Raw genomic sequence first — 234,859 nt, forward strand, 5'->3', positions numbered from 1 at the left:
CGCTGATCTAATGTTATATGATGAATTTAGCTTTGGATATACTTTCAGTTTCACAATGTAAATTTGTTGATTGTTATTGTTATTATTATTAGTATTATTAGTTGATTTCCAAATATTCAGAATTTTGTGTTACTTCGATTTAGTGACAGCCTATTTATAGCAAACCATTGCTCGACTGTATCGAATTATTTGTTGACAGTATCAAGCAGTTGATCCAGATTTTCTTCACAACCAAACAAAGTTGAATCATCAGCAAACAATATGCATTATAAATTCACAAATACCTTACATAAATCATTTATATATAAAAATAAAGGACCAAGTACCAAGCCTTGTGGAACACCACATGTAACTCTTTATAATTATGGGCTTGTGTTATTTACACTGACATACTGGTACCGATCTTCTAAATAACTGGTTAACCAGTTCTGTGGCATCCATTTTTTCCCCTGTAACTGTACTGTTCATGCAAAAGTTGTTGTTTATTTAGGAATTCAGTCAACCTTTCATGCAACCTATGAAGCATGAATTAGATGTTATGTTCGTGAAATAAAAATGATATGCTTTAATAAGGTCTTGTAGGTGCATAAAGCTGAAAACAGGTCATTTCAGCCTTTTGTTAGGTGGTTGCTAGGCAATTTGATCTTGTCATAATATTTTATATAGAAAGGAACCTTCAGGAGCATTAAATATGCCTATGTGTCAAGTTTGGTTGCTCAAGTTAATGGGATAGGAGGTTACTGATCCATCCATCCGCAGTTATCCAGTTCGAGGCCTAGCTGTTATGGGGAGAGAGGCAAGGTACATCCAGGACAGATTGTGAGTCTACAACAACAGTGGTCTTCCCTTTTAACTATATATTATGCAAAAAGATGTCAAATCTGAACATTTGGCAAATATAAACTAGATTTTATGTTTTAAAATAAGTGTGAACCAAAAAAGTAACTGATGGTTCGGATTTCTTAAAAGGTGTTTTAGAACGCACTTCAAGGCCGCTTCCATAAGGAAAGAAACAAAAATGCGAAACCTGAAAATGTGACTTACAAACTGCTTGCATTTGAATATTTGAAACCGGGACAATGGCAGCAACAGGGGCAGCTGCTGCAAGTTTATCATTCATGACAGTTTGGCTGAGCTGCGGTTAGCTCGCTCAATAATGACACATAACACAGAACAGAAAACTAAACAGTGGCTTAAATTGTGTGTGCGCTGTGGAGGTTCCTCTTCACTGAAATCTCAAACCCAAAGTGTTTGAAATGAGCCAAAGCACAAAACATGCAGCATCTTGAGCTACTATTTGTGATACATGTTTCATGGCAACAGTAATCCAGAAGCAATCTGATGTGAGCAGCAATTCAGGATTCAGCCTGTTGGTTTACTTTGCTATGAATGTCGGTTATTGTTCTCATAGTTATTTGAAATGTAAAAAAAACTACATGTCTTAGAGAAGAATGAGAATAAATACTTCATTGTAAACCTTTTCCTACTTTCCAGACAGTCCTTGCTTTAGATTAATTTGAGTGTGGTTTCAAAATCAGTGTGCAGGGATTTAAACACAGTTGGAATGGGGCTATAAAAATGTTATCTGTCACTGTCAGTATCTGCTTTTATTGATTGATTTGAAGCCCGTTATTGTCAACAATTTGCTGATATGCTGATAATAGATGCAGATGAGACATTGATTAGGATGGATGGCACCCTACTCAGGTCTTTGAGGTGTTTGAAATTGGATTTTAATGGCTTCCTAATACACTGAAATATGTCTACTATTGCTCAAAATCAACATAATGCCATGGAAAGCCATCATTAGTTATGTTTCATTTGGGGTTTTATAGTAGTATCCTTACACCCAGAAATAAATGTTGATCTCCTTGTGAGAAAAAGTCTATGGGGTCATATTAGACCAAAGCGGCTTTTTTATTTAAATTAAAGTTTTGGATCTAAACGGAGACTTGGCATGTTTACAGGATGCAGCAGCTGTAGTACAGATTTCAGGATCATGTGAACTGCTGCAGGGACCTGGTGGCAGCAGAAGGAGAAAACAAACAGAAGCTGAGCAGCATTAGTGTAAGTTGAGGGGGAGGCCTTGGTTTAGCAGAGATTGTTTTGTTTCTAGATGGGCTGGATTGCAAATGTCAGTCACACAATGGGTAGAATATCCCTGTAACAGCTTTAAATGCAAGTTTTGGACTCCTTCACCATAGTGCTGTATATTCGACTTGTCAAATACTAATAACTGCGCCACACTCATGAAGCCTTTGTTTACATTTGTTAATGTTGCTTCCTCCTTTATGCAGTTGTGTCAGCAAATACCGTTTCAGTCTGGTCTTCTTGTTGCTTGAAAAGATTTCCTCCATAGCCCACTATGGTGAAACTTCAGCCACGGCCACATTAACCTCTTACAGGGCCCAAGGGTAGAAATTATGTTGTCGGGCCCCCAACGCAGAATGCTGTTTGGGTAGCTTTATCATGTGATCAGAGACACTGGGATGGACCTGTGCTACTGTGGAACATCACCTGCAACATTTTCAGTAGAATTTGACTAATTAAATACAGCTTTATAAAAGAATGAGCACCATCTCATAAAGGATAATGCACTGCAGTGGAAAAAATTCACAACTATGACTGATAATCTGCTTCTTTGTAATGATGTCGACTAGTGTGTGTATGTGAGGTGGGGATTGGGTGTATTTTAAAGCTTTTTCATAAACAACTAGTATTTTTTATTTAATATCACTGTAGATTTTATAATAAAACTACTAATAAAGCTTTGCTTACAAATTGAACTTAGATTTTCTTGTGTTTATTTGTTTCCATGTTAGCATCGGCTTTAAGGCTTTAGCCATTTTAAAAGCTTAGCTACGAGTTATCATGCCACTGTTCAGAAACAGTCCTTGAAATCGTTTTGAAATCCAGCAGAATTTCTTTGTGATACTGGAGTCCTTTTGCTATATTCTGCGGTGGTCTCAAGTTGCTGGGCTTCCACTAAGGTTTTATTTAGGTATTTTCCACCCCACCCCCTCCATCTGATTTGCAGAAAACCATTAAAAACTGCTAGCATTTCTTTTTCTTTTTTGTGGGGTTCAAAGGATGCCTTTAAATGTCTTGTTTTCTTCAGCAACCAGAGAGATGCACTTAATCTTCACAAATGAGGAACAGCAGTCAGTTGGATTGTTTTTTTGTAATTCTTCAAAATTATTATCAATATAGTTGATCAATTAATGTCTTGTCTAACATTTTCTGTCTTTTCTTTTCTTTTATTACATCTGGTCTGTGTTTTAACTCTGTAATGTGGGTAAAAGAAGGGGCTCAAAATGGGATAAAACACCATTATCATTATTTATTGCTGGCTCGGTTGCAGTAGTCACACTTGCTTTCTTGTGTGTCACATTTCCCTGTTTGTGTAGTCTGCAGAATGCAATGTGGGAATTTAGCAGAACTCACTCAAGTATATTTCGAGCACTTGGGGAGAAATAGTATGCAATTAACAGGATATTCAAAAAAATATGTGGTCATTGTATATAAGGAAAGACGATTTTAAATGCTTTATCTCATAAATGATGACCTATTATTTTATTAATCCCGCACCAGGTGTAGTTTGTTTGTATCTGGATGGATGTCTGGTCATGAAATGTTGGCTAGATTTAGTTGCAGAATTTGGAGAAGTGAAAATAAGTGTTGGTTATGTGCTGTGAATGTGTTGGAGTTTTTCCCAAGTGGGGCACACCTCCGTGGAACCTGTAGACCCAAACAAGCAGAAAGTGATACAGTGAACATACACCTGGTTTACTTTTTATTCTATTCTATTCTATTTTATTATATTCTTGTATCTCCAACAATTCAGGAGCAGTGGGGATTTCCTCAACAGAGATACTTTAGTTCAAATATTTACCGGCTATAATGCAGCGTGTTGAACTTTGCCCTCCAGGTTCGGGCGCATTCACGTCTTTATTTTCGACTGGAAACGGGTATTATGGGAAAGGTTTACGACCGCCTGCGCGCTTTGTTTTTGTTACGAATCACCGTGAGTCTTTGGCTGCGCGTTGTCCTCTCGTCAAACATTTCTAAATCAAAGCGGATGGCTGCAAATACACCTGGTGCGCATGCCCGTCTTAAGTAAATGTTCCGTGCGTCCGTGCGCTCAGGCGCGCCCTAGGAAAGAATTTGCAGCCGGGCACGCGGTTGATATGACTGTTGTGACTTGTTGTGAATAGTGAAATCTCAATGACAAAAGAGCGTCAGCAAGGCCACAGCAGAAGGTTAGAGAAATAAAAACTGTAATAAAAATGTGCAATAGTCCTTTAAAGGAGCATAACCTCATATCTAATCGGATCTGGAGAGCCATCCAAGAGCCACAAACTCACCCCATGTTGATATTTCATTTTAAATGAATAAAACGACTTTAAAAAGAGGGAAGATCTCCACAAACGGTCATGTGCTGAGAGTGGAGGTAAGATTATGTCAAGATACAATTATGACGAAGTTGTGGAAGAATAATATGAAGCCCCCTTAGAAGACATAATTCATTCACACTTACTTTACACGAGCTTGAGTCACACTGCATTTTATGCTTATTAAATTACATAGACACCTTCATTTTACACGAAGTATTGAGAATAATAACCACAGAATCAAGGTAAACTTACAGTTGAGCATGGGAAACAGAGAATTTGATACAAAATGTCAGAAGGTGAGTATTACCTTAAGGAAATTGCTGTGTGGACCGTGTAACTAAAAAGTATAAAAAGTATTAGTATTAGTTAAAAATTATTTTCAGTTTACATTGGAGTTTGCTGTCTTATTGAGATATGTATATATAAATCATTTCTTTTCACTATCCAGTTGTTTATTAAAGTGTTGCCTCTAATCCAATATCCTCTAAGACCCAGCGCTATCAGTTAAAGCACACACTGGTGGCTGCTCCAGCAGCGCACTAATATCAGTCTAATGGTGAGTAATATAGATATGGGGATTTCTGCAGGTGTCAGAAAACAAGATAGGGTATTGACTGAAATCATTTTGTGTGCACGGGCTTGTCGCCAGTTGCATTTTTTCCTCCCCCCGGAGGTGCAAATAAAAGATTCTAGCCCACAAAATATCCATGTAGATGTAATTAGATAAAATGTTCCCTCCAGGTGTGTTTGAAGATGTTTTTACTTATTTATTTTGTGAAATCTGCTCAGTGTATTCAGCATTTTTCGCCCCCTTCCAGAAAGTTTAACTGCCGTGTTTGTCAGTCCTTAATGTTCCTGAATGCGCACTCCAGGTTTCCACACACGCTGGTGGAACTCTTAATAAGCAGCTCAGGTTTCAGGTGATCTGAAATCATCCTTTTAGTGGGACATAATCTCCGTCCTTTAGTACGCAGACAGAAATAGCTCTGTGTTGCAGCAGAATAGCCAGGTTTGAATGAGCCCCCAATCTAATCTTCTGTATAGGGAGTGAAGGGAGCAAAAGTCGAGTAAAATTAACCATAAATCTATTACTGGAAAATCCAGTGAGCGCTGAGATGTGTTCATTAACACGATGACCAAATAATAATGAGAGCAGTTCATAGAAATGTAGCTGCTGAGGTCCCAAAGTTGGGTCAGGTGGATTTATCTACCCACCCTCCTCTGAAATAAAAATGATATTAAAGGAGCTTCAAAAAACAAAAACAAACAAACAAAAAACAAACAAACAAACACATAAAATCAAATATTATAGTTAAAGCTCGGACTGATTCCACTTTGTCGAAATAACCGCAAAGGATTCTTCATCTTTCTAAGGTAATTCCCCTTCCCTTAAACTAAGTGGACCACTACGCTGGGGATATTTAGCCAACCTATTTATTTTTCTCATGTTTTGAGGGGGGAAACCCGGAGCCCGAGTGCTTGTCTCCTTAAACAAAGACCTCTCTAAGACATGTACTTGAAATAAACCTCTCTTTTCCTGGAGTTTATTCAAACAAACATGTTACCATAAACACATGAGGACTTTGAATCACCTTTTGTATACAGTTTAGGCTAATGAACGTACTTCTGCAAAGTCTTACATTATTGTACAAAACACGTTGCACTCAAGTTAAACATGCAGGGTCTCTCTCTCACTCTCTCTCTCTTTTTTTCTATTGGAGCAAACAAAATGAAAAGCATTTCAAACGGGAGGCGTCGTGGAGTCACCCTGCATATGCGGTAAATAGAAAGCACACAGAAGCAGTATAAAGTATGTACAGTAAAGGCCGGATTTTCTTCTGTTTTCTCATTGATTCGTTACATGCTCGATTTTTTTGTTGTTATTATTATTATTTTGATGCAAATCCTCGCTTTGGTCGAGTCAGTCTTCAAGAGTAAGCAAGCACAAAAAAGAAAAAAAAATCCCACCGTCTGTTTCACATGTTAGACCTGTATATATTTACATTTAGATATGTACAGTGCAGCCATGTAACACGTCTTCATCATTAAAAAAAAAAAATCCAAAAAACCTGGACATTTAAACTGCTGTGCAAGTTCACTGGTAAACACATGTAACCCGCATTATCCACGTTTTCTTTTTCATTTTCTTTTTCGAAAAAAAAATAAAAAATGATTGCAACTAATCCAGTTTAGTCGTCTTTGATACCCCCCCTCCCCTGATCCGCAGGTAGCCCATAAGCTATGACACCGTGTCCGCTTATCACATATTTATATATATATATATATTTGTATTTTTAAGGCCCCCCTTTTGGCCCGTCAGCTGTTGTATTGACAGGCGTTCAGGCTGGAGCCCGGGCTCTGCAGGCCGCTGTATCCAAATGTTGGATGCTGTTTGGATTTAAGTCTGAGAGAGGCCAGGCTGGAGTTGCAAGTGTCCCGGTAAACGCTGTACGGTGAGCCGGGAGGCCCGTAAGGACAAGCCGATGATGACATAGCTGAGTTGATGCCGGATGTCCCGATCCCATTCAGGTTGCTGATGTTGTTAAGACCTGGCGTGGGCATGCCGGGCACCGCGGAGTGGCCCATCCCGGAGGCCATGGTCATGGAGGAGATGGAGTTGGGGGCCGAGAACATGGACTGCGAGGTGAGGGGACTCATGGAGTTGAAGAAGGTGAAGTTCTTGGTGGACAGCGGTGCCGGAGTGAGGCCCTTGTTGGTCCAGTTGTTGTAGGTATAAGCCGGGTACATGTCGTCGTAAGGCTGCATGAGACCGCTGAACTGGGGCAGGTAGCTGTTCTTGCAAAGGTCCATCTGCTGGTTCCGCTCCCGCTTCCTCCACTTAGCCCGGCGGTTTTTGAACCACACCTGGAAGGGACACACAGAACCGTGAGCATTAACCACAGCAGAACGCTGTAAAATGTAAAGTTAATTTTCTTGTCATAAAATAAACCTGCAACGTTGCTACAGATGATACAGGAATGACTCGAGTCCACATCCGAAGCAGCATTTCAAGCTCGTGTGATATTCAGTTCATGAAGCATAAGTGTAATTTTTTTTTCTTAAAACGACACTAATGATCATTTATTGATGTCTGAATCATTTATTTCCACATATATTGTGGCAACAAGCTTCAGACCCCGCTTTGGTGCCCTTGAATTGTTGCCTTTAAGGTGAGTTAGTGTCTAGGGTGCCTTAAAACGTTTCATTAAAAGGAAACAAACAACAACAAATTAAAAAAAACAAACAAACAAAAAAAACCATTACAGAATAAAGGCATTTTTAACTAAATTATCTTTGAATTTTATAGCGGTTAATTGTTGATGAGTTAAAATCTTTTATAGGCCCACTGCATATTCAGCAGTTTCAGCTGCGGTCCCATTTTCAATGTTCTCAGATGTCAAATATCAACAACTGCTTTTTAATTTATGATTAGTTACGAAACACGCACTTCTTTTGTTTTTGTTTTTTAAAAATACCAAAACAGTTACTTACTTTTGCTTATTAAGATGAATCCGGACATTAAAAAGAAAGGATCCTTTTTTGAGTGAAATGCATATTCAGAGTTTCCATACCCGAGTCGACAAACTAGCCTTGGAGTCAGGGGGAGCAGTTTCTGCTGACGAGCTACAACCCGGTAAAATAAATACAAAATCAGCGAGACTGAATGAGTGGACATCCTTTAAGTTCATGTGGACGACGACTGCGGGATGTATTAATCCTAATCAGTGGACTGATGTTAGAAATTCGTTTTGGTTATATTCATATAGACTATACAATATATTCGACACTCTCTTTACAAATGTAATTTTTCCTTCCTGTAGACTATTTTGCCCTTTACAAATAAACTAGCAAATACATTAAATCGTTTATGAAAACTGTTTCCAGGTGTTTTGATATTATACATATTAGTATAAGACTACCACACACTTGTACATCACAACGAGAATGTGTGTTTACACCAGATCTAAGATGGAGGTGCATTAATGTAGATTTTTTTGGCCTCATTTCTTACAATGAAATAAGAAGTATTTCTAAAGATAAATCAGTGTAAATAAAAGGCGTGTGTGTCTGTGTAAGTCAGACGTAAAACCAGGTTCACAGAGCAACTCGAACGGCTCCGCGGATGACTCGAAATGAAACAGAAAAGCGCTTCTGGATATCCTCACACCTTATCAAAACCTAACAAAATACTAGTCGCTACTCTCCAATTCATTGTTAATTCATAGTAGAAACAATTTACAACTGGTATCACCAGACGGCCTCGCGGAAGCTATTTATAGTGGTGCGGGAACACTGTGCGGCCGACAAATTGTCCACAAAGACTTGAGCGATGTGACAGAGAGCTGTGGAGGAAACACTCAAGACTGCAGAGCCCAGCCTCGAGTTTCCTGCACCCAACTATAAAATGCATGCTTTGGATTTTAATGACATTTGCACGACGAAAACCACGTTAAGAATATGAGTATAATGACTGACGTGTCAAAGTGTGCTTGTAAATATTATGAAATTATATTTAAAATCATAATTGCATCTTATTTAATGTAAATTGATCTTTAAAATATTTCCAATTATTTCAAATTTCACTGAATCTCAAACATTCAGCGTACCATCACCCCCTTTTTTTAATCCTAATATTATTATTTTTTTATTCCTAATGAAAAAGGGGAACGAAAGAAAAAAAAAAGTCGCTGTTTAAATCTGAACCTGCTCGTGACAGCAGTGAGTTTCTTGGCTCAAAATGCATAAAAAGCAACTTATTTTCATTTTACACCTCAAACTGAAGATATTATAAGAACTGTGCTGATTCAAATATTATATTATTATTGTTATGATTCATTTTTACTCAAAACAGTTTAAAAATGTAGCTAGAATAAATATAATACATGTAAGTCATATTCTTTAAAAAGCCATCTATATATATATATATATATATATATATATATATATATATATATATATATATATATATATATATATATATATATATATATATATATATATATGAGGAGAGACGTGAACGCTCTCCGTGGAGAAAAAAAAAACAAGGGTCCAGATTTTCGATGATGTCATCAAAATGCGAATCATCCATTGGCTACATTAGCAGATACACCCTTTGAAAGGACCTGCAATTTCCAACAGATTCAACTACTTTTTTTTCTCCTTACTTTCTTTTTTAAAGCTTATCTTTCTTCTGAGTTTTCAGCACGAGACGTGTTAACATGACTGCGTGCCATTAAGGCCTGTAACGTTCTCTGTGCCAGTATTGGGAATTGTGCACGTGCTGTAATAACGGTAGATTTACTTTTGGATGCACCGTAGCTGACAGCTGACAGTCAGGGATGACTGCAACTTAATATGTTAACAATATTCTGCTGAAAACCTCCGAGGTCTTTGGAGACGGATTTTCGTAAGCGTGTATTTGAAATGTATCACAGATTTAGTTTATTACTTCTGATCCGTTTAAAGTCACCAAAGTCTGTATGTGACATGGACAAAATAGGAATAGTGACTAACGCATGAATTCAGAACCTTCAGGGAAATGTACTGACTTTAATATACATCTGATTTCTCGCTGTACTGACAAACAGCATAAATGAGTCTGTGACATCCTTATTTGAAAATTTCTACAAAGTTCTGTTTTTCTTTTTGTTTTTCTTTTTTTAATACTTGAAATTGGGTAAAAAGTCTTGTGGAACCAAGTTCAAAAGTTACATATTTTGACAATTTAAAAAATATATAATTTTAAGTTATTAAAAAATATCTTCTTCATTTTCTTATAATTTTTTGTTGGTTTTGGAAGTTTAATAATTGCTGTTTTTGATGAGCGTCTACTTGGCCAGCTTGTCTTTATTCAAACTTTTCGTATGGTTTACGCACGGCCGCTATCTTACCCGGACTCTCGCCTCGGTCAGGTTGGTCCATACCGCGATCTCCTCCCTGGTGCTCATGTCAGGGTAGCGATTCCTCTGGAACGTGGCTTCCAGCTCTTGCAGCTGCTGGCTGGTGAAGTGAGTCCGCTGCCGCCGCTGTTTTTTCTTCTTGGGGTCGTCCGCGTTTCCGTCATCGCTCCTGTGTTCAGCGTTTCTTTCCTTTTCTGTAGGTGACAAACCGGTGTGAAACAGCAGTACTCCTATAACATATTTTGAATGGCATGCAAATAAGGGACGTTTAAACAATGAAGAGGATTGAGTACAACGACGTGGATTTTTTTTTTAAGTAAAGCAATTGAAAAAGACCCACCGCGATGAAACCAACCATTTTGGCTAATTTATTTACGAAGTCATTCATAAAAAATAAACCTCAAAAGAACACTAACAAATTAGTCACACATTCACAAACGTGTGTCAGAGTTAGCCATCGGATCGCTCCGGTTTTCGCTTAGAGATCAATATCTTTACGATGAGGTCTGCCCACTCTTATCTCCCAACTGTCTTGTATTTTGTGTCCTAACAATTGCCTCGTTAAACTTAAGAGGCCACACGCGCAAAGGTCAGTCACACACACACACACACACTCGCACACACAGAAAGGGAGCTAGGATTTTGAGAGTTTCCTAAAAACAAAAAAAAGCTTAAAATCACGACTCAAGATTGTTATTTAAAACGATTTACTGTCGTGTATTTTCTATTTGCTTCTCGTGCGCCCTGAAATACGCGAAGAAAGGCCAGAAAGGCCTCTGTTTTTTTCCCCTAAAATTTTGGAAAAGCTGAATAATAAAAAGTGTCTCCGGGAACTGTCAACACAGACCGCTTGGTTTTTAGTTTAGATTTGTGGATAGCGCCAATATTTATAGTTTGCTCTAATGCATTCACTGACAGCAGGCCAGGCTGCTCTGCACATTTTTCCCTGACACATCTCGGGTTCCTGCCAAATGTTTGGTTCTGGGAGCACAGTAAACAAAAAATGGGGAGTAACTGCACAAAAAGCGCTCACAAACACAAACACACTCAAATACTAAGATTTGATGGAAACACATTTTAGAGTTTGTCGTTTTCGTGCACGCTGCCCGGTGACACACGGAAATAAATCAAGCAAACACAAGGGATATAAAAGTTAAATATTCTTTCTCTTTGTTCTGTAGCTTTTAAGTGCTGGAGATGCCTCTCTGACAGTTCGCCGTAAAAATGCTTACGGACACGTAAAATAAACTGTTACAGCACTCAGTGGGAAAAAGAATGGAGAGGCTAAAAGCACTCTGACTGTGTACCTGCCAACTCTGTGTCTGAAGACTCGCTGCTTGAGTTCTCTACAGTTTCTCGACTGCTGTTTGAAGTTCTCTGTAAATGAAACGCGGGGGCCACGTCGCGGGGCGGCGGTGCTCTCACTGCCTCTGCAATTCTGTCCAAATTCATCCCACCTTGAAGAGAAGGGTGCGTAAAAAGAGGAAACGGGGTGAATCCTGTGGATCGCGAGGCTTTCTTTCAGAGCTACGCTACAAAACATCCACCCGCTCTCAGACACACACCACGACATGGGATATTTAACCATGCAGGTTCGTTTGTTCTTCCACGCAAAACGTGCTTCGAGAGAATAGAAGAAAGAAAGGACAAAAAAATCACACGGCCCCGTTCCCCTCCTCTGAAGCAGTGACAGCCCTGTGCGCTCTCCTTCTATCCGCAGCAAGGAAAAGCTTCCACCCGCTGTGACTGAGAACAAGCTCCGGCTCTCCAACCCTCACATCAGACCCACCCATTAGCTGCGTTAAACCTCCCCAAAACAAGTCCCACCCACTAAACGTGACCGCTGCAAGAAAATACCCACCCAGACAAGACAAAGTCTGACGTCGCGCTTAACAAAGTGAAAAGGTGCATTTAATTAATTTTAGATTTATTAGACGTATATGTCGCATTTAGATCAGGAAATTTCTTCCAGTGTGAGTGGAGAGAAACTATAAGAGGTGACTCATCTGCTAAACACTCCTAACAAAAAACCTGCCACGGTGGCTGTCTGCTCATTTGTTAGTCTTAAGGCTAGTTATTGTTATTACTTTGTATTTTATTTCATTTTATTATTTTTTGCAGTGTACGCTTTGTCAATTATCGAGAGCGCACAAAGCGAAGCTTTGCTTTCAGGAGTAAAAAAGGGGCCTTTTATTCGCGCAGGGATGTTTGAAATGTGTCCAAAGCAATGCAGCTGGGCGCGCTTATACACACACGCTCGGCCACACAATGTATATCTCGGATATGTACCGAGCTGAATAAACATTTGCGATCCAACACGGTCCTGCCCAGTTACTGTGTCTCCAGTATGAAAAGTGCTCGATGATATCAGGCTCGTTGTGTGCGTGAATACGAGCGCTGTAACCTGACAAGAGTCGCTCTGTCAGCTCGCTCATTCACAAAGAGACAATCGGGAGTAATACACGGAACATTACATCTCTCATTATTTAACAGGATGTGTTTGTCCGTGCTGTTTTTTGTGCACCACATCGTTTGAACCACATCAGTCAAAGAATAAGTAATCTATCAGCAGCAGCAGATCGGTCTGCCCTGCACTTTGCCTAAACAGCCACCACCTCACCACTTCAGACATTACTGATATAATATATTTAAACTCCAACAACATGCACTCAGAATCCAACCGCTATAGATCCCAGCCTTTCAGTGACAACCGCAATATGACAAATGGACCGCTGCGAATGATGACACATTTGACTTTTGTGCGTTTTGTTGGCTATGACGCGCAAACAGCAGCAAGCAGTGGCTTGATAAAGGAGCCCCAACATCACCAGAACATAACGTCTTTGTATCCATTAGCAGTGCTAATTCAAACCAACCTCATCCCGCTAAAGATGGAAAACAAGTAAGATTAAATTAGATGCTACAGGGATTATAATCTGACATTCAGGTATGCGCAGTACTCGTGGTGCTTTAGAGCTAAGTGAACTGTAATGTGTCCGTGTGCAAAACTGAAGAGCTGAGTTGCTGATCGTAGTCTGTGTCGCACTGGCTATTTTCTTGTCTTTCTTGAATGCACAGATGCAGGTTAGATAATATTTAAAGTTTTACCCAAGCGCGGGGCTCTTTTATAGGATGGCAGAAATAGATTCCATGTAACTTTTGCATGAGAAAAGCTCTGCAGGCATTCTGCCACAGACTCGCCAAGAAGTCTCTGTTTTAACCCAAACCATGAGCTTTTCATCCACCAAACCAAGTATTTCGTTGCCTAACCAAATTGCGCATGAAAGCTGAAAATAATGTAAAAGAAAAGAAGGCCAGCGTAAAAAGCGTTTGTTTCAGACCACTATGAGTAACCCTTTACATTAAAGCAAAATGTAAAGGCCTTTACTCGTGTAACTGGAATCTGTGGGCAAAAGTCTCCATTTAGCATTAGGGTTTGAGTCATTAGACGCACAGAGTGTATAAATCACATTTCTTATTTGAAAGTTTGAGTTTGTATTTGAGATAAATATATTTTCTATTTAAATGTGATGTGCCTGTAGGTGTTTTGTTATAATATGACAAACACTTACGGGCAATAATAATTTATTGAGTTAAATCACCTCTGAGTGACCAGAAATCACAGGTTTACTGAATGTAAAGAGTTCCAGATTTCTCTTTCTAAGCTGATTAAAGATCAGTATAATTTGGCCACATCTTCGATATGAGACCAGCTGACCTGCTGGCTTGCTCGGCCAGTCTGCTACCTCCTTCAGGTAGAGTCGCACATCAGGCCTCAGAGTCTCAGGCTGACAGACAGTCAGACTGTCACAGGCGCCAGGGTCGAAGACTTTCGGCCATTGTATGAGCGTATGACTTTTGACACGAGATCCTCGTTTTGTTCAAAACGCCCCCGAAGGGTTTTTTTTTTTTTTTTGGCAAAGAATTGTGTTAGCTCTCAGAAATCACCTGCCGTGTTCATCAATATTTGCTCAGCCTTTCTGCACAGAGAGAGTGGCACGTGTTTTCATAGACATCTACACTGAATGCACTCAAGAAATTTGAATACAGCGAAACTCATCAACGAACTTTTTAAATTTTTAGTGCACAGTGTGTAACTGTTGTATTACTATGGCATAAGTATTTGACTAGCTAATATGAATGCGTCACCTTAACCTACTGAGGATCGCAGTCAACAAGTTTACCGCCGCAGCTTACCGAAGTGCTTTTGGGCACGACACCAGCATCGCCTACCTGCTTACTCATATTCCAAGATGGTTAAATGGTTTGGACACAATATTTGAAAACAACAAAAGTTCATCTGCATCTAAACTCTGGAGTAAGAAAGCAGAAAAGGCGTTGATGAGGTGAACTCGAGGACCTCGTGACCAGCAGGTGGTCTTTACTATTCAGGTTGCGAAGGTTGAGTGAAAGAGACTACCTGTTGGTAGCTGGTAGGGTTTAGTGGGAGATAGTCTATCAATGAAGTGCTTAAAGCTCTAGCTTGTTTCAAGATTGCAGCGGACTCCTGAAAAACTAAAATCAGCCTAGAAAAAAGTCTTATGTGCCATAAAGTATTAGCAAAAGCAAAAGCAGCGGTAAAAAATAACAATAAACCCAGTGACTCTTGAGGTCAATATTATGGGATTTACAGCACAAAGAGATTCGCCATGGCGGAGCTCTTATGAATTCTACTTTGTTCTGTCCACATGTTCCTGGCTGATAGATGGGGGTAATCTAAATACCCAGCCTCCTCAGCCTCCATCTATGCCCGCGTCCCGCTCCTCCAGCACTCTGGAGGGCACTTGCGTGTGATGGATGAGTTAAAAAGCCTTTCCATCCGGCAGGACAGGTTAAAGGCCAGTGGCTAAGCAAACACTCATATTTTTCCCCCCAAGAAGTGAAAATAAACTCGGCGAACGCCGTGAATCACACACAAAAATACAGTCTTGGTTTATTTTTCTCTCCAGGGAAAGCGAGCACAGTAAAGCTAACCACAGGACCGAAAAAACAAAGCATATAGAAAATTAAAGCTGGCGAGCTGATTCAAGAGCAGTACAGCAGCGGAGATGTAACTGGACACGGTGCGTAACTGGAGAAGGACAGAGCTGATTATTGCCTTGGTGATGGTTTCCCTGCTTGGTCCAAGGCCTGTTTGACCTGAGGTCTGACAACCAATAAACAGCCTGTGCAGGGAATGCAGGTGTAAATAAAACAACGTCTAATAGCCAGCACAGGGAAACACCCATAGGACAAATCCACTAAACTGCAAGAATATGTAAAATTTCCTTTTAAACCCCTTCATTCGTTGTTAAACCAGAGCCAGTCCGCCACACGTTCGGTCGTTTCTTTTAGTTTTACATACACGCGGTGTTGATATTTGAAAAGAGAGTGGTTCTTAATATGTGAAAACATAAAAATATACATATACTGCCTTTTAGGGTGAAACTTGATTGCTACTGCATATTATTATTTCCTCGGGGAACGTTTTGTGAAAGGTTGCACACGATGTTTCATTTAAATTTCCCCCAAACCTCGAAATTATTCCAACTTTTTTACGTATCTTTTTAACGAATGGGGGATTCTTGGTTTTTTGTTGTGATTAAATCCAGAAAAGACTGATTGGTTTATTTTTATGTGAGCTACGACTGCTGGATCTGAAGAAAAAAATTAAATGAAATATTTTCCACTGAACAGATTGGCATGTTTATGTGTCGTTTGTAGCATCTGGCTTGATGTTGCTTCGTTTTTCCTTTTGTTTTTAGTGTTTAAAAGATAAATGGTTGGGATTTATCACCAGAAAGATGAAAAAAGTTCATTGTTTGTATATGTACTTATTTATCTATTGCCGATGCCAATTTCACAGAGCTCCATAATCATTTTGCAGCTAATGAATCACAATATCCACTCTCTTCCGGTTATGCAATTGGGGGTCGCGGTCGGGCTGGAGCCTATACCAGCTGTCATAGAGCGAGAGGCGGGGTACACCCTGGACACGTCTCCAGTTTATCGCAAGGGTAACACAGAGATACAGACAACCACTCACTCTAGACTTGTACTTCACAATCAGCAGTCATCCTAACATCCTTGCGTTTGGACTGTGGGAGGAATCCGAGACCCACAGAGACACGGAGCGAACATGCAAACTCGACACAAAATCGCCTCAGCCGGATTCTAACCCAGTCCTAACCACCACCACACCACCGTGGATCTGAATATATATATGGATATTTTGAAAAGTCAAACATAATCAACATGTTAAACTGAGCACAGAAAAATGTCATACCAGATTCCCCACAAGAAATCACATTCTTCGACAGATTCAGTTCCATTCCAGTTGCCTGAAAAACACAAAAAACCCCAATTAAATCAAACTTTCTCCTCCAAATAAAAAAAAAAAAAAAAATCAAAGAGGCTAAACACACCTATTCTCATTAAACCACATCATATTATAGTTACCATTACAATGTTGTTGTTTTTTTTAATATTGAATAAATGAAAGTTTGTTTAAAAAACAAGTCAGAGCAGGCTGTGTCACAATCCTACAACAGCAAGTTTAATTCTTTCTGGACCCTTGGCTAATACATTTGTATTAAAATTGATTGTGAGAAGAAACATGCAAGACAATTAAGGACAATAGCAAAATTAATAAACTGATTAATACAACTTAAAAAAAATAACGCGAATTTTGTGGTAATATTTATTCGTTTTTAAAGAAAGGATTTTCATGTTTTCGGCTCGCAGAATGAGAAACACCCTCTCCCTTGCCCATCACAGACCCTCAATTCCCCCCCCCCTCTCTCTCTCTCTCTCTCTCACACACACACACACACACACACACACACACACACACACACACACACACACACACACACACACACACACACACACACACACACACACAGAGCGAAAGATTGACCCTCTTATCTAGAGGAATCCCTTTGCTGCTTTTATGTCCTCAGTAAATCTTTACTCAGTACCCTTCGTACTTTCGTCCTTCGCGCTTCAGTGCGCGCACACGCTTGTACTCTATATTAGTTACTCTAAGTATCTAATGTAGTGTTTTTCTGGGCTACAGTGGGAATAATGTTGTAAGGTGCAGCTGGCTGACTCTAATGCTCAGACAAACTATTGTCACACTCGCTGCTGCAGTTCTATGCCAGAAATCGTTGCTGTGCGCAAAGCTCTATTCGCTCAGTCTCTACTCCAGGTTTTTGAAAACCAAATGGCCAACAGCATGCTCTTCCTAAAGGAGTCGGCGCTTTTAAATATTTTATTTTCTTCTTCACGCTGGACACATCTTCCCCTCTGATTCACATTCCCAATATCTTGAAGTGTTAAAAGGCACAGAGCGACCTGCCCGCCGACACCTTCTGACCAATTCCCACAGCTAAAATCCACTGACCTGACACGACACCGTGCGTGCCTTACTCACCAGTTGGTTCCCAGCAGAAGACAGAAAAACGGAATAAACCCTCACGGTTTCCCCATGCAGGTGTTCAGTAAATCCACTTTAGCGTCAGCTGCGCGTAAATGCTGCGTCCGCGGTAATCAGCACTTTGGTCGTCTCTGTGACGATACCTTGGTTTTCTTCACTGCTCTGCTGCACGCCTAGCGTTGACGTCATCACACCGCAACCCCCCGCTGCCGCCGCCACCACCACCAACACCTCCCCCGCTGTCACCCCCCAATCACTGGTCTCCTTTTCATCCCATCGCATCTTCATTTGAACTTTTCTTAAAAAAAAGAAAAAAAAAAGACATCACTGAATTCCTCACCTGTGCTGCCATCATCACCTGACGTCACCTTCTTCTTCCTCCCCATCTTAATTCACGATTTTCTTCTCCGCAAAATATGTTCTCAAACGCTTTTTTCTGACTTTTACTTTAACATAGGAAAGCAACAAGTGATGTAATAATAATAAACCTATTTGGTGTGTGTGTGTGTGTGTGTGTGTGTGTGTGTGTGTGTGTGTGTGTGTGTGTGTGTGTGTGTGTGTGTGTGTGTGTGTGTGGCGTTGACGAAGGACAGTTTCGGCGTAAAAAAAAAGGTGAGAAGAGTTTTCTTGATTTTCATCAGAGGGTGTTTGTCCTCACACCGATGACCATCAGCTTGAGGAAAGAAAAAAATCTATTTTGAAGAATTCACATAAAAGAAGACGCACATCCTGTTATATGTAGACATATATATATGTGTGTGTGTGTATACATATAAAGATAAAGATAAATGTTTATTTGTTTATTTATTTATCACAGTTTAAATAAATTTAAAAAACCAAAAACTGTAAATCACACACAACCACACATCTTAAAGTTTTGTGTAACACATAGGTTAATTTTAATTAATTAATTTATTTTAATGTAATGACTTAAGTTGTTTTTCAAGCACGAAAAGATCCCAATATTTTGCTGACACAGGCGACAGCATTTTATTTCTATAAGTTGGCATCAGGCTTTTGCGTGGTTGCGCACTGGCCGTATTTTCCTCTTCGATAATGAACCGGGTCGGCAAACAATAAGCCGTCTGACCATTGTGAACCTCTCTGTTAGCAGATGATTATTTAACGACTAATTGTTCATTTTTGCACGCAGGGTCCAGTTTTGTTTTGTCCTTCAAAGTAAAACATTCGATCTGCATCCCATTAAAATGGTCTGAGGTTTTAAATGGAGGAAATATGACCGAGTTGTGAACAAGCGTTTGCGCCCTAAAAAGGGGAAATAATTAGGCTAATGTTTTCTGTAAAAGGAAGACGAAGCCATTCAGGCCTTTGTGTGTCCGTGAGCGGTTGCAGAGAGAGCGAGAAATAGAGTAAAAACGCCATGCCAACAAAACAACTCTTGCAAAAGCAAATAAACGGAAGATTTAGGTCGGGTAAACTCTGCAGCGTTGCTGTATCAACGGACAAAAAGCATGAAGAGAGACGCAAAGTAACAGCGAAGGCCACAAGAAACACAGACAGAGATTAGAGTTGTTCCACCGTAGCCGTGGAAGTACTGCATCACCGATTAGGCCACGAATGAAAATAAAACAAAGAAAATATAATAAAAAAACCTAAAAGAAATTTATTTTAAAAGAAAAATGAGTGACTGAAAAGTTATTACAAGTCCTAATTGTCTTTGCTAGATAGATGATCCTTGGGACAAAACACACTTTCAGGCCGGATTTCAAGCGTCCGCAGCCAAGATTGTGCAGCCCACGCACACAGCCGGCCCCACCACTGAACCACCGCAGAGTTCGTGTGGCAGGGAGTATTTCCAGCTTCACATACTCAATTTACAAGCTCCTTCTTTTGGCCTGAGACATGGGAGAAAGTGCGAAATTTGTCCCACCCTTACACTTTCCTTTTTAACTCGGCCAAGAGCTGCGCACAAAGCAAAGCCCAGCTCTGAGAGAGGGATCCCGGAGGGATTAAAGGCGAGCTGCAGGCCTCCCTTTAGGACTCGGAGAGACCTGCTTCCCAAGGTGCCTCTTGGAGACAGGGAAGGCTGTATCTGGTCATGTTAATATTTATCCTGTGCATGCAGGAGATACTAAGGAATCCACAGACCCGAAACTGCAGAAAAGCCAGACAATTTGTACCATAATCATTTACTGCCAGGAGGTGCTTGTGCTTAGAATCAGGAGCCACTTTTTGCTGGATATTACTGTCACAACCAAGTTTATTATGGTAAAAGACAATAATAACTTACAATTAATTTGTAAATTAAAAGTTTGCAGTTAAACCAACTTTATGCCTCAGACATGTGCCTCTGCTTGGCTGGAGCAACAAAGTAAATGTGTTATGGCTCCTTTAGACTCCAATACTGACTCCAGCTACTTCGTATGAAATTGTATCCAAAAAATAGTAATAATACTCTATAAGCATGTGTAATTGTCAACCTGTGAGACCTGGGATGCTAAATAATGAGTCTTTTACTCTCTGTCTCGCGCACACACACACACACACACACACACACACACACACACACACACACACACACACACACACACACACATGCTCACACTCTAATTAGGCAGTAGGCTGGCAGGAGAATGCTGTGATTACTCCACGAGTTACTCGAAGAGTTAAGTAGTACCCTGAAGGTGAGGCAGTGGCCTCTTCTCTCCTGTGCAAATAGGTGGAGGGATTGTTAGGGCTGTTAAGAGTGTATGTGCGAAGGGGGAGGAGGTGTGTATCTGTGGCCAGGAGCTGTCTGATGGTCACCTCTGCAGCATAAATAGTTATTCCTAAATAACACAAGGGCTAATCCAAGTTTGAGAGGTGGAAAAAAACAAGCCCAGAGTGCACAAAATGCCAGATTGCTTTTTGGAGAAGTCGGAAGGGTGAATTTGTGTGTTTGGGATACATTTAACACACACACACACACACACACACACACACACACACACACACACACACACACACACACACACACACACACACACACACACACACACACACACACACACACACACCAAGCATTGCACATTTTATATTTATTGTCTTTTTTTGCTCTCGCCAAGCCCACAAAAAAACGGAAAGAAAAGAAAAGGCTCTCATTTTTGTGTTTTTCTCTTCACTGTGGCCTTTTCAGCAGTGACGCTCAACAATGGCCACATCCCTGATGATCATAGTAAAGCAGTGCTGGTTGCATTAAGGCCCATTTCCGCTGAGCGAGGCTTATAGAAGTGCTTTTGCACCACGTGCAATCCAGACTCTGTAGAATCAATCAGGAAGGTCTTGCAAGCTTGACGCCAGGCTGCTCGACGGGATGGAAAACCTTTTGTAACATCACAGCCGACCTTCTAACTCAGAGCAGAGCTGGAGAATCTGCCGGCATGTCAACAAGCTAAACACCCAACCAGCCAGCCTGCCCAGATGCTCAGACGGACACACGACAGCCTGTTATACACACTCTCAGCAAGCAATGCCGAGGTATTTACTGCATAAAGTTTCCACTACTGTGGATATATCCTCTTCAAAACATTTAAGTGGACAAGGATGAAGTCATCCTCTCATCACTAGGGTTATTATAAGGAATGGATGCTTCCCAGTTGCCTCCCCCCCCCCCCCCCCCCCCCTTTGAAGAAGTCCCCCTTGAAGTGTGTTGAAAACACAGATGTCACAGTTTCCAATCGGCAGTGAAATTAGTGATGTTTTGATTACACTGGGCTTGGAGATTACTAACATAAACAGGTCTGGTGCATAGATCATCTTTTCAAGAGGAGGCATCATTCCCTTTTTCCACTCTGTCCAAACTCGGCAGCTCTCTCGGGCTTAGTGCTGATGAGAATCGGACGTCCAGCTTCCAGTTTTTCATCTGAGCATAAACTTAATGCTGACTAAGTGATATTTCCTTTTGTTGTAATGTTTCACTGGCTAAACTAAAACCGGCTGACCTGGAGAGCCTTACTCAGCACCAGAGTGACAGAGTTTCACTTCTTTATTAGATAAAGCAATAAGATTTACTCATCTTATTTCATTCATGCTTTTTATATCTGACAGACTGACTTTAATAACAAATTAGTACTGTAAAACAAAAATCTGAAAACGATCAGCTGAATACGTATGATTGTTTTTTAGCTACAATAATAAAAGGACATTTAATTTCTATTGCACCAAATCACAACAGCAGTTGCCTTAAGGTACTTTATATTGTAAGGTAGAAATCCTATAATGATACAGAGAAAGCCCCAACAATCAGACGACCTTCTTGAGCAAGCACTTGATGACAGTGACAAGGAAAAACTCCCTTTTAACAGGAAGAAACCTTCGATAGAATTCAATTCAATAAAACTTTATTGATCTTGAAGGTTAACCCCGAAGGAACCGGGCTCAGGGAGGAGCAGCCATCTGCCGAGGGGAGGAAGACAGGACAAAATCAAAGCTGAATTGAGTTATTGTGCATGTTGATTGGATGACATAGCTGCAACAGGTTAGCTGCGTGAACCCCATTTTCCAGTATTTGGAGTAATATCTGTAGCAGCCGACCACACTGACCTAATTTCCTTCAACTGACCTGACACCATAATTTCAGCTATGAAACTGAGTAATTCTGTGTGTTCTATGCATAAATTGTTAAATTATAAAATATATAAAAGACAGAAAGAGCTTCCAGGTCTGAAAAGCAAAGTCAAGCGGAGCCACGGAGAATTCAGGGTATACTGATTATGTACATTATTACTGACAAGTCACCACAATATAAGCGTGTATTATCCCTCTGTAAACATTCGATGTAAGGCTTCACTAACCAATGGAAGCCATTATAGTCCATCCTTCATTTCCAGTTTATAGGTCTAAGTTGGCATTCGATTCCAGCTGCTCAAATACAAAACAAAACAAAAAACTTCACGCAGTAGCTGCACATCTCTCGGTGCTCTCTTATTACATTTTATTCATCAAGCCAGCTGAAAGTTGAGAAACGTGCAGTAGCAGCATTGACACAAGAGATCACCAGCATCCAGCAGGAGTTCATGTCCAGAGGCAAAGAGTCTTAAACAATAAGCCATCGCCATGTTCTGGACGATAAGATGTTAAGCCTCAGATATTTGTTCCACAATGAGGCTTCCATATCTGTTTATCCCTCCAATCCACGTGCACCATAAATGATAAAAACTAATCCAGAGGAGCAGGCCTGTTTTTTATTCAGGAACACCTTGAGCTACAATGGACCAGTGGTGCTATAATATCTGTTATCCCAAATGGGATTAACATACTGATTTCACTCACTGAGGGAGTTTCTCTATGTCTGCCTGTTGCTGTGTATGCTATTTAATTTGATAATGATTTAAAACAGGTAGAGAATTGCTTTTTAATATCAGCTACATGAAAAAAATCCTATTTTTCCCCCGTTTTCAGTTTTGATAGATTGTTTTATTTACTATCTCTTTCTCCAACATCTGGATTCTGGCCTCTGGAGCAGCACACAGCACTGAAAAAGCTTAGCTGTGGACGAGATCTGAGATTTATGGTGGTGGCTTATAGCACTCTGCTGTGTATGGGATAGCGTTGTCCTGCTTCGTCCCACTAAGTTCGCTGTACTCTCACCCGCTTTCACTCCAGGCTCTGGCTCGTCGAGGAAAACTGTCCGCCCACTTTTCCCCCTCTCAGTCTGCTTCTGTCACCAGCGAGGGACAATAAAAACCTCGAGGTCATGTGGCTGCTCTGGTTACAGGGTTTTGACTGTCGGATTTGCAGGAAAGTGGCTGAACTTTGGTGCTTCACATTCAGATGATTTAACTGATTTTTGATGGGTTTTCTCACCATGGCAGTTTATTTGCTTGACAGAATAAACCTCAAGTATTTAATTTACTTATCCACTTGTGTGTAGCAGAAATAAGTTGAACACAGTGCCAACTTATCATCGCCTCTAAAATTGATATGATGAACTACTTTACAAAATAAACTATTAGAGAAAACCACGATTGCTCATTTAGAGCCCTGCATTTGGGCAGTCTGATATTCATTCTCTCACTACCAACTTATGTAGGAAGCATAGCCATCACCATCTTGGTTTTTAAAACCGGCTGTGACGAGTGACAGGCTGATCTGACTGAAAGCACTGCACACTTGGATGGTAGTGACTTGTAAAGCATACTCTACTTTATCCTCCTTTTTGACTCAAATGGAAACCACAATTTAGAAATGAATACCATCATGTGTTCAACTAAATCGAGGGAGGGTGCAATCTTTTTATTTTTATAAATATCTGTATAATCTGGCTTCTTTTTGCAACCACAGGAGTTGCTGCCTGCTGACAAATTGGAAAGAATGCAGATTTAAGCCAATTGTGTATTGGTTTCACTTTTCAAACCCAGAATCCTCATCCATGTTTTCATTTCAGTCAGCGTTGAAACTAAAAACTCCACATTCATCTGTTATGTGCCTCATTTGAGTATACAGCGGGGCTTTTAGAGCTCTTATTCTGAAAAATGCTGCTTCTGTGAGGCTTTGCTTGGGTGAAGTTGCCAAGAAGTTGTTGAACAGTGAGTACAATGAGAAGTGCCAAAATCACAGTTTGTGGAATGGCCACTTGAGGCTGGCTCCCGTGCTAAAACATTTGCAGCACGACACATTAAACATTTTTTTAACCTGGTAGAAAAACAGATTTTTGTTTTAATAGCTACTTCATCCCTTTGAAACCACAGTAGTATGGAAGCAACAGTGTTTTTATGACCTCTCCATTTGAAATGTGTTAATCCAATTCAAGTTTGCATTATTAGGGCTGTGGCCGCTTTGATTGACAGTTGGATACCAGGACAGGTGAGTATAGCTGGTAGATGTCTGCTGAGCTTCAAGCCCTTTTACATCACTTTTTATGTAATTATTTCAGGAACAATGTGGCTGACCATGCGGTACTCTAAGGAGCCTGTATATTAAGACTTTTTAGCAGACATCCTTCTGTTTGCCATGAATTCACACAGTCAATGCCAACTTTCTATGGCACTTAGCATTAGCTGATAACTCCATAACAGCAGTCCACTCTGTTGTCCATATATGGTCACCTCAGGTGCAACCCCCCCCCCCCCCCTCCCCCAAACAAATCAAAAACATAAATAACTAATAAATAAAGAAAATAAAATTAGGAAAACCCCTTAAAAGGAGTTTGCAAACCAGTGCGTGACTTTGGCCATCTTTTATATACAGTTTATGTGATAGCGCCTTTAACCGCTCAGTTTTTGCACAGAAAATGACAACAAATACAAGATTACAAACAGTATAGTATTTCATACCTTTGTGTACTGTCAGCTGCTCGATGTTCCAGTTATCAGTAATGCCAGGATCAGATAACAGAAGTTTTAAAACACTAAACTATTTGGAAATCGGGCCAGGTCACACATGTAAGGAGAAACTTGACAGATATTCTACTCTCACTCAAAGTGACTTTGGCAATAATAGAATAACATCCACACTGCAGGAAATTATAATCGTCATCTTGTCAGAGGACAACACGCACGACCTCACGTGATGTCATGGGGGCGTAGATGTAAACAAAGATGGAGGCTGTGGTTGTAGCAGCATTACTTTGCAGTGAGGTGGAAAAACACAAGGTTAAACTGACAACAAAGTGGTTGGATAGACACTGTCAGCACAAGTTGTCTATTCAAGGTAAGACTTTGACTGCCAACAGTATGGTCGCTTATATTCCCTTTGATATTATGGGTCTCAGATTTGTCTTTGTCGCAGCTGATACTATCAGCATGCAAGCAAGCAGTTTGGGAGGTTACCAGATAATCTGGGATGACCACTGGCACTCTCAAAATAGAAATTAGCCTACTTTAATGTAGCCTTATTGTGGTATAAAGGCTTCCCAGTGGGGTGGTGCACACTGTGGTCATACCCATATCAGAGGTTAGTTATTTGTGCAACTGTGTTTTTCAAAAAAGTTTTAGTTTACTGGTTGAAATGGACTGGCATACATGTCATTTTTCTACTTTTAGTGACCACGAGTCCAGGAGGGCAAGGTTCTAACCTCAGTGTGTGGTGAAAGTGTCAACTTCTGCACCACTGTACCACATATATGCCAGAATGTTAAAACATAAACAAGGAAACATTCAAACTTCGTTAAATTAAATTTTACATAATTTTGTACTTATTCCTCATATTGAACATTAAAGGAAAAATTGTGTTAGTACCTTTTACTGCTTAAAAATATACACAGCCTCCTTGGAGTCCAGTGACTCATGAGAGTGCAAAGGCCAGTGTCGGAAATCTAATTAGGGGTGGATTGTTGCTAAATGTTAAATCCAAAACTCTCATAATCTGAGCCTGGCATTGTGCAACAAGGCCAATGCATTAAAAAAAAAATCATAGCTTTTATATAGAAGCATATTTCTTAAACTTGAGTTCTATTTTAATGAAGTATTTTTATATAGAAACCTCACAAACAGTTTTTAAACCACTAACACACTGAAAGAATTTGTTTTAAAGAGAATGAACTCTGGTACTCTGCTACTTAAAAAAAAATACAGCTTTAGCCAGGTGTTGGGCTGATCTCTATCTCTACAGTGCATGTCAGTCAGTGCTTCTCCACTTCCTCATTTTTTCTTTGGTTTCCCACCATTTAAGGCACATTACCGTGACTTCACTCTTTGCTGGTCCACTCAACTTCACCGCATCATGCACAATATTAGGAAAAATTCTTTTGGCCATCTCAAAAAAATTCAGTTTAAAGTGTAATTGACGGGTAATTTCTAAATAAGTTGTTTTTGGCTTTAGTCAAAGAGCCCGAAGCTTACTCAGGTTGATGATGGATTTTTCTGGAACACTGAAACAGCTAATGTTCAGTCTTGCTTTGTATTTGAGTCATACGGCAGAAAAATGTTCATAGCATGATTCGCTGTTTCATGTTGTGCATCTCTGCAAATACTCCTCCAGCTTACTGTACCTGGCCACGTGTAATAACGATACATGGAGAATGAGAACTGTTAAAAGAGACAGTTCCAGCCTCTGCACCATGCCTATATAAACCTACTGACAGCAGGCTGGAAAAACAACTTGGCTAAGAAAGAGAATAGAAAGTAGAGGAGAGTTAATGAGGAAAAAGAGAGAGAGAGTGTGACCCACCCAGGTTTTGACCTATAGCTCTCTTTGTATTCCACTGACACAAAGATTTATTATGCAAACATCACCGGTCCCAAAAATACATATTGAAACAATTTTTGGGCAAACATGAAACAAAGTGAGCCTCCTGTGCTGTCACGGGAGTTTGCAGCTCAGTGTGGGCCGATGAGGCGGCAAAGAGAGCAGCAAGTGCATTAGTAGTCTTGCTTCACGAGCGCTGAAAAGGTATGCAGGCCGGGGCGACGTTGTGGGCCGTCACACAAGAGCGAAGGAGAGAAACAAAAAAAGAAACAAAAAGGAGGGAGACATGATTGAGAGGCTGCCATGGACTCCCTGCCTGTTGGTGTACCTGCTTGCTCGGAGGAACCAGGCTGAGCAAAGCCGGAGAGTGTAAACAGTTATAAACACACTTCTGTGTGCATGTGCACAGACTGACACACACACATGCAAACTGAGATACTCGCACAGCTGCACGTTAACTCTTTCCCCCATAAAGATGGCATCTGATGACCTCGCCTGTGTGATGAGTTTTGCCTCTTCAATATATATCAATAAAGATGGTAGTTTCTGGGTTTTTTCCACAGGTAGCTGCACAGGCAGGGACCATGTTCACTATGCAAACCTAGTAATTTTGTTGTATAAGCAGGCCTGAAACAGCTCAGTTCGGAAAAGTGCTTCAAGGCTTACTCCTAGTTGAGCTCCAAGGGGTAAAGGTTTAAGTGCATGGACCCACAGATATATGGATAACTGCAGCTTTGAGCTCATTTACTGACTAGGCTGTATGCTAATTTATACATCTGAATCCAAATGTTCCTGTACTCGCTCTGCCAGTAGGGCGAGGAACATTTTTCAAAGACAAGTTTGTCCAGCTACGGCAGAATAGAAAAGACAAACTGGCCAAAGCATCATATAAGTAAACACAGTTCTCACGGGATGTTCGGCATCATGTCATGACTCACTGCAAATCTTTGCATAGTTCTTTGGACAGAGAACTATGTAAACTATCATATGCTACTAGAATAGCTTTGGCCATTGTGGACCACATATGGACCTCACCCTATGAGAGAGATGTCTCTTTACAACTACATGTCAAAACATTGCAGGGGGTTAATTAAGGTAGCCCAGGTGTCCTTATGTCCCATGATGCTCCCAGATCAGATTGGGTGTCTTATAATCTTGTGTTATTTCAGTTTCATGGTGAAGATAGGTATTTGATTCAGTTTTATTCATGATGTGCCAGATCACAACAAGTCACCTCAAAGCACTTTATATTATCAAGTAAAGACCGTCAAATAATATAGAAAAAACTCCAGCAATCAGATGACTAAACACTTGGCGACAGTGGGAAGGAAGAAACCTCTGGCAGAACTAGGCTCAGAGTTCTGCCAGACCGCGTGATGCTAATTCTGAAATTTTTTTCACTGAGATGGTGTGAGGAGAGATCTCAGTGATTAATAGTTGGGATCAAATGAAGTGAATGTGTAAAAAAAACCTGATCACAAACCACTTTAGAGCTTTTCTGCTAATTCAGTTTCTTTGCACCTTTGTCACGCTGAGTAATTCACAGGACATTATCATTCTCAGGTGGCTGCAGTGACTTCCTGTGTTCTTGTTATGTCAAGTAACCAAGATTTTTCATCTTTAAAGAATTTCTTTAATGTGAAAATATTGATGATATGTTTAGGAATATTTCCCTTCTGATTAATGGACAAAATCTTTGAAGTTTAACTTTAAAGAATAGCCTTCCATTTGTTAGATATCCCGCTTTTTATGGGTTTGGTCTGTTTTGTACTTGAAATATGATAATAGCATTACCTGCTACGGCACTGTCACATTAAAGGTGCCGACATTTACTTGGTTAAGCGGTAAATAGTGCAAATGACTCCTCCTGCACCAGTAAAAATGAGTCTGCCAGTCATCCATATGGTGCACTGACTTACACCTCAGCCTTTAGAGAGCTGATAACAAACCCTGAATTGACCACAGCATCGCCTTGCGGATTTAATTTCTTTCTGAGATGCCAATACATAAATATCACATCCTGCACATTAGCCAGAGGTGCTGACATGTTCTTGGCGAGGTTTGAACTTCTCTGCAGCGAGTAAACGTTGCAAACTGAACAAGAGGTTGAATCCGCCTCCTTCATATTTGCTCTGGAGCCTCAGTAATGTTTGTCCATCAACAAAAGGTCAACCACATATTTAATTTCTCTGAAAGTACCGCACTCCCCATTCATCTCTATATAGTAGGTGGTGGACCTGAGAAAGTCATGGACTGAATGCATTCAAGCAGATATTTACATGAACACACGCAGACGCTACTCCACCTCAGGCCTCCCATGGAAAAAAAAAGAAGAAAAAAAACGAAAAGTGATGTATGTGTTTTTCAGAAAGGACACATGGGTGAAACTCAACATGCCTCCATTCTTGTCTCGTTTTCTCAGGGTGAAAGGTATTCAGGAGGGAGAGGACAACGTCTCCCCGCTGGACAATTTACTGCCCTTCTCTGGGAATTCTACATGATCCAGGTATGGGAATGGAGAGTGGGAATAGCTGGAGCAGTGAATTCACTCTGGCAGTTTTATCTTGATTGCCAGATAAAACAGTATCTGGTGTTTTAAAGTCCTACACGAGAGTCTTTAGCAAGAAGCACTTTAGCTCCTTCTCACGTTCTGGTTTCTGATAAAAATCACGAAAACACTGTCATTAAAAAGGCCAAGAAAGGTGCAGGGAGGCTGGAGATTCCTTAGAAGACTTCTATTTAAAGCAGCAACATATTTGCGGAGAAATAAAAACCTTTCTTAGTTCATCAATCAAAGACTCAAATGCTGAGCCTTTACTCTGTGAAAGCACTGTACGTCTGGTTGTTCTCTTTGTAAAGTGTTTTGATTATGAGGGATAAAACCAATCCTTTATAAATATTAAGGCGTATGAAACAGCACCACAATCACTTCTTTGGTGATTAAAATTTGCTGTACTTCTTGATTTTTAGGTGCAAATGTTGTGTAAAGCATTCATCCTTTAATGGGTTTCTCTGTATTTTGCCCTCGTTCTTTCCCATGCTCACCGCCGAGCCAGATGCACAAACACAGGTATAGATCAACACAGGTATATACATGCGCTAATACCAGCACATACACACAGTAGCCTGACCCAGCAGCCCAGGTTAAATAGGGAGGAGGAGTAGGAGGATGAACTGCTGGGACTCTGGTTATCTTCAGTCGGTAAAATGCATTTTCCCAGAGCAGCACACGCAACAGCAGATTCACATGGCTGCCTGTGTGACGCAGAGTTCATCTCTTCTTTCGCTCTGTTAGTTTTATCTGATCATGAAGATTCCAATAAAAAATAACCTATGACCCCTGTGCTGCACCGTGCATACTATATATTTAAATAAACCAAGCATGTGCAGACACCAAGCTGAGCAGATGAGCAGATTTTAATATGTTGAAATGCAAAAATGTCTCTAACAAAATAACAAAATGGGCCATTTTTCACTTTCTCAGAGAGACACACTTTTATGTTGACTTCTTCCAATTTAATGTCTCCATTATATATATATAAACATATTTTTGTTTCTTTTAAAAGAGTTACCACTAAACTAGACTTATCATGTCTCTGTTGTATGCTTGTGTCCACTTACAGCTTATATCTATGCCATTCTGTGACAATATAATTTGAAATATGACCCTTGACCTTTGACTTTTTGCATCATCATCATTTTATCCTTGCGCTAGACTTTTTTCTATGAAAGCTTGTCAGTTAGATTATGAATCCTTATGCAACAGGCAAAAATGTGTTTTGTGAGATCGTTGTGTTCTTTGACATTAAACCCATCGTCATCTTTAAATCAAAGTGAACATTCTTGTTAAATTTGAAGAAATTTCCCCAACATAGTCTTTTCTAAATGCTTATGGTAGCACTTTCGATAAAGGATGGTCCGTCCGTCCATTAATCTATCCGTCAATCGATCAATCAATGCATAATCTGTGATTTATTGAAACGTGGAAAGGCAAAAGGCCAGTTTCTTGAAGGAAATCCAAAGCTCTGCTTTGGATGTTGGCTGCAATCCGATGGTGCTTGTCTGTGTTTATAATTTTACCCTTTTTCAACAAGATCCACCACTGGTTGAAATGTAGCCACAAACCATGACAGAGCCTTACGGATGATTTACAGATGGCTGTAGGCACTCACTGATGTAACTCTCCAGACTCCTCTGTACAGTTTGGTGACAATTTGAACATAAAATTAAGTAGCTTAAGTAAATGAAGTCCCACTTAAAAAAAAGTTAAAATATTTTTATGACATATCCTTGGCGATTTTAATTTGGTTTTGGTACTAACTGAGCAGGAAATAAGAGTGTTTAGATGTTTAGATGTCATAACATAACAGAGGGAGAAATGGATAAGAGTATAAAACTTAGCAAACCAATTCAGTTATGGGATATGAAAATGGCTAACATTAGCCACCATAAATGCCAGCTGATATCAGACTGGCTACATTTGTGGCAGTAAAAGATTGTGTTGTGTGTGTGTGTGTGTGTGTGTGTGTGTGTGTGTGTGTGTGTGTTTTAATCCTTTTTAAAATTTAAAAGGATTTACTTTTTAAAATGAAATCTATTCTAATCATTTTAAAGCAACTTGTCCATTCTTATCTAGCTAAAAAAGTGTTAAATAATTAGGTGAGAAAACCTTTTCTCGCTGATCATTTATCTTTTAGCAGGGTCTTTGTACAAAATTTCTAAATACATTATTCATTCAGTTCATTATTCAATAGTTCAGTTCAGAACTATTAGCCTCTTCCTCCCTCTCTGTCCTTGTGGTCGTGGTTTTCCCCTTGTCTAACATCTGCTGTGCAAAAAGAGCAAACCCGTTTCCAATGTTTAGTTGGAGGGAAACACACTCCAGTGATAAAACAGGTGTGGGTGGCTTTTGTTAGACTCTTGTCTTACGCTGCTCGACTTTATTCCCAAATGTTTTGAATTGTTTGGAAAGGCTGAAGTTGACGGGGATTTGCTGCCTGAGTGTGTGTGTGTCTGCATGTGTGTATGTGTGTTCATCTCTGTGCACTTAAAATAGCAGTGTATAATACACTTATCAAACAAAATGTCACTGTCCTAATGGCCTGGTTACTTGGTTTGATCAATATTTGTCAATTAGTGTGACGCATGTTCAGTTTCCATGTCGAAACTGACAAACATACAGGGTTTCGTGGCATTTTTAAACATGTTGCAATGCAAACGATGAAGATTGGTGATATGTTATTTTTGGTTTGAATTTATCGGAAAAGATTTTTACACAATTCAGCATTGCAATTAAAACCTTATTGTTGGGTAGGAAAGACATTGAATCGACAATGTGCCATGCCAAATTCATATTATAGCATCTAAAAGTGCTTTATATATCTATATATTATATCTGTTACAAATTCTCTGATTTCAATATGGATTTTAAGCTATTTTTTGACATTTGACTTTTATTACCAGCTTTGACTAAACAAGACCATTCAGAGCGACTCATGCTGCCCAGAAAAATGGTTAATGCCTCAGCTGTTGTTCTGTCTTGTTAAAAATGTCTTCATTTTTTTGTTTTGTTGTAGCTTGTAAGATTAAACATCTTTGCCCCAATCTGCACAGTGAACATGATACTGGAACTGTTGATCCTCTTAGGAGTCATGTTAAGTATGTAAATCCAAGCCCTGAGGTATTTTGTATTTTAGAAAAACATTTACACATAAGTTAACTTGTTAACACAAGTCTGCAAAATGAAACGTGAAGCAGTCATGGCAGTTCTTTACATAGATTCTGAGTGATTTTAGGTAGAGAGTCAGCTGACACCGCTACTTTCAGAGGAATCTGTGATATAATAATACGATTTCATTTTCTAGTTTTACAATAAAAGTGAATATTTTGAATTATGATGTACTGTGCACAGACACAGCAGTGCTAAGCGTCGTCTCTTTTCCGAACCATGTTGTACCAAATTAATGCATTATGAAAATGCAGGCCTACATTTAGAGCCATAGCCTAGTGGTGTTATGCTGATAGATGTGGGCATCATAGTGTATTATAATATATTGCATCCATCAGAATATGTGCAGCCACTACAATTTCAGTGTCCTTCTTTTCAAATCATAGCTGTATGCCTGCAGTTTTTTGAGCAATGGGGATATATAGTCAAATATTTTTTCTGGTAGGTTCTTATTAGTAAAAATGTTGTAATGTTCTTTACACACTGAAGCTGTTAAATGATGAAAAACATAAAAACCTTTGCACTGCATTTATACCCACTAACACAATTTTCTGCATGTCTGCAGATTAACACGTAGGATGGCTGGAACATATTTTGTTCAAAAGTTTTGCAATTGTAAATGCAATCAGTTGGAGAGCTGCGGAGCTCAATATGGCTGCTTTTGTTACGTCACTTGCGAGGCATCTCACGTGTAGCACCTTAACAGTTTCAGTTGAGAGCTCTGTTTTCCTTCAGAGCTATGGATTGCATCAAGGTACGAAGTTAAAGGCTAGGCAGATGAGGTTTCAGACATGAATCGTAGACCCAGGCAGGGGCATTGGGAAGATAAAACCACTGGATGGAGCTCCTGACAGTGGGAGGAGGGTGTGATGGGAGAGGCTGAGAAGGGTGAGAGCTTTACTCAGGTAGGTCTGCCCAAACATGACTGCTTGTTTACCTGTCAGTTTGTTGCTTTTGTCTGGGCCTCCCACGAGAGACAAAAAAAAGGAGCTTTAGCTCTTTGCAAGCAGGACCACCAGTGTTGCCAGTGTGTGCGCATTTTCCCCAATTGTGTAGTACAATTTCCTATAAGATAGTGCTCATGCTGAAATTATTGTCTATAAGTGTGTCCATCCATCTATACTTTCTCACGTGTTTCTGACCGTGTAATTGTACACATAAGGTTTTTTTGAATGGCCTGTTACATGAATGCATGTGAATTGCACATGCAAGGACAGCCCACAGCTCCTGTTGTGTTTGTTGCTGGGCGGATTTGTGTACAAATGTAAATACGTGTGACTAATGAGTTTTTCAGGAGGAGCAGACAAAATACGCAGTAGAGGGCTGAGGAATTGGGTTTAGGGTTAGCATTGTGTGTTTGTGTGTCTGTGCTTCTTTGTTTCCATCTATATGCAATGTAAGTGTTGCAATTTGTCATTTAAGACATGCATTTATTATGAGGTCCTGCCTGTGAGTTATTGTCACTGATGGTATATAGCAACATGAACACATAGTGGAAATAATGATCTAAATTGCATTTTTCTGGGAACTATTTGACATGAAAAAGGATAAATCAATCAATCAAAATTAACATCAGGTCCATTTTTTTTTTCTTTTTTAAAGCTTTTAAGAGACTTAGCTCATGCAACACATAGCATGTCCTTGGGTGGAAAAACACTGAAGAAGACATCCAGCCTTCACATCAAAAACTCATCTTTTAAAGTAGTTCATCAATAAGTGAAAAATTGTTTTGGCAATAAAACAACAAACAAATCCTTGTTCTGTTCATCTGCTATGATCAAATGTTAAGTTCTCCTTGCACACAGTATAGTATCGACAGAAAAAAATCGATACTATATTAAATGCAGCAATATGTTTAACAAAAAAGTGATTAAAATGAATCTAATTATTTTAAATTATTAAAAAAATATTAGTTTATTTTATTATTTTATCTATCATGTACAAGTAATTGACACACATTACAAGAACAAACTATTTCATTTCAGCTTTTAATGTAAAAATGTTGATCTTTTCTTTTTTGGAATAAAATTAATTGTAACTAAATGAAATACCTTTTTAAATTGAACTGGATATAAATCTGTGCTTTTCAAATTTGGTTTGTGAGTTGTGACAGCTTTGTACATATGGAAAAGAAAATTTCAGAACATAATAAATCAGAAATGCTTAAATTTTACTCATATTTTTACTCAAAGGACTTATATGTAATAGTATGATTTACTCATTAAAGCAGGCATTTTTGCCTATAACATAATAGGAAAATTACAAGTAAGCAGGTATCATAATCCAACAGAGCCAGATGCAAGTCTAAAAAAACTATAAAACCACATAAACATTTATTACTGGAGATAAGATTATATGTATCTATACATATAATAATAATTATTATTGTGTTCTTGCCATATGACTTTTTTCACAGCACAAAAAGCACAAAAAGGGTGAAACCACATGTTTTTTTAATGGTGACAATATCTGTGAGCTTATATGCATAACCTTTAAAATGTTTTCATATGACTGGTATCCAGTCATATCCAGAAATCAAAATTGGACACTATGACACATGCAAGCCTTATAAAACCTTAAACATTTATTAATGGTGTGAATATTAAATTATTATAAAAAAATATATATTTCTACTTCAACAAGCTCAATGTAATGTTTGTTTAAACAAAAAAACCCTGTTCTTGACATTTAATGTTTTCCACGGCATAAAAACATTTTTTTAATGTCGGCAATACCAGTGAGCTTAGCCCTTAAAACGGCTTCATTTAAAAGGAAGTCAGTTATTTACACTTGTTCTTTTCCTGCTATGACGAATCAAAATTTCTGCAGTAAAAAAAAGTGGTATTATTCCACAGAGACTTTTTGTTTTGTCGTTACGTATGCTGTAGGCTCAGCAGCATTCAAACGACATCATCGCTAAAAGTTCCCTGAGCAGGGTTCAATGGGATGCTGAGTACTGCTTTTAAATGGGGAAATAATGTTGAAGACATTACTCATCGGAAACCCCCTAATCGGTTACATTTTGTTCTCAACAGTTTTGTCAAAGGTTATTATTTGAGCTATACATTAAAAAACCCCCAAAGCTTTAAAGAACTTTTGCAGCTCCTTATGTGACTTAGATTGTGGATCCAGCGTCATTTTCTTAAAAGAACAAAATTTGGTTGAAACTTTTTAAGATTTTTTAAGTAGAATTATGAATATGAAAATCAGCTATTCCAATATAAAAATGACTAATGTACTAAAAGTATTTGCTGGAAAAATAAATTTAAGCATACGTATATGGCTCATTAAAAAGCTATGGGGCTAAAAATAATAGAGACTTTCTGGTGATTAATAAATAATCTGTGGTCTTAAAAACAATTTATATAACAAAAATCATGATATCCGTGTTTGCTTATGGTCGAACTCTTCTGGGTTTACCGTGTATAGAGTCTTTCCTGGTTCATTTCAGCAGAATCCAGTGGTTTCAACGAACCTCTTTCCCAAGATCCATGGAAACCACAAAGTTGCTAAATGTTTTTTATATGAATAAGAGGCAACGACAAAATTTTCACAATGCATCTTCTGAAGTGACGTAAAGGCTCTTTTCAAAAGGGGGAAATAACCCTTAAACTGAAACGGCGCTTTCAATTCTAAGAGGTAGAACATTAAACAAGTTTTCTTGCAAAATTGAGCAGCAGTTCAAAGGGATTGCAACAGTGTTGGATCCATTTTCATGTGTTCGGTGCTTGTGCTTAACTGTGTGTATCTTAAGGCTTTAGCTGCTGTCTGTGTGTGTGTGTGTGTCTGTGTGTTGTGAATATGCGTTTGACAGAGTGTCTACCTGTGTGGCAGTAGGTAAGCCCAGTAATCTCTGTTTGTCTCAGTCTGAGAAGTATAATGCTGTGACTCATTCCTAGAGCGGGTGTGCTAAAACCCAAAGCACTCGATCTATCATAGAAATCAACAGTCGCCACTGTAATTTACTAAACTAATCCTCAAATGCCAAATTAATATGTTAAGTATAGGTGTGATTAAATGATGTGAAAGATGAATGTAGACTGCTAATGTTCAGCCAGTGTTCCCATCTGTGGTGAGTGAGGATGAGTTAAATGTTATAATCCCAGAGATCTTTGCTTTTTCTTTCATTCAGGCCCGTGTCTGTGATGCTGTGTGTCCTCTTTTTTGAAATGGAATGTATATTGTTGAATGGTTGGAATTCTTTCCTCTTCGGCATTGATAGTTGTTGTTGGCAGCAGCTCTAAAAGCTGTTGTCTACACTGAGCTTAAATCTGAATTTTGGAGGCACTTATCTGACATTGCTTTCTGTCTTTTGGTTCAGTGTTTTTGATATCTGCACTTTACAAGCTCTTATTCAGTCTCTTATGTGCATGTGAGAAATGCCACGTACACAAGCAAGCAGGCATATATCGCAAGAAACAGTGCCATGGATTTTCACTATATGTAACAAATACATGTCCAGAGGTTATTAGTTTATTTCAATTGTGAACATATAGACTCAGATCTTCTTGTTTAGGTGTGTTAAACATGAACATGTGGCAACATCTGCAAATAGCAGTTGTTAAATATCATACTGATTTAATCCACAGCTGTGGCTCAAGAACAGCCGTTCAGATACAGATAGTCAACTAATCTATCACTCTGATCCAGACTAGATTATATCTGAAATCATCAAATAGACTGACAATATTTAATTCTATTTATTTATTTTTCATTTTCATTTCCTTGAAAATAACTTTATTGACTTTGGGGGTCCTGATGCATTAACTCTTGGGCCAGAATGAAAAGGTTCTGCAATGGCCCTCTTTTAATGTTAATTTAAAAAACCCAAAAAACTACAGTTTGTTTTTAGCAAAGCAGCACAGTCATAGTTTTGCGACTGAAAGATATGGGCACAGATATTTTTCTGACTGACCTTATTACATATACTCGCTGGTCACTTCATAAGGTGTACATGTCAAACAGCTCATTAACTCTAATATCTAATCAGCCAATCACATAGCAGCAACTCATTGTATTTAGGCTTGTAGACATGTTGGAGATGACCGGCTGAAGTTCAAATCAAGTTTCCGAACGGGGAAGGACAGTGATTAAAGTGACTTTGTTGTTGTTGTTGGTGTCAGATAGGCTGGTCTGAGTATTTGAGAAAGTGCTGAAAAAAACTGAGAAAAATAGAAAATATGCAGTGAGCAGCAGTTCTGTGGGAGAAAATGCCAGAGATCTTTATCCTCTGGAGTATGTGCATCAGACTGTTTTGATGTTAACTCAAATAACCACTTGTAGCAAATAAGGTGTGCAGAAGAGCATCTCTTAACACACAGCACATTAAACCTTGAAACGATCTACAGCTGCAGAAGACCACAGTGGTTGCCACTCCTGTCAGGTCAGAATAGGAAACTGAGGCTACAGTTCAAACAGGCTTACCACTGGATAGTAGAAGGTTTAAAAATGTTTCCCGCTTTGATGAGTTTTGATTTTACAGTCAGACAGAAAGGAACACACCGTTGAGGTGTTTTGGCTCTACAAAAAGCATTTGATACTTTTAATCACAACTAGAGATGGCACGATACCACTTTTTTATGTCCGATACCGATACCGATATCATAAATTTGGATATCTGCCGATACCGATATGAATCCGATATAGTGTTTTTTAATCAACAAAACTGTTTTTTTTTAATATCTTGCTGCATTTTGTATAAGTTCATACTCAAGTTTAAAACAACAACTACACTAAAGCTATTCTGTTATACCTATATGCAAAAAAATATATATTTCATAGTTCAGCAATACTGATCAATCTAATAAACTTAAACCTACACCATCCTCCCTATTCTGGTATTTTAAAGAGCACTTAGCGTAAATATTAAGCAACCTAACTAATAGGGTTCCAACTCCCAGCAACAACAAAAATAAATAAATAAAAAATAGGGAACCACCCCTCACACTCCACCTCATGATGCTTAATCAACGTAATCAACCTTAATTTGATGCAGTGTGGAAAAAAAATGCACAGAAATCAATTATTTTTCAAGAAATATTAAATAGATTCAACATCTTTCTTCAACAAAATTGCAGACTGCACAGATGGTACCTTCCCAAAGGAAAAAGTACTATAGCTTACTAGGGTATATATTGTAACGTTCACAAGAACCAGACGGTTGGGGTCTCAGTTTGTCCGTTTATTCGGCACATAAGCCAGCGGGTTGTTAACTCAGGGGGAAGCGCTCTCGAACTACACCTCTCTTCAGCCTGGCACACACACAGAACAACCAGGTCCCCCTACCCCTTCCTGTACACCACCCTCACTACTTCCTGCAGCCCAACCAAACATGAATCTTAAAGGAACAACAACAGTGTGCAGAGAAAACCAACATGTCACTGTCCAGTAACACTTAACCATCGTTACACTGCCCCCCCAGCAATAAGTTCCTCGTCCCCGAGGGAACGACACAGTCTCTGAGGCGGGGCGGTAGCCTACGTTCCCTCCTTGACCTCCTGAGCCCCTGAGGAGGACGCGGAGCTTCGGGGCTTTGGGGTGAAGAGTCCGAGGGGGGGGAACGCAGCCCCGGTCGGGGGCCCCTCTGAGCAGGGTCATGGACGCTCTGTACACGTCCCTCTGGAAAGGAGGGGAGGGACTGTCCTCTGTAGGGGGCCATCCGGTCTCTGTGCAGCGCTACTATCCTCCCCCTAGGAGGCAACTGCACCCTGTAAACAACCTCCCCCACTCGCTCTAGGACGCTGCAAGGCCCCACCCAGCTGCTATCCAGTTTAGGACACCGTCCCTTCTTCCTCTTTGGGCTGTAGACCCACACCAGCTCCCCAGCACGGAAGTGCCTCCCTTTAGTGGTGATGTCGTAATTCCTCTTTTGGCGCAGGCCTGCCTTCGCCAGCTGCTCTCGGGCGTAGGAATGTGCAGAATCCAGCCGGTCCTGCAGCTTCCTTGCGTAGTCCCGGCCCGGTGGTGCCTCTGGCGCGTCCGGGGGTTTCCCAAAAGCCAACTCTGCAGGAGTTCTCAGCTCTCTCCCTAACATGAGCAGGGCAGGCGTACATTGGGTGGAGTCCTGCACTGCCGACCTGTAGGCCATGAGGGTAAGGGGAAGATGGTAATCCCAGTCCCGTTGGTGTTCTGAGGTAAGGATGGCTAGCTGCTGGGCCAGCATCCTGTTAAACCTTTCCACCAGCCCATCGCTTTGGGGGTGAAGTGGGGTGGTGCGGGTTTTCTTAGTCCCAAGGCGTTCACACATGGCAGCAAATACCTTGGACTCAAAGTTACGCCCCTGGTCACTGTGGAGGGTCTCTGCTGTTCCAAAGCGGCTGAACATCCCCTCCACTAATACATCAGCGACCATCTCAGCCTCCTGATCTGGGATGGCGTATGCTTCCGGCCACTTGGTAAAATAGTCCATGGCCACAAGAACATAGCGGTTTCCTCTGTCTGTGCGAGGAAATGGGCCCATGACGTCCACAGCTACTCGCTCCATTGGGGCTCCTGCTGGTTGCTGCTGAAGCTGAGCCCGGGACTGGTCTTGTGGCCCTTTGTGTGAGGAACATGCATCACAGCTGCGGCAAAAGTCCTCCACATCCCTCCGCTGTTGACCCCAGTAATAGCCCTGGCGGAGGCGGCGAAGAGTCTTGGAGACCCCAAAGTGGCCAGAGCCAGTGCTCCCATGGCAGGCTCCCAGCACAGCTGACCTCAGCGACCTTGGCACCACAACCTGCCACCTCTCCTCCCCCGTGGCAGGATCCTTCCAGGCACGCTCCAACACCCCCTCCTTCAGCCTGAGAGCTGCAAACTTGGCCCACAGCCCCCTGGTACAGATGGAAAACCCAGTGACCTCATCCCAAAGGGGTTGCTCCCCCTTCTCCAGCCACTGCAGGACCGGCAGCAGGTCTGTGTCTTGTTCCTGCCATGCCCTCCACTCCGCTGCATCCACCACCAGAAGAACCCTGCAGGCGAGCTGTGCTGCTCCGTCTATTGTCGTGAGTTCCCGCTTTATTTCCTCTCGCTTCTCACAGTAATGGCAGCCAGCTGCAGCACATGGGCGGCGAGAGAGGGCGTCTGCGTTAGAATGGTGCGTCCCTGCTCTGTGCTCCACGGTGAAATTGAAGGCTTGGAGCTCCTCCAGCCAGCGAGCCACCTGTCCCTCTGGCTCCCTGAAAGACATCAGCCACTGAAGGGCAGCATGATCAGTTCTGACAACAAATGCTGTGCCGCACAGGTAGTATTTAAAGTGTCTCACCCCCGCCACCACAGCCAACAGCTCTCGTCGTGTGACACAGTAGCGCCGCTCGCTCCTGTTCAGGACCCGGCTGAAGTACGCCACCACCTTCTCCCCTTCCGGTCCAACCTGCGACAACACCGCTCCCAGCCCCACATTACTTGCGTCAGTGTCCAGGACAAAAGGCAGGGCGGGGTCAGGGGGGGCAACGACTGGGGACTCTGTCAGCGATCTGCGGAGGGTGTCGAACGCCTGCTGACAGTCCTGGGTCCAGATGAAGTCACGGTCCTTCTGCAGCAGGTGGAAGAGTGGTGCGGCTATGGAGGAAAAGCCCTTCACAAACCTCCTGTAATAAGACGCCAGTCCTAGGAAGCTTTTGAGCTGTTTCTGGTCTGCTGGTGTGGGCCACTCGGTAATGGTGTGAATTTTTTCCTCCAAAGTGCTGATGCCCTCACGACCCAGCTTGTGGCCCAGAAACTCCACCTCCCTCCTCATGAAGTGGCACTTGTCGGGATGCAGCTTCAGGCCTGCAGCCGCCACCCTCTCCAACACTTGTCTCAGGGCATCCAGGGCAGCATCAAAGGAGCTCCCGTGCACTAGAAGATCATCCAGGTAAACCAGACACCGTTGCCGTGGGACGCCAGCCAGCACACTGTCCATGAGCCTCTCGAAGGTCGCAGGAGCGTTGCAAAGGCCAAAACTCAGGACTTTGAACTGCCATAGTCCCCTGTTAGTGCAGAAGGCTGTCTTCGGTCTGGATTCCGGGGACAGTGGCACCTGCCAGTAGCCACTCCGCAGGTCCAGGGTGGAAAACCAGGAGGACCCGGCTACTAAGTCGAGGGACTCATCAATCCTGGGAAGGGGGTAAGAGTCTTTCTTCGTCACTTTGTTGAGTGGTCTGTAGTCCACACAGAAACGCATCCTAGGACTTTTTTTCTTAGGCACCATCACCACCGCGGAGGCCCACGGGCTATCAGATGGTTCTATGATGCCCGCCTTCATCATTTCACACAGCTCCCTGTCTGCAGCCTCCTGATGAGCCAGGGGCAGGCGGCGGGGGCGCACTTTAATAGGCTGGGCATCCCCGGTCTCAATGACGTGCTCTACCAAGTGTGTCAAGCCAACATCACTTTCTTTCAGGGCAAAAATGTCACTAAACTCTTTTAGTACCTGCCATAGACTCTCTTGCTGCTGTGGAGTCAGCCCCTCACAGTTCTTTGACCAGATACTCCTCACTGCTGAGAGCCTCTCCTCCTCCTCCTCCTCCGCTCGCTGTTCTGCTGGCGGGTCTGCAGGGGTCTCTGCGGTGGAGGTGGACGCCGCGGCAGATGCTGTGCAGACCGGGGGAGGAATAAGCAGCACCTTCTTCCCATCAGGGAGTACGAGGAGGCCTTTGCCTAAGTCCAGTACCCCACCAATGGCTCGTAAAAAATCCAGCCCAAGGATGCAGGCGTCCTGCACGTCAGCCACCCAGGCAGCATAAGACACACCGAGGTCCCCCACCTTGAACTGGAACACTCCCTTCCCTCTCATTGGGGCCAGATCACCGGTCACAGTCTTAAGTTGCACGTTAGTCGGTTGTACAGCAGCTCCGGTTGGGACAATATCGGGTCGGACCAGCGTTGCATTGGATCCCGTGTCCAGCAGGGCCGTACAGGACACCCCCGCAATCATCACTGGAACATGGCAAAAGCCGCCAACCTGGGTCCAGCCCACAGTGATGGCCGCACCAGGTGGAGGTGGCGGTGGTGTGGGGATGTCGTTCTCCCAGGCCCGTGTACTCCCGCCTACACGGGCCCGTGGGCGTTTCCCTGAACCGCTGCAAGCTTGGGGCACTGCCTGATGAGGTGTCCGACTTGTCCACATCCCCAGCAGCTCTGAGGTCGGCGGTGTGGGCCAGCCTGAGGGGAAGGCGACTGCAGCGAAGCTGTCTGCACCAAACTGCACAGGCCCGCTGGCGTCTCCATCTGTTCCACAGGTGCTGACACAGCCCTCACCACGTGTGCGTCGTCAGCGCCCCCAGAGGATCCTGCAAGCATCTCCCTCTCCAACGCTATAACCAACCAGTATATTGCTCGGCCGGCCACACTGAGTGTGGCCGGCCGAGCAAGCTGAGTTTGCATGCGGAGCTCTTTAGGGCTCAGGGCCTGCAGGAACTGGTCCCGAGCTAACTCCGCCTGCACTGATGGTGGCATGCTGTCATACGCCCTCCGGCAAAGGCACTCGACTTCATGGGCCAAAATGCGGAGGGGCTCACCTGGCAATCTGCGTCTGTTGTGGAACTCCGACCTCAGCAGCACTGGTTGGTTATACTGCCCGAAGCGCCTCTGAAGTGCTCCGACCAGAGCATTATAATCTCCCCTCTGCTCCTCGGTCAGCAGCAGCAGGCATGCAGCTGCATCCTCACACAGGCACAAAGCCAATTGGAGAGCTTTATGTTCCTCAGACCAGCCAGCTGCAACAGCTAACAGCTCGAACTGTGCGATAAACACTTCCCATGGCGTCTTGCCGCTGAACTTAGGCGTTTTTATATTCGCTGCAGCTTGCTGGGCACCGCCATGTTTGTTTACATCACGTGACGGCGCGCCAAGCGAGGTCGACTCCTTCCCGCCGGAATCGCGGCCGCTGTGCGAACAGTTCCCGAGCCTAGTCAAACCTGGAGAAAATCCAGCCTCGGCAGACAGCCGCAGCGCCGTTTCCCTCACTCCATGGGCGGGCGAGCGCGGACGAACCTCCCTCTCCTCCGTCTCCTTCTTAATCCTGCCCGGCAACATCCTCGTCTCGTAACGGCAAGCGTCGCCGGCAACAGGGTCTCGGGCGTTCTGGGGTTCTTTTTTCTTTCTTCACTTCTGACACCAATGTAACGTTCACAAGAACCAGACGGTTGGGGTCTCAGTTTGTCCGTTTATTCGGCACATAAGCCAGCGGGTTGTTAACTCAGGGGGAAGCGCTCTCGAACTACACCTCTCTTCAGCCTGGCACACACACAGAACAACCAGGTCCCCCTACCCCTTCCTGTACACCACCCTCACTACTTCCTGCAGCCCAACCAAACATGAATCTTAAAGGAACAACAACAGTGTGCAGAGAAAACCAACATGTCACTGTCCAGTAACACTTAACCATCGTTACAATATATTAGACTTAATAGTCACTATATACAGTAATTGACTTCTATTCATTTTACATCAAATTAAAACTTTGGGTGTAAGATTCGGATAATTATTTATTAAAAGCTAGACATTTTAAATGAGAATAAGAAAGAAAAGTATGTCTTTGTGCCCCCTTTTCCCTGTTAATGCCCTATCGGCCCCCCTGGCTAAACTTTGCTAGATCCGCCCCTGCACAGTTACCAGCGTCAGCTACGTAGAAAAAGATCCTTGAGTAGAAAGTAATAATAAATAAATTCTAACAACAGCTGATCAAGCTTAAACGTGCTGCTGTTGTTCAGCCGCTGGTTTCCTCTTTCTGGTGCAAAGTGGGCCAAAAACAAACCAGAGAGACGGACTCGCGACAGAAAAGCTGATCAGCTGATCATTAAGCAGTTTCATGATTGAAGTCGCAGCAAGAAGAGGCAGTCGCTCCATATATCGTTTGGTAAGCTTAACGCAGGAATGCTTTACAAACATTCAGAGATGGACTTACACACTTGCTTTACTTCTCTCGGGGATAACTTTGTCGGAGATGAAATGCCGGGTTGCTAGCAAAGCTCCACATGCTATCCAGACCACCGACAGGTCCCGCATGCCACAGCCGCTCTATCACGTGATGCATACTGCTCCGACGTGCTAACGTTCTGAGGTGAGTTACTGCGTGTTGCAAGTTTTGTGAGGTGCTTTCGTGATATTTAATGGATCGGATTACATTTTTTATTTTTCTCCGATATCCGATCCAGTAATTTAGGTCAGTATCGGACCGATACCGATACGTAATATCGGATCGGTCCATCTCTAATCACAACCTTTAAGCAAATTAAGCAGGAATTCTGTATGATTGGCCATTTAGATGACATTTATCAATATGCATATATAAATAACACAGATTCTGGTTCATTAAGGGTAGTGTATGGGGTGCCACAGGGTTATGTATTTGGACCATTGTTGTTTGCATTATTTGTTTTCCAGGTTTCTGAAGTGTATTTTATTTGTTCATGACCCAACTGTTTTGTTGCTGGGAAAATTGAAACACCTTGGAAATCAGTAGGTCTACTGATTGTTTAAAAATGGCTTGAGTCTAATAAATTGTCCCTTTGCCTTGGAAAAGGGAAAATAAATGAATGAAAATGAAAATGAACAAAGCCGAAAGTTCTTTAACCTGAATTTGTGGGAGTTAGTGTTGATAACAAATCTAACAGAAATTGCATATAAGTTATGCCAAAGCTAAAATGCCTAAATCTATTCCAGTACTGTACAAAGTGAAAATTCTTATGTCAAAAATTACTTCACGTATTGTTCCATATATGACTTACTGTTTACTGTGGACTTACTGAGGTGTGTGGAAACACAAGACAAACATCAAGTTTTGCCAAAAATCCATAAGAATGATAACAAAAAACCCTATCAAGAGTCAACAAATCCATTATTTATTCAGTTAAATATACTGAAACTCAAAGATTTTGTAGATCATAATTCAAATTATGTACAAAGCATATAATAGACAGTTACCACTTAATATCAACAAGCTGTTCAAAATCATAATGAAAGCAAATCAATAGGAAATTGTATTTTTGAATACCCCAAGGTTGGCATCAATTAGAAGTGTCATTCTGTTACTGGGGTTACTGGGGTATCTATATCCAGATTTAAAGATATAGTTCATTTAATTTCTTTAACGTTACGTGATGATTGTTGTATTGGGCTCGGTGTTATATAAGCTGTAGCTTCGCCCTACACCCTTTTGGTGTGTTATTTACTTTATTTTTCATCATTGAATGCAAGTCAACTGAATAAAGATAATAAATCGATCTCAATCTCAAAATGCTAAAGATGCTAAAAATGACAGTGTCAACACAGCGTTTAATCTGTTATTAGACTCAATTGGCTTCTCTCAAAATGTAAAAGAACCCACCCACCACTTTAATCACACTCTAGATCTTGTTTTAACATATGGAATAGAAACTGAACATTTGGCAGTGTTTCCTGAAAACCCTCTCCTGTCTGATCATTTCCTGATAACACTTACATTTACAATAATTGATTACACAGCGGTGGAGAGTAGACTTAATCACAGTAGATGTCTTTCTGAAAGTGCTGTAACGAAGTTTAAGAATATAATCCACCCACTATTGTCATCTTAGATGCCTTGTATCAACACAGAGCAGCTACCTGAACGCTACTCCAACAGAGGTTGATTCTCTTGTTAATAATTTCACCTCCTCACTACGTACGACTCTGGATACTGTTGCTCCTGTGAAAACTAAGGTCTCTAATCAGAAGTACCTGACTCCGTGGTATAATTCTCAAACACGTAGCCTAAAGCAGATAACTCGTAAGCTGGAGAGGAAATGGTGTGTCACAAATTTAGAAGATCATCATTTTGCCTGGAGAAATAGTGTGATGCTTTATAAGAAAGCCCTCCGCAAAGCCATCTTACTATTCATCACTGATTGAAGAAAATAAGAACAACCCCAGGTTTCTCTTCAGCACTGTAGCCAGGCTGACAAAAAGTCAGAGCACTGTTGAGCCAACCATCCCTTTAACGTTAACCAGTAATACTTCATGAACTTCTTCACAAATAAATTTTAACCATAAGAGAAAAAAAAATACCCATAATCATCTCACAGATGTAATATTATCTACAGCTACTCTTAGTACCATTTATATTTATGTAGTCTTTTTCTCCAATTGATCTTTCTGAGTTAACTTCAATAATTACTTCCTCCACACCATCAACGTGTCTTTTAGACCCCATTCCTACAAAACTGCTCAAAGAAGTTCTAACACTAATTAATGCTTCAATCTTGAATATGATCAGCTTATCTCTAATAATCGGCTATGTACCACAGGCCTTCAAGCTGGCTGTATTTAAACCTTTACTCAAAAAGCATCTCTAGACCCAGCAGTCTTAGCTAATTATAGGCCAATCTCCAACCTTCCTTTCATATCAAACATCCTTGAAAGAGTAGTTGTCAAACAGCTAACAGATCATCTGCAGAGGAATGGTTTATTTGAAGAGTTTCAGTCAGGTTTCAGAGCTCATCACAGCACAGAAACAGCTTTAGTGAAGGTTACAAATGATCTTCTTATGGCCTCTGACAGTGGACTCATCTCTGTGCTTGTCCTGCTAGACCTCAGTGCAGCGTTCGATGTTGTCAACCATAATATCCTATTAGCGCAATTAGAGCACGCAGTAGGTATTACAGGTACTGTGCTGCAGTGGTTTGAATCAGGTCAACTCCTTGAGCCTGGTTCTGCTGGTTCTTCTTCCTGTTAAAAGGGAGTTTTTCCTTCCCACTGTTGCCAAAGTGATTGGTCACAGGGGGTTATATGATTGTTGTTGTTTTTTTCTCCGAATATATTATTGTAGGGTCTACCTTACAATATAAAGCGCCTTGAGGCGACTGTTGTTGTGATTTGGCGCTATATGAATAAAATTGAATTGAATTGAATTGAAATTGAAATCGATATCAATAATAGATCTTAAACTGAGCATTTCTTTAACATTTTCTGTCATGAGTTACTCAAATGGCTTCCACAAGCCTCAGATTTCAATCCAGTAGAGCAGCTTGGGACAAAAATATCATATTGGTACAACATGGACATAATGCTTAAGATACTGGGAACAAATTTACCTTCACATCGCTCCCCTTCCCTTCTGTAGTCATTGCTTTCATCCTTCTCCCACTCTTCCTTAGTCACGCTCTGCCATATATCTCTATCTCCCACTCCCTATATCTCTCTTCCTATCTACATCCATAGCCCTCTATTCTACCCCTTCCCCCTCTCCATCCATCTATCCTTTCCTCCTGTTTTGTCAAACCAGCTGCTTCTCTTTCTCTCTCCTGGGTTGCTGAGTTGAGTGCTGAGGAGGAAGAAGCTAAATCCAGCTGCACATATTTCACAGGGACAGAGAAAGATGTGGATCTGAAAGAGAGGGAACATGGTGAGACAACACATTAGACATTTGGGGATGGATGAGGTTCATACGCAAGAAACGGGATAAACACAAATTAATTGTGAAGAGCAACAAAGAGAGGCACGATGTGGAAACCCAGAGACAAATTTGGAGTTTGGAGGGGGTCTGGGGAGGCTTTTGAGCTTTGATCTGGGCTATGCATTGTGTGTAGGTGTGTGTCTGTGTGTGAGAGAAACTTATTGCCAGAGGCCAGGGCTGCAGGATTAGGGAGCAGCTCTTGTCTTCTGGCACAAAAAGCAAAAAACAAAAAGTACCCTCCTTCAGTTTTTGTCCACTTCACACTTATTTAGACACTGCTTAAAGAATCTTATTTATTACAACATCATTTAAATTCAATATTTTGGTATAATTAAAACAATTCAGCTCTTTCATACTCAAGCTATTTTCATGTATAAGTCAGTTTACTCAGTCTGATTGATACTACTCAGGTTGAAAGAAACTTTTGTGCAACATCTCTTATGTCTGTGAGGAAGTTTTGTCATGTCTGAAAAATAAGCCTGTTTAAGTCTGGAATTATCAGGATGCCACTGATTCTTTATATGTAGGTGAAGGAAGCAGTGTTTGATTAAACGTCAGAGTTTCTCAGGCTTTCCTATGATCTAACCTATTAAAACATAATATAAGGCAAGGCAAGGCAAGTTTATTTGTATAGCACAATTCAACAACAAGGTGGTTCAAAGTGCTTTACAGAGACATTAGAAACAAAAACAAATAAAAAGCATGATTTAAAATTGATTAAAACAAGCAAACAAACAAACAAACTAAATATAAAATATAAATATAATTCTTTAATATAACTGTTTATTGTTTGTATGTATTTGGGATAATAGCATTATATCTTTAAAATTAGTCCAATCTGAGAGATGTAAATACACCGGATGGTCTAGTGCTGCTGTGAAGGCAAAATGTAGTTTTCCTGCAGGTGTGTTTTTCATGAACGACATTTCATGCTCAGTCAGTGGATCTAACCTTTGCTCTGTTTTAATCAGGTAAAGTAGTGCTCCAGTAATCCATTGTTTGCAGCCGTGCTGCTGTGAGATACATGAGAGTGTGTCTGTGTACTCCTGCTAGTCAGACTGAGGTCTTGTAGAGATTGGAGTGGCCTTCAGGTCAAAGGTCAGATAAACACAGCTGGCACTCTCCTCCTGGCTGGCTTAGGAAAGCTGTTTTCTCCTCTTTTTATTTTCTCCACCTCCTCTCTCTTCCCTTATCTCTCCCTCCCTCGTCTGTGTCAGTCTTATTTTGTGTCACGTCTGCCTCCCTCGTGATCTTTCTTTTTCTCTCAGTCTTTTAGTTCAGCAACTTTCTTGCCGTCTTCGTATTTCCTTCTCTAATCCCTTTGCAATTTTCTCACCCACCTCTCTCTTCGCAGCCCTTTAACTCTTTCATTTACCTTTTTGTTACTATTCTTTCCTGCTAGTTCTTCTTCCTTTTCTGTCACTGTGATACTTTTTTTTTTTTTTTACAGTTTGCTCTGATTTTCCTCTCTATCCCTCCTATTTCCCTTGTTGCTTGTTGCTACTCCTCTTCACATCTGTTGTCTCTTTTCTCTCTCTGGCTCTTCATCATCTTGGTTCAGACTGGAATGTTCCCCTGATCGCCAGATCCCTCTCATCATCTCTACACTTTTATTAATAAATCATTTTTTTCTTATTTCCGTCTCCTTTGTGGAGCTATCTACACATTGTGGCCAAAACTATTTGGATACCTGATTTTTACACGTGTACATTGACCGGTTTGAATGCAATTACATGAGCATTATTAAACCTGGCCTTTGATGTTGGACTCAAAGTCAGAGCTATCAGTATATCATATGGACATATCCTTTCTTTAGGATCTTAGGAGTCTTTCAGAGTTATTGTAAATATTATCTTGTGGTTTGCAAGTTAAGCTGTTCATTATGCTTGTTTATTATACAATTTCTTTTGTTAACCCCTGTTTATTGTTTTACTTTTACTGTATCTGTATAGTTTTGTGGCTGCAGTATTTGTGGTAACTTATTCATTGTGCCGCACATTGTGCTTCCACCTGTAACGTCGTGCTGTATAAATAAAGTTTTACTTTCTTGTTTGCTTTTGATCTTTATACCTAAGCACATGTGTTGTCCAAGTGTACAAAATTCATTGTTTTTGATAAATGTTTATGAAGAATTATTAAAAGCTGAGTATTTTAAGCATCTCAAACAGCCTGGAGTGATCTTTTTACTTGCTGGCATGGACTGATTTTCATAGATCATCCAGCAGACCTGTATGTGACAATGAAAATATATGATTTAGTTGGATTTGACATTACACAGTCTTTAATCTGCCAGCTCTTTAGTACAAAGTCTTTGTAATGTAATGTGACTTTGCCCTTGCAAGATTGGCACAGGTTACTATCTGGTGATTTCAGAGAGTGGCCGTGAGAGTCATGTTTCCTGCCTCCTCAACCACCTGCTGCTTGCCTAAACCAACCAAAGTTAAGAACTGATTTAAGGTTGCTGTCCAAAACTGATCCTCCTGATAGTGTCTGGATTTAATGAGTGAAAATGACTTTCTTGTCCATGCAGTGGCTGCTGAGATATTTCAGCAGACCAGCATTGCCATCCTTCTGAACATAGCATGGGTAAAAGAAATAAGAAGTATCTACTTCTTTTTCCTGTGTTTCCCGTGTACTGTTTGATAAATACAAAGGGTTTACTGATGTTTAAACACCTGATTATGCGGGCTGTTGTTGGAAAATTTGTATTGGATTAATTTACACTAAATTGTGTCCTATAATAGGTCATTTCCCACGAGTCTTTGTTCTCAAGATCTTAAGGCTGGTTCTGTTATGAACTGAAGAACAAGTGGACACCTTTGACAGGCCGTCAGCATGTTCTTATAGAGACTTCCCCCTTCAGTCAAGAAGATTAGAGTCTGTACACAAGATTTATGCGTCTAAGTGCTTTGGTGTGTATGTGCACGCATATGTGCGTTAGGAAATATTTGCTCTAAATTGTGTGCACATCTGTAAGTTTGTTTCAAGATTCTGTGAGCTACACGCCGGAGAGTCTTTCATCCAGTTATCATTTCTAGTGTCTGCTTCCCTCATACAATTTAGTTGATGAAGATGTCTCCCCAAGAATGTCAAACAGCAGCTTCCTCATTGTCTTTAGTTGCTGAGATTCCATCCATCAATGCCATCTCGTAGGGGAACCGTATCCCAAAAAGCAAAATGTGGGCAAAGAATATCTTTGTGTGAGGCTCACATGTGTGTCATATTATCTCCATACAAATTAGGAAAAAAAAGAAAAAAAGAAAGCTTCAGGAAGAAAGCCACCAACTTTCCCCTAAATAGAAACAGTTTCATGTGCTTTGTTATTGCTGATGTTCAGCAAATTCTGCTAAAATGCCTGCCTTGTGCCTTTGAACAACAACATTATTTTTGCTTTCTTCACAACTGCTGGATTATAGCCAGACTTTAGAAAAGTGTTTGTTCTTTTAAAAGCTTTTAAAAGCTATCTGTCCATTCATCCATATACTACTGCTGCTCGGCAGACTCAGAGCCACCCAGACCTCGATGTGAGGCTTTGACATAGTAGTTGTCCCCTAACTACTGCCTACAGCACACTGAGGGGACACCAAGGTAACTGAGCCTTTTCATGGTGTCCTGGATCTATGTAATTTCTTTTTGGTTGGTCTTGACCAAAACACATCATGACCAGATCTGATTTCCTCCTACCTGGAAAACAAGAGCCAATCATAATGTAGGACAATCTCAAAATGTGAGATCATTCCCACAAAAGTCCCACAAAAACTCCTGCCCACCTTACCACCACCCGATGGGTTGAACATGTTTCTCTCTTTTTGCAGTGCACTGGCACCATGGCATGTGGTACAACAGCTCTGTGGGCTGCTCTTGCTTGTGCTGTTGCTGGTCCGACAGTTGGTTACGGGGAAGAGCGACGTTATAACGTTAATGTATGTTACAATGACGTTATAATATGCAAACAGCTGAAATGAAACGAGTGTTAAAAACAAAGAAAGAATTTTTTCATGCTTCTTCTGTTCCTACTGAACTCAGTTGCTCCTTTCCCTGTTCTGCCCACTTGTCAACCAGTCAGCTATTTGACTGGTTGACATGTAGGTGAGCTGCTAACTATTGGGTTTTTGGAGGACTGCACGGGGGCATGTTTGCATAAGTTGAAAACCACTCTTTGCCTCCACGAACGGGTTTGTATAGGCAAATACCTACACAAACATGCACAACCACAGTACCATAAAGCAAGCATTAGTTGTCAGACAGCAAATTGTACATTATCAAATCTATGAGAATACTTAGCTGGACACTTGAATTGTTTTAGCTGAGACGTGAATTCCTGTATCAACTTCGAGAATCATAGCAGGAATATTATAAGTGTACAGTTCTTACTTCTGTGTGTAAAGTACTTTTGAATGGAGCTTGACTGCCCGGCTGGTCAGCAGACAGCAGCACACAGTTGTGGGTTTATTGATGTGAAATAGACAATTGATAAAATATCAGCACAGAACAATAGAAGACAAAAGACTTAAGTGAAAGCTGTGTGCTTAAGTGAATAAATATTCAAGCGGGATTACATAAAGGTTAACAAAAGGTTACACCTTTCTGCTGGAAGATGTCAACTGAGAAAATATCCTGTTTGTTAGAGTTGTGGTCTAATTGAGTGAAGCACATACGGATGTGGTAATTGTGTTTAAGGACATTTCTACAGTAGGTGTGCACTTTTTCTTTCTTTGGGCGGTTTCAGCATTTGATGTTATGAGTTGCTGCCCTTTTGTCAACTTTTCAAATACTGTTTTTAAGCACACAGGATGCGTCACCGTGATGCAGTTTTTTGTTTTGTCTCAGGAGGCGTGCCTGACCTTTGGAACTTCCAGTGGTTTCAGGGCATTTTCTTAAAGATCTCTAGCATGTAGCAGTCTTTTCTCTGCTCGGTGCTGGTCTGATTGCTTTTCTGTATGCAGATGTCAAGGCTATTCAGAAACACTGTCTGATTAATTCATGCACTCCCCGCCCTTTCCTAGCGCTACAACTAAATTTACACCTCTTCTGATTGTCTCCAACCAGCTCTACCTGCTTAAAATGAAAAGTGGCCTGCTTCAAGGTAGGCTGGGGCATCTGCATTGCATGCAAAGGAACTGGTTGGCTCCTGACAAGAAGCCACAGCTGCCAAATGAGAGACAGCTTCATCATTGTCTTCATGTTTCAGGTGGATGGCAGTGCTGACAGACAGGTGGAATAAATTGGCAAGGAGATCAAGGAGAGACAAGCTTACATTTCACCCCCCCTTTTGCTCTTGTTCTTATAGATTGAAGGTGTATTTTTATTCAGATTCAGCAGGCAGATGATAGAGACCGTTGGCCTGGTGGTGCATATGTTTTGTTACAGTGAGTGAATGCAAAGCATTTGCTTGTACCAATTTCCAGAGTATATAGCACAACACACTTTGCATAACTGTAGAGCCTAATAGCTATGTACATGTGGGGCACGATAAGATAAAAGAAATGAACTTGTACAGTTAAATTCAGAGTTATGAATGAATGCACATCAGACTACTAATATTCAGTTTTCTTTCCTTTTCACAATGATCTGTTGTTGTCTTTGTGTGAGGCTGGCGTATAGGAAAACAAAAAAGCGGCAGCTTCTCACCTATAAGTCATACATAGTGTTTCCTACATTTTTAAATGCTGTTACTTTATTTTTCCCTGAAGTAAACAAACCTTGTTCAGTGTGATTCCAACATAGTAACTCATCAGCAATGACCTGATGACTGTGGGAACCATGGGCAATATTTCAGAGTTTCTGATGAAGTCAGCAGATATCTGGGCCAAAACTTCCTGTTATGCTTGCAGGTCATTTTACATGAAAGTGGATACATTTCAAACGCTAGTATTGTGTCACAACAATGATACAATATTAGCGATTCTGAGGATATATTTTAGCAAATGTGTCATCAATGATAATCATTTCCTCAGAAGACTCTGTGAGTGGTATAAATAGCTGTTGAGTCCTTAATAGTCACTGTTACAGGCTGTAGCAGCAGAAAAAACAACAACAAAAAGACCCTGAAGGCAAATGGTGTTCGTGCACGCTAAGTCTTTTGAAAAGCCGCATCTGTATCACATTCAGTTTTCACACATTCGGCACCTCCTATATAATGAATAATATGTTCAGTTTGTGCTGAAGATGTTAGATTATGGTTGTAAAATGGCTCAGCATACATGCATAGAGGTACGGGGTCATAGATGTATGAGGTCTAAGCAGGCTTTTGCACACCCCTGTCCTAGAGACCTTTGGTTTGTAGTGTGTTTGTAAGGTGGGAGAACTCACTGGTGTGTCTTTCCAGATCATTTTGTTTGGCTGTGCTTCCCAAATCTAAGCTTGACTGCTATTTCTAGATTGCTTTGTGTAACTGATGTCTTGTAACTGCATGTCTGTAATGAATGATGAATCATGCTGCAGCCCTACAACTTGACTTGTGTGGGGTAAGATGTCACAGGTTGCCATTTGTGTGAGGAGAACTGGTGATTGGCCAAGTTTGTGTTAGTGTGGCCAAAAATACTCGTGCTTCTTCAGTGTCTTGTGTATAGTTGTACAATGGCAGGAAAGTTTTTTTTCTGTAGAAAATCTTTCCCCAAATGGATTGCAGTAGAAGTCTGGCAGTCTAATCCTGAATCAATGTGCAAACCAGTGAAAAAGAAAGTAAAAAGAAAACCAAAGAGAGCCCTTAAAAACAAACAAAATGCCTACTTTGCATCTCAAATAGTTGATTCTGTTCATCTGTACGTATCGTTTTCAGTGGGAATAACTTTGCCTCCTTTTGATTTAGTTCCTGATACAATGCATCACCTTGACATGCCCACTAAAGGCTGCTGTTTGGTTACATATATACACTCTTATAAGCAGTGATGATTTTCAACAGGCCAGTTTGAATCAGAAGTCACTGTTTGTTCTCAGTGCAAATGTGATGTCCGATGCACTATAGATGCAGAGCGCACTGTCAGAGAGAAACCTTAAAAACAGCAGCCAGAGATGCACAAGCTTGAAGGAGAGGTCAGCCAAATTTAAATTGGGTATGGCTGTTCACTTTGCATGGATGGAATTGCAAATCTTTGTGACTGCACCTTAAAGAGATGAGACTTGTCTCTTTCACATCAAGCAGCTCCATTCACATCAGTATAAGCTTACGGTTTAACACATATTTAAAGCAAAACTTTGTAATGGAGCACCTAAAGTACTTTTTTTGCCATCAGAGCCATTAACAGGGACCGTTCTATCTTATTTAAAGGATGGTGTCTGTTTGCTGGACTTATGGTTTACTTTTCAAACTTTGTGTCAAAGTCGAGCAGTCCTCCTGCGCTTTGGAACCACTTGGCAACTTCACATGTTGTTTCAACACCCATTTCCATAAGCCATACCCTAAACTAGATGTTTAGTGGTGTTTTAAGTAAAACCTGAAAGGAGCAGAGGCCAGAGTGGAACCAGATAGATCATTAATATATACAAGAAAGCTGTTTATTTGCATCATACAAAAAAAGAGTTAATTGTGGAAGTGTGCGTGTGAAATCTTTCTGCCCTTTGTGCATGGGCATGGTTGTAACATTAATATCTATTTGTACACACTTGGCAGGATTTTTCAGCACTACATGCAAGTCAGGATCAAACTTGACAACAAGAACAATTCAGATAGTAGTTCTGTTTTTTTTCTCTGCAATCTGTTAAATTCTTTGGCTTGTAAATATTTTATTCACACACACACACACACACACACACACACACACACACACACACACACACACACACACACACACACACACACACACATATCTATATATGAATTGTTTAAAACTCAGTTTGCAAGTGTGTTTAAATCCTTGCATCAAGCAGGCGAATACTAAACTTTCACTATAAATGTCACTGAAGAATAGCTGCATTATTTTTGTATAAGTTATAATAACTTATAAATTGGCAGTATTGGTAAATCTACCACTTTGCTGGAAAATGCTTTAAATAGAAAAGCAACTTGTAATGGGACTTTAAAGGAGCCAAAGGGCAACTGTAAAAAGTTTTCACTCTGCAGTGTGATCATTTGTCTGCTCCAGAGAGCTTTAACAACTCTTATAACAAATGTCAAAGTCTCCATTTAACAAGTGTTTTTCTCCTCTTGGCATTCGCTCCCACCTGTCTGGTGTCAAACTTGTCCTTTAATTTCCAGAAAACATATATGTCTATATGCATTTTTCACCCTTAAAAAAGTTCCTATCTTTTTTAATTGACTTGTCTAACAGATGGGCTGTCATATCGGTTTCTCTTAACAGCCACATCCACGATTCACCCACTAGAGGATAATGGCCAAGTGGAAAGGTGCCTTTAGGTGCCTCCGAGCCCTTTTTCTCCTGCTACCTTGGCCTGATTAAAACAATTGAAGGGGAACACACAGGATACTTGACCCAAACGGTCTATCGCAGTAAATTGCTTTTGTTAGGTGAGGCTAGTGCTATGCCTGGCCTGCCTGAAGTCTGGCAGTCTAATCCTGAATCAATGTGCAAACCAGTGAAAAAGAAAGTAAAAAGAAAACCAAAGAGAGCCCTTAAAAACAAACAAAATGCCTACTTTGCATCTCAAATAGTTGATTCTGTTCATCTGTACGTATCGTTTTCAGTGGGAATAACTTTGCCTCCTTTTGATTTAGTTCCTGATACAATGCATCACCTTGACATGCCCACTAAAGGCTGCTGTTTGGTTACATATATACACTCTTATAAGCAGTGATGATTTTCAACAGGCCAGTTTGAATCAGAAGTCACTGTTTGTTCTCAGTGCAAATGTGATGTCCGATGCACTATAGATGCAGAGCGCACTGTCAGAGAGAAACCTTAAAAACAGCAGCCAGAGATGCACAAGCTTGAAGGAGAGGTCAGCCAAATTTAAATTGGGTATGGCTGTTCACTTTGCATGGATGGAATTGCAAATCTTTGTGACTGCACCTTAAAGAGATGAGACTTGTCTCTTTCACATCAAGCAGCTCCATTCACATCAGTATAAGCTTACGGTTTAACACATATTTAAAGCAAAACTTTGTAATGGAGCACCTAAAGTACTTTTTTTGCCATCAGAGCCATTAACAGGGACCGTTCTATCTTATTTAAAGGATGGTGTCTGTTTGCTGGACTTATGGTTTACTTTTCAAACTTTGTGTCAAAGTCGAGCAGTCCTCCTGCGCTTTGGAACCACTTGGCAACTTCACATGTTGTTTCAACACCCATTTCCATAAGCCATACCCTAAACTAGATGTTTAGTGGTGTTTTAAGTAAAACCTGAAAGGAGCAGAGGCCAGAGTGGAACCAGATAGATCATTAATATATACAAGAAAGCTGTTTATTTGCATCATACAAAAAAAGAGTTAATTGTGGAAGTGTGCGTGTGAAATCTTTCTGCCCTTTGTGCATGGGCATGGTTGTAACATTAATATCTATTTGTACACACTTGGCAGGATTTTTGTTGAACCATTTGGTGTAAACAATCAAAAGTAGAAAAGAAAAGACCTTTATTTCCTGTATGTGTTTTAACCTAATGAGCCATCATGTAGTGTGTGACAGATTTGGGTTTGTAATCAATATATAACAAAGGGGGATATCTTAATCATCAACCGTCTTAAGCGACCTCAGCACTGAACCGTGTGAAGAACAAATCATTTGCTTTTTTCACAGCTATAAAAGAAACAAACAAAAAAAGCGAAAGAGATTTTACGGCCCACGTGATTACCTCTGTCAAAAAACGTGACCGCAGTGGCAGTTTACGGCTTTCAGGAGGGCCAGAAGCCAGGTATTCCCCACCATACATATAATTAAAACTGATTATATATCTGTATCACTAGCTTTGCCTTTCTCAGCGAGTCCTTGTTTTCTTTTAGATATTCTGCGCAAGCTGTTGAAAACCATGAGTGTGGGACTTGATCCTCCTTAGGTTGCTTTTCTTTTCCTAAGAGAAAATTGCATGTGATTAAAGAGAAATGTCAACATTTTCCGACAACTTGTAACCCTGCACTGCATAGCTTCTCTAATAAAAACAGAAATTATGAAGAATACTCTTCAGCCGAAGTGACGAAATAATCTGAAAGCAGACAAACAAAATGTTTTTTCCGTTGTGCATTCTCCTTCATGATGAAGAACATTGAACTGTAGAGATTAATTCTACTGTTGAGAACTAAGAGTTACCAAAAAGTAGTGCCATTCTGCATAAAGAGTGCATGAAAATGAAAAGTTTTATTGTGTGTATTTTTATTTTCATGTTTATCGTTTGTGGGGGTTTTGTCCATATGCAGACATTCTACGAGACAAACTTTCTTTGCTTCCCTATTTATTAACAAATTTTGGAGTGTTGTGACTGAATGATTGTGGTAAAAATCCAGGGGGATTCAGGTGTGACAGTGATACTGTTGTTTTGACAGCATGTTAAGGTGAAGTCCCACCTGAACTATTCAAACATGGCAACTGAAGTCATTGCACACAAACCCCATGTGAGCCTTTGATAAGCCGTGATTGGAGAGATGGAAAACAGAGAACAATAAAAACTAAAATCGTAGACGAATGCATGAAAAATGCCAAGAAAGAAAAAGACAAAGATGGTAAGCGTGACTGGAAAAGTCATGAAACAGAAAAGAAAGAGCTGGAAAGACAGAGCGAGGAAGAGACACTGAGAGAGTAAGGACTTACTGTGGACTTACTGTAAGTCCTCAGTGTGTCACTCTGATATCTAAGCCTAATGCCGACACCTAAGTGGCCCTCATTTAGTCTGTTAGGAGCCACCCCGGTCAGCACATGTAAGTGAGGTGGAAGCAGACGCAGAAGAGGACAGGATGTGCAGGTTAAGGTAGGGATTGACTGGATATGGTGCAGCGCAGATGTAATCCTGTCTCTCCGCTGCTTGAGTTTCGATCTCTGTTGACGAGGCCATGTGTTGAGATTTGCTCCCGGGCCTGGAGATACTGCATCTTTGAATTTGTATCACAAAACTGTGCAGCCAATTTGCTACAGGACAGTGACAGAATATGCGGAAGAGAGAGTTTACATCTGTATACCTGCGCAATCCTTCTAACCCCCTCTGGGGAGATAACCGGTCATTTTGGATTCTGCACTGTTCAGCTTGAGGTCCTGGCTGTGTGCTTAAGGCAGCAGCAGAGAACACAGTGCTTCACTGTCTTAGTAGTCTTCACACAGGTTTCACAGACAAAGTGCAGACAAAAGTCTGAGCTTACACCTGTAAATGTGCCTCACTCAGACTACCTGCTGTAATCCTGTGAGCCGCCACAATCCGCCAGTACAAAGAGAATTGATGATAGGGTATTATTGCAGTATAGTAAATACGGCCCACCCTTAGAAGTGCCTGAGATTATATATTAACACTGTTTTCCTAGATGCAACTGTACCAACACTGAGCTGCTCTTTAGTTTGTAATTAGATGATGGATTTCTAGATCAATCGTTGGATGAAACTACGTTGTGATTATGGTTGTTTGTGTAGATTTCAGCTGCTTAACGAATAATAAATGTTTAGCCTAAATTGTTTTGTTCACTCTATCATGCAGCGTCATTAAGATGATGATGTTCTACAAAATCTGCATACTTAAAAGGTTAAGTAATGATGCCAGTATTTCACTGTAATACCTGCCGATCATGTCTCAAAGCTTTTCAAAATATATGTTATGGCAGAACTGTTATTAAAGTCACAGATGTCAAGTGTCTTATATAGTCTTACCGTAAACTGTAAGATTCCTGCCATCAGAGATGGTGTGGTGAATTAAAAGATTATTTAAGAAATTGCAAACTTTTCTACAACAAACCATGTCTTGGAATAGAGTAAAATAGATTATTAGAAGTGTGGCTATGTTGACTGACAGGTAGATGTACATTGTTGCTACTGCTGCTATCTGCCTGCTCAGCATCACCTCGGCTAATTAGAGTCACTAACCTCGCGTTTTGCATTGTGGAGCATTTTTTAAAAATCCAGCTATTTGACAAATATCAAGGCTTGTGTGATTGCTATGTGATTATTTGTAGTAACAACCTGCATAAGGGGTCTGTGATCAAGTTGTGGAGGTTGAAATTCTAGAATTTTTGTTTTATGTTACTTAACGCTAACTAGTATGCACTCACTAGGCACTTTGTTAGGTACACATGTTCAACTGCTTGGTAACACAAATATCTAATCAACCAATCACATGGCATTAAGACATGTGCCTACATGCTCCCCAGTATATCTCTGACCTGTTGAAACCTCATGCTTCATCCCGAGCACTTAGGTCTTCAAGTCAGAGGCTACTGGTGGTCCCACGTACTAGGTTTAAAACACGTGGGGATCGAGCTTTTCAGGCACTGGCACCTAGGCTGTGGAACTCTCTGCCGTTGTCTTTACGCTGTCTAGACTCTACTGACTCCTTTAAAAAGCAGCTGAAGACATTTTTATACAAACAGGCTTTTAATTAATTTTAACTTGTATGTCTGATCTTATTGTAAAGCACTTTGTGATTTTTATCTGTGAAATGTGCTATATAAATAAATTTTACTTACTTACTTACTTACATGTCTAAATGCACTGAGTTTCTTTTACTGCTCGTGTCAGCCTGCTGAAGTTCAATCGAGCATCGGAACGTGATATGGCTGTTGGTGCCAAGTGTGCTGGTCTGAGTATTTCAGAAACTTCTGATCTGCGGGGACTTATCATAATCATGTCAATGGTTTACAGTCAGAAAAGGAGAAAGTAGCCAAGTCAGTAAAAATGATCTTTTGATGTCAGAGGTGAGAGGAGAATGGCCAGACTGCTTTGCACTGATAGGAATTAAACAGTAACTCAAAAAAATCACTTTTACAACCAAATGCAGGAGAAGCAGATGGGCTAAGAACAGGAATCTGTGGAAAATCTGTGATCTGATGAGTCTTGATTTCTGCTGCGGTGTTTAGAATATGTCATAAGCAACATGAAAGCCTTGATCCATCCTGAATTGTATCAACGGTTCAGGCATTTATGTATTTCAGATGCACCCGTACAGTCTGTTGTTCTACCTTGCTAACTAAGCAACCTAGCATTAACTGATAGCTTACCCTTCCGCAGTCTGCTTGGTCCAAATGGTCATTTCTCGCTCGAAAAAACTGATGGAAATGACCAAAAAGCATTCTTCTTTAGTTAGTCGAAGTCTTTAAAGCTTCACAAACTAAAGAGTGACGTTGTGATGGTGACTCTTTCTATGTAACAGGATGATGGTTATTCGTCTCACCTTAAGAGTAAATGTTTTTATACATTTAATTGAATCACTTCTGGTGATGATCTAAAGAACTTTTTCTTTTCTTTCTTCTTTTTTCCACCCTGTTCTTAATTTATAAACTCAACATGGTCACTTACTTTACGGACGATAGAAACTAAGTTGTTTGACTGGCTTTTATAATCAGATTGATGTTTCTTAACCTGATTGAACTAACGAGTCTCAGTTAAAATAAGCAGATTTTCAATGAAGTAAAGGCAGCATCAGATAAATCCTCTTGATTCTTGTTTGTCTCATTTGGACTCCAACAACAACAGCCTGGCTCAGGGCAGTAATAACTTCCCAAACTATTTAGCAGAAGTTCAGTGGCTTTGAATAGCAGGTAAATCCGAGTCACAAAAAAACGATGGAGGCTTCAATCAGCGACATTACAGCCTCGAGTTAAATGTTTTGCCTGTTTGTCACAAAGTCACTTCGGTGAGGATGGGCTTTGAAATGCACAGATGCGCAGAGATCCTGCAATGAAACGTCACAATAACTCAGCTAAAGAGGCATGTGATTACAAAGAAAGCTGGCATACACATGTGCGCAAACATACAGACGCTCTTCCCGTTTACCGTTCTCCCTCTTGTTCTGGCACAGTCGGTGTGTCAAAGTGACAGAGGAGCATTTGAATAGCTGTAGCAACAACATTGAAGGCAGGGCGACCGCGTGATGCAAGACTGACACTCTTAACCTGCCTCTATCAACACGCACGAACTGCTTCAATGGCAGAGTGGCAATTCTCTCACGGCTCTAGTCAAAACAAGGTGTTCACACACTTTGCATTGGCCAGAAAGCTTCTCTCTTCTACACACAATGCTTATTTGTTGTATTCACACACATAAAGAGCACAAAAAACAACATGCTGTTCTCATAAACTCAAAAGAGCCCCTGAATCCAGGTGAAAGCCCTCATTTCCTATTGATTTCACCAGTTAAATCCACTTCAAGCATGAAGAAAAAATGAAGTTTACAAAAGGATTTTCAATTCCTAAGAAGATTTGGATTACTATGGACAGGCTGCAACCTAATATTGAAAAGATAGTCTTTATAGTTTGTAAATTCATGGTAGAGTACAACAGTCTTTTTACTAATCTGTTAAGGCCTAGAGATAATTAAATTTAGCTTTCTGAGTCAATCTTGGGAAACTGATATAAAAGATTTTTGGCAGGATGATCCCAAGAAAGCACTTTAGGATCTTCTTACGTGCACAAATTAATGGATGAAGTGTCATGCTGTAAAATCAGAGTTATGCCTCCACTGTCTTTTGTCAAGTAGTAGCTTTCCAGGACCAAAATTTGACAGGAAGTGTACAATGTGCGAAAATACAGTCACAGAATGTGACCGCATTCAGATTATACAGATATCCACATTAACTACTTACATTCAGAATTGAAACAGAAATTCTGAAATTCCTCAAAAAGTTGCTGCAGAGTTTATTTTATTTTAGTTTTTTTAGTAACAAGAAGGTTCAGATAGATACACAAGGGAAATTGTTGAAATAGTCTGAGGTTTAATCTTTTCATCGCTCTTTCTAATCGTGCCTCTGGTCATCATTAAAACTCTTGCTTGTGGTTTGCCTCAATCAGCTATGGTGTTTTTTTACCCTGGAGGAGTTATGACTAAATTATTTTTAACCTGTGACGAAAAATAAGCCCTTGAAAAACAATCTGCCTTACAGACAGCCCACATAATTTCCACTCTGAAAGATTGAGAGAGATTTTACACCAACGGTGTTTACATTAGGCATCAAACACGTGTAAATGTAGCATGTTGGTTTATGAATCTGTATCCCTTCATAGAGCTGCACGTGGTGAATTACATGGTTGAAGGATGGTTGAGTATAGAATAAGGGTTGAGAATAAAGGTTGAGAAAGCTTCGTCCAAAGACACCATTAAAATTAGCACGTGTGCGGGAGATGCTGAAGAACTTTGGAGGATTTCTTGCCACGCTTGATTAACCCGAAGTCCAGATTTAAATCTTTACCTCAGAAGAACAGCCTAATCACAAGCAGTTGCTCCCTGCAGCATGCAGTGATACTCTAACAATTAAAAGTAAAAAAATGAAGATGATTAAATTAATAAAGTGCATGCATATGTTGTACATATTAACATTATCATATTTTACAGTGAGCAGAACAAGATCAGTGGACTTTTACACTTTATTGTGGCTATCTTTGATATTCCTTATAGAGGTCAGTCCCCCTTTAGTGCTTGACTATCATTACCTCACAGATAGTGCTTCCTGTAGAGTGACAAGAACGATTTTGGTCTACATGATCTTGAGGTTAAGTAGAGGAGGTGAAGGACAGTGTAATTATCACCGTGCAGATTTTCCCTCGAGTCCTTTGCACTGTCTCTCTCGCTGTCTGCTTTCCTTTCCTTAGCATGACAGAATTCCCCGAAGCGTGACCTGTCAGTTACTGCTGTTAAAAGAATTGGCTCACAAACAAAAACAAAGGAGCATGCACACGTGAGTAGCTGCAGTAACAAGTAAAGATTCAGGAAGTCTAGTTTAGAGCACACCCTGGGAGACTATTACTCTTAATGTCTGGCTTTGAATTGAACAGTCAAAACAAACATAATCATGCACATACAGTGTGCGGGCATTAGTGCACAAATAAATAGATTTACATTATGTGAAGAAGTTTTTGATTCTGCTTTTTTTTTTTTTTTTTTTTTTAGTATGCACGCAGTCAGCTGGACAATTGCAAGAGCATGCATGTGCATGCGTAAACTGTGGCTCATGATTAACACTCCCAAATGACTCATCATGACATTAAATGAAAATGAGAGAGCGATCAAATTATCTTTTATCCGCCGGCTGCTGCCTGACAGAATCGCAACTGTGTTTGAAAGTTACAATTTTTTTTAAAAAGCCTCTAAGGCTGGGCTGAAGTTCAACGGTTTCAGGATGTCTGCCATGCTCCACCCGTGTACTATGTAAATCAGACAAATGAGCAAGATTGCATGATGTAATAAGGGAGAAGACTACAATGTTTGGGTGTGTCAGAGCATGGAAAGTTTAAACCAATGAGGTACCTCGAAGACAAAGAAAGGCATGAAGTCACCTTTGGAGAGCCTGTTTTTGATAGGCATGAGAATTTTGAAAAAACTATTCAGTGCACGTATTATCGAAATCACTCATTCTCAGTACTTTTCACTTCAAGTTTCACAAACATGCCAAATGTTTTTGATTGGTTGCCTTCATCTAAGGAGTCATAGTTTGTGTGCAGATAAAGTTCATTATTTTTTGCATTATCGTCTTGATGCATTTTTGCATTTAGTTCAGCATGTTAGATTAGAGGCAGTTATTGTCATTTGTGATGGCTATCCTTTTCATAACGCTACTGAAGGTTTGCGATATTACTGTCACTTCTTGGATGTTGTGTTTTGGAGTGCAGAGCTGTGTTCAAAGCGCTTTCCTGCTTTCCATTATAACATTAAGGGAGATATATACAGAATAGCTTATATTTGATCATCATTTTATAAGTCATGATTTCCAGAAAGCCTCATCTTGTGTTACTTCTAATATTAAAAGATGAAACCTTAGTCTTTGTGGCTTTTGATCAACACATTCTTCTTGCTCCTGTAGGTTTGTCTACAGGTTTAACCTGATTCTGCCTGTGACATGGACAATTGCCTTGCAAGTATTCGAAGAAGCAGAATTTGCCAGTCAGAGTTTCTAGTAATAACTCCTTTCAAATATCATCCTCCATTTTACGCACGCCATCTTTTGAAGGTGTGAGATGTGTAGCTCTAAACATTTTGACAGTTTATGGAAAGTGTTCATGCTTTCTGCAACTATAAAAAAGCACAGTGAAACTAAGGGCTTGTCATATTTCATCCTCACTGGAGGAACATACCTACCTCTCAGAGTTTTTTCCCAATCTTTTGTCACATTTGAAAAAGAAGCGTACAGCCAGGCAAGTAGTTTTGTGAGGGACAAAGTGGCATTTTTGTCTTATGCTTCCACTGGATGCCAAGTCATGGAATCAGCATTACTGATTGTAATTTCAATTTCACGGTTATCAAGGCAGCGGCTATTGAGATTTCGTCAAAGAGCTTAGACGTGAATCTCCGAGGAAACATCAGGGGATAAACATAAACAGATTGCAGTCATAGTTAAATATAACACATTCAGATATGGGTGTGGAGTTGGTACAGGCATAGCTACCACGAAATTCCACCCACGCTGTTTTATACAAATGGTTTGTGTAAGTTCTGTGAGCTTTGTTAGATTCAGACGTGCATGGCTGAAGTCAGTCTGTCAAAACTCTTTTGTGAGTCATGCATCTGTCAGTACACTGTAGCACGTTAACAACCAGCGCCAACTTTGTAAAGGTCAGTTCACAACATCCCATGTGGTTCTTACTGTATTTTCAAGGTATTTGTTGTGACTTGCTGGTTTCAAGTAGTCTGAACTCTTGAGTGTTATAATACAATTTTCAGTGAGTGACAGGTTATGTGGTTTTTGTTAGAAATACCTCACCTTACAGTGACATCTAGAGTAACACTGATCCAGTAGTGCTCTATAGATACCAATTATAGGTTGGTGTAAAGGATACTAAAAGATTCCTGCATACATGGAGTGGAGTGTTGGATTTTCCTGAATTCCTAAATTGCTGATGTAGATTTAGATGACCTCCATTAGAATAACTAGGCAAAAAAAAGGTATTATCAACATTGAAATTTTGCAGAAAGCTGAATTGATTGTCAGGTGAATGCCATGTTATTACTGAACCACGCTGAGCTTGTCAAACAGAATTCTAATCAATTCACGTGAGGGTGTCTGTCGGTTGTATTTCAAGTAAAGCTGCCTCGGGCCAAAGAGATATCAAAGACACTGGGCTGTGACAGCTCACACCAAGAAGAATCAACACCTGTGGATTTTCAGATATTAAAACATTTAGAGTCTTTGTAAAGGTGGATCATGTAAAGGCATGACTGCCTGAGGATATGAACGTTTGTTTTTGATCAGTGGAATCTATCTGCATTTTTCGTCTTTTGTCTCTGCAGCTGTTGTTTGTTCTCTTGTGACCTGAATCAGGATGAGAGCTGATTTAGCTGAGCTAATGACACATATCACACTAAAGAATCATCACTTCAGTTCCAACGCATCACTTCACTTTCCAGCATTTTGAACTGCTGCTTAGATCTGAAGCTTCCACTACGCCTGCTAATCAGCACTACATGCAAGTCAGGATCAAACTTGACAACAAGAACAATTCAGATAGTAGTTCTGTTTTTTTTCTCTGCAATCTGTTAAATTCTTTGGCTTGTAAATATTTTATTCACACACACACACACACACACACACACACACACACACACACACACACACACACACACACACACACACACACACACACACACACACACACACACACACACACACACATATATCTATATATGAATTGTTTAAAACTCAGTTTGCAAGTGTGTTTAAATCCTTGCATCAAGCAGGCGAATACTAAACTTTCACTATAAATGTCACTGAAGAATAGCTGCATTATTTTTGTATAAGTTATAATAACTTATAAATTGGCAGTATTGGTAAATCTACCACTTTGCTGGAAAATGCTTTAAATAGAAAAGCAACTTGTAATGGGACTTTAAAGGAGCCAAAGGGCAACTGTAAAAAGTTTTCACTCTGCAGTGTGATCATTTGTCTGCTCCAGAGAGCTTTAACAACTCTTATAACAAATGTCAAAGTCTCCATTTAACAAGTGTTTTTCTCCTCTTGGCATTCGCTCCCACCTGTCTGGTGTCAAACTTGTCCTTTAATTTCCAGAAAACATATATGTCTATATGCATTTTTCACCCTTAAAAAAGTTCCTATCTTTTTTAATTGACTTGTCTAACAGATGGGCTGTCATATCGGTTTCTCTTAACAGCCACATCCACGATTCACCCACTAGAGGATAATGGCCAAGTGGAAAGGTGCCTTTAGGTGCCTCCGAGCCCTTTTTCTCCTGCTACCTTGGCCTGATTAAAACAATTGAAGGGGAACACACAGGATACTTGACCCAAACGGTCTATCGCAGTAAATTGCTTTTGTTAGGTGAGGCTAGTGCTATGCCTGGCCTGCCTATCTGCCCGTGTCTAGAGGGGATTTGAGATGCATATACATGAGCGGTGCAGGTTGGGAGGGGAGTCAGGTGGAGTCCTGGAGTCCAATTTAGGTCTGCTGGGAGAGGTGAGGAGCACAAAGGAGAATGGAGAAAAGGGCATGAGGCGAACCTAATAGAGCTTCCTGCTAACAAGCCCCATCTCTGGGCTTTAAGTCTGATGTCACCACATCTTCTCCTCCTCTTCTAGGAACGCTCACTGTTTGCCTCTGCATAATGTCCCACACTCATTTTGTTATGCTGTAATGCTACTTTCTCGCCTTTCCTCCTCTCACACCAATTTGGAAGGGCAGCAGTGAGTTAAAGACCATTTCTCTTTCTGCCTCATTTGTAGTGGCATAGAATAGCGCATGTTCTAGTGTTTGTTTGCATGTTTGTGTATCTGTGCATGTGTGTGCGTGTTGTCTGTCAGACAGGTGCTTTGTTAAGCTGCTGCCAATCATTGTCTGGGTTGTCTTCACCTCCCACAGGAGCGAGGTTTTTTCTTCCACACACCGTTTGTTTGCAAGTGTAACCAAAAGGCTGCAGGCAGGTTCAGGAGAGGGGATTACATCTCTAGTGGTTTTTTCCCATCTTTTTGATATTTCTCATGCGTCCCACGCTCCAGAAAGTCACAGGAGTTCATTAAGGTGGAGTCCTTTTTAGCAGTGCTTGGGGTCTGATAGGAAACAGGTCAAAATGTTTCTCTTAGGCAGCATCCTTTTTTTTTAACAAAGTCAAAAATCTTTTTACTTCTTTTTGTTATCTAAGTTCAGGTTATGGAAGTCATACTTCTTGTATGTGAAAACTAATTTCATCCAAGATGAAAGTGGAAAAACTGACTGAGGCATTTCTATATCGATTAAAAATGTGAAACTCAAAAAGCGAAATCAACATGGTCACAGCCTCTTTAGCAAATCCCCTCCTTCCTAAAAACTGATTTCTCTCTAAACTCACTGTATTAAGGCTTAAAAGGAAGCTACTTTGATTCACTGGTATCCAAACACATTAAGCAGGAGCCCGGCGCTTTCTGCTGGGACAAAACTCTTGTACCTCAAGCTAGACCCTTCCACCGTGTTGGTAGAGTTGGTGGCTTTATGATCATTTTAATTGCATTTTCTGACAAATAACACAGCGTACTGTAAGGTACAGACCATCTAAGAAGTTGATGCTCCACTTTTGATGTTCTTTATTCTGTTACGTGATCAATACGCTAAAGTTGAGGTTTCAAAATGCGAGAGTTGAGGCTCAGGTGTGAAATGTATAGTTTTCAGAGTTTTTATCGGTTTTCAGTGTGATTTTGTTATCGTTTTTATCATTTACTCGGTTTTCCTGGGTCTTTTCACGTGTGTTATGAATAAATTTTCTTTTTTTCGGTACCGGTAATAGTTTTATTTTGTTGTATTTATCCGCGACACCTTAAAGGCCGGTCCATGAAAATATTGTCGGGCATAAACCGGTCCGTGGCGCAAAAAAGGTTGGGGACCGCTGGTGTATATGATCGATTATTGTGGTCAGTATAGTACAACCTAGTACCATTCATTAGTGTACCTTGTGGGCCAAAGTCTGACACATATAGTTTACCACATACTGGACACTCAAAGAAATGCTCTGCAGTGTTGGTTCTGGTACTTGATGCCGCACGCTTTTTCACTTGGCTGCTTTGTCTCTTATTTTCTGTAAACGTCTCTTACCTTATATCATCATATCACATTTCCAGGCGAGTTATTTCAGGGTGTTTATAGCGAAGCTTTTTGTCTTCCTCTTGGCTGTTTATGCTTGGCATCTGGGCTTGCAAATTGTTAAGCTGCAATTGATCTATTGATCTGTATTTCAGGCATGTTTGCTGTTTAACCCAGGGGTGGGCAATCTCAGTCCACGTGTCCCTGCAGGTTTTAGATCTCACCTTGGGTCAACACACCTGAATCACATGATTAGTTCGTTACCAGGCCTCTGGAGAACTTCAGGACATGTTGAGGAGCTAATTTAGCCATTTAAATCAGCTGTGTTGGTTCGAGGACACATCTAAAACCTGCAGGGACACCGGCCCTCGTGGACTGAGATTGCCCATCCCTGGTTTAACCCCTTTCCAGGTTGAAACATCAGTTCAGTATTCTTAGTGCTTATTGTTAGTTCAATTGTAGGATTTCTTTTATTTCGTTACTTAGTGACAAAAATGCTAACATAGAGGTTTTTAAAATGCAGACAGCAGAAGTCATGGTGACTATGACCATTTTTTATATATAGTGAATCATTGAAGCCAATAAGTTCTGCTCTTTTGATTTAAATTACAGCATAGCTGCTTAATAGAAGGTTTCACAAACTCGTCAGCCCAAGACTGCGAGGCAATACGTTTTCAGTCAGGAAAGGTGTCTGTACACAGCCTGCACCGTATGAAAAGATAATGCCAACCCTGCTGCTGTTTGGCAAATGATGCAGAATAGATGGATCCAGAGATTTGGATTTATTTCTTAGGATAAGTGAGCCATTTGATCTACTGCTCTTGGCAATAGAGAAAAGTCAGCATGTTCACGCTCTTAAGACTTTGAATATATGTGCAAAATTTAAAGCAAATTTATCTAGTTGCTCTGAGATATTCTAGTCTTAACCAAACTGTTAGACTGGCCGATATGTCCATTCTTTCATTTGCTAGCTTAGTTGAAATTGCCCAGCATATGTACCGGTCTTTCTCGCACACGCACACACCAAAAATTGCGGTCGATTCAAATGCAAAACCCTTTTTGACCCCACAAAACCTCTTGAATGTGAACAGCTGCTTAAATTGAGTTGTGTTACCACTTGATCATTCAGGAGGTGCTCTGTCAGTGTGCTGGGTTAAACTGGGAGCTTGTCTGCTTGTCAATCAAAGCAGTACAGGATGAAACATCTCTGTCAAAATCAAATTCACCCCCCGTCAGCTGCACCGCACTGCACTCATTTTGACATCTTTGTTAAACAAGGCCTCTGACAAGTCCTTTCTCTGCAGGCTTAGATAGGCTACCTGGGGAAATCACAGCTGTCTGGGTGTGTGATTGTGTGTATGTACATGTCATACATATCCATGATGCCACCTCTCCTCTACCTAACATGAAAGAAAGGCTGCGCGCAGGTCTGTGTTAGAGCATCGATGTGCTTGGGTTTAGTGACTCCTGGGGGTAATTGACAGGCTCAGGCTCCCTTGCTAATGCTGGTCTCACGGGGGGCAGTTAGGCTGCCTATGCTCAAAGCTGCAGACCTCCACTCATGGAGAATGCATAAAGGGATCTCTAGTGGATCTGTGGATTAGCTGCACTGTAAAGAACGGGGTGGCAAACAAGGCCACAGCAGGTGAAGTTATTCATCATGCTTCACTTGTGTCTATTTGTATGACTTTACAAATTGCACCAAGTATTATAAACAGAAAGACCAATTATGCCTGCATGATATCAAATTCAAAAACCTATAATTGCAGTGCAGTGAATTTGGGCTTGAATGCAGAATTTTAATAATTGCACAGGGTATTTCCTTTTATGTTCTGAAACCATAGTGATGTGTTTATCTTGATTTATTAAAGGTTTTACTGATTGGTTGGTTTAGTACAGTTTCATTATTTTATTCAGTATAAATCAAAATATGAGCAGTTATAGTATGGTAATAGTATGGTAATATACAGTATAGTATTATGTATGTATTTGTACACATTTGACCCTCTGTGTATTAGAAAAAAATGTAAGTACATTCAAACTTGTGCACCCAATACTTATTTAAGTCATTAAAATGTATGCTGTATAATAAATCCACCCTGGAAAAAGAACAGTTTAAAGAAATCATTAAAAGTTCAAACGTACCATGACATTCACACCCGTGATGAATACATGTAAACATTTGGCCACAACTGTACAAACCCAACTCAAACATACAGAAAAGAGCACACCTCTGTCCTTTTTTCCACAGCTTCTCCTTCCATATCTGAGTATTTCTAAGGTAATGTTTGCCACCCACAGGCAGCCTGACATGACCCAACTTGAGGTAGTGCTGACCTGGTAGGTCTCTGCCAGTGGCGGAATTAACAAATACTATCTCTCATCCAGAACATCAAACAGGGCATGGCCTCAAGGAGGAACTAGGGGAAAGGCTAACAGGTATTACTAACGTTGTGTTTGTAGATCTTATCATTTAATATTTAATGAGCTCTTGTATCTACAATGACCCAGTTCTCTACCAAATCAGGCGTACATAATTAATTTACATAGCCATGAATCAAGTATTAGTATTACGAGCAGAAGTAGCAACTGACAAAACACCTCAAACACAAAGGGTTTTTTCATCACTCTGGAAAAGAAGACCAACCATCCAGGCAAGTGCATCAAGCAAAGAAACAGCAGGCACTGTAGTATGTAATACCCAAGTTCTATATTTAATAGTAGTTACTAATAAATATTGAGGGTAAAATCCGTTTGGACATTTTTTTTTTGCATATTTGTCACACTTACATGTTTCAGAAAATCAGAGCAATGTTAATTTATCTGTGGCAAAGATAACCTGAGTAATTAGAAAATGCAGTTTTTAAAGCTATGCAAACCTCCCTGGCCTTATGTGAAAAAGTAATTGCCCCTCTTCTTGCTAAATTATGAAGTAACTGGGAGTAACCAAAATTTTTTCAAGTTCACTAGCCACACCTAGGTCTGATTACTGTCAGACCTGTTGAATCAAGAAGTCACCTGTCTGACAACACGAACTAGGCTAAAAGATTTCAATAAACAACACATCATGGCGTGGTGTAAATGTCTGTTTTTAATGAGAAACAAAGTCACTGACATCTGTCAGTCTGGAAATGGTTACAAAGCCATTTCTAAGACTCCAGCAAACCACAGTGAGCGCAATTATACAGAGGTGAGGCCTGCAGTTTGCACTTGCCTCAGTTAATGTCAGTGTGCATGATTAGAATAGACTGGGCAAAAATCAATGGGAGAATTCCACAGCAAAAACCACACAAACCCCCCACAGAGGCTTGTTTCATATTTGTCAGGAAAAAAAAAAAAAACATCTTTATGATTTCAAAGACTTTTGGGAAAACAATCTTTGGATTGATGAAACAGAAGTTGAACTTTTTGGAAGGTTTGAGTCCCAAAACATCTGGCATAAAATTAACACAGCATCTCTCAAAAAGAGCACCATACCAGCCGTCACACATGGTGGTGATAGTGTGATGGCCTGGAGCTGCTTTGCTGCTGGATGACTTGCTGTAATTAATGGAACCATGAATTCTGCTCTCTAACAGAAAGTCCTGAAGGAAAATGTCCAAACATCAGTTTGTGTCCTGAAGCTCAAGCTCACTTGGGACAATCTTCATTTAAAAATGGCATTTTTTTATGATAACTTGGGTTATCATTAAAATTTGCTTGGTGATCTAAAAGATTGAAGTGTATACAAACAATAAGAAATCAGGACAGAGGATTTTTTTTCTGGAAGAGAAGACTTATAAGATGAAAATTGCTGTTTAACACTCCAAATATCCTTTCCTATGATGCATCGACTGCTTTTTACCTCCATCCATTTCCATGATGATTTATATTAGGCATGCTAGATTCTTGAGCTGTGTGTTTAATGCCGGATCACAAGACCTGATAAAGACTTGCACACCTTGCTGTCTTCATAGTCAGACCTCACAGAGATAAAATATGAAACCAAACATAACACGCGAGACACTTGACACAATTAGCTGTTCATCAGAACAGCAACCGTGCCAGCAACACCTCTCCTAACACATCTGCTGACAGAGCAGGAGAGCATTACATCAAAAAGCGGCATGCCCATGCTTCGTTGGTTTCTGAAACTGCAGCGTGACACAACTATTTTATGACTATATGAAATACATCTTGTTGTCAGTGATGTTAACCAAGCATGGCTGATCACAGAGGATGTGTTTATTTTCTCTGTTTGAGCTTGGCGGTTATGTCTAAAGTCAGCAAAAGTCAGAGCAGAACGTGGTCATGTTAGATGGTTGTAATAAACTGATTACGATCTGACAGCATGTAGATAAACAATAGCTGATATATCACTCAGTGTGCCAGAGAGACTGTGTAGAAACTGGTGTGTTAGAGGAGAACTTTTGATGTCGCTGTGTAGACTTCTTATTGTCCCGCATTGGGAAATGATTGGTATAAATATCTAAGCAACAGTAAGTAGTTCTGCTCCACTCTGTTCAGTTAGAGTCCACTTTTCTTTGCCCTCTTCAGCCCATTTATATGCCATTTCAGGTGGCTTCATAGCTATAGTCTAATTGTACAATAAACTCAAATTCCAGACACTGACAGTTTCTTGTATCTCTCTTATTTGTTGAACAAAGTACGACTGCACCTGTGTAACGCAGACAGGATGTGGGTGGCATAGGGTTAAGTGCTCCTGAGCAGGTAGCCCTGTACAGTCACAGGTCTGCTTTTTTGGGCTTGGCTTGGCACTGTACAGATGGCATTCTTCTGGGGTAAACAAGACATAATCTCTCCCTGCTGCGTGTAATTAATCTCTGCCTTTTGAATATCCCATGTGGCAGAGAAATGTACAAATGTGTGTGGTGGAAGGCCACACAGTGCTAAACCCCAAGGCGTGGTTGCCTGGTATGGTTGCCTCCTCAGTGGATGGCTGTTTGATTGGTATGTTGGCAAGCTGACAACTTGATTGATGGGCTTTTCTTTTTTTCCTCTCCTTTCTTTTTGCTAAGCCATTCGACTGTTTGTCGTACTCCTGCTATGTTTCTCTTCACTTAAGATGATTGGTTGGTTGGTTGATGCTCATCTGGCTGCTTGTGGTTCTTGCCCTGTGGGAATGAATATGATGTTAGCTGGTTTTCTTTAAACCTTAGAAATCAACCTGATGAGTAAAATGTTAATGTAATTATAGCCAATAATTTAAAAAAAGGTGAAAATTACATTTATAGATCTGTCTTTATTCTTTGAATATTAAAACGAACATGGAAAAATGAAGAAAAGACTTAAGTTTAACGTTCTCCATAACAAAATCTAAAGTTAAAGTTAAAAAACATACCCCTTTGTTTCATTTTTAATATATAAATCTTATTCTTTCTTAGTAGATGGTGTAACTTTATTGTGCATTCACAATACAATGTTTTTTCTTAGTCTAGAACTAGAAAAACTGAAAACACCCCCAGTTGGTTAAATTTCTTACTGTAGGTAGAGTGGTGGCCCCATGATCGGAAGGTCAGGGGTTCGAATCCACTGAACGGCTACCCTGAGGTACCCCTGAGCAAGGTACCATCCCTAAACATTGCTCCCCGGGCGGCCAGTGGCCGCCCACTGCTTCACTGAGTGAATGGGTTAAATGCAGAGAGGAATTTCCCCACGGGGATCAATAAAGTATAAATTATTATTATTATTATTTTATGAATATACAAAGGCAGCCACTGGTTCAAAGATGTTAATATGCCACCCACTACTACTCGGTGTTGCAGCCTTGACAGACAGCTGTGCTGTATCCCTGAATGGAACGATAAACATCAAACAATGTTGAAAATTAATTAATTATTTAAAAAATGCATAAGTAAAAAAGAACAAAAAACAGTGGCTGTCTGTTGGCTTCATTAGAATAAACTTGACTATCGGAAACTGAATCTAATCACATTCGGCACTGGGATGTGGACTCTAGCTAAGGGTTAGCCACTCTATAAATGACTGACATTGTGTATCATTATATACAATTATATATTATATAATGATATTATGTTATTATATACAATGTAAAGTTTCAAATTGAAAACATGATTTGATTAAGAGTTTCATACAACTTCCTACACACTGAAAAAAATATGTTATAAAAATATTAAATAGATTGATTGATTAAATTAGGATTTAAAATTATTAGAGTGGCTGACTTGTCTGATTTTTATTTTTCTCATTTAACTACTGTTAAATTTACCATTTGCAAATTAGTTATCATGAACATCCCTAATTTTTCTATGATGGCATCAAGAAAGTTTCCATTAGAAAACGGAAACAAACATTTTTTTTTACCTTATAAATAACAACTTGATTTATTTTTTATTGTGGAGTTGTGCCATTTCAAAATATTAAGAATACTGACCAAAAAATTCATTTTTAATCTCCATGAGTGTTTAATGTTCGGTATGATTTAAAGTATTTTTGGCAACACATTGCGAGTATGTCCAGACTTGCCCATAAGTGGTTCGAGAGACTCCTCTTCAGAAAGTTGGTGAGAAGGACGTTTAAGGACGTGATGTTTAAAAAATTAATCCCTGGGTCTTTAATGAGGTATGTGGCTCTGCCGCATGTGGGTTTCAGCTGTAACAGTCATCACTGGGTATCGGCCACAAACATTTTTATTTGATTCTATTTTTTCCTGGAGAACTTTAAGTGTTTGTGGGTACAGATTTTTTTTCTGTGAAATGCAGAGATGAATAACAAAGAGAGAAAGAAAGCAAAATGGGACTGAGATGACAAAACCTACAATATTTTCTTTTCTTTGTGTGATTTATATACACGGATGTGTATTGAAAAAGTGTATGAGTTTCTTGACACGTATGAATATAACTGATATATCTTTCACAATGCGACCCTGTCATTTAATGTGATTTAGTTGGAGAAATGCAGAATCACACAAAGAGTGTAATTAAATTTGCTACAACAGGAACATAGAAAAGATACAGTACACACTAACTTTTGTGTATCTACTTCTGTACATGAATACATAGAGTCATAATAAACAAACTTGCATAATATACCATTAAAGATTGGTATATTATTGATATATTACCATTTAAATTTTACAGTGAGACACAATTATAGATGACCCAATTTCAGTATTTAGTCCTGAGAAAAAAAACTAGCTTCATGATAGGCAGATTGAGTTTTTTGATAAGATGAAAGTGCTATAGAGTACTCTCAATACAAGAATGGGTTGAGGACATGGCAAGAGTCGCAGCATTTAATGTCTTACAAAATGCAGTGAATATCTACTAATATGTTTTTGTTTTTTTGTTTTTTGACTCTCATCTCGGTCTATAAACTGTGCCAATGTTTTCTAATAATGGATTTGAATGAATATATGATTCATAATGTGTTTTGGGAAGTGAAGGCTCTGTGTTTGTTGTTGTTTTACAATTTTTTATATAGATTTCAATCAGTGAGAGAATGTGTTTAAATGCGCATAAATGTTATCAGCAAAAGAACCATAACCTTAATCATTGTTTTGATTTATATTTTTGTCGCTTTGCTTCTGGAGGATTTCTTATCTGCTAATCTGCTATCTTTTTTGCTTACTCCTTCAGCACAGGTGCGTAAAACACTTTACGAGAAAGAAAAGAGAGTTACTATAAGTTATGACTAGGACTCATCTTGGTAAGCCTGACTTTCATGGATCATCAGCAGCCTCTTTAGTTGATCCAACATCAGTCATGAAGTTCATGGGTGGGTTGTTGTCAATCGCCACTGTGTAGCTTTTGCTCTTCCCATTTCTTGCAATAGAGGAGCTAATGTACTTCCTGTAGTCCTGCAAAAAAAAAAAAAGTTTTACAGTTTTTTGTTGTTTCAGTGTTTCAACTGGCAACATTTTAACACAGAGTTGTACACATGCTTTGAAGGTAGAAAAAAAAGTATAAAGTAGGTAATCGATCATCCGCCAAGTTATTCAGACCATCATAACATTGTTTATTATTACATTTGAACAATTGTTGTAAGATGAATAATCAGATAAAGCAAGCATCCACAGCCCAGGTCTGCAATTACACAATTACACTGTCTGTAAAATGAGTCTTTGTTCTCATACGTAATTGTCAGACATTGCACTGTTGCTATTGAGCAAAGCATTTATCCATTAATCTTACTATTTTCAATCAAGTGTTTGTTCAGTCAGAATGCAGGATGAAGGTGTGTGTATTCTCGGTGTTATTTCCTGTCCTATTGTGTGTTGTCATACAGTGGCATGGTGGGAACATCGCAAGTGTGCTCTCATCTTTTCATAGGAGTGTTTGTCTGTGTTTCTGTGTGTCTAGCGGCCTCTGGTTTCTCACACAAACTAGTAGCTGCTTGCCTCGCGGCTACATCTGAGGTTGGGAGTGTGTACGCGGTGAAATGTGTACATGTCTGCTGTGTGTGGGGTATGAAGTCTCAAAGCGTCAATCAAAATTAAATCCAAAGATTAAAGGAAGGGAATGCCCTTCCCTGCCTTTTAATCATAGTGTTTGTGGTGAAGGAGTCAGGAAACGCAGAGGCTAATGTAGCATACAGTAACTTGTGTTCCGCTTACCTGGACAGGCAGACAATACAATTCCCTTACTGGGAGTCTCATGCCTAATTAATCATTTTTATTATGGGTTAAAGGCAAAGAGGGTAGTTGCCATTGTAACCCAGGTATTTGGTATATTGTTTAAAGCAGAAGGGAGAGGCTTGAGGCAGACAGGTTAATCCTCTCCAGGCAACCGATTATAGACTTCCCTGTCCCATCCTTCCTCCCTTGTATCATCTCATTGACTCACCCTTACACTCCCTTCACTCCTTGTTACCTGATTTTTATCCCGAGCACCATACCCACCCCTTCTCTCTTCTCTTTCCTCACACTGCTGTCCAATTTCAACATATGGGATACGTAGCTCATGCCTCATGTCACCACTTTTACTTTAGCATACGTGTAGCTAAAGTAGAGGGAACACATTTTATTAATATTAACATTGGGAAAAGTTTAAACCAGAGTGTACAGTATAAACGCCTTTATCCATTCTTTTTCCCATGGTATGAAAAACACTTTGAAAAATACTGTTTGGTTTAAACCGCTAGCATCTCCAAATTATGCATACTTGTTCGTGAAGTATAGTCCTTGCTGATGAACATGTGAGTTACTCCACAGCCAAACCTTTAACATTTGCTACAATGGGATGCTTTTTCACACCCTCGCAAATAAAAACTGTGTACATCATTTGATCTGACTAATAGACCAACCAACGACTTTACATGGTTTTCTCTTCAGTCACAATGTGCCGCACAATATTTTCTGACTAAGCCAATCAACATTTTTACCAGCTTTTAGAAAAATGTTCACAAGGTGGGGCCTGCTTTGTTCTTACAGTGTGTTGATGTTCTCTGTGTGCCCCTGTCTGTTCTAAAGACATGCATGTGAGCTCTGAATGTGGTTGTCTGTGTCTCTGTGTTAGCCATGTAATGGACTTGTGACCTGTCCAGGATATACCCCTCCTCTCATCTTATGACAACCATACGACCCTGAAAAGGGAAAGTGAGATGGTCTTCTCTGGACCAAAGCTCATCTACAAAGGACTGAGGCAAAGTGGAAAACTAAAAATTCTATGAAACATATGCTCCCATCGAGATTTCATGTTTTCAGGGATTGATATGTCATAGCTATTACAACAGCATGGCTTCATATCAGAAGAGTCGGGTACTGAACAGTATGGGCTGAAACACTTCACGTCCCTGCTGGTTAATTCCACATATGAACACTTAGGAGGATGGGAAGTGATAGAGTTACTATAAATAGTTGTAGTAAAGTTGTTGTAAAATAAAATTCATGTCAGTGACATGCATGCAGGAATCTGGCAGTAGCACATGATAATTTATTGCAAAAACCTTCACATTTGTCACAAATATTTATGTATTTAGTCGACAGATGAAGATCCTGAAGTTCAGTGATGATTACATTTATCCCAAGATACATTTCCTGTAACAAATACATGATTATAAATTAGTATATGAAAGTAATTTGTACAAGAGAATAATTTACAGTGTTGTTAGTGTACTTCTTGTTTTATATTGTTTGGGTAATTGAGCTGGATTAGCTTTATTTCTAATGCATCGTAAAACAATTAGGCAAGAAAGGCGACGTACTGGAGCAGACGAGCTTTTCTGCTGAAGCTTTGATCTGCAGAATATCTAATCCTTTAATGGATGAATGCTGAGTCATCCCGACAGTCGTCACACCGAGAACCATCTGTCACACACACAGAAGCAGCTTATGAAATCTGGACTGTACCACAATGAGCATTACTTCCTCATAATTCATACAACATATAATGACTTGAACTATTTTTTAATGTGGTTAATACACCAAGATTATTTTTCAGTTTACTTTTCTATGTCTTTATAGCTTTACTGGCTCTCTCTTGTTTGTCTTTCATGTGGCTGTCATTTCCTTCACTTCCTTTTTCTTTTTTTGGTTTACAGTTTCTAGTCACACTGCCAAAACCAGAGATTTTGATTCTGGATCAAACATCAATGTTTATCACCCAACTGTGTTTACTTTAGCACTGACAAAAACATCTTTATTTTGCCAGTTCTCAATTAAGACACAGAACCCACACAAAATAAGCTTTCACTTTGTGCAGCTGCCTTGAAAAAACTAACACCCCCTTAGACACGTCAACAGATGTCTCACTGTCCATTTTATCATTTCTATATCTCATGTAGATAGCTGCTTAGGATGTAACTGTTTTTTATACAAAACCTATACATGCACTATATACATGCAAGCTGATCCAGAATGATCTGATTCCACTTCAATCAGATCAATTCCTGAATTCAAGATGAAGTATGGAAAACAGGATTTGACATCTGGAATATTAGAATATAAGATTTGTTCTGGTGTGTGCTGTAAAACTGTCCTTTTGCAATCCAACCTCTAAGACGAGAGCGGAGGCGGTTGAATGTTTTCGGTGCCATTTATCTGTCTGCCTGTCGTCAGGATTACGCGAAGACTAGCAATTTTATGAAATATTAAATAATGTTGATAAAATAATTCCAAGATGAAACTCACATAATTGGACCCAAATTAAACTTAAATATGTTATGACAGATTTCCAAAGAATAGCTGTCATTCTGGACTGACTAGCTTTAAAGGTCCCAATTAGGCCTTTGCTCCCTCAGTGCACCTGAGGGAAGCCATCACCCACAAGATCTCTCCCCCACCCCATACGAGATCAATCCCTGCGCAGGGATTAGAGATGGTTTGGATGAAACAGAGGACCCACAAAGCTTCTTGATCTTTCATGTTACTATGTGAGAGAGTAGGTGTTAGTTAGTGAGAGACGAATGGAGGCAAAGGCTCCAGCATGCTACTGCAATGGTATTGCGTTAGTAACATGTTGGAAATACTTTATTACTAAAGAGCTTTGCATTGCTCCGCAGACACATGCCCTTCTATTTTATGCTGTCTACTGCGACTGGGTTAGGTTTAGGAAGAAAAATATATAGAACAAGCAGAAACGTTGAATACTCATGTGGGACCTTTTATCTCTTTGGAGCCTGCTGCTGAGAATACAGAAGGCAGCCTGGTGTTAATAAATTAGTGGTCGGTGTTGGGGATGAGCTAATATCCAGTAGGCTGCATAATAATCAGTTACAAAAAATGCCCATGAATAGACCCATTGTTTGTTAGATTTCTGCTCATCACCCAGTCCATACTCAGCCTGCACATACAGCAGGGCTACGCACTCAATCGAATTCCCATAATCCTACTCATTGCGTAGGTGGAGAGTTGCGCAAATGAACACCAGCGGAGATCTAACGAGGTGTGTCTGCACATTTGTGAACTGTCAGCATTCACTGGGAGCTGGGTGGACGGTTTCTGTCTGTTTTAGTCTGTTGATGGGTTGTTCCGCTTTTGTACCTGTTTGCCTGCTAACCCGCTTAGGTTTTCATCTGTGCTGGACTTTACCATAAGGAGATCACTACGCAAAACTTTGAATATGCTAAAATGGCAGACACGTTGCTCTACTTACCAACCGGCTGTCATTACACATCCATTATAAAGTGCCACAAGGTGCCAGCATCTCCAAGATTAGCCTTTCAATGGGATCATCCGCAACCACAGAACAACAAATAACCACAGATTGTATGGGGAAAAATGTGACAAATAACAAACCTCTAAGATCTGAAAAAAACCTTTCTTCTGTTAGCTAATTTATTTTTTGATTATTTGTACAAATCCCTGTTAATTGTATACTATTGATTTATAATACTGTGGTAATTCTGTGCTGCAGCTGTGGCTTACCCTGTAGCCTGAAATGTGTCTATGGATAACAGCAACGCAGAGCGTAACAACTGTGATGAATCCTTTTGGTAGCACTGTGCTATGTAAACATAATATTTTGATTATCACAAATATCATAGTGCTGTATAACAAATTGTAATTGTATCTAGTTTGCTCAATATTGACAAAGGAACAATAATTTATTGACATTTTTCTCCCCCACATTTGCCACAAATAATTTGGTTTTCTGTTTTTTCTTTTCTTTCATTTGTTTTAAATCTTAATATTATGTTAATATAAATTCTTAATTTGGAAAATGCTCACTTTTCAAAACTATGAAGACTCTTATTCATAGAGCTGTGATAAACGTCTGCTTCCTCACTTCATCATGCTAAACTACATTCAGTTCATATCTGAAAAAGGCTGTTCTGTTGCTTTATATTCATTAGTTTGCTTCTTTTTTTCTTTTTTAAAAATCTGATCACAAGTGCTACTTTTCCAGCCCTCTCACTAAACATTGGACGTCGGATAGATTTAGAACTCGTGTCTATATTGGGCCTGTCAGTCCATCTGTACGGCGTCCAATCTAGGTCCACAATTTGGACGTCCAACTATGACCCAACCTGGACATAAATATGATGTTCAATATTTAAACTTTGGATGTCATGTGGACGTCTATGATGCAGGGAGTTTACATGATTAACAATTTTTTTATTTTATTTACAAATGACAACATTGTTGTAATCAATATGATAGATATAAATATGGATCATTTATAAACAAACATGATTTATTATGTGTTAGCCTGTTGATTTATTCAGTACATGTGGGGTTTTTTGTTTTGTTGGCTATTTTAAATTTTCCTGTTTTTCTTTAACTGGTTTATTTTAATTATTAGACTTATGTGCGTGTAATCAGATTAAAACTGACATTTATTAAGATTTTATGAAATATTAAAAACATTGAAATCCATGTTAAATGTCAAATAATAATGGTTAAAGTATGTAGAAAAAAAGGGAATTCGTGTTAAAAGGAGTACAATGTGTTTAATAAGTTTAACATAACATTTGCAATATATTTTTGTTTTAGTGAGGTTGGTCTCCTGTTTTATTGTGAAGAGCTGTGTAAGAGGAAGTGAGTGTGTTTGTGATTGGTAGCAGGAAAGTGTGAGAAGTTTGTGCAAGTGACTATGTAAGAACTGGACTATCTGCTCGACAGTCTTTGTTGATGTGCACATTTTGCAAACTGCCTGTGCGAAGCTCAGGACATTTCTGCTCCAAATCCCCTGTGCAGCTGCTCACTTTTGTTTGAAGTCGAGAGCTCACGCCACCTTTGAGATTCCTTCAAACTAAACTGTTTCTGCACAGAAAACATCATCTCCACCCTCTGGAAACCGGGGACTTCAGAGCCTATACATGTGGAAGCAGTATAAAAAGTTTAACCTTGAAAAGATGTCCACAACAACCACATTTGGACTATAAATAGCCCGTACACGGAGGTCCTATGGACATCAACACTAGAAGTATAATAGACATCGAAAATAAGACGTCGCCTGACGTTGCAAAACAACCCCTTCAGTGGACCAAAACTGTACGTCCAAAAATGACTTATAAAGACGTCACTCCAACGACACTTTGCGCAGTGGGCTTGGTTGCACTCAAATCTTCCACTGCTTTAAAGCCTCTTTGTATTTAGCAAACAGTTAGAGCTAATACAGGACACAAAGACATGCATGCATGCATGCACACAATGACGCTTGTTAGGCCCTGGCAGAGAGAAGAAAAAAAACTAGTAAAGGAGGGAGAGGGAAAAAAATATCCCTGAGGTAGCTTGTAAATTGCACTGGAATGCTGATTTAACCAATGAAATCTCAGGAATTGGAGCCAGAGTAGGAGGAGCGGGCATTCAGCAATGATGATGTTAATACAGCCAATTAGAGTTGTGCGACCACGCTCAGTTTTCCCCCCTCCACAATGTCAATGGCAACATTTATCCCCCAATAAAACAGACATGATCTCAGGTGCTTGGGCCCTGCCAGGGCTTTCCGTTCCTACAAATTTCAGTTGATTGTACAGTGCTACGCCTGTAAGCACTTGGAGGGCTGATTACTGAGCTTGTGTTACATGTTTAAAGGGAGAATCCACTCATTTTTATGAGCGGGGTGGGGTGTTTCTCTCTGCAGGTTAAAATATTAGTTCTTAAACAGATTGCCAACAACACACAGAGAGAAAGTTGACACAGTAGATGTATTTCAAGCAGGATTAACCCCCTCGGGTAGGAAACAGCGGGAAGGACACAACAACCTGAAACAGTTAACAAAGGGATAAGATCAAGAATCTAAATCACATCAAACATCAGTTTTTCCAGATCTCACTCTTTATGCAGTTAATTGGCAATATACTTTATTAGATTTTATTAAGTTGGGTTGAAAGTTAAGTAAACGTGATAAGTTTACTTAAATGTTAAAGGAACATATGAACTTTTGTATGTAGCATATGAGCTTCCTGGCAACTATAAAAACCATGCACAACACTACCTACTCAAGCATAACATCATCAGATAAACTGTACATGGATATTCTCTGTGTGCAGACAAATGAAATGTGAAAACCCCCCAGAAATAAAAGAAAACAGACACGGAGAGAGGAGAGCAGAAAACTTCAGATGTATGTTTCATATTTGTGCAAAAATTTGTGATTTACTGCAATTACAGTAGCAATGCAGTTAATCTGCGCAGGATTGTTTCATATTTTAGAAGGTATGGCTGAAATATTATTTTAAAATGTTTTGTACTCTCAACATCTAAGTTACCCAGCTGCCTTTGTAGATTGAAATGCATGTTTTTCAGAGGCTTGGACGTCTTTTTCTAAATGAACTAAGTTAAGGGAAAGTTGTAATTATGAATAATGCGTAACGAGCTACTTAGATATGTTTATCCAGAGTGTTTTGTTCTTTGCGCTGTAGCAGGTTTAGTTTAACCAAGAATAAAGAATTCAGCCTCAGCGTAAGGACAAAGAAATAAAATACTGGACTCTTTTCTCCATTATGCTGCATTCATGCAGTCAACAAACGTTTAATTGGTAGCAGTTTATCTAATTCATGAAAACATCACACAATATTTAGTCATTTTAAATCTAACTTAAAGGTATTTTTTTCCATTTAATGTTGGCTAGTAGCTCATGTTACCACACCACAGCTTCTGCCCTACATTCATGCTGTTACCTTAAAATTACAGTCAAATATTTGGTTGCGGCAGCCTCACTGTCTAAATGGAGCTCTCTGACGCTGCTTGTGTGTTCTGCACCAGCAAGAAGGTGTGGATGAAGTTGCCGCTAATCTTGTTTTTGCATCTAAACACCATAACGTTTTAATCTGCACGACAATGTTGGCTTAAGCCTGAGGAAGCCTGCTGAATTAACACAGTAGTACGGGCTGTGTGGTGTGTTGATGTTTTGGAGGAGGTCAGTGTGTATGCTTTTCTCTGCAGTACTTTTTTGTAGCTGAGTTTTCAAAAAGTTGTGCGTGATGGTTCAGATCCTTCATGTGTGTTTGTGCGCTCTTGTAAATTGTGTTACTGGTTCAGGAGCAATTAATTTCCTGGAGTGCAGCTGGAGTGCAGAAAATGTTGTGTAGCTACCTCACAAAAGAAGCAAGATTACACTAAAAGTGGAGCATGCTTCAGCTCTCCTAGCTGCATAATTGCACGTGTGCACGGCCTCCTTTTAGAGTTTTTTTGGATATCGAGTAATGGTTTTGCACATAATACAAGCTTGCTTGTGTTATATACAAAAACAATTAATTACATATGTTACTTTTTATTTAGTAATTAAACAAGTCATGCCTGGGAAAGTAAACCAGTTTACCTGTATCCTACTCCTAACTAAGGCAGCCAAAACTCTGACTGAAAGGATTTCAGCCTAAAAAAATCAGCTATGACACGGTGAAGTATCCTGTGTCAAAATAAGATTTAGTCTTATTAGGACAAAGCAGTTTCTAGGTTTGTCGTTGAGTACGCTGCCAAAAGGCACATTTTGGCAAATTTGTCAGATTTCATGCTTCCTGTTAGTTACATCCAGCTGTGTTCTCCAGACCTCTACCTCTGTTTTCTCGCTATCACACTGTTTTCATTTGATTGTGTTCCACAAAGACAGGGTGTTCAGCATTATCCAGCAGTGATCTTCACCTCTTCCTTGTCATTAGCAGTGCCACTTAGCAGCTCAGTTATCTTCCTGAGACAATGCTTCATCACTGGATTAGGCTTTAATTGGCTGCATTAGCTGGGTGCCTTCCCCCCGGCTCTGCAGCAGCTGTGATCTCAAATGCCCCGCCGCCTGAGCCAGACACACTGAAGGCTTTGCCTCGCCACTAAGAGTCAGGTAGGAATGGCAATATGTTTTGGAAACTGGTGCACTTTTGGATAAACAATACAATTCAACACTTGCTTGTAATTATGCTGCCATGGTTACTTTTCTAACTAATGCTAATCCTTTACTTTAGACCATAAAACAACAAAAAGGCAAGATGAGTAAACTCAGTGGCTCGTTAGCAACCATGGGGTCAGAGAAAAAAACCTAATCAACGTGTACATTTTTGCTGGGTCCTGTATTTATTTATTTTTTTTTGATTAATTGGTTTGGGGCAGTTTACATATTTAAAAACACATTTCAAGATGTTATAGTCATTTTTAATGTCTTCCTGGCTCAGCAAATTCAATACAAAAATAAAACAAAAACAACAGAAAAACACACAAAAACCTGCATAATGGCCTTAAAAGGGTTCGGACCAGTACTGACATAAGTGAAACATGAGGTTTTCGGTCCTGGTATTCCAAAGCTGTGAAGGATTCAATTTTTATATGCTCACATAAAAAAGGTAATCAAGTTAAAATGCGCAAACACGCTTCGGATGACGTTTCCGCTCTACATGCAAAGTTTTTTGCACGTCTATTGTCTTTTCCTATCTCCACAACCACATCTGCTAATCTTTAAGGTTTTTTTTAATGAATCTTATTAGGACTATTTGGTTGAACTGAATTCATTTGTAATTATTGCTTTAATTGAAAACTAATTAAACAATATTAAAGGATCCAGGTTGAGGCTTTAGTGCTATAAAAGATCAGCTCGGCTCAGTCGAGGCCTTATGTAAGGCCCTGCAGTGCTGACCCCACATCTGCTGCACAAGCCTCCTATAGAAGGCAGGCAGAGCTTTGTGTGTGTGTGTGTGTGTGTGTGTGTGTGTGTGTGTGTGTGTGTGTGTGTGTGTGTGTGTGTGTGTGTGTGTGTGTGTGTGTGTGTGTGTGAGGGGCTTATGGCTCTGCTGGCCCAGCGAACAGCCTGGCAGGGTTTATAAGACAGTAAGGACTCTATTATAAAGCACTCTGTCTGCCTGTTTGGAGGTAAGACTGTGCTCTAACATATAGTGGGAGACTTCAGTATAAATTTAAAGTCCTTATTACATCATTGAAATTCTTCTTTTTATTTGTTTGTTGTTTTTGTTTCACCCCTTTGCTCTGTAAAGCGTGCTGTTTGGTTTTTAAAAGGTTTTCTTTGTTCTGTTTTTTAGCATTATCTCCTTTAAATTCATGTTTCCTAGTAATTTTCACTGCTGAAGCAAAGGGATTTACAGCCATTTCTTGCTGTCTGCATTTTTATGAAAGCCTGAACAATAAAAGATTGTACTTGCAGCACAAGTAGAGTTGCACTTCGGGTCAGTTCAGAGCAGCTTTCACATTTTTTTAATTCACTTTTTATATAAGTATATGAAAATAGATTTAAAATAATAAAAAATTAAAGAAAAGACTACATAAATGTCACTGCATGATGCAGTGATGTTACACTAAAATATACATTGGTGTTATAAACACTAAAAATGATGTTACATTTTGGCATTTGATGCATTTCTAATAAAAACGGCCTAAATTGCAAATCATTCATGTATTTAATTTGATTTAGCTCAATAAATAAATAAATAAATGCACGTTTAAAAGTGTTTTTGAAAGTTCTCGAGATCAGACAGGCTACAAAAAAAAGAGACAACATGATTTGTTCTGAAATTATAGATACCTCAGCAGATATATTGGGTCTAATTAAAAGAGCGGGCATCCACGTACATATTTCAGACTTTAAAGCGCAGTGACCTAAGAATAATTTCAAGCATTAAGACCATGAGTTGAGATACTTGAATTCCCTTCAGGAAGACAAATATTCGATGACACGCGCGCGCGCGCGCACGCATACACCAAGGGATGATTCATGTCTATAATGCGTCCTCAGCTGGAGACTAAGGTTTAAAGCCTGGAAATCGATCCGTGTCCATCAGATCAGGTGACATTTGCTGCCTCCTCTGGCTTCTGTTAGATGATCACTTCTGATATTTGCACTCTTTTTATCTTCCTTGCTCTTCTGGCCTCATGTTTTCGGATCATAATCTCTCTCCTCTTCTTTTTGTGAGAACCAAAACAACGAAACGGTTTCATCTTGTGACGCTTTATATCCTCCGCGGTGCACTCTGGGACTTCTTTTCTGCCTTTTTTGGGGTCAGAAACACTGAAGTGCGGGATTATGTTCTCCCAGTATTATTTTCGTTAAGTGGGGTATTTTTCTGCTCCTGGTAAATAAGGAGCTTCATTTGTAATATTTTAGAATACGATTAGAGATGCAAGCAATGTTTATTTTGCTTATCTTCCCGTCCTTTTGTGTTTCCGGGGGAGGTGGACATTTAAAGTGACAAGGTTTAAGTAGCCTATACTTTTCTAAGAGTGTGTATGAAGTAAGAAGCATTAGTTCCTTATTTTCAGGAAGAAATATAAATACACGAATGCCCACATATTTTATAAAATAAAATAAATAAACCACGCAGGCACTTTTTAAGGCCAGATAAATTTTACGCTGTGTATATTTTTTTTGATGTTTAGTTTTTTAAAATTCCTTTAGATATTTTTCCTTAGATTAGAAATATGGTATAAGGAACCGTTATTAAAAACGATTTGTTTACTTACTTACAGTTACAGTTGGATTTGGTAAGGGACTTTTGAGAAATATTTCAACCGTAACTGACAAAATGAAACAGTAAATGTCCCTTTTTATATTTCTATGATGAATCACGTTTAGTTGAGCCTGAATCTGCCAACGTGTGTCACAGTTTGTTTGTTTTATTCATTAATAAAAGAAAAACTCTTATTTTGGCTTTAATCCCCTTAAATTCCTCCACTTTGTCTAAACGTCATCCTAATTGTATTTTTAACCCCGATGTCTTCTCTGGTTCAATAAAAAGCGTCTCTTGTCGACGTTTCCTTTTGATTAAAGGTTTTTGCTCGTGTTTTAATGAATATTAACAAGCGGAGTGAAATGTCAACGAGGTTCAATTAACGTCGGATTTCTCTGCCTGTCTGCCTGTTTGAATTATCCGTGGAAAACCGATTTTTATTCCGAGCAAATTAGCTCATAAGATTTTTAGTCGTTTGGTGTTGCTCGTGGCTTTTTATTTCAAAGAGGGAAAATTCACTTGTCGCGATATTAAAATGAATGAAGACGCACACGGATCGTCGCTAATCGCCGTTTCTTGCACAAAATAATTTTCAGCTTTTAGTGGTGGCTCCCAATAAAGGCTGTCATGGAAAAGTTAACAGCATCTGTGGGTAGACTGCATGCATGGGTTAACCAGTGGTCTGTTTATTAGTGCCATGTCAAATTAAACGTGTTTGGCGTTTTAGTTCAAAAGCTGAGCAGGAAGTTAAAATAAGTGTAATTAGACTGCTGACATGAACGCTTTTCTTTTTTCGTTCTTTTTCTCTCTCTTTTTAAACAATGCAGTAAAATGATCAGTTATTAGTGCTGAGGTTTCTGCTGCAGGTTTAAATCTCCATCAGCTCAGCTCACTTCTTTTTGTTTCTGAACAAACCTCATGATGTCTTTCTCACACAGAGCCAAGTCTCTTTCTTCTTCTGCTTCTTTTTTGTCTTAAAGGGCGGTAAATTCTTCTCCCCTCCTTCTTTCCTCCTTCATTTTTAACCAAAGGTCTGTTTTTGATTGAAGCCTAAAGGTCAGCTTTGGAGTTTTACTTTTAAAGCATCTCTGACTCCAGCTTTGTGGCCAAAAGCTAACAATAAAGCCCTCAACTCCCCTTGAAATAACTGAGATTTTTTTTTTTATCAAGCCTCTGAACACCCTTTTTCCTTCAGTGGGCTTAAGTGCTTTCATGTCTGTAATAACTTTGTATACAGTGTATGTATACACGCTAAGCTACAACAAGGTGATAATAAACCAGCTGCTAACTGCTCATGGTGTGGCTAAAGCCTTGCAGAATTATGACTGGTGTGCCAAAGATTTGGAGATTTCATTAAAAAAAAATGAGTACATGTCAATAGGTTTTGATTTAATATCACTGTGGTCACTTTCGCCAACTAGTTACAAAACCAGACAATTTTAATCAAATTCCTCAACTGGTTGGAGTAAAGTTGTGCTGCAGCTTCACCATAATGGGGCTATGTGGGATTTCACTGTCATCAAGAGGTAAAAGGTTCTGATTGATGCAGAAAATGTTTTTTCTCTCAGTTTGCAGCAAGGTAACCTTAGCTCAGTTGCTTTTCACTTTATAATGTGTATTTTACTACTTTTTTTTTCTCCATCATTTGAATGTACTCCAAATACAATGCACTTACTGAAGTGTAAAGTACTGAAACTACATATATAAAATACATGCAGAGAATTTCTTGTATAATCTTTTTCCCCAAATTAATATGAATATTAAAACAGAACTGATTCTCCTAAAAACACAAACGTAACAAACCAATAAAGCTCATTTAGTGTTCTTCCATCGTGTATCCATCAGCAGCTCTGCAGCCCTTCCCTGAGCCCAGAGCCAGTGCTCGAGCCACCCTGACTGCTTGTATTTGATATGGTTGCTGGGAGTTCTCTCTCCACTCCTCAATGGCCTGTGCAAATGCTTTTCATCAGACCTGAAGTGATCTTCATACTGACAATTGCTGATAACATGAAGTTCACACACAAGGACACAACTGCGTGACCGCCATCTGCTTCCTTGTTACTAAGATTCAGCATTTTTCCATTTGATCAGTAAGGAAAAACCTGATTTTTATCATTCATGTTGTCCAAGGATTTTCCTGGAGTTAAAAGCAGGCCCTCACGCTTTTCCTCTAAATGTACACTCAAGTAGGAAGGCTTTCTGACAGTTTTTTATTTTAGAGTAGATAGACAGCTACCTTTAGGCACGTATGTTTATCAGACTTTTCATGATTATTTTATTTGAGGTCTGCATGTGAGCTTGAAGTTCCTATGCTGTATATGCGATGTGATAGGCCAAACATAAAAATGTGACATTTAGAGCTGTTGAGGATCTTCTTTTGAGGTTAAAGGTGCAGCCGTAGGCCTTTAGTGTTGACTCTATAAAATACACAAAGTAGAAGTAAAGATACTTGTAATTATATTACCCAAAATTACAGGTTGGATTTTTAACCTTGGTTTTAAAAAAAAGAAAGAAAAAAAGCCTTGGGTCAGTATGGACGTTTACTTTGTCTCTCCTCCTGCTGCCTGCTGTTAGTCATGCACAGGCCTCCCGTCCTGCCTCCAGCTCTGGTAGACACAGAGGCACTTTCTCAGGGCTGCAGCTCGGCTCTGCTGTTCCGTGATAATGATAAGGCCTTAAATCCCTCTGTAGATTTGACCTTTGTCCTCCTTCTCTATTTTTAAACTGTCTTGTGCATTTTGAGAGTTGTGATCTGGCCGGTGCTGGAAGGATTAGGTGTATGTTTGGGCAGAGGTGACTTTGAGAGCCCCCCTCTGTTTGGTTTGGCAACCCAGCAACCACCACACAGCTGCTGGCATAACCCTGCTTGATCTACCAGATACCCAAAATCATTATGTGGTGTTTGTTATGGAGGGAGAATAGTGAGGAGAAAAGAGGGGAGAAAAAAACAGAAAAGAAGATAGATTTAGTTTTGTTTGAGGAAGACTTTGAGAGTTCGGCCACTCAGACATGTTACAGACGTTCTTTCAAACTTGATTAAAATACTTATCATTCGACTTCCTCTTTTAAGACGTTACCAACGGGCTATTGACCGAGCACGTGCTACACTGGCTCGCGTGTTTAATCCATGCTACTTTTAATCAAAAATCATGCAAAATGATATGGTAATGTCCTCACCCCACCTTTTTCATAGAGTGTCTGGGATAACGGTCACGCCATACTAAAAATTCTTAGGCAAAACTTTACTGAATGTAATGATGCTCATGTGCTGTAAATCTAAACATATATCATATAGAACTCAAAATATATAAAACTCAAGGAAAAAGTTACAAAAATTCAGCACAGGTAGTTTTATTTTAGCAACTCTTAATAGACTTTAATAAATGAAACTCACATCAAAACTCATTCTACATGATTTACTCTAACTCTAGCCCTTTTGTTGTTTTTGTGTATTTAAATTGAGCTTATTGCCACAAATTAATATCCTGTTACATTAAGTGGCTACTTTGTTTCACATTTTATCCTGTTTTTTTTTTTAAAATAAACTCATAACTGAAATCTGGAAAAATGCTAAAAAAAAATCTATATTTTCTTCTAAAATGCAGTGGAGCATTAGAGTAAAAAGGACCGGTACATGAAAAATGACTATATGTGTCTCAAAATATACTTTAAAAAGCTTTTTTGAGCTCTGAAATGAAGCAGGGGTAGTTTTCAGATTAATCAAATCACAAAGCAGGTTTTGTTCAGAATTTTTAAAAAATACACATCTTTAAAGGTTCTTTGAAGAAACTACAAAGAAGAGTGACTTTTTCCAAAAAACCCCATAAACAAACAGATCCCAGCTCTGTTTCAAACCCCCTTTTCCTCGACTGACTGGGGCCGTCTCAAGCATTTGAACAGTCAAGCAGTCTGTCATTCTTACAAAGACAAACTCGTCCTCCGGCTGACAGTTAATGGGTTTGGCCCACTGATTAATTGTGATAAATGGGAGCTCATTCATAACCCATTGTGCAGTTGGCCCCTGTGTGCTGTCAGTGGTCCTGGATACAAAGACAGCAGCAGAAAGTTGAGTCACTGTTTTTACAGTGGAAAGAGGCAAACTACTGCCCCCCATTGGCCTCAGGTGCTCACTGAGAACACTGCAAGGGCTTTGGCATGATAGATGAAGAGTTTTCTGACTGCAGTTTTCCAAAAAGTAAAATTTAGTACATGATTGTGAGACTTTCAAGACAGATAAACAGGAAGTCAGAGGCCTAAAATGCAAACACACACAGGCCCTGATTAAGAATAAGATATTTATCTTCTGTGTCAATTCTTGCGGTAATATGAAAAACACATGAAAAGTGTAGCTGCAAGCGGCGATCAGGGGGTTTAAGCCCATATGGGAATGTTAATAATTTAAGGCTGTCAGGGGTCAAGAGCTACATGGGAATGCTGGGAATGCTGAGAGCAGAGTTTCTGGCAATCGTAGACATAATGACATGGAAACTATCCACAAAAGAAAGGTTGCCGTTGTTATTATTATTATTGATATGTTTATCCTATTTCACATCATTGTTGTGATGGATCCGCTGCTACCTTCTTGTTTTTGGAGTAAATCCTGTATGTGATGTATTTCAGGGCTTTGCGTGCATGACATGTTTGTCCAGGAGTGTATAAATCTACTTTGAGTTATTTTAAGACACACCCAAACTCACAGGCCAGTAGTGCACCAAGACATTTGACTCTAGATTTAGACAGTGTGTTTTTATTGTATGTTAATGCCAAAGTACTAGTTTAAAAAAAATACAAAGGCAGCAAGATAGAGTCATTGTTAAAGGGATCTCATTTCTTTCTTCTTCTTTTTTTTTTGAAACTTTTATACTCTTAGTACTTTTTCTTAAAAAATATTAATCTGAGGATAAAACCATCTGTGGTTTCATGGCTAAATGTCAGTTCTTTTTTGCTTGGACTAACGGTTAAAGTCCATTTTCTCCGAGCTGCAGACATTGATGTGGTTGCATGGTACATTTCTCAAAGTGTTTGGTGTTGATTGATTAAAAAGTGAAACCGTGTCACAGGAAATTTAATGTCTCGCCACATTAAAAGTCCATCCAGCTGATGTCAGCTTTGGACAGAAACTAGCCAAGTTTGACAGGAACTTGGCTAGTTTCTGTCACTGACCTGTGACTGTCTGCTATTTTGTTGGTAAAAACCATCCATTTTTGCTGACTTTTTTTTAACCCCTTTGCCTTCAGAAGTGCAGTAATTAATCACAGATAGCACAGATTCAACAAGGTGCTGGAAACATTCATCAGAGACTTTCATCCATATTGAGACGATGGCATCACACAGTTGCTGCAGGTGTTTTGGATGCACATTGATGATGTCAGTCTCCTGTTCAGCCACATTCCAAAGGTGCTGTATTGAACGAGATCTGGTGACTGCGGAGGCCATTTGAATACCGTGAACTCACTGTCGTGTTCAAGAAATCAGTTTGATACTATCTGAGTTTTGTGGCATCCTGTGTTATCCTGCTGGAAGGAGCTAACAGAAGATGGAATAAAGGGATGGACATGGGCAGGAGCAACAGTCAGGTAGGCTTTGGAGTTTAAATGATGCTGAGTTAGTATTACCCAAATCATTACACCACTGCAGCAGCCTGAACTGTTGATACAAGGCTGGATGAATCCATGCTTTCATGTTGCTTATGCCAAATTATGACCTTGTCGTAGCAGAATGAAGAAAACAAGCAGATTCCAAACACAATTGTCCCATCTGGCCAGTTGGATTTGAACCCAGGGCTTTTTTGCTGTGATGTGATTGTGCTAACCACCAGATGTATCCTTTTTAATATAAATAAAGAGTACACAATGCATTTTTATTTAATAAAATAGTGTCAGTGTATCTGAATATTCAGTGTGTATCTCATCTCCTACATTGACACATTGGCTAGTGATCAGAGTTTGGCTCTGATCACTAGCCATCTCTGGCCATCACAGGTCAGAGCTAAGTTTTATTTACTTCTGCCTGTGTAAATGAGCACAATAGAAATGCCCACTCCAGCATGCTTTATTTATCTTTAGAAGTTTTCCCAGTGAATAATTTGAAAAAACACATATGCAAGCTTTTCCTCACCGAACATGGAGACCTCCTATTAAAAAGACCTCACTGGTATGATGAACAATGGGTATCTTCTGTTGGTAAGCACCATTAAGTGGTTGCATGAGGCCAAATCAATCAACAATTTTCCAAAAGACAGCACTCTTAAAAGACTATATATAAATGATATGTGGAGCAAAGCAGGAAGTTTGGTGACATAGCTCCAGAGCCAAAAAGCCTGTGCAGGAATATGGAGGTCAGTGGAGTGGCCAACGCGATTTTGCACTTTAATGCAGCGGGCTGTTTTTTTGGTTTTTTTACCTATTTTAAACCGATTGTCAGCATTACTTCCTTTAGCACAGATCATTGCATTAATCTTGCTAACTCTTGCTAAGTGCTTATTTTAATCCAAACCATTACTATCACCCAAACCGCACCGAGTTCTTTCCATTTCAGACCTCATCATAGGATTTTCATCTTATCAAAGGCTTATCTTTTTATTTTTAACATGGGAAATATATGTGACCGAATGCGTGTTTACCTCTGGCATAGCTCCTGCTGCTGGTATCTGCTATTTTTAGATTGGTTAGCTCATTCGAGAGCAGCAGTAACAAAACTGTATTCTCCTTTCCTTCTTTTCTTAAATCTCTTTCAGTCACTCAGGCCCACATAACTTCCCTTATACACACACCCCTGCGCGCACACACACACACATATACAGCACCATGCAGCTCGACAAGATCTGAGGCCAGATATTTGATTTACACCAGCAAGGTCAAAGAGAATGCATTAGGACCTTTTGCCGGAGAGGCGCAGGGAACAGGCAAGAGTTATAAAGTGGTCAGATGGATGCTGACACATGGCCCTTCATAACAATCAGTAGAAGAGTTAGTTGCACTGGCCCTGACCTCCTCCTCACTAGCACTGTGATCTATACTCTCCAGCCCCCAGCTCCTATACACCACACCCTGCCAAACATACCAACTCCCAGGTCCTGCCTGCAAGAATCTGACTAAAAGTTAATGTTAATGTTCTTAGTCTTCACATTTTCTTTTCATAGTGAATTTTTAGCACTTTTTGCAAACTAAAGGTGTTTTCTCTACTTCTAATAATTGCTGTCAACTAACACTGGTCGATATACCGGACACATTCAAAGTCACAGCTCTTTTAATATGTGCTATAACTTGGCTGTGAAGAGCCAAGGCTGAGTAACTCCCTTTTTAATGTGTTATCTGAAGGTCTTTGGGGTTTTTATGTCTGTCGTTACAGCTCTTTATCTTTGTTTGAGCTTATTACATAGTGAAAGGATCCTTTCGGTCCATAAAATAGTAAAAGAAAATACCTTTGTTTGGTCAGATAAAGTCTTTGCAAACCATCATATATTAAGACAGTCACACATTTTTTAAGTTTAATGTTTACACGTGTACAAAATATTACATAGATTTCTGTTTTTGTGATATGAAGCCTGTTTGCTTTTTGGAAAGATACATAAATGCAACATAGCATTTGGATTATGTGCGATAAAAAAAATCAAATTGTGATTTTAGGAACGTGCAAATTAAAAGACAAACTCTTTGTTTATTGTGTTTTTGTTTCTCCATCTTTTCTCCCACTTCCCTCAATAGCCCCCATACCCAATCAGAGTGATTGAGTGTTATTGGTATTTTGATTGATGCTTTAAAAATCACTTTGCCAACAAGATGGCACATATATTATAATATGATCTATTTATCACAACTTATCACAACTATCTTAGCTTTAGGGTTGTGGCGATAATTTCTCAATCACCCAGTTAACTCTAATGCAATCTGGAAATACTGAGTGATGTCCAGAGGGAGAAAACTTAAACCAAACAATTTGAAAATAGAAAATTAATCTCTACATGGGCGAAAACGCTAAGTTTAAAGCATAAAATGATGAACAAAACAAGAATAATAGTTAATAGTGCTCGTAGAAACCAGTGCAAAGTCGAAATGTATATTTCATCCAGCTGCTGCATTCTCCATTTTCATCTTGTTCTTTCTCAATATTTGGACTAAAATATATGAAAATTGTGATGCTGCAATAAGTGCTACAAAAACAAACTTGCACTAAATAAAGCATCAATTATGTACTCCTCAGGTATGTTAAGAAGTGGCTGATGTTTAATGTTTTACTGCTGTTTAATTGTGTCATTATATTGCAGCCTTCTTGATTTCTTCCTCTTCTTCTTGCAGTGATTTATGGTAGCTGATTTGAGAGTTGCCTCCAGCAGCTCTCCAACTTGCTGAAGCAACTTCTAAAATTTGCGCAAAGCAATTAAGTACATAATCTGCTTTTCATTTGCAGTTTTTTTCTTTAAATCTGTCCTAAATTGTGGTGGAAAAAAACAGCTCGTAATTCACTAACGGTTCAATTATATACAAAAATTAAATAAAAGAATTAGTGGATGCTCTGCAGAACGTAATAACCTGGTCTATGACAGCAGTCTCCTTCATGACCTCTCTCCTATCTAGGCCTCTCTCCCAATGTTTACATCACTTTTTTATAAGTCTGGGATGACATTCACAGACCTACTACAGCCCAAGTTCTGCACATACATACACACATACACTTAGGCAGTTGTGTCTGGACAGCGTCAGGCAACACTTCAAAGTGCAGGATCCCCCTTTTTACAAGCCATATTAGGCTCACATCAAAGCGTGCTCCGCACTTCAGACCAGAGTTTTCTGGTCAGACGAACATCTCTGCTGCACAGTGCAGTGATGAAGCACTGCAGCGCAGCGCGTCACATCTGACCCGAAATCAGACGTGCACGCAGATAATACGGCACGGACTCAAACCAACGTACACATACATATACTTTGGCATTTGAGCTATTGCTATTGCTTTATGAGCCTTAGCTGTGTAAAACATTAACAACTGAAGGAATCTAAGTTTTAATGTCGTGCTTGTTGGGAGTGTGTTTGCTCACGGCATCAGTTACCATGACAAGACTAGTGACAGGGCGAAACCGTCTGAAATGGCAAATTCCTTTCATTAATTTAGATTTCAGTGCTTTTTTCCATGTGTACAGTGTGCCAGAAAACCATGAAGTAAATTCAGAGCAATCTTCTTTTCCCTCCTCCTCCTCCTGTCGGTAATCTCCTGATGAAATGCACTTCAAAGTGTCACGTAAAGCTTTTGCTTAGCCGTTGTTGCTTTAGTGTGTTTCACACTTGGATTCTCATGCAGTGCATGGTCCTGGTGAAACGCTGGATGCGTCATTAGAGAGAATGCCGTTGTCAGAGCTTTGAGAAACGTGCTTGCAGCCTACATTAGGTCAGTCCAACTGTAGTCACCAAATAAATAATGAGGGTCATTACGTAAAATAATGTTGACAAAGGGTGACTATCTGTCTTTTTGACAACAGCCGAGTCCTTTGATAAACATTGCAGCACCCATGACTTCTTACAGATACTGTAGGCTTTGTTCAAAAAAGATTTTTCCCCACTTGAGCATCGGTCTCATTTCAGGTAAAAGCTGATCATGACTTTAAGTGTTGTAAATGGTTGAATATCAAGGCCACTGTGCAAGAGTTTATTCAGTTGTTTTTGCCTTTACTGTACAGGCATTCGTGTCATTTGCCCAGTTTTAACTTCTCTTCCCTGAATTTTCATATTTGTCACTAAATCTTCTTGTAGACGTCTCCTTTCAACTGCTATATGCTTTGTTTTGGACTAAGGCATATTATAAAGAGTGCATCAGTAGATATTTTCACTTGGCACGAAATGACAGTGAACTTTCTCTAAATTAAAAGATGTCAAACAGCATTTTTCTTTTTTGCTTTTCACTCACCACTCCTCGCCCCACCAAACAGAACATGTCGTCCACCTATTCATCTACATTTGTTTACTCTTTGTTTCAGACCCAGCTTGTTTTTCCAATGAACGCATTTTAAAGGGAAACTCCCTTCCAAGAAGTTTACTTTGTGCAACCGTACCACCAGGCTTGATGCAAAAGTCCCATAATTCATCCGTTCCTCTCCGTCACAAGGTAGCTTACCCACTCACCCCACCCCTCCTCTACCTCTGCACTTGTCTCTGCACAGGTCACCATCCACAGACAAGACACTTTCGTACTGTTGTGTACTCCTTGTTTATGATGCAGAAAATGTTCCCAACATGCAACATAACAGATATAAATACTAATAAATACTCCTACTACTTCTAATCAAAGCGGTATGTCAGTAATTACTACAGAGTATTGCAATTGTTCTGCCATTTTTCAGCAGTTTTTCTTAAAATATCTACTTTACAGATCAATATTTTTGCAAATTACTGCACTGGCAAAAATTAAACCATTGAGTGGTGTTTGAATTATGCTATTTGACAATACAACCAATTAGGTGCAAAGTCATCGATGGCATTGAGTTCAAATTCTGAGACCGGGAATGGAGCACATTAACATCAAAGTAAAAGTTGTGCCTTTTGAAACGTGTTGGCTGCAGCAGAAAAGCACGGTTTTTCCTTTGAAGATGAACATTTTCTGTCTTCCATGCAAACTAGGACACCTCTTTGTGACCACTTTTACCCACAGACTGGCAGCAACAGTTCAAAAACTGGTTGGCAAACACGCATTATTCCCTCCCAGTGGTTGACAGATGGTTGCCGACTGGTATGTATTTTGCTGTCAGGGAAGAGCACTGACACTGATTGAAAGGGGGGCAATAGGGGGGCAAAATATTCACAAAGGCATTATCCTTTTACATCCTTCAAGGGGAAAAAACTCCCTAACATTGTTCAATACAACTCTGGCCTTGTATTAAAGAGTAAGCAAATGTTTTTGATGCAGGGAACACAAAAACTCCCCATTTTTACATTTACGTGCTTTCTTCTACCTCTTCTTCTTCTTCTTCTTTGTCTGTGTGTATAGAATGAGTCACTCCAAGGTGTTTTCAGTGCAGACCAGGCAGAAACTCCTATTCATCAAACAGGTATGTGTGTGTTGTCTTTGCTCACAGAAAGGATGCGGGGAGGGGGGGAAAAGGCTAGTGAGTTATTTTAGCAGTGTTTGGGCTTCCCTCCAAGCCTTCATACCATCCCCGGCCATCCTATCTCCTACGTATGAGGCCTGGGGCTGGTGGGGGGGTGCTGCAGAATCCCTGTCGGATTAACACAAAGTCCTCTAATGGAGCTCGAGGTGGACAGACACTGAACACACCAACAAAATTTAAAGATCACCACTTAAGCTCTAGGTACTTACTTAGATACTCAGGTAGTCTGGCTCCTGGTGTTCAGCACTGTGGTCTGTGTATTCTGATGGATAAATGGTAGTTGTTAAAAATGGAAATGTAAACTACTATAAAAACTTGCCATTATAGCAAGCTATGGCAGGCTCCCTTATATTAATTAAAGTGATTTATTTACTGACCTTTGATTTAAGTTACAATTAGCTCAAATCCCAATCTGATGCAGAATTCTGTCATTTCTGCTGATTCATTTCATTTCCTAACTCAGATATAGAGGCACTTTCTTCTCCGATATTCATTTCTGAAAGTTTTGCATGCCATAAATGTTAAAGCACTCATCGACCAACTTCCTCAAACCACATCACTCCTGGTAAACTGTGAGGAAATCACCATCACCTTCTGTTTGAACAGGGATTTATATCTTCTAAAAAGGACACAGAGGTAAAACGAGATAGGCCACATTGACCAAATACTCCCAGATTCATTCACCCAAACTATCTTTAAGTCATTGAGCATTAACAAGGATCTAATGGGCTAATTGCCATTAGTAACGGTTGTTATCAGTAGGGCTTAGACGGCCTATCGCCCAGTATGTAGCTTGTGCACATGTGCATGTGTGTTCCTCGCCCTCAGGAGAGGCTCTTGGGTAATCCAGTGTTGACCAGAGGGCTTCGTGGTCCATTACAGGTCACGGCTTGAGACGGAGGGTAAACAAATTCCTAACTAACGAGGGGAGGAGGAGGGAGGAGGCTGGCCTTCACACCCTCCTTCTCCTCCTCCTCATCCCCCATGATGACATGACCCTGCTTGTGTCACAAAGGCAAATCCAGACTTAAATTACTGCTACAGTGGCTGTTGAATAATGGCGATATAATTTATTCAATTTTTTTGATTGCATATCTTAGTTTAGACGAGCTAAACTTACAAAATTACTGATTAACAAACTAATGAGGCACTAAATACATCAAGCATAATATCAAACATGCAGAAATCTGGAGAAAATGTTAATAAAATTAATTCATGTTGGTTTTGTTGGATGTATTGTCACCCTCATTAAACTCCTGGAATGTTTTCTGCCTTATTAAGTAAAATTTGGAATAATTGCGTGTATTTTGTTATTTTGCTTTTTTGTAGATCTTCTTGGCAAATTGCTCAGCTACTGCACATTATTAATAAAAAAATCCAAAGGAATGAAGGCGATACAAACTGTCTAAAACAAATACACGCACTGAAGAAATCCCTTTTCTCTTTAATTACAAGTTGAATAACATTAGAAATCTCTGAATATGCACAAAACCTTTTAATAGCTGCTCTCTCAGTCTTCTAACCAGTGACATGTGATGAGTAGCTGGCACTCGGCAGCAGCAGCAGTACAAAGAGCACTTTCTCACACAGCTCTGGACTCATGCACAGACCTGTAAGTGCTTACTGCGCTCTTTTAGACCACATTTACAGAGGATCAGAGAGAACATTTAACTATTTGTGGAGCAAATGCCACCTAAAGGATCTCTAAACAGGGCTAAAGTTGAACGAATATAGGCTCAGTCTGTGAAGTTTTGATCTGCGCTACTGAAGAGTTAAAAGTGTAATCTTTTGTTTTGTGACTCTTTTTTTTTAACCTTGTTTAGACAGTCAATTAAGGTAAAGACACAAATTTACAGTAAACTGTAATTTTAGGTACTTTCCAGAAACCATGATTGGTAAATTCATGACTTGTAATAAAGTGAAACAATGAATAAAAAGGGTTTGTTAAATACACAAAACTCTCTTTAGCGGCCAACAAGTCTGCTCAGGATCAGACATGTTGGTTTTACTTTAACTGTATTATAAATAAACCACCACATAAGTAGGTATTTTGTTTATCTTGACTTTGAACCTATTGTTGTTTTTAATATTCTTTAACATCTAATTTATTATCTCAATTAATCAGTAAGTCCTTTAAATTCCAATATGATGATCCATCCATCTTTTTTGCCAGGTATCTGGATCCGGGTCCTTGAGGCAGATCTAAGCAAAGATGCCCAGACCTCCCACTCCCCAGCCATTTCCTCCAGCTTTTCGGGGGGGCACCAAGATACTAACTGGAAAACATCACCTAGGAGGCAGCAAGATGCCTAGTGAGATGCCTTTACCACTTTAACTGAGTCTTTTTGATCTGAAAGTCCTTTCAAATGACCAAGCTCCTCACCCTATCTCTGTTATGACCTCATTATTTGAGTCTCTATCCACAGGTTGCTGTAAGTTTAGTGGTTAGTGTACATTTTCCAAAAACCCAAATATATTCGATTCACAATCGTCAAATAAAGAAAGATAAAATGTGTATTATGGTTATTTAGAGTCAAAAGCATTTAGACCACATTGGGAATCAGCAACATATTTATGTACTGAAAAACTTCTTTTTTGTGTGCATGCATTATCTTACTGTGAAAACATTACACGGGAGAGAAATTTGGCCTCTTGGCGGCAAACTCAGCCATCAGGAGGTGAACTTTGCAGAAACCTTTCAGTGTGAATTGAAAATGCTCTTAAGCCTGTTCTGCACACAAGCTGACACTTCCTCTTTTCCTCAGCTTCACCCCTGGTTTACACAAGCAGCTGCTGACAGTGGATTGCTTCCTCCACGCTAAAATGCAGATCAGATAAGGACAACAGTCCCGCTCTCACTAAGACCTTCGAAATCACTAACTCACAAATCCATCCTCTCAGACATTGACAACAGTGGGAAGTGGCGGAGTTGCACAACAATCTGCCATCTCATCATCTTTAACGCATGATGTGCTGCTACAACATGGCAGTATCCCATCAGTAAGCAGCGATGATACAAACTGATTTGGTAACGTTGTGTTCAAGGAAGTTAAGCAAATAAGTTTGTTAATGATGAGTTCCCTTTTTAGAAATAAAATGAGTTACAGTTACAAAATACATGATTGATGTGTTTTTGTGTGTTTGTGTCTAAATAATCCACAGTAAGAGATGCATCAGTGCTCCTTATTCTTGGACTCTTCCATTTGAGTAGCTTTGTATGATACATGATTTAAAATAATCCTTATTATTCCTGCCATCCCCTCAACTCATCGTCTGTATGAAATGATCCCTTATCATATCCTCTACCTCTACCAACATTCTTCTGATTGGCTGCCCCTAACGAATAAAGGTTTGAACAGCAGGTGAGTGGAGCTGCTGTGGTTGTAGCCAGAGCTGTGTGCTTGGGGTAACTATTTTAATGCTGTTCTTTGTATGTCTGTCATTGATGACACATAGCATTGTGTCAACAAATACAGTTTCACATGACTCTGTGCAGTTGCAGAGCTGTGAAAAAGTATTTGCCCCAGATCTTACGTATTTCAGATCATCGAACAAATGTTTTCACCCTTTCTTACCACCTGACATCTTATCCTCTTAATTTTGATGAACCTCAACTGTTGTACCTAGCCTGGATTTATACATATAGCTGGCAATGGCTAATCCTGAGTTCCCCTAACTATGACTGTCTAATTTCACATAACTTTATAGCTTGTCAAAGAAGGCCAGCACACTATAATATGTTTTCACACCACTTTACAATTGTTCTTGTTGTTGACTTTATGTCATTTTACCAAATAAAGTCTCAAATAATCATAAATAGCCCACTGCAAACTAGTTCATTAAAGGCTAATTGTTATTTACCTACTTAACTGACCTACTTATTATAAGGCCTAAATATGTTTTGCAGCTCCAAAAAGATATTTTGACTCTTTTGATAGTAAAGGTTGGCAATCTGTGCTCTAACATTAGTTTAAAAATTTTTATTGATAAAATTCAATGAACAACAATTAAAAAGTCCTTTCTCAGCTGTACATTATGTTTGTGTCTTAAAAGCAGATATTGTGCATTTGAAAGCACTGGGGTAAATGAGTAAACATGATAAACATTTTTCTGCTTGACATCAGTAATCATGTCATCAGCGTCAGTAACACTGACTCTAGATAGTGAAACAAGTCGCTTACAGACCGTTAAACACAGATCATATCTTCAAGATTGACACACTAGCTTTAAGGCCTTAAATACTCATTAAAAGAAACATATTTTACTTTATTGCACCGCACAGACATGCAGATTTTCTAACACACACTTGTCCCAAACGATGAGGCATAACTTGAGCTCCTGTCTAAGTTTTTAGGCAGCGCACAAGCCGGACGCCCCGGAGCCGTGCCTCCCACTGACGCCAAACATCATACTTACATGTCACATGTGTCAGTTTCATTTTAACACCTTGGGCAGGTTATGGGTGGAAAAACAGCAGTCCGACTGACAGACGGACCAGTTTGACCTGACTTTCACAGCAAAAGCTGTGACGCGTGAGCAAAATATTGAGGTAATGTCAACCCGGGCCTCTGGGATTTGTTAACTTAGTCTGTGTACATTATTTAACCATGTAGTATAATTGTACACACATATGAAGACAAATAGTACAATTAGAGCTATCAATCGTAAAACTTTTCATAGATTTTATTATCTTTATTTTCTAATTAGACTAGAAGACTTTTTTTGTGTGTCAACCATTTTTCATTGATAACAAATGTAACATAATGTATCGTTTTATTGGCAAGATAAGTCACTTTTTCAGTCAAAAGACAATTATTTAACAAGGGATCTGAGGACACACACAGACACACGCACGCACACAAACCCCATTTGTTTTTTAGATGTTTAGTAAAACTTTTTACTCATTATGTTGCATTTCATTTCCACAGTGACATAGTTGTTTTTGAAATGTTATGATTTTTAATGCCCAATTGTAAACATAATAAAATACTACACCATAAAAATGTAGATGTGTGTAAGTACACCATAACAAATGTCCCTGTTAAATGACAGTAAAACACTGACAATGAAAACTAGTGTTGCCATCCTTTAACTTTTATAGCCACAGTAAAAATACTGTAATGTGTTATAAAAAGTGTAACCTTTAGCAAATAATACTATAAGCTGTTTGGTTGTTATTACACTGTTATTCTTATTTTATTGTTCTATGGTAATCTCCATAAACAGTTCATAATAGTAAAACATATAAAAGTATTTCATCTAGATGTATAAAAACACCATGACTTGTGTCTTGGTCTAAAGTGCTTTGGGTTTATAGGCTAAAGTGCTCTATGAATTTATGGTTAAATATCACTTATAGTTTAAAGGCTTGGTACTCTTTGCTCTTTTTAAATGCACATAAAGAAATTTGTATTGCAGTACAAATCAGAAAAGTGTAACATGACAGAGGTTTCCTTTGATTGCACAAACATTGTGTAAGCGTAGGTAATGCGGATTATCGGTATTGATTTGTAAATAACTAGACATAAAGCTTGAGTTTATTATATAATTATAATATACTACAGTATATTTCTAACTAACTAGGTAGCTCATTCTCTTGAAAATACTTTAAAAGCAACAACACATTTTGGGGTCAACTTTAAAGAAATGCAGATGTAAAAGTGAGGTCAGAGGTCAACTGTGGCATGATATTTGAACATAAATGTGATATTTAGAATCCCCACACACCAGTATCATTTCCTAAATGTTACAAATACAAAAAAAAATTATAATTCTAAAAAAAAATTTAATGAAAGCTTGACCTTGTTTGACCTTGAAGAAGAGGTCAGAGGTCCAACGTAATGAGGTATTTAGAATCCCTGTATATCCCCATATACCTACATGTTGTCAATTCAAGCAATGGCAATAAGAAACAGTTTAAATAGCTCGATTATCCTTCAGGTAAATCTGTTGACCTTAAAGGAGAGATCAGAGGTCAGCTGTGACATGATATTTGAATTCTTTATACTTAATTCAATACTTTTAATGTGTTGACAATTCATAGCGCACTTATAAGAATCACAGTTTTTAAGCTATTAGCCTTTTTGTCAATTTTCGACCAATAAATCGTCAAGTTGAGCTTGATGACCTCGGTGGCTCGAGCCATATTTCAATTAATTAACATGACCCCACTCCCTGCAAAGTTTTATATTATATTATTCATTCAAAACTTTTTGAGCTATCAACAGAATGATGACACACACGCACACAAACGCTACCAGAAACAAAACAACTGATATGAACTTTAACCTTTGTATTCGTATGTATTTTTGGCCTCGATCAGAAGGAGCCGTGTTTAATGTTTTCTGTTATCCATACTTTTTAAATGTTTGGTCAATGAAGTCAAGAACCGTCATGCAACATATTGCTCAGATTTATGAGAGTTATGAGTTGACTAAAGCAACAAAGAGTGACGTCAGTATGAAAACAATCCTGTGGTATAATGTATAATTATAAGATTTGAAATGGCTCGATTGTATTTAAAAAAAGAGCAGCACAATATTTCAAATCCCCAAAATTCTCTGTATTCTCACAGCTAAGATGTAGTTGTCTTTCCTTTAAGGGTTACTATAAAATGAACAGGTAACTGATCCTGTCGTGTTAGCAGGTTGCAAAGCCGCAACTTAATTTAACCTTTGATCTCTCGTTGCCGGTTTAGATCATGCAGGGTTTTTTGTATCTCTCATGACAAAACAAACTGAACATCATCACTATCCAAACATTAGAGCAGGTTGCACTTTCTGCTTTAATGACAGAAGACATCAACGGGGAGTCAAACACACCTGCATACACGAGGTATCAGCAGCAAAGATCTTCATGTAATAAACCTCCAAACAAAACCACATTTTTTCATGACAGATCACAGATTAAAGGCCTCTTTTCCTGGCATGTAGGTCATTACATTGATCAATAACCAGCACATGCAAATTCTCCTCTGACACAAACCCAGCGAGTGAACAAATGCTTAGTATCGATTACCACAGATCCCAACCCCAAATTAACAGCCGAGGTGTTTATCACGATGGCCTCCTGTGTGTCCACTGCAGTTCCTGTCGCAACACAACGCAGGGGAGGTAAACATTGACTAAGAGTCAACAACACCAAAGACCGCTCGACAAACAGAACTCACACAGGTATGCATATAAAACTACGAGCAGGAATGTCACAGGTGAAGGCAAGCTGTTTGAGAATGAGTGACAATGAGGGGTTAATGTTTTGGCTTTTTAGGTCAAACCAAACACCAAATGTGCGACATTTATATAAGAATGTTTAGATCAGCTGCTTGTAAAACCATTTCTGTTATGACATTTTTTTACTATGAGACAAATTTTCATATATTATAATAAATATTTTTTTTGGTTCTTTTAAAAAAAGAAATGGGGTAAACAAAGAAAAGAATTTAGTTTAGGTTCTATTTCCCTTTCCAGGAAATAGATATAGAGCTGAAAAGAGATATGGTTAGGATTAATAATCCCAGATTTTTTTTATTTTTATTACAGATTAAATATCAGATAAACATTATGCTCATCGTTTGTTTGTTTTTATTTCACTTTTACTTTACTTTTTTACTCTTGTATTTCCTCAATGATACTAAAACAGATACTAATAAACTTGAACCCAACTTTCTACAAATAATGACATCACAGGTGATGTGCAAGCAGCATATAATTGCTCATAGTTACATGTGAGCTCTAGTTACACCTCCAGTTTTCACCTTTAGATTGTGTAAAATTTTTCATGGTGGAAACCTGTTAAAACAGCTTTCCAACATGTGTTTGCTATTGTAAAACTGCCTGTTTGAACCCAAAACATAATCTTTCCCAGTGGCTTTGTTTCTGAAACATAACCGAACAACGAGAAAAAACCCAACTTAAAAATAGTTCCAGGCCTGATTTGAACCCCAGGCTTTTGGTCAAAATTCAAATTTGACACTAAAACATTGAAAAAGGATTTTATCATTATCTGGTGAATATGTGGTGTATTAACTATTGGCCTATCTCCTGTAAAAGCTCAACTCTTTCACAGTGATCTAGATGGTTTCTCAAAGATAATTCCTGAAATGCTACCATGTAACAGCAAAGTGGAGCAGATGAATGATTAGTACACAATACTGATGCTCAAAATTCATTAGCTAAAGACTCCATTAAAAAAAGTTTCTTCTCTTTATTATCTTTGTATCCAACAAACAAATCAGTCTCGTCTGTTTGCTCACCTAATTGCACGGCAAACATTGCGAGAGAAGACCAGAGCTTTTACCACCTCCTAGCAGCACATCTAACCTTGTTAGACATGGACGAAGCCCTTGTTAAATAAATATCTGCACATAGTGACACAGACAGAAGGCATAACAGCACAGATTTCGCATCGCTGCATTTCACTGTCAACATATTGTTTCTCCCCTCAGATAACATGTGTTGTTAATAAGAAGTTAATACACACACGTGCAGAAGGATTCCCTAGATTATTTCCTCCTGTGTGTGTTTGCGTGTGTGCTAACAAAGTGTCAGTGGTTGCTCTGCTATAATCAAATGGTGAAGTTACCGTCTCTCTCTCTCTCTTATTCAGGGGCTGGCTGAGAGAGATGAAACAAATCTCATAAATACTATCATTGAGGAAGGGAATGTACCTTAACATGGTAACTCTAGAGTCTGCTGCAGCACAGCCAATGTGGACCAGCTGTGCAGACTAATCTGTTACCTTACAGAGGCTTTGGGGCGACCATGTCAAATTTAATTGAGCATTAATTATAAACAGTGCAATTTCCCGCCGAGGTCGGCTTGGTGCATGATTGGGGGGGCACCTCTCTTTGGATTCTTTGGGTCTGAAGCTCTTCTGATTACCCCTCCTTTTGGTCGCTCACACTCTTTCTCCCACTGACTCTCATTGGTCCTTTTGCTATGTTTATGTCTCATCATGTTATGCAAAGGCTTGGAAATTTGTGGCAAGGCTCTAATGTGTTTGTTGGCTGAAGTGTTGCGTCACAATTTCAGTGAAATATCTGGAACTAAATATATAGCAAATATTGGACTACAGTGGATTGCAGTAACTCTTTAAAACCTGAACCATGAAATAATTGCCAGAAAGTGAGGATGTTTATTGATTCTTCTGACAAATAAAAAAAAAACCCCAGACAGTGTATCAAATATGATACACTAGGTATTAAGTTGTTAATCTAAATACCTGAGAAATTAAACATATTCAGCCTTTTTCATTCAGTAAACATTACACCGCTGCATCAGCCCATGTGCTTTCTTTGTGAACAGGTTAGAGTGATGATGCTTGCACTTCGTTCGTGTACAATTAATGCCCTTCTACTCAATTTGCTGCACCCAAGTCTCCGAGTCATGACAAGCTGAAATGCATGCGGGCGTCCACACAAAAATTTGCATATAGCCTGTGATGATGAAATGTGCTCGTCTTGCTGGTTTGCAGTTTATTTTACCCACCACATGTCTAATCATGAAAAGAAGAGTCATGGCCAAAAGTACTGGCAAAAATCTTGTGTTTCAGACGTTGCACCACTTCAGGTTTAATTCTGAAGATTTTTTTACGTTTCTATGATTTTGTGAGGAACAAAAGAGTCAGTATTTACAGCGTTGACCTTTGCTGGATATCAGCTTTTGAGCCACATCTTGACTGATGGCGATCCATATTTGCCTTACCCGTACTCCAAGTTAATCACAGTTTGTGAGTTCTGGGGGTTTCTCTTGCCCACCTGCTTTTTCAGGTCCAACCAACACAAATTTCATCAAAGACCAACTTTTTCGATGATCTGGGAGCAATTTGGTGACTATGTGCATTTTCCAGCATGATGCAACACCATGTGACAAGGGAAAAGTGATAAGTGGCTCAGAGATCAACAAATCAACATTTTGGATTCATGGAAACTCCCCAGATCTTAATGTGACTGAGAATGTGTGATCAATTCTTAAAAAGCCAAATACTTTCAGTCAGAAGCAATGTAGCTGCTTAAAGGTTTTTAGCTTGGTTGTCATAGGCTATGCTCATTATTCTCAATTTATACAGTAAGTGGTGCTGCTGTTTCTAAATAGATTGTTTATTTGTCTTTATAGCTTAAAAGCCTTTCAGAAATCACGTTGTGCAGGGGGAGTTGAAGAGGTTGGGGGATAGCGACACAGAGTCCTCTTTATTCTTCTGTTCAGTGTTTAGGAAACTAACTGCAACGGTCTGTTTTGTGTTATGGTAACACCAGGCCACAGATATATGAGGTATCTGCTAAATAATACAGATGCAAATGCAGCAACACACACACCACACACAGACAGATACAGTGTAGTGTGACAGGGTGTCGATCATCTCTTATCAGCTTGTTCTCTTTAACTGTGTTTGACCCAGACCTCTGCTGTATGTGTGTATACACTCCAATCTTTTATATATATATATATATATATATATATATATATATATATATATATATATATATATATATATATATATATATATAGTAAGAGAGTATTATGAGAGAACACGTCACTTGGTGAATGGCTGGGAGTCACTGCAAAACTTTCCATATGATGAAATTATGAAAATTACTCATCTTGCTGATTTTATTTTGCTCACCACGTCTAACCATGATAAAGATGTTGATGGCAGAGTCATGGCCAAAAGTTTTAGCAGTGGGACAAATCTTGTGTTTCATACACTGAAACACTTCAGGTTCAGCTTTACATGTTTCAATGATATAGTGAGGAACAAAAGAGTCAGTGTTTACCCTTGCTGTTTATCAGCTTCTGAGCCACATCCTGACTGATGGTGATCCATTTCTGCCTGCAGGTTGTCATGACTTATGCTCATTATGCTCAATTTATACAGTAAGTGGTGCTGGTGCTGTTTTCTAAATAGATTGTTTATTTGTCTTTAGCTTCAAAGTCATGAGATCGCGTTGTGCAGGGGGCGCTGAAGAGGTTGGGGATAGAGACACAGAGTCCTCTTTATTCTTCTGTTCAGTGTTTATGAAACTAACTGCAACGGTCTGTTTTGTGTTATGGTAGCACTGGGCGTACAGGAATATGAGGCATCTGCTGATTAATACAGATGCAAATACAACAACACTCACGCCACACACAGACAGATACAGTGTAGTGTGACACGGTGTCGATCATCTCTTATCAGCTTGTTCTTCTTAACTTATGTGTTTGTAAATATGAAGGCATGCTGGCTCGGACGTCGCCCGGATCAACAAGGTCCGCGTCAGGTGTTGAGGAACCAGGGCACCCTGACGAAAAGTGGGCTACTGGAACAAGAAGGCATCGGTGGGCAAGAGACGAAAACAGGGCGTTGTTGGAATGCTACTACGCAAGTAACCCCGGCGGAAGGGGCTACATGAATAATAAGAAATACAGCAAGCTGTCCTTACCTGAGGCCTTGGAAACTGCCAAGCAAAGACTCATAGCCTTGGCCAGCCGCTTGAGGAGGTACACCAGAGAGATAGAAGGCAGGAGAATAAACCAGCTGTTCTCCACAGAACCAGCAAAGGTGTACTCTCAGTGGCAAGGGAACAATAATAATAAGAGAACAGCACCACCAAGGCTGGAGACGGAGCAATACTGGAAGAGCATATGGGAGAAGGACACAACCCATAACGGCAATGCTCAGTGGCTAGTGGATCTGAGGGCAGACCACAGCGACCTCCCTGAGGACAGTGGCAGATATCCAAGAAAGGGTCTCCAGTATGAAGAGTTGGACAGCACCAGGGCCCTACTGGCTAAAGAAGCTGACTGCACTCCACGAGCATCTGGCATGAACCAGCTGCTAGTTAACGAGAGACACCCGGAATGGCTAACCGAAGGTCGGACGGTCCTGATCCCCAAGAAGGGACCGGTCACCTCCAACTACCGACCAATAACCTGCCTCAGTACTACATGGAAGCTCCTGTCAGGCATCATATCGGCTAAGATGAACAGGCACATGGGTCAATACATGAGCGGGACACAGAAAGGGATTGGCAAGAATACCAGAGGCGCAAAACACCAGCTACTGGTAGACAGAACAGTCAGCTGAGACTGCAAGACCAGACTGACCAACCTGTGCACTGCCTGGATTGATTACAAGAAGGCCTATGACTCAATGCCCCACAACTGGATACTGGAATGCTTAGAATTATACAAGATCAATGGGACCCTAAGAGCCTTCATCAGGAACTCAATGGGGATGTGGCGTACAACACTAGAGGCCAACTCCAAGCCCATAGCACAAGTCACCATCAAGTGCGGGATCTACCAAGTAGATGCTCTGTCCCCACTGCTGTTCTGCATAGGCCTGAACCCCCTCAGTGAGATCATTAACAAGACTGGCTACGGATACCGACTACGGAACGGAGCAGTTGTCAGCCACCTCCTGTACATGGATGACATCAAGCTGTATGCCAAGAGTGAACGAGACATCGATTCACTGACCCACACTACCAGACTATACAGCAATGACATTGGAATGTCGTTCGGACTGGAGAAGTGTAGTCGGATGGTAACAAAGAGAGGGAAGGTAGTCAGAACTGAGGGGATTGAACTACCAGAAGGCAACATTGCAGACATAGAGGACAGTTACAAGTACCTGGGGATCCCGCAGGTGAATGGGAACCACGAAGAGGCCGCTAGAAAAGCTGCAACCACCAAGTACCTGCAGAGGGTCAGGCAAGTCCTGAGGAGTCAGCTGAATGGTAAGAACAAGATCCGGGCCATCAACACGTACGCCCTGCTCGTGATCAGGTACCCTGCTGGGGTAATAGGCTGGCCAAAGGAGGAGATAGAAGCCACTGACATAAAGACAAGAAAGCTCCTTACCATGCATGGAGGGTTTCACCCCAAGTCCAGCACCCTGAGGCTGTACGCTAAGTGGAAGGAAGGGGGCCGGGGACTGGTGAGTGTCAGCACCACAGTCCAGGATGAGACAACGAACATCCAAGAATACATTGGGAAGATGGCCCCAACTGACCGAGTGCTCAGTGAATACCTCAGGCAGCAGAAACCCAAGAAAGAGGAGGGAGACGAGGAACCATCATGGAAGGACAGGCCCCTGCACGGTATGTACCACCGGCAGATAGAGGAGGTGGCTGATATCCAGAAATCCTACCAGTGGCTGGACAAAGCTGGACTGAAAGCCAGCACAGAGGCACTAATCATGGCAGCACAAGAACAAGCTCTGAGCACAAGATCCATAGAGGCTGGGGTCTATCACACCAGGCCAGACCCCAGGTGCAGGCTGTGTAAAGATGCCCCAGAGACAATCCAGCACATAACAGCAGGGTGCAAGATGCTAGCAGGCAAGGCATACATGGAACGCCATAACCAAGTGGCCGGCATAGTGTACAGGAACATCTGTGCCGAGTATAATCTGGAAGTCCCGAGGTCAAAATGGGAGATGCCCCCAAGGGTGGTGGAGAATGACCGAGCTAAGATCCTGTGGGACTTCCAGATACAGACGGACAAAATGGTGGTGGCTAACCAACCGGACATAGTGGTGGTAGACAAACAGAAGAAGACGGCCGTAGTGATCGATGTAGCGGTTCCGAATGACAGCAATATCAGGAAGAAGGAACACGAGAAGCTGGAGAAATACCAAGGGCTCAGAGAAGAGCTCGAGAGGATGTGGAGGGTGAAGGTAACGGTGGTCCCCGTGGTAATCGGAGCACTAGGTGCGGTGACTCCCAAGCTAGGCGAGTGGCTCCAGCAGATCCAGGGAATAACATCGGAGATCTCTGTCCAGAAGAGCGCAGTCCTGGGAACAGCTAAGATACTGCGCAGGACCCTCAAGCTCCCAGGCCTCTGGTAGAGGACCCGAGCTTGAAGGATAAACCGCCCGCAGGGGCGTGCTGGGTGTTTTTTTTTATACATATATATATATATATGTATATATATATATATATATATATATATGCCCACTTCTTCTTGCAGAGAGATTCAGTGTGAACTCAGTTGGTCTGTGGACAGACAAACTATTGCACTGTTGTCACCAAATGGGTTACTGTAGCAGCTGTGAGGGAGTTTACCTCAGCAACTGCTATTTCCTATGTAACATGTCGATGAAGTGGAACACCAGTATTAGCAACTGACTTCAAAGCACTTAAAAAAAAACAACCCTTTTCCTCATATAGTGGCTCCACAGTGTAGTGGTTTATCCATTTGCCTAATGAGTGAAAGATCCCTGTTTGATCCTGGGAAGATACACAAATCCCTTTGGAGTTGTGTTGGGAAGGGTATCCAGAATAAAAATGTAGTGACCCCCTTGTGAGTAGAAGAGAAGCCTAAATGTCGTCCCTATTCATCACATACTCTCTGCCTTTTTTGGGTCAGCAGTTAGGCATCTATGAGCATTTTTCAATGGCAGCCCTCTGAATACAGGGTCTCACCTGATCTTGATTCCTCTAGTAACATGAAGATGTGTCTACATTTCTTTTGCATATAATGCTCCATTTTTAATCCTGGATTTTGAATCGTGTCCTTCAGCAGAAAGCTGAACATTTTACAGGGGTTTATGAAGACTGAATTTAAAGACAGAAATTGTTTTATCCGTAATTGAAGCCACTCATAATTTCCCAGCTTCTTCTCATGAGAGTGATAGTGAGAGCGTGCGGTGTGGTGACGGGTGGGGTGAGCAAGTCTGAGGAAATGAGAAAAGGATGAATTGATGGTTAGAGGGCTGAAAGAGAGAGGACAGAGGGTGGGAGGAAAGGCAGTGTTGGTTTATCTTGACCAGCTTTGAGTGGTTGCCCCCTCAGTCAAATATACACGTCTGACCCAGACGCTTTCATCGCTTTCATCTCCCCTCACAGAGAGAGATGGAGTCACGCTGCTGGCCCAGATTATACAGTGAAAAACAAGCTGTCCTCGGCTAAAGTATGCTGGGATCGCTGGCTGACACGAGAGGGGTAAATGGGAGGGTGTCATAGTATAAACACAACTCAATCCTCAGAGGCCATCAGAAGAGGGAAGTCGAACTCAGTGTAGCATGCGCCCATTTACACCATTAATGTGATCCTCTCTCACTAGGTGAGCAGCGAGAAGCACTAAAGTTAGCGTTGCTTGTCGCTCCTGGGAAGGAAAACATCATCAGATTTAAAAAATCAAACAATTTTGTCTTTCCTTGTTGGAAACAGTTCAGAAATATAACATGGTTTTGTGCCCCGGAGCTCTTGATTTGATTGACGATGTGGTTTCCACGCAGGCCGGTTTTGTCACAGCACAAAACTTTCTCTGTCTGTCCGCAGTGTTTGTTTACATTACGCCTGGTAACAAATAGACATTTCGCAAACAAAACCACAGGATCATTTTACTAAGCCAACTGTATTCTGGCTGATGCGGGATATTATAATGTCTGCTACCGGCTCTGCAGAGCAGGTGGGTTTGCACACAAAAAAATGGCGTGATTTGGCAATAGGAAACATGAATGTGATTTTTGCTACATTTTACTTGTTTCTGTTTTTAAAATTGTTCATTTTAACCTGTTAAAGCTTTTAAAATGATTCAGGAACAATCTCAGAATAACATATGACTTCGTAGACTGTGCGGATCATGGTAAGGGATTTTAGAAAAATATTGTTGACACAGTACTCCGGCATCAGTTGTTATAGCAAATGGCGTACTCTATGTTTACCTTCAAATCACAAAGGCATCTGTTGGCCATGGGATTTATCACTTTTGTCCATTCAGAACCAATAAGGAAATAGAATGACTTTGTTTTCTCTACTTCACTTATTTAATTTCTAATCCCAATTTAAATATGACTCTACACAATTACTGGCCAAGGAGTCGTTCCATTGTGCGTCTTCATCTACTGTTTATTTCTACTCACTTGAGGCAGAACGGTTGAAATGGTCAACAAGTTAGTGCTTTCCACTTCTAATGCAACAATGGTTTCTTTTAACCATGACTGAGAGTGACTGAGTGCATTAATAAGCTCTCTGTTTTAACATGAAACTTTCCTGTGCATTTGGTCTGAACAGAGCTTAACATTTTGAGACATTAAATGGAACTTTATTGAGGTTTGTAATGGAAAATAAGGGTCTGATTACTGTATGATGCTAGTGCATGAATGATTTGCACAGTGCACTCGATGTGTTTCTGAGTCCTGATTCTTTATTGAGTTTAGTAGAAATTTTGGAGTATTCCTCTACGGTTACTTGGGGGACGGGGTCAAGTGAAGCAACGTCTGTGCAGTTGTGTTGAGAAAATTTAATGAGTTTAATGCTCTTTTGCCAAAACTTGAACTTCATCTGAAAACCTTTTAACCCTCAAAAAAGTAGTGACAAAAATGACCAAGATGGTGATGATATTTAATTAACTCTACTGTTACCTTTATCTGTGTTCAGCATTTTAAATGTTCTAATGTAATTAATTATGGTTTACAATCATTTTTATGCAAAAAAGGAGATCTTCCCTGGAAAGAAGCATTTTCCAGATTAGACCTATGTATTAAAGGCCATCCATCAATTTTCTTATGCTCATGCAATAGTTGGGAGCACTGGACTGTTGGGAGCTGGAGCCTATGCCAGTTGTCACAGAATGAAAAACAAGGTATACTCTGGTTGGATTGCCGTTCTGTTGCAGGGCTAACACTTTAAAACACACATTTATACCTGTGAACAGCCAGAATCATCAGTTAACCAAATAGGCATGTCTTTGAACTGTGGGAGGAAACCAGAGTGCCTCGAGAAAATCCATAGTCTGAGGGAGAACATGCACACTCCACACAGAGGATTCAAACCCAGGCTTTTAGGCTGTGAGGCAACAGTGCTAATCTCTGCACCACTTTTGAAGACCTTTAAACCCATTTGGTTACCGGCCTATTTTAAAGACCTTGAAAGTTAAACTTCTGGAAAAAAGATGGTATCAGAATTATCAGAGTTGTGATAGGATCACTACTGTTTAAGATGGACAATGCACTGCGTAGGTTTTTTTTTAAAAAACAATAGAAGACATGTTGTCATTTTACTTATTCACCTTCAAAGTCTTCCTTTTCTAGGTATTTCAGCATGTTGCTCAGAGGTTTGGTTACACATAAATGATCTTCCCCCCGAAAAAAAATCTAAAGACAAATGACATGTGTTAGTTATATGGCTGTGAGGGAGTGTCATTTCACAATCATCCCTCAGTGTCACGCTGTGGAATGAGCCAGAGCGTGGACGTAAAGATGATCTGAGGTCTACAGATGTGGCCATCGCCGACATTTTCTCTGGTCACCTGTCGCCTCGTCACCATGTGTCTCTGCTCATCAACATTTTTGTCCCATTCTGCTGCTCATTGCATCTCATTATTACATTCTGCTTTGAAGAGACAAAATCATTTGTTACAAGTATCCGACATAGTACAATCTGCCCGGTTCTTCCACACCACATTCCTGAGTGCCACAGACATTTTTGTATAAACCCTGACCGCATCATTGTGGCCCATAAGTCAACAGAACCTGTTCAGTAGTTCCTCTCATGTGTTTGTTTATGTTAATATATTCCCAGTTTCTTCTGAAAGCCCCACATACAGTTTAGCTTACTGATTTTCAGCTCGTCGTGCACAAAGATCAATTAAAGTGTGGTGGATGTTTAGAACTTGAGAACTACTCAATGAACTGTTATTAATTCAGCAGCTGCTGGTGTATTTTCAATTAAATTGATGGCCTAACGGATAAATTCAAGTACATTTAAAACCATGTTTTGTGAAGCATCAGTTTGGTAAAAGCGCTTTAGTTGAAACTTGCAGTTAAATGTGTACTACATCCCTGCTTCACTCCATGCTACTGCTGCTTTATTAAAGTAACCAACATATCTGCGGCTAGTTGTGCCACCACCACTTAAACCAGTACATCAGGCTAGTCGTGGTGTTGCATTATGAGGACCTGTCTGCTGGTAGATGTCTGTTATTTGTATGTTTGTCCTCACAATGGGTGTTTGTGTTGTTGGGCTGCTAACAGGGGTGACGGCAGCTCTCTGGTTTCAGATTGATTCAGCTGAATGTTTCTGAGGATTAGAGGTAGTAGCCAGCCAGTCTAGACTGGTCTCCAGTTACAGTGGACGCACACAATGACTGGGATGCCGACAGTGGGGACACCATGGACAATGTGCTTAATGGTGAAGGAGGTTTCTCTCTCTCTCTCTCTCTCTCTCTCTCTCTCTGTGTGTGTGTGTGTGTGTGTGTGTGTGTGTGTGTGTGTGTGTGTGTGTGTGTGTGTGTGTGTGTGTGTGTGTGTGTGTGTGTGTGTGTGTGTGACAGAAAAAACGTATTAACTTCTACGAGCTTCCTAAATATGAGGATTCACTGCACTTCTCTGTTTTGCAAATGGGGTATCTCAAAAATGTACTATTATAGGGTATGGGTATTCAAATGTGGGGCTGTGGGAACTGGATATTTATTGTCATTTTGAAGCTTTATCGACAAATCAATACAAAATAGAAGAAAAGTACCAAAACACTTGTTACCTCAATTTATTTTGTTAAAACTCAAAATAAATTCATTTACACTCCACAATAAGGTAATAGACTTTGAAATGATGATAATGGTAAATAGTGAAGACTCTTCATCCTTGTCAATCTTGTACAGTCATCCTTGTACAGTCTGTGGAAGTCGTCTAACAGCCTTTATTTCCTGTTAAACAATGTCGATTTTACATATAATAGAAAGCAGACAGAAAGGCAGGCATTAAATGAAAGAAATACAGGCACAGAGAGATTTCGAGTGTGCTCCCCTGTCAGTATTTGTTAACCTGGCAGCAAAAGGCCCAGATCCCCCTGTAAGCTCCTAATTGAGCTCCATTGTCCTGCTGGACTTTGAACTCTGAGAGGTGATAGATGACACCCAGGGCTGCTGTTTGACTCCTGTACACCCTCTGTGGTGTGTGTGTCTGTGTGCATGCTGTGTGTGCATAGGATGGGTTAAGGCCTCAGATCCTGAAGGTACAAAAAGCAGAAGCTTAAAGTGTCGAGACCCTGACACCCAAAACACACAGATAAAGGTGTACATGTGTGGCCTGAAAAAGCATGAAAACCCAGCATATAAATATATAAAGACTCAAAACACCTGTGTGACAATAAACACAGAGGTACATGCATCTAAACATGCACTTTTCATGCCCAGACCAAAGTCTTTGTGATTCAGAGTGTCTCGTAAAGCATCCAGGCTGAAGACCACCAGGTTGGCTCCACCTGTCCATCTTCCCTGAAAAGATTTTCTCAGACATAATCTGTCTCCAGGGTCGTTTTCTTATCTCACAGTGGTACATGTTGTGTAAAGGGGCTGAGATATCTATGGCACAGGTTTGCACCATAGATGTTGGAGGGTTTTCTTTTGATACAATTACTAACATAATTGGTTTGTAGAGTCTAAGTTGCAGCCCCTGACATCTCAGAGCAGAAGGATGAAAAACATTATGCGATCAAACACATTTGAAGATATCTCAGTCTCAACTTCTTTTTTGTTGACAAATTAGGCCTTAAAAAGTGGCCAGAAATTTAAGTTACTCATTATATTGTTCATGCTTAAATAAGCCATGTATATGTAGAAATACATTATGATATATGACATTTTTCAATTGCATTAAAGAGGCTAAAATCTGTTAAGGCGTGTGTATTTTTGGCCTCCAAGATTTTAATTTGACTGCATGCAGCGTGCGCTTGTGTTTTTTAGCCTCTTCACCTGCTTCAAAGCTTTCTGAGTCTTTAGACTGTAGCCTCCCCAAGACTGTAATCAAATGAACAGTTAAGAAAATGTGTGGCATTTGTATTTATTTCATTTCTTTTTTCAGTCAGATACAGACTTGTACTCGCTGGGATGATTTAATTCCTCCAAATTCAACACTACTCACTGCCATTATGTGTCATGGTGGTCGTTTATGTGAAACCAAATGCATCCCAGGACATCTAAGAATCAATGAGCTGACACGTCCTGACTAATCCTTAGATGTTCTGTGCTGTAAAAATATTTTGTACCCTCTGGGTCATTTATTATTTATGATTATTTTTCGCACAGATCCGTAGTGCAGATATGTAAGAAGCAGTGTTTGGCGCGGCTTGCGTGAAAATCATCCATCGTGTGGTCGAGTCAAGTGATTGTCAGTAAATCCTCCCTGATGTCTCGGTTACGGTTTGTTGTGTGATCACAAGCGGTTGTTCTTTGATTTGTAGACAGGTGTTTTTAGATACAAACGTGATGTATCTGTTTTGGGTTCCATCAGGAAGTGCATCCGGCTTAAAAAACGGCCAAATGAAATATGTGTCCCTGCCGTGACAACCCTCTGTGAATAAGGAGGAGCTAGAAGTAGCTTTTTATTCTACCTGTCGTTCAAACCACATAATGACCGGTTCCAGATTCTGTAAAGCATTAAGGTAAATTATTACAAATATAACTATTGCTCCTTAACTCTGAGAAATAATGAATATATTTATACCATCCAGACATCTGTTGAAAAATAAACAAATAAATAAATAATTATGATTATTATTAATAATAATTTCATCTTATCAGGGTTTACGCTGGGTTTTGCCAAGGTAATGTATACTGGGACCCTAACCTGATTCAAAGCAGGGCCAAAATAATGAGTGGCTGTGTTTTTCAACTCATTATTTTGATGTAATGGCCCCTCATTTGCACTTCTCCCTTCTATCTAAACTGATAATCAAAGTGTAGATGCGTGAAAATCATCCATCGTGTGGTCGAGTCAAATGATTGGCAGTAAATCCTTCCTGATGTCTCGGTTACGGTTTGTTGTGGCACAGTCTCTGGAGATTTGTGATTGGCACTGGTTGATTGTCTGTTTTGTCTCTGTGTTTGGAAACACGATTGTGTATTGTGATGGAGACGTGGGTCACTGGCACAGGATGTTTTTATTCAATTTTAGTGCAAATTACTTTCTTTGAAATTGTGAAATTCTGTTTGGCAAAAGATGTGGATCTGGAGATCAGATAGGTAGAGCTATAAACTGTTATTGCAACTTACAAATTGTGTTGTGTAGCTATGTGACCTGGAGTGGCCATGGGAATGCAACACTTGGCCATAAATAGTGATCCAGTGTCATCAGCTTTGGATTGGGTGGACATCATTGCTCTGAAATCCTAATGAAATGGAAATTTTATGTGGAAATGTTCATATATGCTATTTCAGAAATAGCATATTTATGATGTTGTAGATGATAGAAACAGTGCCCATGAAGTTCTGGTGCAGTTCATGATTATACCAGCTATGTTTTATAAAAGAAGTGATTCAGAAAAGGAAAAAAAAATCACAAAAATCTTTAAACACTGGCCTAAAACCAAAAGGAAAATCGAAAACAGACCTGATACCTGAGGGATGATCGTGTAAGCTATGATGTCTACACTTGCATTTTCCATCTGTGCACGTGCTGTTGTCTGTTAGTGCCAGTATTCTTGGATATCTGTTTGTAGATGCCAGATGTAACTGCTTTAGATGGAGATTAAGCTCATTACAGATCTTGTTGACAATTTCATTTGAACCATGTGAAAATAAATCCAAAGCCGCTTTGATCCAAGTAATTTTTTTTTCAATAGTGTTCACATAGTTTTGTGGTTTTTACAATGGTATAAGGAGCAGCCATCGCCTGCTGTGTGATCACAAGCGGTTGTTCTTTGATTTGTAGACAGGTGTTTTTAGATACAAACGTGATTGTATCTGTTTTGGGTTCCATCAGGAAGTGCATCCGTCTAAAGGAAAACGGCCAAATGAGATATTTGTCCTTACCGTGACAACCCTCTGTGAATAAGGAGGAGCTAGAAGTAGCTTTTTATTCTACCTGCCATTCAAACCACATAATGACCGGTTGCTCTTTACCTCTAAAGAATTATGAATATATTTATACCATCCAGACACCTGTTGAAAAATAAACTAATTAATTAATAAAATAAAAATAAACTACAGTTTACAGCACACACTCAGAAAATGAACTACATTGCTGTAACCGTAGATAGGTGCAGTCCCCTCAAAGGTGTCGTTGAACCGTTGACGGGGGGGGGGAACTTATCTTTCTATTGTATCATGTAGCATAGAGACTCGTCTTCAAGCATTGGTGACAATATCTACTTATTTATTTCACCTACAGCCAGTTTAGAATTACCAATTAACCTAACATGCGTGTCTTTGGACTTTCGGGGAGATAGCATAGAAACAGGAGAAGAAGAAAAAACAAACACCAGGTGACACAGGGAAAACAAAGACCTCAGGAGAGCTCAAACCCAGAAACTTCTTGTTATGAGGCAACAGCGGCCAGATAACAGCAGGAAGGTTGGTAGATCGAGCCCTGGCTCCTCCAGTCTGCATGTCGAAGACACTGAACTCCAATTTGTCCCCGATGTATCCATGTGAGTGTGTGCAAGATTGATAGGCAGGATGTTTAGGATTGAAACATTTTGCTTGTATGAATTTATGTGTGATGTCTGACGTCTTAAATTTGTGCAAACGTGTCAAAATCTTTATCTGATTTATTTTTGTATTTGGGTCACACACACTCTTTCCTGATATTGCACATAGAGATCTTTAGGGAATGGTGCAAACTTCTATTTTTCCTGATTGGGAAGACACTGAAAAACTAGTTCATCTGAGGTCCAATAACAATCCCTAGGCATTTTATTTTTGACAGTATTTAAAAATGTAATGCTTTGGGACACATTTTCTTCTTTTGCTTTATAATTAAAAAAGTTACACACTTGACAGTTGACTCCATATTAAAGTGTTCTCGCTGCTAGTGATGCATGTGAAAAGCTAACACGCTATTGTCCACAATTCTCACCATGCCTCCATCTGTTGCCATCTTTCTTCTGGCCTCGGGAGATTCAGGAAATCAGTTGGCTGAAGAAAGTGGCGTCAGTGGGCCTGCATGGCTGAGACCAGCTTCAGTGGATTTAGGGTCACACCCAGTGTTTGAAATTAACACCAGCCTAACACCAACCAAATGCTGATAGATGCAAATCTGCAAATGGTCTCCAGCTCTCTGACAATATTCTAGCTGGAAGAGATAAACCTTTAATGTTGGCTTTGTTCTATTTTAAAAATTATTTCAAGTCACTTGAGCACAACTGAATAAATATTATTTTTAAATCCCTTTGTTATTAAAAGGAAATTTAATAAGAAAATACTGCTTATGTAGTGCTTTTGTTAGCACGTACATATATTTTAGGCTCACTTGACTTATAGCTCATTAATTACAATATCATTTAGTTTTTTGGTTGGTGTGTACACGTACAGTGATTTCTGCTGATTTTACTTTGTTGATTTTTACAAAAGTCAGCAAGAAAATGTGTGAGTTAGGAGTTCTGATGCATTTTCTTTGTCTTTTAATGATCAATTATGGCATTAATTGAGTATAAGAACTTTTCTGTCAGTTTTTCCCACTGTGTTCACTCCCAGTTACACACCGTGCTGCATCGCAGGAATGAGCAGTCGGACGCACCGAACGCACACTCACCTCCCTGTGTATTCAAAGTGTGCAGGCTTCCACATGTGCATGCATGAATACAGACAGGTATACATCATATATACACTAAGACACAGGTAAAGCAACACTTCCACCAACACGGAGCTGAGCATGAGTCATGGTGCTAAAGCTCGCCCCGAGGTGAACCCTCATCTTACCTCCACCCTTCTCTATCCTCTTCATCTTGGGTGGGGAGGGGAGGCCTGGTGTCACCTGTCTGTTTCTGAAGGTGTCAAAGCACCGAGGTGAGAGCCCTCTTGCTGTTCTGAAGAAGGTTGGGATCCTAGGTAGCCGAAGGCCAGCATCCTCCTCCACACAAGCATCGCAGTGATGAAGAAATGTGGAGACCAAAGAGGCCAGAGCGGCGAGTCCTCTTTTTAAAAATCATAATGGCAGCTGCATGTGTTTTGTGGCCTGCTTTGTTGAAAAGCTGCCCAGCTGTTGGTGCCTCCCAGCCTCCATTCACTTTTCTCCTCTCCAGTTCTTTCTTGGCTTTCTCTCCTGCACCTCTCCTCTTTGCCTCCTTCCCCCCCTCTTCATTCTGGCCCTCCCTTCATGCCAAACCCCCATGCTTTGATACCCTTCATTTAGCGTGTCAGCAGCGATGACACATGTACCCATTCAACCTCCCCTGTCTACATTGTTAGAAGAGTATTCCAAGTCAAGCAGGAACAAGCAGAGCCCTTTGCTTCCCATTGAAAATTTTCTGCCCAATAAAGCCTCCAGACATTCGACTGGCTGAATATTTGGCCTTTTGAAAAGGATTCCTCCTTGGAGGGCCCTCGTACAAAGCCATGAGAGAGTATAATTTGCGTGGTGTGTTTACATCAAGATCCCCTCCTGTCAGGGGTGAAGACTCTTTTATCTCTGCGGGTGTCTTGAGCACGTCTGGTTCAGAACATGCAGGGGCACAAAGCTGAGCGACAGAATAACGTCAGCATGAGTGGCAGTGGGCTCAATAGCAGTGGCTCTAACAAATCCTCCTCTATCTGGCCCAGAATCCCACCGCTCGAACTGCAGTGAATCACACTGAGCTTAATGATTTGCAGATATACGCAGAGAAGAAAGCTGGAACCTCCGGGGCCGGAGTTTATCTCTGGACCTGACCCTTTGATCTGGCCCTCAGATTAACCCCGCAGACAAAGAGATAGAGCCTGTGCGCGTGTGTGTGTGTCCCGTCAGCATATATGTCGTGTGAGAATATGTGTGTGGAGATGGTTGAGTGGTGAATAACCTCTGTATGACCCTAAAGACCCTGGAAAGACCAATAAAAGCTATTTACAACTGACCAGCAATGCATTACCTGACCCTGCGGTTCTGTTCCCAGGAGAAATTCACTGTCATGTTTGTCTGTCATGTAAACACCTTATCTATGATTCTGCAGCAATGCTTTTTCATTAATCACTAGAGTAAGATGGAGATGGCAGTCTCACTCACACACACACACACACACACACACACACACACACACACACACACACACACACACACACACACCATACTGTACTGTATCTCATTAGCTATTGGAATGATTCTCATTCAGTTCGACCTTTTGAAGCTGGCATGTATGTAAATGTACAACTAATGTAAATTATTTGTATATTAATGAATATCCTTTTTTTCTGCAAATGTATAGTAAAAGAACTAAATACTAATTTACAGAAAATGTAAGATTAGTTCTTAAGCAGTGAACTGTGAACAATCATATCAAACTTATTTGATATGCTTATTTGATTATTTCTAATCAAACAGTGAATAGCAGGGTGAACAACAGGTTTTTGCTGCCCCCTCAAGCACTAAGTTGAATGGGCAAGCCTACTGGCTAGCCTGCTGACTTAGCTACTGAGGGCAGTATATACAATTTTTTGAGGGGTCGACTCCCAGTGTAGACAGGATCTGTCAGACCCAAGACTTCAGTTCTGTCCATCTCTCACTTGTCAAACTATCAAGATCAAGATGAGATTACATTTTGGCAGATACAATTCCCCTTTTGCTTAATAAATGAGCCCTTTACCTACACACAACGAAAGCCCATTCAAAAGTGATCGCTCATTTGCTCTTTGCCTAAAACCGCTCAACAAACAGAACCCATAAAACGTCAGGTTCTAAAAATATTTCCACTGCATTTTCAGCGCAGCATCACTCTCGCTAATCACATCATGCTACTGGAGAACACGTTTGCATCACTGCACCAAGCAACAAATTATCAGCATGTTAGCATTTTCTGCCTGATTATACTGCAATATAACCAAGCCCAGAATATCCATGGCCCCCAGAAGGTTTTGGTGGCCAGACTTGTGTTTTTTGACATTCTTGCTCCCCAGAGGATGAACTTTTGGACACTGTTGCAGCTTGTGCAGCTAAAGTCTTTATTTGAACTCAGGACTTGTGATGCTTTTCATGCCCACAAGGTCTTTCCTGTAGTGCTAAATAGTAACTAATACCTTTTAGTTACTAACAACATGTTGCAAATTGCACAGCAATGTTTCATCCTTCATGTTAATCTGGCATTGGTCAGCTGGCTGGTCTTGGAGAAAAAAAACGCATGCCCAACTCCAAGCAATTAAACAATCTAATGAGTGTGTAGCCAATAAAATACCAAAATATTAATTATAACTTCAACGCTCGCAATTTCCTCAGACCTGAGGTAAGCCACAGGCTGAAACAGGTCAGTTTTTTCCACTACCACGCCGTAATAAATGCATTATATACGTCATGGTGAGTGCTGAAGTTCTTATTAATAGTTTGGTCTTGTTAAAAACCCAGCATGGTATTAAGAAGGAACTATTTGTTCTTTACTATGTTAAAAATGTTCAGAAATTATGTTTAATATGTTCAAATTGTAGAGTACATCTGATTGCCCCGTCATTAGCGTGTCCTTCTCAGACTAGTGCTAAAACTGAAAGGTTAAGCTAATTTGCCTGGCAGTAAAGAGAAAGCCTCATGATGGTAACAGATTTGTCCTAGCTGTGTGTTAACGTTTAAGCCAGTGATAAAGTTTATGATCCTCAGATTGTTATCAAATGTCAACGTGAAGCAGAGTTTATTTTGAAAGATCCAGCCGCAATTCTTAAACAGAAGATTTTTACTGAGGTTATTGCACATTTTGTTTTCTTCGAAATAAGTTAGTAAAGGCATTTAATTGAACCTAAAGTTATAAAGCTGTCCCTTTAAACAACAGAGCAACACTGAAAGTGGAGCTACAAGGTCAGCATTCTTTGCACTAAAACCCAGAGGCTTCATGTCCTCGGTGGACAAAACTGGTTTCGCTTTATTCCACTATAATGAAATTCTGTTCCGGTTTGACTGCTCACCAAACGGTGGATGAAGACATCACAGCGGCCACCCACAGCTGCTCATGTATCACACAAGAACAGCACACAGTCTGTTTGTCTGCCGCTGACGGATGGAATAAGCAAGAAGGAAGGCGAGAAAGAACCCGAGAGCCAGCCCTACTCTACGTCTCCGTCCACACGTTCATATTAGGCTGGCTTTTGATGACTCGTTTAAATTTGTAATTCAACATGGATGCCTTGGGCTGCGCTGTAATTCCTCACCCCAAAGCTAGTTTTTGATTCAGCTTTCTTGTCGGTCTCATTCACAGAGACAGACACAGATCTGAATACAGGCAAAAGATTTGCTTTTCTTAACATAAAAACATCCTGGAGTAATGGATGTATAGAAAGTCACGTATGTGTGACTGCAGTGTGTCTCAAACATGTCTTTTTAGGACCATATGAGAGGAAGAGCCTTCAGCTTTCAGGACTCGCTTCTGTGGAACCAGCTCCCAGTTTGAATTCAGGACACAGACACCCTCTCTACTTTTAAGATTAGACTTAAAACTCTCCTTTTTGATAAAGCTTACAGTTAGAGCTGGGCCTAGACTGCTGGGACTTCCTATAATGCACCAAGTGTTTCATCTTCACTCAACACTTCACTCTCTATCTGTTTATACACCACTCTGCCTTTAATCTTTAGTTATCATTAATCGCTGACTTTCTTCCACAATGTGTGTTTTGTCTTCCTCCCCTCATAACTGATGCCCCTCCCTGAGCCTGGTTCTGCTGGAGGTTTCTTCCTGTTAAAAGAGGGTTTTTGGTTCCCACTTGTTGATTGTTTTCTATGCATTATTGTTGGGTCTTTACCTTACGATATCAAGCACCTCGAGGTGACCATTGTTGTGATTTGATGCTATATAAATAAAATTTAATTTAAATGAGTACTTCTTTCCCCTCTCTTTGACATAATGCAGTATCACAGCTGTAAAACTGCAGCTCATTGGGAGTTTTGTCCCTTTTGACAAAAGAACCGAGGATTATTGCTGCCGTCAGTCAGCATGTGATACTCTGTTGAGGAAATAATGTTTCACGGTTCACAGATATAAAGGACAAAATATAGATGGATTAAAGCAATAAATGAATTACTTGATATCAAAGATAAAAACAGATGATTACAGCAGGTATGGTCAGCCAGAGCTTTTATACCCTCTTCTATATTTACTCTTCCTTGCAGATAACGGGACGTAGTGATGTTCTGCAGTAAGCTGCAGCCTCCACAGATCTAAATAGAAAACATATAAGCAGACACAGAATTGTGTTGTGTTACTTAGACTACACTTACTTGATTCATAATATTTTACCAACAAATATGCATTAACATTACACACATTAATGCTATTACTAGGGTTAAAACTTTCTAATCCAGCTGGATGTAAACACTATAATATTAGCTTATGCAGTTTTAAAAATCTCATCTCAACCACTGTTATTTTTTCTTGTTTTATCATCCTTCAAAGCCCCCGTGTTGCTCTGCTGTTCAGAGTCATGGGTGACATTGACTCACAGCGGTAGAATAAACGTATAAAACCGGCCTGTTCCCCTTTGTCCATAAGACTGGCGGCTCTACTAAAGCCCCTCAACCTGGAACAAGACACTGGGGATAAAGACTGAATATCTGGAATCTCAGACTCTTGAGCCACTTGGGGACACATCTCCGTCACTGTCCTCTGTGCAGTCATACCTCTGTTCACCTTCTTAAACTCTTTGCAGTGACTGACAGCTGCACTGAAGCTTTTCACAAAAAGCCATATTTTAAAATGTATTTACCATTTTTCTGACTGAGGTGGAGATTGATGGAGGAGGAGGGGTTGTGGACAAGGAGAGCAGGAAGAGAAGGAAAAGCTCCCCAGATGAAAATCCTAAATCAGTATGCCCTGCTGCTGCAGCTGAGGCCTAGGCTGGGATTGCATTTAATTTATTCTCTTAAGCCTGGGAATCAGGCCATCAAAAGGAACCAAACTATCAGGTTTCCTGCACTAAATGGTCCAACAGTGTGATGTGGCCAGTCTGGGATCCAACTTAACCCTTTCGAGGTGGCAGACAAGCATCAGAGGCAGCAGCCTTGCTTGTCCAAACTAATTTCTTTCCCGACAATCGTAGGCTGCAGACTGAGAAACACATCGACTTGTTTGTGTGTACTGAAGGTGACACCGTGTGTGGAAGGATGGCACTCCCTCCTAATGTTTGGTAGATGTTGGCGATCCCTTCTTTAGCCCTGTTTAATGGTTGCGGATCATGGGATTAAGGGACACAGGCTCACAGTAGGTCACAGGAGTTCGGCATAGCCTCCCTTTTAGTAAACTGTTGAAATACCAGCCTGATCATTCAGCGCGGCATATTTTAAATCCAGTTGAGTACCCACACAAGATTTTTATAAAGTAAGGCAAAAACATGAGGACGTTTCTCTACCTCACAATTGAATTTGCTGCTATTGCTCTGTTGCAACACAAAACACACAAAACTGGAACGCAAGTATGTGTGATGCATTCAGCTTTCGTTCCGGATGCGAGCATTTTCACCCGGTTACAGACCCACACCTTTCACCTTTTCCCAAGCTTTTCCTCAACCAAGAAAACTGGGTGTTTTATTTATCTAACCCGCACCAGAGTTTAGTGTTAATAAATTAAATCTCAGCTATGTTAAAGCTAGACTCTGTGGACAGAAAGCATGAATATAAAAACTGTCATGTTGAATGAAAGCTTGGCTCTAGTCCTGTCTGGCAGTGTACTTCATATAATACTGCGCATATCTCGCCTGTGACATGAACCAGTGTTTGCCATAATAAATCCTTAAGTCTTAACCATACTATTATAGTTGTAGCAATTCAGTACTGAACAACTTCAGCTAAATGTGATACTAATACAGTATATATATATACAGGCTATTTCTGAATAGAAAGCTAGATAAGGAAAAGCACAGAGTTTAGTGTAACACGATACAGCTCAGTTTAACTAAATATAGAGTTGAAGTAGCCTTAAGTGTAGTTTAAAGAGACTTTTTAAATATTGAAAGATTGTAGCAGTATGTTAGATAGAGGAGAAGAAGAAGAAGAGCTGGACAGCGTCTCCAGGACTGTGTGGGTGTGATTTGATCACATTTGACTGATGGTGGCATTTTCCTGGCGGCAAAAGAAAACAGCAGCAACTGCCATCAGCTTCTGATTCCAGTATTGCTAACATCTGCCATTTCCCCAAAGATCGCAGCTCACTTCAAACCGACGGGGCTAGCGCAAGAAAAACAACAAATTTAGAAAACTATCATGTGAAACAAGCAAAATTGGCCTTTAAAGAGGTTGGCAATGATACTTGTTTTGCATTTCAGCCAATATCAACATTTTGTAAAGTGAGTGGGGTTTTTTCAAAATGCAGAAGTAAAAGCAGTCACATGTTATAACCCCCCAAAACTGCAATTACTTTCAAATTTTGGATGTTTAGCAAACAAATGCTTAACTCAAATACTGCTAAATATTCAGTAAAAAAAAAAAAAAGGACTCTGTGCAGTCCTGTGAAAACATCTTTACAGCTGCTAATCAAATCAGATCATCAAACAAGTGTGAGCACCTCCATAAAGGAGGTTATGCTGTGTGTTAATACAATTCTACAGTCTTCCCAGCAAATTCTGACTCTAAGGTCAAACTGTCCAGCACTCAGAGAAAATGCAAGAAACAAACAAACATCTGAACAAACCACAAGACCTCTGAAGCAATGTCCTTTGGACAACATGACCAAAGTGGAGATGTTTGGCCATAAAGCACAGTGCCCCACCTTTTGTCAAAGCCAAGCAAAGCCTATCAGCACAAACACCTTATACCAGCTGTCAAGCAAAGCAATGGACAGGTGATTATTTGGGCACCTAGCTCTCACTGAGCCGTCTGTATACCAAAGTATTCTAGAGTCAAATGTGAGGTCGTTTGACAAACAGCTAAAGCTTGACCAAAACTTGGTCATGCAAAAAAAACGACGATCCCAAGCACAGCAGCAAATCTACAACAAAAAGACTGCAAAGGAAAAAAATCATAGCGCTCCGATGTCCCAATCAAGGTTCAGATCGAAGGAGCTTAAGAGAACTGAATGAACTGAAGCAACATTAAAAAGAAAGAAAATTTAGCCAAGATTCCTTCACAATGATGTGACAGGCTCATAAAGTCATACAGAAAACGATTATGTCAAGTTATTGCTGCTGAAAGTGGTTCTGCAAACTAATCAGTCATGGTGTGTACATGGGGTTTTTCACATGATTGGACACAAATTCTTGCTGGACGATTCAGCTAATGTTTTACATGGTCTACAACCTTATTGTATTAAAACAACTTTTTATTTTAAAACTACCGTAACTGTTAGAAACCAAAGTTTAGTTTTATCTTAGATGAAATTCACCCCTGTTGCTATGATGCCAGGGAGTAGAAGAAAGCATGTGAAAATAGAGCTCTTTAGACACTAAAGTTTGTCATTTTTGGACACAATTCCTGTTGTCTTTATGTGGTCAAACTGGGACCATCCGCTCCTCCAAAGAGTTTAAAATTTACAGTATACAGGAAGTGATTCAAAGTGAGTCTTTTGTTAGGTCTGCTTTAAGCCCAGATTCCATGGTTTTCCCAAAATAACCCACTTGGGTCACATGAGGTCAGATGCAATATTTTTTTGCTCATGTGTAAATCCATCTCTTGAGTTCTTGGAAATTATCAAATTTCTCGCCGTGCTTTTGTCCTCGACCACATGAAACCCCAGCTTGACCAAAAAACAACCAAAGGCTACTGTTAAACCGTCTCAGAGAAGCACAAAACACCAACCATGCTCACAAATATACTTCACAGAGGCTTTATTTCCTGCTCGACTTAAAAACCAGTTGCACCGCAGAGGGTTTAGGAGGTTTTTATTAACTTATTCAAACATGAGAAGCAGTCTGGTACACAGGTTTTTTCAAAATGTCCTTGGAGCTCTGAGAGGCACCATGAAAACGTAAGCTGTGTATTTACACTGGAAAAGTGACCAAACTGAACATGCTTTTTAAAAATAGTCATAATAATTTTTCTTTAAGTTTATGTTAATGTACAGTTTTGTTTCATTTGGGGGGGAGCAGGAGGTTGCAGCTGAAATGTAAAAAACTGTAGAAGATAGTGACAATGACATCAGAAAGAAGCCAGAGTAGTTTACCAATAAATGCTGCTGATGAAGTTCTTTATTTGGAGGTTTTATGTTTTTTATGCCACTGAATGATCTGTATGTAGGGGTGTTTGTGTTGTAAGCTACATATGTTAGCTTTTTAGAACATCCTGCAATTTGCAGAGTCCGAAAGTGGCCAATTAATGGAAACTGTTTTTATTAAAAGAATAGAAATATAACATTTTCTTCCTCTTTGATTTCAGTTTTATGAAATAATCAAAGTGATAACACCTTTAACACACTTGTTAGCCTTTTCTTTGACCCTCTATTAATGACTCTTTCTTGTGTTCAACTCATCTCGGTGCCAACACGTACACTTCGATGTCCAAAACCAGTAGCAGTTGGAACCAGACTGTTGCTGTTATTAGGCTCCAGTCAGGACTCATGGCTATAAAGAACATAATATTGCTCTCGTCTTATGAATACAATGAAAAGCGGGGCAGATCTCTGATGACCAGCCTCTTACCCCTCATCTTTCTACTCCTTGATCTTTCCTCACTGTTTGCTTTACTTTATTTTCTGTTTTTCCTTCCCCCCCCCCCTCCCCCTGTAATTTTTTCGTGCAAAGAATAAAATTTCATCTGCGCGGGCTCTGGGAAAGGCGACCATCGGATTGGCCCTTGCCCGTACAGATGCTTTGAATTTATGGGGCTTTTCTGCCTGCGAGCTGAAGCGGGGTTGGATGGAGGGATGGATGGTGAGATGGAGGAAAAGAGATGGGAGGGGTTGGAAGGGGGTTGAAACCTGCCTGTATTTCCTGGGGATTAGGCATCAGATGGGCGCCCTCAGAGGAGGTCTCAGGTCCCGGCCTCCCTGGATGGCTGGGAAACTGACCCCCATCTGACTTCCATGGTCTTCCCTGTTCCCTACCAGCATGTAGCCCCAGGACAGGACCAAGGCCTGGGCTCTATCCAATAACCAGCCGGCTCACCTTTTCCTGCATGGTGCACCAAATATAGAATGTTTATTTCATGTTTTTTTATACCTTCAAAGACTTCAGGTTTAGTGTAACTGTTTTTACAGTTTTTCTTCATCATTTCTATCTGAAGTAACAATATGATTACTGAGAGCTGGGAAAATCACTGAAAAAAGACAGCCTGTTTGATTTTGTTGGAGCAATTTTCCTCAGTAAATAAGACCGACATTAAAATGACTGAAATGATCCAAAAACTATTAAACTTAGCCTGATTTAAATGTAAATAAGAGGGGGGACACAAGTATACAGTTGGTTTGAGAAGTCTGATTCACAGATAATATACAGATGAGGTTGAAAAGCATGACATAAACTTGACACAGAGGACGCTCGCCTAATGTAATGTGTTGACATGTGTTGGCTGAAGCACTGAGGCACAATTTTGACCTTTGTGTCAATTTTGTGTCACATCTTTTTTCTCTTACAGTTTCTCTGCTTATAGAACCATTGGTAAGTGTTGGTAGACCAGTCTGTGTCTTCCAAAGCAATCACACAGCGGTTTTCGGTACAGAACCGTATGCCTCACGTCAGCCAGCTTTACCTTGGGACAGCAACCATTCAATCGGGGAATGCCAATTTTTCCTGTGGTTGCCAGACTGCCACCAACTGGTCTCCAGGCCTATGCCATTGAGGCCTAATGGTATAATCATACGAGGGAAGCCAGTGGTTGGACACGCCAGCGCAACCAAATTACTGCAACTGTGAGCAATGTTGCCTATGACAAGGTTGCTTTAGTGACAGGTACCAGGTCTGTAGTCAATCACCATCAGCTGCTGTCTTCAAAGCAACTTGGGCATCAAAACAGAGTTACAATTGCAATAAAACTGAATTTGCAACAGAATGGAGTCAAGTTGGCATTTATATGCAGTCTGTTTGCGATAATACAGCCATTAACTGAGATAAACCAGCTAAAATCACAAATCTTTTGCTGTTTAGCATACAAAAATTAACATTAACTATTGACATTCAGACTCCAGCCTGAGGCTCACAGATTTGAAATTCAGAGATTCCTTCACAAATAGTGAAACAGTTACTATAGAAACTATCGATTCAACTTTAAACTCATAGACAATCTGCAACGTTGCTTTCATGCAGGAATATAACCAGAAAACCACCAGTTGTTGAGTCCCGTATTGCAAAGACACACATCACAGACAAGCTGCTCAGCCCATACTGACTCAGATTGATTACACTGTGTTGGCAATCTGTCTGTGTTTATCACGTAGACCCAAATTATTTCCAAACCCTAACCAATCTGTCTGAGAGTGATTGCAGCCATTCCCAGTCTGGCCACAATTGTTGGGGGTGTTGCACGCTCAAACTCTGGGCAACCAGTTGGTCACTGCAACCACTTGGAGTCACTGTGAAAAACACTCAGTGCGATCACTGAGCAACCACCGATTTTTCCTAGGTACAAGGAAGTTGTCGTCTTGTTTTCACTATAGTATGACTGAGACATACCACAATTTTTTACCAGCAATTTTAATGAATTTTATGTTGCAAATATATTATTACTACTGTACCGGCAACATTTGTAGATCAACAACGGATCACATGGTGGTACAATATCCCAGTTTCCTTATTTTCATCTTTCAGCTAATTTTTGATTTTACCTGCTCTACATGCCCAACACCAAACAAGCTAGAGACAAGATAGCACCTGGTGGCTGAAATCAGTTGAGAACATAACTTCAATTTAATTGAATTTAATTGAAATTTTATTTATATAGCACCAGATTAAAATAACAGTCATCTCAAGGCGTTTTAATGAATTTGTTATAAAGAGCTTTTAATATAAGAGTGAGAACATCAACTATATGACAGTCCCCTGTAAACAAACTCTCCTCTTTAATAGGAAGAGACCTTGAGCAGTAGAGTCAGGAGATGAGAAAAACAGATGAGAAAAAATGAGTTTAAAAGGTAGAGTGAATATTAAACCTGTTCACCACGTGCCAAGTAACACAACTCTAAATGACTCCAAATGTTTTGTACTTGTTGAATGAGTCGGCAGAAAACACACACTACTTTAAAAATGATGGTGCATCATAATTATGCATAGAGGCTTTTTGCTCAAAATACCAAATGAGTATTTCAGAGGGCCAGCTCAGGTTGAGCTAAGATGGTTTGGACATGCAGGGCAATGAAGAGCAGGGATAGGGGAAGAAGACGACTACAGAGAAGGTCCATGGATGTAGTGAAGGAGGACATGGAGAGGGTTAGTGTGATAGAAGGGGATGGTAGGTGTAGGGTGAGATGGAGGTAGATGATCTGAATGTGTGGCACTTGTAGGTCGCTTTGCTTTCACTCTTCTGTCCAGTTCATCCCAATGATGAACGATGGGGTTTAAGTCTGGAGACTGTTCTGGCCACTCCATGTTTTCAAGCTTACCATCTTGTTCTTTTTTTCCTGAGGTAGTTCTGGCAAAGCTTAGACGTATGTTCTGGGTCATTATCCTGCAGTAGGATGAACCCCTGATCAATTAGGTGCATATCAGATGGAATTGGATGGCGTTGCAGGATGCTGTGGTAGCCCTCTAGTAGTAGTTTGGTTCAGAGTGCCTCTCAGTCTATTCAAGTCACCGACCCTGGATCCATCATACGTCCTCGTCCAGGTTTGACAGTGGATGCCACACACTGTGGAGCCATCCTTTCACCTACTCAACAGCGTGCAAAGATCCTGCGTAACAATTTCAAATTTAGATTCCTCAGTTCATAATACCTCTTCCAGTCTTCAGCAGTCCAGTGGCAGTGTTTCATTTGTCTTATTCTGACATCTTAGCAGTGGCTTTCTTGCTGCAACTCGTCCTGTCAAACATGCAGCTCGAAGTCTTCTCTTCACAGTTGAAACTGAGACCTGATTACCATGAACACTATTAAGCTGTGCTTTAAGCTGTTGTCCTGTGAGTCACCTATCATGCAAGCTGTTAACTCTCAGAAACTTGTCCTCTGATTCAGTCGTGGCTTTGGGTCTGCCAGACCTCCTCCTGTGACAGTTTACCCCATTTTCTGAGTGCCTTTTAACGGTGAAGGAAGCTGTACTCACAGACACCTCGACTTTCCTTCAAATTTCTCTGTAGGAAAGATCGACATTTTTAAGTGTTACGATGGTCTGTCTCTCCTCCATTGTTATTTGCCCTTTTCTTACCATTTTTGTAGCAACACACTACTTTCTGCAGTACAATGTGGTGCAACTGATGCTCACGGGGGTATGTTACCGCAGTGTTTTCCAACACTGCTTTCATGCAGACAGAGGGGGTTATAAGTAATCCAGAGAAGTTGGAACACCTGTAAGAATTGGTAGCACCAGCTGTCAAGGCTTGATTAACCTCCAGCTTTAAATTGTGTTCCCTGAAAAAGGCCTTTTTGTATAATTCTGAAATGTACATTATCTTTCAGTTTTGAGTAACCTTAACTTTTTTTTTTTAACCATACCTTTGTACCATTTTAAGCTATTGATTGGACTCGAACAACTTGAATTGCAATAAGTAACTGGAAAAGTTTGGGTTTTCTACGATTATTATTTTAACATTTGCCTCCTTATGTTCCATTTTACACTGATGAAAATGGGAGATATGCGAGAAGCTCATGTGAAAAAATCTGTAGGGAAGTAAAAGTTAAGCAACGATGACAAACTCATCCTAACCAAAAACAGTTGCTTTAAGTCTTTTGGATTCATGCACAACTTGAACCAATCTTAAACGTGTGACCCTAAATTAAATTAAAAGAGAAATGAAAACTACTCAGGATTTCTTCCAGTAAAAAAAACTCGTTTGGGCCTCCTGAACACAGACACGCATATGCTCAATGAGCTGAGATTCGTGAGGCTTTCGCTGTGGCTCTCAGTCAAATCAAATAAATGTAGCGTGTCATCTTTTTGCCATTTGTTCTGCAACACTTACAATTATGCTCACTTTAAAACAGTGGAGAGGGATTTATTACTACATCCAGCACACACACACTCTTTTCCAAAGGGGACAACGAAGGCTTCTATTTCAATTAAACTTCACGCTCACACATGCATTTTTAATCATGAAGCTCACGGTTACTGGCAGCATCCCACAGATCTGCATGAAACACAAAATGATCTCAGAATTTTTGAAGGTATTTTATTACCGGAGTGTGTACAGACCTTTTGCAATCATCAATTGTAGCAATTATTAGAAAGCACCTTACTTTTTTTTTTTCCCATAAAAAGTTAGACTGTTGAAAAGTCTAAATGCAGCAAAACAGTCCGGTTCCTCATGTACGTTCAAATAGTCCCAATTCAAATCCAACCTCAAATCAACCGCTGTCTGTGTGAAGAGGTCTGCTGCTGCACAAGAAAATGGCTGAGATGGAAAGTCCAATTTGTGATTATAGGGCGCCATCTGGTGGTGGCTGAATGGAAAGAACCAAAAACCAAAAGCAACAGCAAGACAGCCTCTGAATGAGTACATACTGTATGTTTTATGGCTTAACAAAGACAAACACACTTCTACATTTTTTTTTCCTTCCAAATACCGTGCCACTTAGAATCAGTCAGAAAATTAAAATAGAAAATAAAAATCTATGTTACAGTTCATTATTTTACTATAACATTTCACAAATACTCCATCTATATAAACACTTATAGGAACACACAATATAACCTATTGTTGCTCTGCAAAGACCTCCAATCTCCACTTATTCAATGTAAATGTACATTTTTCCAGGTGCAAGTATAAACTCTTAATATTAGGGTCAAGACATATCAATAAACTCTTTCCAATTGAGGTTTTTTTTGGAAATTGAAGGCATCTGCAGCACACTGCGAAAGCATCTTTTGCCTGTGGAATCAAAGGCAAAAAAAAAAACAAAAAAAAAAAAAAAACAAAAAAAAAAAAACACACAACACAAAAACAAAACTCACTCCTTTAGTCTTTAACACCGATCTCGTAAAGACCAAACCAAACGGAACTTTTCTTTACGCTTTTCATTACACAGTGCGATACCAACAGAAATTATCCAAAAATGTAGACTTAATACCCAAAAAAATACAACACACGATTAAGTGTCCTGTGTTACTAAGCACGAAAGAATGAGGGTAGCTGTTTTTATTGACTGTACTGTGTTTACATGCATTAACCCGTATTTATCGGCCTTCTCTGGAAGCCTTTTGTACTTGAGGTGTAGCAATGTCTCATAGCATCTTTTTAAACCGTATATGTTCTGAAAATTAAATCTTAGAGTGAGTGTTCTCACTTGTTCAATCTGTTTTGTGTGGCACTGTGTGTTAAAAGACCGCAGAATGAACAGTGCACGTCTACATTTAAATGCCAGTGATGACAAGTAAATAGGAAATTAAAAACAATATAGGAATTTTACAAACTTAATGCAAAAACAAGTTCCCAGCCTTAAGAAAAAATTTTCTTTTTTTCTTCTCTTCAAAATTAATCGATCACTAGTAAACGCCGCCTTCTTTCCTTGCAGGTAAAAACAAGGAGGGGAATATTCCGTACTTTTAGCTCGTCTCCAGCTTCGCCATTTCTTGCACGTAGATCCCGATGCTCTCGCTGTCAAACAGCACGAAGTAGACGGTCTTGATGGTGGAAGACATGGTGGCCACAAAATAACTGGAGATGGCCTTGAGGATCAGCTGGGCTGCCGTCTGCTTCGGGAAACCATTCCTGATGGGAGAGTTCGCACACACTTGGTGAAATGTGGTCTCACACGCACACACTGCAGAGATTGTCATTATGTTAGTGGTAAGGATACACATGAAGGTAGTTATTTACTAGGCACATATTATAGATTGAATTTGGAACCAAGTTTTACTGCTTTCAACTCAGGCACCAATTTTAAGCTGTAAAAGGGTGAATGGCGAGGTAAAGTTTTTCCTATAGCTGTTCAAACCTCATGAACCTGAACTTTGGCTGCCCACCGTTATTCGCTGGTTTCCAACCAGTGGCTTAACAAAGGTTGGGAAGATCAAATCTGAGCTTCTGATTATCAAGATAAGAAATGAGAAAAAAAAGGTTTCAAGCTAAATGCTAATGAGAACAAAAGTAAAAGTGCTAAAAAGTTTAGCAGGCTAATTACACATCGTTAGCTAAAAAAGTCAGACATAGCCAGTATAACATCATCCACTGGTCTTGAAATTGTCGTCTTGTTGGCATTTTGGTCTTTAGATACTGAATGCAGCCACATTTGGATGAGTGGGTGGTGTGGGTTAACTAAAGCTCATGCTAACTATCTTGTTTAGACCTCAGTAACACAGGCCTAAACTGTGCGACCATCCGACGAGGTTAAAATAAACGTTGACTAGTTTGGAGTACATGCTGAAGGTTTTTGCGTGAAGCTGAGTTAAATCTGTTGCAAAGAAGGTGCAGCACCAAAAAAACCTCCATGTGATTGCTTTAGCAGATTGCTGCAGTTGTCTGTAGTTTGCAGGAAAAATGACGACTTGTCTGCAAACATCCGCCAATTTAATTTCCCAGCCATAGTGAAACTTGGAAGACGTTCACGTTCAGCAGCCTTACTACGGCAAACATATTTCAAAAGGCACAGCTTTTACTTTAAAAGGTGAACAGCCTGGGCCACACTTTTCAGAGTTTCACTCCTGCTAAATAAAGACTGAGTTGCAAACAAGTCAGCATATTCCATGTAAACTACTACCACCAAAGAAATTGCAGAGGTTTGCAAAGGATTTCATGCTACCAATAGGCAACTGGTCAAGGAATACACTCTGGATTAAATCACAACCTATTTTATCTCAGTCTCCTCTAAATGAGGCCATAATTATCATTTCTTCATTAAAATTAAATATCATTTATTTCTATGAAAATGCAAAGATGTGGCTTTAGACCAGAAAAAGCAATCTGATTGCCATGCAGGAGTCAACTTCTGCAGGCCTGTTCATCTTTTATAGAGTTTAAGAAAACAACAAGTGTGTAAAGACATAAGATGTTTGCAGATCACCAAAAATTTTGCCAATTTCTCCTCAGACAGATGTGAATGTGTGTTAAGTTGACTAATGTAAAGCCACATAGCATTTTACTTTGGAAAATGTTGCTTTATTGCTTAATTTTGATGCTACAACATGCAGAGCTACCTTTTCAATCAAACCTTTGTTTGAACTTTGAACCATTGTCAAATATTCAGTAAAGTAATTCTGAGTAATTAATATCAAGTATGTAAATCTAAAATGAAGATTGGCACTAGAAACGGGTTTGATTTCAGCCTTATAGGGAAAAAAAACGCTTAAAATGCAACATCACGTACAGTCAGGATGTCATGTTGGTCATCTCCATCTTTTACATACAGTCTATGACCTCATTGTGCTGCTCTCAGTGCTTTCTATGGGATCAAGCTGGATGTGTTCACCTCTGTTGCCAAAGAATTCGTCTCAATCCCCATTTTAAGTTACAAAATAAAAGAAGGAAAACTGTACGCACATAAACATGAGCATGAACAATATTTTCTATAGCCGAAGATCCAAGAATGCTACTCAAAGGAGATCTGAGACGTTTCTCCCAGCTGGAATGTTATTTCAGGAGAACTCAGTACAGTTTTTTGGGTTTCCAAAGTGTTCATATTATCCCCCTTTTTAAAAAAAACAAACAAAAAAAAAAAACACTTTTAGCTTTAGACCAAAAAAAAAAAAGTAAAAGTAAAAATGTCCTTAAGTGGATAATCATACTGCATACTGGTGATATACAGGATGTGGACCAGATAACATTACATTTTCTAAGAGTGTCTTGTTTTTACAGGCGTCTTTCATCTGCGTGTTTTCTTACCTTCCACTCCCGATGGAGGGAAAGGCCACAGACTTCAGTTTCTTCTCATCTGCCAGAGCGAGGCAGTTCTTCACAGTCTTGTCCAGCATCTCCTCGCACTTGTCGGAGCCCCAGCCTGGACTGTTACAGTGGATAACGTACTTAGCAGGCAGGCCAAAGCCAGCGGTCAACACGGCTGAGAGAAGGGGGAGGAAAGAATGGTTAATCACTATGAAGGAAAGAGGAGAGGAAATCGAGACACCAGGCGGAGAAGAACTGGGAAACAAGTAAGGATAAATACTATGCTTGCACAAAATGCCAACATTTTTAGTCTTGTTGCAATTATGAGTTTTTTGAAACACAGCCCGAGATTCATTTAGTCAGAACAGTCAAATGTCACAGCTTCTTTCACTCAGTTTTGTCAGAAATAAAAACCTACAAGTTGTTTGGAGGCCAAAGGTGCTAAAAGATCACTGCTTAGTGGAAAATCTCCAAAATCTCCAGGATATTTCAGTGAGGTGGGCTGTTCCTCCAGACAGCAGAGAAGAAGGGGGGAAAAGAAAAGTAGAACAGCAAAGACGGGGAAGAAAAAGGAATGAAGTGAAAGTAAGAGAAAGAAAAATGAGAGAAGCCTGTACTCTGTTGTTTAACATTTAGCTTAGTCTTCCCTCAAACCCAGCAGCTGTAAAAAGTGTAACTCAGCCAAAGCCTCTGATTCTGTGAAGTGCAAAAGCCTCCAGTCAGAGTTTATTAGCCCACAGCGAACGTGTGACTGGACCGAAGTCAACGCTGAGGACGAGTTCATTTCCAGATGGCTCAGAGAGGACGGAGAGACTTCACACAGCTGAGCGAGAGCCAGTCACGCCGCATGTGTGATCTGGTTGTGAGGTAAAGTTGAAGGACGATGATGATTATGGTTTTCATGACTGCCTGCTGAGTCCAATTTGTTTTATGGTTTGGGTGGGAGGAAGTGTGTGTGGTGGTGTTTGTGCACTGCGCATAACCTGCCGATCAAACGATGATGAAATCCAGCCCTGCAACACTTATGTGGATTTTCTGCATCTAGGTGCAAGGAACTTATCTGGTTACGCTAATGATCGCTGTCTTTTAATCAATCTGCCACTGAAATATGAACACCATCACATTGCTGCAAGAGACAAGAACCTTCAGGAACCCAGCATGTACCTGTGGGTCTAATACTGCCATTTACAGGCTAAAAAAAAACAAACAAACAAAAAAATATATATACCCAGTGCCAGCTGCTGGTCGATGGCCAGGCTAATCATATTGTGCATTTAAATTTTGATACTCATGTTAACCCTTTATTGACCCCAGGTCTGTCAGTCTTAATTTCTCCTAGAGACAAAATTCAGATGTTTCGGAGAGAAGAATGTGCTTTTACCACGTGCACTTCACATTAGCTTATCCCTCAACCATTTTGTGCTAGAGAGAAAATTCAAATGGTTCCTGAAAAGATGAAACTAAATTTTTGTTCAATTTTACAGACAAAATCCATCCATCAGTTCTGTATGAAACTTTGTTGATTATTATATGCATCCACTGGAAACATGACTGGCATTATGTACTGTCATCTGACATATATTACAAAAAACAAAACACTAAATATTTTTATTACATAAACACCTTTTTATTTACCCTCAGACCTTATTTGTTTCATCTCTGCTGGACTGGGATGACCCATCCAGCCTTAGGGTTGCATGGGGCCATCTAGAGCAGCAGGATGGTGTTTGTGGGACTAATTGTGAATAAAGTGCAGTGGCAAGTTCCTTCATTAGTCACGCAGGAACATGTGCAAGAGTGTGGTTAATTCCTGCAATTTTATAGTGCTGGACAACAATGGAGCTTTATGGCACTGATGATTAAGCCATATCGAGTTTTGGCTTCTTGTTAATAGATAAACCCACTGCTGCTTTTCGTGCAGAGTGTATTACAAATGAATCGATTTATCCTCTAAGAACAGTAAATGTTACAGATTTAATGAGCTAACTGTAAATCAGTAAAATTATCAGTTTTGCTGTTTATTCAATCCAAAATTCAGAATCTTGGCTGCTCATTTAAAAAATCTTCTATAATCAGCAGAGCAAGTCAGGCTTCGCAGAAAACTAATGAAGGGAAATTTCATGCACTCTGAGCTTTGCTGTATAAATAAAACAATTAGCTTTTACTTACTCAGCTAACGTTTTCTTTTATGTTATTATGCAGGCAGCAGCAGTAATTTTAGAAATTACCACCTAAAAATCACTCGTAATTTCAGAATATTAAACTAAATGAATAACCTGGGGTTGAATAATTCACTTTAGTACCTGCCTGGACTTAAAATGTGAAACTTTGCTTGCAGAGAGACAAAAATGTTGGTAAAAGACATCACTGAGGACCTTTTGGACAGCTGTCCTGAGGCAGGTGTGGTCAGCGTGACCACAGGGCCGATCCCAGAATCCCCGTCAGGCGCTGCTGGCTTGGTGTTCAGTCACCTGGTTATCTATTTACGAGCTCCGCATAGAAAGCAGGATTAGGATACTGAGCGAACTTGGCTGAAGGTGGGCAGCATTTGAAAAAGTGAGTGTGAGTGATGAATAATGAGAGAGATAAAGCGAAAGAACCAGAGACAGATGGAGAAAGAATAAGAGAGGCACTAAGAGCGAACAGACTGAAAGATAAAATAATCTTTAAGGACTAAAATAATATTGCTCTCTGAAGGCCAATCCCTGTAGCTGCAGACTAAAGTCGCCAAGAACAGATGCGATGTGCCAGTGCTAAATGTCTTTGATCACAGTCATGACCAAAAGGAAAAAAAAAAGTTCCTGGATTCACGGTTTCAAGTTCAACACTGAGCTTTTAAGTAAAGAATGAATTAGTCCAAGTGTGTAAAATCTAGGCTTCCATGTCCAAAGAGCTAATCCTGGCTGCGGTGTCATTTTCTTAAGCTGGAAGGCCAAAAAGACCCTGCCCTGCTCTGCATGGTGTGCGAGATGAGAGATTTATGAGACACGCTGACATCACTGTCATACGAGCTGGGTGGTGCTCGAGTGGATCAATATGCACTTTTCCAACCCCTTTCAATCATGTAATCAGATCAAAGTGTGGAAAAATCTGATGCAGTGTGTGAATGTTAAAGTAATTTTTAAAAAGAGGCAGTTTCAGCGCATCTTAGTGTTACGCTCATACTTCCTTTCCAGCAAACCAAATGTTTCATTAAAAAGATTAAAAAAAAATTTTACAAAAAAAATCTAGAAACAACACTGATCAAGAATGTTTCTGGATACCAAATTACAATAAACTTGTTAACATTGTTAAAAAGGACCCAGGAACAGTTACAATACACTTCGAAAAGAAGTGAGAACGAAAAGGTGGGAGTTGTTATTGAGCACTTAAAATGTTAAGCTAATCCTGTGAGGTGGCAAAATTCATTTTTATTTTATGGACAGTTTTGGTTTTTCATCACAGTGTGTGTGAAAGCCAGAGATTGTTTATTCCTAAATAAAAGGAAGACTTTGAAAACACACAAGACGTCAGGGTAAAGAAAATAACTGAATAATCATGCTGGATTTCTCAACTGACATCATGAACTGTGTGTGTTCAGTGAATAAGTGGATGCCACTTTGATTATGGAAATCAAAATTGTCAACCTACAGGGGCCTGAGTTCAAAGACACACCGAAAATCAAAGTGAAAAAAAATATTTTGGCAGGTTAGTCAATTTTACTGTATGGATGGACCAATCACTGACTTCTACAGACATGGAGATGGACCCACGTGTTTGTTTGCATGTTTGACAACATCAGGGCGTGCTTCTAACGAGACAATGTCATGGATACAGTCCTGGGGGATCTGGAGCCGGACAGTCTGGGGTGCAATCTGACAGCATCGGATAGGTCCCCTAACAGCAGTCAGGGTGCCGTCGCCTAGCCCGTAGAAGCCTGTGCGTCCCTCGACTATCATTGACCCGTCAGCAAACCAGTCATGCTGAATGTTACAGGCAGCACAACGTTCTCTGTTGCTTCTCTGTGCTGGGAGGTGCAGCAAACCTTCTGGAAAAGGCACCCTTTGATGTATCAGGAGTTGGACTACTTGTGCCACCTCTGTAGGGTCCAGGTATCACCTCATGATATCAGTAGTGACACTAACACTAGTGGCAGCACCTATGGTAGGAATTTAAAATTCCTACATTGCTTTGTTCTCAAGTTATTGCATTCACAAATTTGGGTGTCCATGTCCTCGCCTGCCCACAGGTGGTGCACCTGTAGTTAATTTCTTGTTAACACCAAAACAGCAACAAACCTCTCTGCCATTTATCTGACCAGATCAATAGCCCAGATTTTTAAATGACTTGATGCCACAGCCTTATTAAAAAGTGTTCCTCTAATTTTTAATCGAGTAGTTTAAAAGTTTAAAGAAGCACATGCTTATTTGTTACTGTACAAGCCAGTAACAAGAAGACAGTGAGAGGAGCACTCTGATGTGATTGGAGGATAAGGTTAGTGTAGGCAGGTTAAAGCAGTAGACCTCATCCAATCAGCAACTTTTTCAGACTCCAAAGAAAACTAAACTCTGAACCTGCTCGCTCATCACATGGTCTCATAATCATTACCAGAAATTATAGGAGTTCTTGTCACTCTTCAGAGGATTTATTGAGCCTGAAAATGTCTAAAAAAATTATTAAAAAACAAAAAAAAACAAAAAAACAACTCACTAGGATTATCTGGATATTCCATCATTGAGCAGGCATTTAGTTTTAAATTTCTGGATTTGGATCTTGTATTTATTTCTAAGTAAAATATATCATTTCCCCTTGTTCAGCTGATACTCCTCTTACTCAGTGACGATGATGTTTCAGTTCACCTGTGTTGCCAGCCTAGCATCATGTAGCAGGTTTTTATACCCCTGTGTTTATGGCGATTTATCTTTTTATATCACTAAAATACACCAGCGTTTATTTGAAAGAAAAAAAAAAAACCAAAAACATTCTGCCAAATTTTTATCATTTCCACATGTTTATCTGTATGTGGTGTTAAAATAATGGTGATAGAATGATTTAATGTCTTATTTACAGTACCACAGCCAAGTCCGAGCAAGATCTTTCAGGCCTCCTGATATAACCTCTACTTTCTGTGTCTAAAATATAAATAAAAATAATCCTCTGTGCACTTACCACCAGCCACCTCCAGAGGGCCGTTTTTCTTCTTCAGCTCTTGCACTGCATCGGCGAACTCTTTACCCCCCTTTTTCTCCAGAGCAGAGCCTGCGAGGGGAGAGAGGACTAAGGTGAATGCATCCTCACATACTGCAGCGAGAAAAACAGCAAGCAAGAAGAGAGCTGACTGGTGATCATGCAGACAGACAGGCAGGCAGACACACAACAGACAATGATGCTGTCAATCATTTCCCCCGGCCTCTCTCTGAATCTCTGCACTCACATTTATAATCAAACATACATGTTCCTGTTACTTTAATTTTAAGAGTCTGGGAAAGTCTCATAAATGAAGTGTAAGGATTCAAAGCTGCCATTTTCAGAATGACTCATTCTGAGAGTTAAACTAATGTATTAAAGCTTCAGTCTGTAATTACTTCCCTCTGTCCTTCCATAGTGGCTTATATACAGTGAGGAGAGTATTTTCTTTCACTCTCAAAATAGCAACAAAAAAAGTGGGTGAGCGAATATTATAGTTAACAATGCAAAAGCTTTGCAGCACTGATGAATGGACTTAAAGTAAAATAGTCCTAGCAATTTAAGTTTAACTAGGATACTTGATTTCATGTGTATTCATGTCTCACTGACGACATTTATACCACTTTAAAATGCACTCAGAGCTAAAGAGAGAAGAGGGGAGGCAATTTAACGTCACCAGAAGCAGACAAATGAATGCTCTGGCTGCAACAATATTAAAAACAGGCAGGGGGGGGTAAAAATCAAGGTCTGGAAGTAAGAGTAAAAGTCAGCATTTTAAAGAAAAGCCCCTGAAATCATTTAACAGTCATTACAAGAAAAGCAGACAAAGGGTGATGGTCCTCGTAGGTAAGGAGCTAGTTAATATTTGTTCAGTCATTAATCCAAATTGCCACAAATCAACCCTGACGGGTTTTAATATGAAGCTTCAGGAAACAGCGTCTTAGACATTTTCTCTCTTTCTAACCGTCTGAACTGACAGCACAGTCAGAGAGGTTAAATGTCACAGGAAATGAAGCGAGTCCCAGACTGTCTGCGTTTCAGTCGAGTGGAACAAAGCAACAACAAGCAGCAGCACTGTGTTAGGATCACACTGAGAAAGTGTGTGTATGCATTACTTGATGCTTGGACTAAGAGAATCACTAGGAGAAGCATAAACATTGTGTACATTGTCTTTGGTGGGAATAACTATGAAAGGTTGTTGGAGAGAGCACAGCACAAAAATATGCGCTACCCAGGTTAATTGTTACACATTCTGCAGGCCAGCTGGAAATAATACCTGGATGATGTGATAATAAACTGGCAAAGATTTGAAAGTTAGCCGAGACCATGAACGTTTAATGCAGTCTGATTTAAGATTTTGTGGCAAGGAGCCAGACTCACAAAGCAGGAGGAATAATTTAGGCAGAAGATATGATATGACTCTGAAAGCTTGTTGAACACGCTTACAAAAAGCTTATAACACGCTACGCTCCAGATACATCTCTGAAAAGCTGTCACAGAAGTATGTGGCAGTCCAGCTTTTCATCCACATATAAACCTCACACAGTGTCAGCGCTTCGACCCCTGGTGCTGACGTGGGAGTTCGAGGTCACCCAGCTAACTACAGTTACACTGCTTTGCGAATGAGAACGAGCGGGAACCAGTTTCGAAACATTCTGAGTCGAGATGAAAACCAAAATTTACATGAACCAATTGAGTTGAGTGTCCACATTTTGTTTGCCTACTGGCTTCGGTTTGTGGAAAACATCGCGTGTGAATGCAGAACATTTTTTTGGCGGCCAACTTTCAGATCTTGGCAGTTACCCACAAGTACCTCATTGCACTAATCTTAAAGCCTTTACTTGCACTTTTCAAGCCTCTGCAAGTTAATTTTTCACTGATAATGAAGGATGGTTTTTCCTCCCTTTTCAATTTTTAACCATCGAGCAATTCTGATCATATATTCTGTGGTTATGCTTTTACAGTAAGAACAGCAGGGACCTTGGTCGTGGTCTAAAAAGCGCTTCATTAAAGAATAAAAACTGTGCTGCTGCTGTGATGTTTGCCCACAGACTGCAGCGCTGACCATCTGGATATGCAGAGGGAGAGCAGACAGGCAGTCGTGGTGTCTGCAGTGTCAGTGGTTCCTTTACCTACTTCACCACCTGTATAGAGGGAGGAGTTGGTCGGGTGAACGACAGCGTCGCTCTCCACGATGGAAATGTCGGCTTGGACAACTTGCAACTACAGACAACAACAACGACAGGCAAACAAACATGGTGGTAAAAAACACAGTGAGTGACCAGGAGCAATAAGATGGCAAAAAGAAAAGAAATAAATGAATGAAAGAGAAGAAGAAAAGAGAAAGTGAGCACGCTCCTTATTGGCTGAGGACATCACAGGGAACAAGGAGGCAACTGAGGGAATGGTAGGTCATGTTACAGTATGTAATCAGGAAGCAGGACTGCACAGTTGGCTAGATTTGCTTAAAATAAAACAAGAATAGAGTAAATAATCCAAAAGCGTGTAATCGTCAGGGCATATAACCACACCCCAAAATATTTTTATTCCTACAGTTTTCCAGCAGCAGAATTTATTCCGTCCAACTGTGTCATCCCGAGTCCTGAATGTTATGATCGCACTCCAGGTGAACAACCTCACAGTCAGGCTGAAGTGAGCGCCTAAATGAGGCTCGTGTCGGGTTTTCTCTCGCTCTACTTCAGTGCACTACACTGATCTTCAAGCATTACAAAAGGTCCTGCAGCCCTTTGAAAGGAGGACAACCTGGAATGAACCGCAACACATTTACACAACAGGAGGAGCAAGCAGGATCGCTGCTCTGAGGAGCTTTGAGAAAATCCTTGAAAGTCTCCACAGAAATCGCTTTCTTCTCCTAGAAGCGGCATTTTATCCATGCTTTTCTATTGATTTGAAGGAAAATTTCCACCTTTCTGCTCTTATATTCACGAGTCAAAGAGCAGGAATGGCTACTTTAAGAATCAAAGCATCTCATAGTTTATTCACACTGTGAGCAGTTCTGTTACTTCCAAGGAGCTGACCATCCAGCAAGCATCGAATAAGTCTACTAAGGAACGTTTACAGGAGCATTAACCAAATAGATTATAAGCATAAATAAAAACAAGACGCAGTTATTTAAACCCACACCCCAAAAAAGATCTAATCTAACATTTGGCGTTTACTAAGCTTTAATATATCTGATCTTCTATTTCTATTAAATAGAACATTATACAATTATAATGTTATATTTCATTTACATATAATTTAGAAAATTTCATTACTTCAGTGTTTTCAGACTGCTGCCACAAACGGTGTGTCTCCCCATGAAACCAATAAACAAAATTAGATTATTAATTTTATTTCCACAATTTGTGTGCACTTGTTTCATTTCAGTGCATTGTGAGTGTATCTACTTTTAAATGCTAGTTTACCCCACAGTTCTCTTTAGTGCATGTATGAGGGAGACACAGGAGAAACCATTTTCTCCATGTAGCAGAAAAGAGGCAGTGTTACTTAAGTTTCTCTGAAACTGTTGACCTAATGTCAGCAGAAAAACAAACTATTGAAGTATTAATTTGCCCCAAACCAAAGACGAACAGCTGATGTCATACAAATCTTATGGCAGGGAAGTTTTAGCTACAGCACTAAACGTCTCGATGCATTCTCAATCATCCAGGGAAGGAAATCTCCAAAAAGTTGATTCTGTTCATCTGGACGTAGCGTTTTGTGGGAGAAACGTTTCGTCATTCAGCCTAAAGTCACTTGGATTCACCCACAAAACGCTACGTCCAGATGAACAGAATCACCTTTTTGGAGAGCTACAGCACTAAAGAACCTCTGTCTTTGAATGACAGCTGAACAGTGCAACTGCTGCAGAGGACCACCTGCCACCTCAAAGCAATCAACCCAGAGGAAACAATGATAAAAATCTTTTCTGATTTTCCCCCAATGGCCATGGGTGAACATAACTAAAGCCTTTTTGCAGTAGCGTCAGCATAGAAATGTCTTAAGGAACAGAAAATGTAGATAAAAATGCATCTCAAATACCTGCTGATTAGAAATCACAGTTTAATACAATTAATGTCGAAACTACAGACTGGTTGTGCTACAAATTGCATTTTAAAAACCTGATTTTCACCTTCTGTTAAACCGAAACCTAAAATATCTCTTCCACTGTCCACCATCTGAACCGAGCTGCTCACAGTGTGAAAGAATGGAACGGGTGGAAAAAGGCCCTCTAAGAAGCTTGAAACTTTGATATTTTTTAACCCAGTAAGGATTTAAGTTAGAAGAAGCTGTACTGTTGAACCTTCAATGATTTTGAATATCTAAGCCCACGCGGACGAGAGGGGGTGAAGGAAGGAGGGCAGGGAGTTGAGGAGCTCACCTAGATCATCTTTAAGTTCAAGTTCAGCATTGGTGGGGTTGATGACCCCCTCCACGTCAAAGCCAGCCAAGTTACTGACCTCGCTGTGGATGAGGTTGAGCTGCGAGGCGGAGAGCAAAGGGGGGGGAGCAGGCATGCCAAGGAGGAGGTGGACAAGAAGGAAGAGGTCAGGAAGCAAAGCCATTAAAACCAGAGTAACACTGCAGCTCAGTAGGGATACCTTGACTTTCTGGTGAATTACAGAAATGGACACAGTGCACTTTGTTTCCTAAATTTAGATTCAAAGCCAATTTTGCACAGGGCATGCAAGAAAACACCTGAAAACTCCCTGAAAATGATTTCGTTTGCAAACCTTATATGCATTTATTAAACACTACTTTAAAGCTGAATGTTACCGTATCTAGTTGAAAGCCAACTATAAGCACACTGGTCCTTTAAATGACATGATAAAGTGCTTTCATTTGCAACTGTATATTGTCCAGAGGGGATGCAGCCTATGGTATTCTACATCTAAATGCAATGACTTCTTTTTATTGAACGCATTTTAAAACAAGCTTATATTAGTAGGATGTCCCGTGGTGTCCCACAAGGTTTCCAACTCCTACATGTCCTGCAATAATCTTTGTAGAGTACAAAGGAGAATCCTGCTGCATTAACTGGAAAAGATAAATTTGCTTCTTTGTTGACTTGATTTTAAAGTTTTATTTCATGGCAGCAGGACCAACAGTTTCAAGAAAAAGAATTGAAAATGTCAAGGTATTCCTCTGAATGTTTATCATTTCAAACAGACATCCAGTAAAAGCACCTCTCAGCTTAAGATTCAATAGTCATCTGCTATTCCCCAGACACTATATTTCAGCAACAAGCATTTGAAAGTCAGAGTTGATGATAAACGCCCAGATTGTGCCAAAGAAAAACAGAAGCCAAGAAGATCAGAAAGAACGATAGCAGTTACAACAATTGAATCTTAAAAAACACACAGAATAAAAGACTAGATTTTCTATTAATGACTTCATTATCATAGTCAGTGGGAGGTTTATTGCATTCATCTGATTAATTATCATCCACTGATGATAACTGCTGCTGTAATCTTTGGTCAGCTACACAATCAAGCACTAATACTCTGCTGCTGCCGAGTATAATATTTCCAATCCGCAAATGAAAAGCTGAAAGCTTTTAATATTTTCAGCATCTAATCATTTTTTTAATCCTTCACTAAAACACTACAGTACACTACATGCATCATCAAGGAATGCAAGCACTTCATTGTTCTTTGTTCATTGTTACAGCTCATAAAAGATTCACAAGCACGGTGCCAAGAGTCATTATGCTTTTAAAGTACCAGCGGTAGCAGAAGACGGCAGCTAAATCAGGGCAGAATCAATTCTAATTCACTAGCAAGAAAATGTCAAGTTAATTAGTATGAAATGACATATTAGCATCAACATACGCAGGGCAGAACAAAGCATGCAGAGCTGCCAACTGCCAGGTGAAAGCTAAACCCTCGGTCACACCGGGACAGAGAAGCAACTCCCTGGCGCATTTTTCCTTCGCAACCGGTTGTTGCCAGATTGTTGCTGACTGGTTCCAAGTCTGTGTGACTGAGGCCTGAGGTGAAACCTTAAAGTAAATTACTTCTCCCAATGCGTTTTTTTTTTTTTTTTTTTTTTTGCATTAAAACAGTGTAAGAACATATTTTATGATTCAAGAATTTGCAAAATAAAAATGAGTACACTTAGTGGACACTTTGTTGGGTAAACCTGTTCTGCACATGTAGATATGGTCAAAATGACCTGCCGACATTCAAACTGAGCATCAGAATGGTTGAAAGACAGCTGATTTAAAAGGGGTACTGAATATGGCGTGGCTGACTTCCAGGTCTACCAGGATTTTCCTGCACAAGGATTTACAGAGAATAGCCAAAAAAAGAAGAAATATCAAGTGAGCCAGGTCAGAGAAGACTGCTTTAAGCTGATACAAAGGCAACAGTAACTCAGATACACCCTTTTGTTACAACTTAGGGTACGCAGAAAAGCATCTCTGAATGCACAACACATCAAACCTTGAAGTAGATGGGCTACAGCAGCAGAAGACCACACCAGGTGCCCCTCCTGTCAGCTACAAACAGGAAACTGAAGCTTCAGTTTGAACTGGCTCACCAAAACTGGAGAATATGAATCTAGAAAAACGTTGCCTGGTCTCATAAGTCCTGATTTCTGCTGTGACATTAGGCCTAAAAACTAAAGCATGGATCCACCCTGCCTCATATCGGTGATTCTGTGTGGTGGTGGTCTAACTGCTACTACTGTCTAATACAAGTAAAGTGTCCAGATGTTGTTATGTCATTACCATTGTGTGTTTAATTTGTGATAAAGTACCAAAACATTTAGTGAAAGGTGAAAAAAGTCAGACTGGTGTTGACAAACAGGAATGCTGTTCATTCAAATATTTGTCTACACATCAAAGAAAAAAAAGTTAGCACAAAGGGTAAGAATAAGGGTCAGATTCATATTAAATCAGCAGTTATCTTCAATTCTCAATGTGTGAAATTAATAAAAAGGGAACCGGTGGCACTTCTTGCATCATTCTTGAGTCATTCATTCTCTAATACAGTGTCACTTCAGTGCCTTTTATGTGTTTTTTTTAAACCTCCAGTGATTTTCATGAGCATCTGATCTGATGACAGTCTTATGCTCTTGAAGTATATTCTGGAAAAAAAAAATCTTTTGAAGGAATTCTGATTATGACTTGTTGCAAACTTACTTTCAGGTTTCAGCTCAGCCAAAGGGTTAAAAAGCAGTTTTTAATGCTCAGCAGGACCAAAGCAATGGGAGCTAACGGATCACAAAATATCTCTGTCATTCATATCTTTATCTATCTAACTATCTATACTCCAATTTAAGCCTATTAGACCTTCACGTGAGTTACAACAAAACTATCACAATGTTCAGTGTGAGGAAACTTATATTAAACAGAAACTTAAACTTCCTTTTAAGACACCAACTGAATGGCTTCGATGTTATCAAATCATCTTTGTCAGATTTCCCGTGTTAGATCTAGTTCAGTCATGAGGGAGCAGCACAGATAAAAGACTGAATAAAAACAGTCGGATGTAATATGGAGGCAACAGTTTGTAGTCTATTGAGTCTACCAAGAGCCTGAGAGACCCTGTGGCAGCGCATGAAGGATTCTTTTCTGCTTCTTATCTGATTTGAGTTGTACACACAGAGCATTTGGTTGCTAAAGAAACACAGGTTACATTGAAAACAGAAGAAAACTCACAACTGAAATAAGAAAAACATTATCTCAAGCTGTCCATCCTTTAAATGAAAAGTTATTAAACGCTGACCTCAGCATTGCTTTTTAGCACAATAGAGTCCCCTTAAAACCCTCACCAGCCTTTAATATCCAACGTATGGCTCTACGTATGTTTTACTGCATCTATAAAAGATTTGTGTAGACTTTCTTCGTAAGCCTCATGAATCACCATCTAAAACTTGAACTCGACTCTGTATAATTAGCGGTGACCTGTGTTGAGGTTAGTGCATGTCTGAATTGACAGAGGACTGACCTTTTGACCCAGGAAAAGGCTCTTGGTGGAGAGCACGGTGAAGCTGTCAGATGGAGATCCCTCTGTAGTGCTGTCTGCTGACGCCGCCTTGCTCACCTCACCCTGTTTCTGTTGAGGACACAGAATACATGTTGACATGTGACACTGCAGCAATAATGCCCCCACCATGGGAGGGTCAGAGGTCAGCTACTGCCTCTGTGTTAAAGCTGCAGTTTTTAATAATATCTTGCCTCAGTTTTGTGCCTTCAGTTGCATATATTTCTGAAAGTTAAAACAGTAAATCCTGCAGTGCCATTAGTTCCCGTTTTATTTTCCTACAATGTGGAAAAGGATGAAATCTCAATTTTTAATAATAATTTCCTGATGTTACCTGAATGCAAATTATTTTGTTCCAAACTTAAGCTCCAGAAGTGTTAAATCCACTCCAGACATAACTGGGGCAAAAAGGTTTGCTTAAACATTGTGTATGTTTTGTTGAAGGCTGGGGGTTTTCTGCTCCTACTTGTCTTTCCAAATTTGATTAGTCTCAGTTTGCTTGGTTTGTGTAAAGAGGGTGTATTTCCTCTCTTACAGCCACAATGGGTCAAACGTGTGTTTGTGAAGTGGTGCAGCTCCACAGCTATCAGCAGGAGAGCTGCAAGCACTTTGGACAGGAATAGCTTCCCTGCAATCAGCAGTGGAGTGTCTAGCATCTGCCGCTATGGTCAGTATGGATGCTTTTTAAAAAAAACCAAAAAAAAAAAACCAATAGTCTGGACTGATTTTGAGACATGCCCGACAATTAAGCGCAGTAACGACTAATGATACACTTCAAACAGTTAAATTCAGTCACAGTCGCTCTTAAAGGCATCAGTCTTGTTCACATTAAGGCATACCTTAGCCTTGCCTCCTGCCTTTTTCCCACTCAGTTTCTTAGCTGTCGTTTTCTTGACCGACTTGGGTTTCTTCTCGGGGGCAGGTGAGACAGGCGTCTCCAGTTTCCCCTTGGCGCCTCTCTTCTTGGCCAGCAGCTCTGGATGGATGTTTGGCAGGACTCCACCTGCTGCAATGGTCACGCCTTTTAGCAACTGAAACAGTTGCAAATGTGAAATTAGACAAACCAAGACAATGTCCATGATGCCCTGCACCACCTGGAAGTTAGGATCATTATTTATAGAGCAGCTCACCTGGTTCAGCTCCTCATCGTTGGCGATGGCCAGCAGGATGTGTCGTGGTGTCACACGGCCTTTTTTATTGTCTCTGGCCGCGTTACCTGCCAACTCCAGAATCTCAGCTACATGGATTTTTTTAAAAGAAAAAGAAGAAAAAATAATCAAGGGTGCTTTAAAAAAAACAGCTTTGTGTCCTGAATGCTGAATGTATGAGTGAACCTGATTAACTTTCATGAGGTCTTCAAAGAGTAAATGTGCCTCCGAATGTCATTTGAAGCAAACATCAGGACAAACATGGGTGATCTCTGAACTGTGAAATAAACAGATTTCCAGTGCTTCCTCATCAGTATCCTCTAGCATCACCATCGCTAATAGCAGCTAATCTGCAGCACTTTGCATTCTATTGGATATCCATCTATTGCTATCCAATAGATTTACAAATATGTAAATAACAAAGCATGCTTCGTCACAGGGATTTTTCTTTCTTAAAGTGCCCTTACATATCCCTAAAATGATTTTAAAGTAGTCATTTGGTAGTTCTATTGTCTTGATTCTGGAGTCAGTCCTTGTGTTGCTGTCTGTTAATATTTAACCACTCTCTTCCATTGCAAAATAAATCTCACCAGTAAGATACTCGAGGACAGCAGCCAGGTAGACAGGAGCTCCCACCCCGATGCGGTATTTAGGCAATCCCCTCTTGATGTAGCGCAGCATACGCCCCACGGGGAAGATGACCCCGGCCTTGGTGGACCGCGAGGTCTTGGTCGACTTCTTCTTTCCTCCTCGGCTGGACATGATGCTGTCACTGCTACCAGCGTCAGGCTCTGCACGGGCACATCAGCCACGATCCATTGACAAATCTGAACAACACTGATCTCCTTTATTACAAACAATAATTTGTGCATGACAAAAAGACCAATACCCATAGCCAAATATCAAAAAGATTTATCTTTATCAGCTTCTTAAATTGCTGCAAACATTGTGGACCAGACCCAGTACTCTATTAAGCAATCTGCCAATAAACAGAGTAATCCTTTGATAGGAAAACGTACCCCTGCTTTAACTTTCCTGTGATTGGAGCCCCTTTCTTGGATTTACAAAGTAAAAATTATAAATAAATACACAGATAACAAGGACTGGGTGGAACAGCCATTAAATTCCAGACATAAATGAGTTTGATGTCATGGGTGCTTCTTAAAGAAGGGGGGGGGGGGGGGTTTAGTACACACAGTATGCCGCTTTCCCTCGGGACTCCTACTCTTTTGACCATTTGATGAGAAACTGCAGAGGACCCAAATAAGCCTTTCATTTTATGTCACCATGGGGAAATTGCGCAACCCAAATGTGACATTTTACGGTCCAGACATCTCGAGAGAGGTCGCTCATCAAACGTAAACGTGATACGCACGCGGTAAGGCAATAAAAACTTCGCAAGTCACCCCGCCGCTTTACGAAACGTAAAGATTACTGCGAGCGAAATCAATGCTGCTGCACCAGATGCAGACACCAATTAGCTGTGTGGTAATCAATTAGCCCACAGCACAGGCCACGCCACCCCTCCCCAAAAAAACCCCTTCTCCCAACGCAAACACTCCGCGCGCGATACAGTGTCCAAGCCCCCGTTTCCCGCGGCTCTTCAGCTTTTTCCCCCCACCAACACACAGCAAGCACGTTTTATTTCTCCCGCAACATCTGCGGCATTTTTCTACTCTGACCAGGTGTAAGGTGGGCTGAACCGCCACTGACAGCTATTTCCGCGTGTCAACAGCCCGCCGGATGCCTAGCGCGCGTGCGTTTAATTCCCCCACAGTCCGTGCGCGTGACTAACGCCAAATACCGAGCTGTCAGACGACCCGAGGACGATTTTAATGCTCGGGTCAGCGGGCTCTACCGGGGTTATTTCCACCCGAGAGTGGCGGCAGCTGCCCGCTCCTTCCCTCCCCTTCCTGCCCGTCAGCCCCAGCAACACGGTCTCCCTATCGGCCTCCATGCCAGGGAAAAAAAAAGCACGAAATGGCAACGTTAACGTCTCAGCCGGGGTAACGGAGACCGGCTCGATCGACACGAAACGCCAACACCAGAGCTGACACGGCTGTGCGCGAAGCTGGCGGATTACTTACAAATGCGAGAGAGGAGCGGAAAATTTTTCCTCTCGGTCTCCGGTAACAAGCCTGGGCAGTGTCCCCGTCTCCCACAATCCACAGCGAGTTGAAATATCGGAGCGAGCCAGCGCTGCTCGCAGAGCGCGACTGCTGAGAGCAGAGAGCAAAGCTGCTGAATCTGCTGCTGAGATTATCCTTAACCCTTTACACCTTTTTACTTTTGTCAAAAAACACGTGGTTTGAGTGGAAATACTGGACGTTTCCCGCGCATATCGATAATAATATTAAGCAGATTTAAGCTGATTCTTTCACTGTACACCAATTAATCCAATATAGGCTACCTTGATTATTTTCAGGGGTACAAATATTTTTCGTCTACATCAGACTACAATATGTTTATCTTTTAATAACTTATTTGAATCGTGGCTCAAGAGTTGGGAGGTCGCCTTGTAATCGGAAGGTTGCCGGTTCGAGCCCCGGCTTGGACAGTCTCGGTCGTTGTGTCCTTGGGCAAGACACTTCACCCGTTACCTACTGGTGGTGGTCAGAGGGCCCGGTGGCGCCAGTGTCCGGCAGCCTCGCCTCTGTCAGTGCGCCCCAGGGTGGCTGTGGCTACAATGTAGCTTGCCATCACCAGTGTGTGAATGTGTGTGTGAATGGGTGGATGACTGGATATGTAAAGCGCTTTGGGGTCCTTAGGGACTAGTAAAGCGCTATATAAATACAGGCCATTTACCATCCTTTAAAGACCCTACCTTATGAATTTATAATAAGTGTCCCACATGGACATCATTCTTGGACGTTTCAGCTAGCTTTTACTTGTTTACCTAATTTCTTTTAATAATGATTTCCCCAATAGTCTTAAATCTGGTGTACTGTTGGATTCATAACCCTTTGGGCAGTTAAATTTCCACCATCACAGTGGATTTTAAATCAAGCTTACATAGTTGTAGAAAAAATATATATATTTGGAGAGATGAAACCCAGGTTAACTTGTACCAGAATGGTGGAAAGAGAAAAGCATGGAGCAGGAGAAAAACTGCTCCTGATCTGAAGCATATCACATCATCTGTCAAACGTGGTGGATGCAATTTTATGGTAGTGGCATGCATGGCTGCCAGTGGAAACAAACATGTAGAGTTTATTGATAAGGAGATTTCTGATAGAAGTAGCAGGATAACCGAATAATGGCCAAAGTCAGTCATCCAATAGAGTAGCTTTTTAGTTAATAAATACAGAAACTGTCACACCAACCCTCTGCATCCATGAATCTTCTCTGTGGTCTTCCTCTTTTCCATCCTTTGTCCAGTGTATCCACTATCCTTCCTTGCCACATGTCCAAACCACCTCAGCCCTGCCTCTAACTTTGTCTCCAAACTGCTCAACTATGACTCCCAATGAAAACCTTAACTCTGCCATCTCCAGCTCGGCCTCCTGTCTTTTTGTCAGTGACACTGTCTCCAAGCCATGAATCATAACAGGTCTCCCTACTTTCTCTTTCCCTCTTGCTGCCATCCTTCTGTCACAAATCACCTCTGACACTTGTCTCCACCCACGCCACCCTGCCTGCACTCTCCTGTTCACCTGCCTGTCACCACTGCGAACAAGAAGGAGTTTAAAGCCGATCCCTGATGTAATCCTATCTTCACCCTGAACCCATCTGTTACTCCTATTGCACAATGTCTAGCCATCCTCATATATATCCTCCACCATCCTCACACACTTCTCTGCCATTGCTGGCTTCCTCATACAGTATCACATTTTCTCTCTTGGCACCCCACTAGGTCTTTCTTTATCCACAGACACAGTGCACCAACACTCTCAAAGGAAACATCACATCTGTAGTGCCCTTTCTCTGCGTGAAGCCAGACTGCTGCTTACTGATCATCAGCTCTTTCCCATATCTTCATGTTATGAGCCATCATACCATGTCGTTCCTATTGCTCTGCATATCACCCTTGCTTTCACATATTTGTGCCAGTATGAATGAAAAGGGCTGTGGTTGCAAAACAGTCAATGCAAACCTTTGTTTAAATGTTAAAGTCTGCACTTCGATCACATATTGAGTGTTTGATTTAAAATACACCGGTGTGCAGTGTGTGATATGAAAACACAACAGAGGCTTATACAGTTTACAATTTAAGCACAGTCCAGAGGCCTGTAGTAATAAGGTAGGTCCAGGAATACAATACATATGTGCACATGCTACATAATGACAGAAGAGATGATATAGAAAAAATATAGCGCTGATTTGCTACATATTTCAGTTGATCTACATGGACTTTTAACTGTATAATCCTAACGTGTATCTAAATATTACTTGCAGATCTCCACTGGATTTTAGCATCACTGCTGCTCTAACCAGACGGGTGTGCAAAGCCAATGATGTGGTGCAGTGCTCAGCACAGTGCCACAGAATGTTTGCTCACAGGATAGTCTGAGATTCTGTCTGTACGGAGAGAAAAGATTAGCTCATTGGTCCACTTTGTCAGAAATGTAAGCAGCAGAAGGAGGAAGCTCAGTTAATAGACTTATGGGCTTCATCATTTGTCTCACTTTGGTCAGATTTCTGTCACTGTTATTGAATAGTATCTTTAATAGTTTAGCTTTTACACGTGAGACCTGAACCTGAGATCCTGCTGTTACCCTCTGCAAGACGCTTAAGATCACTGAGTGCATCAGAAAGGTCTTCTTCTTGGGTGTCACTCTTTTTTCCACTTAATCAGGCAGTGCATCACCTGAATTCAGGGGTGTAATTTCCAGGGGGGTCCCCCCCCCAAGAAAATTATGAATTATCTTGTGTAAATAGGCTGTTGATTTTCTTTACTCATTTCAGTTATTACCAGCAAAACAGTTGCATGTTTAATCACCTGGAATTTACCCAGATTTATTTATTTTTTTAGACACAGATTTTGACACCCCCCCCCAAATGTTCAGCACAAAGTTACACTGATCAAAGTCAAAGACCAAAGATAAAACACATGTCATCAACAAGTATGAGCTAAATCTTCCTTGCATCTCCTGGTGCTGAGAAAGTTATGCAGCTAATCCGTCGGCAGAAGTCCCAAATAAAATATGGCATTTATTAAAGCATTAATACTCCAACGGTGGAATCCCACCACCATCCACGTGATCTGAATAAAATATTTAAGCTGCAGGAAAAGCATAGAAAAAACCATAAAAACAAACAGATAATGCTGCTGACCACCCTTCTTCCAAAGGTTTATCAGCTGTTTATGTAAGTAGTTAGGCAGGTACCAGAAATCATCTAATACTTCATGACTGTTAAAAACTGTATATGTGCAAATCAAACCTGAAAAAGGGAGATTTAACACAAAAATAAACAAGCAAAAAAAGCTGAAGGACATTCAAAGACAGTCAAGGCTGTGCAGGACTCACATCCGATGGATGTGTGCACCATACTGATGCAGTGCGCACAGTTTCTCACCAGAGGTCAGACCTGAGCTGTGTAGTAAATTTGTATCAGCGTGAAAATACGCTGCAGGGACCGGATGAAATCGGACTGACTAGATCTCATTTAGTGCATAAAAATCTAAATCAGACTTAAGATGAGTTTAACAACAAATCTATTGATCCGTCAAAGTCTGCTATGCAGCATTTACAGTGAAACTATTTGACCTAAACTTGTGATGCATACTTCAGTTTTCTGATAAACCAATTAAGTTATTTGTGTGTAATATAATAGAAAAGTACTGAGGATCATGTCTCCTCTTTCCTGTGATTCCCAACCAAAAGAAAGACAGAAATAACAGAAAACATAATATAATAACTAATATTATAATTTTTTAAAAATGCACTGTAAATTTATATTTATTAAATCAGATCCTATGGCTTGAATAAAATTTGGTTACACCATGAAGGTTGGAGTAGAGTGAGTGGAAATGTGTCGCCCCCTCCTGGAGGGTCTGAGTCTGGATCTGAAAGTGTAGGCTGATAATACAAATAAATAATAAATTAATTAAAAAATTAAATCTGCCGAGACTTTCATTTAGTTCTGGCTAACTGATATCAACAGTAAAATACTAAAAGACTACACTGCTGATATAGCACAATGTGTCATGTAATACAGGAACGGAGTCATCCAAAGGAATTAATGCAGTTGCCAATTTCATCAGTACAGGATATCATAAAATGTGTCATAAATGCATTAATTAAACAATTTAGAATCATAGCCAATAGAAGAATAAAACAGCAATAAATCTTCAGACTACAGATGAGAGAAGCTCCTCCGGGATGTAAGAAGAGCGTCACCTCTCTTTCCACATTTTCTACATTTGATCCGCAGAAGTGTTTAAAGCATATATTTTTTACAGTGTGCCGATTGCCTGTTTCACAATGATTGGTGATAATAAAAGGAGCCACATGTTGCTGACAGATCTGAATATCTTCTTGATAAGGGAGTATTAAATGATAACTGCACGAGCAGTTACAGCACGGAAAATAGGGGAAAGTGCATGCACGTGCATCCTGTAGACATTCATGTCATCTCTGTAAAGCTGCAGTGTTGTACATGGAAGTACAGCATTGTGAAGTTTGACCACCCCTCATTTGTTCATATTTTGCTAGAAAATTTTAAAAGATTTAGAGATTTATTGAAAAGAGTGCACATATACATGGAAATGCATATACAGAGAGCTTTGCAACGAGCTTGAAAGTAAATATTTAGTTCTCCGGGCTTCTTAAAGGACATCCAAAGCTCTTCTTTGGTTCTTGGCTGCCTCGTGTTCTATTCTCTATCAGCTGCTTCAATAATGTTGAGGTTCGGGCTCTGGGGAGGCCAATCCATGACTGATAGCGTTCCATTGTGTGTTTTTGGTTTTTCTACACTGGCAGTGTGTTTGGGATCACTGTCATGCCAATTTTGTAATGTCAATATTAACAGGAGGCCTCATTTTTTTCTAAATGATAAAGCAATGAAAGAAATCTAACAACATGGCTCTTTGGACCTAAATTGTGATGAATAAATGTTTAAAACTGCAGAAAAGGCTCTGGTAGCTCATCACCAGCCTACCCAGTCACAGTCATTCACAGAAAATGTATTATCTATTTATTTATGCATTTATTTATTTATGTTACTGTGGAATCATTGTAAAAACCTGAAATATATAAGTAATTGTTTATCTCATTCATAATTACTTTGGTGCCATGTGAATGATCACGTGGGAGATCTTTATTAGTAGCAAAAGCTGTAAAACTTGTGAAAATACAGTTAAAGGTCTAAAGTTTATGCCTTTCATCACATTTTCCAAAGCCGTCCTGTGGGACAGATTGGAGACAATTACTCTTGTAACTTTCTCCCGACCTCCTCCGTACATGTTGATGTGTTGATCCAAAAATGTTACATTTTGATTCATCACACCGTCAGACCTGCTACCACTGATTTTTAGTCTGGCTCTTTTGTGATTTGCCATACCTCAGCCTTTTCTCACTGTTTCCCTTTCTTAAAAATGGCTTCTTGAAAGCCACCCTAAGGCTTCATTGTAGATTTAGATGGATCTACTGGAGGGTCAGCTGCATCTCTCAGGTCATATTTAGGGCCTTTGCAGGATTTTTTTTCTCCATTTTTCAGATACTGTTTATCTATTCCAGATAGTTTTTTTAGGTCTGTCTTTTCCCTTTTTTTGCACTCCACTTGTCCAGTTTCAGCTAATAGTTGTTTGGAAATCACCCTATTGGTACAAAACCACTATTTTATTCCTGTCAAACTGTGTTACCGTTGGTATTTTTCATAGGTTCAACTAAAGAAAGTACAACCAAATCATATAGTAACAAAATGTCTAAAGATAAAATTTAAGATGGGTTCTTGACTAATTTGTTATTATGTCCAGCTATAACACTGGTTCATCCCTTGAGTTTTTTTGTTTGTTTTGTTTTAAGCGATAAGTCTTAAAAAACACTGATATAAGAATTGGATTGAAAAAGCAGCCACAGTCCACAGAAACCAGGTATGCTTTTACTCTACTGGACCTTTGAAACCTTTGAAAGACCTTCAAAATGCAAGAAGGATTCATCACACCATCACACAAATGCCAGAAAGACTGTTGCACAGAACTGTCCTTCCAAACTGAAGGTTGGACTTTCAGAGTTAAAGCAATACTTTGAGTGATTAGATAACAATATACTTTGCCTTTAGGATATTTTAACTATAATTGGAAGAAACAAAAGGGATAGTTACAGGTGCCGTCGGTGCAAAGCCTTACCTGTTATCTGTGCATTATAGCTTTATTGTTGTTCAGGCGAGGGGTGGAGCAAAGGTACGACCACAGCCACCACAGACTAACGTCTCACCGGCCCTCTGACCATTTTACACAACCAATGGTGAAGCACATTAGGATCAGCAACTCACAGTTTACAGTAGGGAAAGCACAATGTGTACAGCATACAGACCCATAGTGTAGTACAGCATTTTCAGACATACCACTAACCTATTAGGAGATGCTTTCTACAGTAAAACACAGCCATACCATATGTGAATATATTTAATATTTATGCACCATTCTATCAAATACGCTTTTGATGTATAGAACTTCAGACACATTTTCCTAAAATCTCCTTTGGAAATTTAAGCATCTCCACTAGAATGTCAACTGGAACTGACTGCTGGCGCTGTTAGGAAAGAGCATGGCTCTGAATGAAGAGTTGAAGATTTTAATTCAGTTTGAAAGCACAGCTGAAAGAGTCCCAGGTCTGCGTTCACTGAGCTGTGTGAGCGTGAACGTGGCTGCACTGGTTTTAAATGGTTGGAGTTTTCTTGCATTAATGAAATGTTTGTTTGTTTTTTATGCTTTTTTTTAAAATCATGTGCTCCCATGCCCCTGCAGTTTCTCAGTCATCTTGGTCATGGTCGTCTACAGAGTTCGAACTAAGAAGACAAATGGAAGAAAAATATATGTGCTCTTAATTTGCAAATTATTATTGTTTTTGTTCTTGTTAATATTAATTTTTTAAGGGTTTAGGTCAAGTTCAGTTTTTTCCATTTTGGGGGGGATCTTACACATTTAGTTATTTTATTTCATTTTATTTTTTTGTTGAAAGCTAATTGCCAGCCTATTCATTAAAAGCTCTTTTTTTGGATCTTGGCTGCCTTTTGTTCTGTTCTCTGTTAAGATGATCTCACTGTTCAGGTTAAGGTTCAGGTCCGGGCTCTGGGGAGGCCAATCCATGACTGTTGGTGTCCCAGTGTGTGTTTTTCTATCTGGGTATGCTTTTACTCTACTGGACGTGTGTTTGGGATCACTGCAGACTATGGTGAAAATTGAAGCTGCTGACAGTCAGATGCCTTCCAGATGGTATTGCATGTTGTTTTCAAATCTGGGCTTCAGTGAACAGTAGATAGATCAAATGAAATTCCAGATGCATCTCTCAGGTCCTGTGGGCTTTGAGCTTTTCCTGTTTCTTAAGGACATGACTTTCAGATGCTGTTCGTTTGCTGTAAATAGTTTTTGGAGGCTTGCCATTTCTTTTTTTGTCCTCTATTCTTTGAGTTTCCTTGTTTTGAGGACACATCGCACACCATGCTGAAAAATGCATATTAGCGTTTCAGCTAATAATTGTTTGGGAACAACCTTGTGCAGAAATATATTTTTAGCTCGGTTAAACTGTGTTCTTTGGCATTTTTTGCACATTTAACTGAGGAAATGAGAATAAATGATGTGGTTTATGACAAGCTGCTAATAATAAAGTGCAATAAAGATAAATGATCCTGCAGTGAACAGTTATTATCATTAATGATTAATCTGGTGGTTGGTTTCTGTTTTTCTCGGCGAATCCAAATGAAAAACGATTTCCTAAAGACGACAATTTTATCGTGTTGAACAAAGTACGAAAATAAAATATCCAAGGACTCTGACAGCGGTATTCACTTAATGAGACAGCTATCTAATGCATTGGATCACAGCACTGACCGGACTCCGCTGTGGTTTCAACCTTCACCTGGATCTCACGTGGACCGCAGGAAAAAAAACACACCGAGCAGGAAGAAGTCTCGTTTTCCGGGCTTGGGTCAGCTGACCGGGAGTCAGCCAGTGAGAAGTCGCTGGCTGTTGTAAATAAACTGCTTCTTTCCAGAGCTGCTGAACAGCAGCGGCCGGTGCGGGACTGTGAGCAGCGGGCAGACATGTCGGTGGAGACAGCAGCCAGCGGTAAGTCACCGCAGACTTGAAGCGCTAACGTCAGGTCAGGTTTGATCAGCGTGAAAAAGCCATTACTAAAACTGGGCACAGCCGTCTTTTTCCTCACCTGTAGGCCCAGTGACGCATAAGCAAAGGCACCTGGTGCGTTCAGGTACACGCAGTTCAGCTCGCAATATATAAACTCTGTATTACACTCCTGTAAGGTGCACAGCTGAGCATCATCTCAGTTGTATTAACGATTTTTTTTTAATATTTCTTTTTAGGATTACATGCCTGTTAGTTTTAGTTGAATAATGGCGTTATAATAATAATATAGGTCACCATAATTTGCTCGTGATTTAAACTGTGATTAAAAAAAAAAAGTCTGTGAATGATTGCTGTGAAAGTAATTATTAGTTGGATGGATGTTTGTGCTTTTACACCGTTACTGCAAAAAGAGATGGGCCGAGTGGATGTAGGGCAGCCTGATCCCCAAGAATTTCACTAAAAACGTCCACACTCTAATAATAGGATTATATTTAATCCTCCTGTGGTACAAATTTGCACATGCACTCGGATGATTACTCTACAATGGAAAGATACAAAGAAGTTTGAGACAAAAATGTAAATGTTTTTGAGAAATGACAACATTTCAAAGAGAAACTTAATCTCTCAAATGTAATCACAAAAATGTAATAAAAAAAATCTCCTGTTATCAAAGAGTCTTATTTTGAAGGACAGCTGGAGTTAGACCACTTTTCCAATAAACCTTTTCGCTCTGTAATTAGTTATTTTGAGATGGTACACTTCCTTAGGAGTTTTTGCTTCCAGAATCATAGTTTGATTTTTTCTTCATTTTAAAATGTGCTTCCCTGGCAATTACTGATAGATCATAGTTCCTTACAATAAGCGCCTTGAGGTATCTGTTGTTGTGATTTGGCACTATGTAAATAAAACTGAATTGAAATTGAATTAAATATTTGCTGTAGCATCTACATGTTTTAACTCTTGTATGTAATTTTGTGTTTGCAGGTGCGAGGGAAGCTGAGGAGAGCAGAGGAAGCAGCGGCCGACAGGTAAGAACAGATCGTCCTTGCAGCCAAACACCTTGCTGTTATCACCATTCAACTGAAAAGATTCACAAACGGACAAGGCGGCAACACAATACAGCGAGTCATCGACAACACAGGCACAACCCTCGATCCGTTATACATTACATGACTTTTTTTTCCCTCTTAGCTGTCCGATGTGAATTGCTGGATTACTGCTCATCTGTTTTTGGGGAGGTCGTTGTTATGTGTATGTTATGTAATGTAATTTTGCCAAACAACTGCAGATACTTTGATGCGTGCAAAGCTTCAAATGAAACCTGTCTCATGTTGCCCTACATATCTCTATATTCCCCCGGGGGGGGGGGGGGGCTGAAGCACACACAGAAGCTGATGTTTGGCAAATCCTTTTAAAAAAATCAAATCTGGATTTCTCACCTTCCCTGTGGGCTAAATACAAGTCAAATTTTAGCTTATTCTATTAGTTTTCTGCATACACTACTTGTTCGTGCATATTTTTCTAAATCACATCTTTAAAGGTTTAATTTTTATTTTTATAGCTGCAGCCTGATGTGTCTAATTAAGAATCTTTCCATCTGACTGCTGTTTTTAAACCGTGACTCCACCGAGACTTGCCCTCTTTGCTGTATGTTGTTGACAACAGGCTTGACCTGATAGGCACGTTCCTTTTTTTTTTTTTTTTTTTAATTTTTGAATCTATAGAGGCAGCAAACAGACAAAAGCAAATACTGGATTGTGTGTATGATCGTGAGAAAAGGAGTGTTTTGATCAGTGAAGCGGTAGAGACGGGTTTTGTTGTCACGTGGAGCAGAAAAGCAAAATGAGTGTAGCTCACAGGGAAACGATAGCTTAGTTACTCAGTTTTCAGAAAAAATATATGGGTAATAAATGTAGTAAGCAAAAATGTCACAATAAGTGCACAAGGAAGCATGGGTGTATTTGCATCTTCATGATCATGATTGCATCTCTGAAAACGACCAGCTGAGGCGTGAGACCAGCACGGCATTTGTGTGACATTGTTCTCTCTGTTGTCGTGGCTTGGATGAGGGCAGCTGAGGTGAAAAGCTGGCATTTTAGAGAGTCTAGTGAATGTGACATCAATCCTTGGGCTTACTTCCTGCTGAGTGAACTGATCCGCATTTCTCAGTGCAGATGCATTTTGTCAGAGTCATCGTGCACATTTTCTGTGTAAACAGCTATATTTAGACCTTTCTAAACAGGTGTAAAATAGTGTTATCCTTTAACTGAGATGCTCTTTATGATGATTGAAAATGCACTATAAATGTACTGTAATTGCCTAAGTAAAATACACAGAGAGAGTTTTCAGAGTCTGACTGTTTCCCCTCCTGCTGCTTTGCATTCTGGGTTATTAACTTCAGGCAGTTCCTGAAAACCCCACACTCAACAGGAACCACTCAGATCCACAGTGTTCTCGTCCTCCTGGCGAGATAGAGGTTTCAGTAACAGTCTCGCTGTTGTTTTTGAGACATTTCTGTATCAGGAGAGGTTTCTGTGGGGAAATGCTAATATAGCGAAACATCATGAGATTGCATTCTCATCGCCGAAGCAACAGAGGGCTTCACACAACGCTGTTTCTTTTTCTGTCTCCCAGGAGGGCCCCGGAGGACTGTGGGACTCTGTGAAGAAAGCCGGGTTTGTCATTGGATCTGGGATCTTATTCTTGGCTGCGTTCGGGAACTCACTGACATGGTATGTCACATTTGCAAAACAACAGTTTGCCCTGACATAAACTGGAGGAGGGGCATTGCCAGGTTGTTACGTTATGCATAGTAGAAAGAGGCAGGCGCTACATGACAAGGAGTTGGACCCAACAGATGAGAACTGGATGGGAGGAGTGAGAGCAGGATGGTGCAGAGCCAGGACTGGATAGACGAGGACAGGACAGTACATGTTAGGCTGGTAAAGGGTGTAACGAGAACACAGCATTACATGAAATTACAAATTTCATCACCTGAAATTATGTAATGTGTACAAGTATTCAGATTGGAGTCTTTGCTGGACTAGTTGTAGCTGCAGTTGTTTGACACACTGTCCATCCCTGGGTGTTTTTATTGGTGGTTAGATTTTTGTTTGGAGGGGCTGCTGGAAAGGAGAGAGCATGCAAGCACAAGATGTGTAGACAAGTGTGTAACGAATAGTTTCCACAGAGGTTTGTTTAACACGTAGTCAGTTTTGTGAATTTAAAACTGAGCTGTAATTCCTCCTTCAGGCACCTTCAGAGATTCTGGGGAGCTTCGGGAGATTTTTGGCAGAACTTGTGGACCAAGTTGTACGTGGCATACGAGGGCCACGACGCTTCTTTGTTCTTCCTGGGTAAGAAATAAAACCAGAGGGCAACATTGCAAATGACTGTGGATTTGCAAGCACTGCAGACTGCTTTAAACATGCAAATAACTTAAATGACCTCCTTTTGTATCATATCATTTAGGTGGTTTCATCAATGCATAGATTTTTTCCCCTATATTTTGGACACATAAGGTCACATTAGCCAGCACAGAGGAAAAATCATGTTTGTGGAGCACTAAGAACACATTAGTTCAGATTTCTCACTTGCTGTCTCACAGCGAGCAGCTTTTGCACAATAGGTGGTTTACCTCATTCAGATGTTATCTAGAGTATGTAGGACATAGGATGTGTGCTAGGTAGGGTATGTATTTTCAGTTCAGTGTTTTCAGTCCACATAACATCACACTATAATAATAACATCACTATAATAACATTATCAACTGTAATATAAGAATTGGGCGACCGTGGTTCAGGGGGTTGGGAAGCTCATCTTGTAACTGGAAGGTTGCCGGTTCGATCCCCTGCTCGTTGTGTCCTTGGGCAAGACACTTCACCTACTGGTGTTGCTCAGAGGTGATGCTAATAATGCGAAAAAAAAGTGATATGGCGGCCTCACTTCTGTCAGTCTGCCCCAGGGCAGCTGTGGCTACAACTGTAGCTTGTGAATGTGAGAGTGAATAGTTGAATTGTAAAGCGCTTTGAGGGTCTCGAAAAGCGCCATATAAATGCAATCCATTATTAATAATAAAAAGACCAGTTATCCAGAATATCAAAGAACTGGATTTGATATTAACTAAATACTATCAAAGCTAAAAACTCAACACACACCACGCATGAATTGATTCCCTTGTTAAGAAAGCTATCTGGACCTGGATTAGGGTGTAATGATATCATCAAGGGAATGTTTCCATTAATTTTAATTAATGAAAATAATAATCTCAGTGAATCATTCCAAAAATCTCCAGATCGAGTGATTAAGTTTTGGATCGACTCCAAAACTGAATCACTCCTCACCGGCTGGAGCAACACCTTTGGTGATATAATTTAATGCAAACAAACAAAAACAGCAGGGTGCACAGTGATGATGTCATTGTGGAAGATTTTGCCATGGATTTAACTTGAAATCTCCTCCTGATGTGTTTGGAGTTGTGCGTAAATGAACGCATAATGAAGGCCCCGGTTGAGTTAAAGGTTCTCTAATAGTTATCTTATTTATCTCCATAGGGACCATGCTTGTTCCCACTCTGGCCTTTTGGGGGTCAAATGCTCTCCTGCTGTGGGTGGACATCACTGGCACACCGTCCTTCATCACCCGCTACCGTATCCAGTTGGACAAGAACAACCCAGTAAGCTTTTTTATTTTTTATTTTGTTTTATCTGCACTGTTACTTGTTTTATTTTTTCATGCCATCTACATAAAATGTACAAGCTTATGATATGATCACATGATATCTTTTTTTTTTAAGTGAATATGAGATTTAAAAATGAAAACAATTACATTTTAATTTTGAGTCCTGCTATTGGGCATGCTGCTGTAGGCCGCTGCTCTACTTAAAGATCCACACCATGCGCGTGTGTGCAGATGTGGTTGATAACATCTGCAAACGATGGGGCTCTCCACATGCCCGTCTGACCAAAGTCCTCTAACTGTGTTTGATTAACAGATGTTGTCAGACACCGCAGAGATAAAGAGGGGCATTACTGATAACCAGGGGTTACTGTGAAAAGTGTCCTTGTTAGTGATTGTTTTTCCAGTGCACAAACTGGAGACTCACTTTACCCAAATGAAAAAGACTTCCAGTTTATTGTTTTCCCCCTATTTTCTCTCGTTTTCCCATCAGAGAGTGTGTTATCGCTTCAAAAATCCCTCCTCCTCTGATTTGCATGTACTCAGTGGAATTTGCCGCTGTTACAGCTTGACATATATTTCTGCGGCCCTTAAATTTTATATCTTTAATGATGAGGTAATCTGCGAAAAGCTGCTGTCACAGTGTTTCTCTGTGACTCCGAGCAGAAATACTGCAGGTCAATGATCGAGAATAGCTGTCTGAACTTGGGATCTACTGGTCATAAACAAACCAGGATGTGCTATAATGGAACAAGATTATAAAATTGGGTAAAAGTGCTTGTGTACTTTAAAAAGCAATATAACTGGTTAAGAATGATAAAATTATATGACTTTATCAAGTAATGTAACTGTTTATCTAAATTATCTGATCAATGTGTCAGAGCCCATGTGTAGTGATCACACATTTGCTTTAGAAACTGCTAAATAACAAGTGCATGTCACTGGTGAATGAGAAGAGCTGTAAATTTGAATGTATAGTCACACTATCTCTAAGTGTAGGAACATTTATTTATGTTAAAATTAGCATTTTGTGGAGCTATTTACACTAGATGATAAAAAAATCAATGTAATCTACTATAGGTAAACAGCTAATTCAGCATGATAGTTATCTTAAGGGACTTTATACTATAACGCAAACACCCTGTAGATTATAGGGAACCAATGTTTCCCTTGGCAACAGTGGGGAGAAAAAAAGGCCTTTCTAAATGGAAGAGAGCCACACTCGTGGAGCTATCTGCTGCAGCTGGTTCAAGTAAAGGGAAAAAGATGTCAAATAAAAGAACATTGAGAGAGAAAACAAAGAGCATTCGATAAAGAGTCTGCACAGAAACAAAGTCTGCTGTTCAGAGAGCGTGTGTGCGTGCATGTTATGGAAAACACACAGATGTACAAAAGGTCAGTGTAAGCTTCAGAGACACACTGTTCTCACACTCTGGAAAGTTCATTATGACATGGCATGAGTTTATAACTGGGTTCCAAAGGTTGGAGGTAAAAGGGTAAATTAGCTGATACAGATATCCACTCAAAGACCACTTTATTAGGTACATCTTGCTAGTACTGGGTTGGACCCCAACAGAAAGGCCTTAATTCATCATGACAACAATTCAACAAGGTGCTAGAAGCAGTCTGCAGAGATTTTGGTCCATGCTGACATGATTGCATCACTCATGCACATCCATGATGAAAATCTCATGTTCAATCACATATCCAAAGCTGCTTTATTGGATTTTTAAGATTATTATTAAGATCTGGTGTGGAGGCCATTTGTGATGTGTGTTATCTTGCCGAACGCAGCCATTGGAAGATTGGTACAGTGTGGCCATAAAGGGATGGGCATGGTTGGCAACACTACTCTTCTTGCTGATTTGGTACCGAGGCACTCTAAACATGCTGAGAAAATGTCGTCTAGGGCTTTACACCACCACCACCAGCCTGAACCGTTGATACAAGGCGGGATGAATCCATGCTTTCATGCTGTTTACACTGAATTGTGACCCTTCCATCTGCACATTTCTGTAGAAATTCATACCAGGAAATGCTGCTTAATGGATATTTTCTCTTTTTCACACATTCTCTGGAAACCAGTAGATTGGCAGGTTTCAAAACACTTTATGCCTTATTCAAAGTCACTTCAGTCGCCTTTCTTCCTCTTTCTGAGAATGAACTTCTGCAGATCATCTGAACCATGGATAAATGTGTAAATGCACTGAGGCGCTTTCATGTGATTGGCTGATTAGATAAGTGCATTAATGTGGTTGGATGGGTGTACCTAACAGGGGATGTCAGATGAGTATAAAGACTTATTTATAACACACTCTGCAGCATAAACAGAAACAACAGTATGGAAAAGGATAAGACATGAAATAAGAATATATATCAAGTATTAAGTGAAGATGATTAAATATGCATGATAAAGATGCAAATAGAAAGAACTGGTCTGACCTTGTTATTGGTCGTCCTTTTAAAGAGAGAAGCTTTCAGTTTTTAATGTTTTCCTCTCTTTATGAAATAAAAAGTGTCTTTCAAATGAACGCAGTGTCATGCCATGTAAATTACATTTGTCAGTGGAAAGGGAAGCTTGGTAGTTTGAATAGTTTTGATACCTCTTTTGACCTCTTCATTTGTCTTCCAGGTGGATCCAGCTAAGCTGCGCCAAGCCTTGAAGTGTGTCCTCTTCAACCACGTGGTAATCTCCGGGGCCATGACTGTGGTTGTTTACTACCTGATGAGCTGGAGAGGAAACCCCTGTGGCCCCGAGCTGCCCACCTTTCACTGGGCCCTGATGGAGCTGGCCGCCTTCGCCATCTTGGAGGAGATTTTCTTCTACTATTCACACAGGTAAAGAACATTTATTTTTTACTTTAAACACCCATGACACATCAAAATGAAACATGCAATCAGTGGATCGTTGGCAGTAGATGACATTTCTTCCTCATTTCAGAGATGGAGGCGATTGTGATGTTAACACTACGCTGATCTGTGTTTCTTTCATGTGCGTGCAGTCACTCTGTTTTATAGTTATATACTGTTTTAATTCACCATGTTAGATTTTTAGCGACAGGACATGGACATTAGGTGCGATCCGTATAAACATTGTTTGTAGACTCACCCTACATAAAGCAATGCAGCCTGCAACATCGTCTATCAGCGTTAATCCGATTTTTCTTATGTGAGCTCAGAGCCTTTGCCAGCGCACAGTACAAACCTTGACGCAGGATAGGGTGCAGTCGTTTTATGCGTTCATTTTGTTTGTTTGATTTTCCTCAGGCTGTTCCACCACCCCAGCCTCTACAAGCATTACCACAAACAGCACCACGATTGGACCGCTCCCATCGGTATTGTCTCCATCTACGCTCATCCTCTGGAGCACGTGGTGAGCCTTCCTCTTTCTCCTACTCAACAAAAAGAAATGAACCGTTTCCCCTGTGAGTGTCAAAGCAGCTGGAACTATCTCACGTAAACAAAACAGATTCTTATTTATACCTTTAGGAATCTGGTCAGACCTGATCCTGAAAGAACTCTCTGCACTCTTAGCACAGTTAGAGCTGAGCGGATTAGTCCCTGAAGCAGAGGTGTGGACTCGAGTCACATGACTTGGACTCGAGTCAGACTCGAGTCATTAATTTTATGACTTTAGACTTGACTTGAAAAAATGTTCTAAGACTTGGGACTTGACTTGGACTTTTACACCAATGACCTGGGACTTGAATTGGACTTGAACCGGTTTACTTGAAAAGACTTGATATTTCACCCCAAATATAAAATTTAACATGCATATTATATAGAGATTGAAAATGTGACGTCATTCACGGGTAGAACCGCAAAGGATTCTGGGAACTCGTGGCAAGAGGTACTAGAGCACGCAGGTTTTCAATTGAAATCAGTTATACAGCGATAAAAAGAAACACAAAAAATGTCAAGAAGCTGTTGTATTATTAACTGCAATAGCCGGTCGCATGACAGCCACGGGAAGCCGACAGGTAAAGAGATCGGTTGTTATCGGATTACGTCGTTGAAGAGAAATTGTTCGAGCCATGTTTCCGAAGTAACAAAGACGCGACGGATGGCCTGGATTGCAGCCATTCAAATATCAAATATAACGTCCCAGAACACTACAGCTCACAGGTTAGTCTGCTCCAAGCATTTCCACGAAGGTCAGTGTTTTTTAGTAGTTAATACGTCATTTTCATAACATAATTAGTGATATAGGTTACAAGCAAGTCTGGCGCTGAACAGAAATTGTCGCGCTATGCTCCTTTATTTATTGTGCATAAATAGTGAATTGTCCTGACACAATATTGCGTTTCGCTTCTGTTATTATGGTACATTGACAAAAACATATACTTTTATTCACAGGATAAAACAGGTTTTTTGTATCACTAATTGCCCAGTACGATTACAGCATACAATATTATTGTCACTGCTACATTTCTGTGATGGGTACCAGAAATTATTTCCACTACTAATTAATTACCGTTGAGCTCAAAGGTCCTATTAATAAACGGTTAAGGAATGTGTATTTATGAAGACGATTTGTGAGACTGGTAAACTTATGATACGTACGATGGTCTTTCTTTCTACACGGTGCATTTCAAGGTCCTGTACCCATCCGTCGGTAAACTGTACCTGGGCTTGTTGCAGTGACCTGAAGTTACTAAACTTCATGAGTGTATGCACTCACTCCAAGAACCGTATGATTATAAATATGCATATAAATATGCTAAGATGAGATAGCTGACTTCATCTAACTAGCAAATGTTGTCCAGGCTACGTTGGTGATACAGTTTTTTTTTAATGTGTATGATATTTTTGTCATGCGATTTTAAAGCTGGTCCTACAACCGCATCCAAGAATAACATGCAGCTTATCTCAGAACTGTCGGTGAAAATTATTCTTGGAGCTAGGTTTAATTGAGCTGCATTTTAAAGAGGTGCAATTTCACAATTTGTGTATATTTTCTAAGTTCACTATTTTGTATGTGTTGAGAAAAACACAGATTTAAAAATTACATGGTCTAATATTTACATTTAGCATAACTGCAACATTCTTTTTTCTTTTTTCTTTTTTTTTTTAAAGACTCGAAAGGACTTGAAATTCAAAGTTTCAGACTTGTGACTTGACTCGGACTTTTACACCAGTGACTTGAGACTCGACTCTGACTTGCCTGACATTACTTGAGACTTGACTTGAGGATAAAGACTTGAGACTTACTTGAGACTTGCAAAACAATGACTTGGTCCCACCTCTGCCCTGAAGTATCCCTGCTGGCTCAGTGATTGCCACTGTAGTTGATATTTGTGTTAAACAGCAAAAATGGATCAAACGTGCAGATACAGATCACACGTGTACATTTGCTGTAAATCACAGAGACTATTTCATCTTTAAATATGCAAGAGAAGAATAAAAGAAAGAAAGAAGAATTGATAATTCACACCTCAAACTCTCGCAGCACTTTACTTCTGCTAAGGGTAAGTGTGTTTCTGTTAAACGTACTGGATTGTTCTCTGCTGTTAGATCTCCAACTTATTGCCGGTGGTAAGCGGGCCGGTTCTTCTGGGCTCCCACGTATCCACCACCTCCATGTGGTACTGCGTAGCTCTGGTCAGCACCACCATCTCCCACTGTGGATACCACCTTCCTTTCCTGCCTTCTCCTGAGTTCCATGACTTCCACCACCTCAGGTGAGTTTACCTGTCCTGTCTTACAGAGGTCCTGTTCTGTTGTTTTGAAGGTGATATCTTAGAAATGCTGCTTAAAAGTTTCTTTAACTGGTGCAAATGTTCAGTTGGACTCAAACAGGATGTCACACAAAAGTCTGCTGGAGAGAAATAATGATGACTTTGCAAATCCGAAAGGTCAAAGTTCACAGTAACTCGACCGGATGGGAAGGCGGTGATGCTGGTACAGTTATCTTGTTTAGATAAGACCCGTGAAGGCACACAGAACCTTCACGTGTGCAAAGACTCGGGTGAAGCTACTCCAAAAACTTTTACCTCGACGAGATGAAGCTGATAAATGTATAACTTTGAAAAGGCAATGTTATGTACTGCACTTTGTACACAGTGTTACTCATACAGGAGAAAGTAATTATGTACAGTCTGGGAAGTCTTTCCATGTGGCTTAATATGGCATAAGCAAGACACCAGATTAAGTAAAAAATATAGTATCTTGGTGTTTATGCTTGTATGACTGTGTGACTCTGAAATGATTTTTAATAGTTAGTGGGACAGCACTGTAGGAATAATCCACTATCATTGGACAATTAAATCAATGAAAATGTCCCATCAAGAGGAAGACGAGTAACACTGAGTTGGGGAAGATGCCAAATTACAGGAAAATGCACAAGAGTATTTGTTGTGGCATGCACTCTATAGCTGTAATATTGTAAGCAGAGATAATATAATAATACAGAGAATTCCCCAACAATCAGCTGAAACCCTAAGAGCAAGCACCTGGCGACAGTGGGAGCTAGAAACTCCGTTTTAACAGGAAGAAACGTCCTGCAGGACCAGGCGATGACCGGAGGAAGAAATGTTACTGCGTTTCCCCACATTTATAAATTCTATGCAAATGTGAGTTTGCTTCACAAAGCAGAATGTAAAAGCTTCAAATTAGTATCTGAGTTTTCACTTTGATACACAACAGCACTCATTGTGCAGTGAGGATGACAAACTGAAGTCCACTATTATTCAGCTTTTTATAAGTTTCCTGTAGTTGAGTTGTTTAAAACTTAAATCTGAATTTGAAAATTATTATTATTGGGGCAATTGTTTCTAATTCTGCTTGGTGGATAACTAACAGTTGCCCTCACTTGTCTCGGTTTTCAGGTTCAATCAGTGTTTTGGCGTTTTCGGCATCCTGGACAGGCTCCACAGCACAGACAGCAAGTTCCGTCAGACCAAACAGTACGAGCGCCACACTCTGCTCACCAGCTTCACCCCGCTGAACGAGAGCATCCCTGACACACAAAAGAAGGGCCAGTGAGGACTGCAACGGTCGAATCTTATGCGGGGATATGTAATTCCCAATCGATCTTAAAAACGTTGATTTTTTTTTTTTTTATATTTTCAATCTTCAGTCAAGTTTGACTGTCAAAGTTTGCCGAGCCTCTGCAGTCACCCACCTGACTTTTATGTGCTAGTGTGTGGTCATTGCACTATAACATACAGATGTGATTTTACTTTTAAGCTCTGTTACCTGTTAATTTTTAACAATAAAAAAAAAAAAAAGAGAGAAGTCAGGATGGAAACAAGCTTTTCCTTTTTGTCCGTTGTCTTGACATTTGCTTCATTTCACATCTTTGAGTTTAGTCTGAATTACAGTCATCGGTGACTTAAGCTACAGCACATTTGAAGTCTTTCTGTGATTAACGGGGTGAAAACAGGAGTGGACCGCACTCTGCAGTCTCACTATTTGCTGGCACTCGTTCTGAATGCATTTTTACTTGTACCCAACTGTTAAACCGTTTGAGGAAACCACTACAATTACTTGGTTTGGACAACAAATGCTCCCTCGATGGATGTAAAAGAGGCGATATTATCACCGCAAGAGCATGCAAGACAAATGTGAATGTTCCTGTTTGATGTATCTTATTGCAGTTTTAAATGCAATCGTTAATTTCTAATGAATTCTTTAACTTTTTGTAAGTTTAGTAAAAGCACTTTCACCCATTCAGACTCTTCTGTTGCGTTCACTAACCACTGGGACAGACGAGAATCTGTATTCTTTGGCAAATGACAAGCAATTCCTTTGCACTTTGCATATCTGTGGCACTTATACTTTCAGAATATCAATGTCTTTTTGGATTACCAAAAAAGTGATTAATACAAATGTAACAAATGTTCTGATAGAACTGTTTAATATTAAAGTATTAAAAAAAAAAGCATGTGGTCTTTCTGTGGGTTTCATAGACAATAGGAATGATCACATGACACCTGGTGTTTGAGGTTTTTTTTGTGCGTTTTGTGGGTTTTTTTCTTTATTAAAGGAAAAGCATAATTACTACAAATTACAAATAACACTAATAGCGAATCACGTCAGCCTACAAAGCAGATATTATGAATATTAAATGTTATAATACAAGATCTCATTCAAGTATTTTACATTTTTCCATTTTATATATTTTTTTGTTCCTTTTTTCCTCGTTTTCATCTTTTTTTTCCTCATGACAAGCCTAGGATACTGTAATGTAATGAACTATTGATGTTCATATACAGTTATTTCTTATTCATATGGCTTTATGGAATTTTGTCCTCCCAGTCTCCAGCCATCATAACCAGCCATATTCCTCTGAGCGACATCACATCTTGCTCAGTTTCCTCTCTTCCTTCCATACGTCCATCTTTTATCCCGCACAGCTGGGAACTCTGACCAGCTGAACAGGCAGCGCCCCCTAGAGTTTATATGGACAGCAGCAGTTCAATGCCGATAGAGATGGATGAAAACTCCCAAAGCACCTGAATCCCCTCAAATGTCCCGAGACGAGTGATGATCACATCAAAGGCTTTGCCGGCTTTGGGAAATGAGTTTTCATTTCTGAATTATTTCATAGCTCATTTTTTTCCTCCTCTCCAGTAAACACTTTGATGTTTCAACTGAAACTGATCCAAATCTCCCTGAAGATAAAAGATTAAAGGGGAGGGTGGGCAAAAAATAAAATAAAAAGCAAGTACAGCTTCACTTTGCATTTAAATACAACTCTAAATTTAAGAGGAAGAAACTGAACAACATAACACTGACAGGACAATGTGACATCCACCTCTGGGCCCCCCCCCCCCCAAAAAAAAAGAAAGACAGGCACAGGTGTCTGATGCAGTTTCAAACTGAAGTTATGACTGGAGCAAACATTAGCTACAAGCACTCAGTAGGTCAGCAGGAAACACTTCTTCCCACATGTCTATTTGCACATGTGCATTTTTTTTTTTTATAATTTCTTTTAACTAGAATTTGATGAACTTCTGGTTGAGTTCAAACCCAAAAATCAAAGAATTTTCTTCAGTTTTTTTAGACTTTGCATACATTCTAATTGTAGAAAAACTGAAGGCTGCATAAAAGAGTAATATTAGAGATGTTTCTCTCATCTTCACTAAAAAGAAAATATCAAATCAACTGATTTCAACATGAAACACTAGAAGCTTACACATTATTTTTCGTTTTAAACATTGAAGACCCGTTGACGCCCTGATGTCAACTTTCCCTTTTGCGATGTGAGCTACGTTCCCATTTCTGTTTTTATATCAGCCCGACACAGAGCGCTCCTCCAGCATTACAACACTACAAACACTGCAAATTGAAATTAAAATGCATTAAAGATAAATCATGAGACCATTAAAAAAAAAAAAAAAAGTTAGAGTACGTACACATGTAAGGCAAATATATATCTGTACTATAGACAATAAAACAAGAGGTGGGGAGCTGTTATCTTTTCTGTTCATCTCTCAAATTTCACATTTACACTCGTGGAGGAAGAGTCGCTCTTCTGCTTGATATCATCAGATTTAATAGTCCTGTACGAAGAGTGACGACTCAACAGGTTGTGAACAAACAATCCAGTCCACAGTGAGGCAAGACGTCGAGCGGTGCGTTTTCTACTGAGCGTGCCCACGCTGCTACATCAGTACCTGCCTGTCCGTGTTTTTGCCTGCACCTTACGTTTGGATCCGTGTGAGAACCAGGAAGCGGTGGCGGGCAGCTCGCTGAACGTCTTAGCATCGTTAGTGTCTCCACCCAAAGCACCTGCGTCACAGGACGACGGTCCTCTTTGTAACCATCGCCTCTTCAAGTAATCCAGATTGTAATGATTTCCAGTCCTGTAGCGTCACTGATGATCAACTGATGGATGGATGGATGGATGGACAAACGGATGGATGCAGCTCATCTGACGGGAAGGTGGAGGACGACAGAAAGTCAACCCCAACTCTCCATCACGTTTAAGTGTTTTATTTTATTTTTTTCGCGAGGGGTGGGGCGCTGACAAACTTTCACCAGGTTGACGTGTTTCAGCACAAAAAGCCACAACTTGCAATCACAGCGATGAATTACAGGACTTGTAACAGACCAAATGACACTTGGAAGACAGATGAAAGGGGACTGAGGGGGATGGAAAATAAATTTGGCAGAGAGCACCAACTAGTGGCCTCAGCTGGAAATGGTGGTGAGATATATGGGTGACTGATGCTGTACAATCGACAATAAGGTGGCGGGCACAACTTAGAAGCAGTAAAACCATTAAAATAAGGCAACTTTCAATGATCTTGTCCATAGCAAGGGGTTGATGCAAGTCTCTCTCTCTTTTTTTTTCTTTTTTTTTTAATCATTTGCTTCCTTAAATATTTTCCCCCTCCAATGTGCAGCCATAAGGTAAATTATTTTTTTCATATATTAGCCCTTTGAAAACTCTCAGGGCGCTGCGGATGAAAAAGTTAGTTGCTCGGTTCTAACCACTTTGGTCCGACTGGATGTCAAAGAGCAGTACGGCCTCCAGCGGGCCGTTACTGGGGCTTGTTTTTGCGTTTTTTTTTAGATGCTCAGTCTTGTTCAAACTATTTCCACATCTCAAATTCCACTTCGTGCTGAAGAAATAGTCATCATTAATCTGAGATTTGGATGAGGGATCAAAGATCTTTCAACCAGCAGGACAGTGACGATCAAAGAGGGTCCCAGAGACAGGGAGGGGCCAAAAACAAGGAGGGAAGAAAAAAAAATTTTTTTTTCCAGAATGTTAAACCTAAACCATCCGGCGAAGGTCTGCACAAGTGTTTTGCAATGGATGGGTTTGTCGACCCATCCATTGCTTGCCTCATTAAGACAAAAAGTTCAGAAACCTTAGCAGTGATCAATAAACCGAGGCATATTATTTATTGTCTCTCTTATTTATCAAACCTTTCACAGGCGCAAAAACAAGGGGAAAAAAAAGAAAAAAGATATCACATGCTTGAAATGAAGAGCTGGATGCCCCTCCCCCTCCTGTGGCGCAGAGAGAACCGGCGACTTGCAGACTTGGTTAATTTAGTCTGTGTGGGCCAGTGTGTTTGTGGAGTTACTTCAGTGTTTTGGCATTTGATGCGGGATCAGCAGTGGGAGCCGGGGCTTTGTGGCTGGTAGGTTTGGCATCATCCTTGGCTGTGGGAACCTGGGTGGTGGTGGCGTGGGTGGGGCCTGAGCTGGCCTGACTGTGGGGACGGCTGGAGGGCTGAGAGGGGTGCCGGCGGCGACCATCCCCACTGGACGAGTGTCTTCGGCGACTTCCTTCCTCCATAGGCGGCTAGAAGCAGAAATAATCGTGTTAGATAACACGCCTAAGGCAACAACATGCTGCGCTTCAAAAAACCCTTTAAGCTCTTATTGATACAAACAGGAGAAAACTTGAAGCACGTAAACTCCTGATAAAACAGATAAAACCTAGTGAATCAGCACCAAGGACAGTATCTGTTTCCGTGGGACGCCTCAGTCAGTGAGATCATGATAACAGTATAAGGAAACATGCAAACAGCTTCTGCTGCTCAGGCTCAACTCCATTTACACATTTCACTTGCATCCATTTGGTCCGACTTTCTGTTTTCCTCCCTGTCAGTAGACGCATTGTGAGACCATCATCCTAAATCGAAATGTTGTTTGTTTGGAAGACACCCAACTTTGAAACTGTCCACAGTGTGACATAGGACCACACATCTTTCATGCTCATCTTCTTTCACCTGTCAGAAGTCACATCATCTTCCTGAAGTTAGTTCGTGAACCAATTTTAGGCTCATCTTAGCATTTAAATATCAGATTATATCCTTTATTATCACAGAGAGCTTAAATCCGATATGACACTTCATGTGTGACCTCAAATCTTTTCAGGATAATTTCTTATGAACTTTTGTATCTCAGTTAATCTTTCTTACCTAAGAACTGATCATCGATACTGGAAGTAAGATCATGTCTCTTCAGCCCTATTATACACCTTACAGCCTGCTTATACCTACAAACTTCAAAGAATATTTAACTTACGTCGATTCTGAAATCTTCGAGGCGTTTAAACTTGCTCAGGCACTCCTGCAGCTTGGGTTCAATCTCCAAGTTCTTGGCTTTGGAGTATTTAAGGAAGGCCCAGAACTTCTCAAGTCCATACAGCTGCCCTGTGGTCAGAAAACAAATGTTGTTAAACGTGACTGTACAGAAGACAAGAGCTTGTTCATATAAAAATCTCTGCTGAGGTGCCTCTGAGAGTGTTTTAAGGTTTCCTCACCAGCTTCGTAGTCTTTCATGGTCTCCTCCTGGAAGTCCTTAAAGATGTCTGGTCTGAACTTCTTCTCTAGACCGTAGCTGTAGTACCTGAACAAGCACTCTAAACCGTACCTGCAACACATAAGCGTCGAGAGAGGAAACAAGAGAAATTAGATCACACCGAGCTTTGGAAATAACAAAAGCTAGATTCAGACAGCTGCACAGAGCCCGTTTCCACTGTGCTGCCAAAGCTTTACATCTGCTCTTCTCCTCATCACGTAAATCCAACTGTCCAATAGTAATGTCACTGCTACATACACAGGTTGCAGATCTTACCTATATCCTTCTTTTCCATCCTCGACTACCAGCTGTCTGAATTCCTCGTACATTTTCCTGTTGAAGTGGTCCCGCAGGAAAAATGACCAGAATCGGAAGAGCGTGTTCATCTCCTGCGACTGGCCGATTCCCAGCCGTTTCCGCTCTGTGATGGAGAAAAAGTGGTCAAATACATGAAGATAAAGGACACAGTTTCAATTAACTTGTAATAATTAATGCTAAACAGTCTCTGATCAGAACTTAAGGGATGTTTAAAAACGAGGAAATGCACCGTTTAGGCAACGCCGGCGGTACTTGTGGTAAACGTGTTGCGTGAAGCCGTTCTCCTTGAGCAGCTCGTGCGATGGGTGCTGGAACTTGGGGAGGGACTGGGGAGTGCAGCCGATGTTACCCAGGGCGGGGGTGCCCTCCGATGGGCTTGCATTAGAGCTGATAGAGAGAAAGGTGGAGGATTAGGTGGAGATCTACTAAAGTAAGTCCACCTTCAGTAAACCTTTAGTCTTGTGATCATTTTACTTAAAGGACAGTACACAATATGAATATCTTCTATGCTTTTCCTTTTATGTTCTGGTATTATCAAAGCTGACTGCAGAGCGTGTAACAGAGAGCAGAGGGTCTCACCTGACGGAGGCGGTACGGGACCGATGCTCTCTGGAGTCCATCACCCAACCGACGTGGAACTCCAGGGGCGGGTTGGAGCTGTGCCGGGTCTTCCTCTTCCTAGGCGTCTAAAAGGGCGCGGGGAAAAATCAACACGTTTAGTCGCTGAGCTTTTCATGCTGAACCCAACAGGTTTTGCCACTAAAACACAATTCCAACGTCTCACCTTGGCATCGACGGGCCGACTTTCCTTCACAACTGGGTAGAAGCGAGGCGTCATGGTCGGGTCCTTCCGGTGAGGCGTGCGAGGCGTGCGGGGCGTCCGGGCACTGCGGTAGTTGGGCGAGTCAGGCACGGTAGTTGGCAGCGAGCGAGCTATTGAGGAGGGCTCGGGGGCACCGAAGAGTTTGTTTGCCAAAGCGTCTGTGGGGACTGTGGACGAAGATAGATTTGTTGTAGAAAAGAACCGAAAAACTTCACACGCAAAGTCCCGACACACACTTAAACACTTTAAGAGACATCTAATGTCACAACATCTTTGATCTTATAGCTTCATTTATTTCACAGTGTGATGATAATGGACTACAGTAAAGCCACAGCTGTTACCACAGAACCAACATGGATTCAGAACTTCTTAATGTCTCTTTAATGCGAGTGATGTTGAACAAAAATGACTCAATGAAAATAGTGAGTGTTATTAAAGCCGTTTACAGCACATTTAAAGACTGCAGATTTTAACTGGAGACCAGTAACAGTTCCTACAGAGTACCACCAAGTTGCTGGAAATTGGGTCGTCTCTGTCTTGCAAGTCATAAAGCGAGACCGCATTTCTGTCATTTTAGACCGACCTCTGGACAAAACACTCAATGGTTTTCCACAGTAACGTGTGGAGCGCTGGTGCTTTAACAGAGCATGTTTAATGGCGAGTTGATCACAATAAAACTAATTTTAAAATTAGAGAAAGATCAGAAGAATATGACATTATTTAGAGCAGCATGCTGCCTCTCTTCTACCCAATCCTTTGTCATTCCATCAAAATTTTCCTCTCAGGAAATTGTTCCAAAGGGAGTTCAAAGATTCCTTCAGACCATTGTTCACATAGGACTATGTCGACATGTTGGCATATTTATTAGCACTGTTGAATGTATCTGCTGTAAAATAAAAATGCGATTTCTATGAATCACTGCTCTGTTTTTGCTGACGCCCATCCTCTTGATTCATTTCCAGTCTGTTTCGGTCTCGCGTCAAATCTTTCTTTACACAAGCAGCAATACAAAAATCCCCCCAACAACTATGAGATTTATTTTATATTTTTAAGCTCTTCTAGTTGTGTTGCCATTCTTCATCTGGGTTCTGCTAGGTTGCCTGGTTTTTAAAAATGGGTTCATCTTCTTAGACTTGACTCCCATCTAGGAATTTTTCCAAGATGGGGGTCCTACACGAGGGGGGGGGGGGGGGAGGGGGGGGGGGGGAAGAAAAAGAAAACAAAAAAGGTCTGGACAAGCCGAGAACTGCCCGACTGTTCTTTCAGTGAAACAGAGCCCAGTTTGCAGCTCTCTCTGTATCTCTTATGGGTGATTTAGACGTTCGTGGTGAACTTTTGTAGAGCCGTGGGTCGTAGCATCACCTCCAGCATTTATGACCGTCTCTTAGGGCTGTGCGATATGACCAAAATCTCATATCCCGATATAAGAATTTTATCGTCCGATAACGATATAAATCACAAAAATGTAACATTGTCTGTAAATTCTGTGAATCTCGGGCAGCTCTACTTGCGTGAAGTGTTTCCAGCTGCGCGTCATGTACCTGGAGTCGAGTGTTTTAACCGATGCATGAAACTACACATTTTTAGACATAAGCTGTAACGGCCGCTGTTTTCTTTGTGAGTATTTATCACACGGCGTGCTGCGGGGAAAAGCCTGTTCTAACGTTTGAGTCTAAGGTTTATTTTTTAGCACCTGGCGGCTCTTTTTTTGGTTCTCATCCGTAAATAATCTGCTCTTTCACGTGATTCAGTTTATTTTGAAAAGTCTCAACAGGATCCTGAGCTTTATTGTGAAAGGTTTATGTGGAACATAAACAAGCGGACACGCAATGATGTTACAGTCATTGTTGCTAACGACAACGCATAAAAACAGGCGCTTGTCCGTCCATAGTGTGGTTATATTAAATATAAGAGAAAGAGAGAACTTTAAGAAATTAATATAGCCACTACAGTGACCATCAAAACGATGAAAAAATATTGCCGTAAAAAGTTTATTTTGCGACACCACGAAACGAGCGATAGCGTAAAATGAAACGATAGACGTTTTTATATCGTCATCCGATATATATCGTTATATCGAACAGCCCTACCGTCTCTGGTACATTTTGTGTTAATGATCTTGTGGTCACGAGTGTGGGAGTGTGTGGTCATGTGGTGCCAGCCACTTGACTCTTTGTTGTGGACAATTTGTTTTGGGGGGGTTTTCACCCCAAAAAGACATTTATTATTATTTCCACTTCTTTGTACACCCCTTCGTGTTCATTTCAATAGTTTTGGCAATCTCCATCTGGGAATTTACTAACATTTGTGAGTCCTTATATTGATGCTATGATTGTACTAAGACAATGATTATTATTTTCAATGATAAATTCAAAAACTGCATTGAAAAGGTAGCCAGAAACGCAAAGGAGAATTCAACAGCAGTGAACAGGCCTGTCATGGTGTTTTCCTTCTAGAGAGGTCTCTAGAGTTTGTGACATGTATACAGCATAGATTTCCCTCAGAATCCTCAGATTTGGGTGTGATAATTATTTAAAAACACAAAAGCGTTGTATATTTGGCTGTGTTTTTGAGTCCTTACTCTGCTGGGGTCGTGGGGGGCCTGGTGGGACTTCCTGGTTGGGGTCGACAGGCGGCTCAGGGGTCAAGCAGTCAAACTGTTCACGGCTGATCAGGTGGACCTTCTTGAAGTTCTCCACCTCTTGCTGTAAAAATGAGAAAAATCACATGTTAATGCACGAGGCGTGACAAAATGTCTCTTTCTGGGAACCGTGATACGAAAACGTCACAAATTAATTAAAATATAAAAGTTTAAAGCCAACTTCAATCGTCCAGAAAAAAAGCACATAAAGTCATTTTCATATTATTTCCCTGTAAACTCCAAAACACCACAGGAAATGTCTCTTACATTCTGGACAAAACCGATTATTAACAGACCTTATCTTCAGCAGTCTGGAGAGCGAGATACAGCTGCAAAAAATAGCTGCTAGAAACACTCTCTTCGCCCTCATATCTGACATCTGACTGCTCTGACACGAGCGCAGCAGCCAGCAGGTTCACATCAACACAAGTACCCTGAAGTTTCTGCACATGAATACATCCGTAAAGCATGTTTTCTTGTTCCTTCTACAACAAAGCTAGTTTAAAAACGCCACCAAAACCAAACAGCGACAAATCATCCTCCCTGCCAAGATCATCAAGCGCGACTCACACTGGCTCTATCCCTCCGAGCATCCTCAGATCTCTGACCTTCCATCTTTAGCTCCCCTGCAGCCCATCAGCTCGAGCCCTCAGGCCGAGGCCTTGCGTGTGGGGTTTATTTATAAACAGCAACACTCTGTTCCACACGACACAGGATTTGTGCCGGCGAGTACGTGAAGGTCGCCACAAAGAGTTCAACAATGCAACAATGGGCGGCCACAACAACAAAAAACACAAAAACAACAAAAAACTCTGTTGGGTGTTTTGTTTCCATATCCAGAAACAGCTGAAGGATCTACTCATCACCAGGCTTCAGGTGGAAACGTGTCTGACATGGCAGCGACACAACCTGGACGCTGTCCGACTTCTACATCAGGACGTCGTCGTCTCATAACCCACCAGATTAAGTGCAGAATCAAGCAGAACATCCTCACCTTGATGGTGGCGTATTCGGGCTCGTACGTATCGTCCCACAGGTCCTGCTCGTAGTAGAAGAGCCCGTCGTTGATCACCTTGGCCAGCTCGCTGGTCAACTTGGCGCGCGATGTGTGGTGGCCCGTGCGGTCGCCTCCCGGGTGCTTCCTCAGGTAGGGCGGCGTCTGCGTCACGATCAGGATCTTGTTGACGTCGTGGTCGTCGATCTCACCGTCCGTTTCCTCGTCGGACCAGTCGGTGAAGGTGTTGCGGCGTCCGTCCATCTGCTCCATCTCCTCGTCGAACATGAAGTCGAGCTCCTCAGGTTCGTCCTGCTCGGCTCCGTCCTGAGTGACAAAACAAAGCACAAAAATATTCAAACGTTAGCTGATTATGTAAGTTAACTGAAAAACTGATAAAGATTAAAAAAGGTGCAGATTTAAAAATCACAGAGTTGCAGAAAGATGAAGCTACAGTCTCAATCTCAACAAGACTCTAAATAAAATAGCACAAACACATTATATAACACACATTTCCTTCCTCACCTTATTTCCTGAGGTAGCAGCGGAGGGTGAGGAGCCGGGCTGGGGCACCGGGGAGCGAATCGACTCATCCTTTTCCTTCTGCTGCTGATGGTGTAATGAGGAGGACTTCATCAGTCAACCGATCAAACAAGGGGAAATAAAGGAAGGAGGTGGTGGAGGAGGGTACGGAAAGCGAGGTTTGATTAAAGAATGATGTGAAAAGACTAAAACAAAAGGAAAGTGATGCAATGGGGTCATGCAAAAATATATGCTGCAGTTAAAAGAATAAAATAAACTGCAGTGCCTGCTGCTGTGAAGCAAAAGTGATATGATAGTCATTATATTAGAGGTTCATTTTGTCTAACAACCACACATGATCACTTCCTTCTTAAAACGTTTTTAATTCAACATCTCGTTTGTGTTTTGCTCTGAATTTCACCTTTTCTGAGCTGACCTTGGGTCTGGCCGGGGAAGGTCTGGGTCTCTTCTTAACCTCGATCCAGGACTCTGAGTCCAGGTCAGGGAGACTAGCTGAGAGGCCCTTGGGCATGGTCTTGAGGTTGGAGACATCTGGTTCAGCCTTGGTCTGTTGTTGCATTGGTGTGGAGGCCCTGGGCAGACCTGCAGCAGAGAGAAGATTACAGTCAACATTAACTTTGATCACCAGGCAAGGATTACTTATCTTAAAATTCTCACTTTCTTCATGTAAATGAGGGAAATGCTCATTTCACGTGATGCAGAATTGAGGGTCAGTTAAATGCTAAACATTACAAAATGTGCAGCTTCAGGTCAGAGTGCTCACCTCTGGGCTCCTCAGCCATTTGTCTTGGAACAAACTCGGGGCAGTTGATGAGCTGGGAGAAGTCCGTATGCGTGTGCGGCATGTTTGGCATGTTCAGGCCCGGCAGCGGCCACTTCTCCGGGTCCACCTTCCGACGGATCTTCATGTCGATAATTTCCACTTCCTTACTGTCCTTTAACGCCTGACGGGACAGATGAGGGACCGGTTAGCCCAGATGATTAGTAGAAATTTGCGACCATTCATGTATTGACAAGAAACGGGAAAACTACCCAGACTGACTCTGTCCAAAGGTGAAAATATCCCAGTAGCAAATCTAAAGGTCACTAATTAGAGCTGCATCATTTTTTAATGTATTTATTCATTTTTTGAAGTTGTACAAAAACCCAAAAATGACCTGCCAAATATTTGTTGTTTGGTACCCTCGAGCTACTTCTGGACAGAAAATTGTTTCACATAATGAACTACAGAAGCTTCTAGAAAACACAGTCCCCAAAGGTTTTTTCCTTTAGTGCATTTTAACTTGAACGCTGCTTCACATTATTTTTTATGCAATTTAATTGCTTGTTTTTCTGTCCTACAGCCGCTTTCAGACCAGTTCTGACTGCGTTTAACATGAATTTTTAAATGTCTTCACTGACTGACATCATTCAACCAGTCAAAGAAACGCGCTTACATCCAGAATGATGTTGACGTCGGTAGTGAGGGCCTGAACTCTGTGAAAACTGGCGATGAGTCCGATGGGCAGGAAACCCTCCTGATCCATCTTCCTCCGCAAGAAAAAGTCTCTCTCCAGGTTGTCTAGGCTGAAGTAGTACTCACTGGAAGGGGAAAAAAAAAAACACAGGGAGAAAAGTGGTCAGCAGATGCTGGTATTTCATGCCTAGTCTTTGACATCAGAGGGAAGTAAAGTGAGAAAAGGAAAAAAAAAATCACAGGGAAAGACTGAATGAAAACTTATTTTTGTTACGACTGGTTATGTAACATTGTCTAGATGTCAACAGTCATCACATATCTTCCAAACTAAAAACAGAGGATTTAACAAGGTTTCAGAGCCTGAGTAAGTTGGCCAAAAATGTATTGTTTCGACACACACAGCATCTCCAGCAGCAGGTGCTTTACTGGACTATGTCAGGTATAATCTGAACAGCTTCAGTAATGTTGAAAAGAGATACTTTATTCTTATAAGTGAAGTAAACTTAACCACTTATCGACAACAAGACTGTTAAGCATGCAGACCGGGGGCCAAATGTGGCTTTCCGAAAGAGTCCAAAATCAACTAAATGTGTGACTTTCCAAAGAGTGAAAATGACTCCAATTTCATCAGTGAAATGCACTGCTAGTCCTGCTGTGGGGATAACAGTCTTACAACACAGGAGTGTAAACGTATGAAAACTTTGAAGGATTTCTAGACATCAGTTGAGATCTGAACCTCGTAAGATCAAACTGGGCCCTAAGGTGCTGATCAACTTCAATCAGTTTAACAGCTCTGGTTTAAAGCAGTTGACTGTAATGGGAACAAAGATGTGATGAAACCAGTTTCTTTTTGATCCATCATAGTTTGATTCATTGTGTGTGTCCGTGTCACACAGATAATTTGCCTAAAACAAAATCCAGAATATGACACGATGAGGTGGAACAATAGCCGTTTAAATCTGGTGCCAGACAAATGAGGTCACACTACTCAGAATCTGGAGAGTGAGATGCAACTGCAAAGTGCTGAAAGATGAACGCAAATGATCAAAGCTGATGTTGCAGAACCAGAAATACTGGGGGGGGGGGGGGGGGGGGGGGGGGGGGGTTCTCCATGTTTCCTTATCAAGCAAATCACAGTGCAACTCGGCCACCAACCAGATTCAAGTGTAGAGGCTCAAGCTGCTAGTGTCAAGCACCGATGATGTTTAGCTCCATCTCCAGCGCCACACCACAAATGTCTAATAACAGTTTGTACCAGTAGAACCCATTTAACTGACATTATTTGCAGCAATTCCCCAAATTAAGCAGCTCTAATCTTAGGAGGAAGAAAAGCCAAGCCATGACGTCAAGATGTGACATCATGCAACCTTAAGGTCTGCCATCTTTGCAAAAGCCAATCACTTCATCTCATTATGCTTCAATGCTGAGATCAGAGTTGTGAAAAGTTCTCTCCACCGTCATTTAGTCAGAGAAGAGACATGAAGAGCTCATCACTTCTGCAGCACATCTGCACATAATGTCTGAACGCAACCCAATAAATACGAGTTTACCCCCCCCCCCCCGACATTGACCTATTCCTGTGACAGAAAAGCTAAACTCACATTTGCCGCTTGATGTAGTCCTTCAGCAGATCCTGATCGACAGAGTAAAGGTCATTGCTGCTCATGTTGTCGTAATAGTAGGTCACAGAGTTGCTGAACTTCTGTCCGTAGGGTCCGTCTTTTACGTCGTAGGACTTGTAGCTGTAGTGATAGTCGTAGTGGCCTTGAAGGGAGAGGAGCAGTCGGTTAGACAGAAAGCGTGCAGCACGGCGTGCATACATTACTCGTGTGAAAGACTGTGCACGGGAACAGCAGATGCTCTCTGCGTTGTGAACCTTCTCAGCTATCAGTGCTCACATCGTTTTTACCCTTTACTATTCATTTCTTGCAAAACCAGCCAATCAAAAGATTAAAATTCTTCCACTTGCTATTAGTAGGCAGCAAAATTGATTGGGAGGTGCATCTTTGTTCTCAGATCGATGCTATCTGATGGCTCTCACATTGAAGACATGAGAGAAGACTCTTATACTGACACTCACCCCCAAAGCATTAATTCTTATTCAAGTACTGTTAATTTTGTTGTGTTTCACCATTTCTATTAAAAATCCCCTAAGAATAGTTTTTAAATGTTCCATTTATTGCATCTCTTTCGTACCATATTGTCACTTACGCTGCTAGTTATAGTTAGGAGTGAGAATTATCGAAGGTTACACAAGAATGAAAACAGCAGACTGACAATCAGTAAGTAGGAGCAGATTAATGAGAATAAGTCTCAAGTTTAACTGCTGTTTAACTCAAAAGCTATTCAAGGCACAGCCAAGAAAAAAAAAAAAATGTGTTAAGATGTAAATTATAAAGAACGCAGAAGTGAAGGAGCAGTGAGCCTCTTAAAATACAATTACACTGTGTGTATGTGTATTGGCATATGTAGGAGGGCACCCACTTGAGGGCTGAGTAAATACACAAAGACAAAGTTCATGTGCTGAGCATTAACTGAAAGTCTCTTCAGCGCTGCTCAAAGTCAACAACCTCAAAAAAAGTTGGAAAAAAGGGAGAAAAGTGGAAATAAAATTGCTTCACTCACATTTTTGGGCACCGTTATAAAGTTTATGAGTAGCCGGTGCTTCTGGGAAGGAGGGTTTAGGATAAAAGGAGGAAAATGAGTACATGAAGAGAGAGGTGGGGGGGTTGGAATAAGGAAAAATGTATATATGAAGAGAGTGAAAACAACAGGGAAGCGGGAGGGAGACTCTGGCCAAAACCAACAAGCCTTCAGGGAAACCAGTTTCTCCTGCTGGAGCCAAGGCCAGTCCTCATTCCAACACTCTCTGGTTGTTATTGCACTTTTTTGTTTTTACTCTAGCCTTGGTGGGGGCCAGATCAGGGTCATCAAACACTCGGATTCAGAGCCGTGGCAGCCAAAGCAACCAAAACTAGATAAGACACTGTCTACCTGTACCAACTTAATTCATCCAATTCACCAGCTTAAATCCTTGAAACATTGATAAAGAGAAAGTTGCTGTACTCCATGATTGCAGATGAACAGAAGACTGGACTGGAAGTAAAACCCTCAAACTATACTATTAAGACAAATTCACTTAAGTTCATGGGGAGTCTTTCCACAAAAGCTGTGTGGGTAATGGGTTTGTCAAAGCACTCAAAACACTGACATCACCAACCAAACGGTACAAAATTAAAAACTGCGATGTCTCCTGTGAAAGTAATTTTGAAAGGATTTAGCCCAGGCAGCTTTACTTTCAGTGCTGAGATCAGAGTTGTGAAAGTTCTCTCCACAGATGTTTAGTCAGAGAAGAGACATGAAGAGCTCATCACTTCTGCAGCACATCTCTTATAGTGATACCAAGCGCTCTGCCATATCACAGCGTCTGCAATAATAGCTGTAAATTCTTAAGTGATATAAAAATGTTATATAGCGATACCCCACGTTTACGTCCCCTGGTGTGCACAATGGCACGTCCAAGACCGAGGAACACTCGTGTGCCTCCAATGATGATTCAGTATCTAAAAAGAGGCCTACTTCAACAATCTCCACACACAATACTCTGCATAAATATGCATGAAAACAGTTCCTGCCAACAGTGAAAAATAAACCTGTTTCACCACTTGGGGCTAAAAAATACACAGCAGAGTACAGCCAGTGCAGCTCAAATGTAAACACATTCAAACAAGCGTTGCTAGCTGCGGTCCATATGACAGGAAGAACAAATGGTGGATGGAAGTTTCTGCTGCTGCTGGTTAAAAAGCTCCAACCAGGATATGCCATCCAAGGAAGAAACGCTTTATTATGTGACAATACTGTGCAGCTCGTTTTCTCCAGCATTAAGAAATCATGTTATACTTTTTCTTAGAATTTCCAGAGAAAACACTACAAGGCTACTTTTGTGCTGAGATGTGACTTCTGCTGTGTCACTGCTATTGCACTATTATCTGGCTACCACCTTGCTTCAGTGCATTCAGACCTCAAATTAGGAAACGTGTGTAAGTATCCTGCATGATGCTGATTTGTCAGTGCAGTCTGGTCAGCCTTTTAACTTAAAAGGAAAAAAAAAAAAAAACTTACTGTGGTTAAAAAAAACAAAACAAAAGCGATGTTCATATTATATTACTTATAAACATTTTGAGGACACCTGCCTAGCGGTGAAAAAAAAGTGTTCTTTTGATATTTTTGAGTCGTCTAAAACGAGTAAGATGTACCTCTCCCGGCACCTCTGCCTCGTCCCCGACCTCTTCCTCTTCCACGTCCTCGACCTCTGAATCCTCCGCGGAATGGCGCCCCCTCACTCTTCACGCTGGAAACCTCATCGTGGTCGTCACGCCACTCGCGCTCATACTTTTGGCTATGCCAATCTGCAGGGAAGCCAACCATATTCCTGTCAGCAAACACTAAACCAGACTGGATAAGTAGGTCTGAACAAATATCCAATGAGGCTAACTAATTCTTTCTTACTAGTTTTCTAAATTGTGATAAAACACATTTGAATACGATACAGCGTCTTCCTAACAGCGAGTAGATTTCATTTCCTGAACACAAGTGGAGTAATACGTGAAGTGCACAGCTGAATAGTGAAGCTATCAAAGCAGAAGTATAAAATTAGCAGTCGAGCATGCACACGCACACACACACACACACGCGCACACACACACACCTCTCCACATCCTGCTGCTGAGTCATGTGCACTTTCTTAACCAGCTAAATGTAATAATAAGCTCTGTATTATCAACATCTAAAGACACGGCATCAAAGCCACTTCCAGTAGTCGCATATTCAGATGTGCTATCATGTGCAAGCACCAGAGATGACCGCCATGTGGAGCCAACTTCCTACTACCTCTCACCCAAAATAAACCTGTTACCACGTGAAGACGTCACAGACTAACCTCTGAGGTCGTTCCTGGCGTTGGGAGGCAGGCGCGGGTTTTCATTCTGTCTGCTGTTGTTCCTAGAGGCCGAGCGCTCCCTGGGCCCCTCTGACTTCACCTCGATCATCAGAGGAACCCACTTCTGCTTGTTTCCTGTTTTCAAATGACATGTAGAGGAAACACCGTTAAAAGGAAGAACAAATCCACGGACTGTTTCAGATGATGTTATTTTATTTAGTCATTCTTACATCTACCAAATGAATATCTTAATCACCACCATGCTTTTTGTGTTTAGAAACAGTATATCTGTAAGCTAGATGATTGGCTGATTCTAATAGCCTTTAGATATGTGCATGTGATAAACATACAACTTTTATTCTGAAAAACTGATAATCGCTTCCAGGACTTTCATAGATGTAAATGTATCCTGCAGTACGCTGGCTGTCCAGCAGGGTGCCTCACAGAGCTGCCATCTGAAAGGACTGCTGGTTGTCAGGGTGCTGTGTGGACATGTGGTTAAGTTTGTGATAGACAGCATGTGCAATAAAGAAGGGAAGTGACTGTCCCTGCAAATGTAAGAGATGTGGTCATCAACCCTCTTGTTCTTAAAATACTTGGTTGCTTGTACTTGACAGCAGTTCTTTGTTTACTTATGCATCTCGCTTAAAAGGTAGCTTGTAAATTTACTTATATTCCACATTTTGTGGCAATTGCAGCCTTCCGTGCAAGCCCAGACCCGTCATTTCCCTTCTCCCTCCCTCCTGCTTGTGGTATCTGAAAACCTTACCCATGTGTCCACGTCACACCGTGACAATCAGCTGTCCTTTTAAACTGCAGCTCTGCAAGGCAGCCTGCTGGACAACTAGAGCCAATTAAACTCTGAGTAAAACAGGCTCTGTTTTAAGTAGAGTCCTGGTGATTTACCTGTGGCTGAAAGCCAAAACCTTTTTGATGGGCACGAAAAACATGATTCATTTGCTTCAATACTGTGATCAGAGTTGTTCAAGTTCTCTTCATTTTAACATTTTAGTCAGAGAAGAGACATGAAACTCATCACCTCCACAGCACATATACAAAAACCGACAAATGCATCTCCAGGAACAAGAAGTTTTACTATTATAAACCCAACTGCTTTAAAATTGATACGAGTACATAAAAATGTGCACTGTATGCACTGATCTTAAATACTGCAATTCAGTGTATAAATAACTTCATTGTTTAAGTCTCTTCATCAATACAACTGGCCTGAATTGTTAGGAAAAGAAAACGAACGGGCAGGTCGGTGCTAAAATTCGTGCCAGACCATTTGTATGCCGGTATGTTTTTTGAGGGGTGATGAAAACATGAGAGCCAGGAAACGCCCCCCTCCTCCACACACACAGAGCAAATTCAGCCATGCACACTGAGGGCCAGCTATGCTGTGAAGGTCAGAAAGCACTCGCTGGCTGCCTGGCTGGCACGGTTTAAACCTTTAACTGCTGCCAAAACTGCTAAACTATAACCAGCCACCACAAACTTCTCCTAAATGATCAGTTATGGGCACGAATTTAAAAGGCAACCTGTATTTGACTTCGAGTGATACAACCTTGTACTGTAACTGACTCTGCTTATTTAGATTTGCTCCCACACTACTAACGTGGTTATTACAATTAAAACACGCTTTGTTTAAGCAGCCATGAAAGACCCAACTTATCTTGCACTCACTTTACCCTTTACACGTGGAGTGAACGCATCTGAAACACTGATAAACATAGGCAAAAGTGGCCTTTTGTTCTCTGATATTACACGGGGAGTACGGCGTATTTGCAAAGGCACAAGTGGAGAGCACAAAATCATCTACCACATAATGTGTACCCCTGTACCGGTTACTGATCCTTTGACTGGCCATTTAAGAGCAAAAACAACAACAAAAAACAGCAGCACAATCCTAACATCTTAGTTCACAGTTCTGGAGTCATTACTGCCATTTTTAGAGCTGCTTAACTGAAATCCTTTCATTTGTATTTCATCAACCTTACCACCAACTTTAGCACCAGATACTAATGAAGCCAATTATTTAAAAGCGAGAACCCCAAAAGCTCAGAGTGGACTTTTTCCTTCAAACGTTTTAATGTCAAAACCAGATTCTTTAGCAAGCACTATAATTACAGACAAATGATTAAATCAGTTTGATCATTGGTCACCTTTTTTCTTCGGTCCGTTCTTCTGGGAGTCGTCGTCACCGTTCTTTTCCTCTCCCGAGTCGTCTGACTTGGCCTTCACGTTCTCCTTGCTCTCTTCATTGCTCTCCCTTTTCTCCTTTGACTCCTTTTTAACCATCGTCTTTTTGGTGCCCTAAGTAGACGGGAAACACATTCAAACCGCTATTTAGAGGAGGCGAAGAAAAGTCCATGAAAGGAGACGGAGACAATTTCATGTAAGACTTGAATTATATGGAACTTGCCACAATGAATTCTTAATACACTTGCTTAAGAAATTACACTGGCAAAGATTCTGTATAATGTTAGACATTTTTACCATTTGATTTCAGTAAAATTAAAGCATTATTTAAAAACCCTTTAACAGTTGGCACTTTGACGGGACAGGTTAGCTTTCAGTAACCAAGGGCTCATTTTCACTGAACCAACATCACTTTTATAATCTTGACCTAGAGTTGAGCAACTCAGTATGTTTACATACGCACACACACAGCCAGCAGTCTTTTTTAGTATTTTAAATCAATTTTTTTTTTAGTTTTTAAAAATAAAGTTTGCAATAAATCGAATGCAAACAGGAAAAAGAAGCTCCTAAACCAGCAGTCTAGTGTGTAAAATCAAGAGGCTTTGGATTAATAAATATGGTGGACTGATGTTTAATGAAGGCTAAAACTGCAAATACCCACCAGGTCATAAAGGTGATTGGGACAAAGGTAACTTTGCATGTGGTTTGGGGTTTACGTGACCTTTTTTTGGGACTGCAGCAGAGTAACACACTGCTCCTACTGCCCTACACCCCAGCATAACCTGGCACAGTAACGGACACTGGGTAGTTCACCATATATAAAGTGGCTCTGCTGGTTATCTTTGCTCCCAGAGCTGATATAGTAGTTTATTCAAATCGGCCACTCCTCTGTGTTATGACAGCTCAGCAATCAGCAACATGCATATCTGCAAACTATGGCACTCCTGAGGTCTTTGCACAAGAGTCACGTAAATTTGTGTGAAGTTGGGTAAATAAAAGCAAGTTCATTTCCATGAACACGCACAGCCATGCACACCCTTTATTAAGTTTAATATGATCATACAAACTCAATTCAAAGACCAGACCAACCCAAACAGACTTGGTATTTCTGAACAACAGTAAGAAACAAAGCAGTCTGTAAAAAAGTCAACATTAAAAAAGTGCAAAGTATGAAATTATACTACAAAATAAAAGCATTTTTAAATTAAATTACACCAAAAGCTGAAGGAACCCATTTCAAATCTTGCTACTGAAAGCATTTGTATTACACATAATTTTATTTGTTTGTAGCTTTAAGAGAGACAATTTGTAATCTGTCTTTTTAACTTTGTACCTCCAACAGAAAATTAAGAATCTTGCAAGGCTCGAACGTTCCACTTTGCTGAAAATAATTACTTCAGGTGAACATAAACCAGATTACTCATAATTCTTGATACGATTTCAGACAGTGACTGCACATCTGACCTTACACACCAGCTAAAGTAATTCCTTTCAAATATATAACTGTGTATTATGCAAAGCTGACACGTGCTGGGCCTAAACATTACATACTGTGAAGTTTATTTTTGAGACTTGCCCTACAATGATTCAGTCAGCTAATATATTATTAACCCTTTTAACCAATGTGAAATTCTTCCAAAGAAATCACTGAGCTATAAAGACAAAAAAAAGTTAAACCAACTCCAAACGAATGTTAACGTTTTATCTCAGATGGCATCCATCCCTATATTATACAATATAGAGAACACAAATAGCACAAAGCAAAGAAGTCTGGCTTTATTGGGTTATCTCTGTTATCCTCTTTTGCCAACTCTTTCTTTAGGCCAAGCTTAGAATGAACAAATCTTTTAAATCTAATTTGGAATAAAATGGGATAAATGAGAAGGAAAGAAAAAGAACAAAATCCTAACAGCACAACAGGTTTTCCAAATTCAGTAGTGCAGAGTTTTGTAGCAATACTGAGTCTGAAAATCACTTTCTGTTCTAGCACATGTAGTACTGTTTTATTCAACAGTCCAAATTCTTGTCTACATTCATCTACTATGCTGTGCCCTTGATGGCAATCTACGATGCTCATTTCTGCTTTTTGGCTCCACTGCAGCAATTTTTTTTATTTAAGCGCCCATCTCCTTAACACCCTCTCCCTCTGACCCCACTTCCGATTGACTGCCCCTCACCAGGCTTCCGAAAAGAGAGCACAAAACTTGTAGGCTCCGCCTCCTCTGACATCGCTCATAATAGATTAGAAAACCCTTTGACATCAGCTGCTTAGAGCAGCCTAGAGCTTGAACATCTGACTCACAGATTACATTTACAAATATGCTGACCTCATTATGTGAGCTCCACCATCATATGTGACAGAAACAAAGGAACAACACAACAGGCCCCCCTCAAAAACTGCATAATGAATCAAAAACATGGCACCGGTGACCATTACATGACTCAGCAGATGATGATGATGATGCAAAATGACACTGACAGGGAAGAATCATAAAAAAATAAAAATAAGTCATTAACTTACTGCTCACTGAGTAATGACTGTTGTTAATGGGAAGAAAATACTGAGATTTCCTCTGAGTTTAAACGGACAGAAGTTGACAGTTTGTCTCATAACAAAGGCTCTCCTAAGGTTACCATGGGATACGGCCACTTAAAGGCACAAGGCTTACCCAGTGTCTTAAAAGAAATGTTCAAAAACTTCTTTCACATACAGAAAAATTACAAATAAAAGTCACAGCACAAATGTCTTTAGTCAATGGTGAGTTATCTGGATCTTTTTGTTTAACTCTAAAAAGGGTAAAGCGATACTTCTGTGAGTGTAATGCTAAGTTTTACATATTTCACTTGTTTTTGGTCTAAAAATCAGATACAGTTATTGAAAGTGAACAGGTAGGCAGGCAGCAGGGTTCATGGGTTGAACTTACAGTGAATTTCCATGAGTCTCTGACCTGCCTGACAGTCGGCGGGCAGGACACGGTCCGTGTCACTGCCTCGATCTGAACAGAGGGAGGGAAGAGCAGTTTAGAGAAGACAATGAGGTGGGACCATGATGCACAGACAGACAAACACACAGACCCACACGTACGGTATGTAAAGATGTTTAAAAAAAACAAAAAGCTCTAATGCTAAGCAGTTAAAATGGATCAAAGCTTTCTAGCACCCGACCAATTAATCAGTGTACTTCGCAGCCCTATAGTTAGAATCTGGTAGTTTTCGGATATAGTGCAGATCAGACCTACTGGGCTTTTATAGCCTGCGCTCCTCTGCTCCAACAACATCATGCTTTTTATTGGTGTTGTCAAAAACAATGAAAATGCCAAGTCAATGTTGCACAAGCTGTGGATAATAAGAAGCATCTGCTGCAACTATTAGTCGGCCGAGCTCCCTCTGGGCCTTCCACACTACAGCCAAGCTCACCTCAGTGGAGACAAAGCTAATGTGTGTCATAACATCAAGAGGTTTATTGCTGTGAAATCTGTGCGGCTTGGACGAGGAGTGAGGATACTTTCAGCGATGACAGAATGGTGTGAGATAAACCATTAAAGGATCAGGTGTGAGCGGTTCAGTGAGTTTTCTTAATCAATAACACTGCTGTCGGCATTTTCAGCCGCACAAAGCTAAGATCACAAGGATGCTGAGTCATTCTTCCTGCGCTACAGGAAGGCACTGATGACGCGTCTGTTTCAGCCACTTTCATAATGAGACATTTCTAATCCCGAGCATAGGAACAGTTAACCAAAAACCCAGCCCAGAAAGCAGCACCGCCCTGCTATTTACGGTGGGTGAATGAAAGAAAGAAAATTACAGGCAAGACACTGATGAGATGATAAAAAAATGGGGTGAAAAATGAAAATACAATCAGGTATAGATGACATGACACCAGAAGCCACTGTGGACTAAACAGTCACATGCATGTATATGGCTTTTCTCCCCAGACTGCAGGGGAAGAGGGGCTTTCTTCTGCCTGCATGACTCAGACAACCTACAGTTATATATGTGGCAGTAGCTACTTAGGCTGCTGCTCTCTAAGAGGTGTGGAGTGGTTCTGACTGTAATGGCACAAAAGGGCTGATAACATGACACACTGAATTTTATACCATTATTTTTTCCAAGTTTTTAAATATAAAAACATTAAATTGTAATAAATTAAGATGGATTAGAGAGATTTTTGCACTTCAGTGTTCATCATCATAATTATTCCCCACTAGGCAAGTGGGCCAGTGGATCCAATTTTTACTACAAGCCAATTTAATTATTTTATGTACCAATATCTTCAATATAGCAACACAGCATAATTTGTTGATAGTGGAGTACATGCATGCTCCTACAAAGAGCTGGAGTGGCTGCGGTCAGCCTGAAGCAAAAAAATCTGAAAGGTTAAAAATCTAGCACCTTCTTAATAAGATAAGATAACCTTTATCAGTCCCACACGTGGGAAATTTGCTTTGTCACAGCAGGAAGTGGACAGTGCAAAAGTTATGTAGCAAAATTAGAATATAATAAGAATAAATACAGTACACAACTGTAAAGAATAGAATAAAATAAAATACTATATACAGTAGAATAAAATATGTTGGTTGTGTTAAACAAACTGGTGGTGGATGGGAACAACTGAGGAAACGGCTTTTCTTCACATGTAAACTGAGGGGCCAGTTCAGCAAGTTTGCGTCACAGGTCAACCAATAAGTCGCAACGCCATAAGTGACCCAAACAGGATCAGCTGCCTAATCAACGTGACTAGTATACGCACGACAACAGTCGCCCCAAAGCATTTTATACTGTAAGGTAAGCATGAGCCAGCAAAATCCCAACAATCACATGACTTCCAATGAGCAAGCATTGGGACGGAAAAAGGGCCTTTTAAACAGGAAGAAGCCTCCAGCAGAACCAGCATCAGTGAGGAGGCCGTCATCTGCAGCAAGCAGTTGGGGGTGAGGGGAGGAAGACAACCTTTTTATTTGATGATTATTCTAAACATTTGTCCCAAAACAGAGGTGTGTACACGCTTTTCAGTTTTTCACTGATTTAAAAAAAAGAAGAAGAAAAAAAGTGCAACCTAGCTTGATTAGTATTACAAAACAGTTGCTAAACTTGGATCCAATTTATTCATCTAATTAATCTTACAACAAAAAAGTAGCACAAACCCTTTTATTACTTATTCAAATCTACTTTCAGTGTCTGGACTTTACACTTTGTTAAAAAAAGTTGTAATTGTTTTGTCTAAATGTGTTATTGCACCGCACGTTTCTTTGAATCTCTGCGGGCTGCCCAAACAAGTGTGAAGTACTTTCTGCTTGCACTGCTGTGCTGTAGTTCATGTTGCATCGTGGAAGACAATTTTAAAACTTAAAAAAAGCAGATTAACTTTATGCTTTATGCTTATGGAAAATTAAAGTACACTATGCAAATTCCCCACCATCTCTTAAATATCGGAGTCCCCAGCATGAATAATCCGTGGAATTGAGTGACTGATTTACACCTTTGAATGTTGCATGATGGATGGCGAACTTCAGCCCCCCCCTAAGAATAGCACCACCACAGATCCAGGGGTGGCTTCTTCGAGGGGGGATCCCTAAAAGGACATCCTTTCCCAGACCTTGGCCTACCTCCAGACTCCACCCTTCCCACCGGTCCTGCAGGTTATTCCTGGTGCTGATGATATGACCCACATTTTCGTGCTCGAGGACACGCTCTCTCCTTCATGTTCCCTCAGACCTGCCTGCCTAAAATAGAGGAGGTTACCGGGGGTTGCTTGCCCAGTGACATACTGTCATCCAGAGACCAGAAATAGAAAACAGTTCTGGGGGGGGTGACTGACTGCTGGTGCTACTGTAAGTGGACACAAATTAGACACATCCCACAGCTGACCTGCAGCTCTAAGGGACAAGTGCAGTTTAGAGGGGAGGGGCTTAGAGTGTCATGGACCTCTGGGTAAAGCTTATATGCAGGCGCATTTCAGGGTGAGATAATCACTAGCACAGTGGTTCTTAACGTTGTTGGAGGTACCGAACCCCACCAGTTTCATATGCGCATTCACTGAACCCCTCTTTAGTGAAAAATAAAATATGATTTTTTTTTCAAATTCAAGACATAGATATGGTTTTTTACTGGTGCACAAAATGAGCCATGCATGTCATGGCGGAGGCTCTGCCGAACCCCTGAGACCGACTCACCGAACCCCTAGGGTTCGATCGAACCCAGGTTAAGAACCACTGCACAAGCAGAATAGAGACTTTTTTTAATGTACATTAATGCAATTTTAACAGACTCCCACCTCCTTAGTTCTTTTGTTATATGACAGGAGACAGCGCAGGCCCAACAAACCTGTAAACATCCCTCAAATTTGAAGGTTTAACACTAAGGTGCTACTGCAGGATCAATGACTCATTTGGATGTTTTTTAAGGCACTTAAGTAACCAAATAGGCAGCTTGAAGACTCAGAACAGCTTACTCCTAGAAATAGCTAACATTTTAATCACAATAAAACATGCAAAGTCATTTTAAACTCACTGAGTTTATAATGACTCAGGCCTTAGATACCGTCACAATTTTCTCTTTTTGAAAGAAAAAAGAAACTAATCCTTAAGAGTAAAAAAAAAAAAAAAAAAAAAATTTGGCAGCTGCTCGTTTTGTGGTCAGCCATCTTTGCTTTGTCTCCACAGATGGAGACATGGTGGCAAATCTTGGCTAACCCACACCTTAAAAGAAACAATCAATCCTGGGGACACAAAGTCAGGGCCAGCAGAAGCAGACTGCTCTGTCTGGATGTGCTGTTTAGCTGGCGTGTAATTACAGCCACTAAAATACCCATTGAAGAAAGCTGCAAACACCCACTACAGCAAAGTGTAGCAGGCTCGGCTCCTCATTTTGCTTGGTGAATATTTTTAACTTAAAAGTTACTGAAATCTGCTTCCAACTCTAAACTGTTGCAACGCTTGTGTTCCCTCAAGTCTTCACCTTCTTCCCATTACTATAAAAGGATTTCCTCCAGACCCCGTAACACCACAGCTCGCTTATAAAGGCTCCAGTTCGTACATTCGTCCCAGAGCAGTCTCTACATGGTCTACCTCAGATTTTGTGACCCTTTACCCTGCAGACATTTTCTGCAATTTTGGTCCATATTTTTCAAAGACACAACTCCTGAACACAAATTTTCAAAAACCTTTCTGCTAATGCTTTTCTCTACAAGACAGATGTGCTCTGTAGCAATGGGTTGAAAGAACCAATTCTAAAAAGAAAAAGTTCTGTAACCAGAATGAAATGACATATCATATCCGTCTACAGCTGAAACCTAATGCACCAGCTGAGAGCAAAAGAAAAAAAAATTATGCAAATCAGATACGTCTCATAGCAGACAAAACCTGTTGCGCACGTATGGATGTCGCTGCTTCTACTCAAACATCAAATAATGTAGTCAGCTGAAACAGAGCTTAATCTCTCCAGTGCATCTTCTACATATACCAGGCTACAAAAATACAACACGCAGTAATAACAATAACAACAACAACCACCTACCTGCATGTCTTTAGTTGCAATCTCCCCTGGAGTTGGCCAGCTGTTCGTATCTCCGAAGTCTCCAACCTGAGGACAAAAAACAAAGAAATTACGAAGAAATTCAAGAGGGGGGAAAAAAAACAAAAACCATCCGATTGCTGCTTTTCTGTTTAAAAATGTCAATTTCTTCAAGAAATAGAGAAAAAGGAAAAAAGATAAACACCTCTCAGGTTAAAATGCAGTCTAAAAGCTGATCATGTCTGAACAGGCAGTACCGCTGTAGTCCTTACACCTTAAGCTCAAGTATAATCTGGTTAAAAACACTTTACATGAGTGTTTTTACAGCTTTTTACTGTTTATCTTCAGCAATGTGCTGCCGGCTAATTGCCAGTTTCTGTCTTTTGTTCCTGGGACTGGGTAGTTAACTCCAAACCAGCCATAAAAAGTTTATGGCCAAGGTGTGGCTACAAACAACCAACTGTAGAGTACTACAGTGTCAGACAAAAGGGGTGGGAAATTCTGAATGAAAGGCTTCATCTCGCATGCAATTGGTTCACTGCGAGCACATCTGCATTCCAGCATGTGAGAGGAGGTGACTGCACATTTCTCGAGGCATTAAAGAAATACCTGCGCTTGAGCTGTCACATGGGGGGGGGGGGGGGGGGGGGGGAGAACAACAACTTTCCTTCAGCTCATGTCATAAAATAAAGGTTGTCATTTCACTTTACATTCAGCAAATATTTCATTAGATACATTTTTCTAATACCAGGTAGGACCGCCCCTTTTCCCATCAGAACTGTGAAATCCTTCACAGCATAGATTTATTAAGTTTATGGAAACATTTCTTGGGTGATTATAGTGCATATTGACAAAATATCATCATAAGGTTGCTGCAGATTTGTCAGCTGCACATCAAATTTGCACTATTGGGTTGAGATCTGGGCACTGTGGAGGCTGTGAGTTCATAATCATGTTCAAGAAACCAGTTTAGAGAAGACTTGAGCTTTGTGGCATGAAGACTGATCGTGATGGAATAGCTTTACTCGAGCAGGCTGCAGTGTTTAGTTTCAACTAGGCATCATTTTAAAGGGGACCGAAGTGTGCCAAGAAATTACTCCACACACTTTACACCAGCAGCAGCACCTGAGACAATTGGATCCACACTTTAATGCCATGAATGCCAGTTTCTGATCCTACCATCCAAATGTCACAGCAGAAACAGACTCAGAACACAGATTTTGTTGATTTAATCTTCTAATTTCCAGTTTTGCTGAGCCTGTGTGAACTCTAGCCTCGTTTTGGTCTTCTTGCCAGGCAGGAGTGGCACCCAGTCTAGTCCCCTGCTACTGTTGACATTTTGACACCAAAGCAGAAAGCCTGATACTACAACAGAAATAAAAAGCCACTTCACCTACATTTTAATAAATCACTTTTGTTTTTAAATGCAGCACAACAAAAATCTGTTATCTGGTGAAAGTTATATAAAATATTGATTTCTTGGCTGGGAATTATTAAACAATGACAGACAAAAATAAATCTTATAAGTTTACTCGATGGGGGGAAAGTGTCTAATTTTTCCCATCAAGTAAGCTAATTTCCCTTTGGACAAATTCCCGTCAACACAATCTGGATTTTAAAAGCACTGAATTTTCCTTCGAGATTTTTAAAAACAAATTGAGCCATATTAATACGTTTAGAGCTTGTAATTATTATAAACCCTTTAACTGTCCACTGCTTAACATTCAACACAGACAAACGCATGAAAAGTATTACCTTGCCGCCACGCCTGGCTTTAGGTGGGTTGCCTGCTCTCACTACCTTGGCAGGGCCGGTGGACTCTGTGGGGACACAAAGATGACTGACATTACAACTTGGTCTGCATACATGAACAGAGTAAGATAGAAGCACAATCATTTATATGCATTTGATTAAAAATGTAGAGTCTTCTAGGAAGAAGAAAAAAACCCCGCATAAGACAAACTTGCTTCTTTCTCCCACAGGTACTCGCTTGTCTTTCAAACAGTTCGATTTACATTCTCATTACTTGTCTTATCTACCAGCAGCAGGCAGGCTCTCGGTGAATAATCTGGCTTTATGCGTCTTATTTCCCCTTTAATAAACTGCTGTGGTGTCTGTTTTCACATAAACTAAACTACAAGCCGACACCATCATTCTTCTTTTCTGACTCTGTTGCATCCAGCGACAATCACTGCAACAAACCCACACAACACAATCACTCGAATAAGCAGCCACAACAGGAGAATACAAATTCAAAAAGTGTGTTGAACAACATGTCAAGGCATGTCAGAAACTCTTCCTCTTATATTTAATATAATCACACTATGGTGATTATATTATGGTATGGTTACTATGATGGTAAAACCATCGCGTGGCTCTGCTGTCCGCTTGTTGGTTTTCCACGTAAACCTTTCACAATAAAGCTCAAGATCCTGTTGAGACCTTTAAAAATAAACTGAATCACATGAAAGAGTATGCAGAGAGTTTACGGATGAGAAGCAAAAAAGAGCCGCCAGGTGCTAAAAAAAAAACAAAAAACAAAAACCTTAGACTCAAATGTTGGAGGAGAAAAAAAAAAAAAAAAAAAGGGGGGAGGTGGCCGTTACAACTTATGTCTAGAAATGTATAGTTTCATGCATCGGTTGAAACACTCTACTCCAGGTACACGACGCCCAGCTGAAAACACTTCACACAAGTCGAGCTGCCCGAGATTCACAGAATGTTACATTTTTGTGATTTATATCGTTGTCAGGACAATAAATGTCTCATATCGGAATATGAGATTTTCGTCATATCGCACAGCCCTAGTGATGGTGATAAAATTCTTGGCAATAAAAGCGAAAGATTTTCAAGAGCTTGAGGCTATGTTAAGTTAAAGTATAAAAAACAACAAATGTTTTATATTTTTCCTTTAAAAAAAAATGGAGCACTTAGCATACCGAACACACAAACCAACCAATAAAAGGATTAAAATATACATATTACTCAACTGAGGCCTGACAGCTAATGTGTTGTGTATTTTGTTGGCTCTTCCTCAGAACAATAAAATAAAACATATAGCAGGATCTGAGTTATTCCTTAAAATAAATACATAAAACAGCAGGTGATGTCCATACAACATGACCAGCTCAACAGCAGCACACACCACCATCTCTTACGTGAATGTAAATTAGTAGATATAGAATTTAAACAAAGGGTTAAACACGTCAGTAACAAATTATTGCTACAATCCAGCTACAATTACAACAATTATCCATAAAATAAAAAAAGAACAAAGAGAACCTCGGAAAGATAGACAAACTTGTTACCTTTAACCAGTTCTGAAGAAAACGTGCACGTTATTATCAGCCTTTAAAGACGTGAGTCTGGTATTGCTGTAGTTTCCCCCCCAATGAAAATGATAGTCACGCTCGCCACCTCATTGTCTGGCTCATGCCCTGAAATCAGAGATGTTTCCTCCTTTCTATCTCCTCCTGCACTGTCACCAGCCACAGTGACACGAGCGAGGCAACCAGCTCCCAGGCAGCAGTTCACACCAAAGAGTAAATCTTACTAAGCGCCTTGAGGACAATCACCAGGAAGAAAGAGAGCGGGGGGGGGGGGGAATAAAAATCCTCTGACGGATACATCGCCAAAAGCACAAAGAGAAGCAGCATGCCAGAGTTTCAGTAGAGGCGTCTATGCTCTACATGTTAATGACAGCAAGATATTTCAGGTTTGGAGGACAGTACAGTCAAACAGGAATTTCTGGGCCCAGAAAACCTACTTATATTTCACTTTTCAATGCATATACCTTCTGAATCGCACGTCCACATAACACCCATCGCTCAAATCTTGTCTTTTCACCATTCAGGTAACCGTAAACAAAAGAAACTGTTTCCAACAAAACAAAAAGCATCTAACCTCCCATTTAGGAAGGGGAAAAAACAAACAAACAATACTTGGGAATCTGTATTAAAATGGCACAAACTTAAAGACCCAGGCAAACAATATTGCTGATTTCATCGCCATTTTTCAAATTCCCAACAACCTCCAGTAATGACAAAGCTTCTGGTGTCTAAAAAGTTTGCAGTCACAGTGCATAAATGAACGTTTAAAAGTAGAAACAACAGGAAACATGAGATTAAAACCTTAACCAGTGCAACATGTTTAGCTGCTGTAAAGCAGCTGTGTACAGGCGCCTTCAGTGGCGTCTCCTGACTCCAACTCCAAAGGGACTTACCATACTCCTCGTCTCCAACTACCTCTCAATGATCTAATAATCTCTCAAGGTTAAACACCATAGTGTTTTAAAATAAAATGAATAGTTAGCTTAGGACATGGTCAAAGTTAGCATCGGTTTTCAATACTGATGTTTGCAATTAACCAACATCCAATATCAACCACCGATTTTCTACTTTGTTTTAGCTTTGTTCATTTAGCACCGGAGAAACTGATAAGAAAATATAAAGAACAAACCTCTTGTTTTCTCATTTTGGTTCATCTCACTGCAGCTGAAAACTGATAGACGGCCAACTGGCAAATGAGATGTCTGAGAGCAGGCAGTAGGTCTGGCATCAACAGTTCTGATGATGTAGCCTCAGTTTAAAGTACTTAAAATCTAATTGGTGCTTAGACAAGCGACAAACAGATACCCAAATCAAACCCATTCTTAATCACGGTCCACTTCACAGGTCAGAGCGTTAGAAACAGAACAAAACTACGAATAACAAAAGGTTGGGCTGGGTGAGAAACCCACAACTGCTGGGTAGAAACTGACCAACAACCTACAGTTTTTCCCTGGGTGGAAATTTACCAGCAGAAGAGTTTCAACTATTTAATAATTTAATAAATAAAAATATTAAAAGAAATGTGTGTCATGACAGTGTAAGAAGCCAATTCAGAGGCATACTGAGATTTAAAAAGCCCATTATGTACTTAAAGAACACTGAATGAACTCTAAATGGACACAAATTTACAGCCTTTTATTATTCAGCTCTGTTAAGAAGTACAGTAAAAGTGTACGGGGGAAGGATGAGGGAGATAAGTGCAAACACAAGAGTCTACTGTATAATATAAGTTGGTCTTATAAGCATTCAGAAAAACAAACTAAAAGTCACGTTTACAGAGAGCATGACTGTGGAGAATTCTTCTCCCCTTAGATCCACTATAGGTAGTAAATATGATTTTTGATTTGGGCATCTGTCTGACGCTTGTCTAAGCACCAACAAATTTCCCACGTTTGGGACTAATAAAGGTTATCTTATCTTAAAGACAAAACTAAACATCAAAAGAAAGAAGATCCAGAATTTAACTAGTTCTCCTGTAGTTTGGCTTTCCGATTGTATTCTCTCATCGCAATGCTTGCTGTTGTGCACTCTCTTTTTCCCAGGCTGGGAACGCCGTCATAAGCCGATTCTGAGGCATTTTAAGTACAAGTGAGGATGAGGAAAACACTGAAAGCCACAGCAAATGCTTCGCCAGCTAATCGCATGGAATTATATTAAATTAGCCACTGAATTTAAAATTTCTATACAGAAATATGTGTACATTACCCATGATGCAAGTTGACCAGTTTGGTTAGCAATTCAATGCTAAAGACCTCAAGATGGTCACATTAAGCAGATGAAGAGGAGGCGGCGGCAGAGGTTTTCTTTTTCAACATCACTCTTCAGCCCATGTGGAGCCACAAATATCCTTACACACAGGCTTAATAATCAGAGTCAACCTTCAAATCAGTTGTTTTTAATCAAATAGAGGACTGCGAGCTGAACCTCATGTCTCTTTACTGTTCCGTAGTATCCCTGGACTTCATTTACATGATTCCTGGACTTCAAACTTAGACTGATTGTTTAACTTTGAGCCATGAATTTAGGAGATTGTGCAACAGTGGTTTAATTTGAGCTTCCTGACACTACACAGTCTTTAACTTTTGCTTCATGCTAGGCCGTTTAGGAGCCTTGTATCCCCCAAGGATTACTCAACAGAAGTTGCGTAGTAAATAAAAAATGATTTCTTGGAGAGATCAAAGATGGGACGCAACATACGACAGCAATCACGCAACATGAGCTAACAAACAGGGCGAGGGCGTGGTGTCTTTCTGATCGCTAATACATTTGTGCAATGCCTATTTAGATAAAACGGTATGAAGAACATTCAAAAACCACATTTTCTTTCAACATCAACCAGCCAGGAGAATCACAGTGTAACTGAATAACCCATTTAGAAACTAAGGCGGAAAGTGTGTATATTTTTTTTTTATTTATCTTTTAAACATCCTTCCTTTAAAAGAACAATTTTATGAGCAACAAATTTGCAGATCTTCTCTAATAACAAAGGATTTGTTGCAGATACAGACAGCGCAATTTTTAGTCAGCCCCTCATTAGCTCCAATCAGAGGACTTCAGGTCCATCTCCCAGGCTACTACTTTGTTTTCATCAATGCAGTCTTTCATAAAGAAGCTGTGTGAAATAATTAAACAGCTAAATGTTTGCTTTGTGAAACTGGCAGCTTTTTACCCTTAAACAAAAGCTTCTTATAACCTGGTGACGTTTCAGGTGGCGAACGCAACATCCCACACTTAGCAGGCATAAAGTTGCGTCAGCAGCTGGCCGCTTACACTAATCGCGGCTGATAATGTCACATGAATGTGCCAGTCTGATAAAACTCACTAATGGCAGGTGGAAACCGAAGGATTTCTCCAAATAGGAACCTGATTCTGCGCTAACCTGGTTTGCTATTTTAAGCTGGAACCCCCCAGTGTTAGGCGGCCTCATGACCGGACTTTTCAATCATCCTGGCCTGTAGTCATTTTACCACCAAAGTTAGGAAAATTCCAACAGATACAATTTGAGACACAAGTGAAATCAAGTAAACAAAAATCCCTGAAATCTGTTTTGTTATAATAGAATTTAAACCTGCAAAATCACTAAAAGTAGAAGACTTTTACAATTAATGGAAGAAAACTTTGGTTTACTTTGACCTAGATTTGTACATCCTTGTTCCCGACCTTCATAGGAAAATAGAAATGTGCAGCCAAAAGTGGACAAAGTGTGAACTATTACCCCTGCCTCTTCAGTTAAAGAGATAAACGTCTCCACAGAAGATCCCGCACAAAGTTATGAGTCCAGCAACTGCGCAAAAAGCCTGACATCAAACTTATTTTCCTCCAAAAAAAATCCTGCAACTCTAAAATTAAAATTTGTACTCTCCTAATAGCTAGGAAGAGCAAATGGCACTCCTCAGCTGGATAGTTTGTTCATGGTATGCTCAGCACCAAAAATAGCTTTAACTGGCCTTATAAGTAAAGATCCAAAGACACATGGATCATTTGCCCGTGTCACATTGTTCTGTGACCAAGTCTCAACTACCAAACAGGACTGAACATATCCTCCTGAACACAGGTATGCATCTGCAAACACCTAAGATTTCCACCCACCCACCTACTTAAACTCCAGCCACATTTGGGTCAGGTTAATGCATAACTGAAACTCCTGCTCTCCTGTCAGCAGACCCATGTTGAAACACTGGCCAGCGTAACAACTTTGCACTTATTTAGTCAAGGAATCCGTGTTAATTCCTCAAGCATTTAGCCCTCTCTTATCTGCTTAGTGTATGAACAATAGTAGTTACAAAAATTTCTCACTGCTCCTTGTTGTGCATGATTGTTCATTTTGTGCCTAATCACAGGAAGTGGGACAACGGAGGAAACACTTTCCTCGAGTCTTTCTACCTCGTCACCATGACAGAGCACTCTGACGTGGCCTCCAACAATCAGAACTCTAGAGGAGCTGTTTTAGTTGGGCAAAACCACCAACTTTTAAAGTGCATTTAAAATCAAAAGTCAGAATACTTTATTAATCCCTAAGGAAATTATGTTCTCTGTAAAAAATTACAGTCCTCTGTGAAAGGGGTGATGCCTTGCCCATTTTTGCTATACTCTATACTGCTTCTGTGATTCATCTGCTTTTCTCGGAAATCAGCTGTTCGGTGGTATTAGGATTATTAAAGATAGATTTGCATGACCATTACATCAGTGAGCGAGTAAATGCAGAACAGAAGCAAAAAGTGAGATTTTCTTTGACTGTATGGACACAGTATCTATTATAGGTTCTAATCTTTAAAAAAATAAAAAATAAATTGACAAGTGACATCAGGAGCCAGGTTTACCATTAACAGCATCTATCAAGTTACTTATGTTTTGATTACCCCTCCCTTACCTGTGTAAGTGGTAGTGCCCAGGTAAATGAGGCTGGTAATGCAAAAGCAATGGGATTAGAGAGAAAACGTGGCATCTTCCTGTAAGTGTGCATTGTGTTTAGTTTTATTTTAGAGTCACATGGTTTAGTTGATGTTTCCAATTTTCTCCCCCTTTTGTTAATAACTACCAGATACAACTGTTTGTGCACGTGCTCCTGCACAGTTGATCTGATATCCTTGTGTTGCTGTTGTTCCCAGATCATCATACTAAATGTTGTTCCAGGATCAACATTGCAAGTGACCAATCAGAATGTTGTGACGTCATACTTTTGCGACTTCGGGAAAAACCGGCGTAAAACAAAAAACTGTACTTAAGCTGCGTGAAACCGCCTCTGTCCGCCGATCAATGGACCCTGACCCTAACCCTTTAATAAACAGTAAGCAGAATTTATATTGTCCTTGCAACATTGGAATTTCATAAATGCACGAATGGCTTAGCGCGCAAAGGAATAACGTCACAACAATGTGATTGGTCACTTGCAATGTTGAACCTGGAACAACATTTTCATGATGGTCTGGGAACTAGGGCTGGGCCATATTATACCGTTCACGGTAATACCGGTATAATGTTAGGCAACGATAGGAAAATGAAATATCGCGATAGAATGGGAGTAAAACGCGCATGCGCAGTGCCTTTGTTTTCATACGCACATGGCCGATTGTTGAGTGAAACAGATGAACCAGAATTGGTTTGTAAAAATGGTGCAACTTCAGTGATGTGGAACTGGTTTGGTGTTTGTCCGTCAGATACACGACAAAGCACATTTTTTTGCAGAACATGCAAGCGGCCGTCGTTATTGTCGTATTTGTCGGACTAAGATGCTCTTAAATCTGGGAGTAATCTGGGTCCTAAACTCCGTATACTTCAGGTCAAACGAACACTGCAGCATCACTGAGCGTTAAAAACTGTCTAAATTCTTTCATCTTTAATAAAACGATCAGCATTACTGCCTTACCAGGGGTAACTATGAAGTTTAACTTCCAGGCATCCATGAAAACAAAATGTATTACATTTAACGGAGTTAGAAGTTAGCAGGAAGCTAGCGGAAGTTAGCTCGCTAGTTTCGCTAGTTACCTAAGCATGATATAGCACGTTCTGACTGAGAGATTTCTGAAAAAATTCAAACGTACAGCTCTGCTATCACTTCCAACATAAATGAAGACAGGAAACTAAACAGCAGTGACGTTTGTAGGGTTACTGAAGTTGGGCTAGCTGGTATATAATGATGTGCTACGTGATCGCTAGCGACACAGCTATGTTAGCATAACATAAACAGTGAAGCTGGAGGACGAACACTAACACTTTTCCACTTATAAAAGTTAACGTGAAGGTTCCTCATGGTTAGAGACAAATGCAATCGCATGGCAGGATGCTGTAAACGGACCAAACTTCAGTCAGGAGAACAACTGAGATAATCCATCCACAATACGAGGTTAGTCATTAATATACTGCAACAACATGGGAATAGAGCAGCTGCCAGAGAATTCAACATTAATGAATCAATGGTACAGAAGTGGAGGAAGCAAGAAGAATGAGTTTAATAAAGTTTGATTTATCTGACTGCTTTGTTTCGCTTAATGTGCCTTATAATCCCGTGCACCTTATGGTCCAAAAATACGTACTGCACACTGCAGTTTAATGTTGCAAAGCACCTCTTTTTAACTTCAGTGGATATTATATATGGTTATGCTCAGGATATGTCAGCCCATTTCTACTGGAAATGCCTTTTGGTTAAACTTTCAGCAAGGAATTAGCATTTGCACTGTTACATTTTTATAAAGCTTTAATGTACATAAAAACCAGCTTCTTGTTTGAGTGAAAATAAATGGAAGGTTGTCTTTTTGCGCTAGTAATGTTGTGGAGTTGTATTTTGTCTCGCATCAATTATATCGTCAGTTATATCGTTATTGCAAATTTTCAAATATATATCGTGATAAATATTTTTGGCCATATCGCCCTGCTCTACTGGGAACAACACCAACACGAGGATATCAGATCATCCCTCCTGCACATCGTCTCCCTCTTAAAATATGGACTGCACAACTAACATCCCGGAGACGTCACCAGGTGGAAAGATTTGCCACTAGAAGGACTTGCTGATGTTTTCTCACAAACTGATCTCTTTTACTTCTGTAACTAATTGTTCATACACTTACAGCAATTTATTTAGTTTTATTTTTTTTAAATATCACTTCGACCACTTCTGGGAACCCAACAGCAGCAATGAACCAGACTAGCTCCTGAAACTGTAATTACATTTCATAGTCCACCAAACTCTGCAAAAAGTGGACAATCAAGTGTTGTTCAGTACTAAAAAGCAAGCTGTTGAACTAAACTGCCACCTCATGATCATCTGAGCCGCATGCTAGGAATCCTCCTCGACAGACATGTAGGCATTACTTACAGGGCTGCTCAGTGTTCAGTGCACGTCACATGATGATTGCAGATGATCGTTTAAGGTCAGAGGAGAGCCTCCCTGGGCCAAGATGTTAGGCAAACTATAAGCTGATGCTCCTCAGGCAGTCACATCGTCAGTGGGTTCACATAAGATGCTCTTTGTGTATCTAACTACCTTCCAGGGCATTTAAGTAATGCAAGCAGTGACTGATTATTGCAGCAAGACTCCGTGGTATAGCCATTAACTTAACCTCTCTACTAATTTAATGCTTCAGCCCAAGAGTACAAACAAATGCAACATTTCCCTCATTAACAATTATTTCATGATACCTTTATAGTTGTAATGTCACTTGAGAAGCTAAAATTGTATTGTTAACTGTATTAAGGGGACTCAATTTAAACCACAGAAATCCATCACAAATTTCATTGCTTCTGCCCAAAAGCAGAAAAAAAATAAATGTGATATGTGGCCTTGTGTTCAGGTCTTTGAAATATTAAGGACGCAACTGTAAAAATATTTTACCACAGGAATTATTGTTGATGTTGGACAGTGTTTGTGGTTTTGTTGACTATTGTTCTGACACAATAGCAGCTGGACAGCGTCTTATCGCACAAAAGTCACCTTGAAGACGGCACCTGAACGGGCGTGGCTGCACAGCTGGTCACTTCTAATTTCACTAGTGTGACTCTAGCATCAGTTTGAGCATTTGGCTGAAACTGATGACAACCCTTCAGTTGTCTCCGTCCTGTTTGCGTCATAATGCTTCAGAATTATTACACAACTACTGTAACACCTATTTAAAATGCTCTCATAAGCCAAATTGTAGATTTTAATCTCTTTAATGTGGCCCATTTCACAATACTTTACTACACCACATCAAAAAGTTTCCATCTGTGATCCCAAACCTTCACTCCTGAGCTTTGCTTCATGACTTTTAAGTGTTTTTGACTTTTGGCACCTTAAAAACCCTCTCTGCAGGTATGAGTACAGGCTGGTTGTATTTTAAGTTTTATGGGGGCAACTGTAATAAAGCTCTGACAACTGTGCTACTGAATACTCTCAAACTGAAAGATGGGTGTAGGTATGACTATGTGTTACAAAGAGAAATGGCTAAATAACAGAAACCCTACAGAGAAAAAAAAATGAGTGAAGATGTAAATGGGGGAGGAGGAGAGGGAAGTGTACGACAATCACGTCATCAGACCACGTGGTGCCAACCTGAAAAAAAGCTCAGAATTAAAAAGAAAATAATTTATTTTTCCTGCGCATAAAGAAGAAACAAGTACAAAACGCTGGCCGACTAAAACACCCAGTGAGAAGAATTAATCAGCGAGCTCATTTTTCATTAAAAGTAAATCAAAATGATACAAACAACTTCACCATTTGCTGTTTGCCGATCCTCAACAGCAGCTGTATATGAACTGAGGCAAAGCCACTTAAATACAATCTAAATGCACAACAATTAAACAAACAATGCTGCACTCGCACACAAACAAGTGTTAAACTACTGAAAGCCAGTCATGAACTAAAACTAACTGAATATTACTATAAGAAGGAGTGTCCATATTTTGTTTACAGTGTACACAAGACTAAATTATATGTAGCTTAAGTTGCGCATCAGCTGATCAAAGAAAGCACAGCCTGTGGCACACCTTTATTCCCCTTTTAAGCTTCACAGTTTGAGTGTTAGACCCTGATGAAAACTCAAGTTTTTCTTTGCTGTACTTCTACTCATTTTATTAAATATTTTTTAATTTATGTCCTAAAAGTTTCTGCTTTTAGGACATGTTTTTACCCCACTGAGGAGCACCTATCTGGGGTATATGTTTTAGAAACCGCACAGCACTTCCATTTACAAAAAGACTGCTCCATGCTGATGGCTACTTAAGTTAGCGAGACCTATTCTCATGCATGTTACAGATGAGTCACCGACTGTTACATTTTTAAATGCTTAAAAAATAAATAAAATAAGATAGACAATGAGTTGAAAGGTGAGTCTTCAGAGTCGGGTAACACCGGGGTACTTTCAGCCTCCGGGAACCTTTTTAAGACTTCTAGGAAGCGTTACAGATAAGTGTTCCTGTGTCTGCGTGCCAGATACTAGGAAATAGGGCTGTTCGATATAACAATATATATCGGATGACGATATAAAAACGTCTATCGTTTCATTTTACGCTATCGTTTGTTTCGTGGTGTCACAAAATAAACTGTTTACAGCAATATTTTTTCATCGTTTTGATGGTCACTGTATTAATTTCTTAAAGTTCTCTCTTTCTCTTATATTTTATATAACCACACTACGGACGGACAAGCGCCTGTTTTTAATGCGTTGTGGTTAGCTACAACAACGGTAACAGCATCGCGTGTCCGCTTGTTTATGTTCCACATAAACCTTTCACAATAAAGCTCAAGATCCTGTTGAGAGTTTTCAAAATAAACTGAATCACGTGAAAGCAGATTATTTACAGATGAGAAGTAAAAAAAGCGCCACCAGGGGCCTGTTCTTCGTACCTCGCCAAGTAAGTTAGCTGGATTAGATTGATGACGATTTTGCGTGATCCTGGATCGTTCGGTTCCCCGAAGCTCATCCGGGACTTGCTGTCATAGCAACAGAGCCGTAAGCGTAAACCTGCTCGGGAGCAGGCTTACTTTATGTAAACAGGATTAGATCGCAGCCACGCAGGTATGTCCGCTTCATTTATACGAAAGCAACAGCGATATTCCACCACTGTTTCACCATAAATAAATAACATCAATGTAACTAAAGATAATGCAGCACTTGATCCTTTTATTGATGTCACACAGATACATACAGGTCATTTCCTAAAAAAGGGAAATGTACTATTAACATTCTATTACATGTATGTGATTATTACAGATGTAATTCATATTTCAGAGTAGTAATTGTAAATTACTTCGTGTAATCAAGATGAGAGACCACGGCTATAAAAGCGAAGGTGGATTTGGGAAGCCTGTCGCAGCCATGTCCTGTCCGTATACGCGACCAACCCATTGCGGAAGGTGCAAGATTGATAAGGAGAGTCCTCAGAATTCAGCGTATATTGCGGGATAGACAGGATCCTTTAGCTCAGCACGACAGTGTGCTCATTGAGAGATATCGATATTCCCGTGAGGGTATTATTTACTTAACCAACTTGTTGACGAGGGGGTGCAGGACCACCACCTGTCTTTTTTTCCTCTGCCCTTTTCTTGGTTGCTGTTATGAACAAACTAACAGAGTATTACAGGCCAGTATTACCTTGCCAAGAGACGAAAAGCAATCTAAGAGATAAATATTACCATTCTGTAGAATACTCCTGTATTCCACTTTTACTTGTTCCCATGTTCTTGTGGGTCCTGTTGTGGCTCTAATGTGAAAGGGGATATAATATAACATATTATAATATAATATAATGCCATATGATATTGGACAATATAGTGTCATATGATAGATCTACCCTACCGCCTACTGGTGTTGGCCAGAGGGGCCGATGGCGCGATATGGCAGCCTGGCTACAACCGTAGCTGCCTCCACCAGTGTGTGAATGTGGGAGTGAATGAATAGTGGTATCGTACAGCGCTTTGGGTGCCTTGGAAAGCGCTATATAAACCCAATCCATTATTATTATTATTATTATTAAATTACCTACGAGTTTGATTTGTCAGCAACTTTCTGCCAGCCCCTCTCTCCTTGCTTTTGCAGCCTTTGCAGTGTTCTCTTGCGTTTTCATTAAACTCTGAAACTCCTGAAATCCCTCACTCATGAGTTCTTGCTCTGCTGCCGGAAAATACCGAGCGCGCTCCTTCGACATTTTCGCCGACCAATCAGCGGGTTGCCGATCAATGTTTCTACTATCGATGCGTAGCCCCTTTTACGACACCCAGTGATGTCACATTACTGCGTCCAGCTGTACTAATCGTCAACAGCAGGTGTGTTCGGGGAACCGGATTAGCGAGCTCACGGTTAGCGCGATGGTTTGGTCTTGGATGTGTCATTTGATCTTGGATGTAGTAAGCGACGTACGAAGAACAGGCCCCAGGGCCCTGTTTCAGAAAGCCGGTTTAGTGCAAACTCTGAGTAAGTATACCCTGAGTTAACGAAAACTCTGGGTTTTCGGTTTCACAAAGCGAGTTCAGCTGAAGCCTGAGTGAGTCACTATGACGACACACTCCGTGAAGCTAACCTGCCCCCTAGCAGGTTTACTACAACTAACCCTGACTGTCCCCGCCTCTTTGTCGGAAACCTGACAGTAGGAAGTGTCAGACATGGCGTGTCCCTTCCTTGAAGAGCCAGTAGATCTTGAAGCCCAAATACTCCGCAGAGCTCTCCGCCGGGAGAGAGTGATCAGAGCGCGTTTGGACATTTTATCATTTCCTGATGATTTTCTGTGTGAACGTTACCTTTTCTCAGCACAATCAATAAGTTATTTGGATAACATCCTCAGGCCTAATATTGCGCATGTGACACATCGCGGACATTCTCTCAGTTCTGTACATATTATTTGTATTGCACTTCGGTTTTTTGCAAACGGGAGCTTTCTGTATAATATTGGTGACGCTGAGCACGTTCCCAAGGCTACCGTCTGTCGGGCAGTCAGGAATGTTACAGTTGCACTGAAACGTCTCCTGTACTCGTCTGTGGTGTTCCCCGGTCATAGACCCACAAGATTTATCAAAGAGGGATGCCACAAAATTGCAGGTAGCAGGATGAACAAAACTTAATACATGATGTGGTGATACTTGGACTACTACTTAAATTTTACATTTATTTTCACGGTTCCCAGGCGTGATTGGCTGTATAGATGGCACTCACATTCCAATCATTGCTCCTTCAGTAAATGAAGGAGACTATGTGAACAGGAAGTCTTTCCACAGCATTAATGTACAGGTACATAGTTCCCTGTAGCATTTCAAACTAACAAATTATTTCATTATAGTAATGGATGCTAATTTGTGTTCTCTGCACTGTGAAGATCATATGTGATGCTGCCAACATTATCACAAATGTGGAAGCCAACTGCTCAGCCTCTGTGAGTGGTGGTGGTGGACGACCTCCACCTGTTTTTCGGGCCTCCGCTTTTTTTCTAGTGGCCATAATGGGTCACATTTGAGCATACAGAGTAAGCAAATATGTACTTATAATGTGTTCAGATAATTTCAATAAGTGCTTACAGAGGGGAAATTAATGTAGCCTCTAACTGCAATTGATTTACATAGGACAAACAGACCAAGCACTATGGCTCATAATACAATTACACCTTACCTGTTTGGACTATATTTTTATATTTCATTTTTACTTGCTGCCAGGAACGTTGGGGGCCTGTTGGGTTGCACCTGCGCTCAAATCACATCACAAAATAAAAAGGTATAAAATACAAAATAAAATATAATAAAATAACGTGTTAAATGGGTGGAAATCCCTAGATCAATGTTTAAATTAACACTCACGCATTGACTCTGTCGGCTATGTTTTGCCATGCATGCTCTCTTTCTTTTGCAGCTGAGGCTGTGTTACTTTTTTTCTGCAAAATTTGCATGTTATCAGCATATGCTGCCATCAGAATTTCGGCCTCAAGCGCTGTAAAATACATTGACCGCGCCTTCTTTCCCTCCTTCTCCATGGTAATTCGCTTAATCTGTGCTCCACTAATCAGGGCTTTATGTATCCTCGTGCGCGCGCTTAACTTGGGGTTAAAGCAACTCCGCGTTGATTGAACTAATTGTTATCAGCCTTTCTGAAACCGAATATTCCGAGTTGGACAGTTCGGGGTTACTCAACCCTGAGTATCGTTTTTCACTCTGAGTTTTCTAAACCGGCTTCCTGAAATAGGGCCCGGGTGCTAAAAAATAAACCTTAGACTCAAACGTTAGAACAGGCTTTTCCCCGCAGCACGCCGTGTAATAAATACAAAGAAAACAGCGGCCGTTACAACTTATGTCTAAAAATGCATCGTTTCATGCATCGGTTAAAACACTCTACTCCGGGTAAAGGACGCGCAGCTGGAAACACTTCCCGCAAGACGAGCTGCCCGAGATTCACAGAATTTACAGAAAATGTTACATTTTTGTGATTTATATCGTTATCGGACGATAGAATTCTTATATCGGGATATGAGATTTTGGTCATATCGCACAGCCCTACTGGGAAAGCGTTTACAGACGTTTCTTTTAGCTCCTGCACTGGATTAGACATTTTCTCAGCATTGGTAATAGGCCAACACAAGAATAAAGCACTGGGGGCAACCACTTAAACAAAAGCCTTAACATTACACACGTAAAGCGCCTAAACACAAAAATGGAGGGAAGAAAGATTTTGACAGAGCAAAATGTGATAAATATGCTCTTAGCATCCACCAATGAAGAGGCTGAAACACCACGAGAAAATAAAATTGTCACAGCTGACTGGATTTACACCATTACATAATTTTTTATTAGTGCTTTGACAGCAGCATGTAGTTGTAGTTGGATTTTCCCTGCAGGTAGTCCCCGAAACCGTTTGCTCCAGCAGAAGCTCACAACTAAGTACTCATAACAACTGCACAGACTGATGACATCCATTAATAATATCGAAATAGCCCCTAAAGGTTTGAGATGCTTGCACTCTCATGCAAACTGTAATTTGCTCACATGCTAAATGTAAATTTCTTCAAATCTGTTTAAACAGAGGGACGTTTAACTCTTCAGGACTATTAAAAGATTGCTGTTGTAACCAACAGATTATTTTTAGACAGAATGTAAAATGATTATTTACATACCAATGTGAATGTTTGAGAAGCTCCAGCTGCTAGAGGAAAAAAAAAAAAAAACCATTCACTGCTTAACTGCTTCACCAAGATCAGCGTGCTCTTGTCTAAAGACATTAGTATGTAGTGACTCTTCTCTCAAGCACTACATCAACTACTTCTTTCAATTCTCTCATTTCACCCACTCCTATGTTTATTCCCCACAGTGCTCACTAAAGGTTGTTGCAGCCTGCTGTGCATGCTGGATTGCCAGAGGCTACCATTAACATTAGCCACTACCAACCAACAGTTCAAATCAGCCATTGTCTCTTAAAGTTACTCCAGTGGGAGCTTCACATCTGTTCATTTTGTAATTCTAATGCTTTACTGTAATATACACTTAAACTTATTTTGCAGTCAAGTGCTCTAACTTGACAAAACAGATTTCTGCACATTTCTGAAAAGCTCTTCCTCCACATCTCGTCCTCCTTCCCGATCAACAGTCCCAAGAGTGCCTCCCCCCTCCCCATCCTCGCAAACCAAACAACCACTCTACACAACGCACATGCCTCATGGGAATTTGTGTTTGGCCTCCACCTGAATCCTACAGCACGGAGCAGCTTCAGTACCTGCCCCAAGATCCCACGGGGGCTCTCTTGGTGAATCCTATAAATAAACTTTATGCCACGTCGGCTCTGCAGTCTTATACAAACACAGTCGCAGCGTTGGGAAACGGGCCCATTCCTCAGCCAAACGCTGGGGGTTTTTTGTGGTCTGAATCACACAGGTTTTTCCTCCACTCCCACATGTGTTGTATCATGATTTCGAGGTTGTACATTCAAAAGATTTGTTATTTTGACTCCATATTTGGCTTCTGGAATTTCCCCCATAACTGTCACATTCTTGATATATGGGAAAAAAAAAAAGTGTTGAACATAGAATCCCCATTATGATTTCTTTAATTAAAATAAATCCTGGTAGATCTTGTTTAAATGTTTGAGACACACCACATTTCCCCCAAAAGGCACCGAGGAAAGCAAACAACCATCACTGGTTGGATAAAGCAATAATCACCTAATAAAAAAAATATAAAAAATATAAAAAAAATCACCACACACTGGTCACAGCCAACATCTCAAGTTATGAGTGTGACACTTTCTCTTGAGTTTCCTCTACTCACTCTTGCAGTCTGAATTGTTAACAGAGCGGAGTAACCACTGAGGGTGGGAAGCCTTTCTGCATGCAAGAACCAAATATGGAGGAAACGCGTACAATCGCAGCGCATGCACAGTCGAAGACTCCCTCTGAAGTCACGTGATCTGTAGGGTGATGACATCACAAGCTCACATGGAGTAAAAAGACTAGGAGATGTCTCGCTCAGTATTCTGTGCTGCATTCGCAGCCAGCACAGAGACACACATCAAATGAAGCGACCCGGGCTCTAACTTCACCTCAGATGTGGAAAGAGTTCAAGTTAAGAATAAGATGAAAACTGTCCAATCGCCAGAGTCACGTACAGGCAGGACAGTGGTGACAGATGGTGGTGGGGGTGATAAACAGTAGGCAGAGTGAAGAACACATGACTTAAAGCTTCAACAATTTTTAAATGAACTAAAACCAAAGCTGCGAAACTGTAACAGTATCCCGAAGGGTGATGATCAGCTATGATGAAGGGCTGAACAATTATACCAACTTCAACTGCTTAAAAAGCTGTGGCCACTTTATGGGTGCCTGACAACGATTTCTACATCTCAATACACTGTGTACAGTACTTGAGACACCCCACATTTTACTTTTTCCCCCCCTTTCAAGGAGTGAGACTTTCTTATTGTTTTAAATGTGCGCTTCAGCAATATTTCTCCATGCTATCTAAAAGGTATTCAGATACTTTTCCTTTAGATATCAGCCTTTTCAGTCCAGTTCCTCTGCCTAACGTCTTGCACAAAACTGCCCTATTGATATGTTCCAGATTAAGTTGGAATTTCTGAGTTTCCAGTCAAATTTCATCTGGAATGCCCCCCCAACTTCTGGATTTTGCCACTCAGAATTTAGGAGCAGCCCCACCAACCCGGGGTTAACAATCCAAGCTGGCAGCAGCAAAATGAATCTTAAATAAACAAACAAACTGCCACCGTTGTGCATTTGTGAGTCGCTAAAAAAAAAGCAATACGCACAGCAAGATCCATGAATATGCTGCAAAACAAAATTATGTTGCTTCTTAGCAAGGAAGAACCATTGCTTTATCGACTTTCCTACAGGAACGTACCGAGTTCCGACATGCAAGACTTCCAATGTAACTGGAACTGCATATGAATAATTGCAACATAAAAAAGGCACCTAAGTCAGTCGATGAACCAACGTTACAAGGAAATTTAAAGTATCTTCAGACACTGAATCTACCAAATAAATAAAAATACGAAACAGTCTGACAGGGACAAAATTAATAAAAATACAGGGCTACAGTCATTTTCCATTTTCCTAGCAAAATATAAAGAAATGGTTAATCGTCCAAGGCTTCACAGAACTATAAATGCCAAAAGTGATTCAACGTTTGCATGAACATTACCACAATTATTTCCCCCCATAATGTACACACTTCATAACAAAGGAATAAGATGAAATATAACTGGCACCCACCCACCCTTCAAGCCAATAAAAAAATTAAAAAAAATACAGAGGAGCCAAGTCATATTTCAACGTGCCACCAACTGGACACGTCCTCGATATAAACTGTCCACACCCGAACCTTCTTGGAGGGATGTGCCTTTATCACAGAGTCCAGACACAAGCCGGTGATAGATAAAAGTAACTCGAGCTGGACAACCTAAGAGAGGGACTATAGTTTGTATGTGACACGCGTGTAGTGTGTGGGGAGAAGTGCAGTACAGTGAGTACAATAGACACTAGGCTGCTACCTAGCTTAGCAATGCTACACTTTGTGAACAAGCCATGATGTTCTCAGTTTTGCTATCTGACACTTTAAAAAAAAAAAAAATTAAGAAAAAAAACAACACAGGATTGGTTATGTTGAAGACTTCCATTTTCAACTTTTGGTTGTAATTCCTTCTTCCTACAGAACAATGTAAAACTGTGCATTACATCCTACTCGTAGCCCAAGAGCACACATGTTAAAATGGCTCATTATGCAGTGGCATTAAAGAGGGGAAAAGCAGAAACTCCTAAAATTAGAGACACTGTTATGCATTTCAAATATAAACATTTTTGCCAGTCAACTCATTATTTGACTATGACAGTAGGGCTGCCACAAACGATTATTTTGATAGTCGACTAGTCACCGATTATTTTTGCGATTAGTCGACTAATCAGATCATCATCCATTGGACGCAAAACTACAGCTTATTGCACCAGCAGCATCTGCTCTTATATAACTATCATTAGCTTACAGCTTTAAGTGTTTAAGGTCTGTGCTAACTAAAAATAAAGACAAGATGATAGTTTATTAAATTTTAATGAAATTTGCGGATTGTTTCGGTGAAGTTTAATAAACTCCTTGCTATCTAAAATATAACAGGACACTGGAGTAAATTCTGGAGCATCTCACACTTCTGATAATCAGTTGTCTGCTTGACGTTTATTCAGCTGTGTAAAAACTATAACTTTAATCTCAGACAAACTGATTTACTCAGGAACAAATAAAATACTAAAAAAAAGCCAAACAATAACATTTTAAGTTATCTAAGTGACTCATATATATTTAACCTGAGTAGCGAAAGACGGCGGTGGGTTTGAAAACGATTTGCGGGGAGTCCGGTGTTCTCACGGCGCTAGTGAGCCTAGCCCCCGGCTCGCTAACGAGCTAGTGGGTAACAGATGTCTCCGAAAACGTCGGAGCGCTTTTGAAAATATGTGGTGTCCTGATAAACTGAGCAGATATTTGAGGTTTACACAGCTACATTCTCGCCTGAAAATATGTTAAACGTTTATTTTGTGACCCAGAAAGAATAATAAGAGTAACATTAAAACTAACCAGCTGCCGCCATTGTTGGAAACTGCGCTGGGCCGCGCTATGAATTCTGGGACACAGCTGCTTCTTCTTCTTCTTCGGGGTTTAACGGTAGCTGACATCCTTGTACATGCAATGCTGCCATCTTCTGTTTCAGTCCGTTATTACACTCTTAAATCCTGCCACTTATTCCTGCGTCTTTTGTGATCTTACAAAGCTTCAAACGACGCGTCGACGATTTTGATAGTCGACGTAATCGTGACTAGTCGACAAATCGTGGCAGCCCTATATGACAGTAATGAAATCTTCAGAGAAAAAAAAAAAAAAAAAAAGGAAAACTCTGCAGCACCAGAGCATTGAGATGCTTCTGTAGGTTCAACAGAAGCTCACAGAAGCTATCAAATTTCCCCCTAACCTCCAACACAGTCTCATTTACACAAGCCAACCAGTCAGCTGAGCTGCCATTAGCACATTAAGGACCCATTCAGCAGCTGAAGCATGGTGGCAGCCTGGTCTGCAGCTGTAGTTCCATTTTACCCATTCAACTGTTAACACTCATTCAGGGATGGCAACCTTCACTGGGTCCCGACACCTTGTAAAACCCGCCAACAAACAGATCCGTGGTGTGTGACGACACAAGAAGGGGAGTCGGAGGGGGGCTCTTCACTAGTGACATTAAAGATGACAACGAGAGCTACGGGCTGGGACAAATGCAGGAGAAAACAGAGTTGTCCATGCTAATTTTAAAACAGCAACCCCCTACAAAGCGCTGAGCAGCTCTGAATAGCCACAAACTACCAGAGTACTTCAGATTTACAACTGAGAGGTGAGATGAAAACCATACCATGCTACAGAAACAAAAGCAGCACATAATCTTATACAAATAGTGTGCTAAAAATAAACAATCTAAAGTGGTGACAATAGAAAGTAAATAAACTAAAGGCATGTGATGCAAATTATAAAGAGAAGACAGTTGAACTGCCTTCCTCTACTCAAAGGTTTCTGTACGTGCTATAGGAATGCTAATGCACTGAGCTCAATCTATATTTGCATGTATTCTGTAGATCTGCCGATTGTTTCAGACTCCCCATCTGACAATTACCACAACAGCAAAAAGAAAATAACACTTTAAATCATTTAGGCGCTTTGAGCTGAAAAATGTATAAATCACCTCAAAAATTGTGGCTGTGTACACCAATGTCTGCACTAAACCACAACTCTCCAGGTTATACTTTTAAATGTGCCAATTCTCAAAAACACAAGAACATTTGAGTAATTAAGGACAATTCAAGACTATGATTAGCTGGTGTGTTCATGTTAGCATGACTTCATCACACAACACAGCAGATGCACTGCACCTCCAGTCCTACTACAACTACGTTTAACTGGAAATGGGTAAATGGAACGCAACATTACACCCACACAAAACTCCCGAGTGAAGAAAAACACCAACTCCTGATCTCTAAATGAGAGAAAGAGTCATATCAATGTTAGGGAGATCCACAACGAGTCAGCCCTGTTACTGTTTCGACACCATTAGCCAACACTGAATTCCCAACAGATGACAGTGTCTCTCTTCCATCTGTGAAGTTGTAAATTTGAAGCTCAATTATAGAGGAGTATACCAACATAACCATGCTACCCATCCAAATTGTAGCTCAGGGAGTGGACGCAATGTTAGGTACAACACAAAGTGCAACACATTAAAGCAACATTTAATACACTTTGATTATTAGACAGCATTAACCTTAAATACACACGAAATATTTGCATTACCAAAGTTTAGCCATTAGTCCGCCCTCAGTTTATTGTTTTCTGACTTTTAGACTAGACTAACTACCAGGAACATCCATACTGAACGTTTTGAATCTGTTATTGCCAATCACATTAAAATTATGTAGTGACCCAAAGAATAAAACTGGATACAAGTGCTGGAAATTAATTTCCTCTAAAGGGTGTCTGGCTGTTCGGGAAGGGCTCAGTATAGAACAACTCCTGCATATTGAAAGTTGTGAGTTGCGGTGGTTCAGGTACCTGGCTAAGATGCCTCCTAGATCAGCGGTCCCCAACCCCCGGGCCTCGGACCGGTACCGGTCCGTGAGTCGTTTGGTACCGGGCCGCGAGAGTTGAGGCTCAGGTGTAGAATGTGTAGTTTTCAGGGTTTATCGGTTTTCAGCGTTATTTTGTTATCGTTTTTATCGTTAACTCTGTTTTCCTGGGTCTTTTCACGTGTGTTATGAATAAATCTTTTTTCGGTACCGGTACTAGTTTTATTTTGTTGTATTTATCCGCGACACCTTAAAGGCCGGTCCGTGAAAATAATGTCAGGCATAAACCGGTCCGTGGCGCAAAAAAGGTTGGGGACCTCTGTCCTAGATGAAGCATTTCATATATGTCCTGCTAGGCGGCGGCCCAGGGCAGACCTAGTATACACTGGAGAGATTACAGAGGAGCTGAAGAACAAAAGCTAAAAGAGAAGGTGGCTAAGTCAGGTCTGGGCTTCTCTGCTTAGAGTGCTGCTATTATGACCGTTGAAAACAATGGATGGATGGTTGAAACACTAAAGTCATGGTAAATAACTGGAGTGAAATCTCTCCAGAAAACAGCCCTGGTACTGCAAACTAAACTTGTTTAATTTTATTAGTACCAGAAGCAACACCCACAGAGCCAGAACAGAGCAGTGAGGTGTTGTAGGAGGACAGGAAAGAGAGTGGTTTAGCCAAAGTGGCTGCACTTTGCTCCTAATTACAAGTCTTTTATGCACTGGACATTGGTCAGCTCTCTATATCACCTTGTTTTTAGCTAATTGATTTTTGTTATCACCAAAACTACTTTGAAAATTAGCTGGAAAACACTTTTAATTGCCCTACTTTGCCTGAGAAAGACACAAAACAACATACTACAGATGTTAAAGAAATCTAAAGGTCATCAGCTTCAGCTTCTAGGTCAGACCTCTCTCAGTAATAGTGAAGGTAGACTGGATTTTTTTTAAATGTACTTTGCTGAAGTGGAAAAAAGTAAACAGGACAGGAAGTAGAAACAAAAACAGCTCATGGGGTTGGCAGGGTTGACAACTGCAAGCCACAAAGTTATCGCACCCCTCACCTGGTTTTGTTAAATTTCCTACAGGCAGCAGTGGTGGGGTACACATGCAAACGTGTTCATGTTACAAATGGAGCTTTCATCGTTTCACAGTTTAAAATATTGCATCGACCAACTACTTTGTGACAAAAATCAAATATAATCAGCTGTCTGTGAAGATTCTCCACCCACAAATGAACTACAACTCCACCCCGTCTTGTACTGCAGTCTTTGTTAAGCCACAGAGTTTCTTGTAATGGCTCAACCCGTCACCCGTCACTAGAAAAGAGCCCATCAGCATGAAGTCCATGGCAGTGGAGTCAGCCTACGTCCAACTCAAACGAGGATACGATCCTTGTTTGATGAGCAGCTTAAATTTATTAAGGACCAATATTAGTACCTGGTCATTTATTTGTCTAGTAGGAAAAAAGAGACAGGAAGCTCTGATTTTTGCGCTACCATTAAAAATCAACTGAGGATGGTGGTGTCCCATCAAGTGGATAACAGATGCTAAAAATCAGATGCCACACACATACACAACACTGGCACAGTCCCCCCCCCCTGCTCCACAAAGAAAGTGAAGGAGATCAAGATATAGTGTACCCTGTGGGAGTTTTGACTTCCAGTAGGTCTACAGAGCAGTTGTGTCATGCATGTGGACAAAAAACAAACAAACATACAAACTTCTCCTAAAGACATGCCAAAGGCACTGAAAAGCATGGTTGCAATTAAGGAAATCCCAAAAAGTTGATTCTGTTCATCTGGACACACTAAATCACTTGGATGAGTGCCGAAACATTTCTCCCACTGAAAACGCAACATCCAAATGAACAGAATCAACTTTCTGGGAAGTCTCAATTTAAATATACTCAACAAGCCATTGTTGGAAATGATTGATGAGAAAGGAAATGCTTTAAACATTTGCCATATCTTAAGGAGCCCAAGAAAGTGCTTTGGTACACAACACCGGATGTAAACATAATTTGTGTGCTCATGGTAACTCCACAGTGCACCTTTAAGCCTGTGGTCATTACTCTTTACACGCCAGTCTGGGGGAAACTGGTGTGGTGTGCTTGAGCGCCAGTGGTGGTTTGGGGAGTAAACATGAAGCCACACTCCCTGGAGAACAGCCCCACTCATGTTTACTACAAATATTAACAGTCTTACACTGAAGCTAACAAATAAAAACTGCGCTTTACTAATTTTGATCCATCATCTCTGAACAGAAAGGTTACACATGCCTTTAAATTTCAACCAGAGTGTCGTCTCGTATTTTCTCTAGGACAGCAAATTCAAAGGTCTGATAAGAATGTCCTCTCTGAACTCTGTACGATGACATGGAGCAACTACCCATCCAGGTCCTTACTGGGTCAAACATTTTATCTCTCACTCCTGTTAAATGTTCATAATGAGTCAGCTGATGATCTTTCTTTTAAATGGTGGATGGTAACGGTAATTATGACTGTATATGTAACAGGATTTATGTTATGCTACTTTGCACACATTAGGTGTGGTTAGAAAACTCTAGGTAAACTTGACATTAATATGAAACCAAATCAGTCTGAACCATGGGGAAAAATTTTTTATATATCTTGTCGAAATCCGCTTTTAACATATAGCAACATACTCCCACTGTGACATGTGGATAACCATTCCCAGTCATGCAGGTTCTAGCTTTATCCATAACAGAATTCCAGGATCTTGTTCAAGGACACACAGAGTACAAACGGCTGATTAGAAACTACAGTGTGATCGCTTACAGGGTTTTAAACTCCATTTCCACCTTCTGTCTTACCAATTTCCATGACGGAGGGGATCTTAGTTTCCCTAAATGATCACTTGAAACTAATCATAAGCCTACTTCTATTAGCTTTTTAAGGTGACACTGATGCAAAGCCAGACCAACATAAAGGTTTGGCAAAGTAACATCGGTTCAACAGCCATCAGAGATGGCCAAAAAACACCCACAAGCATCCCCTGGCTATTTAAAATATCCCACTTACAGAACTCCACTTAAGAGTAGGATTATTCCCACCAATGACTCTGACTAGCTAAGGAGCAAAATCTTGACCTATTGTTTTGTTTTTGAAATCAAAACTCTAGCGTTTTATGTCAGGAATTTGTCTGTGTGGTGGATCAAACTGAGCCAAAAGTTCTGGAACCACACAACCACAAAGACTTATTTTATCATTTCTTCAATTAATATAAAATAGCTTATTTGGACCAAATTCAGTCCTTGTGAAACATCTGAGTCGTAAACATCATATATGTGTGTTATTAAAACTATTTTGCAAAAGCAAACACTTGTATGTTGACATATTTTATGCTAAACTTTCTCACAAAAAAAAGTTTGTTTTTGTACATATTCCTTATGTGTTCTCATTCTTCTTGGCTTTTACCTGGGACCTGTGTGCAAAACTTAGTTTCACTTCCTGCGAATGAAAGTGTTGGAATGACAAAAAACACAGAAGAATTAAAAATTCCTCATGGTAGACATATTTCTATATCACTGCCCAACCCAAAACCATGGTTTACCTACATACCCAAAAACTGAAATCTATTTTCAGGGAACTGCTCATAAGTCATGGAGACAAAAACCTGTGACTAGAACTTCCCAGCAACACTGGTAGTGGCCTTGAATCATAAGTAAACAAGAAAACAAAAAGGTTTAGAGCCACTGCCTCAAAAAGTCAACCAGCAAACCGGTTTCAATCAGGATAAAGAAGGGGTGGAGGGGGGCAATGCTGCCTGGCAAGCTACAAACTGGCTCTTCATGTGCTGATGTGACAGATTTAGGAGCAAGAAGCAATCCAATCCACCCTGAGTACAGGCTGAAGTCTGCATGAGTTACACACGCTTTCAGCTCTTGTGCAAACAAAGACTCGGACCTGACTGAGCGGCTGCAACACAGCCGGCGTGCAGGAAATCACGCATGGCTGTGAGACATGAAAACCACGTTGCTTTAACAGGACAGGGAACTGTCCCCTACATGTGCATCACCAATTATCACTCCACCTGATAGATTATCGACAAGCGGTGTGGATTCTGGGGCAACTTCGTGTGAATTGTTACAGACAAAAATATAATAGTAATCAGTTTTCTAGATCACTGATCGATAAGATAAAATCCACGATGAAATCTGCCTGCTAGCTTCCAAGCTAACGACACCTAGCAGGGTGGAGGAGCAGACTAGGTACCGGGTTTTACTCTGACAACACATGCACGACGTGACAACCGGCTTCTTTACCACGAAAACGCCCGGACCGCCTCAGGCAAGACCGCCACATGCGACATCTGCCCTCTAATGCAGCGAAGTCGCCCAAGCAGACAGCTAGCTAGCTAACAGCTCTCATGCCTTTCTCTAGGGGAACACGTGGAGTAAACACGTGACGTCTCACAACAAACATGCTCGTTTTTAGAGCTTAAACCACCAAATGTTTCAGGTTTGACAAGAATTTTAGCACCGAGGAGGGCTCTCTAAACGACTGAGAGGCTGACGTACTTTACACGGGCTGATCGGAAGCGAGTATTAGCCACATGGGAGCTAGGCTAACATCTGAATGAGAAGGGCCCGGCCAAGGACTAGGCCAAAAAGGGAGTCAGTGTGCTATTGTTAGCCAGCTAAGCTGCTACACAACCGAGCATACTCGTGCCTTTAAAGCTAATTGATGCAATGCGAGAGACATGGGCGGATGTCTCGATCGACTGATGCGGTTGATGCTGTGTCGAAACCGGTCCCAAAAGCAAACAGTAGTAAATACTGGTTTAAATATTTGGCAAGCTTGGTGTGTGTCAGCAGAGCAGAGATGTGGCTGTATGCAAGGGTGGGTGTCAGCAGAAGAAGGGGGAGAGAGATCATCAAGACAGAAGTCTTCTCCTTCCAGTCTTCTCCTCCTAACTTGAAAGTTTAAAGTCTATGCAAGCAAGCATGCACGATGACATCGCTAAACATTAATACGCTCCTTCTCCTAAAAAGCCCCAAGAAAGAGACACCAAAACTCTCTCAAGTAAAAGAAAATGCACGATCTGATGACACACCAGTGAGCAACTTCACAACCTTTGCACCACAACACACAGTGCCCATAAAACGTCCACGCAAGTGAAGGGCTATTTGGGGTACCGGATCCCTGAACTGCACCTTTAAATTTCAGAAAAGCTGCAGGCACTTTGGAGCACCTTTACTTTTTTTTGGGAAGGGTGTGCTCACTTGTGCAATCAGCCACCCATGTTCCCCCAAGAATAGCCTTCACTATGAGGTTGTGGAGGGAGGGCTTTAACTCCAAATATAACCAGCCTGCAAAATACCACAGTTAGAGCTTGTTCATCAATTCTGTTGCCTCTCTTTTTTCCTTTCTTTTTGGTTCAATAAATCACCCCCATGACTCCCCCTGTGCAAGCAGGGCGACCACACCTGTGCAGGCAGACACTAAACACAACACTGACAGCCAGTAAATCAACACGTAGGGAGGGTACAGACCGTGGTGTGCTTGTCCATTCACGCTGACCACGGTCACAGCATTCATTTTCCTCGTCCACGGGTTCACCTTGGGCGGGGGAGCTTCAGTAAAGTCCTTTTTGTTGCCACCGCCGCCTTTAACTCCCTCCTCGCTTAGCTTGTCTTCGCTGTCACAGCCGCCTTTGCTCTCCTCTGTCGCCCGCTTGGAGGTCTGCTCCTCCGAGCCGGTGGTCCCTCCCTGTCCTGGACTGCTGCTGCCGCCTCCGCCGCTCCCCTGATCGGCGACACCCGTCTGCCGCTTGGCCCCGTCGCCCCGGCCGCTCGCCTCCTCCTTAGGCTCACTGCGGATCACTTTACCGTGCTCCTTCGCTTGAGCAAGCGGGTTGCCGGGTAGGAGAGCCTCCACCTGAGTGGCCATTTCCCACCACCGTCTTTCTTCCCCCCTCAGGATTACCAGTCCTCCCCCCCGGCCCGAATTCGCCTTCAATTTCAGGGAAACGTGAAGTTTTTCCGCAGAGTCTACCGCCTCTGTGTCGCTCCGAGACAAAAAGAGCTTCAGTCCACGACGCGGAGCAGTCAGCGCCGAGTTAGAGCATATACAAAAACCCAAGAAACGTCTCCGGGGCCTCTCAGGATTACAACCTTATCTCCACCACTAGTAGCAACATGGATGATCCCCACCACGCGATAGAAAGGTGCGCGCACGTACAGTGTGGAGGGGGAGGAGACACGTAAAACGCAGGGAGCGCGCTTTTGGGTCAGGTCGACGTGCTGCTTTCATGCGCTTCCTCGTCATAAAACCTCTTAATTTCCAATTTGGGAAGTCGTAAAGTGGCTCTTTGTCGGGCGCATTCAAGTGCGATCAGTAACGAAATGTATCACTGAGTCACGCTGTGTGTTTTGGACGAAGTTAGCTGTTGAAACCAAGGACTCACACCAAAGACAAAGACATTTTTATAAATGAAAAAAGAATTCATCATTTTAATGCATTTTTTTTCCACAATGAAACTGGAATAAAAGTGAAACACATCATTTATATATATTAATGACTTTCACATAACAATTGATTTAACCCAGCTGTCTCAAATTTTGCTGTTGGGGTGTGACTCAGCATGTAAGCCCACCATGCATGAAGTTACAATATAGGAATGACCAATCAAATGCTCCAAAAAGGTTTCCCATCATGACTTATGACCCTCAATCACATGCTACGTAAAAAAGCTAGTTAAACACCTGTAATGTTTAAGCTGTATTTAACTAAGTAAAGGAAGCGTGAAGGCAAAATAAAATAACTTAAAATAGCAGTGCCTGTCCCACAGAAAATACTATCAGTGTGAAATGTGTTACAAACATGCAGTCAGCTCTTTTTGAGATGACCAAAAAGTCTGTTTATATTAGGCTACTGTTATTGATTTTATACAATTTTATTAGTAAAAGACAACAATGTTGGATGAGATGTCTTTGAACTTTAGGAGGAAATCCAAGCACCTGTAAAGGTGAGCAATTAATTTTCCCAAGAGGCCACATGCCAACCAGGGACTGTTGTGCAGGGCTGGACTAATGACCTTATAAAGAGATTAAATAAACTTGTGGGGCCTTCCGCAGTTTCTCATGTGGTATCTCGGAAATATGAAGTGCCCACCCCCTGATCCTGGAGGAAACTTGTGAAATTATAACCATTATCACCATCTATCATTTCTTATACCCTCGTCTACATCCATGTCAGATTTTTCCGATAGACGTAAACGCACCACGGATCTTTTGATGACGTCTGGCTCGCTCTTTGGACGTGTCACCGTTTCATCACCTTACCTCATTGACTTGCTGACCAAAACACAAGCTTATTATTGTAACAAGTAGTTTACAAATACATGTTCGTGGGTACCACGTGGAATTTGTCCTTTTATATGCTTGTATAGATTGTTTTCTCTCTTTTTTTAATTTTAAAGAAAGGAAAAGAAAGAAAAGGAGAAAAAAAGGTGGGCATGCAAACCCCCTTCTCAGAGTTCACACACTATACACACACGTGTGCATACCGGAGCTGCACGTGTGTGCTCCCTCCTGATTTCCCCCCAAAAAACAAGCTCTTCCTATGAAGTTTTCTACTTTTACCGAAACACACAGATGTCCCAGTTGACTATGCGTCCGTTGTTCTGCGTGTGTTTGTGTTGTGTCTTTAGCGACATTACGCGTGGCTCAGCATTACAGACCCTTTTTTAGCTGGTCTGGTTGATTATATAATGTGCTACTTGATACTCGGCGTGTGTAAAAGCGAGAGTATGGGAAAGAGGGGACGCGTCTGTGCGTTTGGAGAAAGAAAATGATGACTTGTGTTGAACGCAGAGGGGAAAAGTGGCTGTGCATTAGCAAGCTGTCCCTCAGGCAAATATTCAGTTTACTGAATGCTCCAACATTAGATTAGAGTCAGAGGCTCTGAGATATAAAATAGCAACATAAAAATATTGCATTCAAACTCTATAGTAAAACATTATCTGTGCAGTATACAGTATATGAATATACTAATATAATATATAAGTACAAAAAGCAGTCATGTAGGGCCTGGAAGTACTTTTAGAGTGTTTTTGGACTGTAGAAATATACAAAACCTGGATCAACCCCGGTTTCCACAATAGGACATAATTAAAGTTGATTTACTCTAAAACATTTCAAGTGAATACAATTTTATTTATTTAGTACTGAATCATAACAGTTGTTGCTTCAGAGAACTTTATATTGTAAGGTAAAAGCCCTGCTAAACCACTGAAAACCCCCAACGACCCCCTACGAGCAGCAATGGAAAGGGAAAACTCCTTTTTAACAGGAAGAACTCCAAAAGAACTAGAACATTGCATAATACATAAGTTAATGGACGTAAATATCATATCTATTCGTATTTCTTGCAGCTAAAATGTGAAATGTACAGGACTGAATAATGCAATATTTCCTTTTCAAATGTACTCCCTGGTGCGGTGAAGTAGCAAAAAACTAACCT

The 234,859-nt window shown here is 40.4% G+C and overlaps 5 protein-coding genes across 22 annotated transcripts; 2 read left to right on the forward strand and 3 right to left on the reverse strand.

Moving 5' to 3' along the window:
* Nucleotides 1-4,569: 4,569 nt before the first annotated feature.
* pitx1 (paired-like homeodomain 1) lies at nt 4,570-17,864 on the reverse strand. Of its 3 annotated transcripts, XM_080866550.1 has the most exons (5): nt 17,709-17,864; nt 16,560-16,614; nt 11,602-11,751; nt 10,286-10,488; nt 4,572-7,259 (listed from the first exon to the last, which is right to left on the reverse strand). In XM_080866550.1, the coding sequence occupies exons 2-5, from the start codon at nt 16,603-16,605 to the stop codon at nt 6,711-6,713; spliced, it is 948 nt and encodes a 315-aa protein (XP_080722676.1). In that variant the 5' UTR covers nt 16,606-16,614; nt 17,709-17,864; the 3' UTR covers nt 4,572-6,710. The 3 variants fall into 3 exon arrangements, with proteins under 3 accessions (XP_080722678.1, XP_080722676.1, XP_080722677.1); XM_080866552.1 differs by lacking the exon at nt 11,602-11,751 and having other exon boundaries at nt 4,570-7,259; XM_080866551.1 differs by lacking the exons at nt 16,560-16,614; nt 17,709-17,864 and adding an exon at nt 11,860-12,068.
* Nucleotides 17,865-25,254: 7,390 nt separating this feature from the next.
* Nucleotides 25,255-102,501, forward strand: LOC308386691 (uncharacterized protein). Of its 9 annotated transcripts, none has more exons than XR_013969842.1 (7): nt 25,255-25,361; nt 29,260-29,343; nt 98,265-98,392; nt 98,905-99,013; nt 99,272-99,332; nt 101,566-101,704; nt 102,158-102,501. XR_013969842.1 is itself a non-coding variant. In XM_080866403.1 (7 exons), the coding sequence occupies exons 3-7, from the start codon at nt 98,351-98,353 to the stop codon at nt 102,228-102,230; spliced, it is 393 nt and encodes a 130-aa protein (XP_080722529.1). In that variant the 5' UTR covers nt 25,255-25,361; nt 29,260-29,343; nt 98,265-98,350; the 3' UTR covers nt 102,231-102,501. The 9 variants fall into 9 exon arrangements, 6 of the variants coding, with proteins under 6 accessions (XP_080722529.1, XP_080722533.1, XP_080722534.1 ...); XM_080866403.1 differs by having other exon boundaries at nt 98,936-99,013; XM_080866407.1 differs by lacking the exon at nt 98,905-99,013.
* A 34,648-nt stretch (nt 102,502-137,149) lies between these two features.
* macroh2a1 (macroH2A.1 histone) lies at nt 137,150-156,610 on the reverse strand. 2 transcript variants are annotated; one of them, XM_080866457.1, is made up of 9 exons: nt 156,473-156,610; nt 154,976-155,176; nt 154,368-154,474; nt 154,077-154,268; nt 153,202-153,309; nt 147,379-147,469; nt 145,229-145,318; nt 140,081-140,255; nt 137,150-137,971 (listed from the first exon to the last, which is right to left on the reverse strand). In XM_080866457.1, the coding sequence occupies exons 2-9, from the start codon at nt 155,145-155,147 to the stop codon at nt 137,806-137,808; spliced, it is 1,101 nt and encodes a 366-aa protein (XP_080722583.1). In that variant the 5' UTR covers nt 155,148-155,176; nt 156,473-156,610; the 3' UTR covers nt 137,150-137,805. The 2 variants fall into 2 exon arrangements, with proteins under 2 accessions (XP_080722583.1, XP_080722582.1); XM_080866456.1 differs by lacking the exon at nt 147,379-147,469 and adding an exon at nt 149,631-149,730.
* A 7,878-nt stretch (nt 156,611-164,488) lies between these two features.
* Nucleotides 164,489-178,086, forward strand: faxdc2 (fatty acid hydroxylase domain containing 2). The gene is made up of 9 exons (XM_080866863.1): nt 164,489-164,616; nt 165,619-165,662; nt 167,269-167,366; nt 167,887-167,990; nt 169,188-169,309; nt 171,944-172,149; nt 172,579-172,684; nt 174,826-174,992; nt 176,139-178,086. The coding sequence occupies exons 1-9, from the start codon at nt 164,592-164,594 to the stop codon at nt 176,293-176,295; spliced, it is 1,029 nt and encodes a 342-aa protein (XP_080722989.1). The 5' UTR covers nt 164,489-164,591; the 3' UTR covers nt 176,296-178,086.
* On the reverse strand, nt 177,252-232,567 carry larp1 (La ribonucleoprotein 1, translational regulator). Of its 7 annotated transcripts, none has more exons than XM_080866861.1 (21): nt 231,889-232,567; nt 204,762-204,826; nt 203,010-203,075; nt 198,419-198,490; nt 195,458-195,608; nt 193,293-193,427; nt 192,610-192,762; nt 189,955-190,117; nt 188,334-188,478; nt 187,661-187,841; nt 187,313-187,479; nt 186,880-186,960; nt 186,355-186,681; nt 185,301-185,424; nt 182,681-182,886; nt 182,476-182,582; nt 182,126-182,283; nt 181,855-181,999; nt 181,541-181,650; nt 181,303-181,430; nt 177,252-180,574 (listed from the first exon to the last, which is right to left on the reverse strand). In XM_080866861.1, the coding sequence occupies exons 1-21, from the start codon at nt 232,283-232,285 to the stop codon at nt 180,350-180,352; spliced, it is 3,306 nt and encodes a 1,101-aa protein (XP_080722987.1). In that variant the 5' UTR covers nt 232,286-232,567; the 3' UTR covers nt 177,252-180,349. The 7 variants fall into 7 exon arrangements, with proteins under 7 accessions (XP_080722987.1, XP_080722986.1, XP_080722983.1 ...); XM_080866860.1 differs by having other exon boundaries at nt 186,880-186,963; XM_080866857.1 differs by having other exon boundaries at nt 186,880-186,984.
* Between the last annotated feature and the right edge of the window lie 2,292 nt (nt 232,568-234,859).

This window comes from Rhamphochromis sp. 'chilingali', assembly GCF_963969265.1.
Source record: "Rhamphochromis sp. 'chilingali' genome assembly, chromosome: 19".
NCBI lineage: Eukaryota > Metazoa > Chordata > Actinopteri > Cichliformes > Cichlidae > Rhamphochromis > Rhamphochromis sp. 'chilingali'.

Coding starts and splice junctions, on each gene's coding strand:
- pitx1 (XM_080866550.1), bottom strand. CDS start 16,605: ATGGAACTGAATCTGTCGAAGAATGTGATTTCTTGTGGGGAATCTG. Junction 10,489..11,601: donor TTCAGACACAGAGTTGGCAG/GTACACAGTCAG, acceptor TGTCACCTACAG/AAAAGGAAAGAAACGCTGAA. Junction 7,260..10,285: donor TGACCGAGGCGAGAGTCCGG/GTAAGATAGCGG, acceptor TGTCCCTTCCAG/GTGTGGTTCAAAAACCGCCG.
- macroh2a1 (XM_080866456.1), bottom strand. CDS start 155,147: ATGTCCAGCCGAGGAGGAAAGAAGAAGTCGACCAAGACCTCGCGGTCC. Junction 140,256..145,228: donor CCCTCTGGAGGTGGCTGGTG/GTAAGTGCACAG, acceptor CCCTTCTCTCAG/CCGTGTTGACCGCTGGCTTT. Junction 137,972..140,080: donor CCCTCCATCGGGAGTGGAAG/GTAAGAAAACAC, acceptor CTCTCCCATCAG/GAATGGTTTCCCGAAGCAGA.
- LOC308386691 (XM_080866403.1), top strand. CDS start 98,351: ATGCAAAAGTCCCATAATTCATCCGTTCCTCTCCGTCACAAG. Junction 99,333..101,565: donor AACTCCTATTCATCAAACAG/GTATGTGTGTGT, acceptor CTTTTTTGCCAG/GTATCTGGATCCGGGTCCTT. Junction 101,705..102,157: donor AGGAGGCAGCAAGATGCCTA/GTGAGATGCCTT, acceptor TCTTTTCCTCAG/CTTCACCCCTGGTTTACACA.
- faxdc2 (XM_080866863.1), top strand. CDS start 164,592: ATGTCGGTGGAGACAGCAGCCAGCG. Junction 169,310..171,943: donor AGTTGGACAAGAACAACCCA/GTAAGCTTTTTT, acceptor TTTGTCTTCCAG/GTGGATCCAGCTAAGCTGCG. Junction 172,150..172,578: donor TTCTTCTACTATTCACACAG/GTAAAGAACATT, acceptor GATTTTCCTCAG/GCTGTTCCACCACCCCAGCC.
- larp1 (XM_080866856.1), bottom strand. CDS start 232,285: ATGGCCACTCAGGTGGAGGCTCTCCTACCCGGCAACCCGCTTGCTCAA. Junction 195,609..198,418: donor GAGACTCATGGAAATTCACT/GTAAGTTCAACC, acceptor CCGTCTACTTAG/GGCACCAAAAAGACGATGGT. Junction 181,431..181,540: donor CATGAAAGACTACGAAGCTG/GTGAGGAAACCT, acceptor TTCTGACCACAG/GGCAGCTGTATGGACTTGAG.